The sequence below is a fragment of the Mobula hypostoma genome, chromosome 11 (genome assembly GCF_963921235.1).
Source record: "Mobula hypostoma chromosome 11, sMobHyp1.1, whole genome shotgun sequence".
Lineage (NCBI taxonomy): Eukaryota > Metazoa > Chordata > Chondrichthyes > Myliobatiformes > Myliobatidae > Mobula > Mobula hypostoma.
Window position 1 is genome coordinate 105,074,491 of NC_086107.1, and position 280,532 is coordinate 105,355,022.

A 280,532-nucleotide genomic window follows, 5' to 3' on the forward strand; every position below is an offset into this window, starting at 1 on the left:
CCTGACATCTCCTCTGTACCTGCTTCCAAGCACCTTAAAACTATACCCTCTTGTGCTAGCCAGTTCAGCCCTGAGGAAAAGCCTCTGACTATCCACACGATCAATGCCTCTCATTATCTTGTACACCTCTGTCAAGTCACCTCTCATCCTCCGTCACTCCAAGGAGAAAAGGCTGAGTTCACCCAACCTATTCTCATAAGGCATGCTCCCCAGTCCAGGCAACATCCTTGTAAATCTCCTCTGCAACCTTTCTATGGTTTCCACGTCCTTCCTATAATGGGGCGGCCAGAATTGAGCACAGTACTTCGAGTGGGGTCTGACCAGGGTCCTATATAGCTGCAACACTACCTCTTGGCTCTTAAACTCAGTTCCACGATTGATGAAGGCCAATGCACTGTATGCCTTCTTAACCACACACTTATGACTGTGAGGCTAGGTACAGTTCCAATGCAATATTTAAGTTTGCCAACAGCGCCTCCGTCGTTGGCCAAATTCAAAGGTGGTGACAAATCAGCATATAGGAGGGAGACTGAAAACCCGCTGAGTGGCGCCACAATAACAACCTCTCACTCACTGTCAGAAAGACCAAAGAGGTGATTATTGACTTCAGGAGGAGGAAATCGGAGGTCCATGAGCCAGTCCTCATCAGGAGGTCAGAGGCGGAGAGGGTCAGAAACTTTAAATTATTTTGCGTTATCACCCTAGTGGATCTGTCCTGGGTTCAGGACGTAGGTGCCATTGTGAAGAAGGCACAGCAGCACCTCTACTTTTTTAGAAGTTTACGAAGATTTAGCATGTCATCTAAAACTTTGACAGACTTCTGTAGACATGTGGTGGAGAGTATATTGACTGTTTGCATCACGGCCTGGTATGGAAACAGCAATGCCCTTGAATAGAAAAGCCCACAAAATGCAGTGCATATGACCCAGTCCATCGCGGGTAAAGCTCTCCCACCACTGAGCACATCTACACAGGAAAGCAGCATCCATCATCGAGGACCCACACCATCCAAGTCGCACTCTCTTCTCACTGCTGCCTGAAGAAGGTATAGGGACACCAGGACCTGCACCACCAGGTTCTGGAACAGTTATTACCCCTCAGTCATCGGGCTCCTGAACCAGAGGGGACAACTTCACTCATCATCACTTGCCCCATCAGGTAGTTTCCTTTTTCAGAGCCATCTGTGTCCAGCACCAAGCATTAAACCTGTTCATCGTTCTCAGTACAAAGCTCTTGAAATAGTTGAGGATTGAGAGGATGGAACTTGGATCTTATTTAGTGCTGAGATAACTTAATGCAGCTAATCATTTAGGTTTTTTTGCGACACAACACTGAATGGTAGATATGTTAGGTACAGCTTTTTTCAAGAAGGTATAACCCCGCGTTGGCTTCCTGTCATTGATGTTTCCCATCTGTTGTACTATCAAGAATGTTGGTGAGTGCAATGTCCTTCTCTTTGAAAAATGGCTCAACAAACCAAAATATTGACTCACCCTTTTGTATCTGTTTCTAGTGCCCTTGCAACTAATAACTTTTGAACCATACTTTCACCTTTTATGAAGGAAATATAACCAAGAAGCAAAGATTTGTTGTCTGGTAAAGTTGATTCATCCAACTGCAGATCGAATTTTGTATTCCCACAACAGACACATTACTGTTGGTTGTTTAGTGCTGGCATAAATCCATTTTTCATATACCCACACTATACTGTCGACACTTCTTTTTCATCTCTGCTTCTGCCATTTTCATTATGGATTAATGGCCATCGTCAATTGCTAAAAGTCCAACCTCAAGGACTGCGATCAATAAAGGGGAAAGTTATGGCTTAAGCAAAACCTGACTCTGCCTGAAGGTATATAACGTGGGGCAGCAATATCTCGGTTGGACCTTGGGATAGAGAAATGATGTCAAGACCATTCAAAAGGGCAGGTACTGAACTTTACCCCATTGAATGACATATCCTAATACACAGGAATTGCATCACTGAGTGATTAGAGTAGGGGGATTGTACAAACTAACTCTGTACTACTGTGGTGAAAAGCAATAATGAAAAGGTTGGGGCTGGAAATAACCCGATGTCTTCAGTCCAGATATGGCAAATACTGAAGCGTCATATTGCTTTTCAATATCTATAATATGCTTTGAGTAAAGTCTAAGGGAATGGTGGGTTAACAGGAGATGAGATGATCATTGTAATCAATTATGAGGCATTGAGGATCAAATGCTTATAAGTAATTAATTTCTGTAATCCCTCAGTTGCCCCCCTTTATCTTTATCCTTGGAACTGTCTACTGCCTACTGGAGGTTGACATCGTCTACTTTGGGAACCACTGATTCCGAGCCTTTGCCAGCCTCAGATCTATGGATAGAACACCTCAGAAAACTAGGCCAATTATGCAGCTGAGAGGTTTTGGACTGAAGCCTATTTGGAAATAGATCCAGGTTTGTGGCTGGGTTCAGGGTGACAGAGTGCAGTGGGGAACAGGGCCAGATGTGTGTCTGAAAGCCAAGGACTGGAGTGTGCCTGAGATTTGAGAAATGGTGACCAAAGCATGGTCAGGAAATTGGGTAGGTGCGCTCAGAGAGACTGAAGGGAGCCGGTCTGTAAGAGGAGGTCACAGAGCTGAAGGGACTAGCAAAATGTTAGTGAACCAGTTCTGAGACGGGCTATCTGAGGTGTGTCAAGGGCAGGATGAAGAGGTGGACTGGATGTGAGGGAGACACCTTTGCCCAAGACAACTTGTACGTGGATGTAAATAGAGATGGTTCAAGTGCACACTGACAGTAATGCACCACTTCAGGGAGCCACATGAGCGGCAACAGTCCTATTGGTTTTAAGGAACGTAATAAAAAACTTCTTCATGCGTTGACCATGAATCTAAGAATGAAAAGGTATTGTGCAGTTTATTCCTGTAAATGTTTTCTATTATGAATCTGAGGCCCACTGTTGGTCAGGTTTGACCATGGATGTCGTGTTCCAGCTGTCCATGCGACTCTCGAGCCAGGGCAGTACGATATGAAGAGTAAGCTGTTGCCCACGCGGCAGGCCAATGAATCTAAAGCAATGGCAGAGTCCAACACAGTCTGGCACCAGCAGCATCGCCCGAATTGCCAGCCAGCGTTGAATTCAATGTGGGATTACCTTAGGGACACCAGCTCTAGATTTTTTCCCCTCAGGGTTTACTCCTGAAATCTTCTGCATGAGTGAGATAGCTGCGAGGCAGTGGAGGTTTGAGATCAGAGTTTTCCTTCTCCTAGATGAGTTGACAAGCCCCATCTACCCAAAGCAACTGGTGTTGAGGCGCCAGTAACCCATCTTTGCCCCTTCTCCTGTCAGTAGAAAGGGTTCGGCCAGGCTTAGTAGCGAAGCCACACACGAAGGCCAGGAGCTGGACTTGGTTGTCAGAGGCTATTGGAGACGCACGCCATTGGGAGCCTATCCCCACTACCTCCCCCGGCTATGACAACATTGAGGAACCTAAATATTACGAATAAAATTTATTTTTATATAAAAATATGTATATTGATTGACACCATGTGCACTAATGTGCTATCAAATCTATCTGTTGCATACTTTCTATCTCAATATGTATTTTATTCAAAGTTTATTTGTACAGAACACAGAAGATGGAAGTTAACACTTTCACCCAAAACTATGTTATTCCCATTCCTTAATGTTAGCATGGCACCATTTACATGAAATGCATGAGCAAACAGTTGATTGGGTTTTAGCATATTACAAGTGCTTCATGTGTAAAGGTGGGAGAGCCCTAAACTGCAAAACTTCCCACAAAACCCTTACAGTTGCTGCATCCAGCCTCAGAATACAGTCCTGCACCCTAGAGCAGACCAGTTTGTAGCACTTGGTTGTGGATAACACCTTGTTCTGGAAAAAAAAATGTTGGCAAATCCCAGCAATATTTTTATGTTATCACATATGACCTTGAGATCAATTTTCTTGCAGGCATTCAGAGAAAAAAGCAATAGAATTTATGAAAAAACCATAGATAAAAGAATGACAAACAACCAATCTGCAAAAGAAGACAAACAGTGGAAATAAAAAAAATATTGAAAACAGGAGCTGTAAAGTGTCTTTGAAAGTAGGTCATAGAATCAGTTCAGAGTAGTGGTGAATAAATTTATCCACTCTGGTTCAGGACCCTGATTATTGTAGGATAATAACTGTTCCTAAACCTGATGACGTAGGACCTGAGACTTTTGTACCCCCTGCTCGATGGTAATAGTGAGTAGAGGGCATGACCTTGGATGTTGGGACTTTGATAATGGATGCTTGTTTTTCCTTGTGGTAGTGTTTCATATAAATGTTTTCAATGGCAGCATGGATAGAAAGAAAACTTAGCATTTCTGCTCAAATGCCCTTCAATAGTGTTAGAGACATTAGGACTTGCTCTGGAAGACCTGAACTTCGGGCAGATTAGAGGGGGCTTTGAGACATTGGTCGGCTGGCAACAATTCATACTTATTTCACTGTGTGTTTGTCCTTGAGAGCAGTCGATTGTGTAGTTGATCTGGATGAATAGCCCTGCATTTCCTGCTGTTAAAGGCACAAGATGTGAAAGTTTCACTTGACCACCGCCGCAGTGAGGGCTGTTGTCCACACACCTTGCGGGAATGATCAGACGGACACCGGCCAAGCAAGTTCATGGTGCTTGCTCTTAAGTTCTTTACAGTCGTCTTGGGAAACAATTTAACAGGAGCCATCACTGCTAATCTCCTTTTCCCCCAGGGCTGCAGCATACTCTCACCTTGAAACTTTCAGGGACCACCGCGCGTCAGAAATGAAGCTCATTCGGAAGCGGAAATAGCGGCGAGTCGGGTGAAAGGTCGTTGCTAGGATGAAGATGGCGGACAGGCGCTGCGCCTGAATTTGCGGGACGTTCTTGAGTCGCGTTCATTTTTATTTCGGCGGCGGAGGAGGGGGAGAAGAGCGTCGCAGAGATGGGTCGGAGGTCGACCAGTTCCACCAAGAGTGGGAAGTTCATGAACCCCACCGACCAGGCCCGTAAGTTCGGGAAGAGGGACGGGAGAACCGAGGCTATGGCTGGGGTTCGGGGTTGGGGCCTGGGCTGGCGTATCGCGGATAAAATATCGATGTTCTAAACTCACCTGCAATTAAACCAGTTTTCATTCTATACAGAAGATCTCCAGCATTAAACTGGAACAATATATATTGCACCCAGCCTCTCTAATTTTGCTGATCCGTTGTCCAGTGGGGAGCCTACTACTCGTAGGTTCACGCAGAGACTTGAACACATTATCCAGGCTGAGACTTGTTATTGATGAAAGGGGAGCGCCTGGCTCTAATAGGGATTGCGCCGAGGAGGTGCTGCGTCGTTGTAGGTATTGGCTGTTTGGATAGGACTTTGAATGCAAAGCATCTTCCCAATTTTCCATAAGTTCAACAATATTCTGCTATCAGATGCAAATTTCTTTGCCATTTCAACATTTTGAGGGGATTGTTCCCTTTGCAACCCCTTTAAGGCTAAGCACTGCTCCAATGCTGTATTTTAAGTTTGCTGATGACCCCTCTGTCGTTGTCTGAACCAAAGCTGGTGACCAATCAGCATATAGGAGAGAGTTTGAAAATCTGGCTGAGTGGTGCCACAACAACAACCTCCCACTCAATGTTAGCAGGAGCAAGGTGTTGATTATTGACTACAGGAGGAGGAAACTGGAGCTCCATAAGCCAGTCCTCATCGGGGATTCAGGGGTAGAGAGCATCAGCAACTTTTAAATTCCTCAGCATTATCATTTCAGATGATCTGTCCTGGGCCCACCATGTAAGAGCCGTAACAAAGAAAGCACAGCAGTGCCTCTACTTTCTTAGAAATTTGTGAAGGTTTTGCATGTCATCGAAAACTTTGACAAACTTCTATAAATGTACAGTGGAGAGTATACTGATGGTTTGGATTACGGCCTGATATGGAAACACCAATGTCCCTGTATGGAAAAGCCGACATAAAGTAGTGGATCCAGCCTAGTCCATCACGGGTAAAGCCTCCCCATCACTGAGCATATCCATGAAGAGTGGTGACACGGGAAGGCAGCATGCATCATCAAATGCTGCACTATCCAGGCCATGCTCTCTTCTTGCTGCTGCCGTCAAGAGGGAGATACAGGAGCCACAGGTCCCACACCACCAGGTTCAGGAACAGTTATCCTCAACCTCAACCATCAGGTCCTTGAACCAGAGGGGATAATTTCACACAACGTCACTCACCCCAACACTGGACTTCCCATAACATATGGACTCATTTTCATAGGCTCTTCATCTCACGTTCTTGATATCTATTGTTCGTTTATTATTTTTTTCCATTGGTATAGCTTGTTGTCTTTTGCTCATTGGTCATTTGGCTATCTTGTGTGAGGTTTTTCATTGATTCTGTGGTGTTTTTTGGTATTTACTGTGAAGGCCTGAGCTGTCTTTCTAGTGAAACAGTGACTTACTTACAACAAAAATGATGTACTGCATCCAGTTCATGATGTGGTCTTCTGTATACAGTTAAAAAAAGAAAATGTGGATTGGGTAATTGACCAGTGGACCACTTGCATTCAGTCTGCAAGGGTATCCACGAGCTCCGTCTTGGGGTTGGAGTACCGTCTGTGTGGGTGTGCGTGTGTTTGCACGTGGGTGCGTGGGAGAGAGGAACAGAACTTGTTTTGCTGTCATTCTGTTGCTGTTGTCTTGTTATTATTGTTGCTTGTGTTGTTCTGTGAACATTGTGGACCGGCTATGTTGGTGCTGGAATGTGTGGCAACACTTGTGGGCTGTCCCCAGCACATCGTTAGGTTGTGGTGTAAATGTGATAAATTAATGAATCTTAATCTCTTGCCTGCTACTTTAATTCTCCATCCCGCTCTCACTCTGCGCTCTCTGTCTGAGGCCTCTTGCCATGTTACAATGAGGCTGAAGGCTTGAAGAAGAATACCTCATCTTCCACAAAGGCAACTTGGTGCTTTTTGGTTTTAATATTGGGTTCTATAACTATATGTAACTGTTTCTTTCTGTCTTTTCTGCTGGTAATTGTGTTTTTTTCGCTCTCTATTCATTTAATCTGGCCTGCTGCATTTTCCCTGCTGTTAGCAATAGGTAACCCATACAAAAAAACATATTTGATTTTAACCACTTACTCTGCCATATTAGCTCATTTGATCTCACCTTATCAAAGATATTCCCTTTGTTCCACCTGAAAACTAACTAGTTTCTCTCCTTAGTTCTGTTAAAGGGTCTTGGCCTTGAAACATTAACCATTTCAGCTTACACAGATGCTGCCTGTCCAGTTGATTCTTTACCAGTATTTTCTGTTTTTATGCCAAATTGCCAGCATCTGCAGCACTGGCTGAGGAAGTATAGGTAATTAAACCCAGTGGCCTGATCATTATTAATTCCTCAATCAACATCACTAAAATAAATCGAGGAAAATTACTGCAGGTACTAGAAATTAAAAACAAAACCAGAAGTACTAGAGTTACTGGGAGGTGATACGCTATTAAGTTCATGGTGTCAAACAGCATAGAAACAGTCCCTTTGGCCCAACTGGTCCTTATCGAGCCAGACGCCACCTAAGCTAATCCCATTGGCCCACATCCTTCTAAACCTTTTCAATCCTTTAAATTGTGTTATTGTACCCACCACTACTCTGGTTGTTCCATGTCCAGATCGTCCTCTGGGTGAAAAAGTTGCCCCTCGTGTCCCTCACCTGAAGCCTATGCCCTCAAATTCTTGGTTCCTCAATTCTGGAGAGGGGTGAAGACTGTGAATTCACTACCATCATAATTTTCCCTATCCATTGAGGAAACCAAATACAAATTTGCAGAACTCCTGTCCCTTTGATTCTCCATTGTACTCCTACTCTGTTGCTTTGTTTTGGGCTGCTATACTGTTCCAGCAACAAAGTTCGGAACCAACATTTTAATGAAAGATGGCAGGCTTGCGATTGTAGTCGGATACTTTTCATTAGAAAACATTTTCAAATAAATGTCATTGACTTAGAACATCAACTCCATTTCTACCTGACTTCCAGTGTATTTACAGATGGATACCTGTCATTTTCTGTTTTCATTTCTCTGATGATTTGTTCATTGTCACCCTTATGGTTTTGGTTGTTCATTCTGCAGAAACTGCTATGATTCATACTTTATTATCAGTCCGTTAAACTTTCCCAGGATTGGAGAATCAAGTGGAAGGCACAGATTTAAGGTTAGAGGGGAAAGAATTGATGGGCTGATCTTGCCAATTAATGCGTCGAGGAAGATTGAAAGTCAGGTGTTCACTGCAGGTTACCAACCTCTCGTTTGTTGCTGCCGGAGGAAGATATCTACTTGTGATGGTCTCTCCCTCTAGCGCACCGCTTCCAAAGGAATCCCTGCGTTCGAGTGGTTTCTCCCTCTCCCTTGATGCTGTTGGAGGATGGTGACAGAGTTCTGGGTCTTGGGCAGGTTTAATCAATGTGGTTTGTGGATTAGATTCTAATTCACATTATGCTGTCTTTCTGGTCGCTCCTTTTTTTTTTACTATTTTGGGTAATTTTGAATCTGTGCTGCCTGCAGACAACAAACATTGAGCTGAACTGAATAAGTCTGCATTCTTTTGTTTTCTTTCTGTGTTTTTTGCTCTTTTTTTTTGCATGTGGGGTGGGGGTAGGGTGGAGTTTGATGTTCCATGGTTGTCTTTGTTTTGTGACTGTCTGGGAAAGGCGAATCTCAGGGTTGTATACTGCATACGAACTTTGAATCTTTGGAACTTAAGGCAACTTGCTTTTTACTCAAAAACTGACATCTATGTGGAATGAGGTTCCAGAGGAAATGGCTGAGGCAGGTACAACAACAACTTTTAAAATATACTTGGACAGGTACATGGATTTGAAAGATTTAGAAAGTTATGGGCAAATAGAACTGGCTTGGATGGGGCATCTTGGTTGGCATGAAAGTTGTGCCTATGGGTCTGTTTCCCTGCTGTTTATTCTGACTCTCTAAGACAGCAAAAGCTATATACTTTGAAAAGTTGTTGATTTTAAAGTATGTTAGATTAAAGTCTTGAGGTTGTGAAAGACTCGAATTTGTTATGGAAAATGTATGTGGAAGATTTTCCTTTTCCTTTCATCTTTTCTCCTGTTCCAATCTAATTCACAATTTTTCTTCATTAAACAGGAAAAGAAGCCAGGAAACGAGAATTGAAAAAGGTAAGTCAGCTATCTTTATTGTTTATGTGGCACAGCAGGGCTTAAGAATTAATAAACCTTTGTTTGGTTTACCTGTGTCATAGAAGATAAAGGAACTATTACATTAAATACCAAACTGCATAAGACCATGGACTAATCAGCTAACCAGGCCTTGCTGTAATATTGCCTCCAGCTTAATTTTCTTGCCTTGTTGCCGTATTTTTTCAACCTCTTTTCAATTCATTCAAATTTTAAATATTCAAATGAATTCTGCGTAATTGCAGACTAAATATAAAGAAGTATTGTCTGGCTTTCTAAATCTATTGCAGTCTCAACCTTTTCTTCATATGCTGTTCCGCTGATCATTTGATGGGTTTATGACCAACTTGTGAATATGAACCATTCCCAGCAGAACAACCTAAGGTTAATCCTTGGTTCTGCTGCTTTTGCTGATTTGAGCTGGATAGCAGTTACAGTCTGCAGTTAAGTTCAATGTTCCTGGTTTTGAAAGTGGATGGAGAGAAAGCATTTTGTCCCAATTTTCTCTTTGTAACTATCGATCTTAAAGAGAAGAATGTTCAAAGAAGCAGCACCTATTGTAGCATGGAAAGAATAGAGAGCAAAAACATTACAAATTGCGGTGAGAGGGATTGAGACTAGTAACATTTTTAAAAAAAACAAAAAAAACACCCAGCTATCCTTCTTCCCCCAACCCCCAGCTTTTTTTTTCTGGCGTCTTCTACCTTTCTTTGAAGTCCTGAAGAAGGGTCCTGGCCTGAAACGTTGACTGTTTGTTCATTTCCATGGATGCTGCCTGACCTGCTGAGTTCTTCCAGCTTTTTGTGGACTAGTTGTCATGATCTGAGCTGCATGGTTACCTGAGTTCACATTGTGTTAATCCAGTTGCATTTCTAGCAGTGTTCTTTAACTAATAATCTGTAGATTATTCTGGTTTTAAATTTAAGTTGGAATAAATTTCTGAGTGATTTGTGCTCTCTGTGCCTAACAGAACAAGAAGCAACGAATGATGGTGCGGGCAGCTGTGCTCAAAATGAAGGACCCCAAACAAATAATCAAAGACATGGAGAAACTGGATGAAATGGGTAAAGAACAATTAGAATGTTCCAGGAAAGAACTACAAGATGACCTTATTTAAGAATACATTAAAGATATTGGGCTAGCCACTGTGTTTGTGTTAAGAAAAAGTATTTTCATTATATTTGAGTTATATTGCTGTCCACTTTCATGTTTGGAATGAAATTGACAAGTGGTTGGTTATCTTGGCATAAACTCCAATGTTCCAATCTCTACAGTGACCATTATGCCAGTTAATTCCTATTTTATTTTGTGCATGCACCACTATTTATTAATTTTAGATCACCCAGTGTTGTTAACATTTACCCTACTGCTGCCACAAAAAAAACCAACAAATTTCATGACATATGTGAGTGAAGATGAACCTAATTCTAATATGGATCTCTATTGTGGACGAGAATGGGAAGGGGGCAGGGAAAGGGCAATCAGTTCAGAAAAGGGAAGGGAGTGGGAAGCACTAGAGAGACATCGTGTAATCATCAATAAACCTATAGTTTGGAATCAAATGACCTTGCCTGGTGACTCGGGGCTGGATGTGTCAGCATCTGTGTCACCCCCTTCCCCTGGCATTCCTCTGCCACCTGTCTCACAGCCCTCGGGTGGTGCTCCACCCTCGTCTTTCCCAACATCCTTTGCTCCCGCCAGATTTACAAACTTGCTGTCTGCACCACATTGACAAATACAATACTGTGCAAAGGTCTTAACTATATATGTTTGCCTAAGACTTTTGCACAGTACTATATTCAGAATGAATAGCAGAAACTACGAGCTTGGGATACTACAAAGTGTTTCAGAAAGTGTCTAACCTACCTGCTCATTGAAAGCCACTACCCTGTGGGGGGTGGGGATTGGCCTATGCAAGGAAAGTTGTAGCTCCTCCCAGTACTTGCCATTTCACTGTGCCAGTAGAGTTTAAATCTAGCGCGTGGTAACCACGTGACCTCTTTTTCACTCTCTGGGTCGCTGTAGACCAGGTAGTTGAGGATACATGTAGGGTTTACTGAATGTCTTGATTTGAAAATAAATAGTTAACTTGCTGTACTTAGCCATATTGAGTCTCTTCTGTCCCCACTCACCTGATTTCACACAGCACATTGTGTTGGGGTTTGGCATATTTTCAAGTGTTTGCACCAGGTTTTTGATGATACTTAATGTGCAACTTCAGTGTTTAATACATCAAAGTGCACAATGCTGGATTGAGATCACTGACTTTTTCACGAATGTTCTGCAGAGTTCAATCCTGTTCAACAGCCCCAGCTTAATGAGAAGGTATTGAAAGATAAGCGGAAGAAACTCCGAGAGACATTTGAGCGAATCCTGCGTCTGTATGAGAAGGAAAATACTGATTTTTATAAGGAGCTGCGGAAACTTGAGACCGAATATGAACAGAAGCGATCCCAACTTTGCCAGTTCTTTGATGCTGTGAAGGTGAGGGATGAGGAGAAGTTGTTTCCGTGTTAAGGAAATTTTGTTAACTAGAATTATCTTGTACTTGCTTCCATTGAAGGCTTTTGATTATAAAATGGTGTGGTTTTAGAGTGAATGGATATTTTGCTTTACGTACCTTGTTATTCCCATGTTTAATTTCCTTTATTGGAAATGCACCCTGCTCTGTTCATTTCTGCTTTGGCCTGTATCTCCCAATTGTGCATATGGAATACAGTAGTAAATGAAATGTGTATTTTGTTCAACTTTTACCTAGTTATTAGTGAGTTTGGAGATATTAGGGAATATTTTGTGAGCTGTTTCCTTATCTCTGTGAACATCACTTGCCAAAGTCTTGAGCTTTCGAAGAATATTGTCACTTTGGTTCAGCGCTACCTCACTCGTAGCGTTGAGGCACGTTGCTCAGGCAGGGTATGAAGCGATTTGATCAGCATTGAACTGTGCCGAACCTGACCTGCCAATTTTAATGTGTAACTCAGGAGCTAACTTGTCGGTTTTAAGGAAATCATGCTCTGATTAGTTCATTTGTGTACAATTTTGATGACTGTTATTTTTCATTCTTTATAAACTCAATACTTTATGTCTAATTATTCTCTGATTTAAATACATACAAAGCAACTCTGTTCACATCATCTGAGCAGGGTATCTAACTGTGGATATCATTAATTCCACACTAGTAAATCTCTGGCAAATTATTTGTGCTGTCAGCTATTCTTCTGTTGGCTTCACAATTTTGTAGTTTCAGGGTAAACCAGTAAGTGCTTGAAGACCAGTCTCTCCGGGGTATATGGTGCTATACCGTCTTCACTTCTTTTGCTTCACACCCAATACTAATGGATAAAATGTAAATTACGAAACAGATGCTTTCCGAAAACAAGTGTCCCATGGGTAACTTCGACCTAAATCAGGAAGCGGCGTTTTCATGCTGCTCATTACTCTGCTGACCTTTTTGAAGGTGCTGTTTGCCCACCTTTTATGAAAGAAGGCTGATGCCTCAAAATGGAGATGAGGATTCCAACTTCGTCAATAGAACGACACTAGCCCACGGTGAGACTCTCAGTTGCAATTATTGTCAGATACTACTTTTGAAGAGACTTTCACTTAGAACAGAGTTGCAGGTGGTGTTTTACACATGGAGCTGTACTGAGATCAACAGGACAAGTGTACCTGCTTTCTGCAGTCTGGCTATCGTCAAGGAGGTTCAAGATCAAGGGAGCACTGAGAGCAGACTCTGAGCCCAGTACTTACTGCCCATTACGGGGCTGGCATTTAGGGCAGCAGTGAAGGTCATCTCTAGCAGTGTTCAGAGTTTCCTTCATGTCAGTAGCTTCCTCTCTGCTTTCACTACTGTCGGTCATGCAAGTCCCGGGTAGAGACTCAGGAATACCGTCTCACTCAGAGGTAGAAGGATTCTTCATTGGTGTTTTGGTAACAATTTTGTTTTACCAGTCAGGGTTGTTTGCTCTGAGCTGAACCCCTGAACCTGCAGGACCGGTGGACCCCTCTACCGTTTGCCATTTTTGGCGTTGGTGACCCGACCAAGAGCCAAAGCATAAAGCCCTGACTCCAGCCAACATCGCTCTCCGGGTCATTGAAGCATGCAAGCCTCCAACCCGACACAAGGTTGTGGTTCTCTTGGAGGTCTGAGCCCAGTAGAAATGACAGATAGGAACAGTTATTAATGAGAAAAGCGTGGCTAATGATTTCAACTAATGTTATTAAAATAACTAGTTTGTCTTTTCTAAGAATTGAGGAGTCTGTGCATTTAAAATAAGTACCTTGTACTGAAACAGTCCCTGAAGATACCATTGCTCTCCTTCGGTTTCATTAGAACATTTAAATATCAAGCCAGTTTTCTGGTCCACTGTTTTACACCCCCCACCACCACCCTGATGTAAGTGGTAATTATTCAGGAACCATTCAAACTGATCTCTGCTGTTGGACGCTTGTAATTCCAGTGCAGTTCTTTGTAGATTTCTGCCGACTTCACCTTTGAGAAGCATCCAAAGCGAAGAACATGAATGATTGGAATAATATACATCAAAGATCATTGTTGTTGGTGCCACAAGGTTGTGATTTTACTTTTTAAAAAATTCTGTGGAGGAGCATTAGTTACAGCGTGGCTTTTTTGCTTGTTTTCTGAACAGAATGCCCAGCACGTGGAGGTGGAGAGTATTCCACTACCAGATATGCCTCATGCACCGTCAAACATTATGATTCAGGACATACCCCTCCCGGGAGCTCAACCACCCTCAATATTGAAGAAAACATCAGCTTATGGGTGAGCAGTAATTAAATTGTACAAGCAGCTCCTTTGGCAAGAAATTGAGCGGAGAATATTTAAAATTACAAGTATTATGTTTAAGATATGAAACTCTTTGTCTATTCGTATCTAGATCTTAAATATATTAAAGAAAAATTTATGGGCACATAACATTTCTTGCTACTTACACCAGGAAAATCCTAATTAGAGTGGGTTTGTTAATTAGGACTATTTTTCTGGTTAAGTGTGAGAAGTGGAGTGATGTGAACAGTCAGCTTATTGCTTATTGAAGCTGCCTGGTACAGATGTAGTATACGGGGTGGGGGGCAGTAGAGGTGCTGTAAGATTGGGGTTCGATACCTACTGCTGTCTCTAAGGAGTTTGTATGTTCTTCCTATGATTGCTTGGGTTTCCACTGGGTGTTCTGGTTTCCTCCCACTGTTAGGGTTAATGACTTGTGGGCATACTGTGATGCTGCCGGAAGTGTGGCAACACAGGCTGCCCAACACAATCCTCACTGATTGATTTGTTGCAAATGATGCATTTCGCTGTGACAAATGAAGTTAGTCTTTAGATGAAAATGACTACTTTAATGGTTTATACCATCCTTTGATGACGGAGAGCAATGTCAGGTGACAGATGTATGGTGGCATGAATCTTTTGACGTGGATTTTAAGACTTTAGTATACGGTGTCTTTTCCACACTTGATTGTGCAATGAAATATAGTGGAAATGTTTATGATAAGTAGTGATATTACACAGGTAAAATATCTTTTGGTTAAGATAAAGTTGGATGTAATTCAGCCCTCATATTAAAGGCATTGCATTTGTCTATCAGTTCATTTTGGGACAAACTTCTAGTAAGTGCGTGGCCAGAGTCTTTAATATTAATATCAATGTAGAAGTGAGGTAAATAAATCGAATGTTTTATCATAACATGGTACTGACTCTCCATGGTATGTTAGACTGAGTACCTGAGATTACAGACATGCATGAATTTTAATTTTTAATTTGGTCTTTATAGGAGGGGAAAAAGTCATCATAAATTAACTATTTTTGTTCTTCAGGCCACCCTCCAAACCTGTTACACTTATACCACTTCCTTCTTACGGGGTTCCACGGTTGCCGCCTGGTAAGAAGCCACCCGGTCCTCCGCCAGGTCCTCCACCACCACAGGTGTTAGCACTTTATGCCCGAAGGATGGGCCCTCCTCCAGGTTTACCTCTGAAGGGAAAGGATGACGATAATGTCTACGATCCTGAAACTGGTAAGACATCATGTTTTAGAGAGGCTGCTGAGCTCCCTGCTTTGATACTGAATGACTGTGCTGGGATAGTGTGAGAGTGTAATTTTGGGAATGTTAATTCTGTAGTGCCTGTGGTTACTGTGTATATGATTCCAACCTGACCTTTGCCTTTTAGCAATTCAGGATATGCAGGAGGATGAGGAGGAGGAAGACAGTGGGGATGATGATTACAACGATGGCATGGAGCAGGATCAAGATGGAGATCGAGATGATCAAGATGAAGACAGTGATGATTCAAAGGATAAAGACAGTGATGACGATGATGATTTTCGGCACCGGGATGAAGATGATGACAGGTTGGACGATGATAAGCCAGGTATTTTCATGAGAGTGGGGATTGGTGGCACTTCCTCATGGCTTGACTGCTGTGTCCTTCATTTTATGTCGCTTTTTATAAGAACATTGAAATATTTCAATGTTTCTCCTCAGGACGTACTGTGCGGTTTGCAGATGTGCAGGACAAACACAAGAAGAAAAAGAAAAACATGAAGGAGCTGACTCCTCTGCAGGCCATGATGCTTCGAATGGCAGGTGAGTGATAATACCCTTCATTGAGAGACCAGTGATCTGTCAGAGGGAATGAAATGATGGCATTGATGCATTTTAAGAGATAGTATACAGATAACTTGTACAAGCAGTCAACATAGAACAGTACAGCACAGTACAGGCCCTTCGGCCCACAATGTTGTGCTGACCCTCAAACCCTGCCTCCCATATAAGCCCCCACCTTAAATTCCTCCATATACCTGTCTAGTAGTCTCTTAAACTTCACTAGTGTATCTGCTTCCACCACTGACTCAGGCAGTGCATTCCACGCACCAACCACTCTCTGAGTAAAAAACCTTCCTCTAATATCCCCCTTGAACTTCCCACCCCTTACCTTAAAGCCACGTCCTCTTGTTTTGAGCAGTGGTGCCCTGGGGAAGAGGCGCTGGTTATCCACTCTATCTATTCCTCTTATTATCTTGTACACCTCTATCATGTCTCCTCTCATCCTCCTCCTCTCCAAAGAGTAAAGCCCTAGCTCCCTTAATCTCTTATCATAATGCATACTTTCTAAACCAGGCAGCATCCTGGTAAATCTCCTCTGTACCCTTTCCAATGCTTCCACATCCTTCCTATAGTGAGGTGACCAGAACTGGACACAGTACTCCAAGTGTGGCCTAACCAGAGTTTTATAGAGCTGCATCGTTACGTCGTGACTCTTAAACTCTATCCCTGGACTTATGAAAGCTGACACCCCATAAGCTTTCTTAACTACCCTATCCACCTGTGAGGCAACTTTCAGGGATCTGTGGAGATGTACCCTGAGATCCCTCTGCTCCTCCACACTAGGTAACTTCTTAAGTAACTTTCCTATTGTTTCCTTACCTGCAAGTCCAGAAAAGTCCCAAGCATTGATCTGCAGAAAATGCTGAGTTGGCTGATCATGGACAGAACATTTGTAAAAAGTCAACAGATAATACTAATGGGGGAAACAATACTACAGCTCTACAGATTGGAAACATTTAACATCAGGAATCGAAGTAAACAAACAAAGGCATATTCCATTAGGTCTGTGAACCAGTTATTGGACACGTCTAAAGAGTGGGATGTAGTGTAAGAAATTAACGTGTAATTTTTGTCAGTCGGAGACGTTGGGATCTAAAAGATCTTATTAAAGTGGTGGTTGCTAAATCCTTTCATCATCATCATTATCTGCCGTGTTGTATGATGTAGGCGATCGTGATTGTTCTAGGCAAAATTTTCTACAGAGGTGGTTTACAATTGCCTTCTTCTGGACAGTGCCTTTAGAAGATGGTGGCCCCAGCCATTATCAATACTGTTCAGAGATTGTCTGCCTGGTGTCAGTGGTCACATAACCAGGACTTGTGGTATGCACCAGCTGCTCATACAACCATCCACCACCTGTTCCATGGCTTCATGTAACTATGATCGCGTGGCTAAGCAGGTGCTACACTTTGCCCAAGGGTGACCTGCAAGCTAGCAGAGGGAAGGAATGCTTACACCTCTTTTGGTAGCAACATATCTTCACCCCGCCACCCTTTAAGTAAATGATTTAAGTCATTATAAAAGGGTATTGCGCAAGAACCTGAACTTGCTGAATTGGGAAAAATAAGCAGGAATTGGCCATAGAGCCACCATTTGGTGTGAGAGCTGGCCAGACCAATTACTCTTTCAAAGAGACAGCACCGAACTGATGTTCTAATTATTCTCTTTTGTATTATCTTTTTTCATGAGGTAATTCTGTGATATTGAAATGTATAATTTATTAGCCCTCACGTTGGTCTTGGTATTATCTCAGGGAAAATTCAACTGCTGAGCAATAACTAGAGATACCTTTACATACATTAGTTCAGGTTTGCCTCACCATGTGAAATAACTACCTGTCAACGATCACATGAAGAATGGCCGGCTGTGGCAGATGACAAAGGATTTGCCTTTGTAATTGAACTGGAATGATAATTGATGCAGTGGAAGATAATTAATTTGTATTGTTGGGGGTGGGGATGGTGAAGTGTAAAGGAAGTCCTGAAAGATCAAATAGACATGAGTTAGAAAGCACTTCTGTGAAGTAGAAGTGGGCCCTGAAATTCCATAGAGGTCCTCTTATTTAAATATATACACCTTACACGTTTTCTCTTGAGTTCTTGTCTTCTGCTGATGTTGCAATTGGAGACTGATAGAGATCTTGTAGAATTTCGGAATCTAGTTTAATATCACCAGTGTATGTCGTGAAATTTGGTGGCTTTGCAGCAGCAGCACAATGCAGTACATAATAAGAAGAAAAATCTTCGTGGGTTCAATGTCCATTCAGAAATCGGATGGCACAGGGGAAGAAGCTGTTCCTGAATCACTGAGTGTGTGTCCTCAGGCTCCTGTACCTCCTCCCTGATGGTAGCAATGAGAACAAGGCATGACCTGGGTGATGGGGTCCTTAATGGTGGACACTGCCTTTTTGAGGCATCGCTCCTTGAAGATGTCCTGGATACCACAGAGGCCAGTGCCCATGATGGAGCTGACTGAGTTCACAACTTTCTGCAGCTTCTTTCGATCCTGTGCAGTAGCTCCCCGCCCCGCCCCCCCCCCCCCCAACCATACCAGACGGTGTTAGAATGCTCTCCATGGTATATCTATAGAAATTCAGGGCCACATATTTTCAAAATTTACCCAGGGTAGTGTACCATAGTACTCGGCTTTGTTGTGTATCTAATCATGTAAACTCTCACAAAGAATTGTTGCATGAGATTAGGATTCATTGAATTGGGATAATATGTAACCACGGGTTGGGTGTTGATTGATGGAGCAACAGGGTGTCACTGATTGAGTTACTTCAGGATCATTTCTTGCCCTCAGCTGTTTTCATGAAGATGACACAAAATATGGAAACAAATGTATTTCCTATCAGTAGTTTGGAAATTAATCTAAAAGGATGCAGTGAAAGGTAGAATGTGTCGTGTCTAAGAAAATTGTAATTAGAAATTAAAATGCAGTATCTGCTTTCTAACAGGACAAGATTTCCCAGAGGAGGAGGAGGAGGAGGAAGAGGAGCCCACTCCTGAGGCAGCTGCTGAAGAAGAGAAGATGGATACGGAGGAACAGAATCGGGAAAAGCGACAGCTGGAGGAAAGCCAGCCAGAGGGGCCACAGGTACCGCCGCCAACCCAGATGCCTCCCAGAGCACCAATGCAAGCTCCACCGATGCCTGGGCCTCCTCCGCTTGGACCTCCACCTGCACCCCCACTAAGACCCCCAGGGCCACCATCTGGTCTACCACCAGGACCACCCCCAGGTAAGAAACAAGATTGAAGTATTGAAATGGCTCCCAATGATGTGACTGTTTATGATGGAAGCTGAACATTTGAAATAAGCATCATGCTGTGTCCTTGCACTATCTACCGTACCAGTAGATGTTTGAAGTTGCTCTGTCTAACTCGAGTGGATCTGAGCTAATACAGTTGAAGCACGGTGGAGAACTGGAAGGTAAAATGAAACATGGATTCCTCTTGACACATCAAATTCAAACTTACCCACAAGCAGTTTACTCTGTGATAACTAGCAATGCAGTTAGAGTAATAATGCTTCTTTTAATGAACAGTTATGGATAGCTGCTTCTCAAATCTTGTCATCGGTGTAAGTCTGGCGAAGAGTGGTGAAAATCTTTGCCTTGTGTGTTTATAGATTTCTAAGCCTTGAACAGCTAAAGAGCAGTGATGTTTGGGTTGGAATATAATATTACTTGTTAAAATAAAATACAAATAATTGAATGGATGGGAGTAAATCAAATAGCAAATTTAGTTTTTTTATTAACTGGATGTGCATGTTGGCCTGAGGCATACTATTGGCAGTGCGGTGAGATCTAACTTATGCTGAATGCCCAAGTTCTTTATTTATTTCTAAAATAATTTCTCCTTTCTTCATGAGTGACAGTTCTTCCATTTATTAGTTTAATATTCAGCCCTGCTTGGATCAGAGGAAAAACATAGAAACATAGACATAGAAAATAGGTGCAGGAGTAGGCCATTCGGCCCTTTGAGCCTGCACCGCCATTCAGTATGATCATGGCTGATCATCCAACTCAGAACCCTGTACCAGCCTTCTCTCCATACGCCCTGATCCCTTTAGCCACAAGGGCCATATCTAACTCCCTCTTAAATATAGCCAATAAACTGGCCTCAACTGTTTCCTGTGGCAGAGAATTCCACAGATTCACCACTCTCTGTGTGAAGAAGTTTTTCCTCATCTCGGTCCTAAAAGGCTTCCCCGTTATCCTCAAACTGTGACCCCTCGTTCTGGACTTCCCCAACATCGGGAACAATCTTCCTGCATCTAGCCTGTCCAATCCCTTTAGAATTTTATACATTTCAATAAGATCCCCCCTGCCATCCATAATAAATCTTTGACTCCTGTCCTTTCTCTGTGATTGTCCAGCTACTCAGCTTGCAGGTTGTTCCAGCACATTTGGGAGAGGCATTTAAGGAACGTCTCTTTAAATTAAATCATGTATTTGAAAATTTAAAAAGCAAACTGAAATCTTTATGGAACCCTGTAACATTGTATGTGTAAAAATGTGTGTAGAAGTTTAATTATTTTAATTAGTCATAAGAGCAGAGGCATTTGCCTGTTTAACTTCTCCATTCACTAAGATCATATATGATCTTTTACCTCAGAGCTACTCTCTTGCACAAACCCCATAATCCATTGATTGCCTTAATACCAGGCATGCATACATGTTTAGATTTTAATATACTGTACTCATCAACAAGAATCAGCAGAGGATGAAGACCTGTGAACCCCAAGTTCAAGGACTGCAGTCAGAGGACTGTGAGGATGAGGGTCAGTGATCCCTGGTAGGGGAGTAGAAAGGGGGTTGGTTTGCTGTAGTGGTGTTTGTCTTGTTGTATCTTGACGTCAGTTTGTTCTGTTGGACGTGCTGTGTTACGCTGGCGTCGGAGGTGTGACGCCACTTGTGGGCTGCTCCCAGTACATCCCTAGACCGTGTTGGTTAATGCAAACAATGCATATAACTCTGTGTTTTAATGTATATGTGCATTAGATACGTGGGTTATGACCGAAGTAAAAACTGGCTGGAGTCGCCTGGCACTATAGTGCATGGGTGTCTATTAGGTGTGTCAAAAATCAAACTTACAAAAATTAGTGAAAAGAAAAAATGCAAGTATTTACAAAATGATATCTACAGGTAAACACAATAAAGCCCAGTACTTATTCTTGTCCAGTGGTACCTCTTCGCAGCCCCTATCTCTCTGGTACTGAGGGCAAAGAGTTTTTTTTTGGCATTGGGACACAGAGAAGAGAAAATCTGCAGATGCTCGGAATCGAACGAACACACACACACACACACACACTCACTGTCTATCTCGTATCTCTCTCTCTCTCTCCATCTCTCTCCCCCCTCCTCCCCCTCTCTCCCACCCCCACTCCCCGAGAAAAACAGCAGGCCAGAAATGTCGACTGTACCCTTTTCCACAGATGCTGCCTGGCTTGCTGAGTTCCTCCAGCACTTTGTGTGTGTTGATTGGGACATATATCTTTAATTACTAACAAAGTTAAGACTACACACAAATTAGAATACGATGCACCCCACAGTGTAGTTACAATCATATTACAAAATAAACAAAAGTATCTACCTTAAATGCAGCATACAAACAACATAGACACATTTTCACATCCCCATTACTAAAGAAATGAATATTCCGTCATGTTGTATGGTGAGAAAGGCACCATAAAGCCAACCCGAGCGTATCAGCTCGGTTTAGAATTGAACTAAACTTTGGTGTCTGATTCTGAATGTATGCAGCAATGGGGAGGGAAAACAGTTGGTAGACCAGGGAAGACATTGAAGTGTGTGCTCTCACCACCACAACAACAGCAGAACGGCAAGGCGATGTTCGTTTGTAAGTGAATGTGTGTTATGTACAGAGTGCGTTTACCAAGTGCTCTCCATCTCAAATGACTAATAAACCCAATCCAATCTAATCACAATCCTCTTAGTTCAAGAATTCCAAGAATTCCTTGTCTTCTAGGTAAGGAAATTTTCTATCCTGATTAGTCAATGATTTATTTTCAGATTGACCCCTAGTTCTGGACACCACAGATTGGAGAAACATCATCCCCGCATTTAACCTGTCAATCTCTCCTGCCTAACAAACTTTAGCTTTCCTATCTCCATTGCAAGTCCTTTGTTCTGCGATCAGACCTACTGTATTCACAATATTCAAAATGGATTCTCACCAGAGCCCTCAATAATTAGAGCAAGACGTCTCTACTTCGCTACTCAAATACTCTTGCAATAAAGGCTTTCCAAATTGCTTCCTGTACCTGTAAATTAACTCTGAGTGATTCGGGTACCGGGACACTTTGAATCTTTCAATTTTTTAATTAAAAAAAGATTCTCTGCCATTTTTCTTGCACATTTTCATATTTATTTCACTTGCCATGTCCTTGCCTGTTCACTTAACCTGGTCATATCGCCCTTAGTTACTCTGCACTTTCCTCATAAGAACGCAAGAAATAGGCGCAGGAGTCGGCCATCTACCCGTCGAGCCTGCTTCACTATTCAATAAGATCATAGTTGGTCTGGCCATGGACTCATTTCCACCTACCTGCCTTTTCCCCATAATGCTCAATTCCCTTACAATGCAAAAATCTATCCAAAAATGTCTTAAATATATTTACTGAGGTAGCTCCACTGCTTCATTGGGCAGAAAATTCCACAGATTCACCACTCTCTGGGGAAAAGCAGTTCCTCCTCATCTCCATCCTAAAGCTACTCCCCCGAATCTTGAGGCTATGTCTCCTAGTTGTAGTCTCACCATCCAGTGGAAACAGCTTTCTTGCCTCTATCTATCACTTTCATAATTTTATATGTTTCTATAAGCTCTCGTCTCATTCTTCTGAATTCTACTGAGTACAGCCCCAGACGTCCCAATCTCTCCTCATATTCTAACCCCTTGATCTCTGGAATCAACCTGGTGAACCTCCTCTGCACCGCCTCCAAAGCCAGTATATCCTTCCTCAAGTAAGGAGACCAGAACTGCACACAGTACTCCAGGTGTGGCCTCAAATCCCAGACAATCATCAGCAAACTTGTCTATATTATACTTGGTGCTGAATTGAAGTCATTGATCTAGGCTGTGAACAGCTAGGTCCCAGCACCAGTCCCTACCCTGGTGGCTTATAGCCTCCAAATCTGTTTTATTCCTTTTTTTCCTGTTTATTAGCCAACTCTCAATTCATTCCAGTAAATTGCCCCCATTCCTGTGTGCTGTAATTTTGTTCAATAGTTTCTTGTGTGATTCCTTTCTCAAAGGCCACCTGAAAGTCCAAATACATCATATCAACTAGTTTTATCTATTCCACTAATCCATTCTCATGAAAAAACCATGAGCAGATTTGCAGACTGTGCAATCCCATTATTTTGAGCTCTCTCTTATTATAATAATAGATTGCAGCCCTTTGCCCACCATTGATATCAAGCTAGTTTCTCTATAGTTCCCTATTTTCATTCCTTTCTTTAATAGAGTAATGGTTGTTACGTTGTATATTATGGGATTAATTCAAGTACTTGTTTAGTCTGACTTAACAGTGTGCTGTTTATCACAGGGGCGCCTCCATTCATACGACCACCAGGATTGCCTGGAATCAGAGGACCGATTCCACGTCTGCTTCCTCCTGGACCACCACCAGGGCGACCTCCAGGCCCACCACCAGGACCCCCGCCAGGCCTTCCTCCAGGCCCACCACCCCGAGGACCCCCTCCAAGATTGCCACCACCTGCACCCCCAGGTAAGTTCAAACAAATTGGGAGTCGGCGGATTATATATGCTTATGAACTGCGGTCAAAAGGCTGTTTCAGTCCAGATGAGAATCCTTGATCCAAAACGTCAACTGTTTCCCTCCACAGATACCTGACTTAATGTGTTCCCCCGACAGGTTTTTGGATCCAGATTCCAGCATTGTCCTGTGTCTTCACTAATTGTATCATACCTGTTAGTGGGTCTGTATGTGTCCTACTTAATACAGTTCAAAGTAAAGTTATTATCACAGTACATATATGCCACCATATACAGCCCTGAGATTCATTTCCTTGCAGACACACTCAATAAATCTATAGAATACTAATCATAACAGAATCAGTGAAAGACCGTACCAACCAGTGTGCAGAAGACAAGAAACTGCAAATACGAAAAGAAAGAAATAATAATAATAATAATAATAAGTAAATGTTGAGATGAAGAGTCCTTGAAAGTGAGTCCATAGGTTGTGGGAACCTTTTAATTATGGGGCAAGTGACGTATAGGACTGAGAGGGTAAATAACCATTCCTGAACTTAGTGGTGTGAGTTCTGAAGCTCCTGTACTGCCTTCCTGGTGGCAGCAATGAGGAGAGAGCATGTCCTGGGTGTTGGGGGTCCATGATGACGGATGCTGCTTTCCTGTGACAGCATTTCAGGTAGATGTGCTCAGTGGTGGGGAGGGCTTTACCCATGAGGGATGTTGAAGGATTTTCCATTCAAGGGCATTGGTGTTTCCATACCAGGCTATTATGCAGCCAGTCAAACATCTATAGAAGCTTGTCAAAGTTTTGGATGTCATGCCAAGTCTTTGCAAACTCCTAAGGAAATAGAGGTGCTACAGTGCTTTCTTCATAATTGCATGTGCATGCTGGGTCCAGGACAGCTCCTCTGAGATAGGTGATACAGGCCGACTGGTCTCGGCACGAAACGTCGACTGTACTTTTTTTCCATAGATGCTGCCTGGCCTGCTGTGTTTTTCCAGCAGTTTGAGTGTGTTGCTCAGGTGACACAGGTGTAAACTTTAGGTGAGGGTACTGTAAATAAAATGTCAACTACTCTATTTACTTGCAGCTGATTTTTTTTTTGGCTGTTATCCTGTCAACTCGAAAACTTCATCTTCAACTTAACTCCATTCCAAGCCTGGCCTTGCCCCATCGGAGATGCTCCCTGTTCAAGCAAATTTATTTCTGATTTCAAAGCTAATGTGACTATATTAGTGATGTGCTTTAATACAAATTTAATTATTATTGAACTTGTAGGATGGAGTGTAAGCATCTTTTAGACCCCTTAGCCAGATTTGCTATTCAGTAAGACCTATTACATCAGTAGTATCTTGTTGGTCTGAGCCAAAATGGTTTCTCTCTTCTTGGATGCCGCCAGACCTGCTGAGTGTTTCAAACATTTTCTATGAAAAGCCCTTGCTCTTAATTCTTGGATTGTGCTCTCCAGTGCTAGATTCTATTTGTCTACTAAGATATTCCTTGTTAGTATCATTAAAGCTTCAATCAGATCAGAGCCACATACGAGAGCATTAAAACAGAGTTGGTCTCTGATCGTCCTTGAAGCATTGTCCCACTCCCTTAACTCATCAGACTTTGAACTTGAGTTTGACATCTGTGCTGCCTAATGTGCAGTCACTTTGTATTCTCGCATCGCCCCCTTCCACATGCTGACTTTTGCGTTCAAGGCTACCTTTTATAAAGTGGATGAAATAAATGATAAATGCTTGTAAATGATATCTGACTTCTGTTGCACAGAATCAGTACTTTAAAGAATATGATGTGGAAATAAAATGTATTTATTTGTGTAGTCTTATAACAATTTCTGTGAAGTACAGTAGATATAATATCCTAAGTCTGAACAAGTTACAGTAAATCAAAAGTGGTATTTGAAGAGTCAGGTGAGTCATAAGCACTCTATCCAGACTGTGAAATAAAAGGAAATTTGTGTGTGTGTGTGTGTGTGTTTGTGTGTGTGTGTGTGTGTGTATATATAATTATCATTGTTTAAGGAAATGTAATTATTCATTGGTTTTCTGGAGTTGTCTAAATTTCCCTTTCTGTTTGAAGGTATCCCACCTCCACGGCCAGGTATGATACGCCCACCCTTGGCTCCTCCACTTGGTCCCGCGCCCCCAGGATTGTTCCCGCCAGCCCCGGTGCCAAACCCCGGTGTCCTCAGCGCTCCTCCAAGTCTCATTCAGCGGCCGAAGATGGATGAGAACATCACCACCATCGAGAAGAAAGCTATTGCCACGATCAGTGCAAAGCCCCAGATCACCAATCCTAAGGCAGAGATCACCCGCTTTGTGCCCACCGCCTTGCGAGTCAAGCGAGAAAGTAAGAGTCAGGCGCCACTGAAGAAAGGAGAGGAAGAAGTTGTCGCCCCGACGAAGCCCGTACCAAAGGCTGTGCCAGCTGTCTCAATCCAAACGAAGGATGACATATACGAGTCTTTCATGAAAGAAATGGAAGGTCTTTTATAACTAACTCAGACTTGGTCCCTCCTGATCCTAGATTACCAACCTTTCAGCAGTGTTCTTTGAGATTAATGTCTCAATGCATCCCAAGTTTGCTTTTTAAAAAAAAAATAAATACATTTCTGTAACATAAATGTTCACGTGAAAACACTGATTTATAAAATTGTTATTCATATGATGTAACCCAACCCTATAACCTTTGTGGTTAGGAATTTTGCAGCTGAGAACAGACCCTTACTCGTGAGCTTTCAAACACTGTGGCTAAAGATTAGACTTGCGGCATGCTTGCAAGCGTTATCAAAACCTAAATTAAAAAATAACTGCTTCGACCATAAGGGGTAATGATTTATAGAGACATTTTGCAGGAAATGTTGGAGAAAATATCATTTTCGTTTGTGTATAATTTAAACACGGGAGTCTCCAACAGTAAGAGTTTCAACCTTTAGCACTAATAGAGAAAATAGTTTTGGATTGGTGAATTTAAAAAAAAGTTTGGAGCAAATTGGGTATCAGAGGTCATGCGTTAGCTGTTGTAAGTCCCTTCCGTATTCTTAGCTCAACTGAATTGCTACAGTTACTAAGCTTGTGGGCAGGGTGAAGAGAGGTCATTCTCCCATTGATGTCTACTGAAACTGTTATCAAAAAAATTCCCTTTTTTGTTTTGTGGGTGTCTGTACATATAGCCCTCAGTAGTATCTCTGCCCAGTCTTCCTTTTAGTGAATGCTTTACTCCCTATTTTTCTATTTTACATGAATAATTTTGGTACTGTATCAGTACTAGTGTATACAGAGGCAGAACTTCGACAGGACTGATAAAAAATGGTTCCACTGATCACTCTGGTTGCATGTAAAAATTCTTCACATCCCTTAATGAATTTCTTGGAAATTGATTGGAGAAAAAAAAGCTTCATCTTTTGCAAATGTGCAATGTAATGTTAAAAATGTTTAGTTTTATTAAGCCTTTCTGTGGAAAAGGAAGACATTTTAAGGGACATTTTGGAAATGAGAACCTTGAAATCAGTGTCCTAGATCAAACTTCCAGCCAACTGGTAGTGTAGTGGGATCAGCACTGGACTTCGAGGCCAGTGGTCTTAGGCTCAAATCGTAAACACAAAATAATCTGCAGATGCTGGGGTCAAAGCAACACTCACAACACGCTGGAGGAACTCAGCAGGTCGGGCAGCATCCGTGGAAACGATGAGTCGACGTTTCCACGGATGCTGACCGACCTGCTGAGTTCCTCCAGCGTGTTGTGAGTGGTCTTAGGCTGGAATCTGGCTGGCTCCTTGCATGCTTTCCATCCGTGCTGGGTTGAGTGTTAGGGTAGCAACTCAGCCTTTTTTTTAAAAAAAAAAGACAAATGCTAAGGAAATGAGAAGAATGCTGCCCAAAGTGTCACAAGGTGCAAAAAGGAACAACAAGATCTAACTTTTATTGGCATATTTGTTACAATTGCTCTGGAGCTCATCCAAACTATAAAACTTTTTTCCCACATGATTTCACATCTGCATTGCATTAATGTAGGGCATGGATTTCTAAAGGCATCCCTGTACTTGTCTGTTGTCATTATCCATATCTAGTGTTCTAATGCATTATGGGGTAAATTATTGAATGTTCATGAATGAGTGCTATTCTTCTGTGCCACTGCAAATATATCATCAACATCATGTAAGGGTGGACCTATAACCACCAGTATTTCAGCCTACAGTGATAGCTTTCTAAACACTCTGTAAGCATTACCTGCTTTATCCCAATGTTGCATAAAACTTCAATAAATTTCCTATTTACACATTTTGGAAATGGGTGGCAACTCAATTTCAATCAAATAATCCAAGGACCTAATCAGAAAGCACTGCAGTTTTAAGAATTATTGTATTGTTTGATCCTTATTGAGGTGAATTATTGTATTGTTTGATCCTTTTGTTTTGTGTTCTACAGGATGGAGTAAATAGAATTGGTTCAATTAATAGATCTCTTGTTTTTATTTTGCTTAAAATGAGGAATATTATACCAATTTTGCCACTTCACAGTACACATCTGTCCTAAAGGAGAAAGGAGTGTTTGTTCATAAGCTAAGTTATTACTATCTGTGTTGAGTACACTAATCAACATCTGAAGGGTTCAAGCTTCAATCCAGGGATAGAGAAGCTCCAGACTGACAAAATGAAATGGACTGTTGCTGGCACCATCCTTTAGACGAGCTTTTAAACTGAGGCTTGGCCAATATTTATTCTTCACTCAGTGCTACTAAAAGTCCTGCCTAATTGGCAGCCACATTTCCTACATGACAACAAAGTGCTTAAGACCATAGGACAGAGGAGCAGAATTGGGCCATTTGGTCCATTGAATCTGCCTTGTCATTCAATCATGGCTGATCCTCCATGCCCCAGCCCCACTCCCTGGCCTTCTCCCCGTAACCTTTGATGCCATGTCCAATCAAGAACCTATCAAGTTCTGTCTTAAATACAGTCAATGACCTGGCCTCCACAGCTGCTTGTGGTAATACGTTCCACTAATTACTTGAGAGGCTGGAGTGCACTGGGATATCTTGGAAGAATTGTGAAAGGTTTAACTGAAATATCAATCTGCCTTCCTCTACATCCAACTTGGGTGTTTTAACTGCTTTCAACAATTGGTTTTGAAAATTGTGGAGCTTTGTTTAAATGCAGTATGCATTGTCTTGGCCTTGTATGAAAATCACACAAAATAAATATACCGGTTAGCAAGACCAAAGAAATGATTATTAACTTGAGGAGGAGGAAACTGGAGGTCCATGAGCCAGTCCTCATCAGGGGATCAGAAGTTCAGAGTCAGCAATTTTAAATTTCTGGGTGTTATCATTTCAGAGGATCTGTTCTGGGTCCAGCATGTAAGTGCCATTACAAAGGAAGAACAGCATTGTCTCTACTTAAAAGTTTGTGAAGATTTGGCATGACATCTAAAACTTTGACAAACTTTTATAGATGAGTGGTGGACTGTATATTGACTGGTTGCATCATGGTCTGATGTGGAAACACAAATGTCCTTGCACAAAAAATCCTATAAAAAGTAGTGGATACAGCCCATTCCATTCCATAACCCCCCCCCCCCCCATTGAGCATATCTATGAGGAGCACTGTCACAGAAAAGCAGCATCTATCATCAAGGACCCCCACTATCCAGGCCACGCTTTCTTCTCACAGCTGCCAGCAGGAAGAAGGTATGGGAGCCTCAGGACCCACACTTCCAGGTTCAGGAACAGTTATCACCCCTCAACCATCAGGCTCTTGAAATAGGGGGGTAACTTCACTCACTCCATCACTGAACTGGACTCGCTTTCGAGGATTTCATCCCATGTTCTCAATATTTATTGCTTATTATTATTATCTTTTTCTTTTTGTATTTGCAGAGTTTGTATTTTTTTCACATTGGTTGTTCTTGTTGGGTGTGGTCTTTTATTGATTCATTAGTATTGATAAAGGGTTTCGGCCCAAAACATCGGGTGTTTACTCTTTCCATTGATGCTACCCTGACCTGCTGAGTTCCTCCAGCATTTTGTGTGTGTTGCTTTCATTGATTCTATCGTTTCTTGTATTTACTATGATTGCCCACAAGAAAATAAATATCTGGGTTGTATATGGTGACATATATATAGTTTGATTATAAATTTACTCAGAACTTTGAAAAGTTCACTACCCTCTATATGAAGAACATCCTTCTTGTCTCAGTCCAAATGGGCTTGACCCTTATTCTGAAATTGTCCTCTAGCCCTTAACTCCTCAGCCAGGGAAGAAACTTCCTTGCATTTCATCTCTATAGCCTTTTAAGAATACCGTATTTTTGAAAGAGATTTCCTCTCATTCTGAACTGTGCTTGTCTACTTAATCCTTCTGTATAGCACATTCATCATTGTTATAATTAGTCTTGTGAATAGTCATAGTCATACTTTATTGATCCCGGGGGAAATTGGTTTTCGTTACAGTTGCACCATAAATAATAAATGGTAATAGAACCATAAATAGTTAAATAGTAATTTTTAAATTATGCCAGTAAATTATGAAATAAGTCCAGGACCAGCCTATTGGCTCAGGGTGTCTGACCCTCCAAGGGAGGAGTTGTAAAGTTTGATGGCCACAGGCAGGAATGACTTCCTATGACGCTCAATGTTGCATCTCGGTGGAATGAGTCTCTGGCTGAATGTACTCCTGTGCCCAACCAGTACATTATGTAGTGGATGGGAGACATTGACCAAGATGGCATGCAACTTAGACAGCATCCTCTTTTCAGACACCTTAACATGGCTATGGCAAATATATCCTTGGGTAAGGAGAACAGTTGTACACAAGGCTGGTCTCACCAAGGCCTTATGCAATTGCAATAAGGTATCCTTACTTCTGTATTCAATTCCTTTGGCAATAAAGGTTAACATACCATTTGTGCTCTTAATCATAGTAACTGCATGTTAGTCTTTAGATTAGTCTTTTACCATGCAAAGGTCCCTTTGAACATCAATGCTACATAATCTCTACCATTTCACAAATTCTCGGCTTTTCCATTATCTACAAAGCAGACTCCATAAACTTTTGCACATTATATTTGCCTGTTATATTCTCACTCACTCTTTCTGCTTGTCCACATCTATTGAAGGTTCTTTAATCCTCTCCCTGGTTTATTATTGTAAGCTAACTTGAAATATGAGATGAAAATTTAAAAAAACATGTCGAAAATATGAACTATACACTTTTATTGCAGATATGACATTTAATCCTTCAGCCCAACTGTTGATAGAGACTGTGAATAACTGGGTCCCAAGCAATGATCCATGTGGCACCCCACTAGTCATAGCCTGCCAAGCTGGGAACTTATTGATTCCTCATTTTCGTTTTCTGATTACCAATTCTTAATCCACATGATCCACCCTTGTTGAGCAATCTGTGTGAAACTTATTCTAACCTTTTTCCTAAAATCTAAATGTGAAACATCCACTTATTTCCCTTGATCCGTTGGTTACATTTTTTTAAAAGAGATCCAGCAGGTTAGAAAACATTTTCTTCACGTAAATATATTGTTCTTTCATTCTAAGGTATTCTGTTATAATATCCTTTATTTTAGATTTCTAACACTAGTGGTAGGCTAACTGGTTGATAACTTCCTTCCGAGCAATCGGTACCCCCCCCCCCCCACGATACTTTGATTAGAATTTCCTACTAAAAGTAGTGGATATGGCCCAGTACTTCACAGGTAAAGTCCCCCCCACTATTGAACACATCTATACAGGGCATTGTTGCAAGAAAGCAGCATTCATCATCTAGGAACCCCACCTCCCTCCGCAACCACCACCCAGATGATACTCTCTTCTCGCTGCTGCCACCAGGGAAAAAAGGTACAGGAGCCTCCGGACTCACATCATCAGGTTCAGGAACAGTTACTGTCTCTCAACCATCAGGCTCTTGAACCAAAGGGGATAACTTCACTCAACATCACTTACCCCATCATTGAAATGTTCCCAACACCTACGGACTCACTTCCAAGGACCCTTCATCTCATGTTCTCGATATTTATTGCTTATTTATTTATTTATTGTTATTTTTAAATTTGCACAGTTTATTGTCTTTTGCATACTGGTTGTACGCCCAGTGGTGTGGTCTTTCAATAATTCTGGCAACACACATCAAAGTTGCTGGTGAACGCAGCAGGCCAGGCAGCATCTCTAGGAAGAGGTACAGTCGACGTTTCAGGCCGAGACGAATGTATGAATGTACGTGTGTTGCTTGAAATTCCAGCATCTGCAGATTTCCTCGTGTTTGCGTCAATAATTCTGTTATGGTTATTGGAATTATTGGGTATGTCCGCAAGAAAATGAATCTCAGGATTACATATGGTGACATATCAATACTTTGATAATAAATTTGCGTTGAACTTTTGAGAACACCCTGGTGCCGGTCCCTTTAAATCCAGGATCGTAGTGCCGCGGTGACCGCTGGGATCACCATAGCAACTGAAACGCCAACATGGTGAAGTTAAGTGAGGTAAATATGAGTTGCGCGTAGTTTACTGAGTTTTAATCTCGATAATTCTTTCAGACGGAAACTAAGGTAGTTCCGATTACAAATTAACGATTCCAACTTTTTATCCGAACTTCGATCTAACAGGTATAGTCAAATCTGTCCTGTTGCAGGGTTTCGACCCGGAATGTCGTCAAATCTTCTTCCCCCACAGATGCTGTTCAACCCACTTCGTACCCCCGGCAGGTTCTGTGTTGATCCGATTTCAGCATCTGGTGTCTCCATCATCAAATCTGCGCCTTATTTACAAGCTTAACGAGGCCCCGGTTGAGATCCCGCCCTAAGAACTCAGCTATTGGTTTATGAACATGTTAGTCAAAGTAATCCCACCCTTTCTTAATAGTCATTGGGTCTTAATTGTGATTGACATGAGATTTCGTACTCTGATTGGCGATCTGGACCAGTTCTATTTCATTCGGAAATAGGCGCTTCGGTCCCTTGAGTCCCGTTCGGCCATAAAACACCCTAATCCTGGACTGATCTCAGTTTATTTTCCATATATTCTTATTAATTCCTCTTGACTAAGGGACAGACTGGTATAAGTATATAAAATCATGAGGCATTGACGAGGGGGTAGTCAAATCACAAAGAGAAAATCTGCAGATGCTGGAAATCCGAGCAATACACACAAAATGCTGGCGGAACTCGAAACGTCGACGAGACTCTTTTCCATTGATGCCGCCTGGCCTGCTGAGTTCCTCCAGCATTTTGTGTATGTTGACGAGGTGGTAGAGATGTTTTCTCAGGGTAAAAATGTCAAATGCAAGAGGGTGGCCATGTCTGGGAATGCCTGGGTAGCCTCCAACCTGATGGCATGAACATTGACTTCTCTAACTTCCACTAATGCCCCACCTCCCCCTCGTACCCCATCCGTTATTTATTTATATACACACATTCTTTCTCTCTCTCTCCTTTTTCTCCCTCTGTCCCTCTGACTATACCCCTTGCCCATCCTCTGGGTTTTTCTGCCCTCCCCCTTGTCCTTCTCCCTGGGCCTCCTGTCCCATGATCCTCTCATATCCCTTTTGCCAATCACCTGTCCAGCTCTTGGCTCCATCCCTCCCCCTCCCGTCTTCTCCTATCATTTCGGATCTCCCCCTCCCCCACCCACTTTCAAATCTCTTACTAGCTCTTCCTTCAGTTAGTCCTGACGAAGGACCAAAACGTCGACTGTACCTCTTCCTAGAGATGCTGCCTGGCCTGCTGCGTTCACCAGCAACTTTGATGTGTGTTGCTTAAATGCAAGAGGGCATAGCTCTAAGGTGTGTATTTCACACGGAGAATGTATATGCCTCAATGCGCTTCCTGGGTGTGGATGGGATCATAACGGTGTTTAGGAGGCATTTAGAAAGACACGCGAACGTGCAGAGAATGGAGTGATGTGGATCGTGCAGCTAAACAGATTTATTGTAATTTGGTATCATGGTAGATGCAGACATAATGGGCCGAAGGACTTGTTTCTATGGTACACGTGACAATAGTAAACCTTTTCCGGTTCCAGTTCTACTTTTGTCATTCACCTTCACACAAGGGGCCAATCTACCAACGCGCACATTTTTGGGATGTAGAAGGAAACGGGAAAACCTGGAGGAAACTCCTGCAAACTCCACACAGACAGCATCACAGCTCAGGATTGAACCTGGAGTGCTGGAGCTGTGTGGAACAAGTGTCATGTGGTCCAATGATTTCACACTATGTGACCCAAACTAATTAGTCCCACCCTACCACCCTCTCTGCAGATATTTAACAACCTCACATTTTCCAAATTTGGAAATCTATGAACTCTGAGGATAATAATAAATTTCACAGAGGTATAGCCAAGCTGGTGGAACAGGCAAGTAATTTGCAGATGAAATTTAATAGAGATGAATATGAAGGGGAGAGAATATAAATGAACTAGAACAATTCTGGAATGAGTACAACAATTGGAGATTTGGGAGCATAGTGCATAGTGTGCCGAGAAAGTGATTCAGGACTAGACGGGAGGCACAAAAGGATTCAGAAATAAATGATGAGACACAGAAGACAAAAGATCCTGGAATTTGGATCGAAATACAAACTAAGGGAGGAACTCAGCATGTCAAGCAGCAACTGTGGAGGCACTATCTGGCGGGGTGGGGTGGGGTGGTGGGGTAGCTACAGCACAGGATCAAAATAAACTGTCGAGAGTTGTAAACGTAGTCAGCTCTATCATGGGCACTAGCCTCCGTAGTATCCAGGACGTTTGCAAGGAGTGATGCCTCATAAAGGTGGCATTCATCATTAAGGACCCCATCACACAGATCACGCCTTGTTCTCATTGCTACCATCAGGAAGGAGGTACAGAAGCCTGAAGGCACACACTCAGTGATTCAGGAACAACTTCTTCCCCCCACAGCCATCTGATTCCTAAATGGACATTGAACCCATGAACACTACCGCATTACTTTTTTATTTCTTATTTTACACTACTTATTTCATTTAACCAATGTATATATACTTACTGTAATTCACAGTTTTCTCTATTATTATGTACTGCATTGTACTGCTGCCACAAAGACAACAAATTTTGTGACATATACTGGTGATATTAAACCTGATTCTGATTCAGTGTTTCAGGTTGAGACTCCATGTAAGGACGTGATCAAAGGGATGTCCTTACAAATGCTTCTTGATCTGCTGAGTTTCTCCAGAAGTTTTCTTTCTGTTTTATAAATTCAACACACCTTCAGAAGTGTGCTGAGGCTGGCTATTGCAATGGTCAAGACGCCAATGAACTGGAAGCTTTTTATATCTGTAGTGTCCTAGTCCTCTGACATGTTCATTTTTTTTCTCTCTAATAGCAGCAGACAGGAACAAACCAAAACTACTTGAAGGAAGGTGAGTTTGCTGTCCAAACCCGGAGTCGTAAAAATGGGCTTGCTAATTATATTTCTGTCAAGGTTCAAGATTCACAATTGTTTAATGTCATTTCCAGTGAAGGAGAATGAAAATCATTGCTATTCTGGATGTTCAGGGATTCCTGTGGATAGTTTTCTCCCGGTAATATTCATGATATATTATTGTTGGAAGCACAATTCCTGCCGGAAAATTGTCAAATCCATCAATGAGTTTATGCATAACCTGTAAAAAATGGAAAATTAATAATTAATAATCAAATTAAATGGTGATTGTTTCGAGAAGGCCAACCATGCCACCGAGGATTTCTGCTCTTCAAGTAGTGCTGCTGGATCAAGGGGACGTAGCATTTCAGTTATAGCATCCAGAACCTGGCACCTTCACTCTCCAACTTCTGAATTACATTCAACCTAGATTGCATTCTCAGCTGTGATATAAGTCTTCTGCAATTTTCTGTCCTCTCTTCTCTCATGACTATGAATCAAACTGCTGGAGGAACCGAGTGGGTCAAGCAGCATCTGTGGGGAGAGAAGAGTTGTCCATGTACTGGGCTGCGACCCTACATTGGGACCGAGAGTGGTGCGGGAATGTAGCCAGCACAGAAAGGAAAAGGGAAAGGGGGCCAGGAGATGATAGGCGGATCACGGAGAGGTGAAGAATGGTGGACAGAAGGAAGCAGGTGAAGGGAGGGCTGAGTGGGGGCAGAGGCTGAAGCAGGGACACAAAGGCTACGTGCTGGAGTCTGATAAATACAGAGGTGATAATGGGACCCTTTGTGGGAGAGATGGAAGGCAGATAGAACCAGGTAGGGAAGGGGATCTGATAATTCCTTTCCTCTCACAGATGTCGCTCACACTGCCGAGTCATTTCAGTAGTAGATTCCAAAATCTGCAGTCTCTTGTGTATTCAGGAAGGGATTTACTTTGTCCAATTAATGAAAAAGTCTGTATTTAACTACAGGACTGTATATGTTTCTTTTATTAATCATGTATGGGCATCATGGCAAGATCAGCATGTACGATCTGCCCTTGAAAAGGTGAGCTACCTTCTTGATCTGCTGCAGTACTCCCATTGTACTATTGGCTGAGAAGTTTCAGGATATGAACCAAGTGACAGTGCAGGAAGGACGATACGTTCTCAAATGAGGAGAGTAATCAGCAGGGTCATTGCTGTTACCATGAACCTGGCTTCCATGTCTTGGTGCTGGCAGTCTTGGGTTGGCAAGATGGTGTGCAGAATAGCTGGCCAAGTGGTTGTGGGCAGGTTGGAAGTTGGAGGCAAAATTGATGGGATTAACGAGCTCAGCATGGGAGGAGGAGGTAGCATCAATGCAGTCTTTGGTGTAGCAGAGAAAGAGTTGGGGAGGATTACCAGTGTAGACTTGTAACATGGACTGTTTCACATGGATGACACAGTGGCAGGCATAGCTGGGGCCCATGTGAGTGCCTATGGCCATGCCTTTAATTTGGAAAGAATGGGAGGAGCTGAAGGAGAAATTGTTGAGTGAGAACCAGCTCCACCAGATGGAGGAGGAGGGTGTTGAAGAGGAAATGGTTAGGTCTGTTGTCCAGAAAGAAGTGGAGAACACTAAGACCTTGCTGATGTATGGGGACTGAATGCCCATAGTGATCAGGACCAGGGAATTGAAAGCAATTGAAATGATAGTTCATGAGTGTGTTGCTGTAGGTGTGTTCCTGTAGGTGATTAAGTGCATTGCATTTTATGGACTTTGGTCAAAAACAGAGCAGTCGAATGTTTAGGGTGCTTGATGGTGTACTGATGAAATGGGCTGCTTTGTCCAGCCTGATGTGATGTTTCTTGTTGTACTCGTCTTGAGACCCTACCACTGATAGTGATGACATTGGGGGATGCATGAAGTGTGGAAGTGTTGTGTAACAGCATGATCTTTATCGATGATACAATTAATTTAATATATATTAATTCTAACTTAACCTGGTTTCAAAGCACACTGTAAAAAAATGCTTTATTTTTGCTCACCTTAGACCAAATTACTGAAGAAAATGAAGAAGAAACTGAGGCTGCTGGAGATTCACAGACACAAGAAATCCAGGCATCTGCTTCTGGAGCTCTTGGGCAGAAGGATGAACAGGAAGGTGAGAAGAAGTGTGATTTTTGGCTGAAAATCATGATCTGGCCAGTTGACCTACCAACCTGCTCGTCTTTAAGGTGTGAGAGGAACCTGGACAATCTGGAGCAACCCAAGAAGCCATAGGGCGAGCGTTCGGACTCCACACCGACAGCACCAGAGGGCAGGACTGAAACTCTGGTTGCTGGGATTGTGAAGCAGGAGCACTACTAACCATGCCACTGTGCTGTCCTAATGTCACATTACAGATTGACTATCGCGTCTGAAACTAAAGAAATGTTTATGGGAAGCGGCGGGAAATTAAGGAAGTTCCCCCTAATTCCCTTAATTAAAAGAAAATCCCATAGTCTTCCTGCCTTAGGTAAGGAGAGGCACTGATACTAGTCGGGGAGGAATTCTTGGTATATACTTTATTTTTAAGCTGGTAATTATATATTCAGCCCAGGTGCTATTCAACGCTGCTGGCAGATGCAGTTTAATGTGGATAAATACTTTGGTGGCAAGAACGGGAAGGCAGATTACTATCTGAATGGTGTCAAGTTAGGAAAAGGGGAAGTACAACGAGATCTAGGTGTCCTTGTTCATCAATCACTGAAAGTAAGCATGCAGGTACAGCAAGCAGTGAAGAAAGCTAATGGCATGCTGGCCTTCATAACAAGGGGAGTTGAGTATAGGAGCAAAGAGGTCCTTCTGCAGTTGTACAGGGCCCTGGTGAGACCACACCTGGAATACTGTGTACAGTTTTGGTCTTCAAATTTGAGAAAGTGCAGCGTAGGTTCACGAGGTTAATTCCCAGGATGGTGGGACTGTCATATGTTGAAATATTGGAGTGACTGGGCTTGTATACACTGGAATTTAGAAGGATGAGAGGGGATCTGATTGAAAGATATAAGATTATTAAGGGATTGGACACGCTAGAGGCAGAAAACATGTTCCCGATGTTGGGGGAGTCCAGGACCAGAGGCCACAGTTTAAGAATAAAGGGTAGACAATTTAGAACAGAGTTGAGGAAAAACTTTTTCACACAGAGGGTTGTGGTTCTGTGGAATGCTCTGCCTCAGAAGGCAGTGGAGGCTAATTCTCCGGATTCTTTCAAGGAAGAGTTAGATAGAGCTCTTAAAGATAGCGGAGTGAAGGGTTATGGGGAGAAGGCAGGAACAGGGTACTGATTGTGGATGATCAGCCATGATCACAGTGAATGGCGGTGCTGGCTCGAAGGGCTGAATGGCCTACTCCTGCACCTATTGTCTATTGAAAGCATATAATGTTCTTTTTTCACATTTCAGAGATCCCACAAGAGGAGGAAGAACAGGTGGATATAGACAAAATAATTGCTGATGACGAGGTGATGGAAGCCATTCTGAATCCTGGCAGTGAAGAAACTTCCCACGAAGTTCCAGAAACTAAAGGCGATGGAACACCGCTATTAGGCAGAGAAAGTGAACTGAGCATCTATGTGGGTATGTTTGCCTTCGAGAGTATGAATGAGAGAGCAATCAGAAACCTGGTTATCCCTAGATGGTGCAGTAATACAATTGACTGAGTGCATTACCTCCTATGTGAGAGTTTTTCATCTCTGCCTTGGTTATCAAGCACCAGCATGGTATTTGTGTTTGGTGGGGGCGGGGGGGCGGGGGAAGAATGGAGTGACTGAATTTGTTGTTTCTATTGAATACGCTTGTTCTTTTCGAGAGCAGACTGAAACCAGAGCTGTAACAAATAAGGAATTATCCCAGAAATAGAGTGAATTGGCATCCTTAAAGGAAACAAAAATGAAATGGGAGCAGAAGTTTAAATATATTTAGAATTAGACAGCAGTTACCGCAGAAAGCATTTTCCGTTCATTTTGATTTTAGTTCACTGCCTTAAGCTTATGAATTGTATAAGGTCCTAAGAGTACACAGTGAATTAAGCTTCAACATGTGAGAAAATGACAAATTACGAAATAGTACTTAAAATTCTGTGGAATTCTCTGCCCAGGAAAGCAGTTGAGGCTTCCTCACTAAATATATTTAAGAATCAGTTCGATATGTTTTTACGTAGTAAGGGAATTAAGGGTTACGGGGAAAAGGCAGGTGGATGGATCTGAGTTTACGGACAGATCAGCCATGATCTTATTGAATGTCAGGGGCAGGCTCGATGGGCCGGATGGCCGACTCCTGCTCCTATTTCTTATGTTCTTATGTTATTATGTTCAATGGTTTTAATCTGTAAAGTTGTAAGGAGCATGGTTTAATTGATACGGTTTGTGGGTTGCGGACTGAAACATGTTATGATGTGTTTCTGGTTTCTGCTTGCTCCTTTTTTTGTTGCTAGTTTGGGCGATTTTGAATCGGGGCTGACTGCAGATAAGAAACACTGAGCTGAACTGAAATATGCCTTTTGATTTTGCTTTTTATATTCTGTTTCGTGCTTTTTTTGTTGCTGTTGTGCATTGGGGTGGTGTGGGGATTTGATGTTTTTTCTCTTTGAACGGGGTCCATGGTCCTTCTTGTTTGGTGGCTGCCTGTGGGAATCTCAGGGCTTTATGCTGTATATGTACTTTGAATCTTTGCATTGGTGGAGGTTAAATAAGGTCATGAATTCAGTAGGACAGATGGATAGAAAAGCAAGAGAGAATGGGGGTGGTAGGGGTGAGTCTTGATTTTGATTTAGTTAAACTGAACAAAGAAGAAAAATATGTAGGGATGAGGAGGAGCGAATAAAGTACCTTTGAATTGATCAACTTTTCACTGCTTGTGTACTTGGAATATTTTATTTTTCTAAAAGCTGCAATCTTAATTGCCTGTTTTCAATTTAATAGAACAAGAAAAAACAGAACCCTTGCAACTGGCTATTACAATAATTCCTGTGAGTACCCATTCCTCTCTTACAAAAATATTAGGGGAATTAAATTGTGGGGAATAAGGCTGGTGAACTGTTGACATGATGCTGAGTTACATCGTCAGTGATGTAACCTGGGGTCATACAGTGTTTCGGGTCTTTCAGCATCAGATACCCTCGCCCAGGTGACCCAGCCAGGGTTGATCAGGCCTTGGCTTGTGTCCCAGCAGCACTGGTCCAAAGGTTACACCTTTTGATCCATAGCCATCTGGAGGCTCGCTTAGCAATCTCTGTGACAATCCTGATGACTCTTTTCTTTGCAGCCCCCATAATGTCAAGGAGAGAGTAGATTCTAAACAGTGAGCAGCCAGCAAACCTCTACACCCCACCTCTATAGGCTAGTATCGTGCCCTTCACCCCTGCCTCTGCCACTGCTCTACCAGCTCCTGGTATTTGGCTTTTTTAACGTTCAGATGCCTGCTCTATCTGGTCTTCCCAAGGCACCATCAGTCTACCATGACCACCTGCTTCGAGGTTTCTAACAGAGTGACCATGTCAGGCCTCAGTGATGATGATGCGATGATGTCAGGGAACTTTAATTGCTTGCCAAGATAGGCTTTCAGTTGCCGGACAGGCACTGTGGCGAAAAAGCCTGCTGGTAATCTGGGCTGAGGCTATGGTTGGTCTCCAGCTTTGACCAAGGCTTTCTGGGTTGGCAGAGGTGCCTACTGTTGTTAGTGGCCGAGGAGCTACTTTCTTCCACTGCCAGTGGTGGCGACCTTCTCCCAGGGCTTTTAGGCAGCCGTACTGCAGTTGGATGCATTGGCGATTGAAATGATAATGACAAGGGTCAGGTTAAAAATATCAGCAAATGCCAGGGTGAATAGCAAACATTCAAAGGGGAGGTGAACATTAAGTGAGATGAAGCGTGCGCGCGAGAATCAGAATCAGAATCTGGTTTGATGTCACCGACTTGCGTTGCAAGATTTGTCGTCTTTGCAGCAGCACATTGCAATACTTAATTAAAAAGAAAGTAGTGAAGTAGTGTTCATGGGTTCAATGTCCATTCAGAAATCTAATGGCAGAGGGGAAGAAGCTGTTCCTGAATCGTTGAGTGTGTGACTTTAGGCTCCTGTACCTCCTTCCTGACGGTAGCAATGAGAACAAGGCATAACCCGGATGATGGATGGTTTTTAAAAGATTAGCTGCCAACATAAATGGGAATCCTAAAGTATTTCATTGGCATACAAAAAGCAAACAGAGTATAAAACAGAGTGGTAACGGTATATGGAAGTGTAGGGCCCATTAACAAACAAAAATGGGAACTTTCAGATAAGGAGGAGGTCATGGTTAAGGATCTGAATGAGTATTGTCTTCACCAGGGAAGAGTGTGCTTCCAAAGTAACTTTGAAGGAGTAGATGGTTGAATCTCTAGATATGTTGAAAATTGAATCCATGGAGATATTGGAAAAGCCTTTCCTAGGATTCCTTTCCTTACTCTTGTTGAGAAGTAACTCAACAAGATCCTAAGATTCGAGGAGGAAATCATGTGGGCACTGACCATAATCTTTTAATGCTCTTTGGATAAGTTGTGGTGGTAGATAACTGGGGAATAATGAATGTTCCTCCTTCAATCAGGAAAACAATGGAACAAAAAAAGCCCAACAACTAAAGGCTAGCCTGCTTAACCTCCCAGTGTGAGGTTATGTTTCTCAGAATTCATACTTTGGAAAGCACAACAGGATTAATAATCACCAGGGATTAATTCAGGGGAAACTGTGTTTAATCAATTTGGCAGAGAATTTTGAGGAGAAGCAGAAAGAACTGAAGAAGGTAATGTAATGGATATGATGTACATGAACTTCAGGTTTTTAATAGGGTACCACATACCAGGTTCATCAGAAATTTAAAAGCTCATTGGTTGTGCCGTATTCTCTAGTCCTCAGGATCTTCATCAAAGAGAACATCCTACCATAATCCACTCTGCCCACATCACACATCTTCATCATATTTCTATCAGATCTCCCTTTAGACTCTTTGGGTTTGGAGGTGACTAAAGAGAAGACGGCAGAGTGTAGTGGTTAACAATTTTTTTGGTCTGGACAAAAAGAAAATAGCGGCATTCCCCAGGGATTGATATTAGGGCCATTGCTATTTTTTGATCTCTATTAATGACCTAGACTTCGGAGTGCTTGGCAAATGTTCTAAGTTTGCAGATGACTTGAAACTTAGCAGTGCAGGCTCGAGGAACGAGCTCCGATGAACCTCCCCGAGTTAACAAATCGGTGATACTGGAGTTTGAGGCCAAATGTTTGGGGTTCCATCAACGGTGAGTCTAGAGATCCTAGTGTTTGGTGATCAGCTTGTCTTGGGATCAATGCCATGGATTGAAGCCCAGGGGTCAAGCCAGAAGTCCAGAAATCAATGCTCGTTGTCTGCAAATCTTTCTGAAATCCGCTGGAGAAGTTGAATCCCAGTGACTGCAGGTCCGAGTCTGAGTCCGCTGGAGGTTAGAGACCGGAGGCCAGACCTGGGGTGGGGGAATGAAAAACTGTGTATTTACATGGGTAGGAGGGAGGAACAGGGATCGTTTTGTTCATTTTGTTTTGTTGTTTGTTATGTTCTGTGTTCTGTTGTCCATGGTGGGCAGGCTATGTTGGAGCCGGAATATGTTGTGACACTTGCAAGGTACTCTCAGCACACCTTGGGTGCATTGATTGTTGATACAAATGAGACATTTCACTGTATGTTTTGATGTACATGTGATAAACTTAGATAGATACATGGATACTTTGTAGGTCCCAAAGGAAATTACAGAGTCACAGGAGCATTACAAATGCACAGATATACAGTATTAGAATAGATGTAAGACGAATAAATAAAAAATAAGTTATCTTAAACCGTTTAACAAGAGAGGAGGTTATCACTTTCCCGGCTATAGGTTGACTCATGGCTGAAGGTGTGGATGACCTCATATAGTGCTCTTTGGAGTAGTGCAGTTGTCTTGGTCTATTACTGTAAGTGCTCCTCTTTTCAGCCAAGGTGGCACACAGAGGGTGAGAAACATTGTCCAGAGTTGTCAGGATTTTCTGTAAAGTCCTTTGTTCTACCACAGCCTCTAGTGTGTCTATAGTGGCTCCTATAAACTTTCTAATCAGTTTATTGAGTCTGTTGGCATCACCTGTGTTGATGCCATTGCCACAGCACACCAGTGCATGGAAGATTGTACTGGTGACAGCAGACTGGTAGAACATGTGAAGGAGAGGTCTGCATACTCCAAAGGACCTCAGTGTCCTCAGGAAGCAGAGGGGACTCTGGCCCTTCTTGTACACAGTCTCTGGGTTGTCTGTCATCCAGGTGCACCCCCAGGTACTTGTAGGTCCTCACCACATCCACGTCCTCACCATCAATAGTAACAGGGAGCAGTGCAGGCTTAGACTTCCTGAAATCCATCACCATCTCCTTTGTCTTGAATATTGAATCTTGTACCTTATTGTGTGAAGATAATAGTGACAGGTTGTGGCAGCTATACAGGTCTTCCCCAATCTACGAAGCTAAACCTATGTACAATCCATACATAACAGACTAGTGGGATGGATTTCTCATCTGCTGGGGGGCTGCAGGCAGCTTCTGCTGGGTAGATGTGTGGCATTTTGGTAGAAAGGATGAGGAAAGGCAACATAGAATAGAAGATCATGTTGAAATAGAGGAGAAGTTTGAGAAGGACCTGGGGATATAGGTGAACGTCACTGAAAGGCAGATTGAGGAAATGGTTAATGAGGTACACACAATTTGGGACATTACCAACAAAGGCAATGAGTATAAAAGTGAGGAAGTAAACTTTTATAAAACAGTGGTCTAGCTTCAGCTGGAATTTTGTGTCCAATTCTAGTCACCATGTTACGTGAAAGCCTTTGGAGAGTGTCCAGAAAAGATTTTTGAGAATGATTCCTGGGATGAGGAACTGTGGTTACAAGGATAGCTTAGAGAGTGTGGGACTGCTTTCTTTGGAGAAGAGAAGGCTAAGGGGAGATCTGATTGAAGAAAATAAGATGATGTAGGGTCTGGACAGGGTAGACAATGGGAAGCAAAAGGAAATGCAGTTACCAGTATCTGGAGCACTGCTATGATATAGAGCTGGTGTAGGCAGGATGGGCTTGTATTTTGTAATTCTACAATCTAAACATGTTAGTGTGTCTACGTTTATAATCAAATTTATAAGGGAAGATGCCTCAGTAGAATCAGAGTTCCACAGCATGGTAAAGGTCCTCCCACCCAACTCATCCATGCTGATCTAGGTACTTACTTGATCCAGTCCTATTTAGTTCCATTTAGTCCAAATTTCTCTAAACCTTCCCTCCCAATGTGCACATCCAGATATCTTTTAGACATTATAATTGTACCCACTTCTACCCCTTCGCCAGACAGCTCGTTCTATATACACACTACCCTCTGTGTGGAAAACTTCTTTCAGGTCCCTTTTCAGTTTTGCTCCTCTCACCTCAAACCAGTGCCCTCTAGTGTTAGTCTTTGTTGCCCTGGGAAACAAGACGGTGACAATTCACCTTACCTGTTCCTGTTATGATTTTTTTGTTCTCTATAAGGCTCCTTTGCTCCAGGGAAATCAGTCCCCCTCTATCCAGTCTCTCCTTAAAATTTAAGATGTCAAGTACTTGCAACATCTTTGTAGGCCTTTCCTGCACCCTCTATAGCTTAATCACATTTTTCTTTTAGTATTTCAATCAGAATTACACAGAATACTACAATGTAGTCCACTAATGTCTTCTACAGCTAATGTTCCAACACTAATACCTACTTACTGCCCGTTATGCTGTTGGCATTTAAGGCAACAATGAAGGTTCTCCATCTCTGTCTGTCCATACCGTTGCACACAGATATAGAAGGATTCTTCATCGCTGTTTCTGTAACAATTTCTTTTTGTCCAGTCAGGGTTGTCAGCCCTGAGCTGAACCCCCAAACCTGGAGGACCAGTGGACCACTCTTAGTCTGACCTCTACCCTTTGACCTGTTTGGCATGGGTGACCCTACCAAGAGCCAAAGCACAAGGCTCTGTCTCCAGCCAACAGAACTCTCTGGATCATTGAGGCACGCAAGCTTCCAAACCCTATGGCAAGGTTGTGGTCCTCTTGGAGGCACATTGATACTTATACTATAATTACATACTGTAAAGTTCTGCCAATTCTAATTTATCAAAATTAAATTTAACCAAAGGGACTTGTTCCTGACTAGGACAAACCTGCCATAGTTATAGGAGTTATGATCATGAGCTCTCAATTAACCTGCTGTGCTCGGAATCAACATGCCTGTAACCATGGCAGGGTTGTCCTGGTCACAAACAAGTCCCTTTGGTTAAATTTAATTTTAAAAATAAAATAAGTGGGAATTGGCCAAATTGTACAGGATATAAACATAGTACGGCAAGTATTGGTGTTGGAACATCAGGGGTGCAAGAAGTTGGTGAGATCACACTTGGAGTATTCTGTGCAGTTATGATTGCCATACCATAGGAAGTATGTGGTTAAGCTGAAGTGGGTGCAGCTTAATTACAAGGATGTTGCAAGGACTTGACAGCTTAAGTTAAAAGACGGAGACTAGATAGGGTGGGACTATTTTCCCTGGAGCAAAGGAGGCTGAAAATATAGAGGTCAATAGAAGCAACAATGGTTAACAAGGACAATATTCATAACCTTGTGACAAGGTTCCTTTAAACTGTGGAGACTCGGCCCCTGAGTGATTGAGAGGGATTATGAGGAAACCTTCTCAGACCTGCCTGTCCTTAGTATTTCTTTACTTTTCTATGTCTGCTATATGTGTAGAGCCATCATTTTTGTTATAAGCAAATATAGAGTCTTAACGAGAATCAGTAAATTGTCATTTGGAGTGGTTTAATGTTTCTCTTGCCTTAGTCTTGGTGCAGAAGTCACTTTGCATGATGAGTAAATCTCCAGCTGAAGCCTACTGTTTCTGAACTGGGGATCGGGCATGGTACCGACTGCTCTGTGCCCCACTTCCACATTTACCAATCACCAGGAGAACCAATGAATGTCTTGCAAATGACGAAGGAAATTTGAGCAGAACGTAAAATGAGATAGAGAACCAAATGGGCTGGAGAACCTAGTGTCCAGGTGACAAGGAGCAACCTTTCCTTAATGTCAGCTAACAAAAGAGCAGGACTTTGACATCAGGAAGCAGGGCAGAGTACTTGCTCTTGTATGTATCAATGGTGGTGAGGTGGAGATGGTTGAGAGTTTCACGTGTGTAGGTGTGTAGCTTGCCCTGGTCCTACCACATAGACACTATGGCCAAAAAAAGCTCACCAGCACTGCTACTTCCTTAGAAGGTGAAAGAAACTTGGGATGTCCCTGTCTCCGTTCACCACTTGATATAGATGCACCACAGAAAGCATCCTATCCAGACGCATCCACTCTGTACAAAACTACAAGAAATTTCTGAGAGTTGATGGACTTAGTCTATTGAGAAAACTAGCCTCCACTCTGTCAACTGTCTACAGTTCTCCCTGTCCCCGGAAAGCAGCAATGTAATCATAGACTCTTCCCAACCCAGTCATTCTCTCTTCTCCCCTCTTCCATGGGGGAGAAGATTAAAAAACTTGAAAAACACACACTACCAGGCTCAAGGACAGCTCTTATTCCACTGTTATGAGTCTTGAACTGCCCTCTTGAATGATAAAGGTGAATTCTTGACCTTTCAATACATAGTACCTTGCCATGGCCCTTGTACCTTAGTGACTACCATTACACTTTCTCTGTAACTGTAATACTAGAAGGGCTGTGATTGCCTGTTTCCGTGCTGTAATTGTTATATGGTTATATGGTTACCATATTCTGCATTGTGTTGCTGCTTTTCCCTTTGTACTAGCTGAATTACTTGTGTTTTGAAATATCTTTCTAGATGGCATGCAAAACAACATTTTTCACTGTATCTCGGTACATGTGACAATAATAAAGCAATTCTATAGATGTGTAGTGGAAAGTGTATTGACTGGCTGCACCACAGCCTGGTGTGGAAACTCCAACGCCTTTGAGCAGAAACTCCTAAAGAAGGTACATCACAGTTGATTCCCTCCCAACCATTGAGCACATCTATGTGAATCGCTTTCGTAGATCCATCGTCGTCATAGATCCTCACCACCCAGGCCATGCTCTTTTCTCGTTGCTGCCATCAGGTAGAAGGTACAAGTACTTCAAGATTTGCACCAGGTTCAAGAACAGTTACTGCCCCTCAACCATCAGGCTCCTGAACAAAAGGGAATAACTATATTCATCTATTGAGATGTTCCCATAACCAATGATCTCATTTTAAGGCCTCTATCTCGTTATCTCACGTTCTCATTATTTATTGCTGTTTATTTATAATTGCATTTGCACTGTTGTTGTCTTCTATGCTCTTGCTCTTTCATTGATCCCGCTACAGTTACTGTTCTGTAGATTTGCTGAGTATGCCCACAGGAAAATGAATCCCAGGGTTATATGTGGTGACATGTATTTACTCTGATAGTAAATTTTACTTTGAACTCTGATTACCAATTATCCTTTTAAACATAAGCATGATAATAATTGGTAATAATCTGGCAATATTTAGACAATTATATTTGTCATGTATACGACATGTACAAGGCAGTAAAACATACATCAATGTCTATGTAGATATAATGCAGCTGGACAATGGCAAATATAATGGATTGAGGAAAATTACACTTCAACCCACATCCTATTTATAATATTTTCTATTGCTTCAGTGATTCACCAGTTCTATTTACAGGGTTTAATATTTAATCTTTGTCCACAATTAATCAGAGTGAAGAAACTAGTGAGACAGAGAGACAGACCACACCTGCTTTCCCCGACACTGAGAACTTTATAGAAGGAGACGAAGAAGCAATTCGTGAAGATCTATCTCCTGCAAGTACTGAAGAGGGGGAGCTTACAAATGTTCCATCAATCATTGAACCTGAGACACCAGAGAGGAGAGGTACTGTCAGCAGCCTTGTGGATGGCACAGAATACATTATGCACTTGAGATGTTGCAGCTTCTGATTGCGATGGATGGGGTGGTTGTTAAGGAAAGAAAAAAAACACTTTCATTGGGTCATGCTAGGTTGAAGAGAAAGGATATAACTTCCATTAAAAGGCACGTTATCTCAGGTGAATAGGATTCGGAAGGAAGAAGGTAGTGGCTCATTGAAACCCGTGATGTAAGCAAAACTTGAAAAGGTATGCTGCCCTTTCAGCTAAGCAGAATTGTGGCATGAATATTAGCAGTTTGTACATTGGAAATCCTATGGTAATAGTTAACCATGTTAAAGAACAGAAATTTGGTTATCCAGCCACATTATGTAATATGACAATGAAATTCAGTTACAATCAAGTATTAGTTGTAGATGTGTTGTCCTGGTTATGTGCTCCTCCCTATGGTAATTATGTTACAGCAAAGCCCAAGGCCTTTACAAAATCTTTTAGACGGTTAATTCAATGTCCCAGATTGCCAAAGGTGAAAAGAATGATCTATAGGAGAAATGAGGTTCTAAGTTTTGATTTATATTATGGGATACAAAAGGAAGTAATGCCAAATTTAGAAACCAAACACAGTTTTGCACTGAGCAGGCCAGGCAGCATCTCTAGGAAGAGGTACAGTCGACATTTCAGGCCAAGACCCTTCGTCAGGACTAACTGAAGAAAGAGCTAGTAAGAGATTTAAAAGTGGGAGGGGGAGGGGGAGATCCAGATATGACTGTACCTCTTCCTAGAGATGCTGCCTGGCCTGCTGTGTTCACCAGCAACTTTGATATGTGTTGCATCTGCAGAGTTCCTCGTGTTACAGTTTTGCACTGTTATAGAATTATTAGTGAAACCATGAAAAATTGTGTAAAATATGGTTTAGGACTACGACTAGGTTGTTTGGCTCGTCGGGCCTGCTGTACCATTCGTTAAGATGAGTGGCAGATTTGACTGTAAGTTCACTTTTACATTCTTACCTACCTCTGTTAACCATTCTCCTCCTTGATTATCAAGAATCTATCTACTTGTAGAGCCATGCAACATAAAAATAGAGTCTTTTGGCCACCACGCCCATGCCCAGTAAATATCTATCTACACTAATTACACTTACCATCTATCTACACTAATTATTTGGTCCACAGCTTTCCATTCCTTGGCAATTGTTGATATCTACATGGAGGACTTTGAGGAGAGGGCTCTGAGTTCATTGCCTTTACACCTCAACAGCTTCTTCAGATACGGAAAAATTGGTGGTAGCAGAACACTGCATTGACAATGACCATTGGATTGATTTTGATGACACAAAACTACTGTGCCTCGCCAATGACTTTTGTTAAAGGAAGCCATTGAGACAAACCTAGAGGAAAAGAATTTTAACAAAGACGATGGTCTCGCTCTAAGTAAGAACTGGAATTTGATTGTAAACAAGGTGGGAGAGCGGAAACCTGATTGAATGAGGACTAACTAATCAGGAGGGATGGAGTACAGGGGTATAAATACCACCAGTCTAGACATACTCAGGTATCATCCCTGAAGAAGATGGCAGAGTTTGTAATGGGTTATAATCGATACCTGTACCTGGCTGGAAGCACAAGAAGATTTTATTCATCATATATGCCAGGAAAGCACTAGATCCTTTTTCATGGTTTCTTCAATCCATATTTTTCATGATATGCCAAGTACAGAAGTATTACACTACTTTTCAGCAACTATAACGCGCTGTGACAAAGTCTAAGAGAACAATGGGTCAGCAAGAGACGAGGTGATTACAGGATCATTGTAATCAATTATGAGGCTCTGAAGATTAAATGCTTATGATAAGTATTTCATTTCTTAAAGTAAGCCTCAGCTGCTCCCCCTCCCCTGTCGATCCCTTTATCTTCATTGGCCCATTAGAAACTCAAACCACCTCCAGGGGGCAGTATCACCCACTTTGGGAACTATTCTGTTCTACTGATTACTTTTTAACTTGTGTTGTAAATGCACCTTATTATTTGTTAATTTATTTGTGGTGATATTACTTTATGTGTTGTGTGTTTGTGAGTTATATGTACTGTGTTGTGCACGTTGGTCCAGGGGAATGTTGTTTTCTTTGGCAGTATACAACTATACATTTGAATGACAATAAATTGAACTTGAACTTATGAACTTGTGTACCACTGGTAGCTCCCTCTCCCCACCCTCCACCACTCCAAGGAAAAGAAACGATGCCTGTCTATTCTCTCATTGCTAAAATTTTCCTGGTGAATCTCCCCTGCATCATCTCGTGCAATCATATCCTTCCACTAGTGTGGCAACCAGAAAGTATTCCAGCTATAGTCCTACTGACTGCCCATTACATTTAGGACAGCAATGAAGGTCCTCCATCTCTATCTGTATAGAAAGATTCTTCATAGCTGTTTCTGTAACAATTATTATTTGACCAGTCAGGGTTGTTAGTCCTGAACGTGGAGGGCCAGTAGACCACTCTTGGTCTGGCCTCTACCCTTTGACCTGTTTGGCATGGGTGACCCTATCAAGAGCCAAAGAACAAGGCCCTGACTCCGGCCAACATTGCTCTCCTGGTCATTGAGGCACACAAGCCTCCAAACCCTATGACAAGGTTATGGTCCTCTTGGAGGCCAGCTATAGTCTAAATAATATTTTACAAAGTTGTGCCTCCCAGCTCTTATGTTCCATAGTAGTCATAGTCATAGTCATACTTCATTGATCCTGGGGGAAATTGGCTTTCGTTACAGTTGCACCATAAATAATAAATAGTAATAGAAATAGTAATAGTAATATTACTATTAGTAAATAGTAAATAGTAATAGTCATGGAAATAATTAGTAATAGAATAGTAATAGAAAAATTGTAATAAATAGTTAAATAGTAATATAGTTAATTATGCCAGTAAATTATGAAATAAGTCCAGGACCAGCCTATTGGCTCAGGGTGTCTGACCCTCCAAGGGAGGAGTTGTAAAGTTTGATGGCCACAGGCAGGAATGACTTCCTATGACGCTCTGTGTTGCATCTCGGTGGAATGAGTCTCTGGCTGAATGTACTCCTGTGCCCACCCAGTACATTATGTAGTGGATGGGAGATATTGACCAAGATGGCATGCAACTTGGACAGCATCCTCTTTTCAGACATCACCGTGACAGTCATGCTCTGAGTAATGGACAGGTATAGAATATGCTTTCTTCATCACCTTGACGACTTGTGCTGCCCTCTTTAAGGATCCTTGTACTTATACACTGAGCTTTCTCTGTTTCTCAATACTCTCTCAAGTCCGACCATTCACTGTAGAAACCAAGTTCTAGATACCCTCACAAGAGGATTTATCGTTTTCACATCCACACTGGAACTAACAAGTTGCAATCAATCCAGCCCTCACTCTCTAAACTGTAAAGTGTACTCTGTACAGCCTCTCCTCATGAGACAACCCTCCCATTCCAGGTATTTAACTAGTAGACCTTGTGGACCTGCATTAGAACACCCAGATCTCTCTGCTTCGCAGACCATAATAGAGTCATATTTATTTCCTTGTCAGAGTGGACTATTTACCTTTTCCCACATTTTACTCTACTTGTTAGATCCTTATCCGTTCACTTAACCTAGCTGAGTCCCTCACTTAACCCATCTGCATCCAGTTTATTAAGGACACCTGCTCGTTAATGCAAATATCTCATTAACCAGTCATGTGGCAACAATTCAATGCATAAAGGCATGCAGACATGGTCAAGATGCTCAGTTGTTGTTTACATCAAACATCAGAATGGAGAAGAAATGTGATCTAAGTGACTTGGTGCCAGATGGGGTGGTTTGAGTATCTCAGAAACTGCTGATCACCTGAGATTTTCATGCACAGCAGTCTCTAGAGTTTACAGAGAATGGTGTGGGGAATAGAAAAAAAACATCTAGTGAGCTGCAAGTCTGTGGGTGTTTTTGCTACAGTCGCACCATAAATAATTAAATAGTAATATGTAAATTATGCCAGGAAATAAGTCCAGGACCAGCCTATTGGCTCAGGGTGTCTGACCCTCCAAGGGAGGAGTTGTAAAGTTTGATGGCCACAGGCAGGAATGACTTCCTATGACGTTCCTATGGTATTAAACAGGAAATTAGAAATGTGTGCAATAAAGGAACAGCAGTTATAATGGGTGACTTCAATCTACATGTAGACTGGGTGAACCAAATTGGTAAAGGTGCTGAGGAAGAGGATTTCTTGGAATGTATGCGGGATGGTTTTTTGAACCAACATGTCGAGGAACCAACTAGAGAGCAGGCTATTCTGGACTGGGTTTTGAGCAATGAGGAAGGGTTAATTAGCGATCTTGTCGTGAGAGGCCCCTTGGGTAAGAGTGACCATAATATGGTGGAATTCTTCATTAAGATTGAGAGTGACATAGTTAATTCAGAAACAAAGGTTCTGAACTTAAAGAGGGGTAACTTTGAAGGTATGAGACGTGAATTAGCTAAGATAGACTGGCAAATGACACTTAAAGAATTGACGGTGGATATGCAATGGCAAGCATTTAAAGGTTGCATGGATGAACTACAACAATTGTTCATCCCAGTTTGGCAAAAGAATAAATCAGGGAAGGTAGTGCACCCGTGGCTGACAAGAGAAATTAGGGATAGTATCAATTCCAAAGAAGAAGCATACAAATTAGCCAGAGAAAATGGCTCACCTGAGGACTGGGAGAAATTCAGAGTTCAGCAGAGGAGGACAAAGGGCTTAATTAGGAAGGGGAAAAAAAGATTATGAGAGAAAATTGTCAGGGAACATAAAAACGGACTGTAAAAGCTTTTATAGATATGTAAAAAGGAAAAGACTGGTAAAGACAAATGTAGGTCCCCTGCAGACAGAAACAGGTGAATTGATTATGGGGACCAAGGACATGGCAGACCAATTGAATAGTTACTTTGGTTCTGTCTTCACTAAGGAGGACATAAATAATCTTCCAGAAATAGTAAGGGAGAAAGGGTCCAGTGGGATGGAGGAACTGAGCGAAATACATGTTAGTAGGGAAATGGTGTTAGGTAAATTGAAGGGATTGAAGGCAGATAAATCCCCAGGGCCAGATGGTCTGCATCCTAGAGTGCTTAAAGAAGTAGCCCAAGAAATAGTGGATGCATTAGTGATAATTTTTCAAAACTCGTTAGATTCTGGACTAGTTCCTCAGGATTGGAGGGTGGCTAATGTAACCCCACTTTTTGAAAAAGGAGGGAGAGAGAAACCGGGGAATTATAGACCGGTTAGCCTAACGTCGGTGGTGGGGAAACTGCTGGAGTCAGTTATCAAGGATGTGATAACAGCACATTTGGAAAGCGGTGAAATGATCGGACAAAGTCAGCATGGATTTGTGGAAGGAAAATCATGTCTGACGAATCTCATAGAATTTTTTGAGGATGTAATTAGTAGAGTGGATAGGGGAGAACCAGTGGATGTGGTATATTTGGATTTTCAAACGGCTTTTGACAAGGTCCCACACAGGAGATTAGTGTGCAAACTTAAAGCACACGGTATTGGGGGTAAGGTATTGGTGTGGGTGGAGAATTGGTTAGCAGACAGGAAGCAAAGAGTGGGAATAAACGGGACCTTTTCAGAATGGCAGGCCGTGACTAGTGGGGTACCGCAAGGCTCAGTGCTGGGACCCCAGTTGTTTACAATATATATTAATGACTTGGATGAGGGAATTAAATGCAGCATCTCCAAGTTTGCGGATGACACGAAGCTGGGTGGCAGTGTTAGCAGTGAGGAGGATGCTAAGAGGATGCAGGGTGACTTGGATAGGTTGGGTGAGTGGGCAAATTCATGGCAGATGCAATTTAATGTGGATAAATGTGAAGTTATCCACTTTGGTGGCAAAAATAGGAAAACAGATTATTATCTGAATGGTGGCCGATTAGGAAAAGGGGAGGTGCAATGAGACCTGGGTGTCATTATACACCAGTCATTGAAAGTGGGCATGCAGGTACAGCAGGTGGTGAAAAAGGCGAATGGTATGCTGGCATTTATAGTGAGAGGATTCGAGTACAGGAGCAGGGAGGTACTACTGCAGTTGTACAAGGCCTTGGTGAGACCACACCTGGAGTATTGTGTGCAGTTTTGGTCCCCTAATCTGAGGAAAGACATCTTTGCCATAGAGGGAGTACAAAGAAGGTTCACCAGATTGATTCCTGGGATGGTGGGACTTTCATATGAAGAAAGACTGGATGAATTGGGCTTGTACTCGTTGGAATTTAGAAGATTGAGGGGGGATCTAATTGAAACGTATAAGATCCTAAAGGGATTGGACAGGCTAGATGCAGGAAGATTGTTCCTGATGTTGGGGAAGTCCAGAACGAGGGGTCACAGTTTGAGGATAGAGGGGAAGCCTTTTAGGACCGAGATTAGGAAAAACTTCTTCACACAGAGAGTGGTGAATCTGTGGAATTCTCTGCCACAGGAAACTGTTGAGGCCAGTTCATTGGCTATATTTAAGAGGGAGTTAGATATTGCCCTTGTGGCTACGGGGGTCAGGGGGTATGGAGGGAAGGCTGGGGCGGGGTTCTGAGTTGGATGATCAGCCATGATCATAATAAATGGCGGTGCAGGCTCGAAGGGCCGAATGGCCTACTCCTGCACCTATTTTCTATGTTTCTATGTTCTGTGCTGCATCTCGGTGGAATGAGTCTCTGGCTGAATGTACTCCTGTGCGCACCCAGTACGTTATGTAGTGGATGGGAGGCATTGTCCAGGATGGTATGCAACTTGGACAGCATCCTCTTTTCAGAATGCCTTCGAGAAAGTCTGCTCAATATGCTCACTGCATGTTGCTTCTTTAAAAAATCTTCAATAAATTAATCTCCATTATACAAAACCATGTTGACTTTGCTTGATTTTTTTCTGCTTCACATCTCTAATAAGTTTCTAACACTCCTCTAGCCAGACATTAAAGTTACTAGCTTGTAGTTTCTTGCATCCTGTTTCCCTCTCTTTTTGAATAAAGGAACAACATTTGTTATTTTCCAGTCTAATTAAGAATTGAATGGTCTGACGAGCGTTTTTCTCCTGTCAATTATTGATTGTAACCAGCGGCAGGATATTTGACTAACTAATGATTTCTCTATGCCAAATGATTTTTTTTTTGCTGAGTGTCAATAAAAGTGGCGTTACAACTATAATAATTCTTGTCCTCCTTTCTTTGTTCAGAATCCAACCCAGTAAAATCATTGAAGGAGTTTTAGCAAGTTGCCATTGGTTATATTTTGCTGGCCTGTCCCTAATGTACCATATCTCCTGGATGTAACAAAATTCAGAAAAAGGATCTTGTGCTCTCCCAGCGTATATGACAAATAAACTCTTCTCAGGCTTCCAACCGGTTACAGGTATCGATTTTAATCGACGTTTCAGTGACAAACTCTGCCATCTTCATCAGGGATAATGCATGGACATGTCTAGTCCGGTGGTATACTTATCCCCATCATCTGGCCTTCTTGATTGGTTAGTCCTCAACTAATCAGGTTTCAGCCGTGCCACCTCGCTTACAATCGAATTCCAGTTCTTACCTGGAGCAGGACCTTCACCTTTGTTAAAATTCTTTTTCTCTAGTTTTCTTTCGATGGCTTGCATCACCAGGCGGCCCCAACAGCCATTGGCGCAGCACAGTACTTTGTGCTGTTGAAGTCAGTCCTGTGGCCGTTGCGAATGCAGTGTTCTGCTACTGCCGATTTCTCCAGGTAGCCCAAACAACAGGAGTATGTTTACTGCTGGACTCGACATGCCTAGGCATTACCACTATCGAAGATGGCAGAGTTTGTCATCAAAAGTTCTGTTAAAATCAATACCTGTACCTGGCTGAAAAGATCGAGAAGAGTTTATTCATCAAAGTTGTACAGAGAGACTCAAACAAGGAGTCTTACTTGAGTTTCTTCCTGTTAAGTTTACTAGGTAGGCTTCTCTACAATCATGCTTGTTATCCAGGCCAGTTCATTGCAGAGAGCAGAATCTGTCAGCTAGTTCACTGCAGCCAGGAGAATCTATGCATGATGCTTTGTCAGCTTCGAAGGCTGGGTCTGCGGTCCACCATGCCCACCTGCGCTGCATTCAGAAGGGTTGGAGTGAAGTAATTTTATAATTGGAGCACATGCTATTGTTAAGGACTGCACATTATAGATCAGAACTGTGACAATGAAATGCTCATACAAGCCCTGTACTCACTTTAAAGAGTTTTTTTAAATGTTTTATTAGTGACACCAGTGATAGAAGTGATAGAAGTGATAGATGACCAAGATAATGAAGATGACCAAGAGCAGAAAAGACTGTATCGAGAAGAATTGGAGTTGAAGCATAAAGTAAATTACCTCTTGTTTGACTTCTTTGATTTTGCATTGCCTCCTTAGTCCCACTCAGTTATTTGGTTTTGTTAGTTACATTCATTACTTAACTTTCCTCTTCTTTTATCATCTATTCCTCTTGGGTAATTGGATACTCATCTTGCTGCACCTACTGGATCTTGTCCTCTGAAAGATTGCTTGGACATCTTAAATCCCACCTAGTGATGAAACGGAAAAATACTGGAGCTGCTCAGCTGGGCTGGCAGGTTTAGTGGAAAGGGAAACCGAATTAACATTTCAGGTCAATGACCCCTCATTAGAGTTGGAAGAATATTGAGCCTATATATATTCCAGGCAGACGTCCATGAACCATAAGACATAGGAGCAGAATTAGACCATTTGGCTCATCGAATTTGCTCTGCCATTTCATCATGGCTGATTGCATGTTGAAATATAAGACCATTTTCAGTTTTTAGAACCATACTGTGCAGAAGGAGGCTATTAGATTAGTGCCTATTACTTTGAGGGGAAGTCCAGTTAGTCCAATTTCCTGCCCTTTCTGCAGATCCCAAAGAGAAGGCAATTTAACTTCTACTGAAATCAATTTCATTTATTCTGTCTGAACCCTTCATGATTTTATACACTACCAAATTTTCTCTTCACCTTCTCTGTCTAAGCTGAACATGGTGAGGTTTTAATTTGTGATTTGTAAAAGCACTCAAATTTATGTGATGTGATCTTTAGCTTTAAAGTTCAACGTAAACTTATTATCAAAGCACATACCTATGTCCTTGCAGGCATTTACAGAAAAATAAAGAGATACAATAGAGTTTACGAAAGACCATTTATAACAAAGACTGATAGATATCCATTGCGTAAAAGAGGACAAATGTGCCAAAAATAAATAAAAAAGTCAATACATTATACTGAGAACATGAGTTGTGGAGTCCTTGAATTATAGAGTCCATGAGTGTGGACTCAAGTCAGCGTTGAGTTGAGTGAAATGTTGGGACAGCACGGTAGCATAGAGGTTAGCACAACGCTTTACAGTTCCTGCCGCTGCCTGTACATTCTCCCTGTGATCATGTGGGTTTCCTCTGGGTGCTCTGGTTTCTTCCCACAGTTCAAAAGATCTATCAGTTGGTAGGTTAATTGGTCATTGTAAACTGTATGATTAAATCAGGGGTTTCTGTGCAGCATGGCTTGAAGTTTTAAAAAAAGTTATCCACGCTGCTTCAGTAATTACAGTAATAACTGTTTCTGAATCTAGTGGTGTTGTACCCACGGCTCCTGTACCTCCTGCCCGATGTAGCAGCAAGAAGAGAGCATGGGCTGCTCTCTGCTCAATCAAAGGCTGCCCTTTGCCATCCTACCACTCAGCAGCACTTTCCAGAGGCCAGAGCGAAGAAGAACAGTCCAATATCTAATCAGTTTTAACTTTTACGTAGTTTAAACTATGCACAATGCAAATCTCTTCTCATGACCTTTCAGATTTGTGAGGTTATTTGGAGGCAGATTCGCAATTGTAAAACATGCAGGAAATTGAAGCCCTTTTCTCCCATCGTTATCCAGGACTTGATTGCAGAACGGGAGAAGTTGATGAAACACAACCAAAAAATGGAGAACAAGCTAGCTGAATATTATAAGAAGAAAGCAGAGGAATCAAAGATTGAGTTAAAGAAATCCCACGCTGATTATGATCAACGATACTTGAAGTTCATGGGTAAGGCAAAAATTAGGATGTGGAAAGGATTATCTGGCAAGGAAACATTAGGGAATGAGGGAGTGAATACAATTTCTGGGATAGTGGATGTAGAGCCAGTCCAGGGGTCTTCTATGCCTTGGAAGCAGTCGAGCTTCTTCAATGTCGTTGGAGCTATAAAGAGCACTCTTTAACAACACTTCAGCAGCAAGAAATCTACTGGAGAAACACAGAGAGTTAAGCAGCATCGTTGGAGAGAGGGTGGGAAGGAACTGTCGAGGTCTTGAGTCAAAGCAATGTGTTGGGACTGAGTGGAGAGCGAGATGGGCAGTATAAAGTGGGGAGGGGGAATGATGAGAAAGGCACCCAAGGCAATTGGTGGAGTGAAAAAGTGTGAAAGATGACAGGCTGATTGCATCAGATAGGGGAGAAGAGTGGGCATGGGAGAAAGTGACAGGAGAATGAGAGATGGAGGCAGACAAGGAGAGAGAAAAAGGTAGAGTATAGAATGAACATATATTAGCAGTCCAGCATCCAAGGATGGTGTTCCTTCATTAATTTTACACCCTCAGGAAAGGAGTGGAGAAAGGTAGATCAGGACGGATGCCGTTGACCCGTGTTTGCTCGTCTCTCATAGATCTTCTGGCTAAGGTGCAGGGTACTTATAAGGAAGAGCTGGCATTGTATGAGGAACAGATCGGCCATCTTAACGCCAAGTGTGAGGAGCAACAGCAGCTGACAGATAATGAATGGAAGATGGTTCAGTCTAGGAAGAAAGCTGTAGCAAAGACTGCAATAAACAAGCGGCCGGGAAGGCAAGCCGCTCTTCAGGTAAATTGATCTTTACTCAATACAGCTTCAAGGAGTGATGGAGCATATATTGCACTGCATAATGTGTTTCATTTGTAACAGAACACAGTCTGAATTAACTCTCACTGTCCTGTTAATGCCTCTCTTGTTGAACCCCCCCCCACCCTGCCAGCTGACTACTTCAAATAATTTTGTTGAGTTTTTTCAAGATACTGAGAACTGATGTTGTTTAACTTTGTATCACACACACACACACACACACAAAATGCTGGAAGAACTCAGCAGGCCAGGCAGCATCTTTGTGTGGTAAACCATATATATATGTTGTAACTGGGTTACCTGCCTGGACACAGCCCTCTGCTGATTGCTCCTGTGGCTTCTCCCACAGACCCCTGAATAAAGGCGACTGCGCCATTGCTCCTCCTCTCAGTCCAGGGCAGATACTCAGCATGGTGGAGATCACATTTTACTGCTAATAATAAAAGCCTTTCAGTATTTACTCTACTTCCAGTCTTTTGGAGTTATTGATGGTGCATCACCATGGAAAAGATGAGTCCCTACATCAGGACTCGAAAGGAAGGGAGAAGTCAGTGTAAGGAGGTGGGGAGGAAGAAGTACAAGGGGGCAGGTGATAGGTGGAACCGGGAGAGGGAGAGGCAGTGAAGTAAAGGGTTGAGAAGTTGTTTGGTGAAAGAGATAAAGGGCTGAAGAAGGGTGAATCTGATATGTGAGGACTGAAGACCAGGGAAGAGGGGAAGGGAAGGAGCACCAGAGGGAGGTGATAGGCAGGTAAGTACAGAAGGTGAGAGAGGGAAACGGGAATGGGGTATGGTGCAGGAGAGGAAGTGGGGGCAACTACCAGAAGTTCAAGAGATCGATGTTTATGCTATTAGATTGGAGGCTAAGTTAACTGTCACTATCCTGTTGATGTCTTTCTTGTTGACTAGTTTAAATAATTTTGTTATGTTTGTCCACAAAGCTTCAAGTTACTGAAAACTAGAGTTATGTAACTCAGTGTCTGAAACTGAAAAACTGAGGTGAAAAGTTAACATCAACGTTGAAGTTAGGAAAGTCAGGGAGCAAATAACAGAAGCCAGAAATTGCTGTGGATTTTAAATGTCTCTAGAAGAGAGAATGGAGAGATTTTATGAGACTCTGCAACCTAACCGGCTATGGGTTTGGTCAGAAAACTAAGAATAATCTAATCTAATCTAATAACTCACGTGAAGTTTTGGAGCACCCCAGTAGTCAGGCAGTATCTATGGGAAGGAATAGAGTTGATGTTTCAGGCCGAGACCCTTCATCACGACTAGAATGAAAGGAGGAAGAAGCCATAATAAGAAGATGGGGGAGGGAGGGAACGTCGACTCAGACCATGAGGGGCCTGTGTCGGGCATTTTCATGCCTTACAAGGCGCAGATTGGGAGTCTGTGTGGGACGCCACTCCTCGCACAGACACTAGAGCAATGTGTGGTTAAGTGCCTTGCTCAAGGGCACAATCACGCTGCCACAGCCGAGGCTCGAACTAGCGACCTTCAGATCACTAGACGAACACCTTAACCATTTGGCCACGTGCCCAACACGAGGGGAAGGAATTACAGGCTATAAGGTGATAGGTGAACCCCTGTGAGGGGGGAGCTAGGTGGGTGGGGAGGGGTGAATTAAGAAGCTGGGACGTGATAGGTGCAAAAATCAAAGTGCTGAAGAAGGAGGAATTGATAGAAAAAGGGGAGTGGACCTTGGGAGAAAGGAGAGGAGGAGGGACATGAGAGGGAGTGATAGGCAGGTAAGGAGAAGAGAAGAGGTGAAGGGGAAGCCATAATGTGGAATAGAAGATGAGAGAAATTGCGGGGGTGGGGGGGGAGGGAGAAACAACCGGAGGCCATGCCATAAGGTTGGAGACTACCCGGACAGAGGTGGATGGTGCCTTTGCTTTTTTGCAGAAGTGGGTGGGGGTGGGAGGGCCGTCGTTATGGAGGCTGCTTGTGCGTGGGGGCGTGGGGGGTAGTCGGGGAAGCGTTGAAGTTCCAACGTTTTATCTGTCACTCACTCTGTGGGGCCCTTTTCTATTTTCATGGATGTCTGCAAAGATCAACAATTTCAGGAATTGAATTGAGTTTATTTCTTACATCCCTCACATACATGAGGAGTAAAAATCTTTATGTTACATCTCCGTCTAAATGTGCAATATATAGTAATTTGTGATAAATAGTATGTACAACAGGACAGTCAATATACCATAGAAATACAATTGTATCAGCATGAATTAATCGGTCTGATGGCCTGGTGGAAGAAGCTGTCCGGGAGATGTGTATTGCATACATTTCTCTGATATTAAATGGAACTTTTGAACTATTGAATACGAGGCGTTGCCCCTCCAGCCTGGGAGTGGTCTCATCTCAGCAGCTGAGGAGGCCATGGACTGACCTGTTGGAATGTGAGTGGGTTTAAATTACTAATCTAACTTCTGCATTGTCAGCTGGGCCTTCTGTCTGCAGTACTGAAACAAAAAACACTAATGGACGGCTATAAGGGGGGCACAGCTGAACTCTGCATCCATGGCTGTGGACCTCGTTCAGACCTGCAATTTCACCCAGACCTGGGACTCCTCAGCATAATTCTGCGAGGTTTGAGGAATTCACCCCACCTGGCAATATGAAAGGAAAGAACAGTCTGTTGCCTACCATATGATTCCTATGAACAGTGAATGGTTACCTGTCACCACCGGCTACTTGCTTTTTCTTGTGGACTGTAAATCTCTAAAAGCGGCAGGTCTGTGTTAACACATCTATACTGTCTCAAGCCCCCTGAGCCAGTACTCAGACTGGCTACTTCTATCTTTGCTGCAAAAATCGGTGCTTTAATACTAAGAAATTCTCAAGTGAGGGAAAGAAGAAGACCAGAGCAATGTTAATCAAATGTAGGACGACAGAATAATTGAAATGGAGGTAGAGAGAGGAAAGAGCAAGGGTTCCTAACCTTTTTATGCCATAGACTGAGGGGTCTGTGGACCCCCGGGCTAGAGGAAAGTAAACGTGATTTTAGGTTAATTCTACCAAAGAGTTAAATGAACTTCCCTTGATAAGGGAGTAGTGGTAAAGGTGATTCTGTGAATGCATCCCACTTTCAAAGGGAGCACAGGTCAGAATTAGAAGGACAATGGATTCATATTTTCTTATCCAACTGCCTCTCCCCCCCACCCCTCACCAGCAGCAGTAGATGATATGTCTCCCTTGTTGGATTTTGACAGGAGTGAGCTTTATAGACAAAGACCTGCAAGAAAAAAAATCCTACAAAAATGGTGGCTACAGCCCAGTCCATCGCAGGGAAAGCCCTCCCCACTATTGAGCACACCTACAAAATGTGCTGCCACAAGAAAGCAGGGACATTATCAAGGACCCCCACTCTCCAGGCCAGGTTCTCTCCTTCCTGCTGCCATCGGGAAGAAGGTACGGGAGCCTTCAGTCCCACACTAACAAGTTCAGGAACAGTTGTCACCATCAGGCTCATATATATGTGTGTGTGTGTGTGTGTGTGTGTGTGTGTGTATTTCTAAAGATTACTTATGTATCTATCTATTTATATATTTACTTATTTATCTATATGTGTTTATCTGTTTATTTATTTGCACTTGACCACTTCGTCTTCTTTTGCAAGTGGTTGCTTGTCAGTCATTATTTGTGTTTAGTTTTTCATTGATTCTGTTGTATTTCATTGTTCTGATGTGAATGCCTGCAAGGAACTGAATCTCAGGATTGTAAATGGTGACATATATGTACTTAGGTAATAAATCTGAACTTGTAGAAGGGACGAGTCTATTTAATGGAAACATTTTGATGTGAGAAGGCACTAAATGGGCGTGTTGGCGGTTTAGAGTTACTTCTGGGATTTGTAGAATGATACCAACTTTTCCTATTACCTTCCCACATGCTTTACTTGTCGCCAGTAAATGAACACAAGAACATTTAGAATCACAGCTCTTGAAACTCTGAACCTGGGTAGATATCTGTTAGTGAATCAAACACAAAGTATTAGAGTTTGGGAATGGAACACTTACTGTAACAGTGGGAGATCCAGGGACAATACTATACCCTCCCAAATCAAGTTTGGCTTGGTTTCAATACAGTGTAAGGGGTATACTCCATTGCCTTATATTCATTGGTTCCAAACATACAAATGCAATTCTTAAACTCAAAACAAAAATAAATAAATAGGCATCCATTAGTCTTGCGAGACCATGGATCTGCACCTGGAAAGTCTTCACTCTCCAGGGTGCAGGCCTGGCCAAGGTTGTATGGAAGCCCATGCTGCAAGTCTCTTCTCTCCACGACACCAATGTTGTCCAAGAGAAGGGCATTAGGACCCATACAGCTTGGCACCAGTGTCATCACAGAGCAATGTGTGGTTAAGTGCCTTGCTCAAGGACACAACACATTCTCTCGGCTGGGGCTCGAACTCACGACCTTCAAGTAGCTAGTCTAGTGCCTTAACCGCTTGGCCATGTGCCCACAAACAAAAATAAAGATAAATTTAAAAAAAACAACTCATTATCTTATTTTCTGTGTGTGTGTGTGTGTGTGTGTGTGTGTGTGTAGGAACTAGAACAAATTCAGAATATCGAGGAGCAGAAAGAGAAGGAGTTGAGGCAGACTCGATTCCTGACTATCAGGATGAAGAATAAGCTGAAGTATTATGAGCATCAACTGAAGGCGAAGGAGGAACTGGCAGGCGGGCTAAATCTGATCGACTATGAACAGCTGAAAATCGAGAACCAGACTTACAGTGAAAAGATTGAGGAACGTATTGAGGTAAGCAGGGGCAAAGAGCTAAAGAGAGTGTAATCACACTTACTACGTAAATGGGCTACGTAAGTTAGTATTGCAATAACCTGGTTCAACAGTGTTACATTATGCTATATCAACATTGCAAGTAGTTGTCCAGACTGAAATGTCAGGTTAGTTCAACCTGAATGGTGAGAGGATTGAGTCATACTGAATTTAGAGTACTGTATTTTGTAAATAAGGAAAATTTACGAGGATGTTGCCGGGACTTGATGACCTGAGTTATCAGGAAAGATTGAATAGGTTTGGACTTTATTCCCTGGAGCGTAGGAGAACGAGGGAGACTTGACAGAGATACACAAAGTTATAAGGGATATAGGTAGGGTTAATGCAAGCAGGCTTTTTTTAAACCGCTAAGGTAGGGTGAGATAGAACTAGGGATCGTAGGTTAAGGGTGAAAGGTGAAATATTTAGGGGGAACTTCTTCACTCACAGTGTGGAACAAGCCGTCAGCGGTAATGGTGGATGTGTGTTCCATTAGGGGAAGTATGGGTGAGGTTGTATAGAGGTCTATGGTTCAGATGGGACTAGGCAGAATAATAGTTTGGTACGGACTAGATGGGCCAAAGGGCCTGTTTCTGAGTTGTATCAGTGGGATATTCCAACAGCAAGAGGACCCAAACTACTTTGAGATGGAATTCCCGGTGTAGAAGTGGCAATGGGATAAGCAGTACTTCAAAGGCAAAATACCGTAAATGTTGGAACTTCTGGAGCATCTGTAGTACACTACTTTTGGATTTCTGTTTCTTTTAAGGAGAGTTTATGTAATCTAGGATCTTATTTTCTGAAATGTTGGAGATTGAGTGGTGATCTGCTTGAGATATGTAAGCTCATGAGGGGTATAGAGAGAGAAGCACTTAGTCTCCTTCCCAGGGAGGGGAGCTAAAAATGAGAGAGCATAGGTTGAAGGTCAGAGGTGAGGAATGTAAAAAGTACATCAGGAGCAGCTTCTTCATGCAAAGGGTGATACCCATCTGGAATGAGCTGCCAGAAATACTGGTTGACACAGACACCATCCAGATTTAAGAGCCATCTCAAGAAGTACATCTTAGGAGAGGTTTAGAGATTGAAGGACCAAGCTTGAGCTGATTGGATTAGCGTGCTGGGCATCACATCGGGGATGAATTGTGCTGAACGGCCCATTTTGGTGCTCAGTGACCATCACTGTTCCCAGATCAATGGTTGTGATATATGTGTGATGCTACTGCCTTTTAGCCACTGGCAGTTAAGGCAACTTTGATAAAGTGAAGCACAATAAGTTATTTGAGATACTACAGGAAACTCTAGCTTTAGATTCGAAAGACCTCCGCCTAATCAGAAATCTGTACTGGGAACAAACTGCCACTGTAAGAATAGATGGAGAAGTGAGTCAGTTTACAAAAATCAAGAGAGGCATTAGACAAGGGTGTGTTTTCTCCCCTGATTTATTTAATGTGTACAGTAAAACAATATTACAAAAAATAAGAGATATCTTGGGAATCAAAGTTGGCGGTGAAAACATCATTAATTTCAGATATGTGAATGACACTGTGTTAATTGCAAGTACGGAGGAAGAACTACAAACTTAATTGATATAATTGTTGAAGAAAGTGCAAAAATGAGTCTATCTATCAATTGCAAAAAGACAGAATGCATGGTGATCTCCAAAAAGAAGGAGAATCCCATCTGCAGGCTGAGAATAAATGGGGAAGACATAAAACAAGTACAGAACTTTTGCTACTTAGGAAGCTGGGTAACATTGGATGGCAGGTGCGACATGGACATCAAAAGAAGAATAGGGATGGCGAAAGACACCTTTATGAGAATGAAGAGTATACTGACCAATACTAAACTAGGCATGACAACCCGCCTCAGAGTACTGAAATGTTACGTTTATCCAGTTATGTTGTATGGCTCAGAATGTTGGACAATATCTAGTAACATGAGGAAATGAATTGAAGCAGCAGAGATGTGGTTTTTGAGGAGGATGCAAAGAACATCATGGACGAAACGAATATCTAACGAGGATGTCATGAACAGAGCAAACACAAAAAGACAAATAATGTATGAGATCATGAAAAGGCAACGTAACTTCATTGGACATGTGATTAGGAAAGAGGAGTTAGAATGCACGGTAATTATGGGAAAGATTGAAGGGAAGAAAGCAAGAGGAAGGCAAAGACAAATGATGATGGAGACAGCAGCCAGAGAACTGGAAATGAATACCAATGAATTGATCCACTTGACCCGAAACAGGAGTGGGTGGGCCATGGCAGTCAGAGCTCAAACGGGGCACGGGACGTGATGATGATAATGATGATGATTTAAGGCAGCAACGAAGATCCTCCATTTCTGACAGTGTTCAGGGCTTCCTTCAACATGTCAGTATCTTCCTCTTGGTTTTCACTACTGTCAGTCATGCAGTTCCCGGGTGGAGACTGAGGAATACCGTCACACTCAGACGTGGAAGGATTCTTCATTGCTGTTTCCGTAACGGTTTTGTTTTACCAGTCAAGGTTGTTAGCCCTGAGCTGAACCCCCGAACCTGGAGGACCGGTGGACCACTCTTAGTTTGGTCTCTACCCTTTGACCTGTTTGTCATGGGTGACCCTACCAAGAGCCAAAGGATAAAGCCCTGACTCCAGCCAACATAGCTCTCCAGGTCATTGATGCAGGCAAGCCTCCAAAACCAAAGACAAGGTTGTGGTCCTCTTGGAGGATGGAATGATGAGTGGATGCTAGTTCCCAATATCCTCATGGTGTAAGGACTTACTCGAAAGCAGAGATACAGTCGAAGGATATAATGATAGATAAGACATGAAAACATTTGTACAGCAGCAGGACATTGAACCTCAAGAGTTCTGCACAAATGCAGCCCCTGCTTTGCATTTTACAGCCTTGGTTTAATTTTACAGGAAGTCACCAAACTGAAGAAGAAGATAGCAGCTACCATTGAAGTGCTGACTCACACCAAGGAGAAGCTGGAGTATGTGGAGAAAGAGAACGAGAAGAAGAAAACTGAACTCAGGGAGGTTGAGGCCACTGTAGCACAGGTAATGGTGATAGGGAGAGGCTATTAGAAGGGAAGATGAGGGAGATAGCAAACACTGGAAGGGAGAGAGTGGGAATACAGGTGTGGTGAGGATAGGGAATATAGGCAGGGAGTGTCTTTTGCAGTGGGTTCAGGAAGTGGGGTAAGTTGGGAGGGATGAGTAGCTAGGAGGTGTGAGTGTAGTAAGCTGAGGGAAAGGGCAGGTACTGGAGAGAGGATGGATGCAAGGAGTACATAGAGGTACTAGAAACAAAGGGAGCAGGGTCATGTAGGGTTTTGGTGATATAGAGGAACTTTGCTCCCCTGTGTTAGGCAGTGACAGACTTGCCCTCTATTACACTATCCCAGTGTTATTACAGTGACAGACCTGTACTGTATTCCAGTGTTATACAATGAGAGACCAACTCCCACCAGTGGTACGGTGCCCCAGTGTTACAAACTGCCAGACCACCAGCACTGTACCTGTGTGTGTAGAGGTACAGATCTATTCCCAGCAGTACTTTATCCCAATGTTATGCAATGACAGACCTTTGTCTACCAGTAACTGTGCCCCATTGTCATACAGTAATGGACCTGTGTCCACCATTGCTGTGCATTGTGTTCAGAATGTATATGGTTGATAATGAACCCAGAAATGAAAGGGTAAATGATTAAGGAGTGTTTGATGGCCTTGAGCCTGAACTCATTGGAGTTTAGAAGGATGAGGGGGGGATCTTGTTGAAACCTACCAAATATGAAAGGCCTAGATCGAGTAGACATGAAGAGGATGTTTCCAATAGTGGGAGAGTCTAGGATTAGAGGGGAGATTCTCAGAATAGTAGGACATCCCTTTAGAGCAGAGAAGAGGAGTAATTTCTTTAGCCAGAGAATGGTGAATCTGTGGAATTCATTGGCACAGATGGCTGCGGAGGTCAAGTCATTGGATATATTTAAAGTGGAGGTTGAGTGGTTCTTGATCGAGCATCAAAAGGTACAGGGTCCTCCTAATAGAAGAGTTGGGTTAAGAGGGAAAATAAATCAGCCATAATCAAATGATGGAGCCAATCAAACAATTGGGTGAATGGCTTAATTCTGCTCCTATGTTTCTTAGACCTGGATCCAGACTTATGCCTGAGATGGTCCATGCATCTCACTCATCCCAGTGTCTCCAATTGTGATATTAGGTGTGACCTGGGAACTGGACTATCTGCAGTGGTGTTGAGATGCTGCCTGCACCGTGCTCCTCTTGACTCCTATGCAAATCTGCCTGGCAGACAATTTCTGAGGAGCTGGAGCTGCCATGGTGATTCCTGAGAGCTGTTGGCCATCCTAGAGCCGGAGCAGCTGGCAGGGCACTTGTCCAGGGCGGACAGAAGTGAGCCACGTAGATCAGGAGTCTCACTCCATCAGGTTCCTGACCCTGGCTGTAGACAGAGTTCTTGCGGAGAAACCGTTCCCGTTCATGAGGGAGAAACCAATTAATTCCATCGGCATGAAAGTGAATGAAATGATCAGTGAAAGTACAAAAAGTGAAGCGAGGTAAACTTCTTTATACAGAAAGAAGTTTACCTCACTTCACTTTTTGTACTTTCACTGATTGTAGACTGAAAACCCAGACTGAAAGTCTTAGGAACAGCTTCTTTCCCACCCCTATCAGATTTCTGAATGGCCCATGAACCCATGAACACTTCCCCGTTATTTGTCCTTTGCATTATTTATTTGTTTGTGTAACTTATTGTAATTTTTATGCTTTGAACAGTACTACTGCCCACAAAGCAACACATTCCATTACATATGTCGATGACGATAAAGCTGATTCTGTAAAGCTCTGCGGGGTTGGGTGGTGGAAACAGGTTCGTATTGTGACATCTGAAAGAGAAGTTGATAAGTCTTTGAAAGAAGAAAGTGAAGGTCTGAGGAGAATGCTCAGGGGTGCAGGGGGTAATTAATTTGTCCTAATGTTGGATTGGCACAGACTTGATGGACTGAATGGCCTCCCTCCACATTGGGATTTCTGATTCTGTAACCCAGCTTCCATTTGCTGTTGTTACAGAAGAGGGAGATCTTGACCAAAACAAAACAGGCACGGGACAGGTTCCGGACCGCCAACGCCAAGCTGAAGGAGGAGTGCGGCTTGCTGTGTAACAAGCTGCTGCTTCATGACCTCGAAGACAACGTGGACACCAACGAGAGACTGCGGTACAAGCTGGAGGAGCTAAAGAGGCGACACATTGACTTAACTCTCAACTCCTATGGAATCAAGAAGAAAATTGAGTGGGTAAAGATGGGGCAGTTGCAGGCTCAGTGAGAGCCCTCAGGAGACAGGGAGAGAAGCATTTCTACTGCATTCTGTTACAATAAATATTAAATAAGATGTTATATGACTTTATTCTGAATTCTTAGTTGTGACAAGCAGGAATAAAAGGGCTTTCTCTACAGAAATGCAAGGCATGAAGTGAGTACAACAGTACTAGTTCCACCAAGACTTGGGGCAAAACACAATTAAAAAACTGGAGGAGATCAGTGGGTCAGTTACAGCCCAAAATGTTTTCCGTCCGTCTCCCTCTTTGGATGCTGCCGAACCCGCTAAGTTCCTCCAGCTTTCTGTGTGTTGCTCCAGGCAGGTTTTCAAGGGGAAACCAGAGCTTCATCCATTGTATGAACCAATTTTTTCCCACTTCAAAGACAATAAAAGTTTTAAATCTTTTTTTTACATTTTCATTCTCTACATGTTAATGGACATTCCAATTTCACACAGCACAGACAGCTAAATGAATTCATTTGGAGGTGTGAGAGAAACCTTTCACAAACATGAGAAAGTCTGCAGATGCTCGAAGTCCAAGTGACACACACAAAATGCCGGAGGAACTCAGCAGGCCAGGCAACAACTATGGAAAAGGGTACAGCCGATGTTTCAGGCCTAGACCGTTCACCAGGACTAGGGATCTCAGCAGGCCAGGCAGCATCTATGGAAAAGAATACAGTCGACGTTTCGGGCCGAGATCCTTCGTCAGGACTCAAGGAACTCAACTGAGTTCCTCCAGCACTTTGTGTGTGTGTTGCTGGGAGAAATCTTTCCGCACGTTTCTCCTGGAGAGAATCCAAACAGACTTCTTAATGAATGGAACAGAAAATGACCAATGCAATAATCAAAATTCTGTACTAAAAAGTAGAACTTTACTGTACAACTTTCCTGAAATCCACAGAAGCAATTGAACCCATGAATATATATGGTGACTACACAGTGCCCTTCACAGTCGTTGTATGAAAACTGACAGCTACATTAATGTTCAGGCTCCAGATGGTGAACAGTAATCGTGCAGTACAGCACACAGTGGATTCTAATAGCGACTCTGCTCCTTCTGCCTCACTAGGATTAATGCTGCAGCAGAAACACCAGCCACTCCCTGACGTTCGGTCTGCACTTCCCTGCCTCTGTCAGACGATTCCGTATTGAGCCAGTTCGTGAAGCTCCAAGTGGCTGAAAGCCTCCCAGGGGCAAATCACAGTAATATCTGAAAGCAGAGCGAGAATTTATCAGAATTCCTTTCATGGATACAATCAGGAATTGGTATGAGGCTCCCCTGTTTCTCATGCACCCCACCATTCAGAGTATCTGCCCTACACTTGTATATTGGATTCCCTCTATTCCTCAATACTCCCTACTATTTGTGGTGTAAGTCTTTCCCTTGTAAACTGATGTCCCCCTGTTCTTTGATACTCCCTACCACCCACCATATGTGAGCCACCCTCATTCACCAAGGTCTCTCTGAATCTCAATACTCAATACCATTCATGGTGTGTGTTCTGCCCTAGAACACTGAGGTCCCTTTGTTCCTCGATGCTCCTCCCCATTCACCGTGTGCGTCCTACCCTCGTACACCGAGGTCACTCTGTTCCTCAATACTTACCATCATTCACAGTGTTGGTCCTACACTTGTATACTAAGGTCCTCTGTTGCTCACTAACACTCAACTTTCATGGGGTGTGTCCTACCCTCATACGTCAAAGTCACCCCGCCTTTCATGACGTGTGTCCTACCCTCATATGCCAAAGTCCCCCACCTTTCATGGTGTGTGTCCTACCCTTGTGCATAACAATTAGGGTGATGCTGGATGCTTTCATATTCTGGGCTGTTGTTTAGGAAGTTCAATATCCCACTATGTATTACTAACTATGTATAGGAAGGATGTGGAAGCTTTAGAAAGGGTGCAGAGGAGAATTTACCAGGATGCTCCCTGGATTACAGAGCATATCTTATGAGGGTAGTCTGAGTGAGCTAGGGGGAAGGAGGATGAGAGGTGACTTGATAAAGATATACAAGATAATAACAGGCTTAGATCTGGTGGGTAGCCAGAGAATTTTATCCAGGACGGAATTGGTTAATTTGAGGGAGTGGTGATTGGAGGAAAGTATGGGGGGGGGGTGTTGTCAGAGGTGTGATCTTTACACAGAGAATGGTGGGTGCATGGAATGCACCACCAGGGGTGGTGGTAGAGGCAGATATACGTATTAGAGACATTTAAGAGACTCTTAGACTGGCACGTGGATGATAGAAAATGGAGGGCTATGCAGGAAGGAAAGGTTCAATTGATTTTAGAGTGGTTGTGGGTTGAAGGGTATATACTGTGCTGTAATGTTCTCTGTTCTGTGTTTTGACCACTTGCACAGCATATTCTCCAACTTTCAAAGATTTATGCATTTAGTCAATCCAGGTCCTCTGCTCCAGCACACTCTTTAGAACTGTGCTACATAATTAATCTTGTCTCTCCTTATCCATCCTTCCAAAATGCCATCCATATCAATTTTCTTTAAAGCACTGTGCCTTTTACCAGTGCCTTGGCCAGGTGGTCATGCTGAAGCAGCAGTAGTTTGTCTGACCATAGAGATCCTCGCTCACCACTAAACAACGGAGGGTACGTGTGTGATTCGTGTGTGTGTAGACTCCAGATATTGTTTGTGAACGTCTAAGAATGTCTGCCCACGTACCTGTGCCGAGTCCCTCCATCCCGGGAATATCATCGCCAAACCTGCAGGAGAACAAGAATCAATCAATGTCTGACGCCCCCAATAAATCAGCAGAATATCAGGAATTCAAAAGGAAAACTCTGATCGTAGTCGACCAATGGAAGACAGAATCATAGAGTCCAGACACAGGCACTTTTGGGCCACTGCATCTGCACTGAACATCAAGCATCCTTTTACACCCCTGCTGTAAGTTCCCTTAGTGTATACGCAAGTGGCAGAATCTGGGGGAGTTAATGGGATTGTAGAGAGAACAAAATAGGATTAGTGTAGGGTATTAGTAATTGATAGTCACGTGACAATAATAAACCAATACCAAAAGCAATTGATGATCAGCACAAACTCTGTGAAGAGTACGAATTTCAGGTTCTATACTGTATACATCCTCTGATATTAGATGAACCTTTGAACTAATAGTAATTGATGATCAGCACATACTGGATGGCTAAAGGTCTGTTCCTGTGCTGTATGACTCTTTAATCCCAACTAAGAGGTGACACTTATAAAAGTAAGTCTTCCACAAAGTATTAATATGACACTTTTTGTTCTGGCAGGTAATTTCACAACGTTGTTAAAATAGCAGTCAAAATTACATCATCTGGACACATTTAATCCTGGTCTACACATTTCTGATCCTTTTCAGGTCTACCTTCAGTTAATTCATCATTACTTCATTAGCTCACAGGGTTTCAGCAGCATAGTCAAGTTACTGAATTAAAACAAATTGCTGGAGTTAAGCAGCTTCCTACGGGTGGAGTGTGCAGGGAGGGGAGGGAAGGAATTCAGTCGCTCCGCTGAATTCCTCCTGCAGTTTGTTTTTTTTTGCTCCTGATTCCAGCTTCTTGCAGTCTCTTATGTCTCCCTACGGTAACCAGGGGTTAAAGGGTGGGAATTCTTAGCAGGTGACTCATCTCCTGATATCCCACCATCCACAAGGCACATCAGGAGTACAATGGAATATTTGCCACCTGCCTCTATGAGTACAGCTTCAACATTCAAAAGATGTCAACATAATCCAGGATAAAGCAATTCATTCCCTCAAATTATACCAGCGTGATTCAGACTTAAATCACGCCGGTATAATTTGAGGGAATGAATTGCTTTGTCCTTTGTACCCCATCACTTATTCATTCATTCATTCATTTATTTATTAATTATTTTTTCCCTTTTTGTCCTTTTCTCTCTCTGTCCCTCTCACAATAACTCCTTTGCTGCTCTCCATCTTCCTCTGGTGCTCCCCTCCCCCTTTCTTTCTCCCTAGGCCTCCCATCCCATGATCCTCTCCCTTCTCCAGCCTTGTATCCCTTTTCCAATCAACTGTCCAGCTCTTGGCTCCATCCCTCCCCCTCCTGTCTTCTCCTATCATTTTGGATCTCCCCCTCCCACTCCCACTTTCAAATCTCTTACTAGCTCTTCTTTCAATTAGTCCTAACGAAGGATCTCGGCCTGAAATGTCGACTGTACCGCTTCCTATAGAGGCAATTTGGCCCATCAAGTCCTTGCTAGCACCCAGCAGAGCAAAGCCATCAGTCCCATTCTTCTTAGACCTTCACCTTGTTCTCTCTCGTGCACATTGGCTCCACATTGATTTTCTTTTGCCGCTTACCTACGCTAAGGGTAGCTTACAATACCCAATTAACATACCAGCATTTCTTTGAGATGTGGGGTCACCCTATAGAAAGTCACGGGGGTGGGAGGGTGTGCAGCTTGGCACTGAAAGCACCCTGGTGGTCAGGACTGATCGCAGAGTAGCACAGTGGTACTGTACTGTGAGTTGAACCGCTGTCTCATTGCTTCGACGACCTGGGTTCAATCCTACCCTCGGCTGCTGATCAGTGTGCTGTTTGCGTGTTCTCCGTGTGACTGTATGCATTTACTCACACACCCTCAAGTTGTAGGTCAAGTGTAGCAATGAGAAAAAAATGGGGACAAAAAGGTTGCAGTGAAAATTAATGAAGGAATGGGAATTTTCTGTGACTCTGCACACATTTTTTTATTTCAGTATGAAAGTTCATCCACACTGAGCCCATGGTGTTGATGGATCTTAACAGTGTCCGTAGTGTCCTGGTCATCTTCAAGGAGCAGTGCGTCAGGAAGGCAGTGTCCATCATTAGGGACCTCCGCCACCTACTTCTCATCACTACCACATCAGGAAGGAGGTACAGAAGCCTGTAGACACATTCTCATCCATTCAGAAACAGCTTCTTCCCCTCTGCCATCTGATGTCTGGATCGACATTAAACCCATGAACACTACCTCATTACTTTTTCATTTTTACATCCTACTTTTGTACTAATTTAATTTAACTATTTAATATATATACTTACCGTAATTCACAGTTTTCTTTTCTCTCTATTATCATGTATCGCATTGTACTGCTGCCACAAAGTTAACAAATTTCACAACCTATTAAACCTAATTCTGATTCTGATCCTTGGTGTCTCTGACCCATGAACTCACCCTTACAGTTTCTTTTTGCATCCACTGGACTCAGTTCTCCAGATAATGGGGCTAACACACACCTGGGTGTGACTGCTTCTTTGTTAAAGGGACCATGCACATAGCAAACTGAACACCCAAATGGGCAATGTGCAGGGGATGGAGGAAGGAAGGTCTGAAGCTGACTGTCCAACTACTGGGAGGCTACAGAACAAATGTTGCTGGTCACTACGTGGTGAAGGCCGTGTTTCAGTGTTGCTCCATTTGGCCAGGAAGTACGGAAGCCTTAGGTCCCACACCACCAGATTTAGGATCTGTTATTACCCTATAACCATCAAACTCCTGAACTGGTGTGGGTTACTTCATTCACCACTCCTCTGAACTGATTTTATGACATCCACACTCACTTTCAAGGACACTGTCCACCTCTCCTGTTTTCAGTATTATTTTTATTTTCAAGTTTGTCTTCTTTCGACCTGGCTGGTGGCGTAGTGGCATCAGTACCGGATTTTGGGAAAGGTCCCGAGTTCGAATCCAGTCAGCTCCCCTGCACGCTTTCCATCCGTGCTCGGTTATGAGCGGGTGATCTCTTTGGAAACTCACCCGGCAGAAGGCAATGGCAAACCACTTCTGTAACTTGCCTCGTACACGGTACCCCACTACGTCAGAGAGGCGTGGAGGGAAATCGTCTGCGAGCCGGAGAAACTCCGGATGCGATGTACCTTTCCTTTCAAACATTGGTGTTTGTTAATGTATAGTTTTTGTAAAGATTTATTGTATTTTTTCTCTGCAAACACTTGCAAGAAAATGAATCTCAGAGTAGTATATGATAACATATACATACTTCGATAATAAATGTATTTTAGGCTTTGAACATTCTGAAAACTGCACATAATTCATAATGTAATTTCCCTCAGGCTCTAATATACATATAAGATTCTGGTTCATACCCTTTCACGCCTGCCTTTGGGGGTTTGCTTTTGAACTGTCGGGTTGCCCTTTGTTTGAACTTTGGTGGTCCTTTCCTGGGGGAGGTGGGGCCTCCAGTTGCTTTGGTTGGTGCGCTGATAGAGTTCATTTTGGCGAGGCAGAAAAATCTTCCCACAGAGCTCACTGGAAGAGAAGAAGAAAATCATAGTTAGAGCAGAGGGGATGGCCAACTCCAATTCCCCAAATTTAGGACAAGTTACCTGAGTCTGGATAACAACTACAAAATCAAGTAAATAGAAAGTTATTCCCACTGTGGCAAAATGCAGTATGTACCTTGGTTCTCATTTACCGGATTTGCTCTATTTGGACAAGTGTACCATCAAGGAGGAGGTACAGGAGCTTAAAGATAATCGTTCAACATTTTGGAACAACTTCTCCCCCTCTGACATCAGATTTATGAACAGATAACAAACCCAAGTACCTTTTTTTCTGCTCTCTTTTTACACTTCTTATTTGTATTTAACATATATACCGTGGAGTCCAGTTAATTGGGACACATCGGGACTAGTACATTTGGCTGAATTAAGTGGCTGCTGCAATTAGCCAAAATAGTTAAAAAGGTATAAAAAAAGAAAAACTGATTAACTTGTCAAATATTTATATGAAACACAGAATAAATTAGAACACTATCCAATAGTACTACAGTACTATAAAACTGTATTATTTCCTAATGGTTATCAACAGAGGAATTCATCCAGTGTACACAATGAACAAAATCAGCTCAGACACTGAGTGTAGATATCGGACTGTCTTCATACAATGTTATTGACAATTGCATCCTCCAAATCTTCATTTTCATTGTAATATTCAAGAGGACTTATTGATAGCTTCAAATTCTTCATAGTTCCTAACTTGTTGAAGTAGTGAAATCCTTTCATTTTCACTCCTGGCTGTTTCTGGCATCTCCAAGTCTAAATGCTTGAAACCGCAGTGAGCAAAACAATTTTGGAATTGTCTTATTGCTTATTTCTCACCAACTATCAGTCAAAAATCACAGTTTTTTGAACACAAACACATGTGACTGATGCTATTTAAAAACCGCTCGAAGCACGGTGTAGTGTCTAATGGCCAAACAAGTTCCCATGACTGACAGTAGTTAGAACCTGTTCGGCAACAGCCTCCTGCCCCAATTAAGCAGCATAGTGTCCTAAATAAATGAAGGGAATTTCCTTGAATAGCTTTCGTCCTTTAAGAGTTGTCCCAAATAAACAGCCACCCCAATTAACCAATGTCCCAATTAACTGAAATTCGCTGTATTTTTTATTGTAATTTGATAGTTTTTTATCATTATGTATTACACTGTACTACTGCTGCAAAACAACAAATTTCACAGCTTATGCCAGTTATTAAACCAGATTTTGTGTGTGTGTGTGTGTGTGTGTGTGAGAGAGAGAGAGAGAGAGAGAGACAGACAGACAGACAGACAGACAGACAGAAACAGAGACAGAGACAGAGAGAGAACAGAAAGAGAGGGAGTGAGAGAGAGAGAGAGACAGTGTGTGTGTGTTCAAGGAGACATCTGCACCTAGACTCTTCCACTAAGGAAAGAAGAGTCACTGTAATATAGAAGAGAATTTAAGAGCACACCAGAAAAAATGGAGTGTTAGCTATCACACAGATCCAGTCTATAACATATTAGTCAATGAATTTTGAAAGTTCAATGTAAGGCGACAGTGACAATAAAGTCTCACCTCTGAGTTTTCCCAGCAGACGACAGGGGTGTTTATTCCTGAGCGGGCTTGAGGGATATTACAGACAGTAAGTGTTCATGTATCGCATAGGTGTTGAGACACATACTCGATCTGAACCAGAGCATTAATAGTGCAGACAGGCACACTGATTAAAATAGAGTTTTGAAACACCCTCAAGCCTTCTGATTATGTAAAATTAACCTTTATCATAGCCTGCAAGTGTGGTGTTTATTTTGACTTCATTCTCCTTTAATTTATTTAGTGTAATTCTTTGAGAGTTCGTACTTTGCTGGATTAACCTAATGCATATAAATTGGACTATTTACAGATTAATGCACGACAGCTCTCTGTCACGCTCTCTCCCATTCTCTCTCTCTCCTTAGTAAGTATCTTAGCTAAGATTTGTCAAAGGCTGAAACTATAAGCAGATTTTCTCCAGGGGGAAAAAAACACATCAGTGGAAAGGTAATTTAGACTGGAACACGTGAAAATTATAATGTCATTTACCACAGATTTGCCTGACACTGAACACAAAAGCAAGGATTTTACAGAAAGTTCCACTAAAGGAATAACATATCCAGACCATAAAATGTGCTCTGGTGTTTCTCTCCACGTGAGCTATCTCGTCTAATCCCATCTCTGTCACACCCCATATATCCCACTTAATTAAATGCTATTCCTCCCTAATTCCCCATATTCCCTTTAGCATCCTGTTGAGTCTAACCCCACTCTCTCCTGTTTGCCATACCTTTCGTTACCAGCCCATATATTACCTTTCTTCCTTTGTTCCCATTCTCACTCAGTCTAACCTTGTGAAACACGCTGGTTTCCTCGGCTGTGTAAGCCTAGGGAAGACAGTCTCTGGCCCCGCTAAAAATGTGTGAGGTTGAGGCACGAGCCCACCCCGAAACCCCCGTTTGTGTGGATGCTGTGTCATTCGTTATCCTGAAACAAATGAGTGCCACAAAATAACAGATGGAACACCGCATAAAATTAAAAAGTTTAGCTTTATCATTCTTAATTTGACTAAAAGGTTAGTAAAGAAAGAACAAAAAAAAAAGAAAAGGGCCCATTTTAACGTATCAGTCTAATGTTCACAAGTCCGAGCTCGTGGTTTCCCCATCGCTGATCCTCCACGGATCTCACCCCGGGCCTCATTGAATCACGGCCCCGCTCCAGGTCGAAACCTACCATCTCTTCTCTCCTCACCTCTCCCTAACAAAAAGCCCCAAACCCAACCTTAGTGTCCCTCACCAGAGAAACCTCCCCTTAATCTGACTATCCTAACTGGATGGCACACAATTCTCCTCGTCCCTTATCTTCAACAGTAACCCAAACGCAAGCTGAAAAACGAGCAGCCCGCACAGAACAGCACAAAATGAAATACAGAAGAGCATAACAGTAAAAAATATGAACCAGGGCATTACAGTTGACTTTCCTCACTCTCCTGAGTCCAATCCCTCAGTCTAATTCCATTCTCTTCTTAATATACAGTTTAACATTCCAGTCAGTCCAACCCCGTCTGTTCTCCATATTTTGACCTTTATTATTTTTTATTTGTAGCAGACTCATCCTAGTCTCATGCAAAATAAACGAAATTCCAGGGGTACTGAATCTCAATGCATGTCCCATACACTATCCAAGAATCAGCTTATATTAAACTATTTAATATTTAATTTAATAATATCTCACCAGTTTTATTTAAATAACCAACAAATTTCCGAATGTTATTGATTGGGTAATTCACAAGGATTAATGTAATGTCTGAAAAGGAGTTAAATTGGGATTATTGGATGCCAGTGGAAATTTTTTCCCTGAAACTAATTTACATGTTATAATGGAATCAACAGAATTGGAGAAGTTTATGGCATTGAATAAGATCATTCTGATTATTGTGTTCATCTCTGCAAAAGATTAATGACTAATCCACCTCAGGTCCTGGTCTGCGGTCCATCTGGTGCCTACGCAAACCTTACCTTCCCTTTTCCTTGACCGCCTTCCAGTCTATCTACCAATTAAACTAAAAACATTTACTGAGAGACAGCACGGAATAGGTCCTTCTGGCTCTTTGAGCCAAGCTGCCCAGCAATCCCCCGATTTAATCCTAGCCTAATCACGGGAAAATTTAAAATGACTATTTAACCTTCTAATGGGTACGTCTTTGGACTGTGGGAGGAAACGTACGTGGTCACTGGGAGAACGCACAAATTCCTTACAGGCTGCAGTAGGAATTTGAATCTGGGTCACCTGTATCGTAAAGCGTTATGCTAACCAGTACACTACCGTACCACTCTGTTTTCTGATTATTGACCTCTCCATAAAGAGATATACACTCATATGTCACTTTATTATGTACTTGCTGTACCTAATGAAGTGGCCACTGAGTGAATGTTTGTGATCTTCTGCTGCTGTAGCCCATCCACTTCAAGGTTTGACATGTTGTGCACTCAGAGATGGTCTTCTGCACACCACTGTTGTAATTTGAATTACTGTTGCCTTCCCGTCAGCTTGAACTAGTCTGGTCATTCTCCTCTGACCTCTTCCATTAACAAGGCGTTTCACCCACAGAACTGCTGCTCACTGGATGTTTATTTTTGTTTTCGCACCACTCTCTGTAAACTCTAGAGACCGCTGTGTATGAAAATCCCAGGAGATCAGCAGTTTCTGAGATACTCAAACCACCCTGTCTGGAACCAACAATCATTCCGTGGTCAAAGTCACTTTGATCACATTTCTTCCCCACCCTGCTATTTGGTCCAAACAACAACTGAACCTTTTGACCATGTGTCATGTGCTGGGTGAGGGACAGGTGGCAGAGAGGGTGTGCCTGGGGCAGGGGGTGGCACGGGTGCCGACAAACCCAGCCCTGAGACACCAGGCAAGATGATTTGATTCTAAACAATTAGTTTATTGATCATTACAGAATGTCTCTCTGGTGCTTCCTGCACCCTCCTCTCTCCCTTCCCCTTTTCCCAACCATGATTTCCCTCCCCCTGCCCCCTTCCCACTCTCAGTCCACAATAGAAACTCATATCAGAATCAGGTTTATCATCACTCACACGTCATGAATTTTTTTTGTGGTAGCAGTACGGTGCAATACATAAAATTACTACAGTACTGTGCAAAACTTTTAGATATTTTAGCTATATATGTATGTGCCTAAGACTTTTGCATGGTTCTATGTGCATATGACCTCAGAATTCTGTACAAATCAGTTGAATCTTTCCTCAAGCATCTTTGTTTCAGAATATAATGACCCCAGCCATAGCAGTCTCTCCCCCCATGACTCTAATTCTCTACACTGGCAATATCCTTGCAGTCTTTAGCCCACTCTAATAATGCAATAGCATCCTAACCTGGTGCAATAATTAGGACTTTAATTATGGGTGAGCTAATGTTTAGTGTAGTTCCAGCATTATTGTCCTATTATTGTATACCAAACTTTGACCAAGAAGTATTCTTTATCTTCAACCTCATCTTCCTGCCCCCTCTGTTGTTGTCTATGGTCATTCACTTCAATTCCCCTACATTGTTCTGCATCCTACCATTTGCCATGTGTTCTCTCTCCAGGTGGATTTTCCATGTCTTCCAAGAGTTTTCCACCTACCTGACCAATCTCTTGGCATCTTCCTGCATCCTACAAATGATTTGTGGGAAGGGAGAGCTTCTGGGGCTTCAATGTTTCTATGATTCATTCTATGGAGTGGTCTAGTCTGTGCTGCAGTGACCCTATGACTCTCTGACGCCTTGTTTCGCGGATGTCGGTGAAGAGTAAGAATTTCAGGTTGTACACTGAATACATTCTCTGATATTAAATTGAACCTTTGAACCTTTGAACTTCCTCAACCTCATCCTTCCCATCACACTTGGTATCATCTGAAACCCACGCCCCTGCATTTAACTCATTAGTATACACCATGAAAGGTAAGTTCCATGACATAATGATATGCCCAATTTGGAGACTGATGCAATTGCAAGTTAGAATGTAAACTAAATCAGTGCTGATCAGTCCCATTTCAACCACCAGCTAATAGCATTTCAGGATTTAATTTCACTTAATGGATTTGACTAATCATCTTGCTGATCTGCCCATCCAGTACATGTCCACTGTTGATTCTGATTTCAGGTAATCCTTTTTTACCTAGCTAACTCATGTTGTAAAGGACCTTTGAGTACTTCTTCGGAAGGCTATATCCCACTTACATGAAAGCAGAGAGCACTGGAAATACTCAGCATCTGTGGAGAGAGAAAACCGAGTCAAAATTTGTAAACACAATAGATTCTGCAGATGCTGGAAATCCAGAGCAACACGCACAAGATGCTGGAGGAGCAATGCGAGGTCAGACAGCATCTATGGAGGGGAATAAACAGTCAACGTTTCGTGCTGAGACCCTTCATCAGGATTTGGAATAAACAGTCGACGTTTTGATCAGGACCTGACCTCAAGTCCTGAAGAAGGATCTTTGCCCTGAGCATTGTCTGTTTATTCTTTTTCATAAATGCTGCCTGACCTTCTGAGTTCCTCCAGCATTTTCTGTGTGTGTGTATTGCACAGAATCAAAACTGCAGACTAACCATCTCTTTTGAACATCCCAGTTTCACCTGGTCCAATATTCCTCCAACAGAATTTGCTTTCCAAGCATGGAAACAACTGTGAGTCCATAGAGACTGTGATGACTAAAATAACCAGGCAAAATTAGTATGTCACCAATGACTCATAGCAGCAGTTCCCAACCTGGGGTCCGATGACCCCTTGCTTAGTGGTATTGGTCCATGACATAAAAACGTTGGGAACCCCTGTTCTAGGAAACTTCTACAGATACACATGGAGAGCATTTTGGCTGGTTGCATCAGTTAGCCAACTCCATCATGGGCACCAGCCTCCCCACCATCGATGACATCTGGCAATGCCTCAGAAAAGTGGCATCCATCATAAAGGCCCACACAGGACATGCCCTCTACCGTCAGAGAGGAGGTACAGGAGCCTGAAGACACAAAAACAATGTTTCTGGAACAGCTTCTTCCCCTCCACCATGAATGGTCAATGAACCCATGAACCATTCGCTGATGACACAAAGGTTGGGGGTGTTGTGGATAGATAGTGTGGATGGCTGTCAGAGGTTACAGCGGGATATTGATAGGATGCAAAGCTGGGCTGAGAAGTGGCAGATGGAGTTCAACCCAGATAAGTGTGAAGTGGTTCATTTTGGTAGGTCAAATATGATGGCAGAATATAGTATTAATGGAAGTGTGGAGGATCAGAGGGATCTTGGGGTCTGAGTCCATAGGACACTCAAAGCTGCTATGTAGGTTGACTCTGTGGTTAAGAAGGCGTACGGGGTATTGGTCTTCATCAATGGGGGGATTGAGCTTAGGAGCAGAGAGGTAATGTTACAGCTGTATAGGACCCTGGTCAGACCCCACTTGGAGTACTGTGCTCAGTTCTGATTGCCTCACTACAGGAAGAATGTGGAAACCATAGAAAGAATGCAGAGGAGATTTACAAGGATGTTGCCTGGGTTGGGGAGCATGCCTTGTGAAAATAGGTTGAGTGAGCTTGGCCTTTCCTCATTGGAGGAACGGAGGATGAGAGGTGACCTGATGGAGGTGTATAAGATGATGAGAGGCATTGATCGTGTGGATAGTCAGAAGCTTTTTCCCAGGGCTGAAATGGCTAGCATGAGAAGACACAGTTTTAAGGTGCTTGGAAGTAGGTACAGAGGAGGTGTCAGGGGTAAGTTTTTTACGCAGAGAGTGACGAGTGCGTGGAATGGGCTGCTGGTGATGGTGGTGGAGGTGGAAACGATAGGGTCTTTGAAGAGGCTCCTGGATAGGTACATGGAGCTTAGAAAAATAGAAGGCTGTGGGTAAACCTAGGTAATTTCTAAGGCAAGGGCATGTTCGGCACAGCTTTGTGGGCCGAAAGGCCTGTATCGTGCTGTAGGTTTTCTATGTTTCTAACACTACCTCATTATTTTGCTCTCTTCTTGCCATACTTATCAATTTATCTTTTGTATTTGTCACTGTTATTTTTTAATATATTGGACTGTACTGCTGTGGCAAATTGACAAGTTCCATGACATACGTCAATGACAACGAATTTTGATTCTGATTCCGAAAGTTCTGCTGTTCTGTGTGAAGTGGGATCATAGACATAAGCTGAGAGGATCTGATCGAGGCATCCAAAGTTATGAGGGGCCTCAGTAGACAGAGTGGATAGTGAGACACTATTCTCTGTAATGATGTTGTCAGAAAGAACACAGTTTTGAGGTGAGGAAAGAGAGAGAGAGAGAGAGAGAGGTGGGAAACTGAGGCAAGTTTTTTCGCCCTGAGCTGGATGTCATCTGGAACGTATTTTCTGAGAAGGTAGTGGAAGCAAGTACCTTGACAACTTTTAAAAAGTACCTTGATGGTCACCTGAATCACTGAGACTGGATGACCATGGATCGAGGTGCTGCTAACAAAACTATGAGAGGTATAGATTGGGTAAATACAAGCAGGCTTTTTCCACTGAGGTTAGACGGGACTGCAACCAGAGGGCATGGGCTAAAGGTGAAAGGTGAGAAGTTTAAGGGGAAAGTTCTTCACTCAGAGGGTTGTGACAGTGTGGAACGAGCTGCCAGCACAAGTGGTGCATGTGAGCTCAATTCAATGTTTAAGAGAAGTTTGGACAGGTACCTGGATTGTAGGGGTATGGAGGGCTATGGTCCCGTTGCAGGTCGATGGGAGTAGGCAATTTAAATGGTTTTGGCATGGACTAGATGGGCTGAAGGGCCTGTTTCTGTGCTGTACTTCTCTATGTCTCTAACTGGTATAATTGGGCATTTGAAGGGCGGAATGTTCATGATGGGCTGAAGGGAGTTCTGCTGTGCTGTAATACACTGTGATCCAAAGAGAAAATCCAAATAGTGAAGAATCCATCTGTAATTTATTCAAAGTCTAGAGTCTGGGGCTCAGTTACATCGTGGCACACAGAGACCAAATGAGCATTAACCTCGGTATAACTAGAACACAGTGAGACCTATGACATTGCTGTTAAGCTTACAGCACTGGGTGTAAGCATTTTAAGTCTTAGTGAACCCCAGTACTCTCCGGACTCTTAATTCTTGACTAGGTCTTACATCATTAACCCATCAAATGCAGACTCAAGGGCAGCTGCAGGCGGTTCAGGTTATCGAATCTGTTCTGTTATTTAATCACAGCTAATTCATATCTTCAGTAACTGAAGTTCTGCTTTCGGTAGACTGCGCTCCACTGTATGGGAACGCTGAGGAATCAGTCCAGCCACAAAACTGAAGGTCTACAGAGCCGTGGTACTCACTACCCTCCTGTATGCCTCTGAAACATGGACTGTGTATCGAAGGCATGCAAGACAGCTCAACCATTTCCACATGACCTGTCTTCGCAGAATATTAGGCATCAGATGGCAAGACAAAGTACCAGACACTGAAGTTCTCTCTAGAGCAAGTCCACACATTGCTGATGACAGCACAGACCCGGTGGGCAGGTCATGTCATCCACATGCCGGACGAGCACGTACCCAAGCAGCTCCTTTTTGGGGAGCTCTTTGCTGGCAGACACTCGCATGGAGGGCAGAAGAAACGTTACAAAGACACACTAAAGGCCTCCCTGAAGTCGCTTGACATAGACACGACCTCTTGGGAAACGCTGGCACAAAACCGCCCTACCTGGCGCGGCCTCATCCACGAGGGCTGTCAAGCTTACGAAGCAAGGCGCGTTGCTGAAACACAACATAAGCGCGAGCTGCACAAGTCCAGAGCCACCAGCGCAACAACTGCAGTGCCTAAACACGTCTGCCCAACATGTGCCAGGACATTCCGTGCCCGAATCGGCCTGACCAGTCATCTTCGGACACACCGCGTCCAGTCTCAAAGTGACTAATGGTGTCGCGGTCTTCATCGACGACGATGGATGAACCACAACTAAAGTTCAGTGGTGGAGAGTATGTATCCACGGTGAATGGACAGTAACACCAAGACTTGGGCTTGACTTGAAACATTAAATCAGTTTCTCTGCAGAAAACCCCTGATCTGCCAAGTGTCCCCAAAATTTTCCATTTTGATCTCTGATGGGTTTATCCCATTTAGAATGATGATAATGCCTCACGTTATGACATTGTTTTTTGTTTTCCATTTCCCCTGACATGCAAGGAAGACATGCAACCACTCATAGCAGTAAGTCCACTCTGGCGTCAGAGCAATCCACACCTAGTCCATAACCCAGTCCTTTTCACATGCCCATTAACACCACTTTGACTCTCCTAACACCCACTGAAGCTGGGATTAATTTACAGTAACAGAACAACCAATAAAAATAGAAAAAAAAGAAACTTCATAGAGTCATAGAGAAGTACAGCACAGAACCAGGCCATTTGGCCCATCTAGTTTATGTCAACTCTCTTTAAACTGTCTACTCCCATCGACCTGCACTGGGACCATAGCCCTCCATACCCCCTACCATCCTTTTGGAATCCTTTTTACTTATCTAATTTCTCCCTAACACTGAAATCAAACTTATATGCACCACTTGTGCTGGCAGTTCATTCCACACTCTCACGACCCTCTGAGTGAAGAGGTTTCCCCTCATGTTCCCCTTGAACTTCTCACCTTTCTCCCTTAACCCATCACCTCTGGTTGTAGTCCCACTCAACCTCAGTGGAAAAAGCCTGTTTGCATTTACCCTACCTATACCCCTCATAATTTTCTATACCTCTATCAAATACATTCCTAACCTATTCGATCTTTCCTTATAACTCAGGTCCTCCAGACCTGGCAACATCCTTGTAAATTTTCTCTGAATGCTGGAAATCTAAAACAAGTACGGTAAATGCTAGTGATATGCGCAGGCCAGGCCACATTTGTGATTGGAGAAACAGAGTTAACTTTCATTTTGAACAACGCTGGGTTCTGTTTCCAAAAACTCAGGATGGTAGTTTTGAATTCGTGATTGGACACACGTAGAGACCTTGGGTAAGCAGAGGTGGGAGGGAACTGACTCCTGATCTATTCACCCTCTCCAGCATCGTATGGTTCCCACCTCCAGTCATCTCAAAACCTGGAGAATTAGCGTGGAAACGATCATCCCCAATCCTGAGGGTCTGCTGGAGAAGAAGACTTAGCAGTCGCTGGACTATCATAGGGGATTGTTGAGGAGTGCTGCTCAGAGCAATGCCTCCAGAAGGAATTATCCATCATTAAGGACCCTCACCACCCAGGACATGTTGTCTTCTCACTACTACCATCAGGGAGGAGGTGCAGGGGCCTGAAGACCCACACTCAACGTTTTAAGGACAGCTTCTTCCCCGCCTCTATCAGATATCTGATTGGAGAATTTGCTTCTTTTTTATATTTCTTGTGGTAAAATTTTAATGTATTGCACTGTACTGCCACTGCAAAGCATCACATTTCACAATGCATGTCGGTGATAATAAACCTGAATTTGATAATGAATCAGTACTGAGAGAGCGCTGCACTATCAGAGTGACTTTGCTGGAGTGCACTGCAGTGCAGAGGGCTGCGGCTTTGGAGAGACAGTGCTGCAGAGGGCTGCGGCTTTGGAGAGACAGTGCTGCAGACGGCTGCAGTGTTGGACAGAGTTCTGTGGAGTTGCTGCAGTGTTGGACAGATAGTATTGTAGAGTGTTGTAGCATTGGGCAGACAGTACTGCACAGCACTGCAGTGATGAAAAGATAGTACTGAGCGAGCACTACAGTGTTGGACAGACAGTCCTGCAGAGAGCATTGCACTATTGGAGTACTGCAGGTGTGTTGCATGGCTGCTGTAATAGTACAAAACCAATGCTCTGCTGTTGGGCGGGCGATGCTGAAGGAACATTGCATTGTCAGATGCACCACCTTCTGTGATAAATTTCCATAATTTGGCACAAGCATCCCATGCAGTTTAGACATTCTCTGGGTCCCTGACCTGTTTGCTTGAGACAGATAAATAAATGAACAAGTGAATTACTTACAGTAAAGTTATGCGGATGCTGAAGGTCCCAAAGTGTCTGCTCTGTGCAGAGCTCGGAGAATGTCTGACTAATCCGTGGCCTCCCCTTTTAATACCCTCACTCCTAATCCTGTTTATCTAGTGGTGACACTGCTCCAGTTGGCAGTGCTAACACTTCACCTGGATTTCTCTCTCTTGGTCAGATGTAGAGGTTTGCTTTGGCAACCTGCCTGCGCCTTCCACCATCTGTTACTGAATAAAACACACAGACAGAAGGTGTCATTTACAAAGCTGCTATGTATCGAGAACAAGAACTTCTCCATTTATAATCCCTCACCCTGGGAATTAATCAGTAGTTCCATCTTGTAACAAATCAAGAAGTTCCCTTTGTAACTCACTGGATGGTCAATTATCAGAGATGATCTTATATGGTTACAAAGGGTGGTACTGGTGGTTGCATTAGTTTAGATTTTGATCAGAGGCTACCTAACTCCACCATGGACTGTCCAAAGCCCAGCTGCAAAAGGAGGAGGGCTGGGCATGGGACCAGGAACCTCATCTCGTAAAAATCCAGAGCTACAAAAATAGCAACAGAAGCTCATCGCTGGGAGAGGAAGGATCTTCTCCTAGAAGATTGTCACTGTTTTTATCTCTGCCGGGGAAGTGGGGTGGATTTTGGGGCTTGCGAGTTCTGATTCTTTTTCCCGGGGTGGGGAGAGTCAATGTCTTTTCTTTCAACAACTTTCTGTATTTCATGGCTATCTGGAGAAGACGAATATCAGAGTTGTACTGTACATGCATACTTTGACAACAAAATGAAAATGAACCCTTTCAAGGTGAATGAAGCGGAAGCCATGCGGCCCACCAACCTTCTATCAGCCCGGGACGGAGGACTCTGGTGAGCTGCTCTCGGCGGCCTGTGCCCCAGTGGGGGTGAGTGGCTTGAGAAGAAGAAGTGGCTCCCTGTACATTGGGAAAAGATCAGCCAAGAGTGATAAAGAATTGCATTAATGTAGCTTCTTCAGCATCCATTCATGAACTGTGCTCACCTTTAACTCAAGGATATCCAGCAGACAATGAGTCACCTCAGCAATGAGTGGGTTCTGTTTTACAGATATCCATAAATCAGTTTTGTCCATGAGTCTAAAAATGCACAAAAATCATTTTAGATAGTAACCGCAACTCCAGAGTGTTGTAATAAACAGTATCAAATGCACATAGGACCGAAAAGGAGTAACAATTCCTAAACGTGGAGAAAGAGGGGAAGCTGGTTCTGCCATTTATAGGAACAAACATATGCAGGTATGATCAATTTTGAATTTAATTTTATTTGGGAGCTCATTCGTATGTCGCAGTGTCCATCAGTCGGGCGTTTGTAACCCAGGGATGGCCTGTAGTTCTATCCCATGAGCACCAATGTGATACACCAATTGTGGGTTAAATTTTGGCTCGGCAGCCAGTATTCAAGAGAGCTTTCTTTTTCTTCTTTGGAATCTTTTAAGCCCACCTGAGGTCAAAAAAGAATTAGAGCAGCACTTGAAAGGTGGTCCCCTTGACAGTGTGGCACTCCCTCGGTACCGTCCCTCCGGCAGTGTGACACTCCCTCGGTACCGTCTCTCCAACAGTGACTCACTCCCTCGGTACCGTCCCTCCGGCAGTGTGACACTCCCTCGGTACCGTCCCCCCGGCAGTGAGACACTCCCTCGGTACCGTCCCCCCGGCAGTGTGACACTCCCTCGGTACCGTCCCCCCGGCAGTGAGACACTCCCTCGGTACCGTCCCCCCGGCAGTGAGACACTCCCTCGGTACCGTCCCCCCGGCAGTGAGACACTCCCTCGGTACCGTCCCCCCGGCAGTGAGACACTCCCTCGGTACCGTCCCCCCGGCAGTGAGACACTCCCTCGGTACCGTCCCCCCGGCAGTGAGACACTCCCTCGGTACCGTCCCCCCGGCAGTGTGACACTCCCTCGGTACCGTCCCCCCGGCAGTGAGACACTCCCTCGGTACCGTCCCCCCGGCAGTGTGACACTCCCTCAGTACCGTCCCTCGGACAGTGAGATACTCCCTCAGTACTGTCCCTCCCATAGTCCTTGGAAAAGCAATGAGTTAACAGCCTGCTCCGTGCTGTATTGAGAAGCTCCAGCTGAGCAGGTTGTTCACTGAACACACTGATTACTTGTCAGTCTCTCTGCGTAGGTTTTCACTGATTCTGCAGTCTTTTCTGATCTACCGTAAATGCCCGCAAGAAAATGAATCTCGAGGTTGGATATGGGGACATGTAAGTGCTTTGATAATAAATCAGTTCTGAACGTTGAACTTTAAGGTGGACGAGGTTAGCTCCAGAGACTCATTGATGACAGCAAGCCTGAAAACAAGGCAATGAGGCTGCTGTGCGTAAGGTGTGAATGTGACGCAGGTTTTAGGTGTGAAATTGGTGTGAAAGTGATCACATTTGTTGCAGGCTCTGGTGTGAAGTTGGCAGCCGTGCCTCCAGTCATTTCGTGAGGTAATGCCATCCCCTCAAGGTGACTTTCCACCTAATTGGAGAAGATTAGGGGATGAAGTGGACAGGAGCAGTTTACACCACGAGGCCTCTGCATTAGAAGGACCAATCCCAGAGGAAAACCTCATACGGCTTAATTAAGGTTTCAGCACATTTGCTAAATCAATCGCATACATTGTTCAAATGTGACAGAGGTTCCGATGACGTCCTTGTTAATCTCTTTACAGAGAATCTTTACGGTGCTGATCACCTCTTGTTCAGGAGATTAGTGAAGTGAGGCCCAGGATGCTCTCTCCGTGGTTTTAGTGTTGATCTTTTCCACAGCATGCAAGCCAAAAACCATCACAGTCGCCAGGAGCCGTGCCAGTGAGATTGTTTCATTCGGAATGCATGATTCGATGTCCATCGGTAATCCGGAAGGTTCCAGAACCCGCCTGATCAAAGCAGCTGACCTCGAGCACCATTGATGGCCGCCACAGTGGCCTCTATATGTCGAGCACCACGGTGATGCAGCCAGTACAGATGCTGCCTCACGGGGCCATAGGACCATAAGATACAAGAGCAGAATTAGGCCATTTGGCCCATTGAGTCTGCTCCACCATTTCATCATGGCTGATCCATTCTTCCTCTCAGCCCCAGTCTCCTGCTTTCTCCCCAAATCCCTTCATGCCCTAACCAATCAAAAATCTATCAACCCCTGCATTAAATATACACAATGACTTGGCCTCCACTGCTGCCTGTGGCAAAGAATTCCACAGATCCACCACTCTCTGGCTGAAGAAATTCCCCGTCATCTATGTTCTAAAAGGATGTCCCTCTATTTTGAGGCTGTGTCCACTGATCTTAGACTCCCCCACCATAAGAAACACCCTTTCCACATCCACTCTATCAAGGCCTTTCACCATTCGATAAGTTTCAGTGAGGTCACCCCTCATTCTTCCAAATTCCAGTGAGTACAGGCCCAGAGCCATCATATGCTCTTCAAGCCATTTAATCCTGGAATCATTTTTGTAAACTTTCTTTGAACCCTCTCCAGTTTCAGCACATCCTTTTTAAGATAAGGGGCCTAAAACTGCTCACAATACTCCAAGTGAGGCCTCACCAGTGCTTTATAAAGTTTTAACAATATATCCTTGCTTTTATATTCTAGTCCTTTTGAAATGAATGCTAACATCACATTTGCCTTCCACACCACAGACTCAGCCTGAAAATTAACCTTTAGGGAATCCTGCACAAGGACTCCCAAATCTGTTTGTGCCTCCGAATTTTGTATTTTCTCTCCATTTAGAAAATAGTCAACACTTTCATTTGTTCAATCGAAGTGCATGACCATACGGTTCCCAACACTGTGTTCCGCCTGTCACTTCTTTGCCCATTCTCATAATCTGCCTAAGTCCTTCTGTAGCCTCCCTATTTCCTCAAAACTACCTGCCCCTCCATCTATCTTAGTATCATTGGTAAACTTTGCAACAAAGCCATCAATTCCGTTATCCAGATCATTGACATAAAATGTAAGAAGAATTGGTCCCAACACATTCCCGTGTGGAACGCCACTAGCCACTGGGAGCCAGTCAGAAAAGGCTCCCTATATTCCCCAGTCTTTGCCTCCTGCCAATCAGCCACTGCTTTATCCACGCTAGAATCTTTCCTGGAATATCATGGGCTCGTAGCTCGTTAAGCAGCCTAATGTGTGGCACCTTGTCTGAAAATCCAAGCACACAACATCAGCCGATTCTCCAGAGGCCCTGATTCAATTCTGACCTCCAGAGTTGCCTGTGTGGAGTTTTTAAGTTCTCCTCATCCGTAGTATTCAGGACATCTTCAAGGAGCGATGCCTCAAAAAGGCGGTATTCATCACTGAGGGCCTCGATGCCTTATTCTCAATACTACCTCCAAGAATGAGGTACAGAGGCCTGGAGGCACACGCCAATTCAGGAACATAATCCATGGACACTACCTCACTAATTTTTTTTATTTTTGCACCTCTTATTTAATTTAACTATTTAATGTATATGTGCTTCATGTAATTCACAGTTTTTTTCTCTCTAATATTATGTATTGCATTGTACTGCCACATGACAATAAATTCCACAACGTACGCCCGAGTTGTTAAACCTGATTCTGATCACCGCGTGGGTTTCCTTGGGTGCTCCAGTTTCCTCCCCGTCCTGGAGATGGTGTGGGATGGCGGGCTAATTGGCCAGTGTGCTATGTTGCTAGTGTGTCGGTGAGTGGTGGAATCTGGGTGGTGTGGTGGGGGGGAGAAGTCAATGGAAACGTGTGGAGAATGGGACTAGCTCAGATGAGCATCTTGTTCAGCAAGGAGTTGGGCTGAAGGGCCTGTTACTATCCTGTATGAATCTAATGTAACACTAACGTGGGATTGATGTGAGTCAGCGGTTCGTAGCGATGAATCTAACGTAACGGGACTAACGTAGGATTGACGTGAGTCAGCGGTTCGTAGCGACAATGGACTTGTGGGCCAAAGGGCCCAGCTTCTGTGCTGTATCTCTCTGTGATATTTGAATCAGAATCAGATTTATTACCACAGACAGATAGTGTGAGGTTTCTTGTTTTGTGGCAGCGGTACAGTGCAATATATAAAAAAGTTAATATAAATTAGAAAAAGAATATATATATATATATATATATATATAGAGAGAGAGAGAGAGAGAGAGCGAGAGAGAGAGAGAGAGAGAGAGACAGAGTCAGAGAGAGAGAGAGAGACAGACAGAGAGAGACAGTCAGAGAGAGAGACAGACAGGGAAAGAGAGAGAGAGACAGACAGACAGACAAACAGAGACAGAAACAGAGAGCAGAGACTGACAGAGACACAGAGCGAGAGAGAGACAGACAGACAGACAGTCAGAGAGAGAGAAAGAGAGAGAGAGAGACAGACAGAGACAGAAACAGAGAGAGAGAGAGCAGAGACTGACAGAGACACAGAGCGAGAGAGACACAGACAGACAGTCAGAGAGAGAAAGAGAGACAGACAGAGAGACAGAGAGAGAGAGAGAGACTGACAGAGACAGAGAGAGAGTGAGAGAGAGAGAGAGAGCGAGAGAGAGAAAAAAAAATACTGAGGTACTTTTGATGGATTCATGGACTTTTCAGAAATCTGATGACATAGGGTATAAATTGAACCTAAAAAATTAAATGTGGGTCTTCAGGTTCCTGTAGCTCCTCCCTGATGAAAAGAGGGAATGTCCTGGGTGATGAGGGCCCTTAGTGGCTGATCCCTCCACTGGTGCAATTAGTTCAATCACAAGGTTCCAGCAATGGATGGTTGCCATTGCTTTGCTCTTTGCAGTGCATTATGGTTAGGATTAGGCTCCTGCACCCGAAGCACAAGATCAAGATTCAAAGTAAACTTATTATCAAGGTACCATATACTATGCCGGAATTCATTTTCTTGCAGGCATTCACAGGAAAATAAATACAATAGAATTTATGAAAAGCTATAAATTACAAAGACTGACAAACATCCAATGTGCAAAAGAGGACTAATTGTGCAAATAATAGACAAAAAGTAATAAATAATACTGAGAAGAGTTGCAGAGTCTGTGAAAGCAAGTCTACAAGAAGGATTCTCGACCTTTTTAATGCCATGGACCCCCACCATTAACTGAGGGGTCTGTGGAACCTGTCCCCCCACCCCACCCCCCAGACTGCAGCTTGTGGAATCAGTTCAGCACGAGGTGAGCAAGAACGAACCTCTGACACTGCAGCACTCCCTCCAAACTGTACAGTGTGAGCTTGGATTGAATACACAAAACTGTGAGGACATCTATGCTAATGACACGGCGGCGTCTCCTGAGTCAGGAAGGAGTTACATCTGATGAACTCTGCTTCCCTCTGATGTTTTCACAGGGGAATTAGAAAGTGTATCCCGAGGGAACAGCCTGCACCAGCACACAGACGGGATTACACGTGGGACGGGCAAAGAAATTTCAGGAAGTTTACACTATAAAGTAGCAGCAATGATAATCTGCAGAGACCCAGAGAGGCAGGTAGAGAGAGAGGTGTAGGCTCAGGCAGATACACATGTAGGTAGGGAGAGACCCAGGTAGGGAGACAGACAGTTGGTGGGACAATCACACAGGTGGAGATGCAGAAAGAATAGAATGGAAGCACAGAGAGGGAAAGTGGGAGAGAAATGGTCATACCAACAATTGCGGAAACATTCTCCCTTAAGTCCTTGTCTTCTCTCACGGGCGATTTCGCCTTATGCTGTATGTTTCCCTGTTGATCCCTTACACAGACACTTCCTCTGAGTGTGTGTGTGTGTGTGTGTGTGTGTGTGTGTGAATGCTTTAAGGAAGTGCAAGGTTAGAACCGAGGACCTGGAGGATGTTGCTGCTCACCGTACCACTCGGCGACAGCTGTGTAGGGACGGGGTTCTTATTCTGGAGATGGAAAGAACAACCAGAAGACAGCAGAAGCGAGCCAGGAGAAATGCAGCCATGGTTGCCATCATACATGTCCCACCTGCAAAAGAGCTTGTGGGTCCAGGATAGGACTGTATAGTCATCAAAGATCTCATCGTTAAAGGAGTGGACATCGTCGTCAACGGATTTCGATGGACAATCAACAAAGAAGTGTGTGTGTGTGTATCTTTGTCTGTCTGTCTGTCTGTGTATGTGTCTCTGCAAATGTCCTGAATCATGGGAAGTTCACATCTACAGATGCGCTGGGCTGTCTGCACCACTCTCTGCAGAGTCCTGTGATTAAGGGAGGTACAGTTCCCATTCCAGGCAGTGATGCTCTTCACTGTATGTTTCAATGTGCATCTGAGAAATAAATATGAATCTTAAATGTTGCTTACCTGGAGGATCACTCAATATGGGAAAGAGACCAAGGTCAAGTTTACTGTCGTTTACTCTACATAAATGCAACCAAGCAAAACAACGTTCCTCTGGACCAGGGTGCACCTGCAAACACGCAGCACATAAAACAAAATATTACCATAATTATCATAGAAAAGATGACCAGGAGGAGATATGTCACCATTGATTGGAGCCAGAGCGGCTGCTGCAACGAAGCATGGTGCCGTCTAGATGTAAGTACCATGCGCGGAAGCTGGAGATTTTCTACCGCTGAGCACACCCTTGATCGGCCATTGGCTCCCAATGAGCCTGTAACCTCAGCCTCACCCTCCTTCTTAAACCCGAGGTGGGCTTCGAGCCTCCCCTCCTCTGCGTCATGAATCTGCTCTACCTCCACCTCTGTGACACTCTGCCTCAGCTCATCTGTTGTGCCTGGAATTGTTACCTGGAGACGGAGAGCTGTTCCAATGGGCTCCTGGCTGGCCTTGCTCAGGCACCACCTAAGAATTCGCTGGCGACACCGCTGTCGGTGGCAGAATCTCGGACAGCGACATGGAGGTGCGCAGGAATGAGATAGGGCGGCTCGTCGAGTGATGTCGCAAGGCCGTCGCACTCTGTAGATTTCAGGAAGGGCAAGTCAGGAGGACACACACCAGTTTTCATCGAGGGGTCAGAAGTGGACAGGGTGGGCACTTTCAAGTTCTTGGGTGTCAACATCTCAGGGGACCTCCTGGGCCCAACACATCGATGTAATTATGAAGAAGACGTGCTGGTGGCTATACCTCATTAGGAGTTTGAGGGAATTTTATATGTCACCAAAGGCACTTGGTAATTTTTAGATTAGATTAGATTAGATTATGAGGACACGTAGTCCTCTTTATTGTCACTTAGTAATGCATGCATTAAGAAATGATACAATATTCCTCCGGTGTGATATCACAAAACACAGGACAGACCAAGACTGAAAAACTAACAAAAACCACATAATTATAACATATAGTTACAACAGTGCAACAATACCGTAACTTGATGAAGAACAGGCCATGGCACAGTAAAAAAGTTCAAAGTCTCTCGAAAGTCCCACATCTCACGCAGACGGGAGAAAACTCTCCCTGCCATGCCCGACCACAGTCCGACTCTGAGTCGTCCGAAAACTTTGAGCTCTGATCAGCTCTCCGACACTGAGTACCGAGCGCCATCTCTATCCGAATGCTTTGACCTCAGCCTCGGTCGCCAGCAGCAGGCAAAGCCGGGGATTTTGGGGCCTTCCCTCTGGAAGATTCTCGATCGCCCAGTAACAGCGGCAGCGAACCGGCGTTTCAGAAATTTCTCCAGATGTTCCTCTGTGCTTTCACGTCTGTCTCCATCAATCAGAATTGTCCACGTCCTCTATTTAACAGAAACGATATCATTTCACCGGAGAGCTGCGCACGCTGCGTCACGCTGCCATCTTCTCCTCCCGCCTTTACAGATGTACGGTGGAGAGTATTCAAACTGGCTGCATCTCAGCCTCCGTGTATGGAGCCTGCAGTGCTCAGGATCACAAGGGGCTTCAGACGGTTGTTGTCTCAGCCAGTTCGATCAAGGGCACAACCCTCCCCACCATCAGGGACCTCTCACTCAATGTCAGCAAGACCAAGGAGCTGATTATAGACCAGAGCTCCACGAGCCAGTCATCATCAGAGGAGGAGAGGGTCAGCAACTTCAAATTCCTCAGTGTTATCATTTCAGAGGACCTGTCCCGGGCCCAGCACGTGAGTGTAATTATGAAGAAAGCACAGCAGTGCCTCTACTTCCTAAGGAGTTTGGAGAGATTCGGCATGACATCTAAAACTTTGACTAACTTCTATAGACCCGGATCTGGGCCGTACCCTCCAAATATCCGGACCTGACTCTCGTTTTTTTTTTGCACTACCTTACTTTCCATTTTCTATTTATGATTTATAATTTTGATTTTTAGTATTTACTATCGATTTGTAATCCAGGGAGTGGGAAGCGCAGAATCAAGTATCGCTGTGATGATTGTACGTTCTAGTATCAATCGTTTGGCGACAATAAAGTATGAAGTACAGATGTGTAGTGGACTGGCTGCATCACAGCCTGGCATGGAAACACAAAAGCCCTTGACTATGTACGCATCCTTAAAGTGCGCTTCTCAATCAGACCTGAGGGCATGATTGTGTTACGCGCTGGCTGAGTGGTAATCAATTGCTGACTTATTTTCCCTCCCAATCCCATTCTCCTGCCTTCTCCCCATAACTTTGATGCCCTTTCTAATTAAGTACCGATCAAATCTTGCTTTAAGTCTACCCAATGACTTGGCCACCACAGCCAAGGCAATGAATTTCACAAATTCAACTAAATAAATTCCTCATTGGATTCCATGCCACTGGCACCTGGCACCTGGAAGATACTTTACACGGAGAAGATGCTTTACAAGGTGGAAAAGCCCAACCCGACGAAGTTTCATCCCAGTGAAGGCACATGTGGCCGGGCTGCAGTTCCCAGTGTGGCCGCGGGTGGTGGAGCGGAGCCGCTCTACGGTTCCCGGTGTTGCCTGGCTGCAGTTCCTCGTGTGGCCGCGGGAGGTGCTGTGGAGCCGCACTGCAGTCCCCAGCGCGGCCACAGACGGCGCCGTCGCCCGTTCCTTGTCGAGCTGCCGCCATTTTGTGACCGTGTCTCCGCTGTGGCCCCGGATCCGGCTTCTCTCGTACGGTAAGTCCCGCCACCGTCTCGCGTACCCACGCCTCGGCTGGTACGGTGCGCCGGGTGTCTTCCCGTGATACTTCCGGGGCGCTTTGCTGCTGGGCTGGCGGCGTGGGCGGCGCAGATTGCGCTGGGCTGCATCGGGACTGGAGAGGCCGAGGCTGTGCGGCCTGGACCCGTTCCTGCATTCGGAGGGGGGGGGGGGAAGCAGAGAAAGGCCGAGGCCTGGTCTCCAGGTCCGGCTACTGCCTGTGATCCCTGCTGGACCCTGATCCAGAGGATGGAGGCAACGATTCGACCTGGGTGCTGGCGTGGGGAATGGTGCCCTCAGATTTGGGGGGGGGTGCACCGTTACCATGGGCAACGGCAGCGAGGGTACCCCGGTACCAGCTCACCGATACCTCTGTGCTGCCAGTGCAACACGGCAGGTCTACACGGCGGTGTACAGGGGAGGCTCAGACTGCAACGCGATGTGAGCATACTCTGGGCTACATCTCTAGCTACTACTGTGGACTAAGTGTTGGGTGCCAGGGCATTCGGGGACCATTTATTTTATTCATAACTAAGGAAGAGGAACGGGGGTGTTTGTAAGAAGTGCACAGGCTCCATCCTGAGGGTCTTTGTGCACTTAACTGCACGCACGCTGATTGTTTCCGTGTGAAGTGGCTCTGGTGAGAGGGATGTTAGATTTGGAGAGATCACAATGAACTTCGAGTGAAGTGGTTCACTTTCTAGAGTAGGGCAGCTCCTGTGGTATAGCTGGGAGCCCAGACATGTCAAAGTAAAGTCTTTGTTTGGGACCAGCGCAACATTCCGAGTAAGTTACAAACTACACTAGAGTAATTTGTAAGCAGAGGTAATAGGCGACGTGGAAGAAAGAGCAGTCTGCATTCCGATTGTTCTCTCGGTGTGCTTTGGAACGAGAACATGAGCATAATAACATTCAGTAAAATGCACACACGTATTTGCAAACAGGCCTACTGCACAGAGGAGAATCAAGTAACAACAATAGACCAAGTGTCTACTTTTTTCAGTACGCTGATCAATGTTGCTTCTGTGGCTATCGTCGAGTAAGGAAGTTCACACTCGAACACCGCCCCCCCCCCACCCCGGCTTGTGGGCAAAAGTTATTGTTAGCAGCTCAGTAACACTTTCCTCTTGTTTTGAAATAATGTCTTGTGTGGGGTTTTGTCAGATTTCTACCCTCAAATGTTGGTTTTGTAATGTTCATCTATCAGATCTAATGGACTGGGCCCACACAAAAGGTGGAGTAATTAGGTGAGTGCTGAGTCTTGTCACTAAGAGTGACAACATTTTGATTTTTGAGCTGTGGTGGAAAACATTAATGGTGACTTCTGTGTGAGCGCAGTCAGAAACAATGCACATTTAAATGGCCAGTAGGAACCACAGTGTGGAGGATGTAGCAGAGTCTTTAATGTCCGGTAACCTGTTGACGTGGTGATCCTCTCAGCCACCAGTCCCTTATTGTTTCATTCAATCTACTTCATATTAGGAACAGCTTACTCTGTTGTCAAAGTATTCTTCAGAATTGATTTCAGAACGATTGTCCTTCAGGGGCATTCAAAGATTCATTCAGTATCAGAGAATGTATACTGTATACAACCTGAAATTCATACTCTTCACAGACATCCACGGAACAAGAAACCCTATAGACTGAATGATAGAAATATCGAAGTCCCCTTCCCCTTTGCAAAAGCTGCCTCAATTATTTTTATTAAGGCAGTCCAGAAACGTACTGGTTGGCAGGTTAGTTGGTCATTGTAAGTTGTTCTGTGATTAGGCTAGGGTTAAATCGAGGGATTGGTGGCCAGTGTGGCTCGAAGAGCCAGGCATGCCTGTTCTGTGCTGTATCTCAATAAATAAATGCAATTTTCAGTGTCCATTATATGGTTCATTTCGGGGGATTTCACTGTTTTTAAATGTTCAATAAAATTGATTAATTTTGGTAACCAAGTCAAGCTGTATACCAGCAGTAGTATATCACTTGGATCGGTGCTGGCACCTTTGTTCTTATATGCACATTTGCAACATATGTAAATATAGGAGGTGTGGTTAGTAAGTTTGCAGGCGACGCAAAAATTATTAGTATTGATACTGATGAAGGTAATCTTGGGTTGCAGAATGATATAAATCAGCTGGTAAATTGGACAGATCACTGACAGGTTGATTTTAGTCCCGATAAGTGTGAAGCAATGCATCGTAAAGGTATTTGAATAATGAATAGTGGAGCCCGAGGGATTATTGTGGGGAAGAGGGACCTTGGTGTACAAATCCATACATCCCTGAAGGTAGAAACATAGATAAGGTGGTGAAGCAGATTCATTGCTCTTATTAGAATATAAGAGCATGGAGAACACAGTTTATAAGTTGCTGGTTTGGCCACAGCTCATGTATTGTGTGCATTTCAGCACACCATAGGAAAGACATGATGAGTGTGCGGAGATTTTCCAATACGTTGTCTGGGTTGATATGTTTCAGCTATGAGGAGAAGCTGTGTGAACCTGCTTTGTTTTTCTTGGAGCAGAGGAAAGATCGGAGAGAGGTACGGATGGATTGTCTAGTTTTATATGTTTCCATGTCAGAGATACCTAAAGCCAGGGAGTCCAGGTTCAAATTGATGGCTAAGATGTTTAGGGGGATCTGATGAAAAAGTTTTTTTTTCATCCAGGGGATGGTTAAGATCTGGAACACGTTGGTAGGGGGAAGGTATTCTGACAACATTTAAGAGGTGTCAGGATGAGTGCGTGAATTTCAAATATGTAGAAGACTGTGCTGGTAAATGGGACCAGTGTAAATGAATACTTGTGTGACGGTTGACATGAACTTGATGACAATGGACCTATTTTGGCATTGGAAACTGTCTGATTCTATTCAGTACCTGTGAATGCTCTGTGTTGATGCTTTTTCCAACTTGTCTTGTTAAGTGTGCATCTTGCACAATTTCCAGGCTTTGCAATATTCCTGTAATTTCAGATTCAAGTTTATTATCACCGGCATGTGACGTGAGGTTTGTTAACTTAGCAGCAGCAGTTCAATGCAATACATAATCTAGAAGAGAGAAAAAATAATAAAATAAAAATGATAATAATAAATAAACAAGTAAATCAATTACAGTGTATGTATATTGAATAGATTTTTAAAAGAAGTTCAAAAAACAGAAATACTGTATATTAAACAAAGTGAGGTAGTGTCCAAAGGTTCAACGTCCATTTAGGAATCTGATGGCAGAGGGGAGGAAGCTGTTCCTGAATCACTGAGTGTGTGCCTTCAGGCTTCTGTACCTCCTACCTGATGGTAACAGTGAGAAAAGAACATGCTCTGGGTGCTGGAGGACCTTAATAATGGACACTGCCTTTCTGAGACACCGCTCCCTAAAGATGTCCTGGGTACTTTGAAGGCTAGTACCCAAGATGGAGCTGACTAGATTTACAATCCTCTGCAGCTTCTTTCGGTCCTGTGCAGTAGCCCCTCCATACCAGACAGTGATGCAGCCTGTCAGAATGCTCTCCACGGTACAACTGTAGAAGTTTTTGAGTGTATTTGTTGACACGCCAAATCTCTTCAAACTCCTAATGAAGTATAGATGCTGTCTTGCCTTCTTTATAACTTCATCAATATGTTGGGACCAGGTTAGATCCTCAGAGATCTTGACACCCAAGAACCTGAAACTGCTCACTCTCTCCACTTCTGATCCCTCTATGAGGATTGGTATGTGTTCCTTTGTCTTACCCTTCCTGAAGTCCAAAATCAGCTCTTTTGTCTTCCTGACGTTGAGTGCCAGGTTGTTGCTGCAGCACCACTCCACTAGTTGGCATATCTCACTCCTGTACGCCCTCTCGTCACCACCTGAGATTCTATCAACAATGGTTGTATCGTCAGCAAATTTATAGATGGTATTTGAGCTATGCCTAGCCACACAGTCATGTGTAAATAGAGAGTAGAGCAGTGGGCTAGGCACACGCCCCTGAAGTGCGCCAGCATTGATCATCAGTGAGGAGGATATGTCATCACCAATCTGTACAGAGACTGTGGTCTTCCAGTTAGGAAGTCGAGGATCCAAGTGCAGATGGAGGTACAGAGGCCCATGTTCTGCAACTTCTCAATCAGGATTGTGGGAATGATGGTATTAAATGCTGAGCTATAGTTGATGAACAGCATCCTGACATAGGTGGTCTAAAGCCGTGTGGAGAGCCATTGAGATTGCATCTGCTGATGGCCTATTGTGGTGATAGGCAAATTGCAATGGGTCCAGGACCTTGCTGAGGCAGGAGTTCAGTCTAGTCATGACCAACATCTCAAAGCATTTTATCACTGTCGATGTGAGTGCTACCGGGCAATAGTCATTAAGACAGTCCACATTATTCTTAATAGGCACTGGTATAATTGTTACCTTTTTGAAGCAAGTGGGAACTTCTACCCATAGCAGTGAGAGGTTGAAAGTGTCCTTGAATATACTCCCACTAGCTGGTTGGCTCAGGTTTTCAGAGCCTTACCAGATACTCCATCGGGACCTTCTGCCTTGCGAGGTTCACTCTCTTTAAAGATAGCCTAACATTGGCCTCTGTGATGGAGATCACGGGGTCATCAGGTGCAGCAGGGATCTTCACAGCAGTAGTTGTGTTCTCCCTTTCAAAGTGGGCATAGAAGGTGCTGAGTTCATCTGGTAGTGAAGCATCGCTGTCATTCATGCTATTGGGTTTCGCTTTGTAGGAAGTAATGTCTTGCAGACCCTGCCAGAGTTGTTGTGCATCCGATGTTGCCTCCAACCTCGTTTGAAATTGTCTCTTTGCCCTTGAAATAGCCCTCCGTAAATCATACCTGGTTTTCTGGGATAGGGCTTTTATTCTTTTGTCATAGAACATAAATAAGACACACAGGATTGTTACGTATTTTACAGCTTCCTTTTAATCATTTGTCATACTCACAAAATCATTTTCAAAAATCCCTGGCAAGTACTTGTAAAACTTAAGATAACACACACAAAATACTGGTGGAATTCAGCAGGTCAGGCAGCATCTAGAGGGGGAAGACGCCAGAATAAAAAGGTGGGTGGAGGGGAAGGAGGATAGCTGGAAGGTGATAGGTGAAGCCAGGTGAGTGGGAAAGGTAAAGGTCTGGAGAAGAAGGGATCTGATAGGAGAGGAAAGAGGATCATAGGAGAAAGGGAAGGAGGAGGAGACCCAGGGGGAGGTGATAGACAGGTGAGAAGAGATAAAAGGCCAGAGTGGAGAATAGAAGAAGAGGGGAGAGGAAGGAAAAAAATCTTTTACCGGAAGGAGAAGTCAATATTTATGTCATCAGGTTGAAGGGTACCAACCTTGTAAAACTTGTTGCAGGAGGCTTCTTTGGGAAAGAATTGCGAAGTAGCCAGTTGCTTAATTCACTGTGATTTCTGCTCAGCTAAATTCACCAGTGGCATGCTGTTCCTGAGGCTTTCTTTTCCCTCTAGTTGTAGTTCTGTACTGTTCTCGAAGTTGAGACTGAATTTAAAAAAACTCATATGCACTGAGTTGTTATTCTGGAAACCTGGCAGATGGTTTGTTGGTGACCACAGAAATGAGACTGTTCAGCCTTTCCATCAGCATTATTTCAGTAGTCCTCATTTTCGATTACGTATTATTTGTCTCTTTTGCTTTTTGTCCCTTTTTTGTCTGTGATTGTGCTCTGAAGTTTATTGCCACCATCAGGAGACTTATCAGTCCATTCCATAGACAAAAGGGATTGGTTGGTATACTGTGTGTGAGTTATAAAAACCATATTGGCACTCTGAAAGAAAAAATGTAAATTCTAAATGGTGTGGGTCTTTATCAGCACAGATAAATGAATAAACCTCTTTTCCAAATGCCTTTCTGAGATCAGGAAGCCCATTTTAATAAACTGAAGCTTGTTCTTTACACTTAGTGATGGGAGCTGTGATTTAATCGGAACTTTCTTTACTTACAAACAGAGTTAAATCTGGGTCGCTAGAGGCTGCAGGGATGTAGATGGATGATGTTCCTTCCTGCTTTATCATTGGTTAAAATCAAAAACTTTTGGCCCAACCAATACTCATCAGAAAGATCCTGGACTAAATCCTAGTTTCGTACTCTGTTAATCCATAAAAAGAAATTCTGGTTGTCTGGGTAGTCGCCAACCTGATGGCATAAATATCAATTTCTTCTTCTAATAAAAAAATAATTTTTCCCTCTCCCTCTCCTCTTCTACTTACTCACTCTGGCCTCTTACCTCTTCTCACCTCCCTATTACCCTCCTCCTCCCCTTTCTCCTATCTCCTCTTCTATCAGACTCCTCCAGCCCTTTATCTTTCCAACACACCTGGTTTCTCCTATCACATTCTAGCTATCCTCCTTCCCCTCCCCCCACCATAACCATAACTATTTATGAAGGTCTGCATGACAGAAGCCTTCTTCATCACCCTGTCTACCTGTGACAGCACTTAATAGAACCATATACTTGTACCCCAGATTTCCTCTACACTACTGTCCAGGGCCCTGCTGTTCAGTGTGAAAGTCCTACCTAGATTTGATTTTCCAAAATGCAACATCTTCATTTATCTGAGTTGAGCTCCATTTGCTATTCCTCAGCTGATCGAGATCCCCCTGTGGGTTTTGATGACCTTTGTCATTGTCCACAATTCCATCTATTTTAGCCTCATCTGTAAACATTCACTGTGCTTTATACATTGTTATTCAGATTGTTGATACAGTAGATGAATTTCTATAGTTGATAATAGAAAATTTTCAGGGTATTTCATTGACCTATGATTCAGAGGTGAAGCATATTAACAGGCCCTTGCAGCCCAATGACCTCATGCTAGCCAGTTATGCGACCAATTAATCTACGAATTTGTATGTCTTTGGAAACCGGAGCAGCTGGAGGAAACCTACACAGTCATGGGGAGAACATACGTACTCCCGGCTGGAATTGAACCCAGGTCACTGGCACTATAAAGTGTTACGCTAGCCTCTGCCGCCAGTAAAGATTTCCAGTTCATGTTTAATAAATACTCATGGAAGAGAAGGACCCGATGGCAGTGGTGGGATTTGAACCCAGGTCTCCGTGGGGACTAGATCCTTCATCCAGAGCCTTAGACTGCTTGGCCACACCACGGCATGGCATTCATGCTTTGTGTAAGACATGACAGGTAAGAGAAGGCCAATTCAGGAAGCAAGGTGGCAGGTGCGTCTGGGGGGGGCGGGGGCAAGCTGGAAGAGGAATATTCTATCTCCTGGACGTCAGTTTTGTGAGCTAATTTGGATCTCAGCACGTGCTACTATTGGATAAGCAAATTTCTCATAACCATTGGGTCATTTTAATACAGACACTGCATTCAGCAGACATCAATGCACAGGGTGAGTGTGAAGAATTCTTCTGAAATGAGGCCATTTCAGCCGTTTGTTACCATTCTGCACCTGCTGTGCAATAATGTACACTCCGTGGCCACTTTATGGGATGCATCTGTACGTCAATGCAAACATCTAATCAGCCAAAAATGTGACAGCAACTCAATGCATAAAAATGTGCAGTCCTGGTCAAGAGGTTCGGTTGTTCTTCAGCCCAAACATTAGGAATGATTGTTGGTGGTCTGTGGATCTCCTGGGCTTTTCATGAACAACAGTCTCTAGAGTTTACAGAGAATGGTGAGAAAAACAGAAAACATCCAGTGAGCAGTAATTCCGTGGGCGAAAATGTCTTGTTAATGGGAGAAGCCAGAGGAAGGTGGGCTGACTGGCTCAAGCTGACAGAAAGGTGATAGTAACTCAAATTACCACGGTTTCAACAGTGGTGTGTGGAAGAGCATCCCTGAACACTCAACACATTGTGCCTTGAAGTGGATGGGTTACAGAAGCAGAACACCACTCCAGGATCGGCTCCTGTACCTAATAAAGTGGCCACTGAGTGTACAAGCTGTGATCCTAATCAACAGATCTACCACAGATTCAATCCCAGTGTCAATATGCTGAATCAAAGATTATTATTTCACTTGCTATCTTCTCAATTCTCCTTTCTGCAATATTGCAGAGATAACTTCAAGGTTCAGAGGTCGAATTTAATGTCAGAGGAATGTATACAATAAACATCCTGAAATGCTTTTTCTTCGCAAACATCCATGAAAACAGAGAAGTGCCCCAAAGAATGAATGGGAGTTAAATGTGAGAACCCCAAAATCCCCCCAGCTCCCCCCTCCCGCACGTAAGTGGAGGCAAGCAACGATCCCCCCTCCCCCCATCAGCAAAAAAAAGCACATCGGTACAGTCACCAGGCCCGTGTGTGCTAAGCAATAGCAAAGACACAGACAAAAGTTACCCCAAAGGCTTGGCATTTCATCTGACATTTGACAAACCACAGGTTCTCTCTCTCCTTGGCAAGGGAGAGGGAGGTGTCCCCCATTTTCACAGCAAGCAGGAGACATAACAACAACCCGCTGGTTTACAATGTTAAAAGTCTGTTTTGTTGCTCTTTTCAAGCTCTGTGTCTAAAGATCGCAAAGACCTTGAGTCTTCCGGCCCACAGTGAAAGATTTTCTGGCCTCCCCGAAGACACACGAGTCTCCTGCCGTGACATCGACCCTTGATCCACCCATCTCCAGAGCCCCAAGGTCTGAGGCTTCCGAACACGATTGAGACTCTTAGGCCAAACCCTTGGCATGTCGAATAATGGCCAGTTGTGGAACCCTGAGAACGGGTCCCATTCCCGCAAAGAACCGAAGCCTGTGTGTTACTCCAGGTCAGGAACAAAACAACCCTGAAAGGGAAAAATAAAGATATTAAAGGTGGAAATAAAGCTGTTTCTGAAGATGCAAGCAGAGGAGTCGCCGTTGGGCACCATCATCCCTCCTAAGCTTTGCCTTCATTAAAGATCGAGTGAGAAACTGTATTGTCATCACTCTAGAACCAAGATTGCTCTAACTTTCCTCAGTTAATTTATCGTAAATAGAAACTTCTGTACTTGCACATTGAGAAGTTGCCCTAAGTTGTTGAATCCTTCATCAAAGCATAGAGAGAGTGGTTTGTGAACATCTGGAAGACAACTGTTCTCTAAAATCGACTTCTGCCACACAGTATTGTCCCCTGACAATCAAGGTCCACATTGAGACCTTTGAAATTGTAGATTGCTTCCCATTTCTTGCGAGCCACCTTTCAGCAAAGAGAGACTTCTGTGGCAATATTGACCACCACTTCCCTGCAGCAGCACAGCCTTTGGCCAGCTGAAGAAAAGGATATTTTGAAGACCAACTCAGCGCCAAGCTTGTAGTCTACCGAGCAGCAGTGATCTCTGCCTTTTCTATGCTTTAGAGACAGGGGGAGCTTAAAGTATGGAGAAGGATCACCAGTGATGTCTCTGCAAAATCTTCCAGTCATTGGTAAGTATGGGTGAGATAGTGTTAATGTTCTCTTCCAGGCTGGCAATCCACATTGAGCCAACATGCATCGCATAGACTCTTGACCTCCAAAACAAGCGCTCTATTGAGGAGATCTCCAGGACAGAGAAGATACTTCAAGGGCATTCCCTGTGTCTCCTTGGAAAAATATAATATTTTCATTGATTCTTGGGGAATTCCTGACCATCCAATCGAGATGGAATTGGAGCTTATGGGAAGGTGCTATGTGCTTCAGCTCTGTACAATGGGTTTGCTGAGAGGCCAAACATGATTTATTGGAGGATACAGCATCCCAAACATCCATCTGTCCTGATCTGTCAAACTCTACTTTTGTAGTTTTTTTTTGCAAAGGACTCTTCGGGCACACAGAAGTTCAAAGTGAATTGATTATCAAAGTACATATATGTCACTATATACAACCCCAAGATTCATTTTCTTATGAGAATACTCAATAAATCCAGTAACCATTATAGACTCCATGCAAGACCATACCCAACAAGGCGAACAACCAGTGTAGAAATGATAACAAACTGTGCAAAGCAAAAAAGAAATAATAATAAACAAATATATATTGAGAACATGAGATGAAGAGTCCTTGAAAGTGAGCCCATAGAAAATATGTGAACGTGGGGATACATAGTAACTGGTTTTCTGCCCTTTTGCTGTCATTCACATTTTGCATTTATGTGACGTATAGTGTAAAAACTGTCAGAAAGTTTCATAAAGCTATATTCTTAAACTAAGAGGGAATATTGGGAAGAACGCAAAAGAAGTTGGAGGAACTTGGCAGGAATATGGAGGGAAATGGGCAGTTAATCTGGGTTGAGACTCTTCACTTATAGACTGATGATGGGGCCAGTGAAGGGTCTCAACCCAAAACATGAGTCCAGATGAAGGGTCTCTTCCAGAATATGCAGCCTCTTGTGTCTCCAGAAATGTAAAGAATTTTTTGTGGTGAAGGTACCAACCTTCTATTCACAATCTGGATTATTACAGAATATATTATAGTATAGCTGAGGAAAAGGTTCTTCATACCATCATGCGTCATGGAAGTGTAGTGGTTAGCGCGATGCTGTTACTGCTCAGGGTTACGGAGTTCGATCCTGACGTCATCTATAAGGAGTTTGTACATCTTCCCCATAGAATGCGTGGGTTTCCGCTCACAGTCCAAAGATGTACTGCTTAGTAAGGTAACTCGGTCATTGTAAGTTAACCTGTGATTAGGCTACGGTTAAGTGGATGGATTGCTGGGTGGTGGGCTCTAAGGGCCAGAAGGGCATATTCCATACTCTATCTCTAAATAAACAAAATCAATATGTGTGTTGACCATGATTCCAATCTGCATGCACACAGATCGTATTCTTCTCTTCCCTGCCTAAACGTGTGCTGTCTAAATGCCTTTTAAACGTTATTGTTGTATCTCCTTTTACTACCTCCCTGGTAGCACATTCCATATAGCCACCATGGAGGGGAGGTGGGAAATACTTGCCACGCAAATCTTCTTTAGACATTCTCCTTCCCACCTATATCTGCTCTTGTACTCATTTCCACCCTGACAAAAAGATTGTGAATCTGCCTCTCGTAATGTTACATACTGCAGTCAGTTTGCCTGTCAGCCTCCTGTGCTCCAGAGAAAACAGTCTAATTCTGCCCACCTCTCCCTGCAGTTAATTTGCTTCAATCCAGGCAGAATCCTTCTGCACCCCTTCCAGAGTGTTCACATCCTTCCTGTAGTGTGGCTTAACTGAAGTTTTATACAGCTGCAACGGGATTTCCCAACCTTTATAATCAACTTGACTAATTCCAGATTCAAAATTGTTCGGTGTCATTTCCAGTACAGAAGTGTATAGGAGAACAAAATTTTTACTCTGTTCTGATGCAGCAGAAAAAAAACACTAAGATAGAGAACACAATAATAAAAACACAATAAGTTTGAATACATAAAGATAGCTTATATACATAGATTGTATGTCCATAAAGTGACGCAGGAATCAGAATCAGCTTTTATATCGCTGGCATATGTCATGAAATTTATTAACTTTGCGGCAGCAGTACAATGTGGATGATAATAGAAAAATCTGTTAATTACAGTAAATATACAGTAGTTAAATAAGTAGTGCAAAAACAGAAATTAAAAAGTAGTGAGGTAGTGTTCATGGGTTCAGTGTCCATTCAGAAATCAGATGGCAGAGGGGAAGAAGCTGTTCCTGAATTGTTGAGTGTGTACTTTTAGGTTTCTGTATCTCCTTACAGATGGTAACAATGAGAAAAGGGCTTGTCCTGGGTGGTGGGGTCCTTAATGATAGATGTTGCCTTTTTGAGGCACCACTCCTTGATGATGCTATGGATACTATGGAGGCTAGTACCCATGATGGAGCTGACTAATTTTACAGTTCTCTGCAGCTTACTTAGATCCCATGTCCTCCCCCCACACACACACAGAGTGATGCAGCCGGTTAGAATGCTCTCCATGGTACATCTGTAGAAGTTTGCAAATGTCTTCAGTGACGTACCGAATCTCCTCAAACTCCGAGTGAAATAGAGCTGCTGTCCTGCCTCCTTTATTACTGCAATGCTATGTTAGGACTAGGTTAGGTCCTCAGAGATAGTAACACTCAGGAACTTGAAATTGCTCACTCTCTACCCTTCTGATCCCTCAATGAGGACTGGTGTGTGTTCTTTCTTCTAACTGTTTCTAAAGTCCACAGTCAGCTCTTTGCTCTTGCAAGGTTGTTGTTGCGACACCACTCAACTAGCTGGTGTCTCTTGCTTCTGCACATCCTCTCATCTCCATCTGATATTTTGCCAACAATGGTATCAGCATGGATGGCATTTGAGCTGTGCCTAGCCACACAGTCATGGGTGTAGAGAGAGTAGAGCAGTGAGCTAAGCGCTCATCCCTGAGTGCGCTAGTGGATTGTCAGCAAGGTGAAGATGTTATTTCCAATCTGCACAGACTATGGTCTTCCGGTTAGGAGGTGAGGATCCAGTTGCAGAGGGAGGTACAAAAGCCCAGGTTCTGTAGCTTTTCGATCAGGACTGTAGGAATGATGGTGTTAAACGCTGAGCTGTAGTCAGTAAACAGCAACCTGATGTAGGTATTTATATTGTCCAGGTGATCCAAGGCCGCATGCAGAGCCAGTGAGATCATGTCCGCCGTAGACCTATTGTGGCAATAAGCAAAATGCAGTGCGAGTATCTGTACATAAGGTGACTCTGACAGGAAATGATAACGTGGTGGTGGGGCAGGGGTGTTGACGGTTGGTTGCTGGGTGCAGGTGTTGATCAGCCTTACTGCTTGGGGGAAGTAACTACTTTTGAGTCTAGTGGTCCTGGTGTGGTTGCTACGTAGCCCCCTCCCTAACGGGAGCAGGCATGCTGTATAACTCCTGCCGAAGGATTTCGGCTTGAAATTTCAACCGTACCTTTTTCCATAGATGCTGCCCGGCCTGCAGAGTTCCTCCAGCATTTTGTGTGTGTTGCTCAGATTTCCAGCATCTGCAGATTTTCTCTTGTTTGTGTGTAACTTCTTTACCACCTTATCCTCCTGTGCTGAGTGAACTGTATTTTGCCACATGAACCATGCTCTTTTTGCAAGGTCAGTAATTCATTGTTTCACTTCACAAGACAGCAGGTGAGACAAACTGTGCTAAGATATACGATTGGTGTACGTTCCTGAGCTGATGTTCAAAATAAAACTTATTACCAAAGTACTCACATGTCACCTTGAGATTCATTTTCTTGGAGGCATTTACAGAAAAATAAAGAACACGATAGAATTCATGAAAAACTGTACATAAAGACCAACAACCAACCAATGTGCAAAAAAAGACCAATTGTTCAAATAAAAACATAAAATAGAGAACGAGTTGTAAAAGTCCTTGAAAGTGAATTTGCAGGTTGTAGAATCAGTTCAGAGTTGTGGTGAGTGAAGTTATTCACACCAGTTCAGGAGCCTGACAGGTGTAGGGTAATAATTGTTGCTGAACCTGATGGTGTGGGTCTAAGGTTCCTGTACCTTTTTGTTGATGGAAGGAGCGAGAAAAGTGATGGTGGGCTTCCTTGATGGATGTTGCTTTCGTGTGTCTCTGCTTCTTGTAAATTTACTTGAGAGTAAGGCTTTGCCTGTGACGGACTTGGTTTTATCCACCACTTCCTGTAGATGTTTCCATTCCTCCGCATTGACGCTTTCATATCAGGCTGTGATTGGATAGGATACTCTGTACTGTGCATCTACAGAAGTTTGTGAGTGTTTTTGGTGACATACTGAATATATGCAAACTTTTTAAAAAGTAGAGGTGTCACGCCTTCTTTCTGATGACACTTAAGTGCTGGTCCAAAGACAGTTCCTCTGATATGATAACACCAAGAAATTTAAAGCTACTGATCTTCTCCACTTCAGATACTCTACATGAACCTCATGCTGTATAACACCTACAAAATGCTGGAGAAACTCAGCAGATCAGACAGCATCCATGGAGAGGAATAAAGAGCCGACATTTCGGGCTGAGACCCTTCGTCAGCCATGAAGAACTATGACTAGATTCAGGCATAGTTGCATTAGATTGGAAATAGCAAGTGTAAATCCTTTTCAAAAAGACAAGGTAGGAAACTAGAGGCTGGTTAGTTCAACGTCTCTCATATGGAATCTTAGAACCAATTATTTATTAATTTATTCAGCTACATGAGCCGTGCTGCCCAGAAATCCACACATTTAACATTAGCCTAATCAAGGACAATTTACAATGACCATCTTTAGACTGTGGGAAGAAACTGGAGGAAACCCACATGGTCACGGGGAGAACGTACAGACTCCCTATGGACTGTGCTGGAATTGAACTCCGAACTCCGAACTCCAACACTGTTGCAGAAGGGAATTTACAAAAAAAAATAAAGATGATCAGGTAAAGTCAACATGGTTTTGTGAAGGAAAATCATGTTTGACCAATTAATCGGAGTTAGTTGAAGAAGTAATGTGCTATCTTTAAAGGGAAATTAGTGGGTATACTTTACTCAATAAGGCATTCAATGAGGTACTGTATCAAAGATTATGGTAGATAATAAATTCTCATGGTTTGTGAGCGAACACTGGCATGGATGAAGGATTAGATAGCTAAGGAAAGAGATTAGATAAAATGCGCAATTTCCTTTCTGGTTGTCAGTAAGGTTAAGATTGTGATCCACATTGGAAATAACAATAGGTAAAATAGGGATGGTCCTGCACCATGAATTTAGGGATGTTTGGTTCACAGGTTAAAGAGTAGGATCTCTACGGTTGAGATTCTCTCTGGTCTATTTCTGGTGCCATATGCTAGTGAGTATAGGAGTAGCATATCAGGTCAAATAAATGTGTGATTGAAGGGAAGGCTTTAGATCTCCAGATCACTGGAACCATTACTGGGAAAAATGGGATCACTGCACCTGACCAGAACAATGATTCTCTTTTTCTTTATTTCCCAAGGAGATTTAATTGTCACTTAATCAATTATAATTAAAATAATCAAAAATTGTATTTAAAAAGGGTGACTTTAAAATACAAAAAGGAGTCCAAGTTCATTTTGTATTCTAATTACTCTCTACCGTTTTAACACCAAAGACAATAGTTGGCTTACTATGCAGCATCATGTATTTATTTATTTATTGATTGATTGATCGTGAGACAGGCCCTTTCGGCCCTTTGAGCTGTGCTATCTAACCCTAGCCTAATCACAGGACAATTTAAAATTACCAATTAACCTGCCAACTGTTAAGTCTTTGGACTGTGGGAGGAAACCGGAGCACCCGGAGGAAACCCATGCTGTTGCAGGGAGAATATACAAACTTCTTAGAGGACAGTGGTGGGAATTGAACCCCGGTCGTCTATTTTGTAAAGCATTGTGCTAACCACTACGCTACCATAGTTTATTAATAAACTGTGAACATGAATTGGCACCTTGTAAGATGTTCCAAAGCTTCAGTTACTTTTGAAGTATAGTCACTCATATCACTGAACAGTTTTCAGAAGCAACTCTAAAATAAATGACCACTTATTTTGATGCGGTTAAATGCGGTGCTGGACAGGACATCAGGTAAATTCTGTGTATCTTTAACTAGCTTTGTGAGGTCATTTACTTCGCCTTTAATCATTGATCAGCTCCATTTGGTCTCCATTCTAAATTTGATCAGCTTTACGGCTTTGAAAAAAAAATCAGTGAAGGTTACTGTGTAATTTCTTATGGAATTTTGCCCATTAGGTCCATGCCAACTTGGAGCAATGCCATAAATCTCATCGTCTACAACCCTGTTCCTTTAAATAGCTTTCCTTTATACCCATATGTGACAGTTAACTTAGCAACCAGAATGTCTTTGGGAAGTTGGAGGAAATTAGAGCTCTTGGGGAAATCCAGGCAGTTACAGGGAGAATGTGCAAACTCTTCACATATAGCATCCAGGAGAGCAGGGGGAAGTACCTGCCTTATCACTGTGTTGCAATTAAGCCCTAGAATATTTTTTAATATATTTATTGCGGCATGGTGTGGAATTGGGCCTTCGAGCCACACCACCCAGCAATCCCCCAATTTAATCCTAGCCTAGTCACAGGACAATTTGCATTGACCAATTAACCTACCAACTATGTATCTTTGAACTGTGGGAGGAAACCGGCATGGTCACAGGGTGAATATTATGTATTTCCTTAATCATTCATTGCTGGTATTTATGTGGTAAATGTTACAGAATTCTCGGTAGTTTTAGGGATTGGCTCAAATCCAGTAAAAAAATATTCTGTTTGTCCAAAACTAAGTATTAAGATCTTTACAGCCTAAACAAGAGATTTTTTGTTTGCATTTGTTTGTTTGTTAGATGGAAAGCAGCAGGACATAAGGATCACAGTTCTCACCTTCAACCTGATTTCACCCCTAATCACTTGGAACCTCTGTTACCTACATCACCCAGGTCCAGCCCCTGTGACTAGGACTTTGGGATTTCAGTAATGATGGGGGAAATGGAGAGATGTGGCTCCAACGATTGTTACCTGAAACTTGTAAGAGGTGACCAGGCTGAGTAATCAACTTCCACAGAGTTCAAAACTTGGTCCTCTCTCCCACTTTAGTCCTAGGTTTGCATTACTGAATCAGCCCAGAACCCCTCTTTACACTGTAAACCCTTGTTAGTTTATTCAATCCTTACGGCATCTGGTCACCCCAGTATAGGTAGACTGTTGAAGCCTTAAGAGGGTGCAGAAGAGGTTTACCAGAATGCTGCTTGGTTTAGAGGGCATGAGAGGCTGGATAAACTTGGGTTGTTTTCTTTGGAGTGGCAGAGGCTGAGGGGGGATCTGATAGAGTAGAAAGGGAGTATCTTCTTCCCACGGTCGAAATGTCTAATATCAGAGGGCATGCATTGAAGGTGAGAGGGGGGAGGTAAGGTTCAAAAGGGATGTGACGGCTAAGTATGGTAGTAGATGCAAATACATTTGAGGATTTTAAGAGGTGTTTAGATAGGCACATGAATATGAGGAAGATGGAAGGACATAGACATTGTGTAGGTAGGAGGGATTTTAATTTACTTTTTAACTGGTGTGGCACAATGTTCTGGGCTGAAGGGCCTGTTCCTGTGTCGTACTGTTCTATGTTCTATCTGTAAGGACAACAGTGCATTTGATACTCACGGATAGCTATCAATATCAAACTTGCTCTGTTTTCTTGTGAATTCAAAGACTGAATTGTAAGACACATACCTTTCTCCTAATTATTTCACATTTTTTCTCATCATGCTTAGTTAACCTTATGAGTATCCGTAAGTGTTCTGCTAATACTGATGTTCTTGCCTACCTCTTCTCTGTACTGTTTTGTAGCCTTAAGATATTTCCCTCCTTTACATATTGGAAGTTATTTGTGGCCATCTGTTTGCAGTTACTGTCTGTGCCTCCATTCTTTGTACTTCATCATTGATTTGTGGATGACCTTTATACTTCTGCTGCTTTTTTCCTGCTACATAGTTTGTTTAATTGCATCTAATTAGTTCCATGCCTCCTTGACCTGCAAAGCTCACATACAGTTGGATTCCATAACTAAAGGCCCCTTGTTACATACCCTCCCTTTGATCAGTTACTTATATAGGTTGCATTGTTTTCATGCCAACATTTTTTTATTTGTCTAAGCATTCCAAATAACTGATTATGGTTACTGCTGTTATCTTTTTTTGAAATGGGGCAACCTGCAGGTAATGAACACTGAGCTGAACTGATCTGAAATATGTCTTTTGATTTTGTGTTTTATATTTTGTGTTTTCGCTTTTTTTCCTGTTGCTGTTTGCATGTGCTAGGGGGAGGGGAGTTTGATGTTTCTCTTTGAATGGCTTGGCTCCACAGTTCTTTGCTTTGCCACTATCTGTGGAGAAAACAAATTTTAGGATTGTATAGGGCATACATACTTTGTTAATAATGTACCCTGAGTCATTTAAGTGAAGTTTGGATAGGTACACGGATAGTAGGTATATGGGGGGCTATGGTTCCAGTGCAGGTTGATGGGAGAAGGCAGTTTACATTTTTTTGGCATTGGCTAGATGGGCCAAAGGGCTTGTTTATGTGCTGTACTTTCTTATGACTCTGAGTCTAACCTTTGAATCACCAATATACTAAGTGGTATCATTAATATCTGTGACACAATGCAAAGCTATGGATGAATTTGTACATTGTTGCCTCAGTTCTATAAATCATTCCGCCATGAAGTGTCCATATGTCCTTTACTTTTGCTCTGGACTTTTTGAGTCCATAATATATTAGATAAATTTTATGCACTTTGTTGAGTCACTTTTGGATTTCAACTAGATGTTTAGGCAAAGTCTGCAGAAACGTCTCAAAAGGTGTGAAGTATTGATTTACTTCAACTTTGATAGATTCCAAAATGTTAATAACTATGACTAAGCGTGAATATCAGTCAGCTTTCTCGTTCCCATTCTTGCTAATCTTGTTTATAGCAGGACATAGCTTTGTTCCATTCAGGTATATAGTTTATGTTGTCGTCGTTCTTTCCATCATGTGCTACCCTTGTGATGGCAATATTCATTGATTGATCTGATTCAGTGATACAATTAGTAGCTCCCAAATTAACTCGAGACTTCAGCACAGTATGGGTAGAATAGAACATGCATGTAATAGTTTAGATTTGTTTTGACTAGGAATTTATTCTTCTCCATGGCAAATGTTATGTAGTGATTTCCAAGTCATACATTACCTTGAATTATCCCTATCAGTCGGGTTTCTATCACCCGATAATCTTGTTGATCAGGGTCCGTAATCGGTAGTCCTAACATGAATCTTACTTTCTACTTACCTTTATTACACCACACCTTTGCTCTTCTCCTAAGTATAGACTCTTTGATATCATCATTATCTGTAGAGTGGGTATGTTCCATAGTTGAGCTTTCTTAGCTCAACGCTGCTTAACTGTACTAAATTCTTCTTCACCGTCTCTGTAATCCACTTCCTAAATCCCCACACAACATTCTGCTTTCTCGATCTTTGTTATGAAAACGGTTTTAGTATATCTTATTGCCTTTAATCAATGAATCTTACCAATGAATTAACAGACTATTGATTTAAATACTATACCCAGCTACTTTGATCATTACTTAATCAGTCTGCAATTGTTATTATTATCATTTATCCTAGTATGGATAAGATGGATTCTTGACATCACAGACTTTAACCATTTCCCCTATTGTGTGGAAACGTGTATATCATTAATATACAATCACCCCAATATGACAAATTATTAAATATAATTCTTATCTAAGGATGTATATTAGTATTTATCCCTCAGTTTGTAAACTGCCCTTGTGTTTGCCTCCATTGATCCTTGTATGTACCTTCAATTTCACTGAGGAGTTATTTTGATGAGAGCTCTAGATTTATCAAGCCTGTGAAGGAAATGGGCTATATAAATCGTACCTTTTGCTAAGTCTTGTTTGTATATCATAATCAAGAGAAAATCTGCAATTGTTGGAAATCCAAGCAACATACAGAAAGTGCTGGAGGAACTCAGCAGGCCAGGTTGCATCTATGGAAAGAGGTACAGTTGATGTTTTAGGCCGCGACCCTTTGGCAGGACTGGAGGAAAAAAGCTAAGGAGTAGATTTAAAAGGTCGGGGCAGGGGAGAGAGAAACATCAGGTGATAGGTGAAACCTGGAGGGGGAGGGATGAGGTAAAGAGCTGGGAAGCTGATGGGTGAAAGAGACAGAAGGCCATGGAAGAAAAAAAAGTGGGGAAGAGTACCAGAGGGAGGCGATAAGCAGGAAGGAGACAAGGTGAGAGAGGGAAAAGGGGATGGGAAATGGTGAAGGGGGGGTGGGGGGCATTTTATATGTTTATAAAAGACATTTTTTCTGAAGTTTTATAAACTCGCAGTAGGTGTCTTTTAAAATTGCTTTGAACATAGGCCCCGTTGTTTCTCCATTCCTCCTCTAGCCAGATTAGTAATTCCACATCTCCTTGATATGGAGTGCATGGCACAATTTACTCTCCTCTCTAAGACAATGCTTTCTGTTCCGTGTGTGTGTGTGTGTGTGTGTGTGTGTGTGTGTGTGTGTGTGTGTGAGAGAGAGAGAGAGAGATAGAGCATAGTACTATATTTATCAACATAGAGAACATTAGAGTGGAAAGTGAATTTGTAAATCCGACAGGAGCATAAGATGTTGGGAATGGTGAGGGTGGAGCGTGGAGCGCTGTTACGTACAGACCCATCCAGCCTGAGACACCTGGCAAAGTCATTTGATTCCAAACAATTGGCTTATTGATCGTTACAGAATGTGCCTCTAGTGCTTTTTGCTCCCTCCCCTCTCCCTTCCCCTTTTTCCCAACCATGATTCCTCTCTCCCTGCCCCCTTCCCACTCTCAGTCCACAATAGAGACCCATATCAGAATAATGTTTATCATCACTCACATATGTCATGAACTTTGATTTTTTTTTGTGACAGCATTACATAAAATTATTACTCTACTGTGCAGAAGTCTGAGGCACCCTTACTATATATACGTGCATGAGACTTTTGCATAGTACTGTATATTGAAAATAGGATAACAATAAAACTCTGATAATCTAGTATCCTTGTTGTCTGTGAATCTGTGTACTCATGAGGTTAGCCAAATATTATTGTGTTTGTTGGCCAAGTGTGGAGCCTGAACCAGGCTTGCTAACACCAGGGGTTAGGAATGTGAGTAGGTTTCTGGCCAGAGCTGGAGTCCAGAATATGGGTTAGAAGTGGGATCTGGAGTGCTTCAACATTTCAGCTTGTGTGTTTGATAAACTGAAACTCAACAGATTTCTCTTATTTTTTTCAACTACTGGATAACATGTTTTTAAAAAAACTAAAGTAAAAGTGTAAACACGAGGAATTCTGCAGATGCTGGAAATTCAACCAACACACATCAAAGTTGCTGGTGAACGCAGCAGGCCAGGCAGCATCTCTAGGAAGAGGTACAATCAACGTTTCAGGCCGAGACCCTAAGTGTGTTGAAAGTAAAGGCGTGTGGGGGAGAAAAATGTGTAACATTGAATAGTTTTGGAAAATCTGTTTGACCCAGTGCCACCAGGGTCCTGAGGGTGCTGAGTTATCAGTTTTATTTTAATAAGATTTGTGAAATGGCGAGTCATTACCAAGATTAACCATTATAAAAATAAATATTCTTGTTAAAGCAGATTTATGATTACAGTTAATTGAAAATACTTCCCAAGGTGTGGGTAATTTCATATCCGGAAATAGAAATTCCTGCAAAATTCCTAATATTAACTAGAATTGCACATAATTTCTGAATGGAAATAACTGCAACTCCACAATTTTAATTTTTATTAATGTTTATATCAACTGAATGAAATACAACTGAGAAAAGCAAGGGATCTATAGTGAAATGTTAAAAAGGACCACATGCTTAACACAGAGACAAACAAGATTAAAGCTTGTGATTTCTTGCTTTTGAAACTTTTACAAATACCCATTTAAAAAAGAAATCTGTTGTAAATGAGAGCATTACACATACAAAAATGAACAGAAGCTGGTGAAGTTTTACAGATCTGTCATGTTCACACAGCTTTTTACTAGGGCACTACTTACTTAATGATTACCTGGCTATTTCTCTCTCTTGAGCTACAATGATTATTTCATAATGTGCTGTTCTTAAGTAACTGAATATTTATTTAGTGATAAAGTGCGGATTAGGCCCTTCCATCCCTTCCAGCCGTGCTGATTCAGCAACCTTGATTTAACCCTAACCAAATCACTGGACAACTTACATTGACCGAATAAACTACCTGGTACATCTTTGGGTATTGGGAAGAAATTGGAACATCAGCAGAAAAATCTATGATTTGCACAAACTTCTTGTGCACTTCAGTTTGCTGCCTCCTTCACAACTAGTCAAATCTTAAATGTATTGCAAGATCCCAGCACTATGTCACAGGTGCCTTCCAGTGCTGAAGTATATTGTGACTTTGTTCTCTTTCCATTTTAAAATTAGAAACAAATTCTATTATTGAACTGGCAAATTTTGTCTCTGTTTCCCTGATGAAAGAATGAAGGAGCTGTCAAGTAGAAATTGTGTACATATCCATGTCAGCAGCATTTCAAATAATGTAAAAATGATAATATAAAAATATTTTTCCCCACTATCTTTTGAACACTGAAAATCTTTACAAAGTCTGAGATCCAGCACAGAATAGAGCAATTAAAATTTAGAGCCATAGCTATCATCTTTAATTAATCAAATTCTTGATTTCTTCTTTCCTGAGATTTTGGTTGCAGGAGGGGCCACCCCCAAAAAACTAGCTCTTGGACTTGCAGGAATTGAATTAAGCAGGACTTAAGTGTTTGATTGAATCAAAACTAAATATTGGCATTCATTTTAATTCAGACAGGATGAAATTAAAATAAATTCTTACTCTTAATTGAGCTACAGAACTTTTTAAAAACTCCTATTTTCTTTGAACCAGACACGACAGACTTCAATGGCTAAATTTTTAGATCTAAATCCTTATATTTCTATTCACAGATGATTAACCCTTCTAATTTCTCAAGTGTTTCCAGCCAAAATCTGTTAAAGTTGCCTTTTACATGCAACTGAAAAATTGTTAAGCCTAATGTAACATCTACAAATTTATTGTGCATTCATATACTTCAAACCAAATATAACTTACTCTAAAAGCCAAGCCCAGGACTGTATAAAATGTTAACAAGCATCTCAGAAAGCTTTGAAGGCTTTAGTGCACAAGAATGCTAGAACCCATTGATCATATAAGGGCACAGATTCAAGCATATCCACATCAATCAGAATTCCAACTACAAATCCCCTATAGCAGTTTTAAAAATTCCATTTGTTAGAGGACAATATATCTATTAAAGTTTGCAATTCAAATTTGCAGGAAGAAGTTTGTGAACCCTTTGCAATTGCCTGGTTTTCTGCATTAATTAGTCATAAAATGTGGTCTGATCTTCATCTAAGTATCTAAGTCACAATAACAGGCAAACACAATCTGTCTAAACTAATAACACACAAACAATTGTACTACTTCTCGTCAATACTGAGTGCACCATTTAAACAATCACAGTCTAGGTTCAAGAAAGTATGTGAACCTCTGGTGTAATGCCTTCTGCAAAAGCTATTTGGAGTCAGGTGTTCCAGTCAATGAGATGAGATTGAGTGTGTGGGTTGTAGAGGTGCCCTGCCCTGTAAAAAAGACACACAAAATCAGTTTACTGACAGAGCCTGCTCTTCTCAAGAAAGATCTGTTTATTTCCACCATGCTTCGATCAAAACAACTTTCCGAGCAAATTAGAAGCATTTTAGAGATGCATGAAGCTGGAAAAGGCTGCAAGAGCATTTCTAAAGACCTGAGTGTTCATCAGTCCACAGTAAGAGAAATTGTCAACAAATGCAGGAAATTCAACACTGTTGCTACTCTCCCTGGGAGTGGAGTGGGCGTCATGCAAAGATCACACTAAGAGCACAATGTGCAACGCTGAAGGAAATGAAAAAGAACCCAAGGGTAACAGCAAAAGACCTGAAGAAATCACTAGAATTTGCTAAAGTCTCTTCATGTGTCCACTATAAGAAAGACATTGAACAAGAATGGTGAACAAGGGAAAATTTGCAGATGCTGGAAATCTAAGCAACATACATAAAACGCTGGAAGAACTCAGCAGGTCAGGTACACCTATGGAGAAGAGTAAACAGTCAAAATTCTGGGCTGAGACCCTTCATCATGTCTAAGTGTTCATGGAAGGACACCACAGAGGGATCAGAATCAAATTTATTATCACTGGCATGTGTCCTGGAACCACTGCTCTCCAAAATAAAACATTGTTGCACATCTCAGGTTTGCAAAAGACCACCTGGATGTTCCACAATGCTTCTGGAACAATTTTCTGTGGACAGATGAGACAAAAGTTGAACTTTTTAGCAGAAATGCACACCGCAATGTTTGGAGGAAAAAGGGCGCTGCAAAACCAAAACCAAGACCTCATCTCAGCCATGAAGCATGGTGGAAGGAGCACCATGGTTTAGGGCTGCTTTGCTGCCCCATGGCCTGGACAGCTTGCAATTGTTGAGAAAGCAATAAATTCTAAATTGTATCAAGACATTTTACAGGAGAATGTCAGGGTAGCGGTCTGTCACCTGAAGCTTAATAGAAGTTGGAAGATGCAACAAGGCAGTGATCCGAAACACAAGAGTAAATCAACAACAGAATGGTTTAAAAAGAAGAAAATTTGTGATTTGGAATGGCCAAGTCAGAGTGCTGATCTTAACCCAATTGAGATGCTGTGGCATGGTCTGAAGGGGGCTGTTCATGTAAGGTATAACAAATGTGGGTTGATACTGTTCAATGTCTTGTTGAAGTATTATTAATGGTGCTGTGGGAAAGAATGGAGCTCATAATTTTGTTGGCTGCTCAGGAGGGCGTTTACCTCATGTATCCTAGTCGTTAACAGCATATCTATTAGGTTTGAAAATAAAACCTCTAAAAGTATTAATGAGAAGTCTTTAATCTGAAATATTTACAGTTTCTCTTTTCACAGATGCTACCTGATCTGATGAGTTTGCCAGCATTTTAAGTTTCTGTATCTGCAAATTTCATTGGCTGTTTAATCCCAATTAATCTCCTTTCTTCAATTATTTTCACTGCTCTGTCACCAGAGGTGCCTCTAGGCTGACACTAATTAAGTGATTTCCTGTTGACATTTTCTGTGATTGCACCTCTGTCTTTAATTGCCTTTGAAGCCTGTTTGAAGGCCTAAAAATCTTTGTTCAGTCTTCAAACTGTAAATTGGCAAATTCAGCCTTCTTTTCTATCTCTGTCTGGAACTAACTCATGCATAAAAAGTGAAGAGTGCTGCTTTAAATTTTTATTTACCTTCGCCTTTTAATTTTTACTATTTTACCTTTTCTTTATCTTTAAATTTCTGCCTCACTTGGTTATTCTCCTTTTGACATTTCTCCATTTCTGTCAAAGATGAAGCAACTGTAGTAGCCTTTATTAAATCATATAGCTTCAAGCATGTACTTACATTATATAACATTATTTATATCATATATGGGGCGACAGGGTTGATAAGAGGTTAGCGGAGTCACTTTACAGTACAGGCCTTCACTGATTGGGGGTTCAATTGCCTCCGCTGTCTGTTAGGAGTTTATACATTCTCCCTGTGATCGCGTTGGCTTTCCTCTGGGTGCTCCAGTTTCTTCCCACATTCCAATGACGTATGGTTAGGGTTACTAAGTTGTGGGCATGCTATGTTGGTGCCAGAACTGTGGCAACACTTGTGGGCAGCCCCCAACACAATCATCGCAGATTTTTATTTGACGCAAGCAACGTATTTCACTGGTATGTTTTTGATGTTTTGATGTACATGTGACAAAATAAAGTTAATCTTTAAAAAGAACTTTTGTAATTGCCAAGTCTTGGCATCCTTTAATTGTTATGTTCAAATGTTTGCTGGCTTGCATAATTTTTACAGCGAACTGAAGCCCAATTAACAATCTTTATCTCCTACCTTGTTTGTGTCATAGACTTCTACCATTAACCGAGGAGTCCGTGGACCCCAGGTTGGGAACCCCTGTAATACATTGCTTCAGCACCATTCACCTTTTGCTCATTTCTCCCATTGTTAGCAAGAATTTGTTGCAGTTCTCTAAAATCGTATTCTGACTTTATCCTGCATTTTAGTAGAATAGACACAGAATGCTTGTTTGTTTTTTTATTAAAATAATTATTCCAGGAACAACAAGCAAGTTCTCAGAATCTGTTGATCAAGCTGAGCCAGAAACATGCACTGAATTCTAGACTTGGGATCCTGCCTCGCATGTTGGTCCTAGGTTTCTGGTACTGAACCAGCCGAGAACCTTGTTGCATATACAGTTGGCCCTCCTTATCCGCGAGGGATTGGTTCTGAGAACCCACTCCCCCCCCGGTCGATACCAAAAAAACGTGGATGCGCAAGTCCCTTATTTAACCTGTCTCAGTGCAGGTGGACTTTAGGACCCAGGGCAGCACAGGACCCGCTGCCCGCAGTGTTTCTGTTCCGTTGACTTATAATACCTAATACAATGTAAATGCTATGTAAGTAGTTGTTATACTGTATTGTTTAGGGAACAATGACAAGAAAAAAAGTCTGTACATGTTCAGTACAGATGCAACCATTGTAGCTCTTCTAGGAACGCTGATGCTGCCTCGGCATCAGCTGATCCTGATTCTCCTGTGATCTTTAAGTTCTTGAGGCTGTAGTGCTTTTCCTAGCCAGCCATCCATCCCTAGCACTAACACTTCCACGAATTTCAGCTTCTTTCTGCTTTGTTGTGTGAATGCTGGATTTGTTCTTACCGACCTTACGGCCCACTTTGGAATGCGACATGCCACTTTTCAAAAGATCTAATATTTCTAATTTCTCGGTGAGAGATAGCACTTTATGCTCCCTCTTAGCCCTTGAGGAATTGCTTTAACCACGTAATTGCTTTTTAGGAGCTATTTTTTCACAGAAACAAAGTAGTGAACGAATGAGACACAAGGCAAACAATGCTCTAACAACGAGTGCTGGAGAGAGAACTTCCGGGTTTTGCCGATTCGCGGTTGGTTGAATTCGTGCATGTGGAACTCGCGGATAAGGAGGGCCGACTGTATACTATTTAGTTCTTCGTTTAGCCTGGTTCTGTTACACTTGTATATAGTGTAACTCAGTCATCAGCCATCAGGTGGTGTAGTGGCATCTGCACCAGACTTCAAGGCGAGGGGTCATGGGTTCGAATCTGGCTGGCTCTTTGCATGCTTTCCATTTGAGCTGGGTTGAGTGTTGAGCTAGCAACTCGACCTCACAAAAAAAAAGCAGACAAAAATGGCAAGTTTGCTGCCCGATATGCTGCAAGGTGTGGAAAGGAACAACAAAGTTCAGTCATACCTATTATTAACATCCTTGGTCTATGCGTTGTGTATTCAAACTCTGAATTTGAAAGCTACATAGCTCCCTCCTAACTTACATCCATCTCATATCATGTTTAATTATCAAATGTTCATGTAAAGTTTGGTTTTCTAGTGACAATGACCTTCTTGTCCATCTCTATTATTTTTCAGCCACAGGATCATTCCCAATTTCTTTGCCTCCCTTATGTACTAGATGTCTGTGTCTCCCTTGTTCATTCATGCAGGTGGACCAGTCTGACCATCACACTTGGTTCCTGCTGTTTCCTGTTACAGCTTTTATTACTATACCTAATTAGTTCCTGACACACTTGACTAACAAAGCTCACATACTGATTCTGCTGAATTCCTAAACTAAGCGTATGCTTGCTATGTCCCAGTGGCTCCAATGACTCCTGTGGCCCATCATCCCAGTAGCCACTGCAGCCCTTGAGTCCCCAGTTATCACAATCCCTTCACTGCTGCTGTGATTCCCCAATACAAAAGTACAATAGAATAAATGGAAAAATTACACGTAAAGACTGCCAAGCAATCAATGTATAAAAAGAAGACAGTATGTACAAATACAAAGTAATAATAAAAAAAATACTGTAAACATGAGTTGTAGAGTCCTTGAAAGTGAGTCTATAGGTTGTGGATTCAGTGCAGAGTTGAGGTGAGTGAAGTTATCCACACTGGTTTAGGATCCTGATGGTTGAAGGGTTGCGCCGAGATGGTGTGCAATCCAACAAACTGAGCAAGTGACTATCTGAGATGTTTTTATTGAGATTGCAAGACCCTGTTGGACATCAGTATTGTAGAATACTGCATCCGTTCATTGGCGAGACCGATGGCAGGGAAGCTGTGTTGCCTAGGTTGTGGTGAGGACTACGCCTTGGCAACAGGGTTGGATTGGATGTAGCAGCTTGCCCAGGGGAGAGAGCAGGGGGCTCTGCTGGGTGTGCTGGAATCGCACTGGGTTGAGGACTGGCCCCCTCCTGTTGATGTTGTCCTCTGGTGTTTGCTTGGTGCTACCCTCCAGTGTACACTCAGTGGAAGAGCAGGCTAGTCCAGGTCAATCTACAGTCATACCACTCAGGCACTTGGGCTATATTATTTTATTTCTTTGTGACTATGTTTTTCTGAAATCATAACTGTATGTGCTATTTGCAGTGTGCTGTGTGCTGTTGCTAGTGAGTTTTGCAGCTTGGCTCCAGAGGAACTCTCTTTTCATCTGGCTATATTTATGTAAGGTTGAATTAACTTAAACTTTTAACTTGAAATCTGTGCTGAACCTGGTGGTGTGGCACCTAAGCAATGGAGTTCTGCACCTCTTCCCTGAGGGCAGCAGTGAGAAGAGCTTGGTCTGGTTGGTGGGGAGTCCTTGATGATGGATGCTGCTTTCTTATCGCACAGCTCCTTGCAAGTATGCTCATTGGTGGGGAGGGCATCTCCTGTACTAGAATCAGCCGTATCCACTACTTTTCATAAACTTTTCTGTTCATGGGCATCAGTGTTTTCGTACCAGGCCATGATGCGATCAGTCACAATACTCTCCATTGTGCATCTATAGAAGTTTGTTAAAGTTTTAGATGACATGCTGAATTTGTGCAACTTATAAGAAAGTAGAAGCACAGTCATGCCTTCTTTTTAATGGCACCTAAGTGCTGGACCTGGACAGATCCTCTGATATGATGACACCAAGGAATTTGAAGTTAATTGCCCTCTCCACTCCGATCCCCTAATGCAGGCTGCCTCATGGACCTCCAATTTCTTCCTCCTGTTGTCAGTAATCAGCTCTATGGTTTTGCTGGCGTTGAGTGAGAGAGAAGTTGTTGTGGCACCATTTATTCAGATTTCCAATCTCCCTCCTATCTGCCACTTCATCTCTACCTTTGTTTCAGTCAACAATAGTGGTATTGACAGCAAACCTGAACACGGCAGATCAGGGGACTAAACATACAGCCTTGTGGGGCACCTGTGCTTATGGTGATCGTGGAGGAGATGTTGTTGCCAATCCATACTGACTGGGGTCTGAAGGTGAGGAAATTGAGGATTCATTTGCACGTATCAAGGCCTAGGTCTTAGAGCTCATTTACTAACTTTGAGGGGGTGATAGTGTTGAATGCTGAGGTATGCACCTTCACTGTCCAGATGTTTCTAAGCTCAGTGAAGAGCCAATGAAATGGTACGTCCTGTTGACCTGTTGTGACGGGAGGCAAATTGGAGCAGATCCAAGTTGCTCCTGCTCCTCAGGTAGGAGTTGATGTGCTTCACAACCAGCATCACAAAGCACTTTATCATAGTGGATGATAGTCGTTGAAGCAGTTTACCACAGTCTTATGATTGAAGCCTGCTTTAAGCGGCTGGTTACCTCAAACTGCCAAAGCGAGAGGTTAATGATGTCAGTAAACACTCCAGCCAGTTGATTAGCGCAAGTGGTTGGTACTCCTACCAAGTCTGAATGTGACTGTGCAGCGTCAGGCTCCCACTGTAAATGAAGTCCCCTGTTGGTCAGAGTTGACAGCAAGATCTTGGAGGGGTTTGTAACTAATGTTTCAGCAGTATGTTATATCCAGTTTATTTGTTGTCCCTGCTTACCAGTGTTACTCATGTAAAGTTTGGCAACCACTTTTACTCTCTGTGCAGCTGCCATCAGCCAGCATCTACAGGCATGCAGCCACCATCACCACCATCAGCCTGCCCTTCTCACCTAGCTAGTGTCTTATGCAGTGCATTTACTACCTTTTGTGCCAATGGAGTTCTGTGTTTCTGTAGCAAACATGCACAATTATTAGATTAATGCTCAAATAGATCACAACAAGTATGACCCCAGAGCTTGTTTTTGCTTGTGAACCTGACCTAAATTTGATACATACATCTCTGCTCTGACTGGCTGAAATCAGGGAGCCAGGCTCATTGTGAAGGTGTGGAATCCACTGCTGGCTTACAAACCATCTCTTATAAATCAGTTTTCACTGAATATTTTTGTTTTTGGAGAGGAAATTAGCTTTGAACATTTTTCCCAATAGTTAGCACTCAGTTGATAAGCTAAACTGAAGTGCCTTACTTAAATACATTTTTTGTAATTATGTTCCACTGTTTTTATAAGTGTACCCATTATTTTGGAATATTAGGACTTTTACTGACAAAAAATTACTTTTGAAAAACCCTTTGAAATGCTACTTAATTGTACCAATTCCTATGTACTGAGTATTTTTTAATTAAAAAATTCTTTTATTACATTTTCCCATGGCAATTTTTAGACTGCTTTGCCCAGTAAATTCTGAGCTGTTCAAACTTCTTGACAATAGTCAGTTTGATTGCCCTCTCATTACTTATTATAGCTTGGTAATACCCGCTCCATTGAATGACATCAGAATTGGAGAGATTGTGTAGGTGGTGAGAGGCTGATTTTCATGAGCATACACAAGTTGGGCTGAAGGTACAGATTAAGAAATGGAAACCACTTCCTATATAGCTGAACTTTCCCAGCTGCTTGTGGGCAGTTAGTTTTAGCATGTTCCATTTCACAGTCTGATCTGGCCATAAAACTATAAAACATAGGAGCAGAGTTAGGCCATTTGGCCTGTCGAGTCTATTCCACCATTCCAGTGTAGCTGATTTATTATCTCTGTCAACCCCATTCTCCTGCCTTCTACCCATAACCTTTAACATCCTTACTAATCAAGAATCTATGAACTTCTGCTTTAAATACAGGTATGTGTTGCTTAACGTCCACGATATGTTCTGTGAAATCGGATGTTATGTGATTTGGACGTTGTGCGAACACTATTATATACTTAGCAAATCTACATGGAGTACTGTAGTGTACCTGTATTGACTAAATCTATGTCATTAGCAGTTTCTCCATATCCAGTATAGGTCCCTCTCTCGTTTTCGTGAGCCTTCTAGTTTCCAGTGAAGCCGATCCTTTAACAGCTTGGAGAATTTTTTCTTTGTTTTTCAGGATCGTCGTGATTGTCAAGTGCGACATGCCTAAATCCCGAGCAATAGCATTGACTGGTTTTCCACCTTCATATTGTTTAATAACCTTTTGTTTCACTTCCAAATCAATACTTTTCCTTTGCCTCTTGCTGCTGCTATCACTAGGAGTGGTTTTGTTGCGTTTGGAAGCCATGATGCACTTTACGGTAATATTTTCGAAAGAAATTTAAATGGAGAGGTAACACTACTACACTCAAGAGACGCGCGATACAGGAGATTAGTTATGTCCGCTACGTCACATTCTCCGATTGGGACTACGGACGTATATGCGATCGGATGTTAAGCGGCACACACCTGTATACCCAATGACCTGGTTTCTACATCTATCTGTGGCAATGAATTCCATAGATTCACCACCCTCTGACTAATTAAATTCCTCCTTATCCCTGTTCTAAAGGGACTTGGTTTTATTCTGAGACTGTGAACCTGTGGTCCTAGACTTCCCCCATTATAGCAAACATCCAGGTCCTCAATCTAGGCCTTTCAGTGTTTGCTGGGTTTCAGTGAGATTCTCCCCACCCCATTCTTCTAAACTCTAGGCCCAGGCCCAGAGTCATCAAATGCTCCTCAAAAACATTAACCTTTTAATTTGAGAATCATTCTGGTAAACCTTCTCTAAATCCTCTCCAATGCCAGCATATCCTTTCTTATATAAGGGGCCAAGAACCGCTCACAATACTCCAAGTGTGGTCTGACCAGTGCCTCGTGATTCAGGTCTGTTGTTACATTCCCTGACATTAACTCAACTCATGATACCCACAAGCCAATATACTCAGGTTAGGTAATCATGCTCTATCAGTGATCCATTTGTCTCTACAGTCCCTATTATCCAGGTAGCCCTGTCACCTGCTGCCTCTTTGGTCCTGATATCCTGGTATTTCTTTTGCCCTTTACAGTGTTCCACTGCAACGCTCCACATCTCTGATGACTAGTTACCTTGTCACTTTAATCCTGTTATCCAGTTTCTCTATGGCCCCTTCACCAAATGTCCCTGTACTTGAAGTTCCTCTTACCTGGTGTCTGTATGATTGCTGTTACCTTGTGTACATTTAGCAATCATGCAGACTTTTGCTACCAGGTGGACCTGCATTATTCATCGTCTCTAAAACCCCACTTTTGTGTCACCTCTCCGTTCCTTTGCGGATCTTGCTACCTCATTTTCTTCATTCCTGTACTTCATTATCACGATATTTTAACAGTAAATAAACCAGCAATGGTGTCTGTTAGAAAACACCAAATACTGACAGCATCTACGGAAAAAGGAGAATTGATTTTCAAATTCAAGATGTTTCTTCACAGATGCTGCTTGACTGCTGAACATTTGCAACAATTTTAAAAATTTCACATTTGCAGCTTCTGCAGCTTTTAAAAATTTTTTATTGGTTTGCAGGTTTAATTGAACATATGTTGAACATCAGTAGCACTTTATGCTGTTTGAGGAACTGCAACTAAGTGTACTTGCATGTTACAGCATGATGTGCTCTTTTTCGCTGGGAAGCCAAGCGTTACCTGGTTTGCCCGTTTACTCTGCAGAAATACAAAACAGTTCCGGTCCACTTGAAAATGCAATGACTAATAGGTGATGAATTTCACCTTGAATATTTCCTTTACGTTACTTAAAATTGAAATTCCGTGTTCATGTTGGCAGGATGTGTCTGATTTTGCACTTCAGAGTGGGAAGCTCTGGGATAATTGTTGTGTAATTCAATCAGCCACAAGGTGGGAAAATTGGAGAAGTAGCAAGCTATTCAAGACTGAAATGAGCAGAAATTTAGCAAGCTATTCAATCCCCTGAGCCTGTTCTGTCATTCAGCAAGGTCACGATAAACCTTCTATGTCATGCCATTTGCCTGACCTCTCCACATATTCCTTGATTTCATTAATTCTGATAGATGTATCAGTCTCAATCATTGACTAAGTATCTACGGTCAGCCAAGGTAGAGGAATCCAATGAATCAGCATCCTTTCAGTGATAAAATTTCTGTTCACTTCAATCTTGAATTACTTTAATGGTTTGTGTGCACACAGGATGAGTGAATGGAAATGCATTTGAAACACATTTATCGTATTAACGCTATTATAGTGGCAGTGACTAAGGTTCAATTTCCACTGCTGTCTAAGGAGTTTACACATTCTCCCCATGACTGCATGGGTTTCCTCCAGGTGCTCCGGTTTCTTCCCACAGTACCAAGGTGGATGGATTAGTAGGTTAATTGGTCACATGGATGTAGTTGGGCAGTGCAGGCTTGTTGGACCAGAAGGACCTGTTGCTGTGCTGTATCTCTAAATGAAATATTAAATGAACCAAATATAAGTTTAATTTGGGATACTTTTGGAATATTAATTTATATCACTTTATAGAGAGTGAATAGGACCATAATTGTGGTCATTTGTATGATTGGATTTGTAGAAAGGAGTATTGTGATTTTACAACTGTGGAATCTCACTATCTCCATCTCTGGAGGCAAGCCGTCAACTGACAGCTTTTACAAACTTACAGATTCCCGTAGTTATCTCAACTATGCTTCTTTCCACTTTATCTCCTGTAAAAATGCTATTCCCTTTTCTCAGTTTCTTCGCCTCTGCTGCATCTGTTCCTAGATGCGGCTTTCTGTTCCAGAGCATCAGAGATGGGGTTTCCTTCCCTCTACTATTGATGCTGCCCTCACCTGCATCTCCTCTATTTCCCGTACATCTGCACTCACTGCATCTTACGCCTCCTTAATTGTGATGGAGTCCCTTTTGTCCTTGCGTACTACCCCATCGGCCTTCGCATTCAACACATCCTCTGCAGCTTCCGCCATCTGCAAAGGGATCCTACCTCCAAACATATTTTTATATTTCCCTCCCTTCTGCTTTGTGTAGGGATTGCTCCCTCCATGATTCCCTTGTCCATTCATCCTTCCCCATTGATCTCCCTCCTGGCACTTGTCCCTGCAAGGGGCCTCAGTGCTACACCTGCCCGTACACCTCCTTCCTCACCTCCATTCAGGGGCCCAAACAGTGCTTCCAGGTGAGGCAACATTTCATCTGTGAATCTGCTGGGGTCGTCTATTGTGTCCGATGCTCCCAATGCGGTCTCCTCTCCATTCGTGAGACCAGTTATAAATTGGGGCATTGCTTTGTTGAGCACATCTGCTCCATCCACCACGACTGTGACTTCCCAGTGCCAAGCATTTTAATTCCCAATCCCTTTCTGACATGTCGATTCATGGCCCCCTGTTGTGTCAGGGTGGAGTAGCAACACTTTATATTCCATCTGGGTACCCTCCAATCCAATGGTATGAACATTGATTTCTCCTTGTGGTTAAAAAAAAATTCTAACCCCTTCCTCTATTCCCCACTCTGACCTTTTACTTCTCACCTGCCCATCATCTTCCCCTGGGCCCCCTCCTCCTTCCCTTTCTCCTATGGTCCACACTCCTATCAGGTTCTTTCTTCTCCAGCCCTTTACCTTTCCCACCCACCTGGTGTCACCTGTCACCTTCCAGCTAGCCTTCTTCCCCTCCCCTCATCTTTTTATTCTGGCATCTTCCCCTTTCTTTCTCAGACTTGAAGAAGGGTCTTGGCTCAAGATGTTGACTGTTTCCATATATGTTGCCTGACCTGCTGAGTTCCTCCAGCATTTTGTTGTGTTGTGGTTATTAGAGACTGGGAAGGGGAAGGGAAGTGAAAGGGGATATAGTGATTGGCAGAGAATACTGATGTGTGATATTCAGTGATATCTTTGCAGTTTGGCATAGCAGTCTTACTTTGAATGCTCTGAATTGGTCAGTCAGGCTAGCAGTGGGAATGTGATTGGCATCGTGTGATCTCACCCCTCACTGAGTCACTTTGTTCTCTAATACCTACATATTTCAGTGAAATTACTGCAAATTGACTTCTGTAGATTTAATGCTGATGTGCTTTAGAGAGAGGTGAGAAGTTAGATAACAGAACCCATGGAAGCAATAGAAAATGAAAGCAGGAGCTGATAGCGGCAAAGGTCATTTGTGTGTGGTTTATGAAGGCCTTCCTGTTCTTCACAGTGTGAGGTATAACAAGTCCTCTGAAGCAAATAAAATACAACTCAGGAGCTGCAAAGTGGAATGCACATTTATAGATTATTCACAAATTAATTATTCCCCCTTCCTTAACATGTTTGGATAGTTGAACAATATCTTGAACATGGAAATTTTGATTGTGACTAAGCTGATTAGTGCATTTGTGAGAGGCTTTGTTCTGAGGGCTCTGCTGGGTGGGGAAGAAGAGGGGCATCTGCCTGTGCCAAGGGCTTGTTTTCCTTTTTATTCCAAGCCTTCATTCTTTGTTGTAGGAACTGGCAGATAGAAGTCTGGAGCATGTGTTTTGTTTTTTTAGTTAACTTTCCTTTGGTGCTGTGTGGAGTCAGAGACTAACATTACCCTGCTGTGTTAATAGAAGAGGGATTGATCTGTGATTTAGTATGACATAACATGAGTATTATTGACAACCAATAGATGCAGCATTGTTGATGATCACATTTGTGACAGATTAGCTTTGAAAGAGCAGTGTGTCTTCAAAGCACAGCCAAGATTTGCCGCAAGCAGTGAAAGCTTCTTGACTAGGAATAGGGAATGCACTACCAAAGCTTGTTCACTAAACATACTCCTGCCTTTTATTTTTCTTTTCAGTTTTATACTGTACAGGAGGGGTTGTGGGGTGGAGTCTACCAAAGAAGGTGTAAGGCCCCCTTTCTCTCCGCTAGCCTGCAGGTCACTTTAGGTAAGGAGTGGCACCTGCTTAGCCGCCTGATCAGGGTCACGTAAAGCCATGGGAGCAGCTGGTGCATATTACAAGTCCTTTTTCTGCGACCACTGACACCAGGCAGGCAATCTCTGAAGAGTATTGATCATGGCTGGGGGTCATCCTTCTTGTAAAGACACTGCCCAGAAGAAGGCAGTGGCAAACCACTTCTGTAGAAGAATTTGCTAAGGATAATTATGGTCATGGAAAGACCATGATCACCTTCGTCATACGACATGGCACGTAATGAATGAATTGTACAGGAGGCTAGAGTTACTATAGGTCTGACAGAAGACGTCAGGTGAGAACAGGACTGGGACTCAGTTCTGTTATACCTCATAAGCAAAATATGTTGATATAAAATAGGAATAACGGGCAATTAGTGGAGTGACAGGTAACTGAGGTAGCGTATGCTGCAAAGAGTCAATAACTAAGGAAGCAAGGCAGGAAAAATAAGAAAGGGCAGTTATTCAAATTCCACCACAGGTCTGCGCATACAGTAGATCAGAATCTAGGGATGGGCAGTGAATTAATCAGATTCTAGAGATGTTATTGTATATTTACTTGTGTTATAGTTCCATTGTAGGGTATTTGATGTTCAAGTTCCTGGATGTCAGTATTTCTGAGGATCTATCCTGGTCCCAACATATCAATGCAGCTACAAAGAAGGCACACGGTGGCTATATTTCATTAGAAGTTTGAGGAGGTTTGGCACACACACTGTGTGTCCGACAGAGTGATCAGCAGCACTGGGGCTCCACAGGGGACTGTCTTGACTCCCTTTCTCTTCACCATTTACACCTCGGACTTCAACTACTGCACAGAATCTTGTCATCTTCAGAAGTTGTTGGATACATCAGCAAGGGAGATGAGGTTGAGTACAGGGCTACTGTAGGAAACTTTGTCACATGGTGTGAGCAGAATTATCTGCAGCTTAAGGTGAAAAAGACTAAGGAGATGGTGGTATACCTGAGGAGAGCTAAGGTACCAGTAACCCCTGTTTCCATCCAGAGGGTCAGTGTGGACGTGGTGGAGGATTACAAATACCTGGGGATACAAATTGACAATAAACTGGACTGGTCAAAGAACACTGAGGCTGTCTACAAGAAGGGTCAGAGCCGTCTCTATTTCCTGAGGAGACTGAGGTCCTTTAACATCTGCCGGACGATGCTGAGGATGCTTTACGAGTCTGGTGGCCGGTGCTATCATGTTTGCTGTTGTGTGCTGGGGCAGCAGGCTGAGGGTGGCAGACACCAACAGAATCAACAAACTTATTCGTAAGGCCAGTGATGTTATGGGGATGGAACTGGACTCTCTGACGGTGGTGTCTGAAAAGAGGATGCTGTCCAAGTTGCATGCCATCTTGGTCAATATCTCCCATCCACTACATAATGTACTGGCTGGGCACAGGAGTACATTCAGCCAGAGACTCATTCCACCGAGATGCAGCACAGAGCGTCATAGGAAGTCATTCCTGCCTGTGGCCATCAAACTTTACAACTCCTCCCTTGGAGGGTCAGACACCCTGTGCCGATAGGCTGGTCCTGGACTTATTTCATAATTTACTGGCTTAGTTTACGTATTACTATTTAACTATTTATGGTTCTATGACTATATTATTTATGGTGCAACTGTAATGAAAACCAATTTCCCCCTGGGATCAATAAAGTATGACTATATTACCAAAGACACAAATTTCTACAGATGTACCATGGAGAGCATTCTGATTGACTACATCACCATCTGGTATGGGGGTGCTATTGCACAGGATCAAAATAAGCTGCAGAGTGTTGTAAACTGAGTCAGCTCCATCATGGGTACTAGCCTCCATAGTATCCAGGACATGTTCAAGGAGCGATGCCTCAGATGGCAGCATCCATCATTAGGGTCCCCATCACCCAGGACATGCCCTGTTCTCATTGCTACCATCAAGAAGGTGATACAGGAGCCTGAAGACACACACTCAGCAATTCAGGAACAGCTTCTTCCCCTCTGCCATCCAATTTCTGAATGGACTTTGAACCCATGAACACTACCTCACTACTTTTATTTTTGCATTACTTAATTAATTTAAATATTTAATATATATACTGACTGTAATTCAATTTTTAAAAATATTATTATAAAGACAACAAAATTCACCACATATGCTGGTGATATTAAACCTGATTCTGATTCCGAATATAGGCTTTGTTCTGTTTGTGGTCTAATTCTAGAGATAGTGTTAAGCACTTGATCAGTCTAGACCAGGGATTCCCAACCTGGTGTCCATGGACCCCTAGTGTTACGTATTTGATAAGAATCTAAAGAAGGTGCTGTAAATGTATTTATATTTTAGAGTTTGGTATAAATCTACAAATGGTGGTACATATTTAATCTGGTTGTGGACAGAGTATTCTGTTTTTAATTTGTTAGTAGAGGCAGTGTTGTGATTTATATGATTCTGGACTGTACTGTATTTCACCAGATTTTGGAGACCATTTGGCCTATTCAATCATCTAATGATGGAGAATGCAATGTTTTGACCATTTTCTTGAATGGTACTGTGCATTTAATCAGAATTCAAAGATGTATGTTTAACCAGATTGAGAAGATGACATATGTAGTCGAATTCTAGACAGGGTTCTTACTATTTGCAGATTTTTGGTACAGATTTAATGAAGTTTATTGAGTTAGATTCTGGCTATAGTATTGTGTACTCATTCAGATACAAGAGACTGTGGTCCAGTTCCTGAGGGGGTGCTGAGAATTTGTTAGAGAAAGTGCTGTCAGTTTAATCAGAATCTATGCATTTAGTAAGGTTCTGGAGAAGTTGCTGAATATTTAAGCGATATCAAAGAGGTTGCAATGCATTGAATAAGGCATCTGAGAAGTTGCGGAGTTGGTGTTTTACATTTATAATGATTCCAGAAACATTGATTTTTATTGTAGTAGATTATATATGGTGCTTTGTCATTTAATCTAATTTTGGCAAAAGATTTCAGGGCAGTACTATGTATCAGATTCTAAGAGGTTCTGCTGTCATAACATCACCACTGTCACCCTCTGTCTTCTATTATAAAACAAGTTTCCTTCGGTTTTTGTCAGATTTTGGAGATGGTGCTGTGTATTTCCAAAGACTGCTGTGTATTTTGCATGAAATTGGAAATGGTAGTAAGTAGTTAATCAATTTCTAATGATAGTATGTTGTAGGTTTTTAACTGGATTCTAGAATAATACTTTATCTTTAATCCAATTCTGGAAACAGTGCTGGTGCTTAGTCAGATTCTGGAGATAGTGTTACAGATTTCCAAGAATATTGCCATTTGGTGATTCTGAAAATAGTGCTCCGTGTTTAAGTAGAATCTCGAACAGACTTGTCTATTTGATTCCAGCAACAATACCATGTTATCAGTCAAATCTCAGACGTGCCTTTGTGGATTTAATCAGTTTCTGTAGACATTTTTGCTCAGATTCTGTAGATTTATTTACAAACCTCATTTCCAGAAAAGTTGGGATATTTTCCAAAATCCAATAAAAACAAAAATCTGTGATATGTTAATTCACGTGAACCTTTATTTAACTGACAAAAGTACAAAGAAAAGATTTTCAATAGTTTCACTGACCAACTTAATTGTATTTTGTAAATATACACAAATTTAGAATTTGATGGCTGCAACACACTCAACAAAAGTTGGGAAAGAGTTAAAATAAGATTGGAACGTGCACAGTGTATTCAAGTAACACCGGTTTGGAAGACTCCACATTAAGCAGGCTAATTGGTAGCAGGTGAGGTATCATGACTGGGTATAAAAGTAGCGTCCATCAAAGGCTCAGTCTTTGCAAGCAAGGATGGGTCGTGGCTCACCCGTTTGTGCCAGCATTTGTGAGAGAATTGTTAGTCAATTATAGCCACCTGGGCTCGGGAGTACTTTGGAAAACCATTGTCACTCAACACAGTCCGTCGCTGCATCTAGAAATGCAACTTGAAACTGTAAACAACAGGAATTCTGCAGATGCTGGAAATTCAAGCAACACACATCAAAGTTGCTGGTGAACGCAGCAGGCCAAGCAGCATCTGTAGGAAGAGGTGCAGTCGACGTTTCAGGCCGAGACCCTTTGTCAGGACTGAAACTGTATTACGCAAGAAGGAAGCCATACATCAACTCTATGCAGAAACACCAGCGAGTTGTCTGGGCCCGAGCTCATCTCAGATGGACTGAAAGACTGTGGAACCGTGTGCTGTGCTCAGATGAGTCCACATTTCAGCTAGTTTTCGGAAAAAATGGGCGTCGAGTTCTCCATGCCAAAGATGAAAATGACCATCCAGATTGTTATCAGTGAAAGGTGCAAAAGCCAGCATCTGTGATGGTATGGGGGTGCATCAGTGCCCACGGCATGGGTGAGTTGCATGTATGTGAAGGTACCATTGACTCGAGGCGTATATTAGGATTTTAGAGAGACATATGTTGCCATCAAGGTGACGTCTCTTCCCGGGACATCCATGCTTATTTCAGCAGGACAATGCCAGACCACATTCTGCTCGGGCTACAACAGCGTGACTTTGTAGACACAGAGTGCGTGTGCTTGACTGGCCTGCTGCCAGTGCAGATCTATCTCCTATTGAAGATGATTGGCGCATCATGAAGAGGAGAATCAGACAACGGAGACCACGGACTGTGGAGCAGCTGAAGTCTTATATCAAGCAAGAATGGACAAAATTTCCAATTGCAAATCTACTACAATTAGTATCCTCAGTCCCAAAACGATTAAAAAGTGTTATTAAAAGGAAAGGTGATGTAACACAATGGTAAACATGCCTCTGTCCCAACTTTTGTTGAGTGTGTGCTAGCCATCAAATTCTAAATTTGTGTATGTTTACAAAATGCAATTAAGTTGGTCAGTAAAACTACTGAAAATCTTTTCTTTGTACTTTTGTCAGTTACATAAAGGTTCACGTGAATTAACATATCACAGATTTTTGTTTTTATTGCATTTTGGAAAATATCCCAACTTTTCTGGAAATGAGGTTTGTATTAACATACTTATTTAGAGATACAGTGCAGAATAGGTCCTTCAAGCCCTTCCAAGTATGCCGCCCCAGCAACCCGACAACCCCGATTAACCTTAACCTAATAACGGGACAATTTACAATGACCAGTCAACCTAGCCAGTATGTCTTTGAACTGCTTGATGAAACTGGAGCACCTGGGGAAAGCCCATGCATTCCACGGAGAGGACATACAGAGACTCCTTGCACAATGGTGCTGGAATTGAACTCTGAACTCCGGAATGCACTGCGCTGTAATAGTGTCATGCTAACCACTACCATACTGTGGTGCCCAGAATACTGTTTGCTAGATTCTTTGGACAATATTGTATATATTAAATTTTTGGAGATGGTGTATTTTTAATCAGATTTTGGAAAGGTTTTGTGTGCTTAATTGAATGCTGAAGCCAGTATTTCACATTTAATTAAATTATGGAGATTATAATCATATTCTGAAGGTAGTGCAGTGTTTTAAAATTAACCTTATGTTGCATATTTAAATGGATCCCTAAGTCTATTTATTGAGATACAGCGTGGAATAGGCCCTTCCGACTCTTCCAGCCGTGTTGCCCAGCAACCCCCAATTTAACCCTAGCCTAATCACAGGACACTTTACAGTGACCAATTAACCTACTAACCGGAAGTAGTATGACTTTGGAATGTGAGAAGAAACTGGAGCACCCAGAGAAAACGCACGTATTCTGTCGGGAGGATGTACAGGTTCCTTAAAGATGATGCCAGAATTAAAGAACGAACTCCTGACACCCCAAGCTTTAATAGCATCATGCTAACTACTACGCTACCATGGCATCTCATGCTGTGTATTCTGACAGGTTTTAGAGAAGGTCTTTGTATATAATCAAATTCCATTGACCTTGTTGCGTATCAGATCAGATTCTGGTGTGGTGTATTTAATCAGATTTCGGCAACACTGCTGTAAGAAATAAAAATCATAGTGGACGACATAGCTACTTGAGCTTGCCCTGGCATTCGGTAAATCCATACTTGAAACGGTTTTCCTTATATCCAGTTTCTCTCCCTATGTTCATAGTCTTTGGTTTCCTAACTGATTAAAAAGATCTTATTTATATCAGCTTTAAATATGATCAAGGGTTCAGCTTCCATAGCTTTCTGGGGTGAGGAATTCCAAAGACTCCCCTCTCTCAGATCTTTTTGAAAAGTTATTCTTCCTCACTTTGGTCTTAAAGCAGTTCCTTCTGTCTCCATGATGATACTCTTTGGTCGTAGACTCTCCCACAAGGGAAGCATCCTCCCTGCGTTAACTCTGTTAAGCCCCCTCAGAAAACTTTCATCTTCTGGTAACTTTGCTTTTCATTTTTCTAAACTCCACTGAGTACAGATGCAAACGTTTCAACCTTTCATTATAGAACTTGGGATCATCTTGTGAACCTTATCTGAGTAGCTTTCAATGGTAATATATCTTTCCTTTAATAGGTGAGCCAAAACTGTACTCTACATTGTCTCATTGGTGCGTCGTGTAGTTAGAGTGAGACTTGCCCATTTTCATACCCAAATTACATACCCAAATCTACGTGAAGTAAAAAACAGCAATTTTTTTTTTAGCCGTTCTGACTAGTTGCTGGTGGTATTCTGTGATTTGTGTACAAGGATATCCAAGCTCTTTGTTCTGCAGTTTTCAGCCATCTTTGTGTGCTTAAGTAATAATCTGTTTTATCATTTTCCCATCTGATATGAATAGCTTCACTTTTTCCCTATTAAGCTTCTGTAAACTGTTGTATCATTCATATAGCTTTCTGGTACTTTAGTATCATCTGTATATTTGCCAAATCATTGGTACATATTGTAAACACCAAGCAGGGTGGCCAACTTGGAAATGCCCCCTTTAGCCCTACTTACTCATTAGCCAGTCCTCTACCCACAATCCCCTATCATGCAAAGTACTTTTTGTATGGCACCTTGCCAAATCACTTATGAAAATCCAGATTATTACATGTACTGGTCTGCTCGACTCATTGCAATGATACTTCCTCAGACAACTGTAATTTTGTTTTGTCAGATGTGATTTCTCCTTATATAACCATATAACAATTACAGCACGGAAACAGGCCATCTTGGCCCTTCTAGTCTGTGCCGAACTCCTACTCTCACCTAGTCCCACCAACCTGCACTCAGCCCATAACCCTCCATTCCTTTCCTGTCCATATATCTATCCAATTTAACTTTAAACAACAACATCGAACCTGCCTCAACCACTTCTGCTGGAAGCTCGTTCCACACAGCTACCACTCTCTGAGTAAAGAAGTTCCCCCTCATGTTACCCCTAAACTTTTGTCCTTTAACTCTCAACTCATGTCCTCTTGTTTGAATCTTCCCCACTCTCAATGGAAAAAGCCTATCCATGTCAACTCTGTCAATCCCCTTCATAATTTTAAACACCTCTATCAAGTCCCCCCTCAACCTTCTACGCTCCAAAGAATAAAGACCTAACTTGTTCAACCTTTCTCTGTAACTTAGGAGATGAAACCCAGGCAACATTTTAGTAAACCTCCTCTGTACTCTCTCAATTTTATTGACATCTTTCCTATAATTGGGTGACCAGAACTGCACACAATACTCCAAATTTGGCCTCACCAATGCCCTATACAATTTCAACATTACATCCCAACTCCTATACTCAATGCTCTGATTAATAAAGGCCAGCATACCAAAAGCTTTCTTCACCAGCCTATCCACATGAGATTCCACATTCAACGAACTATGCACCATTATTCCTAGATCCCTCTGTTCTACTGCATTCTTCAATGTCCTACCATTTACCATGTATGTCCTATTTTGATTAGTCCTACCAAAATGTAGCACCTCACATTTTTCAGCATTAAACTCCATCTACCATTTTTCAGCCCACTCTTCTAACTGGCCTAAATCTCTCTGCAAGCCTTGAAAACCTACTTCATCATCCACAACGCCACCTATCTTAGTATCATCTGCATACTTACTAATCCAATTTACCTCCCCATCATCCAGATCATTAATATATATGACAAACAACATTGGACCCAGTACAGATCCCTGAGCACACCGCTATACACCATCCTCCAATCTGACACACAGTTATCCACCACTACTCTCAGGCGACTCCCATCTAGCCACTGCTGAATCCATTTTACTACTTCCATATTAGTGCCTAACGACTGAACCTTCCTAACGAACCTTCCGTGTGGAACCTTGTCAAAGGCCTTACTGAAGTCCATATAGACAACATCCACTGCTTTACCCTCGTCAACTTTCTTAGTAACCTCATCAAAAAATTCAGTAAGATTTGACAAGCATGACCTTCCACGCACAAATCCATGTTGACTGTTCCTAATCAGACTCTGTCTATCTAGATAATTATATATACCATCTCTAAGAATACTTTCCATCAATTTACCCACCACTGACGTCAAACTCACAGGCCGATAATTGCCAGGTTTACTCTTAGAACCCTTTTTAAACAATGGAACCACATGAGCAATACGCCAATCCTCCGGCACCATCCCCGTTTCTAATGACATTTGAAATATTTTTGTCAGAGCCCCTGCTATTTCTACACTAACTTCCCTCAAGGTCCTAGAGAATATCTTGTCCCTCATGAAGCAATGCTGACTTGAGTGATCATATTTTCGTTTTCAAAATGCATTACTGTTACTTCCTTATTGTTTCCAACATTTTTCCAAAATAAATGTTAGGTTGACTGGAGTATTGTTACTTGCTTTTTGGTTTCCATACTTTTTGCGTAAAGACATCACATTGGTATTTTTCTGATCCTAGGGTTCTTTTTCCACAATGTAAGGATTTCTTCGAGATTAGAACCAATACATGTGCTGTCTCTGTAATCACCTCCTTTAGGATGCAAAATGTCGGGCCTGGGACATTGTCAAGCTTTTCATTTGTCAGCCCTATTAATTTGTTCAAAGCTAATTTTCTAGTGGTGATTCAAGATTCACTTATTATCAAATAATGTATAAATTATACAGCCTTGAGACTTACTTGCTCACAGGTGGCCACAAAGCAAGAAACCCAAAAGAATCCAATTAAAGAAAAAGAAGAATGAAAATAAAAATAAAGGCCAACACTTAATGCGCAAGAGAAAGAAAAATAATTTTAAAAGCTCATGCAAACAATTGAAATGGACAACAGCATTCCGAACCAAAAACTGAGTCCTCAGATCCAAACCCTGGAGCAGCCCAGATTAGGCCCAAAGCCTCTCTTATCAGGTCATTATATTAGCAGACACAGAGCGCAACAGCCAGGGCAGTCTTCATAGCCTCAGCGCCATGGAGATGACCATTACAGAGAGAGAGCTAAATCGGCTCTCATCCTGATCGACACCCTGTCTTTTCAGTCTATCTGAGTGATATTGTTATTAATTTCTTCCCCTATAATATCATTGGGTGTTCGTGGCATCTTTTTTTAACCAGCAGTGACACAAAGTAACTGTTTTAACCCCTCATCCATTCCTTTGATTCCCATAACTATTAAAATGTATGAAGGGAGACAAATCTTTTGAGGCCTGATCAACTCTATCTAATATGCTCTGGGAAGCTAGAGAAGAAATTGCAGGAGTCCTGGGTGAGATAGGACAAGTGGGGTGCTGGAAGACTGGAAAGTAGCTAATCTCGTGGCTTTACTTAAGAAGGGTTACAAAGAAAAGCATCTGGGTAGGTAAGTTACTGGAGGGAATTCTGAGGGATAAGCTATGCATGCATTTGGAAAGACAGGAGTTGGCTAGGGATAGACAGCATGACTTATCATAATGGAGATAATTTCTTTAAAATAAAATAGAGATTTTGAAGAAATTCGATGAAGGCAGGATGGTAAATGTAGTTTGTATGAACTATATCAAGGCATCTGATAAGGTCCCATTTGTAGCCTGGTTTGGAAAGTTAGAGCACATGGGATCCAGGAAGAGACATCTAACTGCATGTAGAATTGACTTGATGGTAGGATGCAAAGGGTTATGATAGGTTGTCTTTTGGACTGGAGCCTGTGACAAAGGTGCCTGAGAAGTTGGTGCTGGGCTTATTGTTGTTTATCATCTATATCAGTGATTTGAATGACAATGTATGAGGCATAGTTAGTAGGTGACGCACGGTTTCACATGACAGGAAAATAAGTGGTGCCAGAGTGAAGAAGCTTTTCTGGAGATATGGTAAGATCTTGATCAACTGGGTAAGTGGGCTGTGGATTGGCAAATGAAGTGTAATTCAGGTAAGTGCAAGGTTTTGCAATTAGGAAGTCAAACCAGGGTAGGACGTTGACATTGAATAGTAATGCCCTAGGGAGTGTTGTAGAACAGACACACCATGTCTACAAATATTAGTTCCTTGAAAGTGGTGTTACTGGCAGACAGGTGATAAAGAAGGATTTTGACATGCTGATTTTTATTAGTTAGGACACGATTATTAGGAACCTGAGGGGCAGCTTTTTCAAATAGATGAATCAAAGTTCAAAGTACATTTATTATTAAACTGTATGCTGTATACAATCACAAACACGAGGAATTCTGCAGATGCTGGAAACTCGAGCAACACACATCAAAGTTGCTGGTGAACGCAGCAGGCCAGGCAGCATCTCTAGGAAGAGGTACAGTCGACATTTCAGGCTGAGACCCTTCGTCAGGACTAATTGAAGAATGAGCTAGTAAGAGATTTAAAAGTGGGAGGGGGAGGGGGAGATCCAAAATGATAGGAGAAGACAGGAGGGGGAGGGATGGAGCCAAGAGCTGGACAGGTGATTGGCAAAAGGGATATGATAGGATCATGGGACAGGAGGCCCAGGGAGAAGGAAAAGGGGGAGGGGGGGAAAGCGCAGAGAATGGGCAAGGGGTATAGTCAGAGGGACAGAGGGAGAAAAAGGAGAGTGAGAGAAAGAGTGTGTGTATATAAATAATGGATGGGGTATAAGGGGGAGGTGGGGCATTAGCGGAAGTTAGAGAAGTCAATGTTCATGCCATCAGGTTGGAGGCTATAAACACATTCTTTCTCTCACTCGCCTTTTTCTCCCTCTGTCCCTCTGACTATACCCCTTGCCCATCCTCTGGGCTTTCTCCCCCTCCCCCTTTTCCTTCTCCCTGGGCCTCCTGTCCCATGATCCTCTCATACCCCTTTTGCCAATCACCAGTCCAGCTCTTGGCTCCATCCCTCCCCCTCCTGTCTTCGCCTATCATTTTGGATCTCCCCCTCCCCCTCCCACTTTTAAATCTCTTACTAGCTCCTTCTTCAGTTAGTCCTGACGAAGGGTCTCGGCCTGAAACGTGGACTGTACCTCTTCCTAGAGATGCTGCCTGGCCTGCTGCGTTCACCAGCAACTTTGATGTGTGTTGCTGTATACAATTATGTGATTCGTCTTCTCGCAGGCAGCCACAACACAAAGAAACACAATAGAACCCACTTAAAGAAAAAACCCATACAAGAAGCCCATCAAACACCCAATGTGTGTAAAAAGAACAAATAACGTAAATAATAAAAAGTAAACAAATAGCATTAACTACGGAGCACAACAAAAGTGAGATGGTGGTATGTATATGTCCCAAGCTGTTGGAGGAACTGGTTGAGGCAGGAACGATAACGTTTAAGAGATACTTGGATACGTACATGGATAAGGCAGAATTAGAGGGATGTGGGTCAAATGCAGGCATATGAGATAAGCTTAGATGGCCACCTTGGTTGGTATGGATGAGTTGGACCAATATTATATGATGATAAGTATTTTCCTAAGCTTATTCTTAAGAGGTTTTATATTGGTATTGACTTAGCTCTTCCTTTATGTATACATAAAAAGACTCTCAGTTTCAGATTTCTTGCTAGTTTGCCTGCATAGTTTATTTTATCTTATCTTGTTTTTTGTTTCATTCTGCTGGATTCTGAATTGATCCTAGTGCCGTACAAGAGTGAGAACGATAGGCTAGTTGAGTGATTTTGCAGCAACATTGCACTCAGTGTCAGTAAGACCAAGGAATTGATTGTGAACTTCAGGATGGGGAAGTTGTACACACACCAGTCCGTATCGATGAGCAGTTTGAAGTTACTAGGTCCAACATATTTATGCAATTATAAAGATAATTTATTTCATTATGATTTTGAGGAGATTTGGTATGTCATCAAAGACTTGAGCAATTTTCTGCTGTTGTACTCTGGAGAATAGTCAAACTGGTTGCATCACAGTGTGGTATGGAGGGGCAACTGCTCAGCATCAGAAAAAACTGTGGGGGTGGGGGGAGGTTCAACTCAGCCAGCTCCACCATGCATCCCCAGCATTGAGGACATCTTCAAGAAGGCAGCATCCATCATTAAGGAACTCCATAACGCTGTATCTGCTCTCTTTTATTACTCTCATCAAGGAGGAGGCACAGGAGCCTGAAGACACACACTCAATGTTTTAGGAACAGCTTCTTCCCCTACACTGTCAATGAACAAACCCATGATTGAGTGCTACGATAGCGTAGCAGTTAGCTCGACGCCATTACAGCTTGGAGTGTTGGAGTTCAGAGTTCAATTCCAGCGTCCTCTGTAAGGAGTTTGTACGTCCTCCCTGTGGAATGCGTGGGTTTCTCCCGAGTGCTCCAGATACCACCCACAATCCAAGAACGTACTGTTTGATAGGTTAGTTGGTCATTATAAGTTGTCCCATGATTAAGCTCGGGTTGAATCGGGTTGTTGAGGCAGTGCAGCTCAGCTCAAAGGGCCAGAAGGGTCTACTCTGCGCTATACCTCAAAGAACAATGAACGCTACTTTTTTTGCTCTCGTTTTGCAAAACTTACTTAAATTTTTAATATACTACATATTTCTTGTTGTAATTTATAGTATTTCTGTTGCCACAAAACAACACACTTCACAACATGTCACTGATTCTGATTCATTGAGTTTACAATTAACTTTTGACACCTTGTATATTTTCTCCTTCAGTCTAATGCCCTCTAATTTCTTTCATTAGTCACAGTTGGTTTATCCCCCTCTAAAGTGATACAAATGTTGCCTTTGTTCAACACTTGTTTTACCTGCTAATTAATTTGCCTACTCCACTTTAGGCAATTCCATCATTCCTCATTTAAATCTAACAATTCTTTTCATACCCAAATTTCTTGCTCCTTAGGGATCTTTTACTCTAACATCATTCACTGAACCTATTTCAGGCGTCATTCCAGATGCAAAATAGAAGTCCACTAGTTGGCTGCATAATGTTCAATAAAGCTAACCTAAATGCAGACATCCCAGGTCTCCCGGAAGTTCCAGGAGTTTCCCCCGCATATTGATAGCGGCTCCCTGACGCCTGCAAATTATATATGATATAATGGAAATCAATTTTTTTGAGAGCGAGGGGTGGGTGGGGGGGTGGGAGAGAGAGAGAGAGAGAGAAAAAAAAATCCTGATTGGTCTCTCTTTGTGCTAAGTAGACCTATCAGTTTTCTGTGGGCGGGCTTTACAGTCGACCCCTCTCTCTCTTTCCTTCTCCATCAGTTCAGTTTAGTGCCCTGCAGCACCATGGCAGAGTGTTCCAAAAAAAAATATTAAAAGTACGTCACCCCAGACTACACTAAAGTGTACCCCTCCCTAATAGGGGTCAAAAATTATGACACTGTTGCTTGCTGCACTGTTTGCAACAGTGACTTTTTTATTGCCCATTGTGGGAAGACATGTTGAGGTGAGTTTAACAGGTGTCATTCGTTCATTAGCATAGCTAATGTTTTTTAAACTAGCCGGCTGGCTGCTAAGGAGCTACTCTGTTGATGTCCTAGGTGATGAGGCCAAACTCCCTGTAGACTTGCTTAAAGTTGTAATAGAATAAAAAAATGACTCCATGATAATATAATATAATACAGGTCGACCTTCACTAATCCGGCACCATTAGGACCTGAGGAGTGCCGGATTAGTGAAAATGCCGAATTACAAAAGGATCATATTAAGCATAATCAGTGCCGGATTATCGAAGGAACAGGATTACAGGTAGTCGGTTTAGTGAACGTCGACCTGTATAAGTACATATTTTAATGTCACATTTTTTGCATAAGACAGTATAATAAGGATACACCTTATGCTTTCACAGTACAAGGAAAGTTTGCAAAAGAAATAGAAAAACTATTTACATTAGCATTTAGCTATTAGCATTGAGACTGCCAACAACATACTCAGCAAGGAATGTATATAAAAATATGTGTGTGTATAAATAGTTTCAATATGTGATCAAATAAATTGTGTTCTTTCATAATGAAATGTCCTGTGTACATACACCCTTGGAGGCCGACCAGGGCGGTGGGTGGGTGGGGGGGCGGTGGTGGTGGTGCTCCCTCCCTGAAATGAGCTTTTGCAGGGTGGGATGTCTGTAAATGTTTTCCCTGATTACAGTTGGATTAATCCAGAATACATGCAAATTAAAATTACCTGCGATTAATGCATTACTGTTTTTCCATGTACCCATGATTTCTTTATTTGTACCCTTTCCTATATCATGGCACATGTTTAGGGACCTTTCTCTCTGTGCTGCTACTTTTTATCTTTAAGATGTTGGAAAAGATTTGTAGCTCAGGTTGAGGATGATGTTGTTGGGTGGCTTGCCGAGCTGGCTTGTTAGCTTGCAGTCGTTTTGTTACCCAGCTAGGCAACATCATCAGTGCAACTTCGAATGAAATGTAGGTGATCTACATAGTTCGTCTTTTCTGTGTCCGTGTATATGTGCCATTTCTATTGGTTACTGATTATGTAATCTGCGATTGGTACGTTAAAATCCGATTAGGTGATTTCTACGACCATTTGACATCATAGTAGCACACAAACCTACAGCCACACTACGCCAATGTCTATCAAGAATAAAAGATCCCCTACCTACGATGCACAGAATGAACACCATATACAAAATTCCATGCGCCAACTGCGACAAGCATTATATTGGACAGGCTAATCGGAAGCTATCAGCAAGGATATATGAACACCAACTGCCTGTAAACCGTCATGATCAACTTGTCCTTACATCGATACATTGTGACAACGAAGCATATCAATTTGACTGAAACTCACTATCCTAGGCCAAGCCCATCAAAGACAAGCCTGAGAATTCTTAGGCTACGTCCACACTAGTTGGATAATTTTGAAAACACCGGTTTTGCATAAAAACGATAGGTGTCCACACCAGGCGTTTTTGAAAATACCTCCGTCCGCATTAAAATGGGTATTTGGGTGAATCTCCTCCTACTGGGCATGTGCAGGACACATCTACAGAAATCAAGCGAAGAGGAAACAGTATACTTGGTACGCGTTTGTCCAGTTACAGACTAGAAAAGCTTAAAAGGAAATTGCCAAACGATGGACAGCTGTTGGCTCTCGCGCAGGAAGATTTAAAACTGAAAAAACAAATACTGGAGTGTATGGAGGCAACGACGGGGAATTCACGGACAGTATGACCCGGCTGATGACGAGCATTGAAAAACTGACTAACTCTGTTGCAGAGGGATTTGCAATGATGAGGAATATGATGGGCCCCCCCCCCAGTACTTTTCACCGCCACAATACCAGCCTCACAGCCACTACAATAGCCACACATACGGACACACAGACCCCCGGGTGGCCCCACCAACATCTTCCCCACTCCCACAGATGGGTCACCCTGGAAACATTTCCGACAGCCATAGTCTCTTCACCGATGAAAGGGACAACAGGTTTTTTAAAACCTCAGGTTACCCCATACACACTATAATGCCCAACCGGCGTTTTCAGATTTTAAACACTCTGGAGAGCGTTTTAGAGAACTTCGTTTTTGGAGGAGGAAAATGCTGTTTCAGTGTGGACGGAGGGTCAAAACGAAGAGAAAAAGCTTCAGTTATGGATTTATCCAGTCTAGTGTGGACTTAGAGACTTTTTTCTCCACACAGAATTCTATCAACAAGCACTATCAACAAATTCTCAGGCTTGTCGTTGAATTTAATCCAGTCTACATCCCACTTTAGCGTCAAGTTGTCAGTCCAGAGCCAAGAGCCAATTCACACCTGATTACATGCGTCAATGAATGAGGACGACGTTAATTGTACGTAACGGTCGACTAACACAGCCCAGACAATAATTATCACTTAATCGGATTTTAACAAACCATTCGCGGATTACATAATTGATAACCAATAGAAATGGCACATACATAACTGGCGCATATACACACGCACACACACACACACACACACACACACACACACACACATCACAGGACACAGAAAAGACAATGTAGATCATCAACATTTCGTTCGAAGTTGCACTGATGATGTTGCCTAGCTAGGTAATGAAACGTCTGCAAGCTAACAAGCCAATCACAACAACTTTTTATCTCTACCTAAATGGACTTTGCATCTTCTAGGCCCATATCTTCTCTCATGGCTATGGTTATAGTACAGTATTTCTCTTTTTAAGAGTCATTTATACAAATACAGTGCACTGAGTTCACAGCATTGATTTTCTTGTAACTGTGAATTTGCTATGACTATCAGATCATATATTTATGTTTATACTGTTCGTTAAAATCTAGAGCTTTTAATTTTTACCTTTATCCAATTTAATGGGTTAAATTTTACCCTTTTGCCTTTCTATATTCTGTCATTTCTATCTTGCACTGCTGTGTGGTTGACCTGATTCTCGGGACACTGTTATGTACTGCCTTATGATCTTAAACTATAAAGACCAATGATGTGCAATTAGATTCCAACAGGGTAGCAGCCAGAACTATACAGATCATTTGCTGTTATTCCAGCTTGCATCATCAAACAGAAAATGTCTTGAGTAAACATCAACCTCCCCATTTTCAAAGACTTGGAACTCAGCCACAGATGCATGAAAATTCACACTTGTTATTCTGGGGGTTGGTATTGACCTCCATACTGTAGGTACAAACCCACTGTCCAGATGGAAGAATCTGTGGGATGTGCAGGGATCAAATAGTTCATTGTTGACCTTTCAGTAGAGGTTACTAGCTTCAAGCCTCCTCAATTGATCTTGAGCAATATGGCCACCTACTCTGTAAATGGAAGACATTTGGTGACCCGAAACCCAATTGTGATCCCTGGAACAAGGACTAGTTACCACAAAATCAGTTTCCTCTACTAGGAAGCATTTGCTTTGATTGTCAGTTTGGATGTACAAGTTACAGTCTTGCTTTGGCAGTCTGAGGTACCCACCTGCTTCCAGCACTCTTTAATTATACTGGTGCCTAAGAAGAACTTTGTAACTTGTGTCAATGGCTGTTGTCCAGTAGCACTTACATCCACAGTGATGAAGTATTTTGAGATATTTCAACTCCTGCTTGAATAACAACTTGTACAACAAGTTCACATCTGATGCTATTTCTTGGCTCTTCACTCCATCCCAGAACATTTGGACAGCAAAGATGTCTACATCAGGGTGCTCTTTATCAACTACAGCTCGGCATTCAATACCATCATCTCCACAAAACTAATCAATGAGCTCCAAGACCTTGGCCTCAATACCTCCTTGTGCAATTGGATCCTCAATTTCCTCACTTGGAGACCCCAGTCAGTTCAGAATGGTAACAGCATCTCTTTCCCCCTGCTCTACTTGCTTCATACTAATGACTGTGTTGCTAAGCACAGTTCCAATTCCATATAAGGAGCTGATTATTGACTTCAGGAAGAGGAAACCAGATGTCCATGAGACAGTACTCATCAAGGGATCAGTGATTGAGAGGGTAGTGACTTTAAATTACTCAGGGTTATTATTACAGAGGATCTGTCCTGGCTCTATCACGTAAGTGAAATTACAAAGAAAGAATGGCAGTGCCTCTATTTCCTTAGAAGTTTATGAAGATTCGGCATGACTTGTAAAACTTTGACAAACTTCTATAGATGTGTGGTGGAGAGTAAATGTGAGGTTATCCACTTTGGTGGCAAAAACAGGAAGGCAGATTACTATCTGAATGGTGTCAAGTTAGGAAACGGGGAAGTACAACGAGATCTAGGTGTCCTTGTTTATCAGTCACTGAAAGTAAGCATGCAGCTACAGCAAGCAGTGAAGAAAGCTAATGGCATGTTGGCCATCACAACAAGGGGAGTTGAGTATAGAAGCAAAGGGGTCCTCCTGCAGTTGTACGGGGCCCTGGTGAGACCACACCTGGAATATTGTGTTCAGTTTTGGTCTCCAAATTTGAGGAAGGACATTCCAGCTATTGAGGGAGTCCAGCGTAGGTTCATGAGGTTAATTCCCGGGATGGCGGGACTGTCATAAATTGAAAGATTGGAGCGACTGGGGTTGTATACACTGGAATTTAGAAGGATGAGAGGGGATCTGATTGAAACATGTAAGATTTTTAAGGGATTGGACACGCTAGAGGCAGGAAACATGTTCCAGATGTTGGGGGAGTCCAGAACCGGAGGCCACAGTGTAAGAATGGGTAGACAATTTAGAATGGAATTGAGGAAAAACTTTTTCACACAGAGGGTTGTGGTTCTGTGGAATGCTCTGCCTCAGAAGGCAGTGGAGGCTAATTCTCTGGATTCTTTCAAGAAAGAGTTAGATAGAGCTCTTAAAGATAGCGGAGTGAAGGGTTATGGGGATAAGGCGAGAACAGGGTACTGATTGTGGATGATCAGCCATGATCACAGTGCATGGTGGTGCTGGCTTGAAGGGCTGAATGGCCTACTCCTACACCTATTGTCTATTGTCTGTTGAGCATATTGACTGGTTGTATCACAGCCTGGTATGGAAACACCAATGCTCTAGAATGGGAAATCCTACAGAAAGTAGTGGATATGGCCCAGTCCATCATGGATGAAGCCCTCCCAACCATTGAGCACATCTGCACAGTGTTGTCGCAGGAAAGCAGCAGCCATCATCAGGGTCCCTGTCCAGCCAGGCCATGCTCTCTTCTCACTGCTACCATCTGGAAGAAGGTACAGGAGCCCCAGGAACAGTTATTACCCCTCAACCATCAAGTTAAACTTTAAGATGGCACTGCTGAAGCTTAGCTACTGCTTGCTGGTGGCAAATCAGACAAAGAAAACAACTAAATACTTCATTAATTGCGCTTTTTCTGCTAAACGATCACTGCAAATAATAGACTGTAACTTCCCTGTCGGAGTCGAGCTTTTGAACTGCCTGTATGACCTGGCATTTTTGCAGTGGGAACTGAAGTCTCAAAGGCGCAAGGTGGCTGGGGCGTGGTGTGTAGCTGGATCAAGGTGGTGGAGTCCAGGCTGGAGAGCGGCAAATGAGCTAATGCTTGGCCATTCCTGGAGTGAACGTGGAGGCAATTTGATTCAGCAGAATTGAGGCGAGGTGATGTAGAATCGAGGCAGCGGGGCCTGGACCTGGGCTTGAGAGTGAGGAGAGACCCGAAGCTTGATTGATTTAAGCGCCAAGTTGAGTTGGAGAAGTTGGGTACGGGCCGAATTGAGGTGGAGGGCCACCAGCCCGAGAGTGTATCGAAGCGGCAGGGTCCAGAGCAAGGTCTGGAAAATTTAAGTGCAGGGCCAGATTGAAGAGGACAAGGTGCTAGAGCTGGAGGAGAGGCACTGGCCGGTGCAAATCGCTACTCTGCCAGGTTTACTTGACTCTACACTGAACTTCAATTCGTTACTCTGCAAAATTTACTCATCTCTGCACCAAACTGTGCTGTGGCCTGCAACTATCACACTTTTGTGAGCTTCAGTTCTGAATGCTGTTTGCTTACTTTTATTATTTGCATTTTCCCCCCTTTTTTCTCTGTACTTTGAGTGTTTGATGGTCTTCTTTAGTTTTAATGGGTTCTACTGGGTTTCTTTGTTTTGTAGTTATCTGTAAGAAGACGAATCTCAAGGTGATATAAAGTATGCATACTTTGATAATAAATGTACTTTGACTTGACTTGACTTTGACTTTGATCAAGCTCTTGAACCACAGAGGATAACTTCACTTGCCCCATTACTGAGTTGTTCCCACGGCCTCTGGACTCACTTTCAGGGGGTCTTCAGCTCAGATTTTTGATATTTATTGTTTATTTATTATTATTATCATCATTCTTTCTTTTTGTATTTGCACAGTTTGTTGTCTTACACACTGTTTGCCCGGTCTTTCATTGATTCTATTATGGTATTGATTCTATTATTGTTATTGATTTATTGAATATGCCTGCAAGAAAATGAATCTCAGGGTTGTAAATGGTGAAGTATATGTACTGTGTTAATAAATTTACTTTAAACTTTGAGGCATTTCATGTCATACGAAAGAAGTAGATTAAATTCTAGAAGTGCTGCTTTTGAAGCAGATTGCTGAGATGTGGCTGTGTAATTAATTGTACAGATGACGAGTGTTTAATCAGCTTCCATGCAGAGTGCTTCACATGAATCACTTTCCAAAAACTAATTAAATTCTACAGAAGGTGTTGTGTACTGCCTTCTGGAGATGCTGTGTATTGAGTCAAATCCTTAAAATGCTGCTGTTTATTCAATTAAACTCTAAAGTGTTTGATATGTATTTGATCAGAATCTAGAGAGAGTGCTCTGTACTTGATCAATATTTTATAATGTTGCTGCATATTTAAGCAGATTTAAGAGAGGTGGGTTATTTGATTAGATTCTTGGATTCCTGGGATGATTCAATCAAAATTTGAAGATAGTGCTGCATAGCTAATCAGATTTTGAAGATGATATTATCTTTAATCAAATTCAGATATCACTATGTATTTTATCAAACTTTTGAGACAGCGCTGTATCTGATCAGACTCTAGAGATGTTCAATATACTAGATCAGAACAGGAACCCACGTGTCATCTACAGGTGACACCTGGGTTTCTATCGTTCCAATAACAGAATTTTACAGAATTCACTAAGCGCTACCCAAAAATTTGCTCTCACTGAAGTTTTTGGGAAAAGTAAAGCAAATGAATGCAATTTTTTTTCAACTCACTGTTTTTTAGCTTCATAGGGGTGGTGTGGGGACAGAGAAGGGAGTCAAGAGTCAGGTTGGGGTCTAGGGATAGGAATTAGAAGTCAGGCTTGAGTGTAAGCCTCTGCTTCGCATTCGAAGGCCAGTGACATGGAGTCAGACAGCGTGGTTGGATGTTGAACCAGCAGACCAGTGTGGACCAGGGCTCATGCCCCCCCCCCCCAACTCCAAACTCTCCCCAGGGTCAGTGAGTCGTCAGCAGGCTCTGTAGTTGGAGTTCCGTGCGGGTAGGAAGAAGGTCTGATGACCCCTGGCTATGCAAGTCGGTGAGACCGGAGATAGAGGCTGAGTGTTTTGGGTCCCATCGTCAGATTTTGAGGCTAGTGTAAGTCTACTAGGGATATTGAAGGCCCACTGTCTGCAAGTCCAACTCCACTGGGACTGGAGGCTGCAGGCAGCCTGTCTTGGGGTTGGAGGACTGTATATGTGTGTGAGTGGAGGGGGGGTAGTGAGAGAGAACTTAGTGTGTTCTGTGTTGTTCTGTCTAGCTTTGTGGCATGCTGTGTTGGCACCAGAATGTGTGGCTACACTTTCAGGATATCCCAGGACACCCTCAGGTGTATTGGTTGTTAACATAAACACTTCATTTCACAGTATGTTTTGATGTACATGTGATAAATAAATTTGAATCTTGAATCAAATTTCTTGGTAAATGCACAGATGATGTGGCATCACATTAAATAAAACAACATGGGCATAAACCAGCACCACCCCCTGCCCTCCCATACTGTAACATGAGGGTTGCCTGCTGCATTTGGGATTTCCGGACAGCATTTGATAAAGTGTCAGAGCATGGTTATTGGAGAAAGTTTGTGGTATAGGGGGTAAAATATTGCAGTGGACGAAAGATTGGCTGGCTAATGAGAAACAGAATAGGCATGAAGAGTGTCTTTTATTTCTGGTTGGCAGAATGGAATAAGTGATGTGCTACATAAGTCTCAACATTTTGCAATTTACAAAATTACAAGAAATTGAAAATATGATTGCTGAATTTCCTGATGACCCAAAGGTAGAAGAAGACATCAGAAAGATATAAAAAGATATCGATAGTCCTGATGAAGGGTCTCAGCCGGAAACGTTGACTGTACTCTTTCCCATAGATGCTGCCTGTCCTGCTGAGTTCCTCCAGCATTTTGCATGTGTTGAAGGGTTAAGTGAGCTGGCAAATGGAGTCCAATATGGGAAAATGTGAAATTGTCCATTTGGCAAGAAATATGAAAAAAGGGAACATATCTAAATGGTGAGAGTTTTGCAGTAGGGCGGCCTGATGCAAGGAGAGCTAACAAAAAGTTGCTGTTTATTTCTGGGGTAATTATATACAACAAAATGCAATTCTACTTCAGTTCTAAGTATTGACGAGATCGCAGATGAAGCACTATTGAATCACTTAAGGAAAATGCATTTGTAGCAGCTCAGGGAAGATGGCTGTCTTACGAAGCACAAGATTCAAGATTATTTAATGTATTTTCCAGTGCACAATTGAAAAGATGAATGAAATAGTTGTTATTCTGGATATGATGCAGCATATAAAAACACATTATGATAAAGAATATGATAACAAAAAGATCAATAAATACTTATATACATAGATTGATTATATGTACATAAAGTGATGCAAGGTACAGTAGTGTATGTACATAAGGTGACTAAAGGGTGCAACAAGCTAGGCTTCTGTCTGCTGGAGCTTTGAAGAGTGAGATGGAACTTGATTGAAACATACAGGATCCTCTAAGAGTCTTGTAAAGAGTAAGGGGTGGCTCATTCAAGACTAGAGAGAAGGCATTTTTTAATATATCAGAGGATCATTAGTCTTTAGAACTCCCAAATTGTAATGGATAGGTTGTGATCAATTTAATCAGATCCCAGAGAAAGTGCTTTATATTTGGCCATTTCTAGTTTTATACCAATGATGTTTGCGTTTAACCATATTTTATTGGTTATCATTTCCAGAGAATTAAGGAAGATTAGAATGTATAATTTTTGATGGGTCATGAGTATGTTGAGCTCTCTGGTACAGCCTGTTATTGATGGCGCTCTTGTGATATGGTTGTTGTTCATCATGTCTGACGATGTTAGGAAGCTTATGCGGGAAACTTTTTAAAGTAGAGGATAAACACCTGACCACAACTTTACAATGTCTTTTAACTGGCGCTTTGCAAAGTCTTTACAGGCAAGGATATGCTTTTTTAAGCCGGGGCTTCTTCCTTCCCATAAATACCCATTTTTGTGCAAGGCATCAGAGATTATGGAGCCATGTACTCCATCTCCAGTTGGAGTCACTGACTTCTGCAGCTCACTCAGGGTGGATGTTGGCGTCACAGTACCCCCTCTTACAAGTGCTGTTCTTCTCTGGTGATTATGTTTAGAGAGGTAGCCTGAACTAGGCAGTATGGCTGTGGTTTCATATTTTTCCCACTTTTTCACAATGGATTGCACTGTTCAGTGCCTTTGAGATGGTCTTTTATCTTCATTTTGGTTTGTTGCTTTTGTGCCTTTCTGTGCCTTGTGGCGCATTGGGTGACAACCTTGCAATTTTTTGGTCATTTTTTTATGAGGCCAAGTTGATGGCTCGACATTCAATCCAGCACCAATGGGAGGCGTGCAAGGAGCTGGCTGGATTCAAACCTGGGACCATTTGCCTTGAAGTCTGGTGCGGATGCCACGACACCACTGGCCGGCTGTCATTTTGGATTGGTCTATTGAAAATCTACCACACTGTTGCACCTTGCAGTGAGAGGTTTTTTTAAATTCTTATGAATTCATTGAAAACAGATGATCCTCCAATATTCTCTATCAAAGTTAGCAAATGGGATGAATACTGTTTCAGCCTTACAATTTTGGTTTTTAAGTTTTAGTAAATTGTTGACAGGTTTTGAATTCTTTCTATTGATTTGACATGATGCACAATGTTTTATAGACTAGCTAAAAAGTCCTGCTTCGGTATATTTTACATTTAGAAAATGAGACAGTAAAATGTTAAAGTAGTTGTGGGGGCTGAATACTTTTTCAAAGCACTGTAGAATTTGAGTATGCGTTCTTTTTTTTTTAAGCCTAGATTTATGACATTACCGGTTTCCCCGGCCATCCGAAGGTAGAGCGTTCCTATGAAACTGTTCGTAAGCAGGAATGTCGTAAAGTGAAGAAGCAATTACCATTTATTTATATGGGAAAAATTTGTGAGCGTTCGCAGACCCAGAAAATAACCTACCAAATCATGCCAAGTAACACATAAAACCTAAAATAGCAGTAACATATATTAAAAGCAGGAATGATATGATAAATACACAGTCTATATAAAGTAGAAATACTTTTCTACAATCATTGCCGCACTGTTCTCCGTAGCAAAAATCTCACGCAAGCGCCCTCGGCAGAAACACTCTCTCCAGTAACCTTTAAGCTATGAAGCTGCCAAATCATACCAAGTAACACGTAAAAATACACAGCTTATATAAAGTAGAAATAATGTATGTACAGTGTAGTATCACTTACTGGAATTGGGAAGACAGCGCAGAGCACACTGATGATGGTGTGTTAGGCTCAGTTGCCGGAGGTTGGGGTGGTGCAGTGGTCCCCAACCTGCAGGCCGCGGACCGATACCGATCGGCAAAGCATGCAGCGGTGCAGCGGTAGCCGGCACACACCCAGCACATCTTTAAGAAAAAAAGCTGAAATAAACAAGCTAATTAATTAGGTGCCACCTGGCACGTAAATGTCGGCCCAGATCAGAGGCGACGCAATCGGCAATCGCCTCTGATCTGAGCTGACATTTACGTGCTGGACGACACCTAATTAATTAGCTTGTTTATTTCGGCTTTTTTCTTAAAGATGTGCTGGGTGTATCCTGGCTACCGCTGCATTCTTCACGACAATGTATCGGTCAGCAGCCTGGGGGTTGTAGTGGTGGGACACTGAGGTGTAATCTCATTGTCGTGTTTCCATCAGGGCAGGCAGGTCATCTTCTTCTATGTCTGCCTGCCTCGATGTCGAAGGTCGAGGTTTGTTGTCTGCTGTGGCTGATGTGGAAGGCTTGAAAAATGACAGTATGCTTGACTGCTTAGCCTCGTGCATTTTTTTATCACGAGTTCTTTGTAAGCACTCAAATCATCTTGCAAATATGCCCGAAACCTACGTACCCTTTCAAAATTAAAGTCGTACTTTTCTGCAATCATTGCAGCAAAAACCTCGTGTAGTTGCTTCACATTCAGTTCCTGGATGACTTCACTTTCGGTCTGTTCGCTACTGCATTTGGTTTCGATTGTTATCCTTTCCTCTTCCAATTGCATCAGCTCTTCATCTATCAGTTCTTGGTCATGGGATTCCAAAACCTCTTCAATATCATCTTCGTTAACTTCCACAAGCCAAACTCACCCACGATCGAAATGCTTAATTATGTCTAGTTTTATGCTAAGTGTAACACCCTTACAAGCTCTTTTAGGCTTTTCCGGTACCTTAGAACACATCTTGCTAATGGCTGCTCACAGGCACGTGTTTAAGCAATTCCGGCTAGAATGCAGTTCCGGGGGAGGAGCTTGACTGCTCGGGGCGCGCGCTGCTTTTTTCACGCGCTGCCTTTGTTCGTAATAGTGAAAACACCTTCTGTTAGCGAAAACAGGTAACTAATGTGAGTGTTTCGTAACAGCGAGGTTTCGTAAAGTGAACGTTCGAAAAGCGGGGGACATCTGTATTTGTAGTTTAATTTTCCTGGAGCTGTTTTAATTTTCAAAGCAAGTGTGATGTTGTGTTAAAAGGACACTGATATGCAATTAAGCATTGGTTCTAGTTGCACATGTAAGTTTACTAGCTCATCATTCTGGTCAGTATCTAACTATAGACTGTAGTTAGAATCCAGTTGCCTGCATCATGCAGTAACAGAAAACCCATGACTGTCGACAAAAAATATATATAAAAAATCTAGGGAGAATGAAGGGATTCAGTTCTAACTGTAGTTTGGAGGAGTGAGTTCCAGATTCTAATCAACCTCTGTAATAAGTGATTTTTAAATTCTTTCAAGGATGAATGTATTCCCATATACTGGAATCATAATATTGTTTCCAGATTTTGGGTTGGAGGATGTATTTTCCTGAGTCAACATAAATTGTATTTACTGCCAACCTAATGAACATTTTGGGATATATGTAGGATCTTACTTTAATAATGTAATGTGTCAGTTAATTAAGCACAATAACATGAAATGGACTGAAATTGAAAATCATTTCTGAAAACTCAAAAAGCAATTTGATTCCTTTGTGCAGCACAACCCCCTCAGAATTCTGTAATTGAATCTTTATTGTGAAATTATTGTATTTTTGTAAATGCACATTGATTTGAAGTCTTGAGTTGAATAAAATAGTCTTTTTTTGAGAATTTCATCCATATATGTTAAGCTTCTAAATTTTAGACTTTGGCGATTTAAGATCAGGTGGCTATTTATCCATATATGATTTGATTGCAAACAATCCCATGCCATTTTAAATTTCGCGTTCCAGTTGTTGGTCACCAGAAACACACTTAGTGAGGTGGGAAAAGTAAACTGAAGCAAAGATATAATTACTTTGGAGCCTACTGATTCCTTCAGTGCTGAAGTAATGGGATGAAATGAAATGGAGAAAGTTTCTTCTGGAGTGACAGAACTGTAGAAAAAGATGAGACAAGATACATGATCAAACATCATGGGAAGCTAGGCAAGAATGCTTTGACAATAGCTTATGTTAATTGATATAAAACAGTTGCAGTTGGTTAAGAGCATAATCTTTCACTTTCTAATTTAGAGAAATGGAAACTCCTGAATAACGTACAATATGGCAGAAATGATGGTGCATATCTAATTAGATTCATTGGTGATGTTGCGTGTTTAACTAAATACTTTGTTGTTGGTGCCCGTCTATCCAGATGATGGTGCTTGATCAAGTTCATAGCATAGTGGTTAGCACAGTGCTTTACAGTACCAGCAACCCGGGTGCATTGCCCACCACTGCCTGTAAGGAGTTTGAACGCTCTCCCTGTGACTGTGTGGGTTTCCTCCGGGTGCTTTGGTTTCCTCCCACAGTCCAAAGACATACTAGCTGGTAGGTTAGTTGGCCACTGTAAATTGTCCTGTGATTAGGTTAGGGTTAAATCGGGGGAATGCTGGGCGGCGTGGTTTGAAAGTCAGGAAGGGCCTATTTCGCGCTGTACCTCAGTAAATCCATAAATAAGTTCATTATTGTTGGTGCCAGTAAGTTCATTGCTATCTGTGTCTGTGTAACCAAGTTCACAGTAGATGCTTGTGCAATCAAGCTGATTGTTGTAATCTACCCGTGTAATCAAGCACGTTGTTATCCTTTGTAATCAAATTCCTTTGGTTACTTTGGTGTCTAGTCGTCAAGCCCACTAATGATGCTGCCTGTCTAAGTATGTATGTTTTTGGTAGTGCCAGAGTAAACAGATAGATTGACGATGTGTGGCAAAGCAGACTAATTGATGAAGATGAATGTGCAACTGATGATTGTGCATATCACATCAAAGTTGCTGGTGAACACAGCAGGCCAGGCAGCATCTCTAGGAAGAGGTACAGTCGACGTTTCAGGCCGAGACCCTTCGTCAGGACTAACTGAAGGAAGAGCTAGTAAGAGATTTGAAAGTGGGAGGGGGAAGGGGGAGATCCAAAATGATAGGAGAAGACAGGAGGGGGAGGGATGGAGCCAAGAGCTGGACAGGTGATTGGCAAAAGGGATATGAGAGGATCATGGGACAGGAGGCCCAGGGAGAAGGAAAAGCCGGGGGGGGGTAAAACCCAGAGGATGGGCAAGGGGTATAGTCAGAGGGACAGAGGGAGAAAAAGGAGAGAGAGAGAGAGAGAAAGAATGTGTGTATATAAGTAACGGATGGGGTACGAGGGGGAGGTGGGGCATTAGCGGAAGTTAGAGAAGTCAATGTTCATGCCATCAGGTTGGAGGCTACCCAAACGGAATATAAAGTGTTGTTCCTCCAACCTGAGTGTGGCACCACAGACACAAGGCAAATGAAATTTAAGTGAATGATATATTTAAGAACAATAAAATATATAACAATAAACAGTGATACTTGAATAAAAAGTAATATTTGAAAATTTATGTAGGATTAAAGATGTCTGGAATGTTTGCACACGCTTTTCAAGATGGCAGGGTCAGTTGAGAAGAATAGGTGGGTGGCATTCTTAGCACTATTTATCAGCATAAATTATATAAGTAAGAAAATTATGCAATGTTCCAATAAAGCACTAGGAGGTAGGGGTATTGTGTTATTTTAGACATCGCATTTTTGGAAGATTATCTTCAAAGTTGGCGAGACCCGACACAGACTGGGAGATTGTTTCGCTGAACACCTACGCTCTGTCCGCCAGAGAAAGCAGGATCTCCCTGTGGCCGCACATTTTAATTCCACGTCCCATTCCCATTCTGATATGTCTATCCACGGCCTTCTCTACTGTAAAGATGAAGCCACACTCAGGTTGGAGGAACAACACCTTATATTCCATCTGGATAGCGTCTAACCTGATGGCATGAACATTGACTTCTCAAACTTCCGCTAATGCCCCACCTTCCCTTGTACTCCATCCTTTATTTATTTATATACACACATTCTTTTTCTCTCTCGCCTTTTTCTCCCTCTGTCCCTCTTACTATACCCCTTGCCCATCCTCTGGGCTCCCCCCCCACCCTTTTCTTTCTCCCTGGGCCTCCTGTCCCATGATCCTCTCATATCCCTTTTGCCAATTGATTGTCCGACTCTTGGCTCCATCCCTCCCCCTCCTGTCTTCTATCATTTCAGATCTCCCCCTCCCCCTCCTACTTTCAAATCTCTTACTATCTCTTCTTTCAGTTAGTCCTGATGGAGGGTCTGGGCCCGAAATGTCGACTGTACCTCTTCCTAGAGATGCTGCCTGGCCTGCTGCATTCACCAGCAATTTTTATGTGTGTTGCTTGAAATTCCAGCATCTGCAGATTTCCTCATGTTTGCACTTCAAAGTTAGAGAAGGAATTTAAGAGAATAATGCCAGTGATATTGGTTGTGTGGCGAAGATAACAGTTACTCTTAAAGCAGCAAAACTTAAGAGGGTGAAAGATTCTGAAGAAGGATCAACTTTCTCTCCATTGATGCTGCTTGATCTGACATTTTCTCTTTTTATCAAAGTTTATAAGAACGGTAAGGAGGAAGTGTGTCACAGGGAGAATAGTCATTGATCAGTAAGCAGAGATGACATGGGGAATGTTTTTTTTTGTGATTCGAAATGCAGTAAGTAACTTGATGGGAGAATAGGTTGAATAACTTTCACAGTTTAGTTCATTGTCAGTTCACCAATCAGTCTGAGATACTCTGACTGATGAGATTATAGTTTCTTCTGCATTTTAAAGAAGCTCTTCTCCAAATTATAATCCACTAAAACTGCCTTGAAACTAAGTTAGTGACTAAACAAAATTAAAATTAACAAATGTAAACAGGTGGTGGATAACTTGATTGTCAAGAATTGTTCTACGAGTCTGTGGTGGCCAGTGCTATCATGTTTGCTGTTGTGTGCTGGGGCAGCAGGCTGAGGGTAGCAGACACCAACAGAATCAACAAACTCATTCGTAAGGCCAGTGATATTGTGGGGATGGAACTGGACTCTCTGACAGTGGTGTCTGAAAAGAGGGTGCTGTCCAAGTTGCATGCCATCTTGGACAATGTCTCCCATCCACTACATAATGTACTGGTTGGGCACAGGAGTACATTCAGCCAGAGACTCATTCCACCGAGATGCAACACAGAGCGTCATAGGAAGTCATTCCTGCCTGTGGCCATCAAACTTTACAACTCCTCCCTTGGAGGGTCAGACACCCTGAGCCAATAGGCTGGTCCTGGACTTATTTCCTGGCATAATTTACATATTACTATTTAACTATTTATGGTTTTATTACTATTTAATTACTTATGGTGCAACTGTAACAAAAACCAATTTCCCCCAGGATCAATAAAGTATGACTATGACTAAAAGAATCCTAGTTTGAGTTAAGTATTTTAGAGTGAACTCCTTTAAAATGGAGAAAAAGAGTTAAAGCCTCACCGTTTAATTTATCTCAAATAATTTGTCAGGTAAGTTAACTGAATCAAAAGTAAACAGTTGTTTTTTATTTGTAATGTTTTCTTTGAAGCACAGGTGATGCTTTGAACCTGTAGCATGTTGGTTACACAGAAACATAGAAAACATAGAAAATAGGTGCAGGAGTAGGCCATTCGGCCCTTCGAGCCTGCACCGCCATTTATTATGATCATGGCTGATCATCCAACTCAGAACCCTGCCCCAGCCTTCCCTCCATACCCCCTGATCCCTGTAGCCACAAGGGCCATATCTAACTCCCTCTTAAATATAGCCAATGAACCGGCCTCAACTGTTTCCTGTGGCAGAGAATTTCACAGATTCACCACTCTCTGTGTGAAGAAGTTTTTCCTAATCTCAGTCCTAAAAGGCTTCCCCCTTATCCTCAAACTGTGATCTGGGGAGATCAAATCTGCAGTAATTCTGAGTTTGAATCACTTTGGCTCAATGAGGCTTAGAGGCATCAGGGGTCTAGAAACCTAGACACCTTGTTCCAAGTGGCATTTACACCCATTAGATTAAATATTACAGAATTCCTCAGTCAGATGTGGCTGTGAGTGAGGCAGATTATGAGGATACATGAGGTGGTATAGGAGTTTCAGCTTTTGCATTTGACCAACAGCTTTAAAATTCCTGTTATCCCAGACATGAATGAGAGCATGAATTTGCAAACTGACCACAGCACCTATGATAGGACGTGTATCATGTTCTATCACTAGCACATTCCTTTTGACTCCAGTAAATTAGGGGGACTCAAAAGAAATGTACTAATGGTAGGTTTCAGTATACACTCAGAGGCCATTTTATGCACACCTGTGCGCTGCTCTTTAATGCAAATATCTAATCACCCAATCACGTGGCTCAATGCACAAAAGTATGCAGACATGGTCAAGAGGTTCAGTCGTTGTTCAGACCAAACATCAGAATGGGGAAGAAATGTGATCTAAATGGCTTTGACCATGGAATGATTGTTGGTTCCAGACGGGGTGGTTTGAGTATCTCAGAAACTGCTGATCTCCTGGGATGTTCATACACAACAGTCTCTAGAGTTTACTGAGAATGGTGCAAAGAGCCTCCAGTGAAAGCCAGTTCTGTGGGTGAAAATGCTTTGTTAATGAGAGAGATCAGAGGAGAATGACCAGACTGGTTTAAGCTGACGGGAAGGCGACAGTAACTCAAAAAACCATGCATTACCCAGTGGTGTGCAGAAGAGCATCTCTGAATGCAGCACACATCAAATCTCGGAGTGGATGGACTACAGCAGCAGAAGAGCACGCTGGGGTCCACTCCTGTACCTTTCAGTGTATTTAGAAGAGAAACTGTTTTCTGCTGTGGTGAATATGATTCCTTATGTTTTCCTTTCCACCTCTGCGCTTGGGATTGAAGACATTTCAGGACTGAATAGGAATGTGATGGGAGGAAATATGTGAACCTGTGGTAAAGATCAAAGAAGGAGTTTCTGATTAAGGAATTCAACTTGGATCCAAATTAAAAAGTAGAACCATAAAGATTATAGTCTGGATTGCTATCTAAATCATGTGGAAATTGGCCAGCGTCAATAAGATTTGTGAATTGGATGTGAGGCTCAAAGACTAGTATAGTGAAAATGGGTTCAATATATTGAGCAACAGAGAAAAGAGGAAGCTGTTTCTTTGGAGTAGGCTTTACTAGAGTTGAGCTGTGAGCAGTGTTCTGGTGAACTGAATAGATAGGGCTGTAAATATAAGGCATCCAATAAATACCACCCCATTACTGATCTTCACATGATATATTTTTAAATCAGAATTCTATAAATAAGATGTATTTGATCATCCCTCTTAAGGAGTGGGCAACTTATGTTAATAGGGAAGAAAGTAAGTGAAAGAGTGTTGCAGGAGAATAATATTTTATTGAATTTAGGATTGTGGTGTATTCAGTAATTGCATCCAGGGTAAGATTCCTGAGAATAATACATGCAATCCCCATCAAATCATTTTCACTGTGAGCATATGAGCAAATCCAGCAGGGATTCGGAGACATTTCATCTACAACTTAATTTTATGTTAACCTGATGTTAAGGATTATCAGATAAACCATGTCAGAACATGGAAGAACATTGCACTATTTTCATCATGTAAATACAACATAAATACTAGTTGTTACATGACCCAGAGGACCATTGCAAATATTTCTCTTCTGAGACCTTGAATATTAACTAAGAAATTGATTTGCTTTCCTTGTGCCCATAAAATGTGAAATGAAAGAAATCCCAGGTAAACCAGAAGATGAAAGCAGGTAATACCGCTAGTCAAGTCAGCAGTTTCTGATCTGTGAACGTTGTTAATATTTTCTGTATATCCATATTTGGTAGATTCTGAAATCCAGAAAATTGTATTGTTGCAGTGTGGCTAGTTTTCTTCAATGCAAATTCTTCTGTTTTCCCTTTGTGCTGATACTCTGAGATTAAGAAATATCTTTGTTGTTATTTGGACAGGAACATTGCCCCCTTGTGATAGAAAAAAAAACTCCGTTCTCCAGGTTGAAGGATGGTGAAGCTGCTCTGGCAGTGCCCATTGTATGATTTCCAGTGTACTAATCCCACAAAAAATTTATGTTTTTTTCTTTGTCGTGATATAAACCAGTGAAAGTGCTTTGTAGTTGGAAGAGCTGTGAATGGAATCATCAGAAAGTAATCTCATGCCTAATCTTGATCAGAAAGTAGTTATTGAAGAATCACCTATAAACCTTTGGGCCAAGGATGGTTGTCTGAATAACTCCAACAACAATATTCCGTCTGGGTAGCCTCCAACCTGATGGCATGAACATCGACTTCTCTAACTTCCGCTAATGCCCCACCTCCCCCTCGTACCCCATCTGTTACTTATTTTTATACACACATTCTTTCTCTCACTCTCCCTTTTTCTCCCTCTGTCCCTCTGAATATACCCCTTGCCCATCTTCTGGGTCCCCCCTCCCCTTGTCTTTCTTCCCGGACCTCCTGTCCCATGATCCTCTCGTATCCCTTTTGCCTATCACCTGTCCAGCTCTTGGCTCCATCCCTCCCCCTCCTGTCTTCTCCTATCATTTTTGGATCTCCCCCTCCCCCTCCCACTTTCAAATCTCTTACTCACTCTTCCTTCAGTTAGTCCTGACGAAGGATCTTGGCCTGAAACGTCGACTGCACCTCTTCCTAGAGATGCTGCCTGGCCTGCTGCGTTCACCAGCAACTTTTATGTGTGTAACTCCAACAACCATTTTCCTTTGCGCCACTTATCACGCGACCTCAAATGTTAAATTGAGCTACTTTCTGTTTTGCTGAGTGGAGTAGGCCTGATGGTACCATATGAAGAAAAAGAATGATGTACTGGATATTGACGGTCTCTCAGCTGTGCAACCATCTGATCATTAAACAATTTGCTGTTATATGAATTATCTGCTGGATTTGTAATCTCATGGTTTAGGGTATCATAATGACTTGATGAGCAATTACCTAAGGATATTTGTTCCTTAACACAAAAAAAACAATTTATGTTCTTCCATTGTGTGATGTACTTCCTGGCATCTGTACTTGGTTAGGTATCAAGCTATTAAAGCCGATTGCCAGCTGGAAAGTTTGGCCTAGTGGATAGATAGCAATGAGATATTTTTTATGAGTGTTAGAGATATGTGTATGGGGCAAACTGCTTTTAGTAATTAAACAAAAATAAAAAAAGAGAGATGACTCATCACATGGATGTATTTTAGAATCCAAGAGAAGGAGGCCCTTTTTGGTTCTTCAGTAGAACCCTTCAGTTGTCCTTTCTTCCCACAGTTTCATTGTTATTTCCTTGTTAAATGTCCTTGTTGAATCTGTTTCTGCTGCCTTTGCAGGAAGTATGTTCGAGTTCACCACAATTTACTATTTGTCCATTGTATGTCTTTGAATCTGTTATCAAAGCTTTTGTCAGCAGAAATGGCATCTTTATTTAACCTATCAAAATCATGAATCATTTTTGAACATTTCTCCCAAATCTCATTCCGAGAACTGGTCATTGACTTCAGGAGGTCAGGAAGGTTGGAAGCTTCAGGTTCCTAGGAATGAACGTAACTATTAGCCTATCTTGGTCCAGCTTCATAGATGCCACGGCCAAAAAAACATCTTACCGATGCCTCTACTTCCTCAGGAGTCTTAAGGAAATTTGCCGTGTCCCTTTGATCCTCACCAATTTTTATTAATGCACCATAGAAAACATTCTGCCTGGATGCAAAACAACTTGTAATGCAACAGTTGTGCCTGAGACAAAAGCTGCAGAGAGTTGTGGACACAGCTGAGCACATAACCAGCCTTCTTGCCATGAACTCTGTCTATAGTTCTTGCTAGCCAATTTCAGCCAACGTAATCAAAGATCCCCAACCACCCTGCACATTCTCTCTTCCCCCTCTTCCATCGGGCAGAAGCTATAAAAGCCTGAAAACACATATACCAGGCTCAAGGACTGTTCCAATACCACTGCTCTAAGATTATTGAACAATTACTTAGTGCGATGAGATGGATTTTTGACTTTGTAATTTTCTTCATTGTGGTCGTCCACTTTTTTCTGCACTTTCTCTGTAAGTGTACCTTTAATCTGCATTCTGTTATAGTCTTCCCTCCTACTACTTCAATACACTGTTGCTATGGAATGATCTGTGTGGATGGCATACAAAACAACGTTTTCACTGTATCGTGGTGCATGCAACAATGATGAACCAAGTTACCAGTCTCCCCGAATCAGATCTGCTCAAACAAGAATAGAACCGGGTTCTCTAATTTCCCTACATAGCCAAATCAGTGCCCCACCCCATCCCTCCTGGGGTAATTCTGTCCTCTTTCAGCACATGACATCCTTCCTAAATTGAAGGATATACGCTCAGTGCTACTTTATTAGCTACTTCCTATAGCTAATAAGCTGGCCACTGAGTGTACGTTTGTGGTTTTCTGCTGATGTAGTCCACCCGCTTCAAGGTTTGACGTGTTGTGCTCTTCTGCATACCGCTGTTGTAACATATGGTTATTTGAGTTACTGTTGCCTTCCTGTCAGCTTGTATCAGTCTGGTCATTCTCCTCTGACCTCTCTCATTAACAAGGCGTTTTTGCCCACACATGGCTGTATGTTTTTGTTTTTCACACTGTTCTCTGTAAACTCCAGAGACTGTTGCATGTGAAAACCCTAGGGCATCAGCAGTTTGAGATACTCAAACCACCCTATCTGGCACCAATAGTCACTTAGATTGCACTTCTTCCTCATTCTTATGTTTGGTTTGAACAACAACTGAACCTCTTGGCCATGTCTGCATGCTTTTATGCGTTAAGTTGCTGACACATGACTGGCTGATTAGATATTTGCATTAACGTTCAAGTGTAGAAGTGTACCTCATAAAGTCGCCACTGAGTGTATTCTTGAATGCGGTGATAAAGTCTAATATTGACTTGTGCTCAGTATAATTTCCCATTCTGGTTTGTAAGGATCATGGACTCATCTCTATTCCTGGTTCAGCATCTGCTATACTGAATATTGGTTGTTATTTCTGTCCTTCTCAAAGTACAATGGTTGATGATCATCATTATCACAAGCCTGGGCAGAAAGTGTGGAGATCCTGAGATGCCCAGTCATCAATATCCCCCTCTCGGCCTCACTGGTGTAGTCCAAAGGAAAGCTTATGAAGCAATACGTTTGGCACCAGCTTGGCAGCAGGAGCTGCTGGAAGGATGTTCAACGACATCCAGCTGCCTTAGGGGCTCTGCTCCAGATTTGCTGTCTGGGTTTACTTGTCTCTCCTGAGGTTGCCCACAAGGCAGTGGGGCTGTTTACCCCTAGCTGGGGATCTGGTTCGTGGGCACTGGGGTGTGTCCACACACCGGTGGGCCTGTGTGCTACGTGTGCAGGGTCCAGACCTCCTCCCCGTCCTCTGTAGTTCAGCCTGAGTCCGAAAGGAGTTCAGTTTCCGTGTGTCGACAGCGAGGTGGCACTGCGTGAGGCCTGTTGTTGGAGAGGCTATGTACTGGCAAGGAGAGTCTTATATGTTCAGCTCTCTTTTTGCAAGACTGCTAGCCAGCGGTTGAAGCTGAAAGTGAGAGCGACAAACACTACCCACTACACTACCACACTAGACGAATAGTCTACTGAATATTATATAACCCAATAACTGATCAGGATCCCTGCTTGAGCTCCGGGGTCTGTTATGTTGAGTAGTTCAGTTGAACCACACAGTGGCTACTGACTCAGTATACACATTGCAAATTCAGAGAGAGGTATAAATAAGCATATCTTATTGAGAATATAAACCACACATAGAATTAAAATTCAAGCTTTGTTGCAAAATTAAATGGAGAGGTTGTATGAAAGTACTTTATACTTTATACTTTATTGTCACCAAACAATTGGTATTAGAACGTACAATCGTCACAGCGATATTTGATTCTGTGCTTCCCACTTCCTGGATTACAAATATTAAAAATATTTAAAATAGTAAAAATTAGTAAATATTACAAATTTAAATTTATAAATCATAAATAGAAAATAGAAAAATGGAAAGTAAGGTACTGCAAAAAAACCGAGAGGCAGGTCCGGATATTTGGAGGGTACGGCCCAGATCCGGGTCAGGATCTATTCAGCAGTCTTATCACAGTTGGAAAGAAGTTGTTCCCAAATCTGGCGGTACAAGTCTTCAAGCTCCTGAGCCTTCTCCTGGAGGGAAGAGGGATAAAAAGTGTGTTGGCTGGGTGGGTGGTGTCCTTGATTATTCTGTCAGCACTGCTCTGACAGCGTGCGGTGTAAAGTGAGTCCAAGGACGGAAGATTGGTTTGTGTAATGTGCTGCGCCGTGTTCACGATCTTCTGCAGCTTCTTTCGGTCTTGGACAGGACAACTTCCATTCCAGGTTGTGATGCACCCTAGAAGAATGCTTTCTACGGTGCATCTATAAAAATTAGTGAGGGTTTTAGGGGACAGGTCAAATTTCTTTAGTTTTCTCAGGAAGTAAAGGCGGTGGTGGGCCTTCTTGGCAGTGAACTCTGCTTGGTTGGACCAAGTCAGATCATTTGTGATATTGACCCCGAGGAACTTAAAGCTTTTGACCTGTTCCACTTGCGCACCAGCAATGTAAATGGGGTCGTGTGGTCCGCTACTCCTTCTGAAGTCAACAACCAATTCCTTCGTCTTGCTGACATTGAGGGATAGGTAATTGTCTTCGCACCATGCCACCAGGTTCTTAGTTTCCTCTCTGTACTCAAACTCATCATTACCCGAGATACAGCCTACAATTGTTGTGTCATCAGCAAACTTATATATTGAGTTTGATGGAAACTTTGCTACACAATCATGGGTGTACAGTGAGTACAGCAGGGGGCTGAGTACACAGCCTTGTGGGGCACCGGTGCTCAGAGTGATTGTAGAGGAGAGCTTGTCCCCTATTTTTACAGTCTGGGTCCTGTTTGTGAGGAAGTTGAAGATCCAGCTGCAGATCTGAGTGCTAAGGCCCAGGTTCCGGAGCTTAGGAATCAGTTTATTTGGAATGATGGTAGTAAAGGCAGAGCTGTAGTCAAGTAGGAATTTAGTTGGGGAGGCACAGATGGCATTTTATCATAGCTTCTATTATACCATCTTTATCTCTGGGTTGATCACAAGGCGTCAGAGGGAGCTCTAGTGTAACAGTCTCCTGTTTTTATTTTCAGATCATTATCGTTAGAAAACACTGACCCTGCTAGAGATTCAGGCCGACACCTTGACCAGAGATCTCCAACATTTATATGGTATAGGTAAAATTATTGTCAATAAACCAATCAGTGATAATTCTAAACCCTACTGTAACTAAATGTCCACAAGCACACAGTCACTGCCTGTCATCTGCTTTTCTATTTATGATGTAATATTTAGTGTAGAAGTACATGTGGGGTATCACTGTGGTTCGGTGATAGTCATCAGAACCAGGTTTAAATATGTTAGGAAGTTTGTTGTTTTTTGTGGCAGCAGTACAATGCAATGCATAATATTTTTTTAAAAACTGTGAATTACAGGAAGTGTATATATTAAATAGTTAAATTAAGTAAGTAGTGCAAAAAAAGTAGTGAGGTGATGTTCATGGGTTCATGGTCCATTCTGAAATCTGATGGCGGGGGGGAGGAACTATCCCTGAATTGTTGGGGATCCTGTATCTCCTTCCTGATGGTAGCAATGAGAAGAGGGCATGTCCTTGGTGATGCAGGTTCTTAATGATGGATGCCACCTTTTAGAGGCATCACTCCTTGAAGATGTCCTGGATACTACGGAGGCTAAGCTAGTGCCCATGATGGAGATGACTGAGTTCACAACTCTCTGCAGCTTCTTTTGATCTTGTGTGATAGCACCCCCATACCAGCGCCTCTTTTCCTGAACTTCTAGGGGACTCAACTGAACAAAAACAGATTACTGGAAATGCAGCAGGTCATGCAGAAAGGAAAATGCAGTTAACATTTTAGGTCAAGCACACTTCTCACCTGGGCTGGTACTGGCATCATGTACTGATAATGCAAGTGGAATATAAAAATCCTGTGGAATATTTTTGAAGATTATCAGGATTTTCAACAAGAACATTTCTTGAAAATGAGCATCTTATTGGTTTTAAGGAATCTATCTGTTTTTAGAAAGTTGTTATCTCAAATTGAACATGTCAGAACATTTAAAAGCGGTGTGAAACAGCCGATGATTATTCTAAGTGATGCAATAAACCATCATTTAAAATTTTTGAGTACCGAGTTGCAGCAAGGTTCAGTGTCCACTTGGCAGTGTGTCTGGAGTTCAGTGTCTGTATCATGGTGTGTCAGAACTTGGTGTCCATGTAACTGTGTGTCAGAGCCCGGTGTCTGCATGTCGGTGTGTCAGAACCCAGTGTCTGTGTGACGGTGTGTCAGAGCCCGGTGTCTCTGTGGCGTCTTGGATCCATGCTGCATTATTCCTGATAATGTTCATGTTGCAGTGTGTCCGGCTGTGGCATCTGGGTATTGGCTTCTGTTAGTTATTTAACAGTGAATTGAGTTAGTGAGGTATAGCTGTTGAGTTGTGACCATCTATAGTCTAGGAAGTGTAGGTGCTTCATTGTGTCAGATAATAATGTTTATCAGCATGGATTGGAATATCTGTGCTGCCATTTGTAGCCCTCTGAACTGGAATGAATGGCTGCAACTCACATTGCGTGGTAAGGTCTCATCAACTGCATCAAACCCCTAAGAGAGCTCCCTTTCCAAAAGAAAATTTGGGTCCCAAGTTATTGAGTAGCCCAAAGGATAGGTTTCAGCTCTGCTCAACTGTCGATTTCTGTCACTTCAATGCCTGAAAACTGCTGAAATTCAGTTATGTTTCCTTCATAGTCATAATTTTGATAGTAAGCAGAGTCAAATCCAGATCTTAAATGGATTAATCCACTTTACAAAATGAACCCCCATTGTAATTTTGAGAAAATAAGGTAATTGATAACAAACTGTAAGAATGCATCAGATAATTTGTCTCTTATAAAATGGAGCAAAAGATCTCTATGAAGTGCAGTGTAAGGACAAGTATACTGTTAATCATACATTCATGTTGTGCTCAATATCATAATGTGACCAATGTAGTAACTTACCTCAAATTGTTTTATTGACATTATTTTTCAAGTAGCAATGGCAGCTAGTTCAATGATAATTTATAGTTTGGGCTAACAAATAACCAGCTTAAACTGAAGCTATCTTTGTCATATGATAATTTTCAACTATTCTCAGTTAATAGAACAGTACAACACAATTCAGGCCTTTTGGCCCATGGTGTTGTACTGACCTTTTATCCTATTTCTTGATCAATCTTAACGCTTCCCTCACATACAGCCTTACGTTTTACCTTCATTCATATGCCCATCTAAGAGTTTCTTAAATTTTACTAATGTACCTGTCTCTACTTTCACCCCTGGTACTCACCACTTTTTGTACCTACCTCCGACATCCTTCTATACTTTCCTCCAATAACCTTAAAATGATGCCGCCTTTTTAGTCATTTCCACCCTGGGAATAAGTCCCTGGCTATCCACTAATCTGTGCCTCTTATCTTTCTTATACTCCTCTATTAAGTCACCTCTCATCCTCCTTTACATCACAAAGAAATGCCCTAGCTCACTTAGTCTATTCTTATGGGCTGTATGCTGGTAAATCTCTTCTGAGTGTGGCTTCATCATGGCACAAAAGGAGGTCATGGACTGACATGTTTGAATGGGAATAGGAAGGGAATAAGAATTAAAATGGTTGACTATTGGGAAACGTAAACACGAGGAATTCTGCAGATGCTGGAAATTCAAGCAACGCACATCAAAGTTGCTGGTGAACGCAGCAGGCCAGGCAGCATCTCTAGGAAGAGGTACAGTGGACGTTTCGGGCTGAGATCTCGACCCAAAATGTCGACTATACCTCTTCCTAGAGATACTGCCTGGCCTGCTGTGTTCACCAGCAACTTTGATGTGTGTTGCTTGACTATTGGGAAATTCTGCTTTTGGCAGATGGAGCAGAGGTACTTGATAAAGTGGTCTCCCAATTTACAGCTTGTCTAACTAACGTAGATGAGACCACATTAGGAGCACCAGATACAATAGACGACCCCAGTAGATTCACAGGTGAAGTGTTGCCTCACTTCGAAAGACTGTTTGGGGCCCTGAATGGAGGAGAGGGAGGAGATAATTGGACAACTGTAGCACTTTGACTATTTGCAGGGATAAGTGCCGGGAGGGAAATTAGTGGGGAGGGATGAAAGGACAAGAGAATCACAGAGGGAGCAATTCCAGCAGAAAGTGGAGAGTAGGATGGGGAAGATAAAGATGTACTTGTGGTAGGATCCCTATGGAGATGTTGGATGTGGAGGCTCATAGGGTGGTAGGTTAGGACAAGAGGAACTCTTCACAGTTAAGGAACAGGAAGATGGGGTGAGCGCGGATTCTCAGTAAGTGGAAGATATGCGGGTGAGGGCGGCATCTATGCTGGAGGAAACAAAACCCTGTTCTTTGAAGAAGGAGGACATCTCTTATGACCTGGAAAGGAAAACCTCTTTCTGGGAGCAGATGCAGTGGAAATGAAGGAACTGAAAAAAAGGGAATAGCATTTTTACAGGAGACAGGGTGGGAAGAGGTATAGTCAAGATAGCCAAGGAAATCAGTAAGATTATAAAATATGTCATTAAATAATTTGTCTCCAGAGATGGAGAGAAAGGAGAGGGGGAGGTGTTTGAAATGGACCAAGTGAGTTTAAGGACAGGGTGAAGTTGGAGGCAAAGTTGCTAAAAATTGTATGAGCTCAGCATGGGTGCATGAAGCAGCACCAATGCAGTCGTTAATGTAACGAAGGAAGAGTTGGTAAGCGTCACCAGGGAATGTTAAAATGAAATGTAGTTTTCCCTATGCCCTCACTGAAGTCCCAGAATGAATTAGTGATCCTGTTCTTAACTGGGGTCTCATGCAGTGAGGCCTCCCTCTACTCTACATTCTGATTACATTAAAAATGCTTAGGGTCTATATCCTTGTCACCAGAAATCACATGCCAATATATTTCAGCTAAAGGTTCATTTATTATCAAAGTATACAGTTCTGAAATTCTTCGATTCTCTGGGTAGCCATGAAACCAGGAAAGAAATGAAAGGCAGCACAATCGTCAAACCCTAAATTCCACCTCCCCTAAAAAAAATGGAACAGACACATCAAGCCCCAAATCTCTCTCCCACATAAAAACAGAGCAAAACGAATCAGGCACATGGACCCTTCCCCAAATTCCTCCTCCCGAACCAAAAAAACAAGCAAAATGGATCGGGCACATTGACCCCCAAATCCCTCATCCTGCACAAAAAAAAACGAACAAAACAGATCAGCATCTTTGTGATGGAGCCTGCTGGTTAGTGATTATATCTGTCCAGTCTGAAAAGAAGCTTAATGGTCAGCTTCTGCAGCATTAACTTCCGGATGAGCTGACCCTTTGTCAGACTTTCGTATTTTTTGTTATAGTGTGTCAAATGGTTGGCATTTACAAAATATCGGGTTGTGATTCTTCAAATATGTTTGCCTATCAGATGTAGGTGTCAGTTTTTAATCTGGGTTATGGTGAATTGGGTAGTGATATGCAGATAGTTAAGCAAAGGTGACTCTGTTAATGAATGTGTCACACTATGACTGTTGCAGTGTATCGGGTTGAAACATATTACAGTGTATTGAGCCGAGAGTCAGTTACAGCACATGGGTTATGTACTTGATTACATCTCAGACTGTTAGTTACCTCTTATGGTTTCTCCTGTGTGTTTCATCCTGATCACTGTCTTTTATGGTCTGTAAAGTTGCTGACCGTAATTTCTCTCTTGCAGCGCACTGGAGCATGGTTTTAAGGCACTGACTGATCGTTCAGTCATGGCTGATAAAAGGAAGTTACAAGGTAAGATATTGTTGTGTGAATTGTGACATTTTGTCAGGAAAGGTGACGAGCACATGGTGTATTAGAACTGTTTCTGACACCCCGTTCTGAAATATAAAGTGTCTGCATGTCTGCCTGTGAAAGAGTTGTGATAAAAGATAATTGAATATTTTGGAGAATGTGACAGATTCTTGATTTCCCTGATTTAGACTGTTGGGCAAATCCCCTCAGGTAGTTCAATCAGGTCACCATTCAGGGTTAGAAAACACCATCAGGTTAATGGTAATTGCATTTTGTAAGTTGCTGTTATAAATTTCTCATGGGATTCTTATTGTATGTTCAAAAGTTCAAAGTACATTTTATTATTAAAGTACGTAAACTTTATACAACCTTGGGATTCGTCTCCTTACAGGCAACCATGGACCCCAATAGAAGACCGTCCAAACACCCAGTGTGCAGAGAGAAAAAAATCAAATTGTGCAAACAAACAGCATTCAGAGCTGAAGTTCACAAAGCCAGGCATCACTGTAGCCGCTTCAGAAGTTCATTAGTTGCAGATCACGGCCTCAATCCAGCTCAGAGATGAGCAAACCCCGCGGAGCAGTGAGCCAAACCGGCCCATCTCTTGCCTCCAACCATTTCAAAATGGCCCGGTGCTTAAATTATCCAAACCTTGCGTCAGATCTGTTCTTGCGTTAGCTACTCTAATCACCGGCTCTTCCCCTGTATTGAGTTGCCTTTTTATATTCTCCGGTGATAGGTTCAGCAGAAGTCACAGATCAGTGAAAAGTTAATTGAGGCTACTTTTAAAAAACAGAGGCGCTAATAATTCTTAATGGAAGGCGACAGGACTTTCAGAATTCCATCTTATTATTTTCTTAGTTGCTTCTTGGCTATCAGTCTACCAATGGTGTTTATTAAGCTCCTATTAAAGCTTGTAGCCGATATACTTTTTGGAATTATTTGGATCAGGGGCGCTATCAGTAAAAGGTTTAGTAAAAGGCTCCGCCTGTCGATTGGACGATGATCAATGTATATACTGGGTATGGTCCTCAGTCTGCAAATAGATGTTTCAGTGCGAAGAGTGTTTCCCAAACTCTAAATTTTACTGATGTGCATTATGGTGCGGTAGAGTTCAAGCAGGCTCTCTGAGGGGAAAGTAGGTGCAAGAGTTGTTCAAGGGACCAGGGAGAAAGTGGTGAAGGAGGAGGAGGAAAAGAAGAAAGCATGCAGAGAGTTTGAGGAGGAAGTACATAAGGCAAAGTAGGCAATTCTAGTCTCTGGAAGAGGTGCCAAGTAGAAGGCACAATCTTGCTGAAGTGTGGAGGATTTGGAAAGACATAGCAAGAGAAGTATTCCGCTAAAATGAATGATAGACTGCAGAGAGGTATTCGATATGCCAAATACGATTGTACATTATTTGGAATATAGATATGTAAATGAACTTTATGCTGTTCTTCAGCAACACACACAAAATGCTGGAGAAACTCAGCGGGTCAACAGTCTCAACTTTTCTGGCCAAGACTCTTTTCATGTCTAGAAAGGAAGGGGCAAGATGCCAGAATAAAAAGATGGTGGGAGGGAAAGAGGCTAGCTGGAAGGTGATATGTGAAGCCAGGTGAGTGGGAAAGGTCAAGGACTAGAGAAGAAGGAATCTGATAAGAGAGGAGAGTGGACCATAGGAGAGTGGGAAAGAGGAGGGGACCCAGGAGGAAGTAATAGGCAGTTGAGAAGAAGTAAGAGGTCAGAGTGTGGAATAAAGGAGGGGAGAATTTGTTCACTGGCAGGAGAAATTGATATTCATGCCATCAAGTTAGAGGTTACCCAGACGGAACGTAAGGTGTTGCTCCTCTACCCTGAGGGTGGTCATTGACCAATACTTTGGAGTGAGAGTGGGAATCAGACCTTATACTTCCTCTGGATCCCCTCCAACCTGATGGCATGAATAATGATTTTTCCTTCCGATAAACAAACTCTCCCTACCCCCTCTCCTCTATTCCTCACTCTGACCTTTTACTTCTCACCTGATTATTACTTCCTCCTGGGTCACCTCCCTCTTCCCTTTCTCCTATGGTCCACTCTCTTCTTCTACCACATTTTTTCTTCTTCAGCCCTTGACCTTTCCCACCTACCTGGCTTGACCTTTTCCACCTACCCAGCTTCACCTATCACCTTCCAACTGGCCTCTTTCCTGGCCCCCCACTTTTTAGTTCTGGCATCTTGCCCCTTCCTTCTCAGTTCTGAAGAAGGGTCTCGCCCTGAAACGTCATTTCCATAGATGCTGTCTGACCGGCTGAGCTCCTCCAGCATTTTGTGTGTGTTGCTCTGGATTTCTAGGGTCTGCAGACTCTCTTGTGTTTATTCTATACTGTAATCAAAATGAATGATTGTAATTCTGTACACTGCTGAATATACCTAGATTATGTAAATTTATGCTTTAAAGTTTTGTTTGGGATGGATAACTTTCCAAGCTGAGTTTCCATCAGATTTAATGTAATTTAGAATATTTGACCATTGCAAACTTATGGAAACTTCATTCCAAAAGAAGTGCTAATTCCTCTTTTTTTGTATTCTGCAGGAGAAATTGACCGCTGTCTGAAGAAAGTCAGTGAAGGTGTAGAAACCTTTGAAGACATCTGGCAAAAGGTAGAATTAATGAAAATTGTCTGCTTTGTTCTTGTGATACTTCGAACTTTCTTCATTGTGTGTCCTTTTCCAGATTTACCAGTTATACCCCATCAGCATACATATGAAATTTTTAATCTCTTATATTCCCAAGATTATTTTTATATTAAAGACCATTAAATAATCCTTAAAAATGCCCAATTTCTTTCTGCTTATCCTTTGTAAAAATACTATTATCCTCTCTATATCTTGCCTAGCTAGTTTAAACTGGATAATATTCAGGGGTTCATCTTTGAATCTGAATGAATATGCCACAGTTGTCACAGACCATCAAGATCTGCCTGGATATGTGTGCCTTCGAGGACATACTGGACATAACCAAACCAAAAGCCATGGATGAACCAGGATATTCATAAGCCTGCTGAGGCTAGATCTGTGGTATTCAGGACCGGTGATCCACCACCGTACAAGAAGTCCAGGTACGACTACAGAAGGCTATTGTAAGAGCAAAAAGCAATTCCGATTAAATTTAGAGACAGAATCGGATGCATATCAGCTCTGGCAGGTTTTGTAGACTATTACTTCCTACAAAGCGAAACTTACATTACAAATGGCTGTGATGCTTCATCGTCCTTTATAAACACTTTGAAAGGGAGAATGAAACCACAGCAGTATTAATCCCTGCAGCACCTGTTAACCCTGTCTCAGAGGCTGACATCAGAAAATCTTTCAAGAGGGTAAACCCTCATAAGGTGTCAAGCCCTTATGGTGTACCTGGTAGGATGCTGAAAACCTGTGCCAACCCAACTGGCAGTGTTCAAGGGCATCTTCAATCTCTCACTGGTGCAGTCAGAGGTTCCCACCTGCTTCAAAAGGGCAACAATCATACTAGTATCCAAAAAGAGCAGGGGGAGCTGCCTCAACGACAATATCCCAGTTATATCTGCTGTGATGAAGTGCTTTGAGAGGTTGATCATGGCCAGAATCAACTCCTGCTTAAGCGAGGACCTGGACCCAATTCAAATTGCTTATCATCACATGGGTCTACAGCGGATGCAACCTCACTGGCTTTCCACTTGGCCTTGGATCACATAGACAATAGCAATACCTGTGTCAGGCTGCCGTTTATTGATGACAACTCAGTGTTCAACACAATTATACCTTCGGTTTTAATGAACAAGTTCCAAATCCTGGGCCTCTGTACCTCCCTTTGCAACTAGGTCCTTGACTTCCTCATCGGGAGACCACAGTCAGTGCAGACTGGAAATAACATCTCACTGACAGTCAACACTATGCACCTCATGGATGCATGCTTGGTTCACTGCTTGTCTCTCCCTATACCCATGATGTGTGGCTAGGCATAGCTCAGGCGCCATCTATAAATTTGCTGATGACACAACTATTATTGGCAGAATTCCAGATGGTGATGAGGTGTACAGGAGCAGGATAGATCAACTGGTTGAGTGGCGTCGCAACAACGACCCTACACTTAAAAGACCAAGAAATTGATTATGGACTTCGAGAAGGGGAAGACGAGGGAACACACATCGAAGGATCACCAGTGGAAAGGCTGAGCAGTTTCAAGTTCCTGGGTGTAAACATCTCTGAAAACTCTATCCTGGGCACAACATATTGATGCAGTTATAAAGAAGGCACAGCAACGGCTACAGTATATTTCATTTGGAGTTTGAGGACACTTGGTATGTACTAAAGACTCTTGCAAATTTCTACAGATGTACCATGGAGAACATCCTAACTGGTTGCATCACTATGTGGTACGGAGAGGTCACTGTACAAGATCGGAAAAAGCTGCAGAAAGTTGTAAACTCAGCCAGCTGCATCATGGGCACCAGCCTCCCCAGCATTGAGGACACCTTCAAAACTTGATGCCTCAAAAAGGCGGCATCCACAATTAAGAACCCCCATCACCCAGGACATGCCCTCTTCTCATTGCTACCATCGAGGATGAAGACATGCATGCAATATTTCCAGCTTCTTCCCATCCCCCATTGGAGTTATGAATGGACAGTGAAACCATGTGCAGTTCCTCACTTTTTTCTTTTTTCTTGCTCTTTTTGCACTAATTTAATTTTATACATATTTATTATAATTTGTAGTTTATTTTATATAAATATGTATTACAATGCACTGCTGCCACAAAACAACAAATTTCAAACTTCACGACGCTTGTCAGTGATATTAAACCTGATTCTGAGTGTGTTGGCCCATTTATACCTCCCTTGCTAATTGTTCCGTCTTTCCCTAACTTTGCCCTTGCCTCAGTTTATAATCAAGTAACTACTGTCTGTGTCCACTCACACTTGAATTAATTTTGAAAAACCAAGCTATATTAGGAAGCACAACAGTGTTAAGTTGCACAAAAGGTTCGCAGACCTGGCTTGGTGAAGCAGAAATACACAGACCCCAATTATGCACTAAGCGCTACAAAACTTTGTTTATTAGGACAGAATAGCAAGCATTGAAATACTTATTCAGGTATACACGGGCCCTTCTTATTGCAGCACACCTACTAATCTGCCTGATCCATTACACCATTTGCAACCAGCCCCTAGAAACTACCCTCAAGCCCCCTACTGCTCTACTTTTATACCTTTCCCGCTGATATAAAATGCTGCAGGGGGAGGACCAATCATCACTTACCACCATTTATGAGACCTACCTCTGTATTCACCTAATTTTCATGTTCCCACAACTATATTCCCATGGTGTAATCAAAGCTCCTGTGGCCAATTCTGCTACGTTCAAGGCCACAATGATAAGTCATTCGACAAGCACAGCGATTAACCCTTTACAACACAAACATTAATTTAACTAATTTCTCAAGAAATTACTAGTATAAATGATACATAAGTATGTGTTATTTGCACTATTAATTTGACTATGTGCTCTTTTTGATCACCTAAAAACTATTATGGATTTGAATTTCCTATTGTAGAGGCTGTTTGTAGGTTCTTTTGTTACAAGGTATCTTCTGTACCATGGTGTTTGTTCTTCATTGCAGCTTTGGCTCTGTTGAATAGAGAATAGTGTTTCTTTTACTGAATTACTAGAGTCTGTTGTCTGTTGTAAAATGCTTGATTCTGTATAAGAAAAAGCGAAGTAAATAGAACATTGTTAACTCCTAAGACCATAAAACAAAGGAGCTGAATCAGGCCATTCGGGCCATCGATTCTGCCCTGCCATTTGATCATGTCTGATTTATTTTCCATCTCAACCCCACTTTCCTGTAAGCTTTGATACCCTTACTAATCAAGACCCATCAACCCTTGCTTTAAATATACCCAAACAATACCATCTGCGGCAATAAATTCCACAGATTCACAACCCTCTGGCTAAAAAAATTCCTCCTCATTTCTGTCTTTGGATTTAGCGTTGTATATGGTTGCAGCTAAAATAAAAGCAAAGAAGAGCAAACCATTTTAAAAGCTTTACAATTCACACTGCACACCTGTCTCGCATAATATCATAACGTCTTTTAGCAATAGAAAAGGTCAAGGTTTGTTGTGACAGTATGATTAATTCTGTTCTCAGTCACCCCTGCACCGTCCACAGGCAGCCTCTGTCCACTCCCAACTTCCTTGTTCTCCCAGGCCCTTGGCTGACGTTTCTACCTTGTCACCATATCCCCTCATGCCCTTATTTTCCAAAATCTGTTGCTGTAAGCCTTGAACAAGTTCAGTAAAAATTGTTGACAATTCTTTTTTTGAGAGAGTTCTAATTTGAGGAAATACATTTCACCTTGGTCCATGTTGTAACTGTGATTGAGTCAGTGGAGAAACTGGAGAAGTTGTGGATGTGAAATTCTTCATTCGTTCACTTTTGAGACTCTTGTTTGAGTCTCACACACTCGAAAGTACATCATATTTTTATATCTTTAAGACCAAAGGTAATGGCAGGTGATTCAATAGAATTTCAGTAGTTACAATGACATTGTTTACTTCAACACTTTGGATTGACAATGCTTCCTGTGACTGTATATCTACAGTGGGTCACCCAGCGCCAGCTGCAGTGGCTGGGGCATGTGATAAGGATGCTCCCATGTCGGCTACCCCGCAGAGTGTTATACGGCCAGCTACATCATGGTCGACGCTCAGCTGGAGGGTCGAAGAAGCACTATAAGGATCAGATGAAGAATGCTTTAAGGAAGTGCAAGGTTAGACCCGAGGACCTGGAGGATGTTGCTGCTGACCGTACCACTTGAGACAGCTGTGTAGGGACGGGGTTTGTATCCTGGAGATGGAAAGAACAACCAGAAGACAGCAGAAGTGAGCCAGGAGAAATGCAGCCATGGTTGCCACCACTACTACATATACATGTCCCACCTGCAATAGAGCTTGTGGGTCCAGGTTAGGACTGTATAGTCATCAAAGATCTCACTGTTAAAGGAGTGGACATCGTCGTCGGATTTCGATGGACGACTGAAGAAGAGACAATGGGAAACACCTCTGAAATGCTGGGACAAACTAATTCACACAGATATTCTACATATTTCCAAGCACAGAGCCACACTCCCAAGATTAGTGTTGTGATGGCTGACTCTCAGAGTACACAGATCTTCCAACTATTGATAGATGTGCTAAGTGATAATATACTCTGGTCTGCAAGCTTCATTGAACTCAGTTAAATAGTGCAAATAAATTAGCCATAGTTGCATGGTTTGATGTGTGCCTAATAACATTATACCATTGTTTTAACCTTTGGCTGATGCATATGCGAAAGTCTCACAGTCACCATTTCGCAAGCCATATCTCTTACTAGTCAGACCTCCTGCTGTGGGCCAGCCTGTGCTCCACAGACAGTATTGTGTATTTGTAAAGGTGTTCTTTTAGCTTGAAACTGAATTTGCTTGCTTTGCAATTTACATTAAGCACTGAAGGCTGATTCTCATTTGAATTAATGCCTGCTATACTCACATAATTCCATAACTCATCAATAATCCTTAACAGTCCACATATGACTGCACCCTTAGCCAGATGATGTCCTCTTTTCCAAATTCCTCAGGCTGAGGATAGAGCCTTCTGGCATCAACCTTGTCAGAATGCTGTCTAAGTTGCATGCCATCTTGGTCAATGTCTCCCATCCACTACATAATGTACTGGATGGGCACAGGAGTACATTCAGCCAGAGACTCATTCCACCGAGATGCAGCACTGAGCATCATAGGAAGTCATTCCTGCCTGTGGCCATCAAACTTTACAACTCCTCCCTTGGAGGGTCAGACACCCTGACCCAATAGGCTGATCCTGGACTTATTTCATAATTTACTGGCATAATTTACATAATACTATTTAACTATTTATGGTTCTATTACTATTTATTATTTATGGAGTAACTGTAACGAAAACCAATTTCCTCTGGGATTAATAAAGTATGACTATGACTATACCTTGTTCTTACAAATTACAATTAATTTAGGTCAGTCCTACTCAGTTTTTCTCCTCACGGCACAAACCCCCTAACCTCAACAATCAGGTTAGAGACTCAGTGCATTACTGACTTCCAAGGCACATACATCCTTCCAGAGCTATGAGGATTCAAACTAAACACTGTATTCCAAAGTTGGTCTCACCAAAGCCCTGTAGAATTTCAACAAGGTTTTATTTTGTAAATACAACTCACTGGCATATCTCCTTCCAAGTTGTTTTTCGTTGCTGCGTGAATATCTGCAATTCTAGAACCTGCGCCTCAAGACTCACTTGGTGCTCAGGAGGAATTCCCTGTGGTGCAAACGGGATCTGTGCTAAAAGGGGTCATCACACCATTTTATATATTGAGATGCAATATGATGGTGCATCAGGAACCTGGCACCGCCATGCTGGGGAAAGCTGTGCAGCTAAGAAAAGTGAATTGTAGAACTTCCCTCCGATCCAACAAATGACAAGAAAAGGTACTGTGGCATCTGATGGTCTGTCAGTACATGGTGCAGTTGCTGCTAGTCCTTCTCAATGGCCCAAGATTCCTGTAGTGGCTGTGAGCACCCCTGAGCCCCCGCATCCACACTGTCTTTCCAACCATATTGCCTTGGTGGTTTATTCCATGCAGTGATGAGATTGTAGCTTTGTTGCTACAGGAATGCCAGATTCCTGGCAGAGTAGTATGGAGAGTGTGTGGATGCATCTTTAAAGTATGAGTACAAACCTGTTTGGACTCTAGGACCAATGAATCAAGTCAAGTTTATTGGAAAGGAACAAGAAGGAACCATGAACAATGAGTATCATCAGAGCTAATGCTTCTAAGCATTAAAGGTAGTGAAATTATCTATATCCACTTAGTGGAATGGAGATGTTTCTTGCCGCGTAAGCAAAATAATCAAAATGCACACTGCTGAATGGTGATACAAGGCAGCAGACAGGCATCAGTGCAACTTTAGTTAGCTGTTTCCATGTGACACACCCAGGTACACCGCTAAACTAGGTGAAGGTAGCTGGTGGGCCTCATACCCCAGTGAGGTAGGGGTGTGCCTGTCCTAGCACGTGAAATCATTCCAGCAGACTGGGCAGATGAGGACAACAGTGAGATCCAGCAGCCAGGAAGCCGGATCTGCAAAGTTTCGTGGTGAGGGAAGGGCACGGCAAGGTACAGATGAAGTCATGGTCATCCACTGCAACCGAGGAAGTCGCCAGTTGTGACGACTACTCATACCAGTGGACCTGGACTTCCAAGGTCAAGAGAGTGGAACTGCTGCAGTGCAATAGCTTTTGCTTTTTAAAAACTCCCCCACACAGGTCTCCTGTCATTGTTGGATATGATGGACAACTGACAGCTTCAGTTAACTTACTTACCCCAAGAAATAGAAAATGTTGCTTAGTCTGGGCAGCCTATTTGACAGTTGTATGATCCACGATTATGGAGATGGTGGTGGGTTTTGAAGTTTGGAGTGGACGTGGTGATGGAACATTTTGACAGAAAGTGTTAGAAGAGACATTCACCATTACTGAAAACAAGACAATTGTCTTAAAGTCAGTTTCTTAAATATACTTGCTGAGAATTTCAAGATTCAAATACATTTATTATCACAGAATATAAATTATACAACCTTGAAATTTGCTTGCTCACAGGTAGCCACGAGTCCACAGATCCAAACCCGGAGCAGCCTGGAGTAGGCCCAAGGCCTTGGTATCAGTTCATTGTACTAGCGGACACAGAGCACAGCAGCTGGGGCAGTGCTATATAATGCTATTTAGAACCAGAGATTTGCAGATTGTAAACAGATCTCATGACCCACAGGGTCTGTACTGATTATACAGATCCCACTTTATTTCTCCTGACATTCCGTTCAGTTCCTCTCAGACTCAAGATTTAATTGCAGATTAACACATAAGAAACTGGTAGTTGTTCTAGCATAGTGCTAAATATCATGACTTTGGTTATTGAAGCTGCATTTTAGCTGGCTGTAAAATAAACAGAAGCCCTAGGAGTTCAAAGCTGATGAGGTGTTGAAGGTAGCCTTTGTTGAACAAATACCTATTCTAACAATCTTCTTGTAATCAGGTTCACAGCGCAGCAAATGCAAATCAGAAGGAAAAATATGAAGCCGACCTGAAGAAGGAAATTAAGAAACTACAGGTGAGCCAGAATAAACAAAGCATTCTTTGACCACATACCGCCTGTGGAGCACTCACCTTGCAACTCTGTCTGGTAGTTACTAGCTTTGGTGCAGCACACCTTGGTACAAGTGTGGAGATCACTGATGTGAGCATAAAGATTGTGATTTTACACCTCTTATCGCTGCACCAAAAAGCTTATGATTCTTTCCCATTCCACCCTATCCCTCAAAAATTGACAACTTCATTTCCCACTTGTGTGCCAAAGGTTAAATTATCCAGCATTTTGATAACTCTGATACAGTGTCAGAACCTTTTCCACACTCTACATGGGAATGCAGAAGTGAATGCAACACATGTTTTATGCGCAGCACAAAATGACAAAAATGCGTGAAATCATTATGTTTGTTTCCTAATGCTCCTGGTTACTCATTGTTATGTGGCACTTCTGTGCCATTCAGCGATATTGTTAAGGTAATTTAAAAGTGTTCAGCCATCAGTAACAGGAATATGGCTGAATTTTTTGGTTGTGATGAGAGCATGAATGGCTTGATTTTGTCAGAAATTGTGCATTGTGACACAACAGAGCAGCTTTTCATTGTTCTGCCATTATGTCAGACCCATTGTCTTCAGGTTTGTCAGTGACTGAAAAGTTCTGTTGAGATGCTGCGTTTGCAGCTTTACAGGCCTCACCTTAAACTGCTCAAGCCACATAATGGCAGGTCACGTTACAGCAAGGACCTAGCATTAATTGAAGGATGCATTTGATAAACAGGTCAGATAATAACTGGACAAGATGTTTTGATGTATTTGTTGTAGCCTGCTTTTCGTACATCTTCCTACTAATTCTTCAGAAAGTAACTCAACAGGTAAGCAGCGTCTGTTGGAGGAAAAGAATTATCAATGTTTTGGGTTGAACCCCTGCATTGAAGTATGTAAAGTCTGGACTCCCATGGTGAGGATGGGGCAGTGCGAGCCAGGGAATGGGAAGTTGTCCAAATGGTGGAGAGTGCACGAGGTGTCCTGGGTGAGGATGGGAAGGGACTGGAGAAGGGGGAAACAAGATGTTGAAGTATGAGGAGATGGGTTTGGTGGGGCAAGAGCAGGCTGAAACAGTGGGTCTACCAGGGCAGTCCTGTTGTGGATCTTCAGTAGGAGATAGGAACGCGAAGTGTGGGGTTGAAGCACTATCAGCTTAGAGGCTGTGAAAATGTGGGTGGGAGATGTTGGCTTAGTGTTTATTGGCAGGGTCATTGCCCTTGTATGCATGTTTGATGGCAAGGTTACGATTGGTGTAAAGTAAATGGAGGGCTGGTCGTACAGAGGAGGTGAAGTTGGGGTGGGCCAGCAGAGTGGAGGAGTCAAGATGGTTGATGTCACAGTAGTAAATGCAGATAAATAGGTTGAGAGAGAGTAAAAGGCCCTAAGGGAGTATCCAAGAAAAATGGGGTGTTGGAGATATGAGAAGGAGTCATCAGTGGGGTGTGTTGACTCATTGCCAAAGAAATAGTCATGGAAGTGGAGGAGATGGAAGAATTCCACATCATGACTGGCCCAGAACTTGTTGAGGTATGGGCACAGAGGTTCAAAGGTGAGGCCTTTGGTGAGGACAGACTGCTTTGGTAGGTCATGGAGAATGATAAAGACCTGGCAGTGTTTGGAGCTGGGGACAGAATTGGGACCAGAAGAAAGAGAAGAGGATTTTAGGGGAAGGGGGGTGGAGTGAGAAGAGGATGGGATGGGATTTCAAGAGAAAGGCCAGGAGGAACTTTTATTTATTTAGGGATACAGTGTGGAACAGGTCCTTCTGGCCCAACAAGCCGCACTGCCCAGCAACCCACCTATTTAACCCTCACTTAATCACGGGACAATTTACAATGACCAGTTAACCGACTAGCTGGTACACCTTTGGAATGCAGAAGGAAACTGGAGCACCCAGAGGGAACCCAGGTGCTCATGGGAAGGATGTGCAAACTTCCTAAAGACAGCATCAGAATTGAACTCTGCTGCCAAGCTGTAATAACATTGCGCTAACCACTACACTACGTGGTGTCCCAAAATATATCTGACTGGTTGGGAGCCTTTCCTTCACTTGAACCCCAGTGGGCTTCTGAGCTCATTTTTATATAGGGAATCACGGAACACCGAAACAGGCCCTTTGATGCTCTGAGTTCATCTACACACATCAAACACCAGTTTACATCAACACCATTTTATTCTCCCCACACTCCCATCAACTTCACGCCCCCACCCCCAGATCCCACCCCTCACCTACGTAATTTACAGGGGCCAATTATCCTTCCAATTCGCACAGCTTGGGGATGTGGGAGGAACCTGGTGCTCTCGGGGGAATCCTACACCGTCACATAGAGAATGTGCAAACTCTGCAGACAGCACCCGAGGTCAGGATTGGATCTGGGTCACTGGAAATGTCCCACCCTGCTGGGTGGGATACGAGATCAGAAGGCTGAGGTGAGAACAGAGGTGGGGGGAAGGAAGAGTAGTGTTGGGAGCTTGAGGCTGGGTGGGAGAGCAAGTTGGTACAAAGTTTTAGGAGCCTGAAGTTGGATGCAAGAGCAAGGAAGTCCAGAAATGGTCCAGGTGAATATGAAAGCTTATGAATCTTTGGTGCCAATTTCCAATCCTTAATGGAAGTAGGAACATTCCCCATCAGCAAGGTCTTAAAAGCCTCCATTTCCTTCTGCAACAAAGATCCATTCAGTTCCCCTCCACCAGCATTCTCATCCGCCTTTCTTATCTTGTTCTTACTCTAAACAACTTCTCATTTGATTCCCCTCTCTCCAAGTCAAAAGCGTAGCCTCATAGGCCCCAGCTATACCTGTCTTTTTGATGGCCACGTGAGACAGTCCTGGTTTAAGACCTTTTCTTGTACCACTCCGCAACATTTTCTCTATTACACGGATGACTGCATTGGTACTGCTTCTTGCAGCTGTGCAGAACTTAGCCATTTCATCACCCTCACCGCGAATTCTGTCCTGGTTTTCATATACACCTGGACCATTTCTGACACCTTTCCTTTTTTTCTAGATGTCTGTCTCCATCTCAGAGGCAAACCGTGCAGTGATATTTACTATAAACCCATCAATTGCTTACACTACGCTTTTTCCCACCCTGACCTGTGGGAGTACAGTTCCTTTCTTCCAATTTCTCTGTCTCTACAACAAACCCTGTGGATGAGGCTTTCTGTTCCAGGACACCTGAAATGCCTTCCTTTTACAGGATGCATGGCTTCTCCTCTGCTGTGGTTGATGGAGCCCACCTTCTGTTCATCATATTTCTGATCTCACCCTACTTCATCCCGTCCAGAACAGAAATGGAGATCCCCTTATCCTCATCTTTCACCCTTGAGTCTCTGCATCCAGAATATCAGCTGCAAACAGATCCCATCAACAGCCACATATCCCTACCCCTTTCCTCCTATCATAGCGACCACTCCCTGATCTGATCATCCCTCCACACCTATTCCTCCTTGACCCCCGGCACTTCTTTCTGCCCTTGTAGTTTATGTAACACTTGTCCTTGGATCTCCTTCCTCTTCACTGCCCTTCCAGGTGATGCAAAGGTTCACATGCTTCTCATCCAACTTTGCTGAATTTGGATTCTTGTACATGGGTGAAACCAGTGCAGACTGGGTGACCATTTCTCAGAATATCTAAGCTCTGTTTGAAATGGCCATCCTGAGCTGCCAGTTGTAGACCAGGTTAACTCCCCTTACTGACCTGTCTCTCCTTGGCTTCTCTACTGTCAATGCAAACTGGAAAAACAACACCCTGTATTCCACCTGGTTAAGTTTTCCAATTTTAGGTTATCTTCACCCCCCCCCCCCCCCCCGGCCACTGCCCCCTCTCCATTTTATCCCCGTTCCCTCTTCGCTTAATTTTCTCTAGGCTTCTCAATTTTGTCTCTTTTCCCACACACACGCCCAACTCCTCCACCCATAATAAAGAGATGTCCCTCTTTCACAGCAAGAGGCGAGACATAACAAAGCAACTTGCTGATTTGCGATGATAAAAGTCTGTCACGTTGCTTCTCTTGCGAGTTCTCCAACTTGAGAATTGGCAACAAACTCTTCCCCCATGAACAAAAGAGAGAACACGATTCACTGAATGCAGGGCCTCTGACTGCTAATTCCTGATGTTCCAATTTCTCCCGCGCTGCTTCAGTTGGGGACACCAGCATAGAATCAGCTTTTCCACAGGGCCATGAAGCCTTGGAGCCCTGAAGGCAAGCTTGTCTTCTAGGCTGCGTCCATGGGATTTCGAATAGCGGCTGATCGTGAGCCCCCAGGAGCAGGTCCCACCACTGCAAAGAACCGAAATCTGAGTTTAACTCCAGGTCGGGTTCTCCAACAGAACCCCATCCACCCTGGAAAGGGAAATGAGTGACATCAAATGTAGAAATGAATCTGTTTTCGCAGATGAGCTCAAATGAGTTGTTAAGTGCCATCGTAGCTCCATGTGTTCAGTGTCATTCTTTCTAGGTGGCATAGGTCGGGAGTTTGTGTGTTTCAAAGGATTCATGGGAGATTATGATGCATTTTGCCAGAGATGTGTACTGAAGGCAGGGTGTGCTGATAATCAAATGGACTGCTTGATCTGAGATAGTGCTGATCTGATTGAGTCCTGCTTCAGTTGTACTCATCCAAGCAATGGAAAATATTAAGTCACATTTTAAATTTGTTTTATTACAGAGAATGACAGGGTAGTAGCATGTGTGGAGAATACCCATTATCCAATTTACTCATGTAACCATAATTTTAATGTGGCTACTTGAATTAAATATCTGATCAGGATGAATGCAGGGATGTTGAGGATTTTCTCTGTGTTGTATCAAAGAAAAAATGAAGACCATATTAACAGAAAGATGAGCATGTACACTAAAAACAGATTACTGCAGTGCTGCGTTTATTCTATCCTGACTTATGGAGGTGAATGCTGGACCATTTCCCCAGCAATGGAGAAGAGACTAGAAGCAGCTGAATTATGGTTCTACAGGAGAATGTTAAAAATATCATGGACCACACACACATCAAATGAAGAAGTTCTCAGAAGAGCCCAAGCAGTTCGATCACTCATACCAACAATAAGAGAAAGACAACTCAGATTCCTAGGACACATCATGCGGAAAGATGTACTAGAAAAACTCATACTCTCTGGAAAGATTGAGGGGAGCAAACCTAGAGGAAGACCTTGGTTTATGTACATCAAAAGCCTAGCCAGGTGGCTACACATCGAGGAAATGGAAGTCATCCAAAGAACGAGGGATAGATCTACATGGAAAACCATGGTCACCAACGTCCGCATCGGATATGGTACCTAGACAGTATCAAAGAGATTTAGTGTACAATGAAATGAACAACTTTAGGTTCTAAATAAATCACTAGTCTAGTTCAGCCACGAATACTTTCCATGCCTCAAAAGAAAGAATATTACAAAATGTTTGAACTCAGTTTTTTTTACAAGGTTGAACCATCTTGAAATTTTCAAATAAATTCTGGCATTAAGTCAGTAGTGTGAAAGGTGGTGGAGAATCTAACATGATAAAGTTTCATGAGATTCACTGTTTTTAGATATGCCTGAAATGTTTAACAGAACTTAAAGTGAAGCTATTTTGAGTTGAATTCCTACTATATAAGAAAAATATTTGTGAGTCTGTTAAATTTTTTTTTAAAGTAACATTTAGGGAGAAGTATTGGCATTCAAAGTTACAGACTGATAAGGAGGCTATCAAGAGGACTGTCATCCCAATTTTGGAACTAAAACATTTTCTGGTAAACTTGAAAAACATATCCAGGATAAATCTGTTTTAAGACTAGATTTACATTAAAAAGCAACACATTATAAGCTTTTTCTGTAGCATGCCACTGTCAATTTAATTTATTTAAAATTGTTTTCTTTTATGTTTACAGAGGTTGCGAGACCAAATAAAGACATGGGTGGCCTCCAACGAAATTAAAGACAAGAGGCAGCTGCAAGAAAACAGGAAACTCATTGAAACGGTAATGTATCACCATGCATTCCTGCAGGATCATTGCTCCATTCCATAACACCTGTTTGCTCAGTCAGACACATGGTGCTTGGTACCTCCTGATGCTTCTCTGTACCACAAACTCATCATATGATGTATTTTTGTGTTTCGATTTAAAACATCATGTCCTTACTCCTGAGAACCTTCCCCCAGAATTTTCTCTCATTTGCAATGAATTTTATCTATATCAAACAATGAGGAAAATTTGACACCTACTAAATTGCTCTCATGTAAGATCATAATGCAGTTGAATTTAGTATGAACTCAGTGAGGTTAACACAACCTGAACATTCTGTGTTGTTTGGTCTGGACTTTGTAAATTTCCCCCTATCATTTTCTAGAATCACCTTCCCTTTGATTTTAGTGTCTAGCCTAATTTTGCATGACTGTCTCCAGTAAGACTGAGCAACATTTTGTGAGTTTACCACTGTTGTGTTTCACATTGCTCACTCTTGAAAGCCCCACTTCCTTGGCTGCTGCATATAAATTTCATAGATGTGTGTGCATGACATTTGGCCACTGAATATGAATGTGCTTTTTATTTACGTCATTTGTGTGACATACTTTGGTGGTAATATTTGTGTTGTTATGATTAAATACCGGTGATGTCTGAATAGGCTTTGTGCGTTCCCATGTTACCCGGAGGTTTCAGGCTTGAATGCTGGGTCATCTTGACATTCAAATCTGCTGACTTCTGTCAATGGGAGCTTGACCAATTCTCCTAATGTTTGTCTTTGATTGTTCAGTCTTCCACCTGAGAAAGTGAGAAGAAAATCTGCCAATTCCCTGTGAGCATAGCTCTCATGTCATTCGGTCTCAGAGGAATCTGTGGCATGTCTTCATCAGCTGAAGGAGGTTGATCATAGAGAAGGAAATGGGTTGGGTGGTAAAGAATTCAGGGTACAATTTTTAAATCTGAGTGTGCAGTTCAAGTATTTAAATCTTTTTTATAAAGCAAATGGAAAGGTTCAAGATAGTGGAGAGAGAAACAAAGACCAAAGCCTATTCAAAAGAAGGGCTGGGATCGGCGACAAAGGTGGATCCTGCACAGAAGGAAAAAGAAGAAATCTGTCAGTGGTTGACGGTAAGTGATTGGCAGAGCAGCCAGAATCTTTCCAAAGACACAGTGCCATTTGCAGACACACTTTAGTCAGCTTGAGAACTCCCGATGCTACTGTTCCCAGAAGTCAGTAAACTTCAGGTGAAGAGGAGTGAAGAGTAGTGAGTCTGAAGCTCTCACTTCAGGGATGCTGCTAGATTCTGTCTCTGGTTTTCCTTCACCTTTATCTTTAAATTTTTTTTTTGAGAACTGCTTCCCATTGCCCCCATTATATTTCAATCTTTTTATGCATTTTAAATTGTCACTTTCCACCTGCCTGGGGAATTTTATCATATTGAAAGCATTATATAAATGCAAATTGTTGTTGTTTATGCACAGACCTCATTTAAAATGCTGCTTGTGCTGGTAGTATAATGTCAAGGTTAGCTCTGGGGATGATGTTATATTTTCTGCTGTTACTTAGTCAACCCCAGGTATGGACTTACTGACTGGAAACAGCCACAATCTATTCACCTGCAAATGGCCGCATAGGGCAGTAAATAGTGTACTCAGACAATGTTGTGATAGAATATTAGTTAGGAATTAGGAGGGGATAACATTGATGTGTGTAGGTGCTGCAAACTGTCATGAAATGTCCCTGGATTGAAAGCCTGGTCCAATTAGAATTCTTATCTGAAAAATGTCTGAATTGCAGTTAAAGTTTCTTTGTAACTATTGCCTTCAACTTAACTAAACTTTCAAATCAATTAAGTTTAAAAGGAAGTGCTAGACTCAGTTCTTTGACTCGGGCACGGTAGCGTAGCAGATTGCACAACGCTAGTACAGTGCCAGCAACCCCGCTTCAATTCTGCCGCTATCTGTAAGGAATTTGTATGTTCAGCCTGTAGCTGTGTGAATTTCCTCTGGGCGCTCTGGTCACCTCCCACATTCCAAAGGCGTACGGGTTAGTTGGTAAATTGCACATGAGAGTAATTAGATGACAAGGGCTTGTTGGGCTGGAAGGGCCTGTAACTGTGCTATATTTCTAAATAAATGAATTCTGGTGGACTAGGGTGATGGATTAGTGCTTTGTTATGACTATAATGAAAATATGTCTCTACTTACTAATGCTTCCAATATATGATTGCCAGCGTAACCTGCTCCTCTGTGTCTCACCCTGCACCATCAGCCTCTGGGAAAGGACTTTTGATGTCAGTCTAATGAATCTAAGCTATGAATTAAGAAAGTGATTCCAATTAATATTATACATCTCTTTTTATCCCCCCTTTCCCCACAATCTGTCGTCTTCCATTTCAGAATACGATAGACTCATTAAATATGCAGGTGAGTGGCATGGCTAATTTAGTTTGAAACGTTTTTCATATTGTAATTGTAGTTGATTAGTTTTTGAGTCTCCTGCTATGCTGTGCAGATCAGTGAAGGTAATCATGTTGCCATTCCCAGGTTGATCTCTTTGAAAGTGAAATGGAAACGTTGTCAGCAGTGACGAGGAAAAAGAAGGGCGAGAAAGAGGTAGGAATAAGTGCTTTCTTTCAGCCCACATTTAATATGAGCATGTGCCTATTATTTTGCGATGTTGAGTACATTTATCATACTCTTTACAGAAAATCTTTGTTCATGTAACTCAGATTTATATTAGTGTACAATATCCTCGCCTTCCTGTGTTCTTTGCTCACATTATATTAACGTGCAATCCTCTATACATCTCACATTCTTGTTATTGTGTACTCCTTATGCACATCTTATATTACTGTCTACATGTACTATGTCATACATCTCTGCTACTGCGCAGTCTATGTCTCATTATTCTTATTACTGTGTAACCTGATATATATCACTTGGATTCCTGTTCCTGTCATTTTTTGTGCTTGTGTCACTATTGTAATTGCTTTACTGAATAGCTCTTACGTTTTCTGTCTCACACTTGTTACTTTAAATTCCATGGGTAAGTGCCATGCTCAGGAATTGTTGGTTCTTGGTTATTCATTCCCGATGTACACTATTCTTCCTCGTGTTAATTGTGGTCTATTGCTGTTAATAAATATTTCCTATTTATTCAATAATTGACAGATGTCCCAACAATGTGTTGGAAATTGCTGAAAATTCCTTTATTAGACATTAGGGAAACTGAAACCATCATCTACAATTCTTGTTGCAAAACTCTTGTCTCTTTGCCACCAACCTCAACTCTTCCCTCTGACCCCAGTCTTGAACAGAGCCAGACAGTTGCAGAATTCTATTCAGCTCAAAGCTGTGCTCTTATCTCTGTCCGCTGTCCTTTCCAATAAAAAACCTTATGGTCATGGTATTTCTCATCCAACTCTGCCAACTCCACACTCAGCTAAACCGGTGCTGCCCTCCCCTAGGTCAGCTAATCCAAACTGCTTTGGCCCATCAAAGCTTGGGACATCTCAAATGCTTGCGCTGAAACCCTTCAGGATGCAAGCATCACCGTACAGGTGTAATCCCAACACCGGACCTGCAGGTATCAAATGGAGTCACAGCTGCTTGAAGGGTCCCTGCTGATGAACACAGACGTGCTAAGTTTTGGTTTTGTACGCCCAGGCTTGGTTGTGGGTATGCTCACAGGGCCCAATTCTGAATGTGCAAGAGTAGAATTGACATTGATACAGAGTTTCCTATGGCCCTAAGGGACTAGGTAAATTAAAAAAATTATCAGGACTCCTCATACAGGGGAATTCCTAGGTTTGCATATTCTACTCATCATCAATTCTGATCACTGATCTCCTGATGCCTCATACTTAAAATTTTCTCTTGTTTGTTTTCATTTATGCACGCAGCAACTTATTTTTGCAATCTGCTAACCCAGCTGTCCTTTTTCCCCACACCCACTAGTTTTTCCTCTTCAACACAACCCCAACTTATCCCAGTCCAACTCTCCACCCTCAAACCCATACTTTTCACCTCTTCTAACCTATAACCATCCTCTCCTCACTCAACCCAACTTATCCTGACCCTGTCAACTCAACCTGTCCTTCCTTCTAATTGTGATCCTTGTTCTTTCTGATTCTTTCCCTTCTGTCCTTGGATCATTCCCTTGCTCTTCACACGCTATCTTCATCCTTTCTCTGTTCTTCCTCCCTCATGTGTCCTCATATCACCCCCACTGCACCACATCCTCTGCTTGGCTTTGCATCCTCATGTTCCCCTCATCTACTGATCTTCGTTGGTCATCTGTCTACTTCACAAAACAAAGTACTTAATCACCCCTTCTTTAGAACAATAGAAAATCTCTTTTGTTCATAGAAGGGAATGTGAATACATTTCCATGTCAGAAACCTGTTGTTCTCATTCTCAGCTTTGATTGTACTCCTGTACCCCTTGTGTGTCAGCTGTGCCTCTGAATTAGAACTGTTCAAAGCTGAACTAAAAGTCAGGTCTAACACTTCATTGCAGCATTGAGGGAGCACAGCTTTGCTGGGAGCACCATCTTGTAGATGGTATGGCTCCTCAGGTGAATATAGGTAAGCCCATGACACTATTTTGAAGATGGGCAGGGAAGTTGCCAGTGATAACTAAAATGTATTCGCCTGCCATTATAACCAAAATAAACTTTACCTGCACCTTGCCGTGTTGCTATTTGTGGGAGCTTGCTGTGTGCAAATTGGCTGCCAGGTTTCCTGCGTTATAACCGTCATCGTACTTAATTAGCTAGAAAGTGCATTGGGACATCCTGAAAGGAGCATGAAAGGCGCTGGAAAACTGCGTTCTTTTTTTAAAAAAATCTTTTCCGCGTGGGATGTTTATCCATGCCAAAGGTGCTGTATAAATTGTGATTATTTATGGTCTGAATTAATACAATTGCCAAAAGTATTGTTTAAAAACAAGAACCTCTTACACAACTTTTATTTATTGCAGTACTTTTAATGAATGTGTTTTCAAACAGCTTTTAGGACAGCATTGTGAGTGCTGAGCATACTGTTTGGCATGTCATACCCAGTTTAAAAGATGCATCGTGACATTTCAGCCTGGCAGCCACGCAACAGCGGATTGTTCGCCGAGGTGCGTAGGACCTCCACCAAGGTTCCATGTCAGAAACCCCCTGTGAATATGTCTTGGATTGAGGCTGTGTCAGCTTGGCACAATTCTGGGCACTCTCACTCATGAGTTAGAAGATTGTGGGTTCAAGCCACATTCTTGGTTCAAGCCATGAGCCTCGTAATCTTTGCTGACACAACAGTGCAAGGCGAAGTGATGTGCTAGATTCTGGATGAGACATTAAACTGAATCAGCATTTCCCAGTTCAGGTGGCCATAAAGTATACCATGAGCTTTTTGAAGAAAGTCAGTGTTTTCTTCCAGTGCCTTGGTAATATTCATCCTTCAGCTAACATCTCCAAAACAGATTAATTGATTGGGCTTCTCAATCTTTATGTGGTCTTGATTTGTATAATTAACTATTGTGCTTCCCTCTGGAGTGACTGTAAAAACGTATCAAAAACCTTTAAATTGACTAAGGATTTGGAAAGGGATCTAAATGCAAACCTGTATATTTTAATAGGGTACATCACAAGTCATAATTAATGGACTAATTTAATGTTGTTTTCCAGTATTTCCTATTAATGATACTAAATTAGTGAATGTACACTAATCTTAAAATAATAATTGAAGGCTGCCACTGATCAACCTTTAATGAGTGAGATTTAAGTATGATCTGATTGCTGTGCTTGCTGTCTAACCGTGGAAATCCTTCTGCAGAAACAGGACAGGCTAGAAGAATTGAAGCATTACATCGAGAGGCACAGGTACCACATTAAAATGCTGGAAACCCTCCTGCGTATGTTAGACAACAGCACAATAGAAGTGGACCAGATTAAGAAGATCAAAGATGACGTTGAATACTATGTTGATTCCTCTCAGGACCCAGACTTTAAAGAAAATGAGTTTTTATATGATGACCTAGACCTTGAGGATATAGGTAAGGCTATTTTCAATGAATGACAAAGTTACTTTAACCTAGCCAATGGTGAGCCCTTTGTGAAACATATTTTGTGTGTGTTAAACTTGTCCCACTAGTGGAAGCCTTTAACCTTGTGAAGTTTTTAATCTCTTGATTTCCACAGTCTGAAATAAATTCACTGTCTTTTTGCTGAATGGATTTGGTACATTCCATTTTTTGTATAATGTAAAATGACCAGGAAACAATTTGCTCAGCTGTCTGTGGCAGTGAATTCCAAAGATTGACCACCCTCTGGTTAAAAAAATTCCTCTTCATCTTTGTTCTAAGGGGACGATCTTCTATTTTGAAGCTGTGTCCTCTGGTCCTAGACTGTTCCACTAATGGAAACATCCTCTCCATGTTCACTCCATTGAGGCCTTTCAATATTTAGTAGGTTTTAATGAGATCTCCCCCCCCCCAACATTCTTCTAAACTCAAGCGAGTACAGGCCCAGAGCCATCAAATGCTCTTCATACTTTAACCCTTTCATTCCTGGGTTCGTTCTTGTAAACCTCCTCAGGGCTCTCTCCAATACCAGCACATCCTTTCTTAGATACAGCACCCAGAACTGCACATAATACTTCAAATATGGTCTGATCAATGCCTTCAGCAATACATAGAAAATAGGTGCAGGAGTAGGCCATTCGGCCCTTTGAGCCTGCACCGCCATTCAGTATGATCATGGCTGATCATCCAACTCGGAACCCTGTACCAGCCATCCCTCCATACCCGCTGATCCCTTTAGCCACAAGGGCCATATCTAACTCCCTCTTAAATATAGCCAATGAACTGGCCTCAACTGTTTCCTGTGGCAGAGAATTCCACAGATTCACCACTCTCTGTGTGAAGAAGTTTTTCCTCATCTCGGTCCTAAAAGGCTTCCCCTTTATCCTCAAACTGTGACCCCTCGTTCTGGACTTCCCCAACATCGGGAACAATCTTCCTGCATTTAGCCTGTCTAATCCCTTTAGAATTTTATACGTTTCAATCAGTCCCCCCTCAATGTTCTAAATTCCAACGAGTATAAGCCTAGTCGATCCAGTCTTTCATCATATGAAAGTCCTGCCATCCCAGGAATCAATCTGGGATTACATCCTTGCTTTTATATTCTAGTCCTCACAAATGAATGCTAACATTGCGTTTGCCTTCTAACTCAACCTTCAAATCAACATTTAGGCATTTCTGAAGTAGGACTCCAAAGTCTGTTTGTACCCCCAATCCCAGAATTCACGCCTCACTTGGAATGTACTCTATGCCTTTACTGCTTCTACCAAAGTGCATGACCATATACTTCTCTACACTGTATTCCAACTAATAAACATAAGATTCTGCTCATACTGGATATGCTTTGCTCATTCTTCTAATCTGTCCTTCTGCAGACTCCCTTCTTCCTCAACGCTACCTGCCCCTCCACTGATCTTAGTATCTTCCACAAACTTGGCCTCAAAGCCATCGATTCTGTCATCCAGATCACTAACGTATAACGTGAAAAGTAACAGACCCAAGTGGAGCTCTGGAGCTGTTTAGGATGAATGTGCAATAGTTTATTTATTGAGATAGAGCGCGGAGCAAGCCCTTATGGCACCGAGCCTCACTGCCCAGCAACCCCCGATTTAACCCTAGCCTAATCACGAGACAGTTTATAATGACCAATTAATCTACTAACTGCTAGGTCTTTGGACTGTGGAAGGAAACTGGAGCACCCAGAGAAAACCCACACATTCCACAGACTCCTTACGGATGACACCGGAATTGAACTCCAAACTCCGACGCCCCAAACTGTAAAAATGTGGTGCTACCTGCTAGATTACTGTGATATTGCTAGTAGGTTCTTAGACGTGTTGAAAGAAGTTGTCCTTCAACATGTAAATTCTTGGCAGCTCATTATAACACAGTAGACTGAAGAAATAGCTTTGTAGATATTAGTTGTGAGGCTAGGAGATACTTTAAGAACTCTGAAGAGAGAGAAAGAGTTTATAGTGATAATGTTAAAGTATGTATTGCATGCAGTTCTGGTCGCCCCACCGTAGGAAGGATGTTGAGGCTTTGGAGAGGGTACAGAAGTGGTTTACCAGGATGCTGCCTGGTTTAGAGGGTATGTGCTATCGTGATAGGCTGGATAAACTTGGGTTGTTTTCTCTGGAGCAGTGGAAGTTGAGGGGAGATCTGTGAGAGGTTTATAAGATTGTGAGAGGCATAGATAGAGTAGACAGGGTGTATATGTTTCTCAAGATTGAAATGTCTAACACCAGAGGGCATGCATTGAAGATGAGAGGAGGTAGGTTCAAGCGGGATGTGAGGGGGAAGTTTTAACTCAAAGAGTGGTGGATGCCTGGAATGTGCTGCCTGATATGGTGGTAGAGGCAAATACATTAGAGGATTTTAAGAGACATTTGGAAAGGCACATGATGTAAGGAAACTGGAGGGATATGGACATTGCGTGGGTAGGAAGGATTCGTGTTTGAGTGTTTTTGATTTGTTTTTTTAGCAGGTTCAGCACAACATTGTTGGCCAAATGGCCTGTTCCTGTGCTGCACTGTTCTATGTGCAGAAAAATTTAAAATTTGGGTTTGACAGATACTGCCATGAAATAGAGTTAGCAGGATGTGTTGTCTGAGATTAAAACTAACCAAAGTAGAAAACGGCATCATCACCTGAGAGATTGACGTTTCAATGAGGTAAAACTTAAGTGGTTGAAAAATGGCAATGTTGAATGTTTGGGTATATCGGTATAGTAATTAACACACATTCTCAATATTATGGGCAACAAACAACTAAGTAGCTACTAGATCAATTAATTTTTCTGGGCCAGAGGTTACCATCAGCAGAGACATGTAATGTGGATGTCTAAGACTGAGAGTTTAAGAAAAAAATAGTTTTCTAATTAGCAAACAGCTGAGCCTGTTCTGAGAGAAAGACTCTAGATTAGCTTATCTCGCTAGTTAATGAACTGTTGAGTACAGCACTGTGATTGGCTGCTGTAGAGTGTCACTGACAAATCAGCCATCGTTACTCATTCCAGTTGAGATTTTACTTCCAATCAGAGCAGAGCTTCAGCTGGTGCTAATTTAGCCCTGGGGCCTGAGGACTGGTGGGGAGGAGGGTGGAGGTCGGTTTAACAGTGCTGAGTTAGGAGGGAGTGCGTCCTCTGCTCCTGTAGAATGACAATGCCTTGTTGGAGATGGACAGGAGCCTGACCAATTTCACTTTTCAGTGTTTTTAAGACCCTCTTCCATTTTTTCAGCACAAACATCAATAATGGCAACATCACCAGCAAGCAACAGTAATAGCAATGTGGAAGATGAACTTTTTAATCAGTGTAACAGCACTCCCACCTCTACGACCTCGAGTTCTCCTGTACCTCTCAGTCCAGCCAACCAGTCTGTGGTGAGTATTTGCATGTCCTTTGTGTTAAATGTGAAGATCCAAATTTGCAAGTCATTAAGACGAGCACTTGTCAACACAGTAAAACAATGTCACCTATCTCACTAAGGCCTGAAAGAGTTGTCAAAATGCTGATCCAGGCACTCAGGTATGTGTTCTGAGATCTCTCTTCACCCTACTGCAGTGTATCAGGTGGTGGGTGTATTTTTACTGCATGTTTCTAGGTCATTGCTTCTGAGCTGGGAATGAGAGAAGTTGTGATGTATGAAGCTATGACAGGACAGCTCTGTTGCATTCGCTCTTCTTGTTTAAGGTCTGACACTGGTTTTCAGTGTAAATGGTCTCCCGCTTAAGATTATTTCAATTTTGAGTAGTGTCATTTTTTTCTTGAAAAGGTATTTCTCCTGCTGTGTTTCTTTGTCCATAACAATATGCCAAAAGATGGCAACAATCTAGTTATACCAAATGATTATTAGCTGGGCGGTGGTGTAGCGAATTCGGCCTCATTACAAAAAACAGACAAAAAAAAAGCGGCAAAGAAGAACAAATGATCATTCTTTGCAAGTGTTAATAGTGATGTTATAAAGCCATCGAGTCATGCAGCATGGAAACAGGCCTTTCAGCCTAATTAGTCTATGCTGACAAAGATTCCCAAATAAATTAGTTCCATTTGGCCCATATCCTTCCCTTTCCTATCCAAGTGCATTTAAAAGTCGTTAATGTGGCAGACTCAGTCACTTCATCTGGCCACTAGTGTCTGTGTGAGCACCCTCTGTTAGACCACTTCATTGCAATCAAGTCAGCCCTTATCTGCTCATGGGCTTTCTGCAGCAAATGAATCTCAAACCTTTTTGTCATCCCAAACCCCTCATGTCCTGGGGTCCTCTCAGATCAGACTCTGGATGAATACTTTCCTGAAGGACTATCTTACCAGAATGTCATAGAAGGGGAGCATTGAACCATGGAACTACTGAGAGGTTGGGCTATGTTTGTGCTAATTTTGAAATCTCTATTTCAGGAAAATCATGAAGATGAGCGGAAACGGAGTAGGTCAGACAGCGAAATGAGCATGGTCAGTCTGCTTTCTGTGCACGCAAATTGCACACTGTTGTAATGAATGTGTGTCGTCAAATTCAGCTCGGGTGCCAGCTTGTACAATGCATAAAAACTGCACGTTATTGCAGACTGGGACATCCATACTAAAATTCACTTTGAGAAAATGTCAAATGTGTTTGTCTTCTGCAGCCTGAGATTTATTTCTTCCACGTACATCGAAACATGCAGTGAAATGTGTCATTTGCATTGATAGCTAGCACTGCCTAAGGAAGTGCTGGGGGTAGTCCTAAGTGTCGCCACGCATTCCAGCGTCAACATAGCATACCCACAATTCCTTGTCAGTTTCTCACTCTAAAAGGATGGTAGCTTTTCCCCCTCTGGGACAGCTCCTTCACTGGATGCTAAAAGAGCCACATTCTCCCTCTGTCCTTGAGGAAAATAATCTGTCTTTCATTTTCTACCTGCGATGGACTTGAAGTTTGCAGTGCCGGGAATTGTAGCTCACACTGTCAGGGATCTCACTATCTTGTCAGGTTCCATTTTCTCTCTTTGACTTTGAAATTAAACCCATATTAAGTGAAGTACTGTAGACGCTGGAAGTCTGAAGTGGCTGGTTGAAATATTGGGTTCATACCAGCTCCATGTGCAAGCAATCCAGCAATTCCTACTTCTCTGCCAAGCTTAGCAAATTCTTTCCTTTCAGATGTTTACTTAGCTCCTTTTTATCACAAATGTAATATATCATTACATTTAGGCAGGATTCTGACTTGGAGTTGTTCAGTGATAATCCTGCAGGTAGTAACTTCATACCACTTGCTCTTTAACCATTTTCCAAATCTGCTCCGGTATTTCTCTGCTAGTTCATTCCACACCATAACCATTCATTGGTTTAAAACAAAATCTTCCTGTCACTTTGGGTTCTTTATTCAACAGTTTTTGATCCTTCTGCCAGTGGGATCAATGTCTTTAACATTTTATAGTTAAACATTTCATGTTTTTATGTTCTTTCGATTTAGAGGAGAAGGCCCAGGCTTCTGTCTCTCCACATAATTGAAATCCCTCATTCATGGAATCTTTAAGGTCATACGTTTCCGCTAATATTGGCATCCAAAGCTCAGTGCGCCATCACGATTCTGGTCGAACCAGTGAAGGTTCTTCATAACGTTATTGCTTTTGTACTCTATGCCTTTGTTTTGAATGCTCAGTATTCTTTCTGCTTTTTTTAAACAACTTGACCATTAGACACGAGCAGAATTAGGCCATTCAGCCCATCAAGTCCGCTCCATTTCATCATGGCTGATCCCGGATCCCATTCAACCCCATACACCTGCCCTCTCACAATATCCCTTGATGCCCCGACCAATCAGAAATCTATCAACTTCTGCTTTAAATATACCCATAGACTTGTCCTCCACCTGCAGTCTGTGGCAGCGTTCCACAGATTCACCACTCTTTGGCTAAAACAAAAATTCCCCCTTGTGATTTAAAAGGCTGCCCTTCAATTTTGAGGCTGTGTCCTCTAGTTCTGGATACTCCCACCAGAGGAAATAGCCTCTCTGCATCCACCTTATCTAATCCTTTCAACGTTGGTAAGTTTCAATGAGATCCCCAGGCATTCTTTTTCTTTTAAGTTTCAGTGAGTACAGGCCCAAAGCTGTCAAACACTCCTTGTATGCCAACCCCTTCATTCCTGGAATCATCCTTGTGAACCTCCTCTGGACTCTTTCCAATGACAATACTTCCTTTTTGAGATGAGGAACCCAAGTCTGTTGACAATTCTCCAAGTGCGGCCTTACTAGTGTCTTATAAAGCTTCAGCATTATTTCCTTGTTTTTATATTCTACTCCCCTTGAAATAAACGCTAACATTGCATTTGCCGCCTTTATCACAGACTCATCCTGTGAATTAACTTTCTGCGATTCTTGCACGAGGACTCCTAAGTTCCTTTGCATCTCTGATGCTTGAATTTTTCCTCATTTAGATAATAGTCTGCACTGTTGTTCCTTTTACCAAAATGCATTATCATACATTTCCCAGCAATGTATTCCATCTGCCACTTTTTTATTCCTCATTCTTCCAACTTGTCTAGGTCTTGCTGCAATCGCGTGGCTTCCTCAGCACTACCTACCCTTCCACCTATCTTCATATCAACCACAAACTTTGCCACAAAGCCATCAATTCTACTATCTAAATCATTGACAATGTAAAAAGTAGCGGTCCCAATACTGATCTTGGGGGAACACCACTAGTCACTGGCAGCCAACTAGAAAAGCCCCCCTTTATTCCCTCTCACTGTGCTTCTGTCAAGCTTGGTCAAGTTGTATTGCTGTCTTCATGAGCAATCTTCTAGGATTGTGCCCCCAGTCCCCTGCTTGTATTCTGCTTTTCCTACCAAGATGTGGCACTTCAAATTTCTTGGCATTACTTCTTAGTTTTATTTCGGTAGTACGGACCCCTTGGGGATCTCACTGTGCACTTCTCTCAAGCTTTAAGTCAGACTTTCATTATTGACTTTTCCTATACTTTAGGCAGTTTTGTGCTGCAGCTGCCTTTATTCTATGGTGTTATATGATCTGTTTTTACCATAAGCCCAGTAAGTGCACCATATCACAGGCATTTTGGTGGGTGGTCTATATATAACACACAAACTGCATTTCCTTCAATGGCATTTACTTCATTAATAAAGTTAATTAAACACTCTTTATCTTTAACAGTCTGTACTAGCTTTCTGTTAGTCCGCACTTGTCCAAGTGACAACTAATTTGGTTCCCGATTATATTTCCTGAACTTTTCCCACAACCAAGATTAGACTGATCTTGTTCCTGGGTTTGTATTTATACCATTTTGTTTGAATGTGAGTGTACTGTTGCACCACCCCAATTGGATGGTTATGGTCAAGTCCTTTGCAGTTTCCTCTCTTAGCAACTGAGGATATGTTGCTTCTGGGCCGAATGATTTATTCACTGCAGCTGCCATTTCTGGTCTCTCCTTTAGCAATTCTTGACCCATTCAGAATCACAGCAGTATCTTGCTTAGAGATTCCAACAATTTCTTCTTTAAGGTTCATTTGTTTTCTTAACCGTGCTCTCTACCTTTGAATTAGATTTCTGATTTAGTCTCTGATCAGTCTTGCCTCCCCGTTTACAATACATTTCCTGTTCATGTGCTAGTAGAATATTTTTGGACTTTCTTTTACTTCCATTGTTGCTTCTTTTCCGTTTCCTTTGCCTCTCACTTCAATTTTCACTTCTCTTCTGAGCTTCATGTCATCAGCCTCATTCCTGGCTGTGTTTACAGCCTATCATCTATCATGTGCTGTTTTTTCCTGTTCTGTTTTCAACCTTATTTTTGTCGTCCATAACTTTTAATTTCTTGACTGTTCCTTCGTGGGAATGTGCCGACACTCAAGATAAAGGCCTTCTGTGATTCAATTAGTTTTGATTGCCTAGCTTTGACTCTAATTTACCCAGGCAGGCTTTTTCTCTTATGACTATTTTTACCTTTGGTCTATAGCGGTTAGAGTGATGCTATTACATCTTGGGCGTTGGAGTTCGGAGTTCAATCTGTAAGGGGTTTGTACGTCCTCCCCGGAATACATTGGTTTCCTCCCACAGTCCAAAGATGTACCATTTAGTAGGTTATTTGGTCATTATAATTTGTCCTGTGATTAGGCTAAAGATTAAATTGGTTGGTTGCTGGCGGCGCAGCTCAAAGGGCCTATTCCGTCCTAAATCTCTAGATAAAAGGTTTCAAACATATGTGCCCATTAGTGTGCCCACTAGCAAGTCTGTATCTGGATATCTGAAGTTCCCAGTTATAGTCACTGCTTTAGTTTTGCACATTTCTTCAAATTTGCCTCTCCATATAAACATATAGCAAGCATCTATTAGATCGTGCATTGATTGTGGTTAATAAATACTATTTCAGTTTGATATAAGAATGTGATTTGGTAGAATGTGTATTTGGGAACATAGTGGGGGAAGTTTGATACGGAATGATCTGTAAAAGGGTGGAGGGCAAGTAATTAAAATGTCTACCTCCTTCCCATTTGCCATTCACATCTCTTTTCTGCTTTTTTTTCCCATCCTGCAGTCCCCTGCAAAGGTTCTTGGCAAGACTCACCATGGTAACAATCTCCCTCCATCCATTTCTATTTCTCAGAGTGCGCAGGGGTCGAACATCACAAAAACGCCGACCCTGCCCTCAAATGGATCCAGCAATGGGGGAAATAAACTGCTACAAACCAGCAAAAGCTACTCTCTGTAAGTGCAGATACCTCGGTGAGGACATCTAGCATACATGATTAACCCTCATCTGCAGTACTGTAAAATGTTTTGCTCTTTAATATGGCCTTTGTACATTTATAGGGAAGTACCCTGTCAGTCTCCCTCAGGAAAAAATTAGTGCTGTATAAATCATTATCAATGAAGCATACTCAGGGCTGGGTTTGTTAAATTTGATTTTGTTTTACACTTCAGCATCAAATATTGAAGAGTTCATTCCTTCTCCAGGGGTTAGTCTGTAATCTAAACTGATGTTCTAATGCATTACTGAGGGAGTACTATGTTGCCTGAGACTCCATTTTCTCTGGTGATTCAGTGACCATTACAAATCTTATTGCATGTTCGTAGAACATAACCTTTTGAATACACGGCTTAAAGTCTCTCTTCAAAGAGTTTTTTAAACAACTGTTTGCTGTTTTGGGGACCTTGTTGCATCTTAATTGGTAACTGTGTTATGTTGTAATGAGAACTGGAGGTGACTAGGGAGCTTTAGGTAAAAGAACCCCCAGGAGGCAGTTCTCACAATATGATTGAGTTCAACTTGAAATTTGGTAGGGAGAAAGTAAAGTCTGACGTAGCATTGTTTCAGTATAGTAAAGGAAATTACAGTGGTATGAGAAGGGAGTTGGCCAAAGTAAATTGGAAGGAGATGTTGGCAGGGATGACAGTAGAGCAGCAATGGTGTGAATTTCTGGGAAAAATGAGGAAGGTGCAGGATAGATGTATTCCAAAAACAAAGAAATACTCAAATGGCAAAATAGTACAACAATGGCTGATGAGGGAAGTCAAATCTAATGTAAAAGCAAAAGAGAGGGCATACAGCTGAACAGAAATTAGTCAGAAGACAGAAGATTGGGAAGCTTTTAAAAACCTACAGAGAGCAACTAAAAGAGTCATTAGGAAGAAAAAGATGAAATACGAAAGCAAGCTAGCAAACAATATCAGAATGAATAGTAAAAGCTATTTCAAATATGTAAAATTAAAAGTGAGAGTGGAAATAGACTGGAAAATGAGACTGGAGGAATAATGGAGGACAAGGAGATGGCAAATAAACTAAATGAGTATTTTGTATTAGTCTTCACTGTAGAGGACACTAGCAGTGTGCCAGATGTTGAAGGGTGCGAGGGAAGAGAAGTGAGCGGAGTTACTATTACAAGGGAGAAGGTGCTCAAAAATCTGAAAGACCTCGGGGTACATAAGTCACCTGGACCAGATGAAACGCAGCCTAAGGTTCTGAGAGGGGTAGTGGTAGAGATTGTCTAGGCATTAGTAATGATCTTTCAAAAATCATTGTACTCTGGCATGATGCCAAAGGACTGGAGAATTGCAAATGTCACTCTCTTTAAAGGAGATTATAGACCAGTTAGCCTGACCTCAGTGGTTGGGAAGGTGTTGGAGTCAATTTTTAAGGATGAGGTTATGGAGTACTTGGTAACATAGGATAAGGTCATCATGATTTCCTTAAGGGAAAATCTTGCTTGATGAACCTGTTGGAATTCTTTGAGGAGCTTACAAGTAGGATAGATAAAGGGGATGCATTGGATGATGCATACTTGGACTTTCAGAAGGCCTTTGACAAGGTGCCATACATGAAGCTGCTTTCCAAGTTAAGAGCCCATGGTATTACAGGAAAGTTTACTGGCATGGATAGCACATTGTCTGATTGGTAGGAGGTAGCGAGTGGGAATAAAAGTATTCTTTTCTGTTTGGCTGCCGGTAAGTAGTGATGTTCTGCAGGGATCGGTGTTGGGACCACTTCTTTTTATGCTGTCTATCACTGATTTAGATGAAGGAATAGATTACTTTGTTGCCAGGTTTGCAGATAATACGAAGATTGGTAGAGAGGCGAGTAGTTTTGAGGAAATGGGTAGGCTGCAGAAGGACTGAGACAGATTGGGAGAATTGGCAAGAAAGTGGCAAATGAAATACAATGTTTGAAAATTCATGGTCATACACTTTGGTACAAGAAATAAATATGCAGACTGTTTTCTCAACAGGGAGAAAATCCAAAAGTCTGAGATGCAAAGGGACTTGGGAGTCCTTATGCAGAACAACCTTGCACGTAGAGTTGGTGGTGAGGAAGTCAAATGCACTGTTAACATTCATTTCAAGTGGTCTAGAATACAAGAGCAGGGATGTGATGCTGAGGCTTTATAGGGTACTGGTGAGGCCTCGCCTTGAGCATTGTGAACAGTTTTGGGCTTCTCATCCAAGAAAAGATGTGCTGGCATTGGAGAGTGTTCAGAGGAGGTTCACAAGGATGATTCCAGGAATGAAAAGGTTATTATGTGAGGATCATTTGATGACTCTGGGACTGTACTTGCTGGAATTTGGAAGGATGGAGAGGGGAATTAATTGAAACCTTTCAAATGTTGAAAGGGCTGGACATGGTAGATGTAGAAAGGATGTTTCCCATGGTGTGGGAGTTTAGGACAAGAGGGCACAGCCTCAGAATAGAGGAGTGTCCATTTAAACAGATATGGAGACAGATAGTTTAGCTACAGTGTGGTGAACTTGTGGCATTTATTACCACAGGCAGCTGTGGAGGCCAGGCCTTTGGGTGTATATATAAGGCAGAGCTTGCTAGGTTCTTAATTGGACACAACATCAAAGGTTATGCGGGGGGGGGGGGGGGAGAAGGCTGGTGAGCGAGGCTGAGGAGGGGAGAGAAGGATTAGCCATGATTGAATGGCAGAGCAGACTCAATGGGCCAAATCGCTTAATTCTGCTCCCATATCTTATGGTCTGTGGATACTTTAATGATCAAAAAAGTGTTAATGTGGTTAAAGCCACCTAGTGTATTCTGTAGTTTCATGATTCAATTAAATATCAGAGAATGTATGCAAAATACAACCTAAATTCTTACTTTTTGCAGACATCCATGAAACAGAAAAATCCCAAAGAATAAATGACAGAAAACATTAGAACCCAAAGCCCCCTCCCTCCCTCCACTTCAGCAAAAGCAACGACCTCCCAGTACCCACCATGAAAGCAATAGCAAAGCCCCCAGAAACCATGATCTAGAGTCCATCAAAAGCTGTCCATCCCATCACTTCGACAGCTCAGACAGACAGACTCCTTCTCTCACTGTTGCGGGAGTGATATCTCTCCCACAGTAGTGAGAGGGAAGACCAACAGCTCTCTCAACATGCTGGAGGAACTCAGCAGGTTGGGCAGCATCCGTGGAAAAGATCGGTCGACGTTTCGGGCCAGAACCCTTCGTCAGGACTGTAGGGGGAAGGGGCAGAGGCCCTATAAAGAAGGTGGGGGGAGGGTGGGAAGGAGAAGGCTGGTAGGTTCCAGGTGAAAAACCAGTAAGGGGAAAGATAAAGGGGTGGGGGAAGGGAGGCAGGGAAGTGATAGGCAGGAAGGTGAAGAAAGAATAGGGGAAAACACAATGGGTAGTGGGAGGAGGCGGAGCCAAGAGGGAGGAGGTAGGTAGCTGGGGGAGGGGGCAGAGTGCAGGGATAGGGGAAGGGAGGGGGAGGGAATTACCGGAAGTTGGAGAATTCTATGTTCATACCAAGGGGCTGGAGACTACCTAGATGGTATATGAGGTGTTACAGCTCGCTGTTTCAATGTTACAATCTGTACCATTGCTTATTAGTGTTCCCTTGACTTGAGGACCAGCAGATGCTATTAATGTTCTGCTGGGAAAGAAATCTGGTATGTTATTGTTCTGATCTGTTTGATTGTAGAATCACCACTGTTGCGCACAGCTAACTGCCACCTGATTTCAGGGGAATTAGGGATGGATGATAAATGAACTGCTACTGATTACCTTGTCCAATTAATGGACAATTTCAGAATCCGGTTTATTATCACTGAAGTGTTGTGAAATTTGTTTTGTGACAGCAGTACAGTGCATGACAAATTACTATGTTTTTAAAAATAAAGATGCAAAAGAGGAATGGGTTCATTGACCATTTAGAAATCTGATGGCAGAGGGAAAGAAGCTGTTCCTGAAACATTGAATGTGGGCCTTCAGGCTCCTGTACCACCTCTCCAATGGTGATAACAAGAAGAGGGCATGTTTTGGGTGGTGAGGATCCTTAATGATGGATGCCACTGCCTTAAGGCACCACCTCTTGAACATGTCCTCAATGATGCAGAGTGCTGGAGCTTGCTGAGCTTTTTCTAATCCTTTGCATTGGAACCTCCATACCAGGCAGTGATGCATCCGGTTAGTGTTCTCTGCTATACATCTGTAGAAATTTACAAAGTCTTTTGGTGAAATCTCAAACTCTTAAGGAAGTAGAACTACTGTTGTGCTTTTGTGATTGCATCAGTATTTTGGGCCCAGCATAGATCCACTGATATGTTGATGCACAGGAACTTGAAGCTGTTCATCCTTTCCACTGCTGACCCCTTGATGGGGATGGGTGTGTGTTCTTCTGACTTCCCCTTCCTGGAATCTATAATTAATTCCTTGGTCTTTCTGATGTTATTGTGACACGACTCAACCAGCCGATCCTTGCACCACCTTGTTGCCATTTCAGATTCTGCCAACATCAGAAGTGTCTTCGGCAAATATGTAGATGGTGTTTCAGCTACGCTTAATCATACAGTGATGAGTGTAGGACAGCAGGCCAAGTATGCCTCTGTGAAGTTCACTGTGTTGAATGTTAGATGTTATTTATGATCCACATCGACTGTGGTCTCCTAACAAGGACATCCAGTTGCAAAGGGAGGTACTGAGGCCCAGTTTTGAAACTTGTTTAGTACTGAGGGGATGACTGTACTGAATCAATAAACAGTAATCTGACATATGGTTTGCTATTATTTAGGTGCTCCAGAGCCAAGTGGAGAGCCAGTGAGATTGTCCGCCATAGACTAGTTGTGCTCAGGCAGGAGTAGATTCTAATCGACCATCCTCTCGAAGCATTTCATTACAGCAAATGTAAGTGCTATCAAGTGATAGCTCACCCTGCTCTTAGATATTGGTATGATCACTGCCTGTTTGAAGCAGGTAGGAACGTCCAACTGTAGTAGTGAGAGGTTGAAGGTGTTCTTGAACACTCTAGCCAGTTGGTAGGCACAGATTTTTTGGTACCCTGCTGACTAAATGGCCTGACATTTCGGGTTCACACTCTTGAAGGATGTTCTGACATCGGCCTCCAAGGCTGTTCATGGGGTTGGAAGATGCTATGGGGATTTGCACCAGTGTAGTGTTGTTCTCTTTCAAAACATGCATAAAGGAAGAGCAGCTTTGCTACCATTTATGGTATTAAGTTTTGCCTTATAAGAAGTAAATGCATTAAACCCTGCCACATCTGTCATGCACCCAATTGCATCTCTAACTTCACCCAGAATGACCTTTTTGCTCTCACGATGCCGCCTTGTGGGTTGAACCTGGACTACATGTATGACTCTGGATTGCTAGTCTTGAATCCCACAGACATAGCCCACAGCAGCCTGGTGCATTCATGGTTTCTTGTTTGGGAAAACTCTTGTGTTCTTAAAAACAGGCGGCCATTTACTCAGGTACTGATGAAGTCAGTGGGTGTTGCATATTCATTTGGATCTGAAGATGCGTTCCTGAATATGGTCCAGTCTACAAGGCAGTTCTGTTAATGGTCTTCTGCCTCCTTTGACTATACCTTCACTAACCTCATTGGTGGTAAAGTTCTCAGTCTCTGCCGGGAGTAGAAGTATGGCCAGGTGATTGGACTTGTCAACACATCTTTGATGTTGTTACAGTTATTCTGTTGGATTTTCTCTGATTCTGCAGGTTTAGTACTGAGGTGATGGTGTGTCAGATGTTGGTGATAGTGTCAGATTTCTTCTGGCTAGTCTGGTTGAAGTTCCCCTTGATTATGAAGGCATCAGGGTGTGCTGTCTTGTGACAGATGACCATGCTGCTCAGCTCCTCTGGTGCCAGCTTAATGTTTGTCAGGGAAGATAATATCACTTGACAACCAGATCTACAAGGTTGGGGGAGCAGGATTGCGAGCTGCTACGTCTGTGCAGCACAGAGGGTTACTCCTGAATCAAATGCTGCCACATCTGCCTTTACCTAATGCCACTGTCCGGTCCATGCAGTGGACGGTGAATCCCTGCGACTGGAGTGGAGTCCTGGGGGTGAGCCATGTCTCTGAAGCAGAGTACACAGCAGTCCCTAATGTCCCTTTGGTACTGTAATCTTGCTCTGAGGTCTTCAGTTTTATTTTCCAGAGACTACGTTGGCCAAGAGGATGGTGGGGAGGTGGAGGGAGGGGCTAATGTCCCTGCATTTCAGTTTTACCTGCAGTCACTTCCTTACCCTCTCCCTTCTGGCAGCCATATTTCCTGAGATAATGGAGACATCCCCTGAACTTGCAGCTGCCTCACTTGTTCCATGGTGGTCTGGATTCCTGGGTCCGCAGATTCTGAAATCCCTAGCTATTTGAATTAACCTAAAAGTGTTACTACAGTGAAAGCCTGCAGCTTTCAGCTGTTGTAGTTGTAAAGGGATTGTAGTGGATTCCGGTTAATTTGGACACATCAGGACCAGTACATTTTGTCCCAGTTAAGTGGCTATCCTAATTAGCCAAAGTTTAATAGAAATAGTTAAGGTATTAAAAAAGAAAACTGAGTAACACATTACGTATTTAAATGAAATACAGAATGAATTACAATACTACCATTGGTACTACAGTACTATAAAACTGCATTAGTTACTAACAGTATTGTGTAGGAATTCAGTCGCTATACGCAATGAACAAACTCAGCACAGACACCTTGTACAGGTAATGGACCGCCTTCATACAATGCATCCTCCAAATCTTCATTGTAACATTCAAGATGACTGATGATAGATATATTCAAATTCTTCGTAGTACTTAACTTGTTAAAGTAGTGAAATTGTTTCATTTTCACTCCAGCCTATTTCTGGGATCTCCAAGCCCGAACGTTTGAAACTTAAGTGGACAAAAAAAATTCAGAATTGTCTTGTTGCTTATTTCTTGCCAACTATCAGTTCAAAACAAAAATCACCTTTTTGAAAATGCACCTGATGCTATTTAAAAATGGTTCTCTTTAAGCAGTGTAGTGTCTTAATGGCCTCACAAGTGCGCACGACTAGTGCTAATTAGAACCTGTTCGGCTAGTCTCCTGCCCCATTTAAGTGGCATAGTTACCCAAATAAACAAAGGGAAATCAGGCAATGTTCTTGATTTGGTTTTTTGTTCTTAAAGAGTTGTCCCAAATAAGCAGCTGCCTGATTAACTGATGGTCCTAATAACCAGAATCCACTGTATTTAATGGTCCCTTTGGAAGCTCTACACAAAAGGGCACCCTCCCCCCACCCCCATTTTTTTCCCACTGCATTTTTTAAAAATTTGAAAACTAAACTGTCTACTTCCAGAGAAAAATAAGTATAAAATTCAGTTGTTCTTAGTGTGGTTCTGGCCTGTATTCTGGTACATTTAGACCCAAGATGCAGAGACTGTCACAACGGCATGATTAGGAAGTGTCCAGGAATGCCTGCTTACTTTCTCCAGATTCGGGTTGGCTTCTGTTTTGATGGTTACTGAGCAGCATTTGCAGAGTATTTGCCAGCTTGTCCACCTGTATGTGAGGCCAAATACTAGGAAGAAAGAAAATGTAAATGTACTTCATTACAAGCTCCTTTTGGGAATGGTTAAATTCCCTTTTGCCTTAGAAAAGGCAAATGGAAACTCACTGTAGTTTATGGAGTTATGTGGCTTAATTGACAATGATTTCCTTTGAAAATGTTTGAACTCTGCCTGGTACCCTCTCTTTCTGAGCTGATGGTGTTGGTATAGCCGTCCTTGTATGAAGGGTTTTGCATCTATCATTCCCTAAAACAATTCATGGAACTATTGGGAAAGATACCAAAATGGCTTTGAGGTATTTAATGAATGTGTACAAGAGGTTACTATTTGGGATGGTGATAATATTTTGGAATTTTGTACCATTCTAAAACCTTAGTAGATCAAAGATTGCTGCTTTAATCTATAAAGACATGAGATTCTACGGATGCTGGAAATCCAGGGTAACACACAAAATGCTGGAGGAGCTCAGCAGAACAGGCAGAACCTATGGAGAAGAATAAAGAGCAAACATTTTGGGCTGAGGTGTCTCCTTCTTGATAAAGGGTTTCAGACTGAAGCATTGGCTCTTTATCCCTGTCCATAGGTGTTGCCTGACCTGCTGAGTTTCTCCAGCATTTTGTGTGAGTGTGTTCCTGCTTTAATATGATGGTTCCAGAGATTGGATTTATATGCATTCAAAACATTATATTTGGGTGGAAATGTAAGGATAATTCTTGAGTATCAAAATTGAGTTGTAAGTAAAACGTATTTTCAATCAGAACAAGAAAGCCCAGCTTAAAAGCAGATTCTTGATGCGGTGATGGGAGAATTACTTCATACTGGACTGTAAAACCCTGCAAAAACCCTGCAAAAACTGAAGTTGAGGGTTGGTAGAAAACTTTAACATTGGGATTCAGTCAGGCAAAGATGAGCATTGCTGCTGATCTGAGATAATGGATTAAAGCTGCAAGTCATCTGATCTACAGAACTGAAAAACATTGATGGACTAAAGATTTGTTTCTTTAAGAGGGTGGTCTAAGTTAGCAGGAATCGGAATGGGCAGAGTAGGTTGATGGACCAGCAACCTGGATCAATCTCAGGACGAAGCATGTTGTGATGCTCTTGTTCAGATTGGTTCAGTGATTTGAGGAAATGGGTGTCATTGAAGATTTTCTCGTACCTATTTTCCAGGACGCAAGGGACGAACTCAGGTTCTGCCTATGCAGCTGCTGTGGCAGCAGGAACCACCACAATCAACACCACCAGCTCATTCCAGCCAAGACCTGCCAATGCGGTGCCCATTCCCACCAGCAAGCAGCAAAATGGGACTGCAAGTATGTAATACTGTCCACTTGCTCTGCACTTGTTCTGCCTTGGCAAGTATACTCCTGAGGATTATTGGTGCAAATTTGGTGGGGACAAAGTGGTGCAGTGCCTTTCCCACTAATCCAAAGGCCGAATTTAGACCCATGTCAAATGATTTTGGAATAATTGCAGTCGAGTCAGATGGGTTAGATGCAGAGTGAACAGCCATCACTATGCTTCAATAAATAGCCTCGTCCTCCACTTCAAGGAAAAACTTTTGGTGGGAGATTTACACTGCATCTGACCCATGATGTTCCTCACTTTGAGTGTGTGCTAAATATTTGAAACCCACTGCCCAGTTTTCCTGAATAAAATGCATATAAGCTCGGTGGTAGTGCATTCACCTCTGAGGCAGATGATTGCAAGTTCAAACATTTCTAAAACAGATTATTTTTGTTGTTATTGTTTATGGGACCATTCTGTGTTCAGTGGCAATCATGTTGCCACAATGCTGTAATAACTGTACTTTGAAAAGTGGTTAAGTGCAAAAATTTTAAAATGAGAATGAAAGAGGTGATATAAAGCTAGATGATGAAGAGGAGGCAAAGATGAATTGGGAATGTAGATGAATGGATGAGGACTTAGAAGATGGGGTGTAATGTAGAAAATGAGGCTCCATTTTCAAAGGTGAGTATTTTCTTTCAAATGGGAGGAGATTGAAAGATGTTCAGAGGGATCTGGTTGTCCTTGTAGATGAGTCACAGAAGCTTAATGTGCAGGCACAGCAAGCAATTAAGCACATCGTATGTTTTCCTTTTGAAAGAGAATTTGAGTTCATGTTGCTCTAAATATATAGAGTGCTAATGAAACCAGGTTTAAATGGGACAGATACAAGGTTGATGCTTTCTCTGGCTGGGCGTGTGAGAAACCAGGGGTCACATTGTCAGAAAAATGAGAAGAGACCTCACCTAGTCAGCGATAAATCTGTGGAGTTCTTTTCTCAAGACTGCTATAAAGACTCAGTTGTATACTCCAGGTATAAATGGAATTAGTGCAGGAAAATTGTGTGGATGTAAAAGATTAACCATGATTGTCCTGTGGACCAACCATGAAAGATTAAAGGAGGATGCGAGGTGATTTGATAAAGGTGAACAAGATGGTAAGAGACATAGATCGAGTGGGAAGCCAGAGACTTTCCTAGTGGAAGTAGATAATACAAGGGAGAATAATTTTAAGGTGATTGGAGGAAATTATAGGGGGAATGTCATAGGTAAGTTTTTTTTACATTGTGCAGTGCACTGTCAGGGCTGGTGGTTGAGGTGGATGCGTTAGGGGTGTTTAAGAAACTTTTAGCTGGACACATGGATGATAGAAAAATAGGGGGTTGTATAGGAGAATAGGTTAGGTTATTCTTAGGGTAGGTTATAGGTTTGGCACAACATTGTGGGCTAAAGGGTCTGTACTGTGCTGTCATATTCTATGTTTACGAATGCCCTACTCCTGTTTCTCAAATGCAATTCATTAGCCTTCATAAGAAACAAAGGTGTTTTCCCATTCAAAAAAAACTATCCCAAGTAATTGTGGTAGCTACCTTATTGGATTCTTGTAGAGAGCCCCAGGTGTTGCTACTGAGCATATCTAATTTCACTACAGTTAATCCTGGACCCTTCTACATAAGCTGCATTATGTTTTACAGGTTATAGTGCTGTTGTTGCTGAGAACAGTGTGGAACATCAAAATAGCTACAGTCTTCCCTCTAGTACAAACAGTCAGCCAAGTGGCACAACACCCATCCAGAATAATGTGTGAGTATCTGAGCACCAGTCCAGTCTGTTACACTCTTCACTGGTGCTGCGGGAAGCAGTAGTGGCACATTGAACAACTGACTGATTCGTTAATCCTCTCAATGCTGTTGCCTTGCCCATTTATGCCAGTACTTATTCTCTTTGATCATTTTAATACTTAATAATTTGATTCTTGGTGGCCCAGGCTCTTCAGTTCTCTGCTTTGGGGTTGTTGGGTTAGGAAAGAAAAGGTTGCAAAGTTCAAGTCAAGTTTATTGTTATTTCACTATATACATGTATATAACCATATTATTATGTAACATGTAACTATATAATGTATATAGAAGTGAGACAGCATTTCTCTGGACCAGGGTGTAAGGCACAGTAGTACACATGCATAATAACTTATGAAGGTAAGAATAAAATCTGCAGGTGAATCACACGTAAATAAAGAACGAAAGTGCATAAATTAAATATTGTCTGGTACGGAATGGATGAACCAGTGACACTTCAAATGCAATTTGGCAGAGAGTTCAGAAGCCTAATGGCCTGAGGGAAGAAACTGTTTCCTGTCCTGACTGTTCTTGTTTTTATACATTGGAGTCTCCTGCCTGATGGTAGAAAAGCCAAAGAGGATGCTGGGCGGATGGGTTGCAGTTGGTTTTAATGTGTTTAGCTGTTTGTAATAAAATAAAAACTGAAGATGTTGGGGTTGCTTATCAGGTCAGGCACCATCTGTTAAGTTGCATTTCAGATCATTGTCCGTCTTCAAAACTCAGATGAGTGTCATTGATCAGAAACATAAACTTTGTTCCCTCCTGCAGCAGCTGTCTGAGTTGCCATATTTCATATTTCCAGAATTTATACTTCTGTTTTGTACTCAGTGGATTGTCGGGTTGTTAGTTTAAAAAAAATGATTTATTAATTCATGAGGGAAAAGGAACTGTTTGTAATCCATTTGGGCCTGTAGTTTTGAGCCATGTGATGTCTTCACGGTGGCCTAGCAGACTGCTGATTAATCAAGAGTGGTCTTGCAACTGCTGCATTGTTGGCATCCCAGGAGCAGGTTTACAAAAGTAAACTTACTGTCAGATTTGCTGCTGAATTCTGGACCATCTGATCAATGTACAAACCAGAAAACTGTTCATGAGGCATCCAAGTTAAATAACTTAACCTGACGTTCATGTCGATTGGTGTTAATGTAATGTTTTCTTATTGTTAGGTCTTCTAATCTGTTTTGTGAATGATTGCTTTAATTCTGTCATGCAGGAAAGAACCAGTCAGCGTATCTGTAGCCAGTACCACAAGCATTATCCCTGTACTTGCAGCCAGTCAAGTCAACACACAAGCCTCCAACTTTTCTGATCTTAAGCCAACACCAGCCATGATGAATGGGCCCTTGCCATTTGTCTCCCAGGAACTGAAGGTACGTTCAAGATAGTTAAAATGGACAGCTGATGCTGTTCTACATTTGGCACACTTTTGCTTTCCATAAACTCCACAGTTGGTGCTCTTTCATACTGGAATGCTAATAAGGAAACACTTGGTTGTCTTTCCATGGGCATCAAAGGTCCAACATTTGACATTGAGAATATTCCTTGCAAGTATTTATGCAAGAACTATAGCTTAGCAGTTAGCGTAACACTTTTACAGTTCCAGCTGTAAGTTTGAGGTTGAACGCGTTGCTGTTAGGAGTTTGTATGTTCTCCCTGTTACCACGTGGGTTTCTGGTTGCTCCAGTTTCCTCCCACATAACGAAGACATACGGTTAAAGTTGGAGAGTCAGAAGCGTGACACTTGCTCAGCACAATCTTTGCTGATTTGATTTGACATAAATGATACATTTCATTGTATATTGCGATGTACATGTGACAAATAATGCTAATCTTATAACAAAGTGGCAGTCAACAATATTTCACTGAACTCTTGCATTTCCAGCCCAACTAATTCTTTATCATTCTGTTATGTGCCATCCTGCAATTTGTAGCTAGTCTCACTGGTGTAACTGGGTTTGAAACTTGGACCCTTTGGGGTCTTGGAGAGATCGATGCTTTCACCAACAGTGGCCATAACAACTTGCAACAATGAAGTGGTACAATGCCTCCATTTTTCATAAGCTTAAGCGATTCTGCTGGAAATCCAGAGTAATGCGCACAAAATGCTCATGGAACTTAGCTGGTCAGGCAGCATGTATAGAGGGGAATAGAGTCGATATTTCAGGCCGAGCTCCTTCATCAGCACTTTTGTCTCTCAGGACCTAATGAAGGGCCTCTGCCCAAAATAGTCATTGAAAACTACAGCACAGAAACAGGCCTTTTAGCCTATGAAGTCTGTGCCAAACCATTTAAGCTGCCTAGTCCCATCGACCTGCACTCTCCATACGTCTCACGCCTATTCAAACTTCTCTCCACCACTTGTGCTGGTGGCTAGTTCTCACCACCCTTTGAGTGAAAAAGTTTCCCCTCATGTTCCCCTTAAACATTTCACCTTTCACCCTTAACCCATGACTTCTGGTTGTAGTCCCACCTAACCTCAGTGGAAAAAGCCTGCTTGCATTTACCCTATCTATACCCCTCATAACTTTGTATAACTCTGTCAAAAATATCAACAGTTTATTCCTCCCCATAGATGCCTCCACTTTTCACACTTGCTTTCTCAATGTTCTTTGTGTAATTCTCAACTTTAAATCAATCGCAGGCCTTCATTTTAAAATTTCAAGTGATGTCCTTGGACCTTGGAGTGGACATTTGAGTGATGTGTGCCTCTAGATAATTGAAACAATTTTTGTCAAAAGAATTGAACATAAGCTAAGAGGACACTGATCTGGGTTTTGAGTATAACTCTCATTTTCCACATTCCCTCTTTTCTCTCATGCCTCAATTGCACCCCTGACTGATTCTCCTTCTCCTTCGGTCTTCCTACCCTGTGAATAATTTATATTCAACGAACCTACCAGCTAGCAAGACTTTGGGATGTGAGAGTAAACTGGAGTACTTAGGAAATGCAAACTCCATATAGAGAGCAACCTCGGTCAGGATCAAACTCTAGAGTAGAGGTGGCAACTTTAGCTGCTATGTCATTAGACATTCAGGCTTTACAACTTTCTGTTAGTTCAAAAGTTATTTAGTAAAATTTAAGTTTGTCATCTTTTTCTGAGACCTAAAACTTGCTTTCATTATGGTAGGGATTTTCAACACTTTCCTGATGAGAAGAAATAGCCCCAATTCTAAAAACGAACAGAGAAAGTAGATTTATTGCTCAGATGCGCCACCTTCAGGCTGGTAAGGATGTGCCGAGATCCAGCATGCTGGAGCAGATTTGAAGCCTGCTCCAAAGTTTATCCTCCAGGAGGAGATAGTTGACTGACTCAGACCTTTAAATGCAAGTTAGCTTTTATTTCCTTGATGTTTTGATATGCTGAAGAGCAGTCCAATTGATTATTTTTCATCCAGAAACCAAACTTTAATCAAATTTTAATACGTGGAGACACAAGACTGCAGATGCTGGAATCTGGAGCAACTTAATCTGCTGGAGGAATTCAATGCGTCCAGCAGCATTGGCGAAAGGGAAGGCCTGATGCAGGGTTTTGCCCCCAAACCTCGACAGTTTCTTCAAGACACGGGATTCTGCACATGCTGGAAATCCAGAGAAGCGCAGACACAAATTATTGCGGGCTGAGACCCTGTTCTGATGAAGGGTGTCAGCCCGAAAAATCAACCATTTCACTCCATTGATGATGCCTGAGCTCCTGGGTTCCTCCAGTGTTTTTTTGTGTTGAGTTTCTTTCCTCTCATGAAAGTTGCTCAACCCACTGACTTCTTCCAGCAGGTTGTATGATGCTGTCTATGTAACATTTTGTATTCTCAAAAAGCAGCAATAGTACAAAAAAATGAAGGAAATTAAATATGTGGTCCTGATTTGGGGCTTTTACTTATGAAGATTTCCATCAGGGTGGAAGCTAACTGTAGGCAGAGTAGTTCTGTTAGGAAAATCAACAGCATTTGGAGAGGCATAATACGATTAGGAATAGTCAGCATGGCTTTGTCAAAGGCAGGTCGTTCCTTACAAGCCTGATTGAATTTTTTGAGGATGTGACTAAACACGTTGATGAAGGCAGTAGATGTAGTGTATATGGATTTCAGCAAGGCATTTGTTAACATACTCCATGCAAGGCTTACCGAGAAAGTAAGGGATCCAAGGGGACATTGCTCTGTGGATACAGAACTGGCTTGCACACAGAAGACACAGTAGAGGGGTCGTATTCTGCATGGAGGTCGGTGACCAGTGGTGTGCCTCAGGGATCTGTTCTGGGAACCCTTCTCTTCGTGATTTTTATAAATGACCTGGATGAGGAAGTGGAGGGATGGGTTAGTAAATCTGCTGATGACACAAAGGTTGGGGGTGTAGTGTATAGTGTGAAGGGCTGTCAGAGGTTATAGCGGGACATCGATAGGATGCAAAACTTGGCTGAGAAGTAGCAGATGGAGTTCAACCCAGTTAAGTGTGAGGTGGTTCATTTTGGTAGGTCAAATATGATGGCATTAATGGTAAGACTCTTGGTAGTGTGGAGGACAGCAGGATCTTGGGGTCCGAGTTCATAGAACATGCAAAGCTGCTGCGCGAGTTGAATGTGTGGTTAAGAAGGCATACGGTGTATTGGCTTTCCTCAGCCGTGGGATTGAGTTCAAGAGCCAAGAGGTAATGTTACAGCTATATAGAAACCTGCTCAGACCCCACTTGGAGTACTATGCTCAGTTCTGGTCACCTCACTACTGGAAGGATGTGGAAACTGTAGAAAGTGTGCAGAGGAGATTTACAAGGATGTTGCCTGGGTTGGGGAGCATGCTTTATGAGGATAGGTTGAGTGAACTTGACCTTTTCTCCTTGGAGAGACATGGGCTACGTCCACACTACGCCGGATAATTTTGAAAACTAAGCCTTTTCTCTTTGTTTTGACCCTCTGTCCACACTAAAACGGCGTTTTCATCCCCCGAAAACAGAGATTTTCAGAAACTGTCTTCCAGAGTGAATAAATCTGAAAACGCCTAATATCCATTGTAGTGTGTACGGGGTAACCGGAGCTTTTTAAAACCGCTGTCATGACAACACCACAACAACAATGCTTTTTCTGCTTCTGCTTGGTACTGCGCAAGCACTGCTGTACGGCTGTTATAACGCGCAGTCGGTGTGAACGGCGTGAGAGTTAAATTGTAAAGTGAGCTTTTTTGACTATTTAAAAACGCTGCCATGATGTGCCGGAACAGATGGCCGCAGCATGGCATTTCATTGTTTTCTTGAATGCAACCCCACACATAACCTAACAATTTCAGAACAGACGGCAATGAGACTGAAGCCAGAAGAGTTAGAAATGTACTCACCAACTACTTTGACCCATAGTTTACTGAATAAATAAGTATACTCACTTTGCCCTGTTTTCTGTCCTTGCTTGTATGAAGGTAGTTTACCTATTTATGCAAGTACTTCTCTGACAATAGATGTGTAACAGCCTAATGTAACATTGTATGGAAATACAAGATAACACTGATGCAGACATGTTTTATACAGTACATTTAACAAGGTGCTTTATTAATGCAACAGAGTTAGTCAGTTTTTTAATGTTCGTCGTCAGCCAGGTCATACTGTCCATGAACTCCCTGTCGGTTGCCTCCATATGCTCCAGTATTTGTTTTTTTCTAGTTTTAAGTCCTCCTGCGCGAGAACCAAGAGCAATTCCTTTGAAATTTTTTCTACTCTGTAACTGGACAAATACGCACCAAGTACACCGTTTCCTTTTCGCTTGTTTTCTGTGTGTCCTGCGCATGCCCAGTAGGAGGAGATTCGCCCAAATATCCGTCTAATGTGGACGGAGATATTTTGAAAAATGCTTAGTGTGGACACCTGTTGTTTTTACTCGAAACCGGCGTTTTCAAAATTATCCGGCGTAGTGTGGACGTAGCCATAGAATGAGAGGTGACCTGATAGAAGTGTATAAGATGATGAGAGGCATTGATTGTGTGAATAGTCAGAGGCTTTTTCCCAGGGCTGAAATGGCTAGCACGAGAGGGCACAGTTTTAAGGTGCTTGGAAGTAGGTACAGAGGAGATGTCAGGGTTAAGTTTTTTTACGCAGAGAGTAGTGAGTGTGTGGAATGGGCTGCCGGCGATGGTGGTGGAGGCGGATGTGATAGGGTCCTTTAAGAGGCTCCTTCATAGGTACATGGAGCTTAGAAAAATAGAGGGCTATGGGTAACCTGAGGTAATTTCTAAAGTAAGTGCATGTTCGGCATAACATTGTGGGCTGAAGGTCCTGTATTGTGCTGTAGGTTTTCTGTTTTTATATTTCTAACAAGCTTTTTATTTACAATGCTTATTGCATTTAATTGGCTGACATAGAATTCCCCATGATCTCTGGTGCTTTTTCCACTGGCTTTTCACACTCAGTTTTGTAAAACCAGCTGCTTGCGCCATCTCCTGTCTCTCTACAGAATCTTTTCTATTTATCAGTACTTGTGTTCACATTTTTCATCAGCCCACATTGTAACCTCTTCCAGCTCATGTTTGACCTCACCAACCTGTTTTTTTTGTTGTATTGGGTCTTGTAACAATGGACTGTCAAAACAAAAATGTAAATACCTAAACACAAGGAAATCTACAGATGCTGGAAATTCAAGCAAACATACAAAATGCTGGTGGAACACAGCAGGCTAGGCAGCAACTATAGGAAGAAGTACGGTCATCCTGACTTCATCAGTACTGATGAAGGGTCTCGGCCCGAAACGTCGACTGTACTTCTTCCTATAGATGCTGCCTGGCCTGCTGTGTTCCACCTGCATTTTGTGTGTGATGCAAATACCTTCTTGTCTGAATACTAAGTCGTTAACAGCGCATCTTCAAGCCCACATTGTAGTTAACACCAACTCCATTCAGCCAAATATGATATGTTTCAATAAGGTGGAAATGAAAAATAATTGATTTCTTGGACCCAGTAAATACTGTGTGTTTACTCAGATTTGGAATTTTGACAAGCTTTTTTGAAAACTTGCATTTAATAATTTCTATTATTTAATCAAGAATGTATTCAAGAACATAAGCAGTTCTAACAAATTACATTTTTAAAGTTTTTTTTTGCACCTCATACCTTAAGATGTCAACTTAGCACAACTGGTTCTGCTAATCTTGTACAATTTGCAAGTTTTTTTGTCGTCTTTGATCCATTCCAGTGAATGAAACCTGAAGCTTTTATGAGGTCACTACTGCAAGTGTGTGCTGATGCACAAAATAGTTTATTGCATGCCGTCACCAAGTTCTTTGAAAGTTTTGGAAATATGCCCAGTAGCTGGCCAGACATGCATCTTTTTTTTGAATACTAAGAATCTTGGATCCATTCACAGTGTGATGTTTGTCATTCAGTAATAATGACTGTAAGCTATTGAGTGACCTGGTCAAAGAGGAAATTTGATCTATGTACAAAACCATTTGTTTTCAATCATTGACAACCATCTTAATTGTATAATTTTGATAAGGTGCATATCCTAGGATATTTGGTATTTTAATTTGGTTCGTAAGTTTTCTACTGATGTACAAAATTTTCATTTAATATTAGGAATCGATAGAAATTTGCCCAGGAAAAATTGTGTGTTTAGTAGTAGCAGTAGTATATTGGGAGATGCATGAAAATAATTGATTTTGGCCTCATAATGAGCCCACAATATTTTCACAATTTAATGTTATTTCAATGCACAACAGTTTTGTGTAGTACTGTTGCTGCAAAATTTATTTTTCTGGAAGTTATTGTACCTGTTACATTGTAGTTGGCTTACTTGTATAGCATAATATAAATTGTGTTCAAATCCAACAGAAGCGCAGTCTCGTCTTGGTAGGACCATTGTCTCTGCCTGCTCCTGCCCACTGAACTCGTGTCCACATACCTCGATTTCATTCTATCCCTCTTGATTCATTCCCTTCCCACCTACATCTGTGACTCTTCACATGCTCTCGATCTCCTCAACAACTTTCAGTTCTTTGGCCCTGACTGCCTCATTTTTATCATGGATGTTCAGTCCTTGTACACTTCTGTCACCCATCAAGAAGGCCTTAAAGCTCTCTGCTTTCTCAACAAAAGAACCAACCAGTTCGCCTCCAAAACCGCCACCCTCTATCTGGCAGAACTGGTCCTCACCCTCAACAATTCAGTTCCTCCCACTTGCCCCAGACTCAGGGATAGCTCTGCCTGCCTTTTCATGGACTATGTGGAACAGTACATGTTCCAAGCCTTCCCTGGTGATACTGCCTAACTCATTCTGCTCTACATTGACTGTATCAGTGCTGCATGCACCCATGCCGAGCTCATCAATTCCATCAACTTTGCCTCCAACTTCCACCCTGCCCTTAATTCACTTGGTCCATTTCTGACCTCTCCCTCCCCTTTCTCGATCTCTCTGTCTACATATTTGGAGGAAAACTGTCTACTGGCATCTTTTATAATGCTACTGATTCCCACAGCTATCTTCACTATACCTCTTCCCACCCAGTCTCTTGTAAAAATGCTGTTCACCTTCGTCCCTGCCACATCTGATCCAAGGATGAACCTTTCCTTTCCCTGACATCAGAGATGTTGTCCTTCACAGAATGGGGTTTCCCTTCCTCCATCATTGACGCTGCCCTCACCCGTATCTCCTCCATTTCCTGGACATCCACATACACCCTTTCTTCCAGCCACCTTAACAGGTATTAGAGTTCCTCTTGTATTCACCTACCACCCCATGTGCTTCCATATCCCAACACATTATTCTCCGCACTTCTGCCATCTTAAACAGGATTCTACCACCAATCCTATCGTTTATACCCTTCCCCCTGCCCCCCACTTTCCGTGGGTTTTGCTCCCTCTGTCATTACCTTGTCCGTTCATCCTTCCCCACTAATCTCCTTCCTGACACACATCCCTGCAAGTGAGAGAAATGCTACAGCTGCCCATTCACCACCTCCCTCACCTCCATTCAGGGCCTCAAGTAGTCCTTCGTGCTAAGGCAATACCTCACCTGCAAATCTGTTGGGGTCATCTATTGTATCTGGAGCTCCCAATGTGGCCCTCTGAACACTGGTGAGACCCATTGCGAAATGGGGGACCGCTTTGTCGAGCATTTCCTCTCCGTCTGCCAAAACCGGAATTTCCTGGTGACAGTTTTAATTCCTATCCCCATTCCTGTTCCAACATGTGGGTGCATGATGTGCGCAATGAAGCAACACCTCATCCTGTCCAGGTAGCTCCCAACCTGATGGCATGAACATCAATTTCTCCTACGGGTAATTTTTCTCTTTTTTTTGCCCCCCCCCCACCTTTTCTCTTCTATTCCCCACTCTGGCCTTTTACCTTTTTTTGCCACCCCCTGGTGCCCCTCCTTCCCTTTCTCCTATGGTCCACTCTTCTGTCCTGTCAGATTACCTTTTCCGGCCCTTTACCTTTCCCACCCACTTGCCTGCACCTATCACCTTCTACTAGCAGTTGGGGTTCCAACCTGGAGTCCATGGGCCCCTTGCTTACTGATATTGGTCCATGGCATAAAAAAGGTTGGGAGCTTCTGTTATTTCGCTTGTCTCCCTTACCCTCTCCTACCTTATTCTGGCATCATTCCCCCTACCTTTCCAGTCCTGATGAAGGATCTCAGCCTGAAATGTTGACTGTTTATTTATTTCCATAGATGCTGCCTGACCTGCTGAGTTCCTGCAGGATTTTGTGTGTGTTGTTCTGGATTTCCAGCATTTGCAGTATTTTTTGTGCTTAGTGGTTTGTTTAGGGATTTCCAAAGCAGGTTTATCTGCTATAGTGCCAATCAGGGTACAGAACTGTGGGCTTGGTTTACTGAAGACTTCTCATGCCAATAAGATGGTGTCCTAGCTAAGTGTTTGCCGCAGAGAATGTTATGGTTATGCTATATCTGTGAGGACTCAAATAAAATTGTGATAGATTTTGTTTGAAAGGCTAAGAGCTGTTGGTTAGAATGTTTTGGTTGTTTACGTCACAATCTGTACTGCAGAGAGGGTAGCAGTTTGAAGGTAAACTCCAGTTTGTGCCCAATTTGCAGCTAATTTGGACTGGGAATTTCCTAATGACTATCAACGAGCCTTTTGCAGAAAAGGGTTATTCTTCCTAATGGTTTGTTTTTTCCCATCTTTTTCCATGGGAAAGTTAGTGTCTTTAAAAAATTTGAACATATGAACCTTTTAACCCTTTCCTACTACTACACCCAACTCTTGTTTTCAATATTCTGACCTGCTCATTTAATTGTGAGAATTACTGAGTATACAGTTCTTGAAATCTATTATCTCAGCAAAAGGTACACTATCATTGTCATACTTTGCTCTTTAGCTTTAGAGCTGTTTGCTCATTAAAGCTATTATCACCAACTTGTTAGCGCTTTCACCTGAGTCAGAAGGTTTTAGATTCAAGTTCATTTGCAGATTTTGGATATAATCTAGACTGATGTGCTGTTGAAGGCAATGTCTTTAAAAAGACATTAAACCAATGGCCATCAACCTGGCACATTTCAAAGCCCAGGGAAATCCTAGCTGATGATACTCCCTCAGTAAAGATCTGATCAGTTCTATTTAAATTGCTCTTGGTGTGTGCAGAAAGTCATTAAGATGATGCATTGTGTACTGGGTAAATATTTGAGAAGTCTTTGTCTTTGTGTTAACATTTTTTGATTTCTGTACATTCAGCAGGCTCCAGAGGCACTGAGCTCTCTAAAAAGTATGGCGGAACGAGCAGCTGTGAGTGCAGGATTGGAAGAGCAAGTCCAGTCATTGCATTTGAATGAGAGGGGTGAGTACCTGCATACACACACTGCTGGGAAGGGATTGCAAAATTGTAATGTATTTGCAACTGTATCACATCTGAATAATGGTACCAGAAGCTTTTCTTCCAGGATAAGATTGCTTCCACAAGTTAGCTGGCCCTTTCCAGGGTCAGATTTGATGTATGGTAATCGTCCTCTTCACCCAGCCTAGTACAAAGATGAAAACTGACCAGGGTTCCATCTAGTAACCGTCCAGTTATTTATCTTGGCGTATAAATGTACTCGATGTACCTCAGCAGGGGTCAGGGAAAAGGAAACGCAATGATGTTTTGTAGCCTGTGCAAAGTGTTGACCAAGTTTTAGGGTAGAAAACCCATAAGATAAGAACTTTCTGGACTAAAATCTCATTAGCAAGAGAAAATCGAGGGGAGCAGTATTTGCTTTGTGCCAGCCTGGCCTAACTGGTATATTCCTATTATACGCCAGAAATGTCAGGGGTAAGTTTTTAACACAGAGAGTGGTGAGTGCGTGGAACGGGCTGCCAGCAATGGTGGTAGAGGCGGAAATGATAGGGTCTTTTAAGAGACTCCTGGACAGGTACACGGAGTTCAGAAAAATAGAGGGCTATGGGTAACCCTAGTTAATTTCTGAGGTAAGGTCATGTTCAGCACAGCTTTGAGGGCCGAAGGGCCTGTATTGTACTGTAGGTTTTCTACGTTTCATTGGCCATACCTAGATCATTCTCTTTTGGGCAGTCCTCCTGATGCTATAATCCAGTGGTTCCCAAACACCAGGCCGCAAAGCATGTGCTACCGGGCCGCGAGGAAACGATATGAGTCAACTGCACCTTTCCTCATTCCCTGTCATGCCCACTGTTGAACTTGAACACATGCGAGGTCATCAGTCTGTCATTAACCAACAACTGCTCGATGAGTAAAAAAACAAATGTCGCTTGAGAGTTTCTTTGGAAGAGATGGTAGGGGACATAAAAGGCCTAACGATGATGATAACGCAGAGACAGCTGAGGCCGAGGCTGCAAAAAAAAAGCTTCCTTCAACAGAAAATATGACAAGTTGTACATAAAATAGCCTCCGGGTCCAACATATTATTCTCCGTAACTTCCGCCACCTCCAACGGGATCCCACCACTAAGCAGATCTTTCCCTCCCCCCCCCTCTCTCTGCATTCCGCAGGGATCGCTCCCTACACAACTCCCTTGTCCATTCGTCCCCCCCATCCCTCCCCACTGATCTCCCTCCTGGCACTTATCCGTGTAAGCGGAACAAGTGCTACACATGCCCTTACACTTCCTCCCTTACCACCATTCAGGGCCCCAAACAGTCCTTCCAGGTGAGGCATCACTTCACCTGTGAGTCGACTGGGGTGATATACTGCGTCCGGTGCTCTCGATGTGGCCTTTTATATATTGGTGAGACCCGACGCAGACTGGGAGACCGCTTTGCTGAACATCTACGCTCTGTCCGCCAGAGAAAGCAGGATCTCCCAGTGGCCACACATTTTAATTCCACATCCCATTCCCATTCTGACATGTCTATCCACGGCCTCCTCTACTGTAAAGATGAAGCCACACTCAGGTTGGAGGAACAACACCTTATATTCCGCCTGGGTAGCCTCCAACCTGATGGCATGAACATCGACTTCTCTAACTTCCGCTAAGGCCCCACCTCCCCCTCGTACCCCATCTGTTACTCATTTTTATGCACACATTCTTTCTCTCACTCTCCTTTTTCTCCCTCTGTCCCTCTGAATATACCTCTTGCCCATCCTCTGGGTCACCCCCTCCCAACTTGTCTTTCTTCCCGGACCTCCTGTCCCATGATCCTCTCGTATCCCCTTTGCCTATCACCTGTCCAGCTCTTGGCTCCATCCCTCCCCCTCCTGTCTTCTCCTATCATTTTGGATCTCCCCCTCCCCCTCCAGCTTTCAAATCCCTTACTCACTCTTCCCTCAGTTAGTCCTGACGAAGGGTCTCGGCCTGAAACGTCGACTGCGCCTCTTCCTAGAGATGCTGCTTGGCCTGCTGCGTTCACCAGCAACTTTGATGTATGTTGTACATAAAATATGGCTTTATTGCAACCAGTGACTCGCACGCTCCAAGCCCCCTGTGTGATATGTGGAGACAAGCTGTCTAATGAGGCAATGAAGCCCTCAAAACTGCTTCGACACCTTGAGTCCAAGCACCCTGCACTTAAAGACAAACCCGTTCTGTTTTTTGAGCGGAAAAAACGTGAGCAAGCAGGGCAGAAGCAAGTGCTGAGAGTCGCCACCTCCACAAATGCTGCTGCTCTGACAGCGTCGTACTTTGTGGCTGGCCGTATTGCTAAGGCTAAGAAGCCTTTCACTTGGTGAAGAATTGATTCTGCCTGCTGCCAAGGACATGTGCCGTGAACTGTTGGGAGAAGCTGCAGCTAACAAGATGGCACAGGTTTCTCTTTCAGCTACCACAGTTTCAAGGAGAATCGATGATATAGCGGAGGATATCGAAGCACAGCTATTGGAACTGCTTAACGAGTCTGAATTCACTACCTGAGTCAAAGAGGTCGCTCCTGAATGCCAGTCACACACAGGGAAATGCTGGCTAGCTGAAAAATGTCACCTGATCTTCACAGCTTGTTGAGTGACGTTGTTGAAGTTATCAATCACATCAAAGCAAAAGCCCTTAACTCACATCTGTTTGAGCAGCTTTGCGAAGAAATGGATGCAGAGCACAAATGCCTTCTCTTACACATTGAAGTCAGGTGGCTATCAAGGGGGAGAGCCCTAGCCAGGGCTTTTGAGTTAAGAGAGCAGCTACAGAGATTTCTTTCAAGAAAAAAGTCACCACTGGCAGCACACTTCAGTGACGAGGAGTGGATAGCAAAACTCGCTTATCTGTGTGACATCTTCAACCTGCTCAATGAACTCAATTTGTCACTTCAGGGGAGAATGACAACTGTCTTCAAGTTGGCAGATAAAGTGTCTGCTTTCACAGCCAAACTGGAACTGTGGGGACGGTGAGTGAACAGGGGCATATTTGAGATGTTCCCAACATTAGCTGGGAATTTGGGAGAGACTGAGGCTCACAGCTGGTGCGAGAACACCTACCTTCGCTGTCGGCAGAATTCAAGCATTACTTCCCAACCGCAAATGACTCAGGACGTGCAAAGGAATGGGTCTGTGACCCGTTTGTGATTGTCCCCAGTGAATCATCCATGTCAGTGCGGGAAGAAGATCAACTCCTCGAGCTTGCAAATGACGGTGGGCTGAAAAGTATGTTTGACATAACATCTCTGCCGGCATTCTGGATCAAAGTCAAGGCTGAATATTCTGAGCTAGCCACAAAAGCACTGAAAACGTTGCTTCCATTTCCAACATCATATCTCTGCGAAGCGGGGTTTTCTGCAATGAATGCAACGAAAACTAAATTGCGGAATAGACTGGACATAAGGAACCCCCTTATGACTTATAATTGACTTTATAGCTGTGTCTGTGTGTGTTATCATCATCGTTAGGCCTTTTATGTCCCCTACCATCTCTTCCAAATATTCATGCGAGGAAAATATGCGCTGTGTGTTTAATATTAAATTTGTAGATAAACCCTTTTAGAAATGAAATTGAGTGTATTAGCCACTGATAAGTGACTTATAGTTGACTTATCACCTATATTCCGGTCGTGATTAACACACCCCCCCCACCCCCACCCAACCCTGGTCGGCCAGTCCGTAAGAATATTGTCAATATTAAACCGGTCTGCGGTGCAAAAAAGGTTGGGGACCCCTGCTATAATCTATATTTGAAAGAGGAAAAGTTTTTCTTAAACTCACTGAACTGTCAAGCATACAATACTGTGCACAAATCTTAGACATATATATAGCTAGGTGTCTAAGACTTTTGCACAGTACTAATTCACATCCTACAAATTTGACTCCACTTCAGGGCAAACTTGAATATAATTCACATTCAGCTGAGCCTTTGTCTTGCATTTCCCTGGGCCATTTCAGATGCTGATTGGAGTTGGCTAGCCTTTAAGATAAGCTCTGTCTTGTGTAGGAAATCAGTTTTAAATGTCCATTATCATTCAGTTAATAGTCTGGCAGTGTGTTATAACCTTTGTTCACTCAGCACTGATTTAAATGCTTTGATAACTGAAGCTTGAACTTTTGTACTCAAAGGCTATGTCCACACTATGCCGGATAATTTTGAAAATGAAGCTTTTTCTCTTTGTTTTGACCCTCTGTCCACACTGAAACGGCGTTTTCGTCCCCTGGAAACGGGAGATTTTCAGAAACGGTCTCCAGAGTAAATAAATCTGCAAACGCCTAATATCCGTTGTAGTGTGTATTGGGTAACCGGAGCTTTTTAAAACCGCTGTCATGACACGCAACAGATGGTGGCAGCCCGGCATTTCATTGTTTTCTTCTTATTATTACTTTATTATCGCCAAACAATTGATACTAGAGTGTGCAATCATCACAGCGATATTTGATCCTGCGCTTCGCAGAACCTAACAATTTCAGAACAGACGGCAACGAGACTGAAGCCAGAAGAGTTAGAAATGTACTCACCAAATACTTTGACCCATAGCTTACTGAATAAATAAGTATACTCACTTTGCCCTGTTTTCTGTCCTTGCTTGTATGAAGGTAAGGACAGAAAACACCCTCTGCCACCTCCAGTTTAAATTCCAAGCAGAATATTTTGGAGGATCAAGAACCGAGAACCAAGGTGGTTTATCTAATTATGCAAGTACTTCTCTGACAATAGATGTGTAACAGCCTAATGTAACATTGTATGAAAATACAAGATAACACTGATGCAGACATGCTTTATACATTTAACAAGGTGCTTTATAAATGCGACAGAGTTAGTCAGTTTTTCGATGTTCGTCATCAGCGGGTCATACTACCTGTGAACTCCCTATCGGTTGCCTCCATACGCTCCGGTATTTGTTTTTTTTTAGTTTTAAGTCCTCCTGCGCGAGAGCCAAGAGCAATTCCTTTTAAGTTTTTCTACTCAGTAACTGGGCAAACACACACCAAGTACACCGTTTCCTCTTCGCTTGTTTTCTGTGTGTCCTGCGCATGCCCAGTAGGAGGAGATTTACCCAAATATCCGTCTAATGTGGACGGTGATATTTTGAAAAACGCTTAGTGTGAACGCCTGTCGTTTTTACTCGAAACCGGCGTTTTCAAAACTATCCAGCATAGTGTGGACGTAGCCAAAGATCATTTTGAGTAGATCTGACCATCCATGGTCAGCAGGGCTGGTTCCGGCTATCCCTGCATTCATTGTAATCACCCCGAAGAGGTGGATGAAGGTATATAGCTGGTTCTATTTAATGTGTGTTAAAATTTGTATTTATCTTTCCCCTAGTTCTCCTCAGCACCCCATCATCACAGAGCAATTCAATGACATCTAACGTTCCACAGACAACGGAGGTTCATCTCCAACCTATGCTGGGTGTGTGCCCACTCAGCCCAGTGCATCTTTCCAAGGACCAAGAATATCAGCTGCACATGGTGGAATCAGCGTGGCTACACATGCCACACCCGTCAGACTCTGAGAGGATACGGTCAGTAGCCACTCGTAGATAATAAAACCAGGGAGAAAGCTTGAAAGATTAACACATAGATATAGGAGTATGTTGAGATACTCCTATGTCTACTGTCACTCCGTCTATACAATCAGTCTATGTATATAAGCTAATGATATGTATATAAGGCCACACTCAACAGTTACTTGTAGATTGTGTTTAGTAGGATTGCTTTTATATGCAAATTTATTGTGCTTTGGGTATGGGGTGGAGACATGTCTCTACCAAAGGTGGTGTAAGGCGCTCCTTTCCTCCACTAGCCTGCAAGTCACCCTTGAGCAAGGTGTAGCACCTGCTTAACCCCCCGATCAGGGTTACATGAAACCATCGAAGCAGGTGGTGGATGTCGTATGAACAGCTGGTGCATATCACAAATCCTGGTTATGCGGCCACTGATGCCAGGCAGACAGTCTCTGAAGAGTGTTGATAATGGCAGGGGTCACCCGTCTTGTAAAGACATTGCCCAGGAGAAGGTAATGGCAAATCACTTCTGTGGAATAGTTTGCCGAGAACAATTTCCTGTTGCTGCTTGTAAGGAGTTCGTACGTTCTCCATGTGGCAGTGTGGGTGCTCTTGATTTCTTCCCATAATCTGAAGGGGTACTGGTTGGTAGGTTAATTGGTCATTGTAAATTGTCCTGTGATTAGGCTAGGATTAAATCGGGGGTTGCTGGGTGGTGTGGCTTTTTGGGCCGGAAGGGCCTATTCTGCGCTGTTATCTCTAAAATATATAAGTATTAATCATGGTCGTGGATAGAAAAGAATAAACAGATGGAAGACCATGATTGCCCACATCATATGACATGGTACGTGATGATGATTGTGTTTGCTTCTTGTTTTTTTTTAATGCTGTGTTAGATCCAATCATTTTGTTCTGTTTTACATTGACACTCTCCTGTAGAATGTCAATAATGAATCTTGAGTGGAAACAATGAATGGTGCTTCAGACTTGCTATATCTTGCATGTAGATCCCAGTAGATCAGTTCATTTACCAGCAATGGTTTTATAAAGTAAAGTAGCTGGAACTACCCAGGCGATCAAGTGGTATCTGGAGAGTGGATTAACTTTTTTCATCTCAACCATATTAATGAAATCAGATTCCTTTAATTGTTAATGGCTTCCAGTGAAGCTAGGTTACATATTCCTGGTATCACTGTATGAAGGTAAAGCTGTAGAACAACTTTAGGTAACTGGAAATCTTGCTTCATATGTTTGGTTTAAATTGGAAATGTATTCTGTTTAAGTAAATCCATAGTCCACCAGCTGGGAATACTGCTTTGGTAGATGTTCTGATGTTCCTGGTGGGTGGACCTAAAAGTACTAATCCAACAAGTCAAATATGGTCCAAGGACTATGGTATTATGGCAGAAAATCGCTTGGTTTCTTGAATTGAAATGTTATGAGATTTTCTTAGGCCAACAAGGCTGACAGTATTTTGAGCATGTTGTCATGGTTTGCGATATGGGGCAGGTGATATGTATTTAACTGTGGTTAAGTGTTAGTTATATGCAGGTGCATAAAGGTGGTATCTGCATGCTGTGGGATTTCAGCTGTTAAGTTTGGAGATGCTGATTGTCGTTCATTTTTGCCTTCCTATGTTCTGTATTTGATCACTGATCAGCTGCAGACCTAATGTAGAAAGTGACCGATGAGGGGCTTCTAAGGCAGGTTACTGGATGGTTTGTCCTTATGTTGCTACGGGCACATAACAAAGGACTGAGCTGGGTACAGGGAGGCATATGTACCTCCCCATTTAATCTAGTAATGTACACCTTGGCCTTGATCCCAGTGTTTTGATAGTGTTATTAAACTTAGAATGTTTAAGGTATTGTCCTAATCTGTATGTTTTAATATTTTCACAATTTAGCATTGGTAAATCCATTCCTGGGTGTTTCATTGTTTCTGAAGAAAATGTTTTTTTTATTTTTCCCTACAGACACTACCTCCCTCGTAATCCATGTCCTACACCGCCTTATCACCATCAGGTACCCCCTGTCCATTCGGACACACTGGAATTCTATCAACGGTTGTCCACTGAAACACTCTTCTTTATTTTCTACTACTTAGAGGTGAGTATTCACAAGTTTATAAAGAGTTACACCACACAGAAACAAGTCTCTTCGCTAATCTCATTCATGCCAATTAAGATCTAAGCTAATCCCATCCTTGGGCTCATAGGATCTACCAAGGGTAGTGGGCATTGCAAGAATTTTGCTCTATATTTGTATTCTTGCATCGGACCATTAAATTTGTTTGAGTGGGGCTCCAAATTGAAGTGCAGTTGTTTGATTTTAAGGTGTGAGGCATGTTGTGGTTCACCTAGCCTTTCACAGGAAGGATGATTGATTGGAATGAAATCCTGTAACCTATGCACTTCCAAAATAAGTCACTTTCTTTGAGGGGAGAGCAGTAAACTGGTTAGTAAGAGAATGGTCCTATCTTCACAACATCGTTCCTGGCTTGGAAAGTGTGCCAAGTATGTGTCCCACAGCTGTGCCTGTGAGTAGCATTCCAGACGTCCATGCTCTGCCAGATAGAATGCATCTGAATGACTTGCCTTGTCTCTTGTTCCCTATATTGAACTCTGGGTACTGCAACTTGGGAAAAGGCGTCACAAACATCTGGTATGCTACATGCTATAATGTTCTGTACATGCCCTTGGGCACAGCTCATGGCTCCTTCAAGTTCAAGATTAGTGCAGAGGTTTCTGCTGGAATGTGAAAGTTTCACAAGCAGTGGGGAACTTTTTAAGCATGGAAGCTATCCTTTGGGCCATTGCATTTGCAATAAAGGGCTCTGATCACATTTTTCCTCTTCATCAATAGCCTGGAAGTATCTTGCAGGCTATGTGTTGGGAATATACCATACCATGTCACTTGGGCCAGCTGCTTTGGGGAATAATTTGTAGTGTGTGACAGCTCTGCACTGGCTGTACTGAGAATAGTTCCATGGTCTGTGACTGACCACTTTTAATGCTGAGTGTAATGTGCTATATTCCTGCATTTAGGAAACACAAATTCTCAGATGTACAGTACATGGAAACTTTCCATTCTTGCAACAGATAGAGTTCCCCTCAATGGGTGGTGATATCAGAAACGGCCTTTTCATATATTTTCATATTTCATATGCAGTGAGACATTTCCCATATTCTGAGGTTTGTGTGATTATTGGACTGCATATTGGTTTCCTTTAGTTTTATGGGTTTTCTTTCTTGTGGTCGGTTGGCAGATGGGTGATCTGTTAATTTTTGTGTGGGGGGAATTTTGGGGCTTTGGTGCTACTGACACTTCTGTGAGTGAGAGGGTCGGGATTCTTATGTGTAGAAGATCATTTTGGTGGCCGCTTTTTTTTTGCTGCAAGCAAGGGGGTGGAGGGATTTTGAAGTCTGCAAGTTTTGTTCTTTATCATGACAACACTCACAACATGCTGGAGGAACTCGGCAGGTCGGGCAGCATCCGTGGAAACGACCAGTCAGCGTTTGGAACTGATAAAGAAACGTTGACTGATCGTTTCCACGGATGCTGCCCGACCTGAGTTCCTCCAGTGTTGTGAGTGTTACTTTGACCCCAGCATGTGCGGATTATTTTGTGTTTGTTCTTTATCATGCCAGTTGAGGGGGAGTTGATGTCTTTTCTTTCATCAACTCCCATGGTCTTCCCGTATTTAATGGCTATCTGGAGAAGACAAATATCAAGAGTTGTATTGTACATGCATACTTTGACAATAAAATGAACCTTTTGAAGGATTGAGATTTATACAGTTTTTACTACCTTTTTGCATCAATTCATTTTTTATGTATACAGTACTTAATATAATTTTATTACTACACATTTCAGTGTACTGTTACTGCAAAACAACAAGTTTCACGACATATACCGATGATATTAAACCTGGTTCTGGTTTATTCTGAGGCAGTTGTGCAGTCAGAAACTTCTACTGAGCCACTGGACCGTAGGGAGTTGGAGGAAAGGGGGAATATCCAAGCTTCAGCTTCTCTGTTTAAGAAGTATAACTGAGCTATTATCTCCTGAATGGCGGGGGGGGGAGTCTTGTTGAGTTAAGCCCTCATACCTTGACAAGGAATTACACAATTCAGGAAGATTCAGCATCTTTGGAGAAAATAGTTAAAGAAAAGATGGGGGGGTGAGAATAACAGATTCTAAGCTTATTAGTTACCTGAGATCATCTTCGCTTAGTTTATAAGGAAATCCAGTTGGTTTCCAAAGGTACAACACACTTGACAAAGTAGGATGAAGCTGAATACTTTAGCCAGCACAGTAAATCGATAACAGATTAACCACACAAAATGCAGGAGGAACTTGGCATCTATGAAAATGAATAAACAGTGGATATTTCAGGCCGAGACCCTTCATAGGTAACAGATTTCTGGAAGGGATGGGAGGAAGGTTATTTTGAGTGAGTTTCATTGCTGGAAAGGACAGTAGACAGATTGCATAATAAAGTGAATGAGATGCTTGAATTGCTTGAGGGTGTAGAAATAATTGGAGAATGCAGTCTGAGCTGACACAACAAGTGGGTCAAATAACTGCTTTTGCTCTGTGATTCTGTGAACTATTCTTGCTCTGCTTTCTTACAATTATCTTTCTCCCTTTAAACAGGGGACCAAGTCCCAGTATTTGGCTGCTAAAGCTTTGAAGAAACAGTCCTGGAGGTTCCACACCAAGTACATGATGTGGTTCCAGAGACACGAAGAGCCAAAAACAATCACAGACGAATACGAACAGGTATGGACGGATCTGGTCAGCATTCTCAGTCTACTGATGAATTAATTGCTCATCCTTTGTAGATTGGGATTCCCGGAATCAATCCCGGGCAATCAATCAAGTACAATAGAATTCCAATCTGCCAATTTCATGACTTCTAGTGCCAGACTAATGGATGTAATTCATATTACGCAACACACTTCCAATTCACTTATTTTCAAAGATGTTACGCAATGCCACGTTAACATCAGTGGGAGTGTGGGGATGGGGTCCGACTGAGCTGGATGCCAGGAGTCAAGTCAACAAGTTATGAGTACTCTGTCACTTGTGACCATTGACAAATGTAAGGGAAACTGGTTGGCTTTGCCGCAGTTTGTAGTTTTGTCCATAATTAAAGTTCAGAAAGGTGAAATCATTAGACCAAATAAGGTTGGGATGATTTAATGGGTGGTTAAAATGGGGAGCTTTGGATACAGTAGATAGGAATTGTTTCCACTGCCAGGAAAGTTGCAAAGAGCAGACTCTTCGAAACAACTGAGGATCTGCATTTCCCAGGGAGTGCCCTCTACTCATTACTACCATCAAGGAGGTGGTGTAGGAACCTGACATTTCAGGAACAGTGTCCTGAGCATCCAGGGCGCCTTCAGAAGGCGATGCTGCAAAAAAGTCAAGTCAAGTCAAATTTATTTACAAAGCACATTTTAAAAACAACCCATGTTGACCAAAGTGATGACCAGGTGGCATCTATCATTAAGTTCCCATCCAGTACTTTTCTTGGAGGAGGTGATACAGGGGTCTGAAGACACACACCCAACATTTCAGGAACAGCTTCTTCCCCTCTGCCATCACAGTTCTGAATGGGCAATGGACATCACCTCAGCTTTTTACCTTTGCTTTTTGTACTAAGTATTTAAATTATATGTATATTTTGTAATTTAGTTTTCTATTGTGTATTATAATGTACTGCTCCCACAAAACAACATATCACGACATATGCCGGTGGTATTAAATCTGATTCTGATTCTAAAAAGAGAATTGAATTGCTGCGGGAATATCCTGTTTGAAAGGATCATGGAAGTAAAATTTTAACTTTTAGAAGTGAATTGGGTAAATGCTCAGGAGAAAAAGATGTCCAGATAGTGAGTAGAGAAGTAGTGTAGTTGCTAGCTGTAAGAATAGGCAGAGGGATGATTGGAGCTCTGGCTGAGGGGTTAAGGTTGTGCCAACTGCAATTAGTCCACAATAGCCAATCAGCAGGTTTTGTACTTTCTGGGTTAAGTACTCTCATAGCCTTTGAGATACAGTTGGAATGTGCTATGTCCAAAATTGCTTTTTATCAAGTTCCCCTGTCAATGTCATCGCCACCTTTTTATCTGCAAAGTTTCCTGATTCTGTAAACTATTTGAGGCTCATATTTGGTATTAATCCGATCCTCCTCCCACCTTTATATATCCTGTTCCCACTGCACATAGTTGTTTTAACCATTTGGGCTGGAGCGTACATTATCAGCACCTCATCTCTCATCATATTATCAGTCTTTAGCAATATACACTCAGTAGCCACGTTAGTAGGTTCAGGAGTGGAACCTGGCGTGGGCTTCAGATTCTTGGATCATTGACATCTCTTCTGGGGGAAGTATGACCTGTTCAAAATGGACAGGTTACACCTGAATCCGAAGGAGACCAGTATCCTGGTGGGAAGGTTTAATAGAGCTGCTAGGGAGGGTTTAAACTAATTTGGCAGGGGGATGGGAACAGGAGTGATAGAGCAGAGGAAGGGGAAAACAAAAATAAATCTAAGATAGTGAACAGTAAAGATGTCAAGAAAGACAGGCAGCTGATGGGGCAAATTTGTAGCCATTGGGATGAGTTGCAGTGCAATAAAGTTGCAGTGCAATCATAGCGAAAAGTACCAAATACTGGTCTAAAGGTGTTACACTTAAATGTACGCAGCATAAGGAATAAGGTGGATGATCTTGTTGTACAGCTACAGATTGGCAGATATGATACTGCAGCTATCACTGAGACGTGGCTAAAGGATGCATGTCTCTGGGAGCTGAACGTCCAAGGATACACAGTGTATCAGAAGGATAGGAAGGTAGGCAGAGGAGATGGTGAGGATAAAGGGGAAGCCTTTTAGGACTGAGATTAAGAAAAACTTCTTCACACAGAGAGTGGTGAATCTGTGGAATTCTCTGCCACAGGAAACGGTTGAGGCCAGTTCATTGGCTATACTTAAGAGGGAGTTAGGTATGGCCCTTGTGGCTAAAGGGATCAGGGGGTATGGAGGGAAGGCTGGTGCAGGGTCTTGAGTTGGATGATCAGCCATGATCATACTGAATGGCAGTGCAGGCTCGAAGGGCCGAATGGCCTACTCCTGCACCTATTTTCTATGTTTCTATGTTTATTGGTAAGAAATGATATTAAATCATTAGAAAGAGGTGACATAGGATCGGAAGGTGCAGAATCTTCATGGGTTGAGCTAAGAAATCTCAGGGGTAAAAGGACCCTGATGGCAGTTGTATACAGGCCTCCAAACAGCTGCAGTGATGTGGACTACAAATTACAACGGGAAATAGAAAAGGCTTGTCAGAAGGACAGTGTTATGATAATTGTGGCGAATTTTAACATGCAAGTGGATTGGGAAAATCAGATTGGCACTGGATCTCGAGAGAATTTGTAGAATGTCTGCAAAGGAGAAGGCATACAAGGAGGCAAAAATTAGTGGAAAGACAGAGGATTGGGAAGTTTTTAAAAGCTTACAAAAGGAAACTAAGAAGGTCATTAAGAGGGAAAAGATTATGAAAGGAAGCTAGCAAATAATATCAGAGGATGGGTACTAAAAGCTTTTACAAGTATATAAAGAGTAAAAGACAGGTGAGAGTAGATATAGGATCGATAGAAAATGATGCTGGAGAAATTGTAATGGGAGATAAGGAGATGGCGGAGGAACTGAACGAGTATTTTGCATCAGTCTTCACTGAGGAAGACATCAGCAGTATACCGGACACTCAAGGGTGGCAGGGAAGAGAAGTGCGCGCAGCCACAATTACGACAGAGAAAGTACTCGGGAAGCTGAATAGGCTAAAGGTCGATAAATCTCCTGGACCAGATGGAATGTACCCTCACGTTCTGAAGGAAGTAGCTGTGGAGATTACGGAGGCATTAGCGATGATCTTTCAAAAGTCGATAGATTCTAGCATGGTTCCGGAGGACTGGAAGATTGCAAATGTCACTCTGCTATTTAAGAAGGGGGCAAGGAAGCAAAAAGGAAATTATAGACCTGTTAGCTTGACATCGGTGGTTGGGAAGTTGTTGGAGTCGACTGTCAAGGATGAGGTTACAGAGTACCTGGAGGCATATGACAAGATAGGCAGAACTCAGCATGGATTCCTTAAAGGAAAATCCTGCCTGACAAACCTCTTACAATTTTTTGAGGAAATTACCAGTAGGCTAGACAAGGGAGATGCAGTGGATGTTGTATATTTGGATTTTCAGAAGGCCTTTGACAAGGTGCCACACATGAGGCTACTTAACAAGATAAGAGCCCATGGAATTACGGGAAAGTTACATACATGGATAGAGTGTTGGCTGATTGGTGGGAAACAGAGTGGGAATAAAGAGGTCCTATTCTGGTTGGCTGCCGGTTACCAGTGGTGTTCCACAGGGGTCCGTGTTGGGGCCACTTCTTTCTACATTGTACACCAACGATTTGGATTATGGAATAGATGGCTTTGTGGCTAAGTTTGCTGTTGATACGAAAATAGGTGGAGGGGCCGGTAGAGGAAACAGTCTGCAGAGAGACTTGGATAGATTGGGAGAATGGGCAAAGAAGTGGTAAATGAAGTACAATGTTGGAAAGTGTATTGTTATGCACTTTGGCAGAAGAAATAAATGGGCAGACTATTTAAATGGGGAAAGAATTCAAATTTCTGAGATGCAACAGGACTTGGGAGTCCTCTTGCAGGATACCCTTAAGGTCAACCTTCAGGTTGAGTCAGTGGTGAAGAAGGCGAATGCAATGTTGGCATTCATTTCTAGAGGAATAGAGTATAGGAGCAGAGATGTGATGTTGAGGCTCTAAGGTGCTGGTGAGACCTCACTTGGAGTACTGTGGGTGGTTTTGGTCTCCTTATTTAAGAAAGGATGTGCTGACGGAAAGGGTACAGAGAAGATTCACTCGAATGATTCCAGGAATGAGAGGGTTAACATGAGGAATGTTTGTCTGCTCTTGGACTCTATTCCTTGGAGGTTAGAAGAATGAGGGGGGACCTCATAGAAACATTTCGAATGTTGAAAGGCATGGACAGACTGGATGTGACAAAGTTGTTTCCCATGATGGGGTAGTCTAGTACGAGAGGGCATGACTTAAGGATTGAAGGGTGCCCATTCAGAACAGAGATGCGAAGAAATTTTTTTAGCTAGAGGGTTGTGAATCTATGGAATTTGTTGCCGTGGGCAGCAGTGGAGGTCAAGTCACTGGGTGTATTTAAGGCAGAGATTGATAGATATGAGTGCCAGGGCATCAAAGGTTATGGTAGAGAAGGTGGGGAAGTGGGACTAAATGGGAGAATGGATCAGCTCATGTTAAAATGGCGGAGCACACTCGATGGGCCGAATGGCCGACTTCCACTCCTTTGTCTTATGATCTTCAAGGTTCCGCACACCACAGTTGTAACATGTAGTTTGAGTTCTGTCAACATCCTGTCAGCTTGAACCAGTCTGGCCATTCTCCTCTCATTAACACAGCATTTTTGCCAGCAGAACTGCTGCTCATTGAATGCTTTTGTTTTACACACTGTTCTCTATAAACTCTAGGCACTGTTGTGCATGAAAATCTCAGGAGATCAGCTGTTTCTGGCACCAACAATCATTCTACAGCTAAAGTCACTTAGATCACGTTTCTTCTCCATTCTGATATTTGGTCTGAGCAGCAAATGAACCTCTTGACTACGTCTACAGGCTTTTATGCATCGAGTTGCTGCCACATGATGTGATATTTGCATGAACAAGCAGGTGTCCCTAATAAAGTGGCCACTGACTGTACGGAAGAGTTTCACACTCTGAAGGTAACAGTGGAAAGAGGAGATGCAAGTAGATTTGAGTGGCGTCTAGAGTGTAACGTATGAGGTGCAGTCCATTGCTTTTGTGTGTGAATTGAATCTGATATACTTAATGCATCAGGTAGTACTGGGCTGCATTGTATTATCTAAAGGCCAACCTGTTATTATTGACAGCATGGCTGGAATTATGCTTGTGGGTGGGATAATCAGCACTCTTAGATGGAAAATGAATTGGGTGTTAACTGTGGAACTTCCAGTTGCAAATTAGGGAAATAATTTTAGGAACTGATTTGAAAATGGTTTATATCTGACATGCCTTTTCTTCCAACCCACAGGGAACATACATTTACTTTGACTACGAGAAATGGGGCCAGAGAAAGAAGGAAGGCTTCACATTCGAATACAGATACTTGGAGGACAGGGACCTGCAGTAACCAGGAAGTATACACCCAGTGCCAGGGTGGGGAAGTGCTCCCCACACCACTGACTGAACCTCAGTAATCCAGTATCAGGCTTGCAGTCTGAACATAACTGTTCTTGGAAGAGAGCTTCGTTTAGAGACCTTGTACAATTTTGAGGAAAAAAAGAAGAAATCAAAAAAATGTTGTACATCATGTATTTTGTTCTAACCTGTGCATAAGATATTGTATTGGAAAATACTTTGTCAGGAATCTGTACAGTTCTGCGTTTAAAAAGCAGCTAGTGCTTGTATGAAAAAATAAAACATTTTTCATGTATACCTGATGTTTACTTTGTGCTATTCTTGGAGTTTCCTTGTTTGCCACTAAGTAATATTCTGATTATCCAGCACCCTTGGGACTTTGGACTACCAGATTTTCTGAACTATTGAATGTAATTCATTAATACCCAAATCCTTATTTCACTCCTTGTCCCCTTCATATTACAAGCATAACTTTACATTGAACCCAGTGAATTTAAATGGAGCAGGAAATATACAAGTATATTTGGGGCCATATACAAGTATTCTGGGGCCATAGCATATTTGTATCCAAGACCCTGACACTTGGTGTTCCAAGGACCCACAATCTGGGCTCCTGGTTCCTGCCACAACCCCCACTTGCACTTGGACCCTTGGTTCACAGTCTGAATTAATGTGTGAGGAAGATGCTGGTCCATCAAGTTTTCCGAATAATTGGATTTTAGTTGATTGGCGTTTAGTAGTATGTCATTTCAGTGTGACCAAGTGCAATTGGGTGAAAGGGTTTCTTATTACGTAATTTCTCATGTAATGTTTTCTGTGCATTATCCTTCATTCTCATCTTGAGTGTTCATTCATGTTACAAGATGCTGGAATGAAATTCAACTGAGCAGCAGATGCCCCCCCCCCCCCAACCATCTCTGAGCTTGTGCTTAACAAACCATCAAGCATCCGAGTTGGGGGTAAAAATGTGAAATCCTTTTAAACATTGCGGGAAGAAGGGAGCAAACTGCTGGCATCAGACATTGTAGCTTGTGGCCATAGGAAGATTCACTGAGGGAAGCAGGCAGATGGGCTCACCACCATATAATGCAGAACGGTTCAGCACAGGAGCAGGTCTCTCAGCCCACAATGCCAGATAAAGCTGAGTTTCCTCTTCTGTACTTCATTCATAAGATATAGGAGCAGAACTAGGCTGTTTGACGCATTAAGTCTGCTCTGCCATTTCATCATGACTGATCCATTTCCCTCTTAGCCCCAATTAACTTCCCAACGCATCTGCCACTTCTTTGCCCCTTCTCCTTTCTAAGTCCTTCTGTGGCCTATCTGCTTTGTCAAAACTGCCAGTCCCTCCACCCATCTTTGTATCGCCCACAAAGCCATCAATTCTGTCATCCAAATCTTTGACATGTAACATAAGGTCCCAATGGAACACCACTAGTCACTGGCAGACAATCAGAAAAGGCTTCCTTTATTTCCTCTCTTTGTCTCCTGCCAATCAGCCAATGCCCTATCCACGCTAGTATCTTTCCTGTAAGTAGCCTCACGTGTGGCACCTTGTCAAGGGTCTTCTGAAAATCTGAGTACACAACATCCACCAATTCTCCTTTCTCCATGCTGCTTGTTATTTTCTTAAGAAGTCCAACAACATCCCTGCTTATTCATCTGCCTCTCTAAAAGTCTCATGCAAGCTTGGACACTATCTTGGCATAATTATCACACCATTTCTTTGTCATTACTGGGACAAAACTCTGGAATATGCCACCTGATGATAAACTGAGAGTACCTTTCTAACAGGTAGTGAGGGTGCACGATGCCTCACCACTACTTGGGAAATAAGTGCTCGACTTGCCAGAGCATAATATTCTGTAAATCAAGCTATAGGTTATAATAATTACTCCATAGGAAATGACTGTGAGGACAATGGATTGCCCATTAACCACACACACAACTGGTTCTCCATGTAACCTTGTGTCTACGTAAAATTGCACACACATGGGTGGAGCAAGTCGGCAAACAGGGCAACATCAATGGAGGGAAATGGGCAGTTGATATATTCTCCCAAATATCCATTGATGCTGCCTTGCCTGCTGAGTTCCTTATTTCCTTTGTGTATTTCTCCGGATTTACCGATCCTCCAGACCGTTTGTGAAGATTGAGAAGAGTACAGTAGGTCTCCAACATCAGAAAATTCTCTCACCTCTTCAATCTATCAAAGCCCCTCATAATGTGAAACCTGCATAAATCTCACTTGACTTTTTCCAGTTCAAAGCACATCCCATGCTTGGTCTCTCAGATCAGCGCGTGGATGAAAGTAGAACGGAGGGCAAAATAGGAGGGAAGGGTTAGATTGATATCGGAATAGGTTAAAGGAGCTGCTTAAGGAAGTAGCCCAAGAAATAGTGGATGCATTAGTGATAATTTTTCAAAACTTTAGATTCTGGACTAGTTTCTGAGGATTGGAGGGTGGCTAATGTAACCCCACTTTTTAAAAAAGGAGGGAGCGAGAAACCGGGGAATTATAGACTGGTTAGCCTAAAATCGGTGGTGGGGAAACTGCTAGAGTCAGTTATCAAAGATGTGATAACAGCACATTTGGAAAGCGGTGAAATCATCAGACAAAGTCAGCATGGATTTGTGAAAGGAAAATCATGTCTGATGAATCTCATAGAATTTTTTGAGGATGTAACTAGTAGAGTGGATAGGGGAGAACCAGTGGATGTGGTATATTTGGATTTTCAAAAGGCTTTTGAGAAGGTCCCACACAAGAGATTAGTGTGCAAACTTAAAGCACACGGTACTGGGGGTAAGGTATTGATGTGGATAGAGAATTGGTTGGCAAACAGGAAGCAAAGAGTGGGAATAAATGGGACCTTTTCAGAATGGCAGGCAGTGACTAGTGGGGTACCGCAAGGCTCAGTGCTGGGACCCCAGTTGTTTACAATATATATTAATGACTTGGATGAGGGAATTAAATGCAGCATCTCCAAGTTTGCGGATGACACGAAGCTGGGCGGCAGTGTTAGCTGTGAGGAGGATGCTAAGAGGATGCAGGGTGACTTGGATAGGTTAGGTGAGTGGGCAAATTCATGGCAGATGCAATTTAATGTGGATAAATGTGAAGTTATCCACTTTGGTGGCAAAAATAGGAAAACAGATTATTATCTGAATGGTGGCCGATTAGGAAAAGACGAGGTGCAATGAGACCTGGGTGTCATTATACACCAGTCATTGAAAGTGGGCATGCAGGTACAGCAGGCGGTGAAAAAGGCGAATGGTATGCTGGCATTTATAGCGAGAGGATTCGAGTACAGGAGCAGGGAGATACTACTGCAGTTGTACAAGGCCTTGGTGAGACCACACCTGGAGTATTGTGTGCAGTTTTGGTCCCCTAATCTGAGGAAAGACATCCTTGCCATAGAGGGGGTACAAAGAAGGTTCACCAGATTGATTCCTGGGATGGCAGGACTTTCATATGATGAAAGACTGGATGAACTAGGTTTATACTCGTTGGAATATAGAAGATTGAGGGGGGATCTGATTGAAACGTATAAAATCCTAAAGGGATTGGACAGGCTAGATGCAGGAAGATTGTTCCCGATGTTGGGGAAGTCCAGAACGAGGGGCCACAGTTTGAGGATAAAGGGGAAGCCTTTTAGGACCGAGATTAGGAAAAACTTCTTCACACAGAGAGTGGTGAATCTGTGGAATTCTCTGCCACAGGAAACAGTTGAGGCCAGTTCATTGGCTATATTTAAGAGGGAGTTAGATATGGCCCTGGTGGCTAAAGGGATCAGGGGGTATGGAGGGACGGCTGCTGCAGGGTTCTGAGTTGGATGATCAGCCATGATCATACTGAATGGTGGTGCGGCTCGAAGAGCCGAATGGCCTACTCCTGCACCTATTTTCTATGTTTCTATGTTTCTAAAAGATCGGCAGAACACTGTGGGCCAAAGGGTCTGACAATATGCAGTACCATGTTCGACCGCAATAATGAACATGTTATTTTCACTCGTATCGATAGCATAGCCGAGGTCAGTTTTTGTCTCCCCATATTTCCCTTTAGATTCTGTGGCCAGGCCATTTGAGAGAGAAGTGGAGTTAATTGTATTCCTGTGGCTCTGGAATTGAAACATCAGACCGGAATGGATGATTGAATTCCTCAACACTGGTGAACTGGACAGCCTCCAAGCCTTTAATGGGGTACTCAAAGCTGAATGCAAGTTATAACTGTTTAATTGTGCCCTGACTTTTGTTTTATATAAGTACTCTTATTTTTATTCATAACCACTGCCCTTATATTAAACACAAAATTCTGTTGCATCATAACCGTCTTATTAAATAATAACCCTTAATGTAAAATGTTTCCAAACTGCACTGTGCCTGACCTTCCCACTAACCTGCTGTTTAGTTCTTCCTATCATCATTATGCTTTTGTGTTCTCAGAAACTTTAGTAATGTTTCCTCAGGCAATCTATAATAACACAGACTAACACATACAGACTGCTGGAGGAACTCAGATCAGGCAGCATCTGAGACCTTTCATCAGGACTTGATGAAGGGTCTCAGCCTCGAAACGTCGACACTGTTTATTGTCCTGAAGAACTGTCTTGGCCGGAAATGTCGGCTGTTTATTCCTCTCCATAGATGCTGCCTGACCTGCTGAGTTCCTCCAGCATTTTGTAGCATCTGCAGAATCTCTTGTGTCTACATAACACAGACAGGTGAACTCTACTTGGAATAGATTTCCAACCTGAGCCACACCCATTTGCCCTTAAGTTTTGTTTCCCGTCTTCATGTGATATCTGAGCTACACTAAATGGATCGGGATCAACGAAATTACGTCTGCTTAGTTGATGTTCATTATGGCTTCTTGTAATTGCAGTTGAACGTGTTTGTGTTTGAAACTACAAAGAGCTTTGAACCATGTGTTGACAATGCCTGTTTCTAGCTTCACTATATTATCTATTGAAACTTTCTTAACTTCCCTAGCACACTTCCACACTCCATAAGCTTGGGATTGTTGCCTAGAACCGCAGTCAACCTCCTTACCATTTTTCAAAGAACTCTCATCCTTTTCAAGTTCCATCATGGCCTCAGTCTCCGTAATCCCCAACATCCTGATACCCGCAATCAAATTCTATCCTCTTGATCATGGCTCCCCGTTTAGCTTTTTTTTAAAGATTAGCTTTATTTGTCACGTGTACATTGAAGCATACAATGAAACGTGTCATTTGCGTCAATGACCAACCAAGTCTGAACATGTGCTTGGGGGCAGACCGCAAATGTCACCAACATAGCATCCTCACGACTTACTAACCCTAACCTGTACACCTTTGGAATGTAGGAGGAAATTGGAGCACCCAAAAGAAACCCACAAGGTCAGGGGGGATAACTCCTTACAAACAGTGTTGGGAATTCAACCCCGATTGTTGACTGTTGGCAATGTAATACTGTTATGATAACTATTATTCCACTGTGCTGCCATTAGCTGTCAGGGGCCTAACCTCTGACATTTCCACTTCTCAAATTCTCAAAAGCGCTCTGTGAAAACCACATCTTTGATTAAGATTACAGACATCTGCCTTGGGATCTCCAAATGTTTGTAACACTCCTGTGAATTAAACACTGTTAGAGATTCTATGCTACTATATTTAACTTTACTTTTATTTATTTACCACAAATCAAACTTAATGATTCTCTTGACAGGATGCACATTGAAGGCTCTAATGGAATATTCCCCCCACCCCACTTCCCATCAAAAGAAATGATTGGCTGTTGTTAATAACTTCTTCTGCGTAATCTGATTTTTTTCCAGTTTTTAAATATCATCTTGGTTAAAATCATCCTCTTTCATTCAAAGTTCAGTAAAAATCTTTTAATTTTTAACCTTTAACCATATATAGAGCTCTGAATGAACAAGTCCAAACAAACTTAACTTCCCACTTCACTTGTAACTCCAGTGCAGTTGACAACATGAGGAGCAGGGTGTTGTTTTCAGACAGCAGTGTTATGGCAAAATCCACCAGTTTCTGAACAGGATCTCCTATCTTGTTGGCTCATCTGAAACCAGGAGAGGCTGCTTGAAAGAGTGTTCAAAGCAAATCTATAATCGGGGTACATGTATGTCACCACATACAACCCTGAGATTTATTTTCCTCCAGGCATACTCAGAAGATCTACAGAACTGTAAACAGGACCAGTGAAAGATCAAGTAGAATGCAGAAAGCAACAAAATGTGCAAATATAAATATAAATAAATAGCAATAAATAATGATAACATGAAATAACAAGAAAAGAGTCCTTAAAGTGAGATCATTGGTTGTGGGAACATCTCAATGGATGGGTCATTGAGTGTAGTTATCACCTTTTGTTCAAGAGCCTGATGGTTGAGGGGTAGCAACTGTTCACGAACCTGGTGGTGTGAGTCCTGAGGCTCCTGTACCTTCTACCTGACGGCAGCGAGAAAAGAGCAGGCCTGGGAGAAGAGAACGTGGAGTGTGGAAGGCAGCTGAGGTTTTGCTCTGCAAGCTGAGTACACAGATTAATGACTGGTCACTGTGTTGTCCCAGCACATCGTGTTGAGTGTGTGTGTGTCTGTGAGTGTGTGTGTCAGTGAGTGTGTGTGTCAGTGAGTGTGTGTGTGATTAGCGTGTCAATTCAGTGGGCTGAGAAACGAATGGTGTGTTTTCTGTTACATTAAGTCTGTTAATACATTGCAGAAGTTTGTGTCTGGATTCATTCAGGAAAGAGAATAATTATTGCTTTGCTATAAAATGAATGAATTAAATATAGAAGCAATCCTTAGATGAATTAATGATGAACTATTTGTACATTCTTTCTCATTTATTACTTTAGAAAAGATTCTGCCCGTGACCAGAAATCTCAGTTCCTAGACTTGGTGATTATAAAAAGACTGTAAAGTACATGTCACCACATATAACCCTGAGATTCTTCTTCCTGCAAATCTATAGAACAGTAACTGTTTTATTAAGAATGTCTGCAAAAAAAAGAATCTCAGGGGTGAATGTGTTGACATATACGTACTCTAATAATAAATTTTACTTAGAACTTTGAAAAGACAGATTCCAATGAGTTTAGCCATGCTACAAGTGGATATTAATGAACGTAAAGTCTAATGTAATCATGCGCTATTGCATAAACAACTTGGCCTCTAACTAACTCCTCGCAGCCCGGATACCAGTGTGAGTGATGACGGGACATATCAATAAGAACCAGGCGGATTGTGAGTAACTTATAAGGAATGCATTCTCCTGGTGATTTGTAATCTTTTGATGCACTAGATAATTCCTGGGTGAATAAAGTTGTATCTACCTCATCATGTTCTTCTTAGGGAGTCCTCGAGATTGAGAACGACATACTCCACTTAAAGACATAAGACGTAGGAGCAGAATTTTCTCCCTAACCGTTGACATCCTGACTAATCGAGCATCTATCACCCTCAGCCAGTGACTTAGCCTCCACAACCTTCTGTGGCAATGAATTCCACAGATTTACCACTCGCTGCCTAAAAACAATTTCCCTCATTTCTGCTCTAAATGGACGTTCCTCTGTTCCAGGGGTCCCCAACCTGGGGTCCACAGATGGTAAGGGTCCATGGCAGAAAAAAGGATGGGAAACCCCTGCTCTATTCTGAGGCTGTGCTCTCTGGTCCTAGACTCACCCAGTATTGAAACCGTCCTCCGCACGTCCACTCTATCTAGGCCTTTCCTTCTTTTCTTTTTCAATCTTTTTATTAGTTTCATAAAGATATAAGCATGACATGGTAGTAGTACAAAGTTATTGGGAATACATTGTTGTAATTAACATGAGTGATTATAAAACCAAATAAATGGTAAAACTCCCAATCATATAGGATACCAGTGAATAATATAAAACAAAGAAGACTATCTAAACAAAAATCATGAAAAAGGGAAAAAAAAAATAACTCTGCCCCACCAGAAAAACTAAACTAAACAGCACATTTGGAAAGCGTTGAGGCCAGTTCATTGGCTATGTTTAAGAGGGAGTTAGATATGGCCCTTGTGGCTAAAGGGATCAGGGGGTATGGACAGAAGGCAGGTACAGGGTTCTGAGTTGGATGATCAGCCATGATCATACTGTGTGGCAGTGCAGGCTCGAAGGGCCGAATGGCCTACTCCTGCACCTATTTTCTATGTTTCTATGTTTAAACAGAATTAATCAACTAAACTAAAAAAAAGACCTGGGCTGTTTTAAAATCATAAAAAATGGGAGAAAAGAAAACCTTAGCGTCGACGACTCCGTTCCCTCTCAACCAACATTATAGAGAAGTAAAATAAGTTTGGAAATGGTCAAATTACATCATATGAAAATGCTGAATAAATGGCCTCCAAGTCTTTTCGAATTTAATGGAAGGGTCATAAATAGCACTTCTAATTTTTTCCAAATTTAAACACAACATAGTTTGTGAAAACCAATGAAATATGTAGGAGGGATAATCTCTTTCCAATTCAGCCAAATGGATCTTCTAGCCATTAAAGTAAGAAATGCAATCATCCGACGAGCTGAAGAGGTTAAATGATTTAATTCTATTGTTGGTAACCCAAAAATAGCAGTAATTGGGTGAGGCTGTAAATCTATATTCAAAACCGTTGAAATAATATCAAAAATATCTTTCCAATATTTTTGCAACAAAGGACATGACCATATCTAGGCCTTTCAATGTTCGACAGGTTTCAATGAGTGCCCTTCTCATTCTTCCGTGAAGAGTGTAATGGGGGACAGAATATAGGCTGTTTACAAGGTTGTCTGTTCTGCTGATGCAGAGTCTGTGTGGCCCCCGTGTATAGTCTTAAGGTTCTTGGTGCTCTAGTCTATGTGGTCAATGCAGAGGTCCCCAAGAATCAGTGGGGATACCTTCTTCAAGAAAGGACTACAATAGTGAACAGCAGGGATCTGGGAGTGTTGTAGAACAGGGGGACCTTGGTTCATGGTTCGCCCTTAAAGTGGAGTTGCAGGTGGACAGTGTGGTGAAGGAGGCTTTTGACACATTGACCTTTATCAGCCAGAGCACTGGGTGTAGAAGCTGAGATGTTACGCTGCAATGGTACAAGACATTAACCACTGGGGTATCACCTGGAGTACTGCATTCAGTTTTGGCCACCCTGTTAGAGGGAAGGTGCCTCAGGGTTTGGTTGCACGTCAGCCCCACGCTCCTGATATATAGGCACCTAGGATGGAAGGGAGCAGGTTGTTCAGAGGATCTACTGGTGGGCTTCTACCTGGCCCTGGCCGAGATGGCCATCCATGAGTCCAGGTGGTGAGCAGTTGAGCTCTGCCAGGGCTGACTGCCTGCCCCTCTTCCGGGGAAACTTTCATGCCCGGGTGTCCTTGGAGAAGGAGCATGTGGTCATGATGGGAACAGTGGGCCACCCAGGGAATTGACTGTTTTATAGACAGTAATAATCATATTTTAATTTGAATTTGTTCACTGTAAATACCTGATGTTTGTATTTTGTGTGAATAAACGTTTGAAGTATTGTAAAAGAAAAGGAAAGATGCCACGAAACTGTAAAGAATGCAGAAAAGATTTACGAGAATATCGCCAGGACTTGTGGATGAGCTTATAAAGGGGCAAATATAGAGTGAATGAACTTGGTCTTTCTCCTAGGGATAAGCTACTGGGAATAGGTTTAAGGCGAGTGGGGAAAGATTTAATATGAACATGAGGGGCAACTTTTTTACACCAAGGATGATACATATGCCAAGTGGCCACTTTATTAGGTATAGCTGCTCATTAATGCAAGCATCTAATCAGCCAATCAGCTTAGAAGCATGCAGACATGGTCAAGAGGTTCAACTGTTGTTCAGACCAAACATCAGAATGGGTAAGAAATGCGCTCTAAGTGACTTTGACCATGGAATGACTGTTGGTGTCAGATGGGGTGGTTTGAGGATCTCTGAAGCTGCTGATTGTGATGGTATTCTTGAGTCTCCACCCAGAACTTCCATGATTGATGGTAGTGGAAACTGAGAGGAAGCTCGATGAAGGAAGCCCTAAACACCACCAGAGATGGAGGACTTTCATTGCTGCCCTAAACGCCAGCGGAGTAACAGGCAGTAAATAAGTAAGTTAGTTTAATCTACCAACCTACTCATCTTTGGATATGGGTGGAAAATGGACCACCCAGAGGAAACCCACATGGTCACGGGGAGAACGTACAAACTCCTTACAGATAGTGCCAGAATTGAACCAGGGTTGCCTGCGCTGAAATAACATTACACTAACCACTAAGCTGTCATACCGCCATCATCATCGTTACATGCTGTGTCGTATGACGTGGGCGATCATGCTCCCATGACCATGATTTTTCTTGGCAAATTTTTCTACAGAAGAGATTTGCCATTGCCTTCTCTTGGACAGTTTCTTTACAAGTCGGGTGACCCCAGCCATTATCAATACTCTTCAGAGATTGTCCGCCTGGAGTCAGTGGTCACATAACCAGGACTTGTGATCTGCACCAGCTGCTCACACAACCATCCACCACCTGGTCCCATGCCTTCACATGAGCCTGATCTGGGGGGTGGGGGGAGGCACTTAACAGATGCTACACCTTGCCCAAGGGTGACCTGCAGGCTAGCGGAGGGAAGGAGCACCTTAAACCTCCTTTGGTAGAGACGTATCTCCACCCCACCACTCAATACGGTGCCACACTTGACTAAATAACACAGAACGCAATATTACAGAGAGTAGAGATATTCCTTCTCTAAAGGAAATTGAGAAATAGATTTGGGGTCAGACTTCCCGGCCATTGTGCAGACACAGAGCTCTTTGATGATTGTTAGCAAGAATTAAAATAGGTCAATTTTATATCTCAGACCTGAATTTACATAAATGATAGGTGTAATTTTAACTAGGTGCAGAAAGAAAATGAAATGAATTTATTTAATCCATTTGAATATTATACCTAAATCAAAAACTTTGGAACTTGGGATCCCATTTATGAAATGGGAACTCATCCTGATTCAGCAGAAACTAGACTGAGATTACTCAGATACCCTGCTTTTATAATTTATGTTATAGGCCTAATTTAACATTAAAGGTTTTGAAAAAAAACAATGGAAAAGATTATAGCGGGGAAGACAACTCCTGGTATATTTCGTATAGCGCCTGCTGGAAAAACTGCGATTCTATTGGTGTCTGTTCCTTTCTTGTAGCAGAATTGTTGCTCACTGGCGCACTCTGGTGTGAAAGGCTCGCTACTGCAGCAGCAAATTAAATACACAGCATACCCTAATCCACATTTCAAAGCCAGTCTGTACTCCGATTTGATGGTGGGATAGAGTGTTTATTTATCTAACCAGAAGTCCTTGTTATTCGCAAAGGGCAACTTCTATGGCCAAAGTTTGTCTCAGATAATTATGAAGTCACGAGGTGCTGCAGATGTTGAAATCTAGAACATGTAACTGAATTGAATTGAATTGACTTCATTACTTACATCCTTCATATACGAGTAAAAATCTTTATGTTACCTCTCCGTCTAAGTGTGCAATTTATAGTAATTTATAATAAGTAGTATATATAACAGGACACTCAATATAACTTAGAAATACAGTTGTATCAGTATAAATTAATCAGTCTGATGACCTGGTGGAAGAAGCTGTCTCGGAGCCTGTTGGTCCTGGCTTTTATGCTACAGTACCATTTCCCAGATGGTAGCAGCTGGAACAGTTTGTGGTTGGGGTGACTTGAGTCCCCAATGATCCTTTGGGCCCTTTTTACACACCTATTTTTGTAAACGTCCTGAATAGTGGGGAGTTCACATCTACAGATGCGCTGGACTGTCCGCACCACTCTCTGCAGAGTCCTGCGATTGAGGGAAGTACAGTTCCCATACCAGGCAGTGATGCAGCCAGTCAGGATGCTCTCAATTGTGCCCTTGTAGAAAGTTCTTAGGATTTGGAGGCCCATACCTAACTTCCTCAACTGTCTGAGGTGAAAGAGGCGCTGTCGTGCTTTTCTCACCGCCCAGCTGGTACGTGAGGTCCTCGGTGATGTGTATGCCGAGGAACTTAAAGCTGTTCACCCTCTCGACCCCAGATCCATTGATGTCAATAGGGGTTAGCCTGTCTCCATCCCTCCAGTAGTCCACAACCAGCTCCCTTGTTTTTGCGACATTGAGGGAGAGGTTGTTTTCTTGACACCACTGTGTCAGGGTGATGAATTCCTCTCCGTAGGTGGGCTCATTATTATTTGAGATAAGGCCAATCAATGTAGTATCGTGATCAAATTTAATTAGCAGATCGGAGCTGTGGGTGGCAGCAGGCATGGGTATACAGAGAGTAAAGGAGGGAGCTTAGGATACAGCCCTGAGGGGCACCTGTGTTGAGGGTCAGAGGGCCAGAGGTGAGGGAGCCCACTCTTACCACCTGCCAGTGATCTGACAGGAAGTCCAGGATCCAGCTGCACGAGGCAGGGTGACGGCCGAGGTCTCTGAGCTTCTTGTCAAGCCTGGAGGGAATTACGGTGTTGAATGATGAACTGTAGACCAAGAACAGCATTCTCACATAAGCATCCTTCTTCTCCTGATGTGTAAGGACGGTATGTAGAGCTGTGGCTATTGCGTCATCTATCAATCAGTTGTGTCGGTAGGTGAACTGTAGGGGGTCCAGTGTGGGTGGTAGCAAGCTGCAGATGTAGTCCTTGACCAGCCTCTCAAAGCATTTGCTTATTATTGAGGTGAGTGCGACAGGACACCAGTCATTCAGACACGTTACCTTGGTCTTTTTAGGTACAGGGACAATGGTGGATATTTTGAAGCAGGAGGGCGCTCTACTCTGAGAGAGGGAGAGATTAAAAATGTCTGTAAACACACCTGCTGGTTGTGCCACGCACATCCTGAGTTCCTACTCCGGGATGCCGTCCGGTCCCGCAGCCTTGTGACTGTCCACTTGTCGGAAACGCCAGCGTACTTCAGCCTCAGAGATGACCAAGGTGCAGGTCTCTTCGGCAGCTCCTCCTGGGGGACTCAGCGTTGGCGACATCGAACCGAACGTAAACAAGATTTAGCTCATCTGGGAGAGAGGCAGCGATGTCGGAAACAACACTGTGTTTACTCACTGCGTCTACCCACCGTGAACCTACTGATGAATGCAGTGGGTTCAAAGTTCAAAATAAATTTATTATCAAAGTACATTCATGTTGTCATATGCAACCCTGAGATTCATTTTCTTGCAGGCATTCTCAATAAATCCGTGATAGAATAATCATTGTAATAGAATCAATGAAAGACCGCGCCAACGTGCCAAAGACAACAAACTGAGCAAATATAAAAAAAGAGAGAAATAATATTCATAAATAATAAGCAATAAATATCGAGAACATGAGATGACGAGTCCTTGAAAGTGAGATCCATAGGTTCAGGGAGCGTTTCAATGATGGGGCGAGTGAAGTTGACCGGTAATAGCCAGATGCTGTGAGTCCTGAGGCTCCTGTACCTTTTTCCTGATGGGAGCAGTGAGAAGAGTGGTGAGTTGTCCTGAGTGCTGGAGGTCCCTGATGGTGGATGCTGCTTTCCTGTGATAATGTTCTGTGTAGATGTGCTCGATACATCAGGGAGCATCTGTGGGGTGAAGTGGACAATCAATATTTTGGGTCAAAATCCTTCATCTGGACTGGAAGAAGGGAAATGACCAGTATAAGGAGGTGGGTGGAGGGAGGACGTTTACAAGAATGATCCTGGCAATGAATGGGTTAATGTACAAGGAGCGTATTTTTGGCTCTGGGGCTGTACTCGCTGGAGTTTGGAAGAATGATAGGGGATCTCATTGAAACCTACCAAATATTGAAAGGCCCCGGCTAGATTGGACCTGGAGAGGATGTTTCCAATAGTGGGTGAGTTCAGAACCGGAGGCACAGCCTCAGAATAGAAGACGTCTCTTTAGAACAGAGGTGAGGAGGAATTTCTCTAGAGATGAGGCGGTGAATCTGTGGAATTCATTGCCACAGCTGGCAGTGGAGGTCAAGTCACTGGGTATATTTAAAGCAGAAGTTGTCAGCTCCTTGGTTAGTCAGGGTGTCGAAGGTTACGGGGCAAAGGCAGGAGACTGGGGTTAAGAGGGGAAATAATGACTGAATGGCGGAGCAGACTCGATGAGTCAAATGGCCTAATTCTGTTCCTGTGCCTCATACACCATGAAATTTGCTATTTTGCGGCAGCAGTGCCCATGTGAAAAACACTAAGGAGCTGGTGGTAGACCTGAGGAGAGCTAAGGTACCGGTGACCGCTGTTTCCATCCAGGGGGTCAGTGTGGACACGGTGGAGGATCACAAATACCTGGGGATACGAATTGACAATAAACTGGACTGGTCAAAGAACACTGAGGCTGTCTACAAGAAGGGTCAGAGCCGTCTCTATTTCCTGAGGAGACTGAGGTCCTTTAACATCTGCCGGACGATGCTGAGGATGTTCTACGAGTCTGTGGTGGCCAGTGCTATCATGTTTGCTGTTGTGTGCTGGGGCAGCAGGCTGAGGGTAGCAGACACCAACAGAATCAGCAAACTCATTCGTAAGGCCAGTGATGTTGTGGGGATGGAACTGGACTCTCTCACGGTGGTGTCTGAAAAGAGGATGCTGTCTAAGTTGCATGCCATCTTGGACAATGTCTCCCATCCACTACGTAATGTACTGGGTGGGCACAGGAGTACATTCAGCCAGAGACTCATTCCACCGAGATGCAGCACAGAGCGTCATAGGAAGTCATTCCTGCCTGTGGCCATCAAACTTTACAACTCCTCCCTTGGAGGGTCAGACACCCTGAGCCAATAGGCTGGTCCTGGACTTATTTCATAATTTACTGCCATAATTTACGTATTACTATTTAACTATTTATGGTTCTATTGCTATTTATTATTTATGGTGCAACTGTAACGAAAACCAATTTCCCCCGGGATCAATAAAGTATGACTATGACTATGACTATGACTATGTAAGACAGCAAAAAGGTTCAAAAGAAGAATAACAAGGTAGTGTCCTTGGGCTGTTCAGGAATCTGATGGCAGAGGGGAAGAATTGCTAAAATGTTGAATTTGGGTTTTCAGGCTCCTGTACTACACCCCTGATGGTAGTAACGAGCAGGGAGCATATTCCAGGTGGTGAGGGATTATTCCTTTACTGCTTCTCCTGTGTGGACCCTACACATTTGTCACTCCTTTTTATCTCACTGATGACCACCTCTGGGTGATCATGGAGGGGACTACTTTCCCCGGAATAGTTGCAAGAGAGCTGAGAGCACATAGGATGGTAGGGTAGGATGAGGCTGGACGGGGGGAAGTACACAGGAGGATTTGAATGCCTGGATGATAATCTCGATTTAAGTGTGAAGCCAATCTGGACATCCAAGCCCAGGGCTGAGTGAGTAACTTCAAAATAGGACGTGGACGGCAGAGTTTTGGATGGATTTAAGTTAACAGAAAGTGTTGGAGTGTTGGAGTGCAAGGGTAACAGAAACATAATTGAGGGTTTCAGCATGCAAAGGGTATAGGTAGTAATGTTTTGGGATATCAGGTCAGTGAAAGACAGGAGGGGGTTATAATTGTGAATGAAGAGAGTACAATTACTGTGGTCTCTGAGTCCTATTAATGCAATGGGATGTCAATCGCATTCATGCATAAGCAGACATATCTCAGTCATTTGGGTGTTTCATGGTCTGCAATTTACTGTTCAGGGCTGCATTTTAAATTTAATCTACAATCCATATTTTGATTCAGATCTGAAGGTTGATTGCTGTTGAGGTTAATATTTGCTGTAAACCCGAACTCCAGAATATGTCCTAAAAGGGGTAAAGAATGGGTCACTGGGGGTTCCAGAGGTATTGCAGCAGGAAGAGAGTTCATTACCGACGATGTTCTGGCTCTTCTGGGTTAGATAGGAGTGGCCCAGTGAGTGTAATCCCGTCTGGGACCTTATTCACTGGAGGGCAGGAGAATGATGGGAGAACTAATTGAGGTATAGAAAATTATGAGGCATATAGATAGGGGGGTTGGTGGGATCAGAACAAGAGGTCATTGACACTATTCCCTCTAAGGTGCATAGCTGTGTGGCCGCGCAGTAACTGAAATGCTCCCACACACATAGCCTTTGTTGCCACGTAGCTGGATGTTTTTTTAATATGATGTTGTATTAAAGTGCCATGTAGTTTTCAGGCTGTGTAAAAAATTCCTGCTCACAGCAATAGATGGTCTGTGCAGGGGTAAAAAATGTTTAGAGAGATCATTGGTCATAGGTTTAGGGTGGAGGGTGAGATATTTAAGGAGAATCCGAGGAGCAACTTCACTCAGAGGGTGATGAGAGGGAGGAACGCACTGCCAATGGAAAAGGTAGATGCATGTTTAATTGTAACATTTAAGAGAAATTTGGATAGGTACATGGATGAGAAGGAATAGAAACCAACCATAGTCTGAATGGCAGAGCTGACTCGATGGGCTGAATGGCCTAATTCTGCTCCTATGTCTTATGGAGAGAGGTACGAAAAGCTATGGTCTGGGTGCAGGTAGTTGGACTCCTCAGAAGACCAGGCTGGCCCAGACTAGATGGGCTGAAGGACCTGTTTTTTGTGCTGTAGTACTCTTTGAGTCTGTGACTATCTAATCAGATTGGAATAATGGGCTGCAGACAGACTGGGAAATTCGAGGGTTATTGCACCCTAACATACGATGCCACCTCTAACTCCGATAAAAGTTGGCTTGGAGCTGTGGCAAAGAAGGAAGCCAGTGTGCCCCACCGGGGGCGGTGTGGCGTGGTGTCCAGGCGGGAGTCAGTGCTGCCCCCACCGGTGTTCGCTCGGCAGAAGACAAGCTGTGTCGTGGTCGACTGCAGATTTCTGTGGCATTCATGATGAGGACTTTTTTTTGTGTTGTACTTTACTGATATCTTACATGTGTTTGCTATCTTGTATGTGTTATGTATGCTTTGTGCTGTGTGTGACTGTTGGTATTGTGTTTTGTACCTTGGCCCCGGTGTAATGCTGTCTCGTTTTAGACTAGATTAGATTAGATTAGATTAGTCCTCTTTTATTGTCATTTAGTAATGCATGCATTAAGAAATGATACAATGTTTCTCCAGAATGATATCACAGAAACACAAGACAAACCAAGACTGAAAAACTGACAAAAACATAATTATAACATATAGTTACAACAGTGCAAAGCAATACTGTAATTTGATAAAGAGCAGACCATGGGCACGGTAAAAAGTCTCAAAGTCTCTCGAAAGTCCCATCATCTCACGCAGGCGGTGAACCTCCAGCGCCGCAAACTTGCCGATGCAGCATCCTGGAAGCATCCGACTACAGTCCGACTCCGAGTCCGTCCGAAAACTCCGAGCCTCCGACCAGCTCTCCGACACTGAGCACCGAGCACCATCTCTGCCGAGCGCTTCGACCCCGGCCCCAGCAACAGGAAATAGGCAAAGCCGAGGATCTGGGGCCTTCGTCTCCGGAGATTCTCGATCGCACAGTAGCAGCGGCAGCGAAGCGGGCATTTCAGAAGTTTCTCCAGGTGTTCCTCCGTGCTTCTCACGGCTGTCTCCGTCAAATCCGGATTGTGCACAGCCCCTAGTTAACACATACGATATCATTTGGAACAGCCACGCACATTTGTAGGTATTTATGTATGGCTGAATAACAATTAAACTTGAATTGAATTGAAATTGATCAGAGGTTCAAATTAGCAAAATTGTGCTTGGATTGGTTACAGTTTTATCCTGATATGTTAGTTTCTCCCAATATAATATACAATATGTTCCTTGAGTGCACTGTTTAAGCAGCCAGGGATCAACAGTTAAAGAAATATTGGGCGTGCCGTGTAAACTCAGACACAAGCACGTGTGAAAACCTAACAACAGGAGATTGGTCTCCACCATCCAGCTGGATCACAGCCCAGCCCAGCCTTTCCCTTCTGGGAAGGACTGGATTTTAGTGAATGCAAAAAAAAAGGTGATTTTCTTTTAACTATTTATTTGGTGCAGTTTAGCTTCGCTGTTAAATTGTCATAACTTTGCAGCTTTCATTTGCAGTTGCTAGAAGCTAGTGGGCACTGCCAGTGACTTACCAGTCTCCCATTTAATTAGGTAACCAGATGGAACTGGTTAAGTCAAGTGACTGTCGGCTGACTCAGGATTTGTGGCATCAGGGAATGCAAGTCTGGGAAATTCAGAGTGTGGATTTTGGTGAGTTCATGCCTTCAGTGGGGAAGAGACAACAAAACAGCCAGAGTCAAGTTTAATATCACTGATGTACACAGCTCTGTGCAAAATCCTTAAGCACATATACAGTATCTGGCTGGGGTGCCTGAGACACTATCGCCCAGTACTGTACTTGTCAACCTGCAGCGGGGAGCGAGTTTGTAAATCTGGCGGAAGCAACGGATGTTGGGCATGGTGAGGGTGAAGCACAGTGGGAGGGGTGTGGGACAGGGGGCAGAGGAGTACTAAAGGGCTGGGGTTGGCATGGGTGCAGGCACACCCAGCCCTGAGACTCCAGGCAAGGTCATTTGATTCCAAACAACTGGTTTATTGATCATTACAGAATGTCTCTCTGAGAATGTCACTCCCTCACCTCTCCCTTCCCCTTTTCCCAACCACGATTCCCCTCTTCCTGCCCTCTTCCCACTTTCAGTCCACAATAGAGACCCATATCAGAATCAGGTTTATTGTCATTCACGTAGGTCATGAAATTTGTTTTTTATGCAGCAACAGTACAGTGCAATACATAAAATGACTACAGTGTTGTGCAGAAATATTAAGCACACTATATTAAATTATGAGAACACTCAGTCCTCTTTTATTGTCATTTAGAAATGCATACATGCATTAAGAAATGATACATATGTGTATATGCCTAAGTCTTTTGCAAAGTACTGTATGTCGTGAAATTTGTTTTCTTGTGGCAGCTGTACGGTGCAAGATTTCATAAAAACTATAATTTCCAAAAAAATATATATATTATATTTCTTATTGAAATTTGTAAACTCAGTGACCACTTTATTAGATACACCTGCTCATTAATGCAAATATCTAATCAGCCAATCATGTGGCAGCAACTCAATGCATAAAAGCATGCAGACATGGTCAAGAGGTTCAGTTGTTGTTCAGACCAAATGTGAGAACGGGGAAGAAATGTGATCTAAGTGACTTTGACCGTGGAATGATCGTTGGTGTCAGATGGGCTGGTTTGAGTATCTCAGACTCTCCTGGAATTTTCACGCACAGCAGTCTCAAGAGTTTACAGAGAATGGTACGAGAAACAAAAACCATCCAGTGAGCAGCAGTTGTTTTCAATGAGAGAGGTCAGAGGAGAATGGCCAGACTGATTCAAGCTGACAGGAAGGCGACAGTAACTCAGATAGTCACCCATTACAACAGTGGTGTGCAGAAGAGCATCTCTGAATGCATAACACACCGAACCTTGTTGGAACAAGCCCACATCTGTGTTGACTCATTCTAGCATAGTGCAGGGATATCCTCTCCCTTCTCTCCTGCCCTTTGTAAATCTGCAGAGACTGCCCTGAACTTCCACCACGGAGCTACCTGCTCCCAGTGTTGTGGATAGGCAGGCACCTGTTGATAGTGAGGTTGCTGCCGAGGGAGGTGATGTTTCCAAAACAGCCAGCCCTGCCCAGCCCAACCTCCCGCATCGCTCTCACCAGCTGCTCTTGGCTCAGTAAACAGCTCCCGGCCTGAGCTCGTTTCCAGGGTCACCAGCTCTCACTGGAGATACCCTTGGAGACTTCACCACATCTCCTCAACAGACAGTCTCCACCCGTTGCCAGAGGCGTCAATCCTCCTGGCCAATTAGTGCTCGCAGCTCGTTATCTGATTGGGTGGTTCCTGGCAGACCCTGAAATAGCTCCCACCCTCCAAACCACCTTCTAATTAGCAGAAGGAACCGTCAAAGGAAAATATGATAACCACCTCCTACGATCTGTGGTGATGCAATGGAACCCCTCGATTGTTATTGCTCTGATTCGGAAGTAATTTTCACAATCTAGTCAATTTATAACCCTCACAAGCTTATATACCCCCTTCAGGTCACCCTTTAGCGTCCTCTGCAGACGTGGACAACTTCAAACCGCACTAGTCTGAGCTGAGTCTACAACCTCCAGACTCACTTTCAGCGACTCTACAACTCATTTCTCGGTATTTTTATTTGCCCAGTTTCCCTCCTCCTACATATTGGTTGTCGGTCTTTGTCCGTTCATGTGTAATTCTCCATAAAATTCTGTTGTATTTCTTTTTTCCTGTAACTGCCTGCAAGCAAATTAGTCTCGGGGTACGCATATGGTAGCGTGTACGTACTTGGGACCGTGAGTTTGCTGTGATGTGGGAGAGGAAGCTGACACACCCAGAGGAGACCGCACAGTGCAGGGGAGAGCCAGCAAACTCCACCCAGACAGCACCCGAGTTCAGGATTGAACCTGAATCTCCGGCATTGCTAGGCAGCTACTCTGCTGGCTGTACCACCGAGATGCAGCGCCAGCCTCTGGCAAGGTGAGTGAAGTTAGCCACGCTGCTCCCGGACCCTGATGGTTGAAGGGTCACAACTGTTCCCGAACCTGGTGGTGTGGGACCTAAGGCTGCTGTACCTCCTGCCCAGTGGCAGTCGTGAGAAGAGGACATGGCTGGGTTGCTGGGGTCCTTTAACGAAGAATGCTGCTTTCTCGTGGTAGCGCTCCAAGTAAGTGTACTTCACGGTGCTTCTCCACGGATTGTCACCTTGTCGTGGTGGAGAAGCTTGTGTGATCCTGTGATCCCAAGAGCAATGCCGTCAGGAGCTATGCTCCTGGTAGGGTCACCCATGGTGGTAAGGTCAAGGGTGAGGTCCCTGACAAAGAACAATCCAACCAAGACCTCAACGGTGGAGCAGGCGGACGAAGTTACTTCGAGCTCAACGGCTGTGAAGGCGGATGAAAGCTGCACCAAATCCATCAGCTCCAATCGTCGTGGTTTCCACGCCATTGGAATCAGTTGGTTGATTTGTGAAGTATCGTGTGCTTCTTGGAGTGCAACATCAAGTACACATTAAACAAATACACGCACAGGCGTCTTCGCTCTGTGGGCCACTTCTTCAGAACGAAGACCATCATCCTCGACCTCAAGGGATAGCCACTTCGACGATGACTCCATGGTGGGGAGGAGTTTTCCTGTGACGGACAGGGCTATGTCCACAACTTTCTGTAGACTTTTCCATTGTTGGGCGCTGGTGATTCCATAAGGGGTTGGTAGGTTATTTCACCCCAGTTAATTGTCCCTGGCATGTGGGTAGTCATGGGACCTGGGGCAAGGTAGATGAGAATGTGAGGAGAATAAAAATTGGATTAACATAGCACAAATTCAGTGGTATGATACAGATTCCATGCAATACCTCTCAGTGAATCGACGAGATACATTTGAAAGCTCAAAGTAAAATTTATTATCAGAGTACATACATGTCACCACATACAACTCTAAGATTCTATTTCCTGCAGGCATATTTAGCAAACCTATAGAACAGTAACGGTAAACAGGATCAATCAACTGCGCAAATGTGAATATAAGTAAATAGCAATAAATAATGAGGATTTTGACACCTCATCCTCATTCACTTCCACTAGATTCTACCACTTAACTGCAGACCAGGGACAGCTTACAGCAGTCAGTTAACCTACCGATCTACGTACCGTTGGGATGTGAGATAAAACCTGGTGGAAATCCACACTATGGTCATGCAAACTCCACACAGACAGCACCAGAGAATCGGTATCAAACTGAAGTCTCTGGAGCTGTGAAGGAGCATATCTACTGGCTAGTGTTGCACATGCTGTGGGGACAAGCTATCTGGCAGGGAAGTTCACCACTTAGTGATACACATCCAGGTGACGATCAACACTGGCGCACCTCAGGGATGTGTGCTTAGCCCACTGCTCTCCTCCTTCTACACCCATTACTGTGTGGCTAGGCACAGCTTAACTCCATCTATAAATCTGCTAATGACACAACTATTGTTGACAGAATTTCTGATGGTGACAAGGGGGCATACAGGAGCAAGGTATATCAGCTAGTTGAGTGGTGTCGTAGCAAATTAACTCTATTGTACTGTTGGATCTCTTGTTAAATTTTGACACATATGGTTAAACTACAACTTTACTCTTACATTAATTCACCTAATATTTTATAAAAAGTATTTAAAAAAAACAGTGGTTTTCCAACTTTACCTTCTTCAGACGAATGTCAGGGAATGATAGCGTCTGGTGCACTGTGCTCTTTGACCTCAGCAGATTGGCCATAAAGTGTGTCGTATCGTAAGGTGGCTGCAGTCAAACTGTGAAAATAAATTAAAGAAAACCCGCAGATGCTGCAAATCTGAAATAAGAACAAAAGACGCTGGAAACACCCAGCAGGTCAGCCAGCATCTGTGGAGAGAGAGAGAGAGAGAGAGAGAGAGAGAGAGAGAGAGAGAGAGAGAGAGAGAGAGCGAGAGAGAGACAGAGAGAGAGAAAAAAGTTTTAAAGTTGTAGACAGGGATGAGGAAGGAATGGATAGGACAAAGGGAATACAAAGACATTTCCGTCTCTTCCTCGCCCAGCTTCACTGCAGTCCAGTTGTATTCAAAGTCAAAGTCGATTCATTGTCAGACGCATTAGTACATGTATGCAAAGATGCAATGGAAAACATCATTAAACAAAACATAGACAATTTTTACAAGAAACAACAGAAATAGAACAGAAACAAACAAGCCCATGGTAGTGGAAAGTCTTGTTATACTGAGGTAGTGATTAGGGTTGTGTTGGTTGGCACAAGACTTGGATTATTGAAGGGCAGTAGTTGTTCTTTGTTTACTTTTTGTCTCGTTTTATACATTGGTTCCTCCAGGAGGGTTTGGAGGCTTGTGAGCCTCAGTGACCCGGAGAGCGGTGCTGGCTGGAGTCAGGGCTTTGTGCTTTGGCTCTTGGTAGGGTCACCCCAGCTGTATATTTGTGCCTAAGACTTTTGCACAGTACCGTACATTGTAAGGAAATAAGGAAACATAATAGGATTATGGCAGCACCTAAATAATCTCCACTGGTCCAGCAGCTGTGGATTTTTGTAAACTCGGACATTTACACTATAGAAATGGGATTGCTTTATCGTTTCCACGTGTACTGAGGTACAGTGAAAAGCTCGACTTGGATACTGTTCAGACATCAGAATCAGAACCGGGTTTAATATCACCAACATACGTCATGAGATTTATCAAATCATAACAAATTATTGCACCGTGAGACGTAGAACAAAAACAGAATGCAGAATAAAGTGTAACTGCTATAGAGGAAGTGCAGTGCACATTGATAATAAGCTGCAAGATCATAATGGGGTAGGTTGTGTGGTGAAGAGCCCATCTTCTTGTACACAGAACATAGAACATAGAACAGTACAGCACAGGAACAGGCCATTCGGCCCACAATGTAGTGCTGAACCAGCTAAAAAGCAAATCAAAATCACACAAACGCTAATCCCTCCCTACCTACACAATGTCCCTAACACTCCATCTTCCTCACGACTCATGTGCCAACCTAAACGTCTTTTAAAAGCCTCTAATGTATTTACCTCTTGCACCATACCAGGCATCCACCACTCTCTGAGTAAAAAACTTAACCTCACATTCCCCTTGAACCTACCCCCCTCATATTCAATACGAGACCTCTGATATTGGACATTTCAACCCTGGGAAACAGATACTCCCTGTCTACTCTGTCTGTGCCTCGCATAATCTTGTAAACCTCTATCAGATCTCCCCTCAGCCTCTGACGCTCCAGAGAAAGCAACCCAAGTTTATCCAGTCCCACACCCTTCCCGCGATGCTCCACCCTTGCCAGTTTTTTGCTCTTACCAGATTTACAAACTCGCTCTCCGCTCCACAATGACAAATACATTACCGTGCCAAAGTCTTAGGCACCCTAACTATATGTATATATATATATGTATATATATATATATATATATGCCTAAGACTTTTGCACAGAACGGTACAAGAAAGGTACGTTGTTTATTTGATGAATGATCATTTGGCCTGTCTCCTTTCGGTTGCATCGTCAAGCAGATTCCTCATTGATGTGACCATACATTAACATTGATTCCAGTACTTATACCACCCCCACTACCAAACCTCCTTCCTCTGTCGCTTACCATAAGATATAGGAGCAGGATTAGGCCTTTTGGCCCCGGCATTTTGTCATGGCTGATCCATTTTCCTTCTCAGCCCCAATCTCCCGTCTCCTCCCCCAATCCCTCATGCTCTGACTAATTGAGAATTGATGACCCTCTGCTTTAAAATACATCCGATGACTTGTTCTCCACAGCCACCTCTAGCAATGAATTCTACAGATTCACCACTCTCTGGCTAAAGAAATTCCTCTTCATCTTCATTCTAAAAGGACACCCCTCTATTTGGAGCCTGTGTCTTCTGGTCTTAAACTCCTCATCATTAATTTAATAAGACAGCTGTGACGGTAGTGTGATTGTGTCAAGATTTACATCTGTGTGGAGACCTCAGCCAACACGTAACCCTGATTCAGCTCCGGAAGCAACACAATGTGACTTTTTATTCTAGACCATTTTCTTCGCTCTCTTCCAGTATGTGAGTGCACTTTTAGACAGTAGTTCATGAACATCACAGTTTCTATTTATCAGGTGGGACTTTGTAGTATAAACCAGCCTCAAAATGAACAGCAAGTAATTACTAATCTCACCTGCACTGTCCCCTCCAAGACGTGTGAGTGCGCGGCCACACAGTAACTGAAATGCTCCCATGCACATAGCCTTCGTTGCCATGCTGCTGGTATTTTATTTTATATAATGCTAATGGAAAGTGCTACGTACTTTTCAGGCCATGTAAAGATTTCCTGCTGGTATCAATGGTTGGTCCGTGCAGCTGTTTAAAAACAAATTAGAGGGAATTTCGCTCATCTGCCCTTCACCCCCTCAAGTTGATCCACCTTCCCACCCTTGCTCCATCTCCCCCACCTTTTTATCCTGGCCCTCTCCCCTCTTTCTTTCCAATCCTGATGAAGGGTCTTGATACGAGGTCAACTGTCTGTTTCCCTCCACCGCCTGACGCGCTGAGTTCCTACGTCTGTTGTTTCCAGAAGTTTCCTTGTTTGGATTTCTCTGTAAGCGAAAGAATTAAATCTTAAATCACTTCCTTTTGAATCAAACCGTAAGTTACACAACAGCCACAGAGGATAAAGGTCAACGTCTTGGAGGCCTGAGTGGGCAAGTCCTGAAGAAGAGTCTCAACCCAAAATGTTGACTGTTTGTTCGTCTCCATAGATGCTGCCTGGCCTGCTGAGTTCCTCCAGCATTTTCTGTGTGTTAGTCTGGATCTCCAGCATCTGCAGAGTCTCTTGTGTTTATAACAATAACCTCAACGCCCAATAGAGACGTGAGAAGACTTTACAACTGGAAGATGGGAGCAGGAGAAGTCCATTTGGCCCCTCAAGCCTTTCCTACTATCCACCATGATCACGGCTGATCTCTGCGCCACGGTCGATTAACCGTTAGCATCACACTATTACAACGTCAACGAACCAGGTTCAATTCCCGCCACTGTCTGTAAGGATTTTGCAGAGTCTTCCTGTGACTCTGTGGGTTTCCTCCCGTAGGTCGAAAGATGTGTGTTCGTAGGTTAATTGATCTCATTGGGTGGTACGGGCTTGTTGTTACTGTGCTGTATCTCTAAATCAAAAAAAAATCCGCCCTTAAATTCTCTTTTGTGCCATTTCCCCAGGACACTTGACTCCTCAATCTCTCAGCGATTTATCTAATTCCACATTAAACATATTTAAGGATACAGCCTCCTTCACTCTCAGGGACAGAGAATTCCAGGAATTCTAACACACCTCATATTGAAATGAGCAACACTTTATTTTGTAAATATGCCCTCTCGATTGTGATGAGTGGAAACATTTCACGCCAACCCTGACAGGCCTCGTTAGGGGATTTATATGTTTGTCCTCATATTCAACAAGTTTAGAGCAGTAAGGTGTGCCGAGGTGTTTGATAGGTGTGTGGTCACACTAGATTGGAGGCCAGTCAGCGATGGGATATCAGGCAAGGTGACCCGGAGATGAGGGACAAATGCTGTTCAGGACACTGGGGTTAACTTGCTTCCCCATTTCAGAAAGGCTAGGGGATCTTTTACATCATCAGAGAGTCCTGGGCGCCAGAATACCTCAAATAAAAGGGGGCTGATCTCACAGTACAGGATACCCCCATTACACACCCTCCCACAGTACAGGATTCCCCCATTACACACCCTCCCACAGTACAGGATACCCCCATTACACACCCTCCCACAGTACAGGATTCCCCCATTACACACCCTCCCACAGTACAGGATTCCCCCATTACACACCCTCCCACAGTACAGGATTCCCCCATTACACACCCTCCCACAGTACAGGATACCCCCATTACACACCCTCCCACAGTACGGGATACCCTCATTACACACCCTCCCACAGTACGGGATACCCTCATTACACACCCTCCCACAGTACGGGATACCCTCATTACACACCCTCCCACAGTACGGGATTCCCCCATTACACACCCTCCCACAGTACGGGATTCCCCCATTACACACCCTTCCACAGTACGGGATACCCTCATTACACACCCTCCCACAGTACGGGATACCCTCATTACACACCCTCCCACAGCACAGGATACCCCCATTACACACCCTCCCACAGTACAGGATTTCCCCATTACACACCCTCCCACAGTACAGGGCACCCTCATTTCAAACACTCCCACAGTACAGGACTCCCTCATTACACACCTTCCACAATGTACAGGATTCTCTCATTACTCATCCTCCACAGTACAGGATTGCTCCATTACACCCCTCCCACAGTACAGGACACCCTCATTACAAACACTCCCACAGTACAGTACTCCCACATTGCACACCCTCCTACAGTAGAAGTCTCCCTCATTACAGAGGTGGTTTGCCATTGCCTTCTTCTGGGCAGTATCTTTACAAGACATATCCCAGCCATTGTCAATGCTCTTCAGAGATTGTCATGGTTTCACATGACCCTGATCTGGGGGGTGGGTTGGTTGGGCAAGGCAGGTGCTATAACTTGCCCAAAGAATGCCTTACACCTCTTTTGGTAGGGACAGCCCCACTCTACTACCCTTTGGCAAAATTAGTAATATCATTGTTGCTAATTTTAATCCTGTACTTTTGAATCTGATAATATTGGGACTCCCTTATTAGATGCTTCCGTAATACCTTCAAGCTATGGGTTCAGCTGTTCCTCAGAGCCCAGTAATTACATTAAACACCATTACCTATGTCCTCTCACCCTCTGCCGACTTTATCCAGCGAAATCAAAGCACATGAAATCCAGAAGGAAGTGGTTTTGTGTTTGTTCCATTCTTAGTGAAGATGGATTGTTGTCAATCATCGACTGGGCTCCTGGGTGAGTCAACCAATGATGAAATCACCATTCATCCGTCGGTACTAGAGGCAAATAAACTCAGTCTTTATTGGGACTCTTGCCTCGAAAGAAACCTCAACACAAATCGACATTTGGATGTCTACCATGGTAACCAGAATTTGTTCAGAAAGGCATGCTAGTTGCTTATGAAACACTTCATATTTCATATAAATGTAACCCCCAGGCTCGCCCAGCTTGTGTTCGTCTAGGGGAATCAGCCTTCGGCCCCGCCAAACCGTGTAACCACGTTTGTGTGGATGCTGTGTAATGTACCCCCAGTTACAAATCCACAACGCAAAATATCAGACAGTACAGCATATGCAACTAAATATTTGAACTTTATGAATCTTAATCTGAATATAGGGTTAGTAATGAAAATAAACAAAAACAAAAAGGGCCCAAGTCAAGTTAAAATAACGTTGGAGGTCACGTAGTCATTCTTCCACCATCGGTCTCCTCCGAACCTTCGGACCCTCAGATCCCAGTCCACTCTGTCCGGTGGTCTTCTAGATCTCTCCACACGTGTCTTCCCTCTTCCTCTCTCCTCGACGAAAGACCGCGAAAAACCCGGCTCCCAGACTCGCAAGAAAGAACAATGTTTGCTGATTGGCTAACCCCTGCATTCCAAAGTCCCGTTATCTCTAGCCATAACCCAGACATTGCTGCTACAGAGAAACAATTACCTCAGCAGTGAACGTCACAAAGAAGCCATTACATATATATATATATGATGAAATATTTCCTTTGTTTTGTAAACAGGTGAAAATCTGCAGATTCTGGAAACCTGAGCAACACACACAAACTGCTGGGGGAGCTTAGCAGGCCAGGCAACATCTGTGGAAAAAATTACAGTCGATGTTTCAGGCCGAGACCCTTCAGCAGGCCTGGAGGAAAAAAGATGAAGAGTAGAGTTAATAGGTGGGGGTAGGGGAAAGAGAAACACAAGGTGATAGGTGAAACTGGGAGGGGGAGGGATGAAGTAAAGTGTTGGGAAGTTGAACGATGAAAGAGATACAAAGCTGGAGAAGAGGGAGTCTGATAGGAGACAACAGAAGGCCGTGGAAGCAAAAAAGGTGGGGAGGAGCACCAGAGAGAGGTGATGGGCAGGCAAGGAGATAAGGTGAGAGTAGGAAAAGTGGATGGGGAATGGTGAAGGAGTTGGGGGAGGGGGCGGGAGCCATTACCGGAAGTTCGAGAAATTGGTGTTCATGCCATCAGGTTGGAGGCTACCCAGATGGAATACAAAGTGTTGCCCTCCAACCTGAGTGTAGCCTCATTGCGACAGTAGAGGAGGCCATGGATTGACACATCAGAATGGGAATGGGAAGCGGAATTAAAATGGGTGGCCACTGGCAGATGAAGATGGAGCATAGGTGCTCGGCGAAACGGTCTCCCAATCTGCGTCAGGTCTCACCGATATACAGGAGCACTGGACACAGTATATGACCCCAACAGACTCACAGGTGAAGTGTCACCTCACCTGGAAGGACTGTTTGGGGCCCTGAGTGGTAGTGAGGGAGGAGGTGTAGGAGCAGGTGTAGCACTTGTTCGCTTGCAGGGATAAATGCCAGGAGGGAGATTAGCGGGGAGGGTCAATTGGACAAGGGAGTTGTGTAGGGAACAATCCCTGTGGAAAGCAGAGAGTGGGTGGGGGGGTTTGGGAAAGATGTGCTTGGTGGTGGGATCATGTGGAATGATTCACTGAGAACATACACTCGGTGGCCACTTTATTAGCTGTACATCTGCTCGTTAGTGCAAATATCTAACAGCCGATCATGTGGCAGCAACTCGGTACACAAAAGCATGCAGGCATGGTCAAGAAGTTCAGTTATTGTTCAGATCAAACAGCAGAATGGGGAAGAAATGTGATTTAAGTAATCTTGACAGTGGTGCCAGGTGGGGTGGTTGGAGTATCTCAGAAACTGCTGATTACTGGGATTTTCACACACCAGAGTCTCTAGAATTTACAGAGAATGGTGAGAAAAATAGAAAACATCCAGTGAGCCGCAGTTCTGTGGGCAAAAACACCTTGTTAATCAGAGAGGCCAGAGGAGAACGGCCGGACTGGTTCAAGCTGACAGGAAGGTGACAGTAACTCAAATAACCACACGTTACAACAGTGGTGTGCAGAAGAGCATCTCTGAGTGCACAACATGTCCAACCCTGAAGTGGATGGGCTACAGCAGCAGAAGATCATGAACAGACACTCAGTGGCCACTTTATTAGGTACAGGAGATACCAAATAAAATAGCCACTGAGCATAGTTAATTTTAATCATTGACGGACAATGCTGAGGATGTTCTACGAGCCAGTGGTGGCCAGTGCGGTCATGTTTGCTGTTGTGTGCTGGGGCAGCAGGCTGAGGGTAGCAGACACCAACAGAATCAACAAACTCATTCGTAAGGCCAGTGATATTGTGGGGATGGAACTGGACTCTCTGACAGTGGTGTCTGAAAAGAGGATGCTGTCCAAGTTGCATGCCATCTTGGACAATGTCTCCCATCCACTACATAATGTACTGGTTGGGCACAGGAGTACATTCAGCCAGAGACTCATTCCACCGAGATGCAGCACAGAGCGTCATAGGAAGTCATTCCTGCCTGTGGCCATCAAACTTTACAACTCCTCCCTTGGAGGGTCAGACACCCTGAGCCAATAGGCTGGTCCTGGACTTATTTCCTGGCATAATTTACATATTATTTATTTATTTATTTATAGTTTTATATTGCTATATCTATACTCTATTCTTGGTTGATGCAACTGTAACGAAACCCAGTTTCCCTCAGGATCAGTAAAGTATGACTATGACTATGATTATGACTATGAACTCCTTGGTGAGTCTACCAATGTTGAAATTGCCATTCTTCCAATGATGAGAAAGGCAAATAGATCTCAGTCTTTACTGGAACTCCAGCCTCGAATCAAACCTCAGCACAAATCAACATTTGGACATCTACCATGGTAACCAGAATTTGTGGTCAAAGCTGTGCTAATTACAAACTAAACAGATGAAATACTTCCATTATTTTGTAACCATGCAGAATGATTCACTGAGAATATAGATATATTGCATAATTTGTGTTACTTAACTGAAATGGAGTAGTAATAATTTAGATTAGATTAGATTAGATTAGATTCAACTTTATTGTCATTGTGCCGAGTACAGATACAAAGCCAATGAAATGCATTTAACATCTGACCAGAAATGCAAAGAATAGTGTTATTTACAAAATAACTACGAATAAAAAGTAAGTGCTACAGCACACAAATATAAAAGTACTGAGACAGTACAATATGGATGCAATACTGATTAGCGCTGTGATGTGAGGTTCAGCAGGGTCACAGCCTCAGGGAAGAAGCTCTTCCTGTGCCTGCTGGTGTGGGAGCGGAGGCTCCTGTAGTGCCTACTGGATGGGAGGAGAGTAAAAAGTCCATGGTTAGGGTGAGATGCATCCTTGATAATGCTTTTCGCCCTGCCCAGGCAGCGTTTATGGTAGATGTTCTCAATGGTGGGCAACTGGGTGCCGATAATCCGCTGGGCAGTTTTCACCACACGCTGGAGTGCTTTGTGGACCGATATAATAATAATAATTAATAACTTGTTCTCATTGCTACCATCAGCGTGGTGTACAGGAACCTGAAGACACACACTCAGTGATTCAGGGACAACTTCTTCCTCTCTGCCATCCGATTCCTGAATGGACATTGAACCCATGAACACTACCTCACTACTTTTTTATTTCTATTTTTGCACTATTTATTTAATTTAACTATTTTATATACTTACTGTAATTCACAGTTTTTTTTCTATTATTATATATTGCGTTGTACTGTTGCTGAAAAGACAACAAGGTTTACGACACATGCCGGTGATATTAAACCTGATTCTGATTCCGAGCTTTAGTCATAGAGCGCTTTCATACAGATGATGTAGTTCAAAGTGGTTTACAAAGGGATAAAAGTATAAACATGAAAATAAAGGTTGAAATAAATGTAAAATTAAAAGACAAAACAATATTGGTTTTGCAAGGTTAAATAAATAGGTTTTGAGCTGGTATCTATAAGTGTCAACAGAATCTGCATCCCTTATAGTTTAGGTGTTGAATTCTGTGGTTTAGAAGCGTGGTTCAAAAAAGCCGACTGCCAATTATTTTTTGAGGGAGATTGTTCAAATTTGAGAGACCGATGGAAGAAGAGCTCGAGCAGGATTTTAAAACGATTCTGTGATGTGCTCTGGTCCCAGACCTATTGAGAGCTTTAAAAATAAGTAAGAGAACTTCTAAAATCAATTCTAGAAGATACCGGAAGCCAATACAGAGCAGGTAGTACTGGAGTGATATGTTCACTCGTTCTGGTTTTGCAGTGGCATTCTGAATGAGTTGAAGTTTGTAATATATTGCTTCAGAAGGCCAGTATAAAGTCCATTCGATATAAAGGCATGAATTAGTTTTACAGCATCATTATGTAACTCTCGCTTTGGCTAGCGACTTAATATAGGGGGTGATAGACCCCGGCCCGGCCAAACTTAAGAAATCTCGTCTGGGTGGATGCTGCGCGATGTGTCCCCTGTTACAAGTCAGTACCACGAAATAACAAACAGTACACAATATGCGATTAAACAATTGACCTTTATAATTCTTAATTTGACTATATGGTTAGTAAAGAAAACAAAAAAAGAAAAAGGGCCCATACTCACGAAACAATCTAATACGCAAAGTTGGAGCTCCTCCGATCGTCGCTGCCCTTCAGACCCTCGTTCCGAGTCCACCCGGTCCAGCGGTATACCAACTCTCTCCATTCGCGTCTTTTCTCCTCGTCTCTCCCCGGTGAAAAGACCGTGAAAATCTCTCTTCCAGACTCACAAGAAAGAACAACATTTCTCTCATCGGATAGCCTCCACATTCCAAAACCCCACTATCTCTAGTCATGACCCAAACATTGCTGCTACAGGGAAACCATTACATTAGCAGTGAAACCTTACAGCGTGTTACAATTACATGACGGAAACGAACGCATCTTTGCAATATTTCTTAACTGCAGAAATGCTGCCCTGGTCACTTCCTTTACGCAATAAATAAATAAAGGCATCCGTTAGTCTTGCGAGACCATGGATCTGCGCCTGGAAAGTCTTCACTCTCCAGGGCGCAGGCCTGGGCAAGGTTGTATGGAAGACCGGCAGTTGCCCATGCTGCAAGTCTCCCCTCTCCATGACACCGATGTTGTCCAAGGGAAGGGCAGCTGGGCACCAGTGTCGTCGCAGACCAATGTGTGATTAAGTGCCTTGCTCAAGGACACAAAACGTTGCCTCGGCTGGGGCTTGAACTCACGACCTTCAGATCGCTAGTTGAATGCCTTAACCACTTGGCCATGTGGCCACAACTTTCTTTATGTGGGATTTAAAATTCAAATCTGAAATTGAGGGTAATGCCCAGGCTTGTTACTTCTAATGTTACAAGGGGAGCCAAACCCTCAAGCTTATCTCTTTTGGCTTTGGGACCAACCAAAAGTATTTCAGCTTTACCTTCATTTAATTTTTTGGAAATTATTGCCCATCCATTTGTTTATTGCAACCATATCAGAAGTCAGAGAGATCGGGTGTATTCATCATCAGGCTCAACCGAGATATACAATTGTGTGTCATCCGCATAATTGTGGAAATGAAGTTTATGCTCTCTGATGACGCCTTCTAAAGGGAGCTTGTATAAGAAGAGTAGGGGACTAAGACAGCTTCCCTGACAAACACCAAAAAGTACCTTGTATCTCTTAGAAAACTGGTCTCCAAGACAGACAGTAAATTTTCTCTCTCAGATAGATGAATGAAACTAATTAAGGGCACTGCCAACGATGCCAACCCAATTTTCAAGGTGATTTAGGAGATTGTTGTGGTCAATTGTGTCGAAGGCAGCACTTAGATCTGGAAGAATTAGAACTGAGACTCTGCTAGCATCAGTGCTGAGCCTAAGGTTGCTGACAATTTCATCTCCATGCTCTGTTTTGCTCTGAAACCTGACCGAAACCTTTCTGGGATATTTTTTCTCATTCAGAAAATATTGAGTTGGTTGAAAATTACTCTCTCAAGAATCTTGCCCAGGAAGGGAAGATTTGATATAGGCCTGTAGTTAGCTAGTACCTCACTATCAAGGTTTGGCTTTTTAAGGAGGGGTTTGAGAGCTGCAGTTTAGAAGGCATTTGGAAACACTCCACTTCAAGGGATCTGTTAATAATTTTCCTAACAGAGTTGAAAGAGTCCTTAAAATATGTGGCAGGGAGATTGTGCTGAGCTGTGGCTGGTCAGTGTCACACTGTCCTCCAGCAGTCCTGAATCAGCCAGGCCCTGTTGTCAGGCCTGTGGCTTTCAGCTTGTCTTCTATCCTTCTGGTGCAGCCGCGCAGCATTCTCACAGGAGTTACCTCTTCAACCTCAACCCCTTCCAAAAACCATCGCCATCCCATTTCAATTCAACTTCCCATTCCATTCGGACAGGTCGGTCCATGGCCTCCTCTACTGTCACGATGAGGCCTCTCACAGTTTGGGGTGGGGTGGGGCACATCTCAGATTTTGCCTAGGTAGTCTCTGACCTGACAGCGATTTCTCCGCCCTCTTTATCAATCTCACCATTGTGGCTCCCCTCCTACCCCCTCTCCCCTCCTCACCCACCTGTCACCCTCCTCTGGTGCATCCCCGCCTTCCCTTTCTCCCACAATCCATTCTCTTCTCCTATCAGATTCCTTCTTCACCCCCTCACCTATCAACGAATCTCAGGGTTGTATATAGTGACATATATATACTCTGATAATAAATTTGCTCTGAAATTTAATTTACTTTGAACTATTTCACCTCCCAGCTTCTCACTTCATCGCACTCCCCTGCTCACCCACCTTTCCCCTCACCTGACCTCACCTGTCACCTGCCAGTCTATGCCCCTCCACTCCGCCCACTCACCCACCTTCCCCCTCATCTGACCTCACCTGTCACCTGCCAGTCTATGCCCCTCCACTCCGCCCACTCACCCACCTTCCCCCTCACCTGACCTCACCTGTCACCTGCCAGTCTATGTCCCTCCACCTCCGCCCACTTTCTTATTCCTGTTTCTTTCCCCCTTCCTTTCCAGTCCCAGCTCAAACTGTTGACTGTTTACTCCCCTCTGCAGAAACTGCCTGCCCTGCGCAGTTCTTCCAGAACTTTGTGTGTTGCTTACCAGCACAAACTTGGATTAAAATTAGCGTTTGAAGCTGAGTGCCAGTGATCGCCAAATCTGCAGGGTGGTCCTGGAAATTTCAGGAAAGGTGGGTTTGGTCTCCTGTTTCTCGGAGGAAAGGAAAGGCAGAACATTACAGGATATTTAAAGATACAACCAACTCCTGTGATCATGTTGATGCTCCCTAACGGCAGGTTCTCTGAGGAGCTGTCTCTCCCTGGGGTAGAGTTCCTGTTGCCTCTCCCTGGGGTACAGTTCCCACTGTCTCTCCCTGGGGTACAGTTCTCACTGTCTCTCCCTGGGGTACAGTTTCTGCCGTCTCCCCCTAGGATACAGTTCCTGTTGTCTCTCCCTGGGGTACAGTTCTCACTGTCTCTGCCTGGGATACAGTTCCTGTTGTCTCTCCCTGGGTTACAGTTCTGTTGTCTCCCCCCGTGATACAGTTCCTGTTGTCTCCCCCTGGGATATTGTTCTGTTGTCTCTCCCTGGGGTACAGTTCCTGTTGTCTGTCCCTAGGGTACAGTTCTCACCATCTCTCCCTAGGGTACAGTTCCTGTTGCCTCTCCCTGGGGTACAGTTCTCACCGTCTCTCCCTGGGGTACAGTTCCTGTTGCCTCTCCCTGGGTTACTGTTCTGTTGTCTCTCCCCGGGGTCCAGTTCCCACTGTCTCTCCCTGGGGTACAGTTCCTGTTGTCTCTCTCTGGGATATAGTTCTGTTGTCTCTTTCTGGGGTACAGATCCTGTTGTCTCTCCCTGGGGTACAGTTCCTGTTGTCTCTCTCTGGGGTACAGTTCATGAAGGTACATTATTCATTGGCTTGAAAACAGATGTCTGCATTGGATGATGATCTAACTCTGCATTTGTCATATTCTGACCATAGATAAAGGACTGAAACAGGTTAACCGAGAGATCTTCCTCAACTTGTGCACTTCTTGTCCCTCGTCCTATAGATGCTGTGAATGCACAGTACATCTCAGTTTGTGACATTTTCTGAAGCATCAAGTTTCTCCAGGTTAAAGTTCGGTGGCCCTCTCACCGCTTCTCTTCTCCTCTCTCACCCTCATGACCTGCCTATCACCTCCCTCTTGTTCTCCACCTCCTTCCCTTTATTCCATGCTCCACTTTCCTCCCGCACCAGATTCCTCTTCTCCAGCCCTTTACCTGTTCCACCTGTCACACCTGAGCTCCTCGCATCATGCACTTTCACCCTTCCCATCCCACCCACCTGCCTTTCATCTCACCTGGACTCACCTATCACCCGCCAGCTTAGACCATAAAACTATAAGACCATAAGACATAGGAGCAGAATTGGGCCCTTTGGCCCATCATGTTTGCTCTGACATTTAATTAAGGCTGTTTTTTCTTCCTTCTCCTGCTTTTTCCCTGTAACCTTTGACACCATTACTAATCAAGAACCTATCAACCGCCACTTTAAATATACCTAACGACTTGATCTCCACAGCTGTCAGAGGCAATGAATTCCACAGATCCACCACCCTGTGGCTGAAGAAATGTCTTCTCATCTCATCTGAGATCTCATCACATCTGCTCTATCCGCACCTTTCAACAAGCGCCGGGGGCAGCCTGCGAACGTCGCTCATTCTGCATCCTCGTAGTGTTCAGCAGAAGAACACAAGGCACATCAACAACAACACAACGACAGGAGCAAAGGAAGTCAACAAAGGCAAAACAAGTTCCGTTCTTCCCTCCCCCCCACTTCCAAATCCAACATAGGCTGCCGTCGGGTCCAGCCTCCAACGGACATGTAGGACATCTGACTTCTCCAGCGCACTTGCAGATCAAGGATCTCGGCTTGTGGACTCACTGACTTTGGTCTTCGATCTAGCCAGACTCTGCTTGCCGTGCATTTATCACGGTCATTGATTCTACTACAAGCCACAGCATTTAGAGGAATTTTGAGTCACGTTTAGAAGGACAGGTACAATTTACTTATAATGGGCCACAGTTTGCATTCGGGGTGTTTCCAGTGTCTGTGAAGACTTGCTACCACCACCACTGTGCTCACTGTGAGAGCATACGCTGGAGTTAAGTTCTGTAAGCAAAATGTTACCATCAGTCACAAATCTCTAGAACTGAACATGGATTGTAGATTAAATTTTAAATGCAGCCCTGGACAATAGTTTCCTGGAGCTGCAGACAGCAGTTAATTGAAAAACCAGACAATGTTGATTAGTGTTTCACTCACAACAAGCTGGAGGAACTCAGCAGGTCGGGCAGCATCCGTGGAAACGATCAGTTTCAGGCTGGAACCCTTCGTCAGGATGAAGCGTTGATTAGTGTTTGTTTTGGGTGTCTGGAGAGTGGGTGTGAAGAAGGTGATGTGAAAGTTGTATGTAATTCAAAGGAAGCATTGTAGATACATTGTAAATCGAGAATTGTCCTTTGATCTTTAGTATATAAAATGTCATGTAACGTTGGGTCAAACTGTCCGCTGCGTCTGAAAGGGTCTCAATATGATGCCTGCCCTTGTTTTTGTTGAATAAACCACTTGTGTATCTGTAAGCTTCAGACTGTCTCCAGTGAATTTGTTCACATTACAACAGCCACAATCAAATCGTAAACCCAAGAATGGCGTGAAAATTGTTCAGGGATTTTCCACACGATACAAAGAATTCCCGAAGTTAGTTAAGTTGTCATTACATACCAAGAGACTGCAGATTCTGGAATCTGGAGCAACAAAGTATCTGATAAGATGATTTTTATTTCTCATAGATACACCAAGTCCTCCTGAAGGACCACAACCTTGTCGTTGGGTTTGGAGACTTGC

The 280,532-nt window shown here is 42.7% G+C and overlaps 4 protein-coding genes across 7 annotated transcripts; 3 read left to right on the forward strand and 1 right to left on the reverse strand.

The window, feature by feature from the left end:
- Positions 1 to 4,828: 4,828 nt before the first annotated feature.
- LOC134354062 (WW domain-binding protein 11) lies at positions 4,829 to 28,062 on the forward strand. The gene is made up of 11 exons (XM_063062797.1): positions 4,829 to 5,023; positions 9,172 to 9,203; positions 10,192 to 10,285; positions 11,509 to 11,705; positions 13,871 to 14,004; positions 15,054 to 15,253; positions 15,408 to 15,608; positions 15,722 to 15,823; positions 18,804 to 19,085; positions 23,417 to 23,599; positions 25,679 to 28,062. The coding sequence occupies exons 1-11, from the start codon at positions 4,960 to 4,962 to the stop codon at positions 26,092 to 26,094; spliced, it is 1,905 nt and encodes a 634-aa protein (XP_062918867.1). The 5' UTR covers positions 4,829 to 4,959; the 3' UTR covers positions 26,095 to 28,062.
- A 3,993-nt stretch (positions 28,063 to 32,055) lies between these two features.
- Positions 32,056 to 68,974, forward strand: cfap184 (cilia and flagella associated protein 184). Its single transcript, XM_063062798.1, has 12 exons — positions 32,056 to 32,096; positions 34,955 to 34,991; positions 37,013 to 37,123; positions 38,403 to 38,576; positions 39,920 to 39,966; positions 47,778 to 47,952; positions 56,199 to 56,302; positions 57,857 to 58,007; positions 58,624 to 58,817; positions 63,392 to 63,604; positions 66,532 to 66,669; positions 68,701 to 68,974. The coding sequence occupies exons 1-12, from the start codon at positions 32,079 to 32,081 to the stop codon at positions 68,953 to 68,955; spliced, it is 1,617 nt and encodes a 538-aa protein (XP_062918868.1). The 5' UTR covers positions 32,056 to 32,078; the 3' UTR covers positions 68,956 to 68,974.
- A 46-nt stretch (positions 68,975 to 69,020) lies between these two features.
- LOC134354064 (retinal cone rhodopsin-sensitive cGMP 3',5'-cyclic phosphodiesterase subunit gamma) lies at positions 69,021 to 86,859 on the reverse strand. Of its 3 annotated transcripts, none has more exons than XM_063062800.1 (5): positions 86,783 to 86,806; positions 80,934 to 81,028; positions 75,062 to 75,224; positions 71,637 to 71,677; positions 69,021 to 70,162 (listed from the first exon to the last, which is right to left on the reverse strand). In XM_063062800.1, the coding sequence occupies exons 3-5, from the start codon at positions 75,187 to 75,189 to the stop codon at positions 70,086 to 70,088; spliced, it is 246 nt and encodes an 81-aa protein (XP_062918870.1). In that variant the 5' UTR covers positions 75,190 to 75,224; positions 80,934 to 81,028; positions 86,783 to 86,806; the 3' UTR covers positions 69,021 to 70,085. The 3 variants fall into 3 exon arrangements, with proteins under 3 accessions (XP_062918870.1, XP_062918871.1, XP_062918869.1); XM_063062799.1 differs by having other exon boundaries at positions 69,023 to 70,162; positions 80,996 to 81,028; positions 86,783 to 86,859; XM_063062801.1 differs by lacking the exon at positions 80,934 to 81,028 and having other exon boundaries at positions 86,783 to 86,859.
- Positions 86,860 to 96,736: 9,877 nt separating this feature from the next.
- On the forward strand, positions 96,737 to 243,342 carry cnot3a (CCR4-NOT transcription complex, subunit 3a). Of its 2 annotated transcripts, XM_063062804.1 has the most exons (21): positions 96,742 to 96,804; positions 170,119 to 170,196; positions 174,782 to 174,849; positions 177,407 to 177,474; positions 184,966 to 185,040; positions 190,948 to 191,037; positions 192,022 to 192,150; positions 193,423 to 193,449; positions 193,570 to 193,638; positions 196,845 to 197,064; positions 200,330 to 200,472; positions 201,488 to 201,541; positions 205,618 to 205,787; positions 214,535 to 214,677; positions 216,345 to 216,453; positions 217,702 to 217,858; positions 227,151 to 227,253; positions 232,600 to 232,798; positions 234,756 to 234,888; positions 237,439 to 237,564; positions 242,941 to 243,342. In XM_063062804.1, the coding sequence occupies exons 3-21, from the start codon at positions 174,825 to 174,827 to the stop codon at positions 243,037 to 243,039; spliced, it is 2,139 nt and encodes a 712-aa protein (XP_062918874.1). In that variant the 5' UTR covers positions 96,742 to 96,804; positions 170,119 to 170,196; positions 174,782 to 174,824; the 3' UTR covers positions 243,040 to 243,342. The 2 variants fall into 2 exon arrangements, with proteins under 2 accessions (XP_062918872.1, XP_062918874.1); XM_063062802.1 differs by lacking the exon at positions 170,119 to 170,196 and having other exon boundaries at positions 96,737 to 96,804.
- Positions 243,343 to 280,532: the final 37,190 nt, after the last annotated feature.

What these genes read in the sequence shown, in the direction of transcription:
- cfap184 (XM_063062798.1), top strand. An exon ending in AGATTGAGGAACGTATTGAG is followed by an intron (nt 63,605 to 66,531) that starts GTAAGCAGGGGC and finishes TTAATTTTACAG; the next exon opens with GAAGTCACCAAACTGAAGAA. An exon ending in TTGAGGCCACTGTAGCACAG is followed by an intron (nt 66,670 to 68,700) that starts GTAATGGTGATA and finishes CTGTTGTTACAG; the next exon opens with AAGAGGGAGATCTTGACCAA.
- cnot3a (XM_063062802.1), top strand. Translation starts at nt 174,825, where the DNA reads ATGGCTGATAAAAGGAAGTTACAAG. An exon ending in TGATAAAAGGAAGTTACAAG is followed by an intron (nt 174,850 to 177,406) that starts GTAAGATATTGT and finishes TGTATTCTGCAG; the next exon opens with GAGAAATTGACCGCTGTCTG. An exon ending in TTGTCTCCCAGGAACTGAAG is followed by an intron (nt 217,859 to 227,150) that starts GTACGTTCAAGA and finishes CTGTACATTCAG; the next exon opens with CAGGCTCCAGAGGCACTGAG.
- LOC134354064 (XM_063062801.1), bottom strand. Translation starts at nt 75,189, where the DNA reads ATGAACTCTATCAGCGCACCAACCAAAGCAACTGGAGGCCCCACCTCC. An exon ending in CCAAAGGCAGGCGTGAAAGG is followed by an intron (nt 71,678 to 75,061) that starts GTATGAACCAGA and finishes GTTCTCCTGCAG; the next exon opens with GTTTGGCGATGATATTCCCG. An exon ending in GATGGAGGGACTCGGCACAG is followed by an intron (nt 70,163 to 71,636) that starts GTACGTGGGCAG and finishes CTCTGCTTTCAG; the next exon opens with ATATTACTGTGATTTGCCCC.
- LOC134354062 (XM_063062797.1), top strand. Translation starts at nt 4,960, where the DNA reads ATGGGTCGGAGGTCGACCAGTTCCACCAAGAGTGGGAAGTTCATGAAC. An exon ending in GGAAACGAGAATTGAAAAAG is followed by an intron (nt 9,204 to 10,191) that starts GTAAGTCAGCTA and finishes TGTGCCTAACAG; the next exon opens with AACAAGAAGCAACGAATGAT. An exon ending in TGTCTACGATCCTGAAACTG is followed by an intron (nt 15,254 to 15,407) that starts GTAAGACATCAT and finishes TTTGCCTTTTAG; the next exon opens with CAATTCAGGATATGCAGGAG.